The sequence below is a fragment of the Botrytis sinoallii genome, assembly GCF_014898435.1.
Source record: "Botrytis sinoallii strain Bc 23 chromosome Unknown BSIN_005, whole genome shotgun sequence".
Classification (NCBI taxonomy): domain Eukaryota; kingdom Fungi; phylum Ascomycota; class Leotiomycetes; order Helotiales; family Sclerotiniaceae; genus Botrytis; species Botrytis sinoallii.
The window spans coordinates 284,501-562,619 of NW_024066032.1; the positions used below are offsets into that span (position 1 = coordinate 284,501).

Genomic DNA, 278,119 nt, shown 5'->3' on the forward strand with positions numbered 1-278,119 from the left:
AAGACAGTGAGAAACTTAAGCTTTGAAGCCCTTCAGAAAGGAATAGAAAAGAATACTTACAAGAGGGAGTAATTGGTGTGCAAATTTGAAGCATATAATGCCAAGTTTAATACCACTTTCTTGTCAAGTGTGAAGTAATATTGAGAGGTCTTCCACAACCTTTCAGGTCGGAAATCTGTTGTAGATTCAAACTTCAATTATTGAAAAGATCTTGGGAAATAGAAAAAAGAAATACTCCTGTTCTCAAGAAAGAACACGAAGTACAGGAGTACTGATTTGGGAAACTATAGATGCCAATTCTCAGCAAAGGTTGTTGTGTTGCTATGTCAAGGAAATATTGTTTTGATTTCGAGAAAGAAGATGAAAGAAGGGTCGGGGAAATACGGTGGTCAAGATAGTTGTTTGGCCATGTTTATTTCTCGGATTCTGCCGAGTGGTTAATTCACAAGCTTAATTATCTGATTGGTTACTAGAGAGAGCTGGGGACCTAGAGGCAAGGCTGCTTTTGAATTTGTGAGGGGAGGTATGAAAGAAAAACTCGGCTGAAGTGAGGATGAGTATAGCAAGTGGACGAAAGACTTACAATTGAGAAAGTACCACAACAGAAAGCTCCTGAGGTGAGTAATTTCTGAGGGAATTTGATCTATAAAGCTTACGATTTTCTAGCAGCTAGTTGCGCAAGCCTATGGTCAACTTCCGAACAAGGCTATCATGTCGACAGCAACAGGAAGTCAACGTGTGTTCACCTCGCTGAGGGGAATTAGCCTCGCTTATCTGATTCTATGATCAACAACCTCGACGAGCGTCACAAATTTGGAGAGATCCTTGATCCGCAGATGGAATTATTGGTGGTGCGACAATGATACTATGTTCGTGACTCCTGTGTCTAGTTTGATGATGCTCCTGATACCAGGAAGAAACGAATTGAGATGTTGCAGTTCCCGAGTCCGCAGATGGGGATGAGAATGGCTGAAAGATTAATAGGCCTATTGATTCTGACGCGGGCTTCGTCATTGCATACGTTCAAATGCATACAACGAAGCACCCGCATGCTTATACCTTAGTGAGGAGGACCATCAGGTAATTCCTGCTTCTGGCACAAAGTTTTGAACTGTATTCAGGTAGTAGGTAGAATAGGGAACGAAGAGGCTTTTTTATAAGCTTACACAGAGAGACCTCGGGAGAGAGAGGTATGCGACGTCGGAGGAGTGGAGAGAGGGATATCAAGCACTTGCTTGCTTGGCGTGGTACAGCCTTTGGTTGTTGATGGATTCACCGAGGGGTAGTGAAGATGAGGGGGTTTAAGTCATGATTGACGTGTTTCCATTGAATAGGGAGAACATGGGGCTTTACACGATAGTGATCAGACGCTTAGAATCAGACTGCCGAGTGAAAATGGTTCAATACGGAAGTTAAGACGAAGCTGTTGGTGAATAATCTATACTCATCACAGAGAAAATTTGATGCAAGTTCAAAGGCTTGGTGGACAAGTGATTACAAACAGCGAGACGGAAGAGGAGAATTCCCGAACGTGGGACTAGAGATTGGATACACTGGGAACTTTGTTTTGGAATACAGAACGGTGATATTGGGACAATGGGCTGAAGTCAAACAGAGACGACATTTTCGGGCGATTCTAAAGCAGGTATATCGGGTTGCGAGAGTCTACGCTGGGATGGTAATGTTGATACTCTGAGTTCAAAAGCATCACGAACAAGGAAGTTCAATTTTTAACTGGGTAAGAGTAACTATGCATATCTAAGTTTTAGTAGAAGAGATGAACAGCACTAATAGCTCCAAAGCAAATACAAGCAACTGAATACTGTGAGCGCCAAGAGGTGGAGATATCCAAGCGAGGTGATTGGAAAGCATACTCATTCATCTGACTACAGATGAACCTGAATATAAGAGCCTAAAACTTTCGAGGCCTAAATGCCCGTATACAGAGATTACTCGTATATACAATTTCAGTCTTAGCATTTAGCCTCGTTTTATACCCTTAGTTTTGTTTTATACCTTCAGCCTTTTCACTTTCATTAAATATATCATATGCATTTATGAATTCATTATATAATAAACCAAAGCTTAAACCAATACCACCAATTTTTATATTTTTTATAAAAGCATCACGAAAATCAGAACCATATACTCTTATATAAAGGAATACCCATTTAAGTCAATTTTACAATATAAAATTTTGGGAAATCTAAAAATATGCCCATATAAAGGGGATACCCGTATATCACGTGCCCGTATATCCAGGTTTATCTGTATCACGAATTCACTTCTGCTGGAATATGAAGTTGATCTAATTGACTTCAAGAAAGATAACAGTAATGGATAAAATAAGTGCTTCAGTAAAGGAGGAGATAGAATGTGGAAGGGATGGAGAGGTTGTCAATACGGTACAGGGTCTATAGAACACTGGCATTAGCGCGACCTGACATCCATCCGGAGATATAACACTAATATCGATATTTTCACATGAGGAAGTTGTGGGTATTTTAAAAGGGTTGTTCATTATCATTTTCGTGTTTGATATATTGACTTGTGTATTAATAAGTCGATTGGCGTTCAAATTTCGCGTTGAATTTCATCTCGTCTAAAACATGATAATATACTTTACCATTTTTCCACAAAATGTAGTGAGATGATGAGTATGTAATTTTCAAGTGAGTATTGGCGAATAGATGGATTTTTTAATCGATTCGTACATAGGTAAGTCGGGAGAAATAATCAATCTGTTCAAATTATGAGAGATTTTGGGAGAATTTATGGATTTTATTTCGATGGTGAATATGATTATTTGTTTTGATTTTTTGGGAAGTCTACATGTAATCTACGCAATTCAAAAATAGAGCATCCAAAACAAGAGATTATGTCACAATGTAGAAGAATACAAAATGTCACACTAGACTTACCGATGACTAAACTCGAGAAAAGTAACAAAGATCAAGCAGGACTAACTTCCATCCGATCCGTTATCACAGCATAATGTCCCCTTCGTAACACTCGCTTCCAATCACCAGCATCATTAGCGATCCGTTCTTGCAAAACTTTGCATGCTCGCCTGAGTACTGCACGCGTAGCATGTTTGTCTCTGAGTTCTTGACGGCTTCCAAGACCTGGAGCAAAGCATCGGGGACCGAAATCTGCGTCTGCATCTGAAGCAGTGCGTGAGACGTAGCGTATTAAAGGCATCTTAGATTTATTGAGTGGTGGGGGTTTGGATAGGGTGTGGTGTTTGTTCCTGGGGATGAAATGATGGAAGGGATGGATCAGGGGTTGCTGGTATTTATACTGGGGTTAAGCATTGTTTTGGGTTGAGAAAATAACGGATTGTTGTTGTTCAGAATTTCTATTTGAGAAGTGGGCATTGTTATGAAATAGGAAACAATGCATTGTTGTTGTTGAGTGTCAAGAGAAACGACAGTCCAAAATATGATGGAGGAGATAGTAATCAAGTTATATTAATCTACTGGGCTTGAACTTCTTGGGGCAATAGAAATATGCAAATGATTTTGGTGAGGAAAGACGCAAAATTTACAAAGGGCTTCATAGAACGCAAGCGAGAAGTCAGGGGCAACTTGGCCGTTGGAGCAGTACAATTTCACGACAAGTTGTTCAAATTATAGATTTGCAATGACACGGCGTGGCATGATAAATTTTTCACAGTATCGAAATCAGGTTCGAAGAAGTGCAGCGCAAGCCAGAAAAGCTTACAGCATCGACAAAAGTCTCAATAAAATCGAGTATTTTACTGGTCATAGAACTTTTTATTGCGAAACAACTGTACCATTCTTGAAAGTATCCTCAATAGTTCTTTTACTAGTTTTAGCAATTTGAAATATATTCGAGCAACCATGAAACATTTCGGATGACAAGAAAAAACATCATAGTGACTGAGGACACTCGCACGGCATCTATTATCAGACAACTTTCTACCTTCCCCATGGTGACTTTCTAGGCAGCTCTATCACATCAAGACATACCTATTTCTCAGCATCAACTCCCATACCACTATGTATGAAAGTGATTCGAGCGAATACATATTGAGAACGCTAAATCCTCAGAGTCTTACTTCCAATAACCCTCGCTATTCCCGGTACATATAAAAAGACCTTCTCTGATATCAAACATCGAATCCAAAAATGACTGCAATCTTGCCATTCAAAAATTCGATGATTAGAGCATGCAAATACTTACACCACAAAACAAACGCTTCATAAGATAAGACATAGAAAAAAGCCATAAGAACAACGAACGTCAATATACAAAGAAACGAAAGCCTAGCGTGAGATTCGGGCATGTAGCTTCTTTGGGTTTTGATGAGATATCCATTGCCTTTGTAAGTTATCAAAACCTACTCTGCGTTCTGAATACTCAATGTATACCTCATTTTCTCATAATGAAAAAGTAAGCAAAAATGAGAGCAGAATAGCAAGGTCTATCCCAGAACTAAATTCTTTCTTTACGTATTAAAGTAATACGAACAAGGACTTAACCTTAATCATCTTACCACATTTCTAGTCATCTGATTATCTAGTTCAGATTACCTAGTTAAGATATCTCTATTCTATTTAACCCATCAGAAACCTAAAAGAAGGCGCAGTCATAATAACATATGACTACATACCTCGTCTTAAAATACGCACCTATTGAGATACGAGTTCCCCGAATCACATCAGATCGTATCGTATCGTATCGAACGAGAATATCTGTAAAAATCTAGATCTGCACCAGGATGATGGATCTAGCTAGAAACAATGTGTTCGAGAAGTATGTCATGTCGAATGTCAAATGTGTAGATAGGTTAGTGGGTAATGATAGTTAGAGCTAAAGTACGTATGTATGTATGTATGTATAATTTACATTTACATTTACATTCTACCCAGCACTCACTCTATTTAAAATCAAATATTAAATTCAAATTCAAATTCAAAATCAAAAATCAAAATCAAATTTAAAATTCAAAATTCAAAATTCAAAATTCAAAATTCAAAATTCAAAATTCAAAATCAAATCAAATACAAAATAACTTCTCCTAAATCCCAACACCTATCCCCATCCACATCCACACCCACACCCTCGCGCCCGCTGACTACCTAGTATCCCCTCTTCCCTCCCCCTTCCCCCGAAATGATCTCATGACCTTCCTCCACGTGACAGTGCCACCCCACCCCACCCTACTCACCCCCCTAAAAGCTCACGCGGCTCTCGACTAGCTGGAGATACGAGGTAGTCATATCACACCTGAAACATCCAAAACCAAAAGATCATCAAATCTCAAATCTCAAATCTCAATCTATCCACAATTCAAATTCTAAATTCCAGTTCCAATAAAATCCCTAGACAAATCCCCTAGACTCCCACAATGTATATAGATATATCAAACAAGTATCTGTTGGTATCACCATGGGGATAGTGAAGTAATATAGTACTAATAATTCACATTATTGTAATATTGCTCCAGGTTCTAAAAGCTAAAGGCTACAAAATGTACAATATAATGTTGATACGCTAGCGCCTGCATTAGTGCGATTACATAACTCCTATCACATAATCCCTGTCTCAATACTGGCAACTTTCTAAAGTTGTCGGGTTGTATTCTTTTTAGCTAATCCCTTTCTTTGTGAAATTATTTGTGTTATTAATCCTTTTTATATATTCTGGCTTTTTCTTTTTTTTCCTGTTCCCTCTCCCTCTCTTTTTCTATAAAACCATCTTTCACATAATCCCTTATCCCAATTAATCTATTCCTATTTATAGAAAACTGTTTTCTTTATCTTTATTATTTAGATAAACTAATTCCTTACATTATAATAACTGGGTAAAAATAAGCTAAAGAGCATACTTGTTCTCTATCTCCTTTTATATCTTCTCCCATACCTCCTCTTCCACCACTATTCCCATTTCTATTATATTCTTTTTATGAAAAACCTCTTCCTCTACCTTTATTTTCTTTTTCTCCACCCTTATTAAACCATTCTTACTATCTGACAAATTATTATCTAATAATGATACTGGATTTTCGGAAAGAGGGGGTTTTGGTAATAGTATTGGATTTTCGGAAAAAAGGGGTTCCAATAGTAATGAATTTTCGGAAAGAGGGGGTTCTGAATTGATTTGTTAAATAGATATTTCGAAAAGAAAGGGTTCTGGTACTATTCTGTTCAATATGCTTATAGATTGGAATGAAAACTTTTTATCTTCAAGTGCATCAGCGATCTCTTTGTCTGTCCATATTTTATATAATAATCGAATTGTATCAACTAAAGCTTTGTAAACAGATTGTATTGTATAAATACGATGTTTTACAACAAATAAGCCATATGAGCATAGCTTATACCGAAGCTTGTATAGCAAATATATACCGAAAGCTTGAAAATGCTCTAATATAAAATATTTGAATGTTTGAAAATAATCCGATTATAATTCGTTATCGAAATAGCTTTTTCGCTGATATTCGTATAACTTGTATCTACAGAAATCTCTAATCTCCTTTATATTCGTTTCAGCAAGATTGATAGAATAATCTGGCCATCTTTTAGCTAATCTTTTATCTTTGTGTTTCAGCTTATACTTCATGGAATCGTCTTTGTATAATCCTGCCATATTAATAAATAACAGATAGGTAATAAGATAAGATGCATAAATATAATTTTGCTAAAATCTAACAAAGTTGTATTTAGTTATAAAAGGTGATACTTAGTTTGAGCTGGTAGCTACTGGTTTGTATTCTTTAATACATATTGTCTTGAAAAATAAAATGTAGATTAAGATTGATTATAAAAGTCGTCACTATATTATTGACTAAATTTGGTTTATCAGTATTAAATCACATTAAATTATATTGAACACAAGAACTGCTATTACATTGCTGATAGTTTTTATTCATATAAGGGTAAATATCAAACCATATTGCTTTAATATAAAAACTTATACCTCTTCAGAGAAATATTAATCTTAGTTATAAACCCATATTGTATTTGAAAATTAAAGTGCTAGACTCCTGATCTATAATATCACTAATCAGTATTGATATCACTATAAAGATAATGAAGTAATATAATACTAATGATTTATACTATTGTAATATTACTCTAGGTTCTAAAAGCTAAAGGCTACGAAATGTATGATATAGTGTTGGTGCGCTAGCGCCTGCACTAGTGCGATTACATGGCTCCTGTCACATGATCCCTGTCCCAACAGTATCGAATAATAACAACAACTAGATCTTCAACAAGCTACCTAGTATCTCTTGCGATTTCTTCAAAGTTTGGTTTAGAGATTTATGGATATATATTATGTTTTGGTTTATATTTTATTTCTATTTCTATTCCTACTCATCTCCCATCCACACCTCCTACCAACAAACAAACAACCAAACAAACAACCAACCAAACAACCAACCAACCAATCAAACAAACAATTAAACAAACAAACATACATATTTCAAACTTCCCTTTCCATCTTTCCTTCTCTTCCCTTCCCTCCCACTTCTATCCACATCAGCCCTACCATCCCATCCCATCCCATCTCACTCTTCCCTAGCACCCTAGCACCCTAGCACCCTAGCACCCTACTTCCCTCCTCCCCTACTACCCTACCACCCTACCACCCTACTACCCTACCTCCCTACCTCCCCCCTTCCCCTTCCCTATTTCCCATCCCATCCATCCCATCTACATACACACAACTAACCTAACATACCAACATACCAACATACCAGCATGATTCACATTCACATACAACCTGCACATACAACCTGCACATGCACATACATATTGATCATCCGGACATATCATCACATATCATACAATATCAAATCATATCATATCAAACCAAACCATATCATATCATCTCATATCATCACATCATATCAAACTAACCAACCGATCAAACCAATCCAAACCTCCCTTCTCCTTTCTTTTCCTTCCATATTAAATTCTATTCCATTCTAAGACCACCTACCTACCCACATCCATACCATAGAATCCTCCATTCTCCATTCCTCTGTATGTCAAATCAAGAAAAGCACACTCACTCACTCACTCGCCGCGCTCGCTGCGCCTTCAGTATGACTGTATCATACACACATACCTAGTCTGACTATCCGACTTCCGACTTCCGACTTCTGACTTCTGACTTTCCAAGATATTATTATTATTTCTCACGACCTCAACTATATGTGCCGAATGATCTATTCCTATTCTATTTCACTATGTCTTGTATGTATGCACGTATGTATGTATGTAATCTTTCTTCTCCATGTCTTCCTTCCTTCACATTTCTTATTCTCAGTTTAGAGCTTAGTATGCGCATGCACATACATACTCAGCAGAAACTCCTCTATGATTTCCACTACTCATTTCCTCACACTATCACCCTCGAGCATCTTCATGTTTATGGGTCTTTCATTTACCAAGATGTTTTCTCCGCAGTCCGCATCTAGTGCATCTTCATTCCTCGCCTCATATTCCGATGCTCCTGAAATCTCACCTCCTCAGCGCTGTTCAATATGTAATGAAGACATCGGCACTTCACACTGCGATGGAGAAATCGAAGTCGCATATATACTTCCCTGTTCGCATGTTTTTGGTTCCATTTGTATATTGCGCTGGTTGGAAACCGATTCTCCGCATCAGAATTGTCCGCAATGTCGACGGAAAATGGTGTATACGGAATGTGGACATTTGATACGGCCGTGCGAAGTCAGCAGTGCGCCGAAGAGTGTAAGAGAGGCAGATATGCCGAAGAGGTGTCTGGGGTGTAGAGGGTTGGAGGGAGAATTGAAGAGTGAGGTGGAGATGTTGCTGAAACGGGCTGAGGTGGAGCAAAGAGCGTTGACTGCGATGAAGATGCATTTTCCGGGGGTTTGGGGGGAGATGTTTAGAGAGACCGTGCGGACTGTGGGGAAGAGGGTGGAAGAGTCGAGGAAAGTGTTGAGGAGGGATATTGAGGAGCTTTGTCGAAAATATGAGGAGAGTGGGAAGAGGGAGCAATGGTAATTGATTTCTCCAGAGAAGGAGAGAGATATGCGTTAGATGTTATATATACCCCGGATCGATCTTCTGTTTTCACATCATTCGCGGATGTTCCTTGGTTGAAAGGCCACTGGTTGTTATTTTGTAATGCGAGAATCTCCTCGCAATAGAATAGACATTAATTGTAGAGTAAGAGAAACTCATCAAACCATCTTCCGGAATTCTATCATCGTGAAATTGTTCTACTCAGTCGTCTATCGGTTCCATCCTCTTCATCACTGCTATCGTCTTTAAAGCCTTCTTCCAAATCTCGACTTAATCTTCTGCCATCTTCATCCCTGCCTCGTCGTGCATCTAGCGATAATGCTTCTCGTCGATTGTCATCCACATCGAATAGTTCCTCTCCATCTTCATCATCAAAATCAATACTATCCTGTGCACTGATTCTATTTCGATTAAAATCCGCTCTCCATGAACTTGGAAATATTGTTCTGACCACTGCGGCTTGTACTCGTTGTCGTAAACTTGTTGTTTGGGTTGAGATGGTATCTAAGGGTAGATATTGACCAGCTCTCGCTCGGTATCTTTTCCATAATGGAACAATGACGAATGATATTAGAAGATAAAGAATGAGTGAAATGATTGCGGGTACTATTAAAGTCTGCGACGACAGCAATGTTAGCTTTATGTTAGTTTGGATTGGAGAGAAGCTCCGGGTAGTTTTCATTAATAACCTTTAGTAACGACCAAGTGGAACCCATATTGGAAGATGAACTTGTAGTTGGAGTATCTTCGTTTCCAGCAGCATTAGGTGCAGGATGGGGAATATATGGAACTGGAACTGGCACTGGCACTGGCACTGATGTTCCTCCGTTTAAGGCTGCGCGAGGTTGCCACGCGTTCGTCATACGATGGAACAATCGATGTGAGTTGACTTGGGTACTTGGGTACTTGAGTACTTGAGTACTGGAGCACTTGAACTTGAGTAGTCGGTTCGGAATTGAAACTTAAGAGGTTAGACGTTGTTGGCACTTGGCGGTCCGTAAAGAGAGAGGGACTAAACCCTATGGAAATTGTAGTAATGTTCCAACACGAGAAGGGGGAGGGAGGGCAAATGAACGGACAAGTAGGAAATCCGTTGGTTCTCCTTTCTTTGATTTCAAATGGCAGGTAGCGGCTATCTACCGTTCACGCTATGTTCGTAACAAATCAGCTTCATTGATGGGAAGTCTATGTGATTGAGTTGATTGATGAATAACCAATTAAACCATATGGGTGATATTGAGTTCAGCTTGTTCTCGATATTCAATTGCCATTCGCTAGGTTTACGGAGATGGATACCAGGAGACAGACAGCAAAGATGCATACTAGGTACCTAGATAGAAACTGGGTGGAGGTGGATATTCGAGCGGCAGCGAGCTATGGGGGTTTGGGGGCTTGCCCCCATGAATAGAGAATAGAGAGAGTGCAGACTGCAGACTGCAGAATACATCCTACAGAATATCAAATAAACAGTACCGATCATAGCTGAGAGACTATGGAATAAATCTAGAGCTTCATCTATTCCTTCATATCATCTCCTTTCAGTTAGTTACACAGTTATGTTTCAACGGGACCGGGCACTTGCCTTGCCATCTTCATCTTATCTTCGTAAAAGCCGCCCGAGGTTCCTTATCGTTATCGCATCCTTCTAACAACCTTCTTCAAGTCCGATATTCCGCTCCGGGCCAGCCCACCACCCCCCAAAAAAGACACATGCACACACTACCGGTACCTAGGTACTCATAGCACAAGAAATCAATAGTTCTCCAGAGGACGAGGACCAGGTACAGACAGACGGACAGACAGACGGACAGACAGACAGACAGACAGACAGACAAACAGACAGACAGACAGGTACAGAGTAATCCATAGGTCAGAATATTAATCTCTAGGTATGTTATTAAACATTTCTCTGCACTCAGTCCAAGCTACCTAGGTATCTCATAAATCATAAATCATAAATTATAATCTTACGATTAAACCTCCTAATAAACCTCTTGTGCTTTAATAAGGGGGTTTGACTTTTACTATCCATACATCATACATCATACATCATACACCTCACATATACAACATACAACATACAACATACAACATACAACAAATACATTCACTCATTTGGCTTGCTTGCTTGCTCGCTCGCTGCCTTTCCCTTCATTCCCTTGACCGTATCTACATACAATATCTTTTTCTTCCATTCTTCAATTCTATCCTTCAATTCTTCAATTCGTCGATCCTTCTCTCTTTCGCTCTTTCGCTCTTTCTCCCTTCTTTCTTTCTTTGCGACCATTATTCCGTTTGTTGTCATTGTTGTTGTTGTTCTTCTGTTGTTGTTGATACCCCAACTCAATTCTCAATTATCAGTCCAGCACAGACAGAATACCTCCAAAGTACATCCATCCATCTTCCACAGCTAAATCGCACAGGATTCGGTTCCTTGAAAAAATTATTGGGCTTCTATCGGCATCCATACATACCGTCCGTAGTCTGTGGGTCAAGGGCAAAGTGTTTGATGTGCTCGCAGCAACACCGAGGGAAGGAAGTCAGTTTCAGCCTTTCCAAACGAATCTTTAGAAGTGACCAGGGGGAAAAATAGACTTTGGCGATAGAAGTGTGGGCAGTTGTTGGGTTCTCCAGCTTCGTTCAGGATCTCGCAAAAGGACTCACGCATTCACATACTTTTTTTCCCCATCTCAAAAGTGGTGCGTGGGAAAGAATTCCATATTTCAACTGGCAAGTACATCATCCCATCCAATCTTTGCCCTTCTCCCATGCTTCCTCATGAACAGGGCGATATTAGCTTGTACATTAGGCAAATAATCCTGTCAGTGTCGCAGAATTTAGTCCAAATTCATGCTAACTATATTTGTCTGGTAGTGCGACTTTGCGACCTGCCAGGATAATACTAACATTGGAACGACTCTCAACCTGGATTGACCAACCCTCGAACAATTGGCAAAGAGCATGATGTGAATGTTTACAATCCCTTGAGACATTGATGATTACAACAAAAGACTTGGGAGTATTGGGACAAGAAGAAAGTGTGAAGACAGTGCGATCGAACGACAATCAATCATGTCATCATCTGGCAAATCCTCATTCTTCTCGAGGAATAAGAAGGATAAGAGGAACAACAGCGATGAAGGACGACAACTTTCGTCTGCGGGCGCGGGAAACAATGATGCAGCAAGTGGTAGAGGGTCGCAATCTTCAAGGCATGCAAGAATGTCTTCTGTTGCCTCGGAAGATGCTCCCGGATCGCCTGTTACGGATTTGATGGGAATCAATACAATGGCGGGTGTTATCACTTCGATCCCATATGACAGTGTTATGGCAGATGGCAGGTCGCCCATACCAGTGGATTATCTACCTAGGAGCGATCAAGTACCTTTGAGGAGAGAACCACTTCCACATCACTTGAATATGAATGGAGTGGATTTTCATCAATACCCCGCTTCAGACACAGCATCTATTAATGGCAGTTCACATCCTACGGGCCCTCGACCTCCACCGGTGGGAAGCAATGTAACAATGGCCTCGACCGGAAATCGCACAACTCAATTACAGCATTGGGGTCCTAATCGAACGAGTATCGCGAGCACGGTAAATGGAAGTCACAATTCAAGATACGATTCTTATTCTACAAACCAGTCCTCGAATTATGGTGGCCGTATTTCCTTCGATCAGCAAAGCATAGATTCTATGACTGAAAGATCTAGCGTTCTCTCATCAGGGAGTTCTGCGAAAACGGCTTTGCCGGGTTCCTACTCGAATGGTTCGTTATCGCCATCATATCAGCCAGGAGCAGGAAGAGATCAACGAATAACAAAATTACCTCAACATCTTAGCACAGCAGGATATGGTTCGCCAGTCGCAGCGCCGGATGGATTCAAACTCAACAAACCCAACGACGACAGGGTTATCGAAGAACAATTTTTGTCACTGATGCAGAAAAGAGGATGGCACAACTTACCCGATCAAGCGCGCCGACAAATGATGGCTTACACTCCGGCGAAAAAGTGGACTTTGGTACATCAAGATCGCTTAACTGAATGGCAAGGAGAACAAAAAAGGCGAACGAATGCTCGGCAAACCGGTCAATATGGTTCTGCTATGGAAATGCTTCTAAATGCAGAGGAAGAAGGAACTCCGGAATGGTTTGTGAGGAAGGTTATGGACAACAGCATTTCAGCGAAGCAATTACAAAGTCTAGCAGTCAGCCTTCGAACTCAACCAATTGGTTGGGTGAAAACCTTTGTGGAATGTCAAGGCCAGGTTGCTCTAACCAATGTACTCGGGAAAATCAACCGGCGACAAGCTCAAGGACCGACTGGGCCAGAAGGATCGATCAGTGACAAGGATTTGGATAGGGAATATGACATCTGCAAATGTTTGAAAGCTCTGATGAACAACAAATTCGGTGCCGATGATGCTTTACAACATCAACAAGTCATTGTGGCTTTGGCCACCTCATTGGTATCACCCAGGATTCCGACGAGGAGGGTTGCCAGTGAAGTTTTGACATTCTTGTGTCATTGGGCAGATGGGCAAGGTCATTTGAAGGTTGTCCAGGCTATGGACTATGTGAAAAATCAACAGGGTGAGAATGGACGGTTCGATGCATGGATGCGTGTTGTTGAAGTCACTGTTGATGGACGTGGAAAAATGGGAAGTCTTGTGGGGGCTAGTGAGGAGGTCAGAAGTGGTGGTGCCGGCATGGAGAATCTGCTCATGGAATATGCTCTGACTACTATGTTCTTGATTAATATGGTAGTTGATGCTCCTGAGAGGGATTTGCAACTCCGTGTTCACATTAGAGCTCAATTCACAGCATGCGGTATCAAGCGAATTCTCACGAAGATGGAGGGCTTCCAATACGATGTTCTCGACAAGCAAATCGAAAGATTCCGTACGAATGAAGCTATTGATTATGAAGATCTTCTCGAGCGTGAGAATAGTAGTATGAAGGATAGTATCGAAGGGGAAATCAAAGATCTTACTGACCCTGCTCAAATTGTCGATGCTATCATGCAGAAAGTTCAAGGCAGTAGAACTCAAGATTACTTTGTTTCTGCAATGCAACATCTTCTATTGATCAGAGACAGCGACAGCGAGGAACGATTGAGAATGTTTCAACTTGTGGATTCTATGCTTAGTTATGTCGCTATGGATAGGAGACTTCCTGACATGGACTTGAAGCAAAGTCTCAATTTCACAGTGCAGAGTCTTTTGGATAAATTACACACAGATTCTGAAGCTAGACAAGCACTAGATGAAGCCCTTGAAGCCCGCCAGATTGCCGATTCGGCCATGGCTGAAAGAGATGAAATGAGGGCTAGAATTGAGCTTGGTGCAGATGGACTTGTAGGCAAGCTGCAAAAACAATTGGACGAGCAAGCACAAATCATCGAAGTTCAGCGAAGACAAATAGACGCATTGAAGGGTGAGATGGAAAATATTCAGACAGTTCGTGCCAAGGAAGCTCAAAGAAATGAGCTTGAAACTAGAGAATTATACCTCATGCTTCGTGATGCACAAGATATCGCCGCATCCAACGCTTCAAAGGGTGGAGCCGGTTTAGGTGAGACAGATCCTTCACATATGAAGGGTATATTGGATCGTGAAAGACTTATGGATCGTCTCGAGATGCAAATTGAGAGACAAAAGACACAATATAAGCTTGAGGGCAGAGTCTGGGGTGACGCAGCCGGTCCTTCTGATCGCTTGAGAGCACTTCGTGAAGAAATGGATGGTGTAGATCATGGATCAGATGGTGGACTCGGAGTTCCTCCGGGAGATTACACTCACAGCATTCTTGGAAACGTAACGAGATCAGCCAAGATTCCCAGAAAGCCAATTGGCGTGGAAGAATTCTCGGATGCCTCTGACATGGAGGAAGATGACGAGGGCATGGTTTATGAAAAGCCTCGTGTTGTCAAACTGAGAAGACCAAAGCAATCGAAGGGCTACTTGGACGAGATGAGTTCTAAAGTCAAGCGTTATGATGCCAGCGATGATGAAGAGGATGATGGAATTACAACTGGGCCTTCACATCCAAGTCTCGAGTCCGATGGGCCAAAGACTCCTCATGACCAGAATTCTGCAAAGACCGATGGATCACCACAAGTGCCAGGTTTCAATGGACCACCTCCACCTCCTCCACCTCCACCACCACCCATGCCAGGGCAGGGTCCTCCTGGGTTCAATGGACCACCGCCTCCCCCACCTCCTCCCCCACCTCCAGGTATGAATGCACCACTTGCACCAGGATTTGGTGGGCCACCACCCCCCCCTCCCCCTCCGCCTCCTCCTGGTATGCCTGGTATGGGGGGACCACCTCCCCCTCCACCACCTCCTCCGCCTGGAATGCCTGGCAAGATGAGTGGGCAATTTTTATCACAACCAGCCTACAATGCTGCACCAACACTTGGTATGGGTGTTGCAAGATCAAAGAAGAAGCTCAAGGTTATTCATTGGGAGAAGGTTGATACTCCCATGACCACTCATTGGGCTGCTCATGCACCTACAGCAGCGGAGAAAGAAGAGAAATATGCCGAACTTACCCGTAAAGGTGTTCTTGATGAAGTTGAGAAGTTGTTCTTGGCAAAGGAAATCAAACAAATTGGAAAGAGCAACAAGGCCAAGTCGGATAAGAAACAGATCATCTCAAGCGATTTGATGAGGACCTTCCGTAAGTTTAATCCGCTTTATTTCTTATACCCCAAACTAACACATCATAGAAATCTCCCTTGCAAAATTCTCTACGTTTGCCCCGGAAAAGGTTGTTCAGATGATTATTCATTGCGACAAGGATGTCTTGGATAACCCTGTTGTGATGGACTTTTTGATTAGAGATGACATGTGTAACATTCCAGAGAACACGGCAAAGCTTATGGCACCATATAGTAAAGATTGGACTGGGCCTGATGCAAACAAGGAGAATCGCGAATCGGACCCGAACGAATTGACACGCGAAGATCAAATTTATCTACAGACGGCCTTCGAATTACGTCATTACTGGAAGTCAAGAATCAGAGCGCTTTCACTTACTCGTACTTTTGAACAAGAATATGACGATATATCTGACAAGCTCAAACAAGTTGTTGCAGTATCCGAATCATTACGAGATTCCGTATCCTTGATGAATGTCCTGGGTTTGATTCTTGACATTGGTAACTACATGAACGATTCTAACAAACAAGCGAGTGGTTTCAAATTGAGCTCTTTGGCACGATTGGGAATGGTTAAGGATGACAAGAATGAATCGACCTTTGCTGATCTCGTTGAACGCATTGTCCGAACACAATACTCAGAATGGGAAGGTTTCACTGATGATATCGGTGGGGTTGTTGCAGCACAAAAGTTGAATGTGGAACAATTACAACAGGATGCCAGACGATATATTGACAACGTCAAGAATGTTCAAATGTCACTTGATTCGGGTAATCTTAGTGATCCAAAGAAGTTTCATCCACAGGATCGTGTTAGTCAAGTGGTTCAACGGTCGATGAAGGATGCCAGAAGGAAGGCTGAACAGATGCAATTGTTCTTGGAGGAGATGATTCGAACTTATGATGATATCATGGTCTTTTATGGTGAAGATGCTGCTGATGAGAACGCAAGGAGAGAATTCTTCGCTAAGCTTGCAATTTTCGTAACGGAGTGGAAGAAGTCGAAAGAAAAGAACATGATTTTGGAAGCCACAAGAAAGCGAAATGAGGAATCCATGAAACGAAAGCGAGCACAAATAAATGTTGGTGCCACGGCATCTGCTGGGCCACCTTCACCAAGTTCCACAGGTGCTATGGATTCCTTACTGGAGAAATTGCGAGCTGCAGCACCACAAGCTCGCGATCAAAGAGATCGAAGACGAAGGGCACGATTGCAAAATCGTCATCAAGTTCGAGTTGCATCTGGTCAAAAGATTCCTGATCCGGATGAAATACCAGAAGCTGAAATGGGACTCAAGAGTCCTGAATCAGTTAGCACAGAAGGTTTATTGAGCCCTGACTTACCACCCCCGAGGGAAGTCGAAAATGAAACCGATGATGTTGCTGATAGAGCAGCGCAATTATTACAAGGCATGAGAGGAGCTGATGGGGCTGATGAAGGGGAGGGAGATACTGCCAGAAGGGATAGTGCTAGAAGATCCAGGAGGAGAAACAACGCAGAAGAAGAAAGAAACGAAAGACGAAGACGTAGACAAAAGGCTACAAGTACTTCCGAAGCTGCTATACCAGGGACCGAAGAAGAACCGAACACGGAGGAGAAGTTGAAGGAAACCACGATATTGGTACCGGGGGCACCGTCATCTGAGGATGGTGAGAAACTGCTTACGCCAACGATGATTGTGAGCCCGCCTGCAGATTCGGAAGTAGAGGGGTCCCCGCAGAAACCAATCGAATTAGATGATTGATAAAAATGTGGATGTTGAGGGACTGTAGATTATGGGGATAAAAATAGGGACGAGACGTGATATGAGAATTAAGGCCTTTTAATGTCTAGTACTACTTCAAAGAAGGATTCTTTTACGTCAAGATATTTCTTGTACCTTATTTTCTTGACTGGCATGGATGAGAGGATGGGTGTGGGGAATGGCTTCATGTTCTCGGGATGAATGGATGGATGGATGGATGGATGGATGGAGGGAGGGAGGAAAATAAGGAAGGAAGAAAGGGGGAAATGAGAAATAGGGGGATGGATGGAGGGGGAGTTCAAGAGAATTACTTACTTCATTTCTGCATAGCGTGCGTGGTGAATGGTATCGGTACTCATTAATTTGATTGCCGGTTTGACTTTTCTTTTTATACGCTTTGTGCAATATAGTTCATTGGTGTCTGGGCGACTAGACGGATGAATGAATGGGTGTTGTGAGAGTGTGAAATTATCGGGGAGGAGATAGTAAGTGGAGTGTGTGGAGAAGAAGGATACATACTTATATTGTTTTAATTAATAACAATGAAATGATGGAAGAAGATCTTTATAATTTTTTTTTTTTTGCTTGGTAATTGGTGCTGTGTGATTCGCTTTGTGGGGGGTGTCAAAGTAGGTTACGAGATATGCTGGTGGGTTGATGTGGTGGTGAGATGGGAAGGGATGGGATGAGGTTGGATGAGGTTGTTAGAAAATGCCAGTGCAATTTTCTTCATCTTGACGAATGCTGGAGGGGTGGAGGTGTGAGGGGAGGGATTAGGGGTAAGAGGCGGGAGGGCGGTCGGATATTTTTCGCTAACAGTTGCTTTTTATTCCTCTTCCGGGGACGAAATTATGGGTGGGTAGATTAGTGGGGAAGATGTGCGTTCATTTGTCGTAATGTTTTAAAGATTTTTTAAAGATGTGTTAAGGACTGTGTTAAGAGCTGTGTTGAGGGCTGTGTTAAGGGCTGTATTCATCTGTATCGTTGTCTGGGGATGATACTGTGATACTGTGATTCTGCAGGCTTGAGAGGGAGGGGGGCTCTGGTGCTTTTTAGGGAGGAGGAGGGAGGAGGGAGGAGGGGGGAGGGGGAGATGTGCTGGTGGAGGAGAGGAGAAGGGGAGAGGATGAGATTGAGATTGAGAGTGAGATTGTGGCTTGAGGGGGATTGCTTGGGGTTACTTGGGGTTACTTGGGTTTACTTGGGGATAATTTGGGGATCAGTTGAGGTTAGTTTGAGGTTCGTTTGAGGGTAGGTAGGTAGGTAGGTAGTTTGGGATTGTCGATCGATTTTGTGTGGGTGGTTTGCTGTGGATTTGGTGGATGAATTGTATTTATTATGTTTAGGTATTTGTATTTGTATTTGTATTTGGAATGATTTTAGGAGATGGATGGATGTATGGATGTATGGATGTATGGATGTATGGATGTATGGATGTATGGATGTATGGATGTATGGATGTATGGATGTATGGATGTATGGATGTATGGATGTATGGATGTATGGATGTATGGATGTATGGATGTATGGATGTATGGATGTATGGATGTATGGATGTATGGATGTATGGATGTATGGATGTATGGATGTATGGATGTATAAATGGATCTAATCTGGTTTGTTGGGTAGTTAATGTGGTGGGGGTGCTGGGATGTGTTGATTGTGGTTAGGCTTGTAGATGGGATTTTGTGGTTTAATTGTGGTTTGGGAGGGAATGGTGTGGGTGTGGATGTATGTATGTATGTATGTATGTATGTATCAGAGCTTTTACCCTCGTAGCTACCAGGTGGCTAGTATACTTGATTAGTTAATGCATCTCTGATGTGTTCAATCTAGTCTATGATTCCCGCTTTATGTTGTAGAGAGGTAGTTAGTTGTATTTGGGAATTTTTGTGGAATGAGATATTATTGATATGATAACTTAAGATAGATGGATAGTTGAAAATGGGGTTGGGTGTGATCTGATGGTTTACTTTGATGTGATGGGAAATCTAGATCTTGAATGAGAGTTGATCGAAGGGGGGGGATAGAGGGGGGCTTGGCTTTATTTGGTGTTTGTGTCGAAGACTTGTGGAGCTGGGAGGGGAATGGTTGGTTGGTTGGTTGGTTTTACTAGTACTTGAGGGGGTGGTAGGGAGTAGTGTAGTCTTGTGTTATTGAGGAATGTGTAGGAGGGATATTGTAGAGTCGAGTGGAGTGGAGAGGTTTGGGGAAAGTGGAAGATGTGCTTGGTGTTTTAAGCGAGATGGTTGATTTCACTGATGTTTGAGTGTATGTTGAGTAGTAGTGTCATGTCAGTGAGAAATGTGTAGGAGAAGTGTTGTGGAGTGGAGAGGTTTGGAGAAAGAGGAGATATACCCAACATTTCAGAGGGAATACTCAAGACCACTAATGATCGAAGGCGGGCTCAGCAGCAGTGCTATATCATTAAGGAACGTTCAGGAGTGATACTGCAGAGCCTAAAGATCTGGAGGAAGGGAGAAAATGCCTAGTATTCCAAGGGAAATAGTCATCCCATTAATGATCAAAGGCAGGCTCGGCATTAATGTCATATTATTGAGGGTTGTATGGGAGCAATGCTAAAGACAGGCGAGATCCGGAGGAGATGGAAGATCTGTCGGAAATTTTGAGGAAAAGTATTTTTTGAGGAAGTCGAGGAGTTTGGAGACAACTAGTATAACCTAGAGATTTCTTGCTGTAAGTCTGAGCCTTGGTAGTACATTGAAGAATTTTGTATCTTCTAGAGATGACAAGTAGATGGGAAGCTTTACAATGAGAACCGGACTCGTAGCTTCGAGAGAATGTTTTTACGTGTGGATGTGCAGAGCGAGTTGGTAGAAACATGATGCTGTCTCAGAACATGCATTACATTTGGACGTTTGACATGGTCGAAGGTGAAAGTTGATTCACCATGGCCACTCATTTCAAATTCGGTTACCCCGCAATCTATCTCTAATTTCTTCTTGCCTTTTGTTACTATCTTCAGCTTCTCCACCTTCTTGAGTTTTGATCCTTGTAATATCGTTGATAACCTCGAGAGATCTCGCAACTGCTTCGTCTGTTTACTTTTCAAACAGACTTGGTAGGCTGATTCCTCTCTAACAGTTTTTCGTTGTTTGAGATTCTTCACTTGTTGCTCAACTTCTATGATGATTAGCTCTCCGTACCTCTAGATCTATTCACCCAGATACTCGGATTATCATAATTTGGCAACACAAAGCTTTCTACATTCGATACTTCAGTTCTCAATTTTAATGAACACAACTCAAGATTTTTCTCATCATGGCTATCTTAAAAACAAAACTGGGCAAGGTGGAGGTCCGAATCAAGAGGTATCCGGACGATACATATTATGACGAATATATCAAAGTTGAGGGCAAGGAGAGAAGCACTGATTTTAGTCGTGAGAGGTATATCATTGCAGAGCCCGACATCACCTTCTATATTGAAGTTATCTTGAAGGAGGGATTCAAGATGAGCAAATATAGCTCCATTGATGCCCGTGTTTACGTGGCCGATAAGGATAAATTTATTTCCTCAACTACCCTTCTATCGAGTGATATTGAAGGTTCAAAAAGAAAAGCAAAAACAGATCACATTCAAAAGATGCAGTATGTTGATGTAAAAATTGATGGTCAGAAAATACTTGGTGCAAGATTTGCGTTCAAGAAAATAGAGATCGGTCAGTGAACAGATCAATTTTTATGATTGATTAATCTCTGACGGTTGATGTGATAGACGAGACACTTTTCAATGAAACAGATATCATGGGTATCAAGCCGGATCATCTTATGACGTTCACCGTGAAGCTGTTTTTCTTCAAAAGGTGTACTACTAGACTCTCGGACAGTAAGTACGAAAAGGTATTGTCAGACTGGGAGAAAGCATGTTCGGATATTCGGACTCCAAACTGCAATCAAATGAAGCACAATGCTGAGCTTGATGATAACGCCAAAACGAACAAGCTCGACACCAAAGATATCTGGGACGTGAACAAGATTGACCAAGATAGCTACAAGAAGGGTGGAATCAGCTCTGCTATTGGGTAACTATAGTTTTTACTGCGTTTATATAATAAAAGCTTACATGTCTAGTTTCATTGGGGCAAAGTGCGGCCAAAGGTTTCTCGGGATTCTATTCACAAATCGGACCACATTACTTTCCCTATAAAGCCAAGCCGTACTATTACCACTTGCACTCCTACAGCTGCCTCTGGAATATTTACATATCATGGTAGAACCGCAGGTCAGTCACTTCTTTACCAGGCATAACATCAGTATACTGATTTATCTGGTGTACAGAATTCTTGGAGCAAGTAGGTATCATCAAATATCCCCCAGCGCTTCACTGTTACTCCTGGAGTATCTTAGATGATAGTGAAAGAAAGATCGCTCTGAGTGAGTTGCAAGAATTGAGCAAGAAACAATGGCATGAAGATCGAGAAAAAGAATCTGGCATGGTGCTTCCCATGGTTCGTAGCAGGGTCAAGGCAAGGGAGCATCCATGGGAATGGCGCCATTGGGACAAGATGTACGTTGGGGAGAAACGGGTAGCATTTGAGAATCTTCAGGTTTGTTTTAAATCCTTTATATAATTGCAGGTGAGATCGCTAACACTCTTTATCAGAATGAAAAGAAAAATCGAGAGCGAGGTATCGTCCAGCGTGAGTTTAAAAACGTTATGGGCGAAATCATTTCTTTAGACGTAGAAGACGACGAGCCTTCCAGAAAGCCTCTCGAAAGGGGTAGATACAACACAAAAAGAGAGAGAGCTAAGTCTGGTAAAGAAGGCGTACGCATCAAGCGTGAAGCAATTCAACGTGCTATGGCGAACTCGGATGTGATACAGGTCACAACTGCAGATATCGCCGAGCAGAAAACAGCTAATGTTGATGAGGACGATGATTCGATTATCATTGTCTCCGAGACCAAGAATCCAATTTTAAGCCCAGCTCCGAAGGGAAAGGAAATTGCACTTGAGGACGAGGAGTTGAGAAAGGAAGAGGCTGCACTTGAGAAACTGAAGGAAGACATCGCGCAAGAAGAGAGAGTTATCAAAATGAAGCGGGAGCGTGATGCTTTGCAGGAGAAAATTGATGCAGCGAGATCTAAGAAGCGAATCAAGACAGAATGATTAAAAGGTCTGATTCTCAATGATATTAAGTTATTGGGTCTCATCTGGTCAGCGACGGACATTTTTTATGGGTTGAACATATTTTCGTAGAGAGAGGTTCCAATATACTTATCATTTTGTTTTTACAACTCTCTTTACCTTAGTTCTTAATCAGTGGCAATACAGAGGCTCAATCTTACTATTTCACCAGCGAGTGAAGTATATAATATGAATAACCCCATGATATTCTTATACTACACACAATAATTTGTAATTACACTACCTAGGTAGCTAGATGGCATTCGTTATGATGATTCACTTCAAGTCCCGTGACTCTTCAATATCCTTCTCTTTCGCTTCACCTTCGCCTTCACCTTTTCTTTCCACCTTCAAATTTCAATCAACGCAGCCTTACTAGAATTTGTGAACCTTGCAATTGCCCTATAATACTTGGTCCTGGCAGCATCTGGTATGTATATATTTTGATTGATGGTTCAAATTAGAGTCTTTTCTATTCTTGCTAATTTTGATATCTCACAATCAGTTTTCACGCTTTGCGAGTTTCCAAACGGAAAAGACCTCAGCATATTCCCGAATCAAGAATTGTATTGCTCAGTCTTTAATAAAGCCTTCGAGTATCACGAACACGAATTTACCGACTCAAAAGCGTTGCTCATCATGGCTATCATGTCTGGTATAGAGGGCGAGATCGAAGTACGTGTGAAAAAGCATCCAGGTAAATATTATGACGAATACGCCAAACTCAAACCTAGTGAAGGGTCTCCCAATCCGCATGATGAAATATATATCATGGCAGAGCCTAAAGCTACGTATTATGTCGAGATCACCTTAAAGGAGGGGTTTGATTTCGGCAAATACGATCTTATTCAAGCCAAGATGTGTATGGACGGCAAGGAAGTTTCTTATGCTGAATTTAAGATGCCTCTCCATGGAATCAATAAAACAAAAACAGAAAAAGATATTGTCCAAACAATTCGGTACGCCAATGTAGAGATTCATGGAAGACCGCGAGGCTCAAAGTTTGTGTTTAGGAATGTGGAGATGGAGACAGGTAAATGGATAATGGCACGTATGATCATTCTAAGCTTACAATGACAGATAAAGAACAGTCCAATGATACTGGGGCTGTAGATACACTTCCAAAAGGCATTCCAGCTTTCCAAGTTGACGTTGTCTTCTTTGAGAGCTTTATGGTCACATTATCTGACGACGAGTACAAAGAAGTGATAATAAGCTGGAAAAAGAATTGCGCTAGACTTTTTTCTGAGCCTCAAAACTCCAATGCGTCTCCAAACTTTACGTTACCTAGAAAGCCAGACCGCACTAGGAAAGATTGGCGATGTGTCCATTGCATGGAGGGGTTTAAATTCTTTCCGCGACCCGCTGGTATTTACGCGTTCTGGGTAGATCGATATCTCATCACTGACATAATGTGCAGAGTTTTTTTGAAAACGACAACATTGCCAAATACCCAGTAATACTACACGTTTATGATTGGGACGCCCTCAAGAGAGAAGAGAGAAAGATGGCAGTTGCGCACCTTCAGGATTTGGGAAAGACTCATTGGAAGGCCATCAAGGGAAACGAAGTCGGGCAAAATTTTGGATCCAAAGTCAACCGACGTAAAACTCATCTTGCAAAGAATCTGCCTAGAGAATGGCGTGCGTGGCAAAAAATGTATGGTACCGAGCAACGCGAACATTCGATATTCTCCAGGTACTTCCAAATCTATGCATACAGAGAATATGGCGCTAACAAATATTATCAGGAACGAAGAAAAGCCCGTGAACGAGGCGAAAAAAACTTTCAGTACACATCTATGGGTGGCGATGTCATTTTATTTAATGGAGAAGATGAATCTGCTGAGTTAGGAGGGGTACCCGAGAAAGCTTCGCCTAAACAAATACCTGCCGGACGAGAAGCACCAGCACCCTCAAACTCACCATCTGACGGAAATAGATTAGGACTAGTATGTGCTTTGCCATACTCGTCACCGTATCCAATTAAAGACGTGGTGCAAAGCGTGGGAGATGCAACTTCACTCAATATGAGACTACCTCTGACAATTGAATCGCCAGTAGTCATCCCAGACGATTCTGCTACAGAGTCTGCTCACTCCAATATTACTACACCGCACAGAAACAAGACAGTGATTCCAGGAGTCGAAGTCAAGCTCGAAAGCATTCGTGATAGCTTGATCAGCCAGATTGATAGACTCAATTCCCAAGCGGCTGCTTCTCAAACTTCCGTTGCATATGTCAAGGCCGAACCCATCGATGTTATCTCACTTGATCCAGACGATGAAGTTATGTTTGTATCCGAGACCAAAGTTTTCAAACTGTAAGACATTCTGAGCCGTAAGAGCTGCGAAGCCATTAGTTGTAAATGTGGATGATGATTTACAGGAATTGAAAGAATTACAAAAGTTGAGGGAGGAGAAAGAAAATCTTCAGAGAGATATTGAGTTGTTGGAAAGAAACGAAAGATGGATGAAATCACAAAAAAGATCGAGGATGCAGAGGCGAAGACTAAGAGAATCAAGACGGAGTAGATGGCTTTTATTTTGTGTATGTTGTTGGGGATATGGGGATGTATTTCTGGAATCTGGGGTGCAATGATGAAGCTGTTGATGTGGAAGGCGATTGTGTTGATTTTGTGCTGGACTCAGCCTATTGTATCCTAAATTCTTGATTGTGAAGTCACATAGCATAGTAGTAATAACAAGAGTAAAATGATGTCCAACCGTTGAATTGATGGAGATGTATTCATGCAGTTGGTGTGTGGTAACCTAGGATAGCACGAGAGTAATGTCTTGAGAAAAGGAATCATGCCAGCGCTTTTTCTTGCTTCCCACAACACAACATGTAAACCTCAAGTCAACTGTTTTTCTTTTCGCATTCACTTCTACTTCCTCATTTTTTCCTCTTGATCTTTAAATCTTCGTTCACTTTACCGGGTACTAGTGAGATACGCTAAGCCAATTTGTGCTATCCTCCACAACCACATCCGACTTTCTTTCAATCAACAACACATCGACAAATCATATACTGCAACTCTCATCATGGCCATCCTAACAGAGGGTGGTAATGAGGATGAGGTTCAGATCGTCAACGCTGTGACAGGTCAGTCCTTCGAAGAGTATATCATGTTAGGAGATCAAAAGATACATGGCGACGGAGAAACTGAACGTTACATTACCGCGTATCCTGGAATAATGTTCAAGATTCAGATCACTTTGAAGGCTGGTTTTTGCTTCCAGCAATTTGATGCAGTCGAGGCAAACCTTTATTTCAAGGGACAGAGTACTTACTGCAGTCTAGCAGTTCTGAGTGACCCAAACCCAGATCATGCACACACCAAACAGGATCTGAGAATGGAGATCGGTTGTGTAAACATGAGCAACTACGGTAAAAACGTCATCGGCGCTCCATTTGTCTTCAAGGAACTCAAAATCGATGAAACTTTGTCGGGTCAGACTGATATAATCGGCGTTAATCCTATCGACCTCGGAAGCTTTTTCGTCAGACTTAATCGTCGAAGAAATGATCCAATACCAAACAATTGCCTCTCAAAAGATACCACCACAGCCTTGTGGAATGCCGAAAAGGTTGACAAGTCGAGTTTCAAGAAACAAGGAATCACAAACTCTATCGGGTAAGAATTCAAATTCTTCAAGCTTCTCTTCCAATCTGACATCTCAAGGTTGGGTCAGAATCGAATAGCGACTAAAGAATTTGTGGTCTCCTCCTACAAGTTCACTACTTCGGTTCCCCTCATATTTCATTTCACCTATCGTAATTTCGGTATACTTCCTCGCCATTCATCGACTATACATTACTGACCGTATTACTTAGGCTTTCTCGAACGTCCAGACGTTGTCCCTTGTCCGCCTCCCCTCTATCACAGCCCTTGGAAGTCTCTTACTGACATAGAGCGCCGATGCGCCTTGAGAGAATTACAAAATCTTTGCAGATCGCGCAGAGAGTTGTCCCCCGGCTTTAAACGTGAGTCTAAAGAATGGCTTGCTTGGAATGATATGCAACCATCAGAGAGAGAAACTGTGTTTTGGAGCTTGCAGGCATGTCAATCTTTAACACCAACAGATGACTTTCGCTAATATATGGAAATATAGAAAGAACAGAGAAAATTTGAGAGAGGAGTGATCACAGGATACTTCTGTGTTTTGCCTGGTGACAGATCGATCATTCCGGATGAAGATGGCACTGCCCAGCAATCTGCCCATCCTCGCGAATTGGCCAAAATCAAACCCAAATCTCAAGGTCCACCGAACGCGATCAAGCAGGAGATGAAACCCCCAAAAAAAGTTCTCACACGGAATTCCAACTGCAAGATAACCGGAAAGCAAAGGATGAAAGAGGAGCATCCTCATTTAGATCATGCAGACTGGCCTCTGGAGAGCCGTTGGCAAAGAGACGAAAGATCGCGCAGGAGCCAATTGATGCGGATACTACTAACAATGCTACGACCAGACAAGAATCAATAGGTTCCGGAATACTCGACGAGAAGGCTATGGTTATCAGTAAGAAAACGCAATGAATAACGATCTGATCGAGCTCGTAGATGCTGTAGTCCTTCTGAAGCCATCAACGCCAAGTGCTAACCCCGAGGATTCCAATTTATCTGGAGATGGGCGGAAGAAATATTGCGACAACGGCTGCTGAGTTCGTGCGAATCAGAGGATAGGAGAGGACATCATACCTATCATCACGCAGATGTTGTGTAGAGACGAATGTTAGAAGCTATGGCTCGGATGTAGCTCAAGAGGGCGGCTAGCGTTGGTGGCAAATCGTAGCTTTTGTAGAATTTGATTACACCAAGACATGGTCGATGTATAATTCTAATGTGTTACGTATCAAGCTTTACAAATACTAGCTGGGGTAGCTCTTCATTTCTACAAAGTAATTTAAGGCGGGGCGAGGGTCGATGTCGATAGACAGGGTGTGCGTTTAGTGATTGAATTTAGCCTGCATGCACTTCCCCCACCTCAATTTATCCCCGGACGACCGCGTCCCACTCAACGCGATGCAACACACTCAATGTAGATGTTTGCTGTCGGCATATCATTCTTACGAGGGTAAGTATGTCATCATACAATCTAAATATCATCATGTAGGTACTTATCTTCTTCCTTTCATTTTACATCTTGAGTTTGGCTTGCTGCGGACTCAAGTTCAAATTCGCGTCAATATCCTTCATCATGGCATCCCAGAAACAACTAACATTAGGCTACAACACCAAACATCCCTTCTCCCTCATTTCCATCAATGATCGAACATCTGTTCAAAATCTCCTCAAAACCCTTCTTGATCCCCTCAAACCTCATTTCTCCCCGCAAAAAGCTTTGATCCGTGTACCTGGTTCCACTGCCGTCCGTTTCGATGCGCGTGCTGCTGAGATTGAAGGGTTTTGTCGACCATTATGGGGATTAAGTTCGCTTCTAGCTGGGGGGGGAGAATACGAAGGGACGGAATGGTGGATTGAGGGATTGAAAAAAGGTACTGATCCCGAAAATGAGGAATTTTGGGGGGAGCCCAGAGATAATGATCAAAGAATGGTGGAGATGTGTCCTTTGGGATTTGCATTGGCTGTTGCACCGGTTTTCTGGGAGAAATTGAGTGAGAAAGAGAGAGGGAATGTGGAGACGTGGTTGGGAAATTCAATCAATAGTAAGAAGTGAGTTTTGATGAAAATGGGGAGCAAGGCAAAGTATTGACCAGTTTTAGCATGCCGAATACAAATTGGTTGTGGTTTCGAGTCTTTGCAAATCTAGGATTGAAGAAGAACGGAGGGAAAATTTCACAAGAGAAGATCGAGCAAGATATCGTTCATTTGAATTCTTTCTTCCGAGGAGAGGGATGGTCAAATGATGGACCTGAGGGGATTTGGCAACAAGATTATTACAGTGGAAGTTTTGCTATACAGTTTCTTCAACTATTATATGCAAAATTGGCAGGCGATGAGGATCCAGAAAAGGCTGCAGAGTTCAAGAAACGAGCTCAAGATTATGCATTAGACTTCATTCATTATTTCGATGAAGAAGGAAGAGCAACACCATTTGGAAGAAGTGTCGGATACCGATTCGCTATGTCTTCATTCTGGGGTGCTTTAGCATATGCTGATGTTGAATTGCCAGAACCATTGTCATGGGGTATTGTTAAGGGATTGCTATTGAGAAATCTCAGGTGGTGGCAAACTCAAGATCAAATATGGAGTCCTACTGGAACCTTGACTGTGGGATATTCTTTTCCAAACATGTTTATGTCGGAGAATTATAATTCACCAGGAAGCCCATATTGGGCATGTTTGGCATTCATTTGTTTGGCTGTTCCCCAGGATCACCCATTTTGGACATCGGAAGAAGAACCATACCCAACGAACTTGCTCCCAACCATCAAAGCTTTGAAACATCCTGGACATATCATCAGCTACCTGGGAGGTCACAAGATGATACTCTCTTCAGGTCAAGCATGTTCATATCCTATGAGAGGAACACATGCAAAGTATGGATCTTTTGCGTACAGTAGCACATATGGTTATTCTGTGCCTACAGGATGCTTTTCGTTGGAACAGTTTGCATTGGCTTCACAGCTCGGTTTATCTGATGATGGAGGTGAAGTTTGGAAAACCCGCCGACTTTACGAGACAGCAGTCATTGAGACGCACGATAAACAATCAGTATTGAAGTCTATCTGGAAACCGTTCCCGGATGTTACTATCAAGACTTATCTCATACCTCCCGTCGACGAAACTCCAAACTGGCATCTTCGAGTTCACAAGATAGAAGCTGGAAGAGAAATCATGACGGCAGATGGCGCATTCGCAATTTATAACGAACGAAGACCGGATGGTCGCTCCCTTGATCTTTACGACTCAGCCAAAAATGAAGGTACACTTCCCAAGATCATTGGAAATTACGATCTCAACACACCTGAAGGTAGTTCGCCAGGCTCAGTCGGTGCCTTTGCTGTATCGAAAGGGGCGGTTGGAATAGCTGCACTCGAAAGTGATGGTGAAGAGCAGCTCGCACGGCGATGCTCGTTAATGCTGACCCAAATTCTAATTTGGTTGAAAGTCGTACCGTGATACCTACATTACAGATCACGTTGGAAAAAGGAAGTGTGTCTTGGTTTGTGACTGGTATATATGCTAAGCCCTCTGGGGAAGCAGAGAACTATCTTGATGGGTGGAAAAATAAACCTGTCGTTCCCGGGTGGCTGATGAATGAGATGAGAAATTGAGTGAGTTATCATTTTGTAGGTTTTATAGACGATGAGCTATTCTAGGTATTTATTTGTTTCCAAGACATGTATGCCTAGACGTCCTCGATTCAGTCAGAAAATAGTGTGACATAGTACAACCTTATCTATCACCTCAACTCGCGTGAACCATATTCACATTTTACAAGCGATCTGTTCACACTGATTTGGCATTTGATGCGTGGCGCTCCAAGCCAAGCTCTCATGCCTTCTACTCGAACGTCCTTCTTAATTGGGATTGCTGGATAAATATCCTTCCAGGTTCTTATAATCCACACCCCCTGTTCAACACAACAAGATCATCATCCTTCTGTATGCGGGGCTCCACACGCCAAACTGCAAACGGATTACAACGCACGGGTACGCGAGACTTTTACATGCGCCCAGCCGGTTATCAACCCAGATATGGTCATGCAGAACCTACAATAAGAAATTATATTGGCTGGATGAATAGAACGTGGGATTTATCCATGTAAAGATGTAGACAATTTAACCAGGGTATCAGAAATCTGGGGGTGGGGATTCTGAAGTTAAGAGGGGATATACTTGGCTCCCTTGGCCAATTGCTGGCCAAGATGGAAGATAGTTATGGAGATATCGGTCTCGGTTGCCAGATGGAGAATCGTTTCTCCTTTGGGATGATGGGGTATAGGGTAAATTGGATGATATTATATGGTTGTATTCGACCACATTTGTGATGGCAGACTAAACCTCCAGAGGCACGACTTTCCTGCAGAGGCTCAACTTTTTCTTCGTACGCGTTGTTATTGAAATCGACACATCGAGACTTTTATTACATTTTTGGTGTCGATGAGAAACATTCTGATTGAAACAGCTCAATCATTTCTCAGATTACACGAATAGACTCGTCAAGATGGCGGTCGGACTTGGACAAAGGTTTTTGATGAAGATTGTGAAGAATGAATCTATGAGAACGTATGTGCAGAGACCTTGAACTAATTGAGAATTGACAATTGGTACTAACTTTTATATGGCAGTGACCCGTAAGCATATATGCGTCTTCACGAAATTCTCTGAACTAAGTGAAATCTCTGAATAGCCCGGAAATCTATGGATGGAGAGTTTTCTTCTTAGCATGTTCCGGTATGCGCACAAATTTTGCGGACTCGAGAAGAAATGTGATGGCAGAATATTCACTAACCTTTACACAGCTTGTTTCGGTGGCATGCTTTTTGGTTGGGGTACGTTAAAATCAGGATTTGAAAGCTTGAATACAAGGGATACTGATTCGCATAGATATTGGTACAATTGGAGGTGTTATTGTTATGCCGGCTTTCACCAAGTATGTTGACACTCCTATACTACACTGAGTAATTTATTGACGATAATAGGAAATATCATATCGACACGCTTAGTAGTGTTGCGCAAGCGAATCTTGCATCGAATAGTGAGTTTTGAAACATGAGTTTGGAGCTTGATTCTAATAACAAATAGTCGTCAGTACATTGCAAGCAGGTTGTTTCTTTGGATCACTGGGTTCCTACTATATTGCAGATCGATGGGGACGAAAGGTAATGACCCCTATGGGATTCATAAAGTCAATTTACTGATAAGTTAAAGCCCGCGTTACTCCTTGCTGCCGGTATCACGATTCTAGGAGTCATTATTCAATGTGCATCAGATGGGCATATGTGAGTGAAACTGACATACAAGTTTTGGCCGATGGCTAAAGATTTATAGTTCAGCATTGTATGTCGGTAGATTGGTTGGAGGACTAGGTGTTGGAGCTGCTAGTATGCTTACACCACTTTATGTAGGTTCCACCGAATTCCTCCTCTTTTTGAGATTCCAAATTAATCAATTGATTGCCTTCAGGTCAGTGAAAATGCACCAAGAGCTATCAGAGGTGCTCTCACCGGAATGTATCAATTATTCATTGCTACTGGGACTATGTTGAGTTTTTGGATCAACTACGGCGCCTTATTACATCTCAAAGGCGATACAGCATGGATCGGTAATGCTACCCCTTTAAGGCTTAAATATAGCGAGCGGAACACTAACTTTTTTATCCCTTAGTTTCACTTGCTTTACAAATGTTGCCAGCAATTTTCCTATTCGTAGGAATCTTCTTGTGCCATGAATCTCCTCGATGGTTAGCTCGCCAAGACAATTGGGAAAAGGCTACTGCAGTCTTGTCAAAAGTCTCTAAGTAAGATACTTGCTATCTTCATGAAACTTTTGAAAGCACTACTAACCCAAACAAGTCTACCACCAGATCATCCATACGTTCGCATGGAATTAGAAGAAGTATGATCCCACCACCCGGCTAGTTGAAATCTTACTAACTCTACCTTAGATGGCCGAACAACTCGAAAACGAGCGTCGACTAATCGGCGGCGCTAGTTTCCTTGATCTCATGAAAGAAATGTGGACAATAAAAGGAAATCGCAACCGAGCATTGATATCCATAGGATTAATGATCTGTCAACAAATGACTGGCACCAACGCCATCAATTACTACGCTCCAAAGATCTTTTTGAATCTCGGCATTGACTCCACCACATCCGGACTATTCGCAACTGGTGTCTACGGAATTGTAAAAATGGCAACCTGTGCTGCTTTCCTCCTCCTAGCCGCCGATTCTCTTGGAAGGAGAAAATCTTTACTCTGGACTAGTATTGCACAAGGATGCGCTATGTTTGTTATTGGTTTCTACGTGCGATTTGATCCGCCGCTTAAGGGTGCTGTCATACCTCCCGTAGGATATTTCGCTTTGACTTGTATCTATCTATTTGCTGGGTTCTTTCAATTTGGATGGGGACCTTGTTGTTGGATTATTGTTAGTGAGATACCGACTGCGAGATTGAGAGCGTTGAATGTAGCAATTGCGGCAGCGACCCAGTGGTTGTTCAATTTTGTTGTTGCGAAGGCAGTTCCTACTAGTGAGTATTTCCTCTTTCTTTCCCCGACTTTGTATATTCTTCTTCACATTCCCTTATCCTAATTGTCTCAATATCGTTTTAAATCAACTGACCACCAGAAAGTGTTGGTAACAGTCGGCCGTGCCGGGTACGGAACTTACTTCATCTTCGGCACCTTCTGCTTCAGCATGTTTTTCTTCGTTTGGTTCCTCATCCCTGAAACTAAAGGTCTCTCGCTTGAAAAAATGGACGATCTGTTTGGCGTTACTGCAATGGCTCATAAAGGAGATGTGGAATCAAATACTGGATCGCTTAGAGGAGGCCCTGGTACTAATGTCAACACCAACAATGAGAAAGCCGCTGCTACTATTCCTGACGTCGAAGCTGGTAATGACAATCTGAGGAAGAGAGAGGTTACAAATACCACGACTGAGGAAGAACATATTGAACACGCGGGTGCACCGAAAGCGCAGGTCCAAAATTAAAGTCCATAATTCACAGGGGCTGGTAAGGAGAAGGGAGTTGGATTACGAGTCGGTGCGGGGAGTGAGAGGGTATTGACGTCTACGAGACAGTTTGTGGGAAAGGAAAAGGATAAGAGTGAGACGGGGAGTGTGAGTGATCAGATGGGATATTGTTATTAAAGAGTTATGATTCAAGTTGTTGTTCTCTCTTCATAGTATGGCATGGCATGAAGAGTTCTGCGGGCCAATGGGGACTTGTCATTGGGAAGAGGGGGTCGAGAGGAGGTACTGTTATGATCACATTTTATGACGGTTGCGGATATCAATGCACTTTATATACCAATTTCATTGAGTACATCAAATAAATCTATTCACTCGGTCTGATAACCTGCTTTGTCACATGTCAACTCACTCCCGACGAGTTTATGGAGATCTTTTAGATGCTGGGAGTCAAGCCTTTTTCTACTAACAAATATTAACTATATGAGGGGAACATCAATACCTAGACGCCGACGCAAGTAATGGCCAACTATGAGTGGAGAAAATGTAATCTCTACTCATGATTCTTCTACATTGCCTCTGGTAACGGGAGCCATACTCGGCTACCCTGTCCCATTCATCTTCGAAGTACCGCTAAACCCTCTTCTCCCACTTTCTCATTCCAAACCATTTATAAACACCTCTACAAAGAGGTCTCCAAATATTCCTCTCGCAATCAAAATAGACATATCCCAAACCCATCAAAGCACCACTCAAATGCGCCTAAACAATTCACATTAGCCACATTTCATCTGAAAATTCTCAGAAATTCTTACCGCGTGTCCCAATCTAAGAGTTTTATAAGCACCACAAACACCCAGTAAATCAAACAACATAACTGCACCCAACAACTCCTGCGCCGCAAACGGATACGGGATAAACAGAATTTGAAACTGAGCTTCTGGGTGTTGCATAGCAAAAGCACCAATCAAAGCAAATATCGCACCGCTCGCTCCCAAAAACGGTACCGGCGCGACATTCGGTCGAAGTCCTGCACTTAAAGCTTGTGCCCAACTACCCACAACACCCGTTGAGAGATAGAAAGCCGTCATGTGAGGAATACTCGATTTGAAAGAGGGATCTTGTCCCAAGGCCGGCATGAAAGAATGGAATCCATACATATTCATACCCAAATGCGCAAGTCCCCCATGACCAAACACACAGGTGAGCAAGGTGAAGTTTCTATTCATGCCGGGTGTATGCATGAAGATGTTGGACCATAATCCTGGAGCTAGACTACCCAGAGCATGGATTCCTATATTCGTCGCCATGATGGTGTATGTGAATTTTTCCGAGGGCATTAATCGATTCCAGAATTTTTCGCGTCCCTGTGGACTGGAAAGTTGGTGGATGGGTGGCCATGGGGTCGGAGCATATAGTATTCCTGGAGGATAATTCATCTCGTGCATTTTGCGTCTTACATCGTATGTGTTTCCCTCGTTTCGGATCAACAGATCCATGATTTTGGGTGTCTCTTTTTGGAGATTCAGATTCTCGTATATGGCCGAGGTGGTGTATATGGTACTGACGGCGACCACGGTAAATATAGTCAGTGCAGCCACATTGGATTGAACTGGAGGGGTTGGTTGAGGAGGTGGAGGCGGCTCAATATTAAGCTCTTGTGAGGAATCATGACTGTAGTTTGTAAGAACTCTAGTTCGGAAACTTCTTGCACTCAATGGACGTCGAATTGGTGTAATGCGTGAAAGAATCCCTGAAGGCTTGAAAAGCCCAAATTTTCGCATCATTATTAAGATGTAAATTGGGAGTAAGTAATCTGGTGTCTTTTATTGCATCGAGAGAGATTATTATATATACTTCTTATCCTTGACAAGTACGTAAATCGCATCCTCGCCGTACCATGCTGTTGGTCATTCATATTGCTTCAGGGTCTCCATCAATAATTCGCTCTGGCACGTGATTGATCTTAGCGTATGAACGCTATTTCGGAACTACGATACGGTACGCCACCCGGGCTGTATCGGCATTTGGATAAGAAATTGCCTCCCCTTTACCAACCGAACAATCGTTCGTCAAATTTCATTAGCTCAGCAATGTAGTCACGGGAATTATAATTCCTGGACCAAGTTATCTTGTCAATCATGTTCGTTGACTGCTATCAAAAGATCTGGAGCTCGACTAACCTATCAAGGGAGTTTGTGAGAAAAATCATGTATGAACAAGTCGAAGAATAGAATAAAATGAATCAAAATGCCAAGCAAAATCATCATGATAAGACAACGCGTGCTAGCTCCCAAACTGATAATAGTGTCCCCCAAGCACACCCCTTAGTTAAGTCTCTAAATTGTAACCCCATCGAAACTACTTAACTCCCCACAATTCACAAACTTCCTGACCTCAATGTTTCAATCTTCCTCCTAACTCCATGCAATTCCATTCTCGCCTCAGCAATTCTCATCGCATCCTCAAGCTCTGTCTCCCGTCTCCTTTCTTCCTCTTCACACCTCTTGATGTCTGCCTCTGGAAATTTTACATCTTCGTCGACTTTCAACTGTGGCTTCTTGTCCGTGTCGGTCTCGGTTTTGATCACTGGGACAGAGGAAGAGGTGGATGAGTAGGTGGCAATGAAATCGGGGGATGAAACCCATCTGTCGAGGTCGATGACTGGAATAACTGAGGAAGCGGTCGCTTCAGTGATGATCGAGGGCATATTGGCGGCTCGTTCGGTTGAAGACTCGATTTTGGATGGGGTATCAATGATCAATTGAGTGGCAGCCCACAGCTCGGCAGAGTATACACCTCATCGATAGTTGAACTAGATTTTATCTCAGAACTCTTGATAATTGAGGTCTCCAAAACAGGAATAACGTGTGAATTGGAAGAAGTAATCATTGGTGAGCTAGTACTTGGGGTATCCATGGATGATGATTCAAAGTTTACAGGAGTAGAAAGCACCGGAAGTGCCTCTGCGGGATAGGATGATTCAATCCGAGATGCCTCGGGCTTTACACTAGATGAAAGCGAGACTGAAGCATTTCCAAGTGAAGAAGACACAGTAGTGGTGATGAAAGAGCTGGTTGATCCTGCACCAGACTTTGATGGATCGGCTGCTACAATCATCCGGGAATTATCAAGATCCAGGGGATCCGTCGAGTTTTCTTTTTCAGAAACAGACGATTCGACACATGTTGGGCTCAAAAACGAGGGCCTTGTTGACTGTTCAATGGCAACTGGTTGACTGTTCAATGGCAACTGGACTATGATGCATCGCCTCCTCGCTCTTCATATATCCCATCATTCGTTTCCTCTTCGAGGATGGAAGCTTCAATCTAGACAGATCCGCAACTCCGGCTGGCCGTTTAAGTGCCTTGGAAATGGTCTTGGTAGATGATTTAGGAACTGAACTTCTTGTCGAGCTTGACTTGGATTTGGAAGATTTTTTTGTTGCGAGTTTGTTGACATGATCATTGTTTCTATGCTCGGTCTGAGAGCTCATGGATAAAGGGGTATTGAGACTTTTTGCAGGTACCTCAGAAAGAGACGTGATAGTCAGCCTACTACCAGTTGTTGTACATTGGCTCTGTGGCTCTTGTATTTGCCCATGCACGGTGAAGGCTATTCAGAAACGCGCCAGGACTTATCTTATTTATCATAGCTGGATTGAGATCTCCAAAATTACGGCCGTGAGTAGGTTGAAAATGGTCAAGAAACTCTCTGTCGCTGACGAAATCCTTGCCACATTCTAGACAGAGGACTCTTTCATTGACAGGCCCGAGTACATCGGTAAAAGATGCAGAGACACAACCTAAAATTGAGACTCCCGGTGGGTCAGTCTTTGCAGACCTTTTCACTGCTGAATCCATGCCTGCGACAGTTTGAGTAGGTTTTGGTTGGGCAGGAATCTCTGGTTGATACATCGGGGCGATTGCTAGTTTAGGCGAGGATGCTGTTGATTCTGAAAATGTAGACGGACCAGGGTGTGTGAGAGATCGAATGCATATCTTCTCAGAAGACTTCTCCAATCTTTTCGGTACACTTTCTAATTTAATGGGGGCTTCTTCAGACTTGCCAACAAGTTCTGAATCTTCTGGCATCTCTCCTCTGTCAAGAAATCGACGCCTCTCCTATTTCAGGTAAGTTGGGGGTCATACACATGCTAATTTTTTGTTGCAATATACCTGCAACATTTTAAATGCTCTTGAAGTTTCATATGAATACAATTTATGCCATGAGCGCCAGTAATCTGGTAGGTTTTCACGAAGTTGATCCTTTAGTGCATCGGTAGCTACTTTGTTAGGCTTCGGACCAAGTGCTTTAAACTGATGGGACCAAATCTGCTGGAAATCATGTTTCTGTTACAAGTTTAGTACATCACTCTAGACATAAACTGGAAATCAGCTCACCGAAAGCTCTCCATATGCTTTCTCTCGTTCTCTGGGAGTTAAAAAAATCCCAGGGTTGTCGAATTAGAGCAATAGGGGTCTGGGCTATAGCCGTGGTATCAAAGAACTCTGATTTCGTCAGTCGAAATCTTGAGTCCATGGATCTGTGTTACTTACTCTCACCCCGCCACAAGTAATAGAGATTCTGTGTATCACTGTACCTGAAAAGCTTTTTAGTGTTTGTTGGAGGGGTCAAGTATACCTCAATGTCTTCGTTTGGGATTGCAACTCCATCTACTAATCTGAAAAAAACATTTAGTGTATATATCACCACTGAATCAATTGAAAATTTACCTCAACTTGTGTGTAATGTTATGTTTCTGTTAAACTTCACGATGAACAAGAGTTCTTTTCAGAGTATCCAAAGAACCGTTACCATCAGTTCTAGCACAGCTTTCTACCTGCAACGTATGTTCTTTGAGCTTCAGGTCGAATTCTTCCTTGGTCAATGGAATATCGCCAGCTCCCTTATACTTGCATATACCGATGCAGAGTCCTTCTAGCATACGGGGGTAGCGACGAGTTTCGTTAACTCCAGACTTGATGAAAATCATTTTCTATTCGTTTTAGACCAGCAATTGCATATTCGAGGATATGGCACATACCTGGTACTAGTGGTGCTAATTTCATGAGAACTTTAGACCTCAATTTTCCGTCAATTATTGCGTGGTCAATAGAATCAATCAAAATTTTCTGATCTTGCTGACTCGGCTCCTTCGCATTGGACTTTGGGTATTTCTTCTGCCAAATTAGATCCCCGGAATTGACATCTGACAGCTTTACCATAACACCATCATAATATCCATGGTTGAAGCCGCATTCAGGGTGATTTCTAGACCAAACTCTTCTTCTTTTGAAAAGATAAACCGCGTAAGTTCTCCTGTTTGGGGTCTTTTTTCCAACTTCCATATACTCATCCAGGTATTGCGATTTCTTACTATCGGAATGTGGCAGACGAACAGAGAAACGTTCATATGACTCTCCTAAAGAAGCCGCCATGATGCCTTTGAGTTCTTGAGTAGGTGTATAGTGTCAGAAGCTTTTGAAATCGTGATGTAAACTGCTAGAGAGTACCGATATGTGCCGATGAGTGGGAAGGTTTCTAGAGAATTGTCAATCCACTAGGATCGCAGGATTTCTGAATAATTATCAGAAAACGGCGCAAGAAATAGATACTTGCTTTGGTTTCAAGTCCGTAGAATGAGATTGTATACTGTCTAAATCTCATGTGTGTTGGAGGGTTAAAAAACGCTAATTATGGTAGATAAAACCTTCAATAGAATTGAAAGTTTATGTCCAAAACGAATCATATAATGGAGAGAATTTATTTGCAAGATTTTGTGAAAGGTAATCGATGGGTTGTGGAAGAGATGAGTAGGGGAGACGACGAGGAAGAGAAAAAACATAGACTTGGTGGTAGATGTGATCAATTTATGAGAAAGTGAACGAAGAAAAACACCAATATCATGAGTATTAGATTTAGTGGATCTTAACAAGAATTGTAATACAGTGACGCCCACAAATTCAGAGACGTTCCTTCCCAGACTAGCATAGGGGTGCGATGCAAAGGTGAATCCAAGATACTCTTATCTGATGATGCTAACATACATTGCATTGTCTCTCAATCGCTTCACGTCATTTTACAAATATCTTCTATCCTCGCGAACACTTCCGAGGTATTTGCAAAAACCTCAAACCTCGAGATCTTTCCTCCCTCCTCTCCATCTTCTATGAGAAACATTTTTCCCAAAACTGGTATCCTGATTTCCCTCTCTTGTGGATCATTTTTGACAACATACGTAATGAAAACAGATTGGTAGATTTTGTTTCCAATTCGATCTAGCACACATTGATTACTATGACTTCATCACTAGTAGTTGAGACGGGGTTACATACCAACATCGACAAGCTCATGTTTCATACTTTTGAGCAGAGGAAAGACACCCTCGAAGAACAATATGCACTTTTGATTAGATTGGTGATCAAGATACAGTTTGCAGCCTGTAGAATAAAGAGTGATGGGTATACTTTTCTGATTCCATCTACTCCTTCCACTTCCTCTTCGTTTCCATATCTCAGTGTGGCATTCTTACCATAGAACTTCTCGAGACCATTTGTAGTCAGGGAATCAGCTGTTGCATGGAACTATTAAGTGCGTTAACTAATTTGCGTAACGGGACAAATCCACGAATATGGGTGTTGGTATATATACCTCGAGAACCAAACGCTTCTGTTGCATTCCTAGTAGCGTCCTCGGAAATCCCCATTGTGTATATGTCTAAGGAGTAATATCCCCACTAAGTCAGTCTGAGTCGCAGTACTTGAGGTCTTCAGCTGAAGACTTATACCTCTCGTTGATATCACGTGCACGGATACTTCTCGGATACATTTGATATTTGCTGATCAATCACCCACAACCGGGGTTGGGTCCATTTGGGTTTTGAATCTGTAGGGCGCTAAACTTTATAACATGGCGTTTCTTAAGGCACAATAAAGAAGTGTTGAAGATTCACAGTGATGATGTGCGTCACTAAATTAATCATTCTTAAGCCAATGCATCCATATCTGCTTGAATGCTTGGTTAAGTCTGTTTGCACAAGGTGGAATCACAGGAGAATAATGAACTGTTCAGTTGATAACTTCTCATTTGGAATTCCACAATTGGAGATTAAGTTTACTTCGGGAGCTTCAAGTTTGATTTCGCTCCACACTTATGTCACAAGAAATTATTGAAATGACCAAATCGACTTGAAAGATATCGCTTAATATCAATTCTGATCGTATTTCTCCCCTATAACAATCAATCTCTTGACTACCAGGCTCTCCTATCTTTATCTTGTCGTCCCAACTTCTTGGGTACTCAAGCCTTTCTCTCTGGGCCTGCTGATCAACTCCAAATCATTTTGGGATTCTCGTGCCACTTGATATTCTCCAGCGAAGTCTTTAGTTGCCCCTGCAACCCGTTATCCCCCAGAAGCATATCTTCAGGTTTGAATCCTTTAGTGCCGTACTTTTGTAAAAAGTACTCATCCTGATGAGACCACTTAGACCAGTGCCCTTTGTAAGGCTTTTTCTCCGGATGACTTCTTATTTGTGCTCCTCGTCTGGCTTCCTCAGCTCGTCTTTTTTGCTTCTTTTCGTTTTCCTCTTCTTCATTCTGCTTTTCTAGCCATTTGTTCCAAGCTTTTTCTGCGTCATCCACTCCAGCTCCGCAACCGTTCTTCAACGAGTCTAACCGGTCCATTCGACGCTTCTTTCGTGCCGTAAGCTTACTTATCTCTTCAAGCTTATCTGCAAGAGCTTTCGATGCCTTCTGCAGGTCTTTCATGGCCTCTCGAAAATTACTTTCATGCGCTTTGAGGCCTGTGTTTCCATGGTTATATTTCGAATCTAGGGAAAGGTCGAACTGTTTCAGATCTTTGACAAGTTGGTCGAATTCCGGGTATGTTGTGAGGAGATTCGCTGAGCCAGCATCTGATGTACTTGAAGATTTATTGTGGTCAGAAGACCCCCGTTTTGATTTGTGTTTAGAAGATGGAATCAATGACATGATGACACAAGTTGATATGAGGTTTGATCGTGAATGGAGATGAGTTATCGTTTTGTATCTCGGTTAGTGGATGAAGATGATTGAAAGTACTTGATTTCGGTACTTTTAAAACATGAAATTTCAATCTTATATATCTCAAGTGATGGCCTATTTAAGTCAAATACCGTTGGTATTCATCATCTTTCAAAAGACCTATCCAATGATTTCAATCCAACAAGAATACAAGCTTAAGCTCCCAAAATAGATCTTATATGGCGATAAAATGATATTCTGGAGCGTTCATAAGGCAGCAAGGCCCCGGAGTACTGCGTCGGGCGGCCTGTAGCCGTCTTGCGCCCGTTCCAGATTCTTTATGCTTGAATCAGCAACTCAAATGTGGCTCCAGCCTTCATTTAACTCTTGAGCATTTTTTAAGCTAATGTTTGTTACACAAGAGAGGTTGACGAATGATGTTCTGTGAGACTGAACCATACGCAGTCAATTTGAGCTGCTAGATTGAATCCGGATCGATATGGCCAATTAACTATAATTATACCAATTGCAGTGACATCAACTTGATCCGTATCAAATTTATTTCGTACAATGTAGCTAAAAACTTAAGCAAGACATTTGCTTGGGGTGGGTAGAACTTTCTCCCCTCACTACAAGGTCTGGAGGTGGGATATCTGATCACAGCTGTCAGTTGGTGTTGCTAATTGGTCATTGATAGACAGTTTGTGAAATTCCACATCTTGTAACGTCTGAGTGCATCTCGAAACTATTCATATCTCACAAGATAGAATTGAAGAATAATTCTGATAAGTTCCACTGGCATGATGTATATGATATTCGTCGAAGATTTTAAAATCACGGCGCGGAAATATTATTTCGCGAACCGTAACCTTACCGACGTTCTGGCCGCATCACAGCAAAAGCATCATCCCCTTCAGTAAGCTACTCAGCTACCCGACATAGCAATCCTCTGCAACCTCACCAACTCATCACTTATACTCTCTCTACATTTGCGATTACAGAACACACACTCACTCTCGCAAATTATCTACCCCAAAGTAATTCTGCACAATTTACTTATCCTCATACAATCCTTGCAATCACCACATCCACTCAACTCTACATCCTCCTTGCGCAAACCAAAACAAGTCACACCAAATCATTCGTACCTTGGCCTGCTATTAACAGTTCATAAAAATGTCCTTCGAATCGCCTCTTCCACCCTACAATGCCTCCGACCCCACGGCCACCTTCCTCAATTCCTCCTGTTTGGACCTCCTCCTTATCGAACTCGTCCCTCTGGCCTACCGTACTGTACACGCACTTGATGCGCCTTCTTCACCCTCTTCGTCCTCTCCAGATCCATCTGCGCCTCCAAAAATGGAAGAAGAAGAAGAACGCGAACGAGTATTTTACCGTCTTGAAAGTCTCGGATATCGTGTTGGATTGGGTCTCGTGGAGCGGTTTAGTAAAGATCGACCTCGCTTTACAGATACATTGGATGTTATTAAGTTTCTGTGTAAGGATTTGTGGATGTTAGTATTTAGGAAACAGATTGATAATCTGAAAACGAATCATAGGGTATTTTCTCCTCTTTTTTGGGTGCAACGGAAAATTGTTTGGTTGGCACAGATAAATTGATACTGACATGGGGGAATAGGGAGTCTACGTCCTGACAGACCATTCATTCCGGCCCTTTGCGCGCATGAGCACAGAGCCAGGCGGAAATGCAGTTATACGCGCTCAGCCTGTTAGTATCTCTTGCTTGTTCACACACGCCTCCAAAATTCGCAATGCAATGAGCTAACACTTAACCATTCAGTTCTTATACTTCCCCTGCGGCATAATTCGTGGAGCTCTCGCTTCAATGGGTATAAATGCTACCGTTCAAGCGGAAACAACTGAATTGCCGGGTGCTACATTCCAGATTAAGAGCATTGTTAATACTACCACGGGGAAATGATGATTATATTTGGATTATTGGAAACAATATAATAAATTCTGCTATTGCTGTCAGAACCACACAATAGGTCGGCCAGCTGTAATATGAAGAAGTGATGGGCTTTAGAGAATCCCTAATATACACTACCCAGAGCCGGATGCCAAGAGAGCACGAGAAAAATAAAGATATACCATACCACAATGTACATCATAGTACAATAATATTTGCGACTTAGCGATTTGCGATTTAGCGAGATGGCATCGCAAGGTATGGAACCGAATTAGATGATGATTAGCAAGGCGTCATAGGAAGGGACTGGTCAAACTAGGAAACAGCACGGTTATGGTAGTAGACATATCCCGCCGTCGATGTTGTCGTCAGGATCTCAGGCAATGGGCCACAGTAGATTGCCCAGAAGATCCACGCTATCAATGTAGTGAGGTTTTACTGTGGGGAATAGCAAGAGAGATGGCCCCTAAGCAGGCACATCATGGCCAGATGCAATTAGGAGAACTCACGTACGTTGAATACAATATACTTGGAGGTCCTCATATCGCATTGTTTCACAATAAAAGCAAAGTCAATTGCTACCTGCACTCACATCTTAATGGTCCATTCACCCTATCTTATTATGGTAATTTCCTTTCTCGCACTCTAGATTCTAGATGAAAAGAGGGCGAGGGCGAGGGCGAGGGCAGGGGAATGTAAAAACAACAGGCTTCTCTCAGACCTCTTGAGTAGATAGCCTCCACAAACCAAATAATCCCATGATTTTATTTTCTCCCTTCCTCCCCTCTCCGGACTTTAGGCCTTCCCACTTCATTCCACGAATCCATCTATTCAGTCATTAAAACTGGCCATAATCATATAAATAACAGCCGTCAATTTCCAGATTTGCAACAAAACCACACGTCCAGCACCTGATCACTTTCTAAGCACATAGGAAATCTTGAGCACTTGATAATTATAAAAATAACGAACCGCGCTTAGATATGCAAGAAAGTACTACTTTCCTCTACCAAGAGGATAATGCAGAGGGCCGAACCCTTAATATTTATAAAAATAACAAACCGTTTCCCTTAGATATGCAACAAAAAACTACCACCACTCGCTAGCTACTCCTCCATTCTCGAGTATCCAATAACCATAAAAATAACAACTCATTTCCCTTACACAGATAAGCAACAAAAAACTCCTGCTAAAACTACCCACCATCTAGCACTCCTCTCCTATCATATACTCAGCGATCATAAAAATAACAGCAATCTTTCCTAGATATGCAACAAGACTGATCAATCAAAGCCTCAATGTACTTTCTTCTTTCGCGTCTTCTCGCAATACTCGGCTAGATTCTGTTGTATATCTACCTACCTATTAGATTGTTTCAATTCTAGTCTAGATTATATTTATGAGGGGAGGGGGGAAAGGGGGGGAAGGGGAATATTTACCGAAGAGGATTAAATTCGTAAGAGTTAGCTAGCTAGCAGCCAGGTTATGAGATTCAATTGTTGGGTAGGAGGGGGTTAGCTAGGTATTATAATCTTTAATCTTCAAAATCGTTGGGATATTGTTTTGGGTCTTGCAAATGCTCATCATTCACAACTCACTTTGATCAGGAACTCCTCGCTGCCAGATCTAAAATCCATATTGTTGAACACCTAGAATAACATGTAGGAATGATGGAATAACTTATTTTCCCTATAATAATGTACACACAAGTGGGTATTATAACCCCTCTTCTTCTTTCAAATAATGGTTTCGATGTTGACAAATGAAATAAGGAGAAGAAGAAAAAATTAACGAAGGAAAGTATTGTAGGAGTATAAAAGAAATGTGCCTTCGTACTGGCACGTAGTAATTCCCGGATAACTATGATGCCGGGTTCAAAACCTCAAAACGCCATTTTCACTTGCTTGATGACATCCAGTACCAATTCAAGTCCGTCGCTAAAAAAATCAAACACTTTCCGTGCCTCCCAGATCCCATCCCCGTCCAAGTCCTTTCCGGTCTGTCCTGCTCATCCTTCCTGGGTATATCTCCGATCCGTATTCCAATTCAATCGCCTGTCCTCTCTCGTTCTTCATCTCTCTCCTAATTTCTAGTTTTCTCCAGAATTTGGGACTTTAGCCATATTGAAATAAAAACCCTCGATAAGACAGTCCTTCGCATCGTGTCTCTTGGCCAAACAAGCTTGCTCATCGAAGAACGTATATCCATATCTGCTCTCCCTCTTTCTTCACGAAAAGCTCACAAACTTTGGATCCCTCGGCTTCCCATCCGGTCCAATATTTTCTCTCTTGAAACTTTCCTGCATCCACAGTCTCCTCGCCTCATCAAAGTTGACCTTCTTTTTCTTCATGATTGACTGGATTTCTCTTTTTCCATTATCTGAAAGTCCATTTCGTGGATCCGAATCTAGGAGATTTTGAGAGAGATTGAAGTTTGAAGAGGTCAAACCAGATTCAATATCGTTTTCGAAGGAATGGGGAAGTGCGTGATAGGGCGTGTACATAAATCGGGGGAGACGCTCGAGGCAATGTTCGGGGATGTATGGAGACCAGCGATCGCGGGTTATAAAGGCGACTGGAATGGTGTTAGTAATTTGATTGTCTCAAATAGTTTATCCTGGGAAAGTAAAACTTACTAGTAGAGATAACAAGGAAAATGAAGACGGTCGTATAGAGTATATATGCCATCTTGACCTTTAATGTCGCCGGAGCCTTTTGAATATCATGCGCAGTTGGTCAACAGTTGTAGAATTCTTGATCTCCAAGTCTCTTTTCAACAAATCGTATTGGTGGTCGCAAAGGTGTTAGGTGATGGGTGATACAAAAAAGGAAAATAATTTAAGTAGAATAGGTAGTCATTAAGAGAAAGAAAGAAAAGAATCTGGCGATAACCTCGCAGCTCATCAGTTGATGCCCGCCTTATCCGAATAATTTGAGTGTATTGAATTTCTCTAACCGTCCAAACCTCACAGCCACCTTTCCGCATGCGATTGAGTCTTGGCTCGAGCTTGGAAAAGTGACGAATGCCTTCCTGCATGCCTTATTTATGCAGCTCTATGATGAGTCAGCCGTAAGGCATCAAGAGTCAACAACAGGCCAACAGACAGAAGACTAACATAGGATAAGCGAGACGAAATCTGATTGGACGCACAAATTCAGTGATTCGTGAATTTTAACGATTTTGCGACAAGATCTTGAGACTTAGACATAATTTCGACTACCGCCAACGACCAAAAGAATTTCCTCAATTCTCACTCACCAACCCGTCAAGATGTCTCAATACGTTTCCGCTGATTTGATCTGGGAGGTTACCAGTACGTTTACCTGTTTTTATTGTTGGAATGCCGAGGGATGGAATTGGAATTTGGGGTCGAAGGTTGAAGGGACTTGAGGGGAGTTGAAAGGACTCAAGAGGGAAACGTTGGATTGCAGTTTCGAACACGAAGAGGATGCGAAGATAGGAGGAGAATCGAATAGAGATGGACAATTACTGATGGTTATGGAATTTATCTAGGATCCCAGAACGCTTTCTTGGTCAAGCGCTCAACTGGTGGTGGAAGCACCTTCTCCAGAGATCCCTTGAACTTGACCAACAAGCACTCCAGAAAGGTACGGAATTATCGGGATGATTACAGCAATCTCTATCGCAGAATCTCCAACAAGAATAAAGGCTAATTGAATTGCAGTATGCTGGTTTCGTCAACGACAAGGTACGATACGAATATGATTCCCCAACGACGAAGACAAATAGAGGAATGGAAATGGAATGAGTGGTACTAATCAAGTCTATGGATAGGCCGTTGGTGTTGTCCCATCTGAGAAGGGTGTTACTTTGATCACCAAGAAGACCTCTGCCAGCCAAAAGCCAGCATCCAGCTTGAACAAGACCACCTACAGCAAGTCCGGCAGAAAGTACGTTTGATCCAATTATGGAACCTCGTCGAACCCAGGAATGAAAATTGATACTAACAAAACTTTTCCTAAAAATAGGACCTTCGCTGGTGTCGCAAAGACCGTCGCCCAAGGTGGATACAGATCTGACCTCCGTGCCGAAGCCGTCGCCCGTTCCTCCGCTATCCTCGAATCCCAAACCCCTAAGAAAGATGCCCCAGCACCAAAGCTTAGAGGATCCAAGGCCTCTAAGGCTGCTGAGAAGGAAGAGTAAAGGATACCAATTTGATCTGGTTGGGGAATGGGGGAATTGATTATTGTTCAATTGGTTGGGTCTAGTCTGGTTCCTCAGGTACTCTTAATGAGTGGAGTGGTCTATTTTATGACATTTGAGACAGACATACAAACTAGTTTTCAATGAATCGGTTACATCATGATGGCTTTTGGAAATCCGGATGGAGTTCAAAGTGATGGTTGTGAAGTGATGGTGAGACTAGATGGTGGAGTTGATTGAATGTTTAGAAGCGGAAGGAAGGCTCAAGCAATCGGCATCACAATCCACAACGGAAGAGTACCCATCCCATTCCCAAGCTCAAATTGCGATATGCGGACATGTGAATATGATGACCGGAACAATCCGTAGAGCATTCTCCCCTCATAATGCACATGTCTTTGGGAAGAACGATAGACGCGTCCGTAGATTTCCGAAGCGAAGGGAATTATGCCTCGGTCAGTAGACAATATAGACAATTAGATTACCGTTTCCCCAGACTTACCCAAGGTTACGTATTTGATGGGTAGATTCCGGAGAAGATGGCACTTTTATATAAACAATCAATGTTCTTCGATTTGGAATGGATGTGATGTGATATCTCTTCATTACCGGCCGGTACTTTACACGTGTTTATCACTTACCATCTATCCATTTTCACTATCCACTCAGCTCAGTTATCAACCTACCAGTTCCAACCTACCAATACCAAGAAGTCCCAAGAAACGCACGACTGCCCAGGTGTAACAAGGTAAGACCCGAGTTCCCTCTTGCGGTCCCCAAGTATCCCCAAGTATCCAATGAGAGAGGGAGATTGGAAGAATTGCCCGCCATAGCAAGCACCCTTCGACTTTTTTACCCCTCCAGCCAACCAAATCAGAACCAACCAAATCATCCATTTTGTTTGAGCTTCTGACCCTTTTTAATAAGCTTTCCAGTTCACCGTTTTCAGATTGGAGAATAAAGACTGACCGATTCGCTGTTTTCTGATGGGAAAAGATAAATCGAAAGAGAATAAAAAGACTTGATATTAATTTAATTACCTGAGGTATGTACGAGTATATCTTTCTATTTAATAAGTCAGAGTGAAGAAGGGTTGAGAAAGGATTAATAAGCAAGGAAGTGAGGGGTGAAATGAAATAGTAGAGAAGAGAGAAGAGAGAAGAGAGAAGAGAGAAGAGTGAAGAGTGAAGAGTGAAGAGTGAAGAGTGAAGATTGGATGAGTGGATGGATGGGTGGATGGATTTGAGTTGTTGAGGGGTCCAATTTGTTGGATGGGCGAGGCGATGCGGGGTATTGGTGTGCGCTGATTGTTTGGCGTGAAGTACTACTAACAATTCTCGACTGGACAGAACTTACAACTCACACTCACACTCACATCACATACCTCAATACCTCAATACCTCAATACCTCAATACAAAAACACACATACACATACCTCTACACACACTCACATATCTCAAAATGGGTTTCAAAGCTGGTAGGTATCTTTATTATGCAAGATTGAGATGGCAAAGATACTGATTTGAGGCATAGTCGTCGCTGGTGCTTCTGGAGGAATCGGACAGGTAAGTTACATTTACTTGATTTGGATCTTCTGGATGAAACTCAGAAGAGGCGGATTTGTTGAATAGATTGCTAATTTGTTATCGTGTTGCCCATAGCCATTGTCTCTTCTCCTCAAGACCTCTCCTCTCATCACCGAGTTGGCACTTTACGATGTTGTCAACACTCCTGGTGTTGCCGCTGATCTTTCGCACATCTCGAGCCCAGCTGTATGTATACAATCCGAAGAAATGGGACGAGTCTCGGAAATGTTGGGAAAGAAGACATATCAGGAGCTAATCTATGCCAACTACACAGAAAATCACTGGATACTTGCCAAAGGATGATGGTGCCAAGTTGGCATTCAAGAACGCCGACATTATCGTCATCCCAGCTGGAATTCCCCGTAAGCCAGGAATGACCCGTGATGATCTCTTCAACATCAATGCTGGAATCGTCAAGGGTCTCATTGAGATCATCGCCGATGTTGCTCCAAAAGCCTATATCCTTATCATCTCCAACCCAGTTAACTCTACTGTCCCAATTGCCGCTGAGGTTCTCAAGGCCAAGGGAGTCTTTGATGCTCAACGTCTTTTCGGTGTCACCACCCTTGATGTTGTTAGAGCCGAGACCTTCGTTGCTGAAATTGTCGGAAAGGCAAACCCACAAGAATTGACTATCCCAGTTATTGGTGGTCACTCTGGAGAGACCATTGTCCCACTTTTCAGCCAAGCTAAGCCAAGTGTTGACATCCCAGCTGACAAATTGGATGCTTTGGTTAACAGAGTTCAATTTGGTGGTGATGAAGTTGTCAAGGCTAAGGATGGTGCTGGATCAGCTACTCTTTCTATGGCCTATGCTGGCTTCCGGTATGTTTAAAAATCTAAAATCTAAAGGATTTAATTGACCAGATAATAGTTTCGCCGAGAAGGTTCTTAAGGCCTTGAATGGTGAGAAGGGTATTATCGAGCCAACTTTCGTCTACCTTCCAGGTGTTCCAGGTGGTGAGGCTATTGCCAAGGAGACTGGCCTCGATTTCTTCTCTGTTCCTGTTGAACTTGGCGTAAGTCTATTTCTACTTCTTATTGAAGTCGAGATTAAGGAAGCTAACTATCATATAGACAAACGGTGCCGAAAAGGCTCAAAACCCTCTCTCCAACATTAACGACGCCGAAAAGAAACTTTTGGCCGCCTGCCTCGATGGTCTTAAGGGTAACATTTCTAAGGGTGTTACCTTTGCTAATGCTCCTCCTCAACAAAAGTAGTTTCCCTATCTTGATATCTTACCTCTCTTCTTCTTCCTTCCTACTTTTCAAATCAGGCACTTGAAAAGAATAAAGTTGTTTGCGATGGAAACTTAGCCTTTAGCAGAAAAAATTTCCTTGTTCCTTGACTAATCGTTGGCGTCTTGCTTAGATAGATTGTGAGAAGTTCTTTCGATTTTTGGATGAGGGATTTGGAGGCTTTTCTTTCCCTGGCTTCACTTCATTTCTTATTCTTCTTCGGGAATGTTTCGAGAGTGGTAGTTATGGAAGAATGGAGGTGGGATAAAAGAGGTCTAAGGAGAGGTTGAAGCGTGAGAGGGAAGTAGAGGTTGACAGGAATGAAATAATGAAATAATCAAAAATAGATATTGGATCCACGGGATGGGATTGAGAGGATAAGGATAGGAAATGAATTGAGTGGGTTCATGTCGGATCGGAGCCATAGAATCAATGAGTTGATGGAACAGGGAAATGGAATAGCGTTGATCATGGAGTTGATATCAAGAAATGAAATGAAGTTGATTTTTAAAAACTGAAATTTCTCTATGGATTGTGTTGAAATGAACCAGGCCCGAGTATTCCGTTGTCCGGATTGTTTGAAATGCTGGAGTAAGTTTACAAGAGGTTCCCTTCCTTTATTTTCATTCTTCCTCTTATATCCTTCTTTCCGCCGTTCTTAGTTTCTGAATCTCGGGGTTTCTGCGTTGTGTTTGATTTATTGGGGTTTAGAATTTGTAGACAGCAGTAGATGATAGATGAGAGATATTAAATTTCAGATTTTGTACATTGTACATTGGATATTCAAAAGCATGTGAGATTGTCAATCAATAAATGATAATTTGCAGTTGAGAAGTTTGAGAAGTTGAGACGTTGGAAAGTTGGAAAGATGGAAAGTTGAGAAGTTGAGAAGCTAAGAAGTTGAGAAGTTGAAAGGATGGATGAATATAGTTGAGAATTTTCTATGTATGGTATGTAATCTTATATCAAGATTCTATATTAAGATTCTATATAAAGATTTCATGTTAAGATTTCATGTTAAAGATTCCATGTTAAGATTTCATGTATATATCTAATAAGAAGTAAAAGTAAAAGTAAAACTAGATTTGATGTATTTCATTGGATTGTAATTTATTGAATTGTATTGTATATGAAATAACGAGATCTTGAGGTATAGAAGAGAGAAAGTGAGAGAATAAAAGAAGAGAAGAAGAGAAGAAGAGAAGAAGAGAAGAGAAGAGAAGAGAAGAAGAAGAGAAGAATCCATCAAAACCGTATCCAATCCAATCCAATCCAATCCAATCCGGTCTAAACCCATAAAAAGTTGAAAGAAACATCGCCTAAACTCCTCATCCTTCATGCCACATATCAAAACCCGGAGCCAGTCCTATTCCCAATCCCAATCCCGATTTCTAATACTACATACAGCATACGTTACTCTCATTTAGGGTTCGTTTTCCCAATCCTGATCCCTAATTCCCAATTACCAGTTATTCACCCTAAATCCCCTTCTTCCCCTCCACACTCCCCTCAAACCTATACTCTCGCCCCCTACACACCCTATCCACGCGCTCCCTAACCTCAGGATACACATCCCTATACGCCTCCCTGCCCATCCAACAATCCAGATGTCCATACCCTCTAATCTCAGTGCGTTCATACATTTCAAACTCGGTCCCTCCGCCATTCTCGTCCCTCAGAATTTCGAGCGTCTTTGTCGTACTTTCTGGATTGAGGACTTTGTTGTCCGAGCCGGAGAAGAGGAAGAAGGGGATACCTTTAAGACGACGGATGTTTTTGGACGAGGTGAGCGGGTGGAAGAGCGGCGCGTTGCCGGTGACGTGTCCGATGGTGCCCATTTTCATGAGGAGGTGGAGACAAGTCATGTTGACGCCGGAGAAGAATCGGTTAATTTGACGATGTGTCGCTTCGTTGAGGTTGTTGTGGTTCCAGAGACTAGGGGTGTATTTTGATTAGCGTTGTTTTCTATCTCAATTTCAATTCCATTTCAGTTCCATTTCAATTTCATTGAAGTTGAAGAGGAAGAGTAAGAGTAAGAGTAAGGGACAGGGAAAATACATACCGACCGAAAATCAACGAACAGCGATGGCACGAAACATTATTACAAATCTCACACCTCTTATCGGGATAGAATCTCAACAGCTGATTGACCGCTTGTTGGAAATATGAATCTTCCTTCGTACTACTACAGCTGAACCAATTCCCTCCAAAGAATTTATACAACTTGTCAAAGGGAATGGGACCCGCTAGCGCCTTTGCCAAATTCAAAGTTGCCCAAATTGGGTTCATGAAGACCTGCGAACAGGTAACTCCTAAGATCCAATTCGCTGGAATAGTACCATCTAGGAGTCCGGACGAAAATGCCACAGAGCCCATACAATGAGCGATTGTATAGATAGGATCATGGCCATGTTCTTTGCGGATCCATTGGAGCGAGGCTTTGATATCTAGACGCGCATCGAAGGTGGTCCAGTTATTTTCTGCAACCGCGAGTTGACAGATACGATGAACGACGACGAAGCAGCGGTAGCCAGCGCGGGTGAAATAATTGATGGCATTTACTTCAATGGTTGGAAGCGCGAAGATTTGATGATCGACTGAGGCACCGGGGATGAAGAAGAGGTTTTTGGTTTCAATATTCGGATTTTGGGGCTCCCAGACGTGAAGAAGGGTCTTCACATTGTCGGAGGCGACGATTTGGATAGTATCGTCGGGACGAGTTTCGTTTATGTAGCCGGTGTAGGTGACGGATGGGTACTGAAGATATGTAAATGGAGCGAAGAAGAGATTGGCTGATTGTTTTGCGAAGAAAGTCATAAAGCTTGTGGTGGATTGAAGTCTAGACCAGAAGTTACGACCAAAAGCCTGGAGTGTGAATATTTGCGATAAGAAATCCTTGGGTTGGATATGCATCATTCCTCTTCCTAGTACAGTCTTGTTGGCATCTTTCTCTGTGATGGTGACGTATAATGTTGATGCGGCGGTCCAGAATTTCAATGGTCCAAGAGCAACTGATGAATCAACGATTTTAAACCCATGGAAGTGTAATTGTTTTCCATCAGTAGAGGTCATATCGAAATCGTATGTTAGATTTCGAGTACCAGGAGCTTGATGATCGACGCTGAAGAGTTGGAAGTCTCCACGTTGAACCATAAAAGGACTACCAGGCAATGAAGCACAAACGAATGTGCCAGTCAACATAGCCGAATGATCCGCTCGATGCACAACTATTGAAGCGATGTTAGTAATGGTATGAGATTTGCATAGGGGAAATTACATACTTTTGCGTGTATCAAAAGTTTTGACACTCAAAAAGAACCGTGAAGCCTCGCAAAGCCCCCTAGCAGTTTTGGCAGCAATTTCATAATCTTCTCGGTGATCACCCTTCAGATTCTCTCCAATATGAACGAACCCTTCCATCACCTCAGTAAAACCAAACCCGCTTGTCTTGGAATTTTCAGATTCATCAATCATCTTAGTAGCTTCCTCGACCTCAAAGTTTTGTGTGCTGTAACTCTGCAATTGCATGGGAGCATACTTCGGTTCGCCGAACAAATCTAACACACCATTGCTGGTATCATAATCAATGCTAAGATTGAGGTTCTTCGCGGCATGAGCAACTGAGCGCTCAGCCAGCGCTGTAATTGTTGCAAATGGATTGACGCCTAGTGCGCAGGGAATGACAGCAGCATCGGAAACTATGAGACCAGGATATGTCTCACTACCGTTACCAGTGAGAAGTTCTCCAAAGTGATTGGTAACTCCATACTGTGCGGTGTTATCCGAGCTCATGCAAGCACCTCCGATAGGATGAACGGTGATTTCTTGCTGGCCTAGTGTTGAATAAAATGGATTATTGACGAATGTTCCACCGACAGCTTCGGTGGCTTCTTTGAGGACGTTGTTGATTTTCCTGACATGATCACTTCGACCCACACCAAGAAACTCAAGACACGGTTTATCGTCTTTGAGAGTGAGGATGGCTTGATTGGTATCGTGGCTCATAACAAGATATGTTTGTGTTCTCTCAATACTACCTTTTTTGTAGTATGGACCCAAGAAACGACTTCCTGCAGATGATAGTGTGTGCCTCAATCTCTCGAGAGTTGTCAAATCCGCTGGTGCTTCAGAACCTGGAAGTTTCTCAAGCATGAATTGAAACAGTGGAGCAAGTGCTTTTGGAATCGCACCCTCTTCAATAACATATCCATCCAAAACATTTGCATGGCCCTCTCGATTGTCGATGATGCCTGTGATAGTAGGACCAACAGGATTATCTGCTGCGGGGGATGCACGACCAATTGCGTTAACGTCCACATCGGTGTTATAGCCAAAAGCTAACATATCACCATTGCCACTCATGGATTTGCCTACTCTGTCGCTCATGCTCATTCCTAAGCTCCTACTTCGAAGAAGAATTTCTGTTGAGCCAATGGATCCGGCTCCGAGGAAGACGCACTTCTTTGCATGTACCCACAGAAGATCTTCGTAAATATTGGTCTTGAAAGATCCACGATTGCTTCCATGCCATGCAAAGCATACGAGATAACCTTCTTGTTTAGGGTCTGGATGTTTTTTAACATATCTTACTTCGCATTCACAGAACATTTCTGCTCCCCAATTCCATGCATCCGAGAGATAGTTTACCAAAGTACTGCTTTTGCTTCCATCATTAACACCCGTGCAATCCATACCCGTCAAAGCAGATGGGTACATCTCAACTCCAGTACTGTTTGGTCCTCCAAGGAATCGAGTAGTTTGTGGTGGGCGATAGAATTTCTCATGCATACCTAGAATTTTAGCCTGCTTCTCCAGTAATGTCAACTTGGGGAGCGCAGGCCAGTCTTCTGGATAACTTTGAGGTTGTAGAACAGATGCAGCTCTGTCGTAGTATTCTTTTAGTGCTTTTTCCTCTCGCAATTCCTTTGGCCAACAATCCATAGCCAAAGTGTCTTTGTCGGCTTCGAGAAATATATTGGCGTTCAAAAGACTTGTTCCACCCAAGCCATTGGCTACGAAGGCATTTTGACCCTTTCCAAATATAAGATGATAGAGACCTGTAGGATCTCCCTCTTCTACCATAACACCCGGTAGAATTCCCGGACCAAAATTTCCTGATACATGAAGTTCCTCCATCGCGTGCTTGGTACCACTGGGATACTCTCCCGGCCATTTTTCCTTGCCCCTTTCCAAGAGACATACTGATTGTCCAGCTCTTGCCATACGACTAGCAGCAACTGATCCACCATAACCTGATCCAATCACCACTACATCATAAGCATTCCTCAGAAGCTCTACAGGTTTCGATATCCGAGGAAAGTCTCTGCTGTCTGGGTCATCGGTATATGTCTGGATCTTTGAATGTTGTCTCGCTTGACCCCCTGATGCTGTAGTACGAGCACCAAAAGATTCAATTCGATGTGATTTGTCAAGAGGCCGGTGTTCGTCATCACTTGAACAATGCCCATTTGATTGTGTGTGACCATTGATGTTTTTAAGAACGTCAAAAGATTCATCTAGTCCACTATCTTCATAATAATGACCTTTCTGACCGTTACTTGAATTAGTGCCATTGACACCATTTGGTTCATGTTTTTTCCCATTGGCGTTGATCCCATTACGCCGCTGTTTACCGTTTGGCATATTGGGAAACTCTAAGGGCTCAGATGTCGCCATGATGAGATTTGTACCAGTCTCGGTACACCAGTGGAAATCTGTTACACTTGAAACCTCAATTGAAGTATTGATAGCTCAATAGTGAAACAAAATTTAGAGATCCGAATGTCGATACACTCGCGCAGCAGGGGTTTCTGATGATCGACTGAGATCTTCAACGGATAACGCTAGCTTTGAAGATATATATATATATATATATATATATGAGTAAACTTAGCAAAGAGAAATTAAAAAGTAATTTTTTGAAACAAGAGAGAACAACAGTCTTTGTGAAATGAGTAGTATTTAACAACAGAATATAAGCAATATGGAGAAACAGCTTCGTTAAGATGTTAGGGGTTTTCCAAGGCTGAGTAACATCAAGCTGAAAGGAATGTGGAATTGAGATATGATTCCAGCCACCAGGTCCCATGTCTCGTCTGAGCCGAATATTGTACCTCTTTTCCCCGGGGCGTACATGACGACAAGCATTCATCAGGCTACTACTGGGGAAGTACTCGCAAATTGACCAGTGAAAGCGTAAGATCCGAAAATGTACTGTGAATGTTTTCATACCTCAGTCAATTTAATGACCCGATACCAAGAAATATAGACTAGACCGACCAGACCTATTTTAGTTAATCGGCTGAAGTGTGGGGGCCGGTCACCCCATTTGATTGATGACAAAATGATTTATATGTAAAATAGATTTTCAATCAGCCGCGGATGTAAGCATCGAAAAAATCAAATCAGTAAGACGACCTGCTTTGTGGTTATTGGGGTTGTGAGATTGGCTCGATTGGTTGTTGATGAAGGAGAAGTAGTGAATAAGACGATCAGCCCTCAATTCTGCCGCTCCTTTCGAAGGTGCTATGGGGAAACATATTCGAGGATCCTTACAAGATCGCTCTCCCCTCTATTCCCTTATTTTCTTCATCTGCTTTCCCATAATAGACAGGATGGATAAAAAGGTACCAATAATTGACGATAGCATCCCACCATCATATCTCGGGAAGAACGATGTGGCTTACAGCATGCAGCTAACGATGTGATAACCCTCATTGTCACCACATTAGGAACTCTGGCTTCTTTTTGATATGCTTTAGTTGTGCAAGCGGAGTGATTGAACGCCGCTGGTGCACATCAATCGCGGCACATTTCCATCCCATGTACCAAGGTCTCTTGAGCGAAATACGAGATATGACGGCTAGAAACATTTGTGAAGGAAATCTGATCCTGATTGATATCAATGCATAGAAATCATCTTGTGTGTCAACCATCTACTCTGTACCGTTAACCGTTCTGTGTCCGAATAAGTCACAATGGTACCTTGTCGTCATGAAAGTGGAGAGTCAGCTTACGTGAATTCAAGCGTGCTCTGCCTCAATATATGAATCTCATCTCATACTTTGTAGAATTGTTAGAGAAAAAGCCCATGCTTGCAGTTAGATAACGGAAGGTTCAACCCGTTGTGAATAATGCCTCCGTTTGGTGGTGGAACATAGCCCTACCCGCCCAGAAGATTCCCGATAAAAATATTCTTTCGACACAGTCAGCACCCAGATATGAATGTCGGTAAGATTGACACGTTTATTCTTGTCCTCCCATTGCTCGCAGTGGTTCGTGTTTGGATGAATGAGGAGCGAGGCGGCAACCAGGTCCTGCAAGGGTTAATCTATTTTCGTAAGCAAAATCATGTGATTTGAATTCGTTCAAGATTCGATACAGTACTCCGGTGAGATGACTCGACCCCCTTTCCGGGACTATACCGCTTTTGTATTTTCAGCACCGAGATTGTTTCCTTCTTGGCCCCAACAATGTCCCTTGAACATTCAAAGATATCTGTCTCTGTTCCTCTTGTCTCTGTGTCTCGATCTGGCACCTTCCACGCCCTATTTCCGGGTAAGAACTAGGAGAAGCTCATAAGCCAAGAAACGTGGTTTACTGGTGGGGAATCCTTCGATCGTAGCGTTGCGTAGAACCTGAAGCGGCTCAATGTGGATACGAGTACCCAGCATTTGAGCTGCTGTATGTCAATGTGGGTCACAAAATGACTTGCTCGTCTCGAGCGCGTTTCCCTCGTCCTCCTGTCTGCGTCTGCGCCTCCTCCATCTTTGATCACCTTCCATTGTCGAGTCTTAGTACATTCCATATGCCCTACCACCCCACTTACATCATGATGTGTGTGTGCATGTCAGAGTGAGGCTTAGGCTTATTGCCGTTTTCTACTTCTCCCACCGCATAGTGCCATACTTGCAAATCCTTCACCATCTGATCGCTCACCATAATGGGGCATACTTCAAGTGAACTTACCCTGCGGCACAGATTAGGCTACTGATTTCGTTGAATGCAAGGCAGAAAGTCAATTCTTGATCTTCAAACTTTTGTCGTCATCGACTTGACAAGTTACTGCTAGTGCCGTAAACCCGGTGGGAAACAAGGTAGACGACATGCATAGCGTAGCATAACATAGCATCCGTTTCCTACAACATGATTTGCCAGTATTTGAGAGAATGTTCCGTTTGTACGAAGTACAGCGAAGAACTTACATTCGTCTCTTCTCCAAATTTGCAATTACCGCTGATCTATTGGTTTACACACGGGAACAATCCAAATATTACCAACAACAAGCTTACTGTGATCCCCACCAAAACCAGTGACGAGCCGAACCATCGGTATACATATTATTCTTATTGCAACCATACATCTGCATCAGATATGCAGATATGCAGATATGCAAACCTCATGCAATATGTATCCTTCACTATCAAGACTCAATACTTGGTGATTGTCTTCTTCTGATCACATGTCTGCAATCTAAACATCCAATTCATTTGCAAAACGTACCTTCGGAAATCCCCTCGCTATGCGTATATTTTACGATTATTAGTATAGATGATTTGTATCTCTGGATTCCTTACCTACAGCGCTCTTTCTTAGTTCTTAAGTCATTACAGGTACGTAGAATGGAGAAATTGGGTATATAAACAGTTTGTGTCATCCTTTCAAAAAGTTAGATACCTAGTAAAGAGACTCTAGCTCGGAGATAGTCTTCCAGGAGTCTTATTGATTTTTCGAGGGAGCACTTAAGAAGGCTTTAGAAGATAGTATGGTATCATGATAAGTTATACTAACAGCAAAAATCTTGCGAACAGAATAAAGAAGAGATACCAAACCCTAACAACCTTTCCCAACAACAAGAAACAATACAATCCTATTCCCAGAGATCTTCTATCTCGCGAACACCGCATTCAACTTCCAATCATCTACAGTGTGAGGAATATTCACATTCGCACAGCGAAAGTAAAGTACAACAATAATCTCTAAACATATGACACGATTTACTTATTTTATACCAAATTCCTGCGATACACACTCAGTAAACAGAGTACTGTATAATCTCCTACCTACATTTCCGTCAAGCCATAAATCCGCCAATAAACCAAAAAGCACTTTTTGCCCTTAGGTCGTAGCCGATATCACTTTAATAATGCAGGGTGATAATTGCAAATCAAGTAGTGAACATAGGAGAGTCAATGCAGGGTGATAATTGTAAACCAAATAGTGAACATAGGGGAGTCGTCACTCAGAGCCTGAAGAACCATCGGTTCACAATTCTATTGTCGATGGAGCCGCGCCAGCAGTGATAACGAGTACAGCACCAAACAAGTCGATCGAGCAAACAAAGATCGTAAAAAGTAAACGGCAGCAGAAAAGATGGAACGCGCCTATGTAGCTAGCTACATTCTTCACAATCGTCAAATTATGCTCATATACAGAATCGGCTTTTACGAGCCCGACGCCTCAGTTTTTGAACTCACAAGGATAAATGCCCAAAGGTAAGCCATTCGTAACATTCATTATAAGTGTCTTCTCATCTATCCATCTAAAATCTACGCTAAAAGTCCAAACAAAAGACTGCACCTCTTCCAATACTCTACCGCGCCATTAACCACACGTTTCTTTTCTCTCCCCTCAAAGTTTAGCTTTGCCTCCACCTCATCCGCTAATTTCGTAAGTTTGTTTTCCTCGTCATCCGCTTGTGATGCTAAAGCTTGCTGCAAGACAAAGATATCAAATAATGATTGCTTTAGCAAATCCTTCTGTTTTTCTTCATCTACTTCTACTTCTACCACAGGAGCAGGAGCAGGAGCATCGCCTTCTTTTTCCTCGACATCTGCTCCTGGTACTTCGGTAAGAGATTCGGTCGTTTCATCACTAGCAACTTCCTCTTTTTCTTTCAGAGCTATACTCCATTGGTCTCCAACTTGGGAATCCAGATGCACTTTCAACACTTTGACAGCAATAGGACTCCATATATCTGCCCCAGCATCAGCCATAGCAGTCGATAAACCTCTCAGAAATTTGAATGTAGCTGGGGAGGGCTGGACAGGAAGTTCCGGTGTGCCTTCCCACAATGCTCTACCTGCAACCTTCTTTTTCTTAAGAGATCTTGCAAGAGTTAAGACGGAATTTTCTGAGACCATGCCTGCGAGATTTTCGTGAAGTGATGGGACAAGTGATATTCCAAATTCTTGCAGTGTAGGAATACTGGGCAACTCTGCTCTGATATCTCGTAGAATGCGGAGGATGTATACCGATATTTTTCCAATAGATTTGTTATCTTTATGCTGGTCCACGAGTGATGTGATCTTGGTGTGTAATTCCTGGAACGACTTTTCTAAGCTCGAATTGAGATGATCTTGTAGCATCTGTGGATCTTCCTTGCTAAGAAGGTTTTGTCGTGATTCGAGACTCTCATCATCTTCCATATCTTCCAAATCATCATCCCATCTTTGTTTTTTCAGTTGATCAATGTAAGTACCAATTTCCTCAATAAGATGTCTCCAAGTGTGAAAACTGTTGACGACTCTTAAAACGGCATCGTTGCGTCCGAACGTGCGGGCAAGTATGTCTTGTTTGAAAATATTACCACCATTGCTGAGCTCGGTTGCCATCATATCTTCATCCCAAAGACTTGGATGTAGATCAGTGATTCCTTCTTGCCATGTTGCCAATGTGGACTCTATCTCCGTCCCCACTAGATGGAGTTTACCAACTCGAGTTTCCAATAACTCTACGAGTCGTTTGTTAATAACGTCTCGCAAGCCATCTAGAAGTATAGAGGGATCGAATCCTTTTGCTTTGCCTCCATCCCTAATCCACACCTCCAGTATCTTCGTTCGTAGTTCAACAACCACTTTGAAGTCCAAGCCCCCTTGAAGAGTCTTCGAAAAGCCTTCCAGTAACACTTCTGACGCTTTCTTCGCCCAACCTTTTAGTGTTTCAACTGCCAACGATCCTTCCAAATCATCATGCCGAACATAAGGTGTGAAGTAAAGAATTTCATCACCAAACCACCGTTCACACACGTCTAACCTCAATCCCTCCAACTCTCGAATACTGTCATCTTTCAGTAAAGGTTTCGTCTTCAGTGCAGCTAAGGCTTCACTCAGCCTCCTTGGTACTAAAGCTTGTACATCTAGTAGAGTTCTCGTATATATTTCCAAAGCTCGTAGAACACCTGAGGTTTGTTTGTTCTCCTCTTCGTCGTCGAACGCTAAAGCCATTGCCTCACCACGAACATCTAAGAAATGTCGCAAAACGTCTTTCGCGCCAGAGCTAGTAGCTAAACTATATGCGCAAAGTGCCTGTACCAGATCATCTCTATCTTCAGCAACCTTCATGGAAACCAATGTCTTTTCAACTGCACGTAACAATCGCTTCGTCAAAACCGACCTCTTCTTTTTCGCTTCTTCGACGAATTGCTTATCTCCCGTATTCTCCAAACTCTTCGCCAACAACCGACTTAGAACTAATACCTTCGCAGCAATAACTAAATCCTTCCCTCTCCCACCATCCCCATCTATTCTTTCTGGTCTCCTCAGGAGCTTCCCAACTACAATCCCACACATTCCCAATACCTTCATCTTAGCCACAACCCGCATCTCCTCGCCCTTCTTCCCATTCTTCGTTTCGCTCTGTAACTTTCCCAATCCGCCAACCATTCCAACCAATACGTTTCTCCCACATCCTTCCCCTACTTTTCCTAACTTTTCCTCTACTCCGCTAATATCCTGGCGCATCTGTAAGATTTGCTCCGCGGTTCCAAGTAGTTGTCTATAACTACCCCCGACCAGTGTTCGCAGACGTGCATTTTTCTCGTCAAGCTCCGTAGTGAGATCGCGATGGAATTGGCGAATCTGGGGAAGCGGATATTTGAATGCTTCTAAGGAGGTCAAGCATGTTGTAGTGGAGAGGGGAATTGTAACTGCCATTTTGGCGTTAGACAATGTTTGGAATTCGTATTATATCTGGTTATTCATAAATTATGAATTAACATGTATTGGGAGTTCATGGAATCGATAGTCTTGTTCATATCATTATTCGAGGTTCTAGACTTCGCATATCGCATGTGTCAAGGCTGTCGATGGAGCTCTGGTCTGCATACTTGTTCTCGACGTATAGTCCGTGCACAAGCCTTCCTGCAAGGCTGACAATTTTAAAGCCTTGCCTTCTATATCTTTTTCCTCCGTCATGATGAATTACCAAAATTCATACCACGCAAAACGATGATGCTCCCACACAAGTTGAGTCTCCTAAAATAAGAAAATCCTCAAACTCAGAGACAAATCACTGAACCACAATTCCTTTTTAAATCCCCCGCGAAAATGAACATATTAACCCCAAACCCACACCATGCATCCCTTCTCTCACTCACTCACCTCCTTCATCTCACACACCACCGCAATAAAAACCAACACCGTCTCTCAAAATGGTACATATCCTTTGGAATTCTCCGCCGCCAATTATCTCGCCTCCTATCTATGATCCCAGAACATGTGATGGAATCATCACGTGGAAAGGTGAAAGGGAAAGCTCGGGAACGAAAAGAGAGGGAAGAGAGGGAATTACAGAGTCTGGTTAGATTTATTCAAGAGGATGTGGTACCTGTATGTTATCTGTAAGTTTTTTTGTTCGTGGTTGGATTGGAGAAGTAGAGATAGTAAAGGATTTTTGCGGGAAAATTACTAATGAGGGTGAGGAATAGGGCATTTAGTCAATTAGTAGCCAATAATCAATATGCTACTTTAGGATTGATGTTAATGGGATGTTTGGCGCGATTCTATAAAGTTCTCGGTGCATTGAGAGTTTTCACTGCAGAGGAAATTGCCGAACAAGCAGGAGTTGTGAAGGAGACGCCACAATTGAATGAGGCAGAGATAGGAGAGGATATGGGGGAGAAGATCGTGAGAGATATTCCAGTCTCAGAAATGGAAGATAGCCAAAAAGTGGAAAGAAAAGAGGGAGACGACACTGATATTCAGAAAGCAAAACCAAAGAAGAGGAAACAGGATGGTGAAGTAGTGGAGGCGAAGACTTCCAAACTAACTTCCTCAGATTCGACGCCGGCGAAGCCTCCGAAGAAGAAGAGGAAAAAGAAGGGTGGGGACGCTATCGAAGATTTGTTTGCTGGTTTGATCTAATTCTAGGAATAATTGGTGAATTTGACACCCCTATCGAGCAATAATACAAGCGAGTCAATTTTGATTCACGTTGAGAATTTTAAGATTCTTATGAGATATATGTCATAATGTCAATAACTGATGTCAAGTATCAGAGAAATTCCAAACACTTCAAAGCTCTACTGCCGATTTATTAGATTTTGACGAAAAGTTGGCTTGCTTCTATTTTGACAGTTGTCTTCAACGTTCTTCCCCGCCTATCCCTAAAGAGTAGGAATTTTCTCCACTTTCCTCTTCTACAACACTATTCTTACAATTCTACCACCTTCCCTTAACTCAGCATCCTCCCCAAAGACCACAATCCTCCACCAACTAACACATTTCCTCCCAAATGCATCCCCGCACTCCAAGCCATGGTATACAAAAATTTGGGACTAAAAACTGTCCAAATAAACAGATGCGTTCTCAATACCGTACAGGCTATCATCGTCGCCGTCAAGCTACTCGCTATGAATATCGTTAATAGGGTTATATGATTACTCCAAACGTTCTTTCGCTTCACTCCGTCCTTTTTCCATAACTTCAAGAGTAGGAGATTACCAGCTGATGTGAAGTAAAGAGGACCAGCCCAATTAGAGATGAAAACCAAGACGCCGACTGCGAAGACGTTGTAGGAATCAACACCGTTGTAGGCAGACGAGAGATCGATTGATGAAATCGCGTTTGAGTTTCCGAGAGCAAAGAAGGAAGTTTGTTGTAGGAGGAGGGTGGTAGTTGTGATCTCTATGAGGGAGAGATCAAGGGTTGAGAGGAGTGAGTATTGAAGTTCAAAGACTAGAATCAGTGGGATGTTGGTTGCGCGAGTTTGAGTAATCAGAAGCAGGACTATGAGGTCGTGAATCGTGCGCATGGGAACTTGAGTTTGGTTAGTTACGAGAGCACTTTGCAGTGGCAGTGAAGAAAAGGAACTTACAATTCTGTCGTTTACTTGATGGGCTAAAACTAGATAGTACGGTGTATGCTAGGCAAGATGCAATCCCAATAAAGACCAGTCTTGCCCGGAGAACAAGTGGAATACCAGTATCATTGTCTGCCATAGTCTTTGCTATGCCTGCAAGAAGTTCAGGTGAATCTTCATTTGTAAATGCAAGTTTGAATGTAATTGCTGCGGTCGCCAAAAGTGTTGAAATAACACCAGCAAGAATTTGTGGGAAACGAGGAAATCCTTTACTAGCGAGTGATTGAAGATTCCAAAGATATGTAGCGCCTACAAGTGTCCATAGCGTCAATCGATGTTGAGAGAAAAATGTTCGAGCAATATCAGGATCGCCAGCGAATTTCTGGCCTGTTTGATTCCAGCGTCTAGCAATTCTGGTGGCGACGAGAATCATTATGGAGCTGATGTTCAATAGCCAAAGTCCACGAGATTGGCGACGTATACTAGTATTTCATTAATTTTGAATCGAGGGGCAAGATTAAGAGAATCATACTTCTTGATCGATAAGAGAAACAACCACCCTGTAGTCGTCCAATACCAGAAATGCTGTTCCTCTTCCACATAACTACTAGCAAACATCATGATACCGTAGGACAAGCAGGTAGCTATAAATGGAATGCTAGCTTTAAGATTGTTCATAATGAATGGCCCTGCCGCAACTCCTGCCATAACCGAAGCCAGAGCAGCAATAACTTGACCAGTAATTAACTTTTTGACATCGTAATTACTAGCAGTGCCACTCATCAGCTCTTGGGCCTCCTTCAACCACTAAGATTCTGTTAGATATTGAACATGGTCATTAAGTAAGACCTACTTTTGTGACGGCTGCGACCCAAACAGCGTGATCTTGCTCGTTAGCTTGAAGACCAACTAGGCCTTGGGTAATGCTTCTCCATTGGCATGCCAAGTCATCGACACTACTTGATAGTTGGTGGCAGTTCTCGGAAGGCCCATCGTTTTCAAATGATGGAAATGTTGCAGTGACAACGCTGAGAATCTGTCTAGCATTTCTCAACAAAATTTGAACACGGTCGTTTCCTGTTGAAAATTAGCGAACGGGCTTGACTGAGAATAGACAAACATACTTTCAGGCCAGAATAGTAAGAAGTCATCAATGAATGCTCCTAAATTATTTTTTGGTGCAGGAAATCCAAGCAGAGCTCCAAGTGTAGGAGCAATATCAGATTGTTCAACAGTTTTATAATACTGGAATTCCTCTTCAAATGGAGCAGGTACCTCGAGCCGCTGACGCTCATGCCTAAGGTCCTTAAATTTTGGCGACATGAAGACAAGAGCTGGGGAGGTTTCTCCTGGAGCAGATCCACCATGATTACCAGCATCATTCATTCCGTGATCACCACACAACACCAAAAGGGTTGAGCTCAGGTAATCTTGAGTTTCCATATTCTCATAGATTAATCGGACAATACCATCCATCTCTTGCTGTTTGGGAATCATATTCGGGCTAGTCAAGGGATTAGTCTCCCGTGTAGAAAATCTCACAATAGAAAATCTCACCTCCGTGGACCTGCTTTATGACCAATATGATCTAGTCCAAGGTAGTGGAGAACCATAGTATTCCAATCATCCTTCATCAACTCCTCCGGAACATGCCTGGTCACATTATTGTCCACTCAGTGAAATCCTAACAGAAATTTATATTCAGCTACATTCATTCTATGTACAGTCTCAGCCACTGGATGACTGACCGAAACAAAGAAGCTTGAAGTTCCATCTGCTCTGTCAAAAGTTTCCGGGAATAGCTTCAACCAAGTATCGTCTCCATACATGATCATCTTTCCTCCTCCTTTTGCTTTCATTTGTGCTAGCCATGTATCTTGAGTCGCCAGAGAAGAGGATGTATCGGATTCAGCAAAATTCAGAATCACGTCGAGAAATGAAGGTATAGAACCCGTTGTTATGGCTTTTATTCTTGGCATAGTAATGGTAGGAGACGTCGCATGAGCTGTGAATGGAAGAGCTGCGCCATTCGAATGAGACTACAGAAAGAGTTAGTTTGGTTTGTAAGAGCTTGCAGATATGCAATCAACCTTTGAGTAAATTGGAATCCTGAAGTATTTGAAAATACAAAGTCGCTGTCAAGGTTAGCTTTCATGCCAAACTTTGCTGCAAAGCTTCTACCTTCTCAGCGCATCAACAACCATGAAGATGACCTTATCGAATGGAGCTTCCGGGGGAGCACCATATTCCAGAGACTCATACTGTGCCAGTCCAGATAGAAAGGGCTTGTAAGGAAAGAAACCACTAGCAAATAGCAATATAGCAATTGGAATGAGAACATTTGCTACCACGAGCAAAGAGTTTCGTATTCTTGAGGCCATCTTGTGCCTTTTAGTCCTGACCCATTGATTGCTTGTGTGGAATCAATGATATGTTAGCTGAAGAATAAGACAACTATGTCGTTCAAACTATTCTCTGCCATTTGTATTTATGTAAGAGAATAATTTAAGAAGTTCGTATTGAGAGAAGCTAGGTGTCAGGTTGACGAACGCGTTTTGGCGTCTTGGATAAGAAATCCTTATCAGTGGACATGGATAAATCAGATATTTTTTGTGCAATGCATGTGTGAGGGGAAGGGTCTTTGGTATACTGGAGACGGCGGAAAGGTTGAACCTTTCACATTCTTGGTATAATCTAACATTTCGAAGTCCTTTGAACTACTCCTCAATTTTATCTGCCCGAAGGCGTTACAAAACCCTCACCATGAACTCCATGCCCCCCAAAACCAGATGCGCCTATATATTATAATTGATGATTTTCGACTTTAAACCTCTCAGTGCTGAGGTCCTCAATAGATCTTTTGCTTTCTACCTCCTCCTACTTTCTTTCCGTTTTTGTATGTAGTGAAAGTCATCTGGGATTTGCGACTGCTAACTCTTCTCTTCGAAATGCGGTTCTTTGACTTGGAGCCAACCTTGCTGATGGCATCTACCTCCATTTCTGCAGTTTCATATGTCAGTCAAAGATTCGAGTAGGCGCTAGATTGTGAAGTCTTCAAATACCTTCGGATGGCTTCTCTTGAGATGCGGCGGTGGCTTTCGAGGTGTCTTTTGCAGATGCTAAATAAAATATTAGAGAACAAATCCTGTAAAAGAAATGTTTATTCCATACCCTCTTCGCCCTTTCCCTCTTTTGCTTCCATGCTCACATCTTCTGTCTTCGCTGATGGCTTTGGTTGCGAAATCAATTCCATAAGTTTCGCATTCAATCTCTTTGCTCGTGCACTCTCGACCGGACCAAAGACTTTGGCTTTTAAGGCGGAATTGTTTGCCTTGATAGAACTTGAGCGCGCACCCTTAGCCATTGTTGTGTTTGGGTATGATACAAGAATAAACTGTAGGATATTGTAGCGTATTGTTGAATGTTATGGTAGATTGTAGAAAAATCGATGTAAACTTCTTCTCCAAGTAGCGCAATGAATGATTTTGATAGATTTCCATTCCCTCACTCAATTAATCTTTTATCTTAGCGGCAAAATCTAAACCCAATAAATTTATTCTGCCAGGTAACCATCATTTACCGCCTGCCTAAGTCAGTTTCGTGATCTCCTTCCATTACGACTCGGAGTTGAACATTGAATTTCACAATTTATTCCACGACAAGAAAGGCGAAAGAGCAAAGGAGTATTTGGAAGAACAAAACAAAGATCAATTTGTTGCCGTCGTCAATACCGTAAGGAAAATCGATATCTCACTCTTTACCATTTTAACATATGTTCACCATCTCCAAGACTTTCCACACTCCTCAAAAACTAATTGTTTAGCTTGTTCAGCACCATCCAAGGATAGGAAATGGCCTCGATGGGGGGTGGTAGTTTCCTCGACCCAGAACCATATGTACGAAAGGTGAAAAATGGTGGCATGCTCAACCAAACACTGAAGAACATATGTTTAGCTGAGGATATGAAAGTAAATGGTGTCAAGGCAGAATTACAGACGAGAATTGTTGATAGTAAGTCGTTTGCATCTTGAAGAATTGATAATCGCATCGCGAATTGCCGCACTGTGTAGTCTCATACTACAGTCTACCGGCGCAAGATTCTACAACAGCTGGTAAGAAGAGAGGACAAAGCTGACAATTCCTTTCTTTCGCTATAGGAATCAGACTCTATGCGAATACGCCAGACCAAATCAAATTCAATCGGCTAGGGCGTATTATAGATCATCCAGAGATTGTAGCTGCTGGAGTGCACTCACGTCCATATCAAGGATCAGCTTCTCCAGCTGCCAATTCGATGTCCAACGGCGCAACAAATTATTCTGCACCTAGAGCAGCTATGCAGCCATACAAGCCGATGGGTTATGGAATGAGTATATGAGCCCGCGATGTCAGGATTATGCGCTCGATCTAATTATCCATAGAGCTTGAATTCAAACCAAGTCCATTTTACGATATCGTCGAGCAAATTGGAGAGGTCAAATTGTGTGATGGTAGATACTTCCCTTTCCTGTGTTTTATTTAAAGCATGCTAATAATGATTAAATAGCAATGAATCAACATCGCCATACCGTTAACATACCAGTCAAAGCTCAGAGCCATCCGATCTTGTCAAAAGTTCAAAACGATCCCACGTTGAGGGTAATGATATTCTGTGCGAGCGAAGGCAATGGGAGACAAGATATTGCTTTCCCTCATCAATCAGAGGTCAAAGTGAATGGAGGAGACGTAAAGGCAAACTTGAGAGGATTGAAAAACAAGCCTGGATCAACTCGACCGGTGGATATTACCAAGGAACTGAGGTTGAAGGTTCTTGGATATCAAAACACCGTCGAGATGACCTATGCGTTGACTACAAAGGCAGGTCTCAATACAGCTTTCGTAGCATCAGAGGTGAATAAACACCATGCAATCCTACCATGTTTTTCTCCAGGATTTACAATGTGTTTATTAACTTTTGTTCCGCGGAATTGCAGTGCTAACAAAAATTTCAGAAATTCTATTTGGTTTTATATGTGGTCAAGTTAATTCCTGTCCCAGACTTGGTCAAACGATTACAGGCTGGCAAGAAAATTACGAAGGAATCTGTGATCAACGAGAGTAAGATGCCCTTCCCTCAAAATTTGTGTTCTGGAACCTAATTTTACAAAAGTGATCAATAAGTCACGAGATGCGGACATTGTGGCCACTGCTTCAGTTCTATCATTGAAGTGTCCATTGTCAACTTTAAGAATTGATTTACCTATTCGATCAATATCGTGTAGGCATAACCAATGTTTTGATGCCACTTCCTATCTTCAATTACAAGAACAAGGACCGACTTGGCTATGTCCAATATGCAACAACTCTGCACCTTTTGAGACATTAGTCGTTGATGAGTAAGTTGATTATCCTTTTATAGGCAGTATCAGGTTTGCTGACAGATTTTAAAGATATGTAAAGGATATATTAAAAAATACATCAAGATCCGTTGATCAAGTTACAGTTGAACCAGAAGGACAGTGGAAACTCTACAACAGACCCGATGCCATATCATCACGACCCGGTGTAGCTTCAAGCGATTTCTCTGATGACGATGATGACTTGATCGAAGTCTCCCCAGGTGGAAGAAAAGCCAGTACACCAATTACTAGGAATGGAACCTCAAACGGCACTTTGAATCAAGCACAAAGTACTCGCGACTCCTTATCGGCAGCACCATCCAATCGATCTAATCCATTTAACTCATCAACAGGTGGTAAAAGACCCATCTCGGAAGTTATTGATCTATGCAGTAGTGATGAAGAAGAATCACCTGCAAGGCCTCCACCGAAAAGACAAATGACCTCGTCATTCTCCGGACCAAGTTATCTAAGCGGTGTAGCACCTGTTCCTAAACCGAGTTACCTGGATTCTTGATTGAAAAAATTGTTAGCTAGGGAAAAGTAGATTCACAATATCTTTGCTTTTTAGCATCCATGATTTCTTTTCGAGCCTGTTTTCCCTTGCTACCTAATTCCTTGTACGATATTTTTTTTAATTCTTGAACATGGTTGGTATGGTACGAGATGGGCGTTTTGGAGGCTATGATGACTTTGTCTGGAATAAATTTGCTTCGGTCTGCATCTGGCTGGCATGGATAGGTTGGATTACCAATGATTTGCTTGGCAAGCCATGGGAAATACAGCGAATGGAGTTTTATGGTAGGATGGATCTGGGAAGATGGGGACGAAGGTATAATTTGCAGATTGCTAGTAGCTGATTTATGAATTGGCCACTTAGTTTCCCCTGGAATCAATGGATACATGAGATGCCGGCCATGAGTTGTGGGCATTGAGTAGTAGATCAGGGGGTAGAAATGCATATCTGCATAGGTATCTTCCACGAGCGTAATGGAATACGAAATATACTTAAAGAACGGTGCTCTATTGATGATGAGCGATAATGTGATTCAATACGATGCATTGCTGTTAGGGATGCAATACATGCTCTGAATCATACACATAGACGAAAACTCCCTGTAGAATATGGCCCCGTCACTCAATCGCCGGTTTGCATGAACAGGTGTGCTGCACTAATCTACAGATCATCTAGAAAGAGGACGAGTATTACTACTTTTGAACTCGAAATTTCATTATCAATGGAAAAACTTTTGTAAATATAATACAGTTCATATCAAACATTTCAGGTTTCTACAACTAACAACCTCGCACCAACCCAGCTGTGAAATATTCTCACTTCCTCTCCGCAAATTCATGAATCCATGCTGCCAACTTCTCCGCTCCCTCCAAAGTAATAGTATTATAATTACTGGCTCTAATACCACCTACACTTCTGTGACCTTTCAAACCCGTCAAACCTCTCTCTGTGGCACCTGCTAAGAATGACTTTTCGGCTTCGGAGATGTTTTCCGATGCGGTGACGCGGAAACAGATGTTCATTCTTGAGCGGACGGAGACGTCGGGGACGATTTTGTAGATGGAGGGGTGGGCGTCGAGGGCGGAGTAGATGAGGGCGGATTTCTTGTTGGAGAGGGCTTCTTGGCCGGCGATGCCGTCGGGGTAGGTGGTGAGGAGTTTTTGGAGGACGAGTCCGGCGATGTAGACACTGGTTGGGGTGTTAGTGGGATGTTGGGTAAGGGGAGGTGGGATGGAGAGACTTACTCGAATATGCTTAAGGTGTTGTAGAGACTGTTGTTCTTGGCGATTGTTTCGTAAGAGAGAACAATGGGACCAATTGGTAGTCCAAGTTTGCGTAGGAGAGTTGGAGCTGGTGTTGCGACGACAGGGGGGAGGAGATTCTTCTTGATGATCACCACGGTGACTCCTGTGCATCCCAAGTTCTTCTGTGCACCGAAAAAGACGACAGAGAAATTCTTGACGGGAACTCGTCGCGAGAGGATATTGGAAGACATGTCGGCTACTACGATGGGTTCATCTTCTTCTCCATTTGGCTCTAGAGATTTTGGGAAGCCAGGGAACTCGACTCCATCGACCGTTTCGTTGTCGCAATAGTATACCATTGCTGGATTCTTCGAGAGTTTCCAATCTTTTTCCTCAGGGATCTTTCCAAATTTCCCATCATTGATCTTTCGTCCATCCGCAACAATATTGACATGTTCCGCGCCTACCAATCTCGCTGCCTCCTGACTAGCTTTGAGAGACCACGATCCCGTAACCAAATAATCAATTTTAAGCTCCTCATCCACGGCCTTCTGAAGTTCCTTTACCAGCGCATCTTCTGGAATATCCTTATCCGACGCAATGCCCAAGCCCTTTAGAATCTTTTGTTTTCTCTTCTCAACCCAGACTCCAACTAAATTGTATATCGTTGCGGAAAACTCTCCACTGCCACCTCCTTGCATGAAGAGGATTTCATAATCGTCTGGGACCTCTAAGTATTTTGCCAAATCTGCTTTCGCGGTATTCAATACATTGGCGGCGAGTTCAGATCGATGCGAATGCTCTGCTAAACCAAGACCAGTACCATTGTAATCTACGAGGGCTGCGGCTGCGGTTTCAAGGACATCGGTGGGGAGGAGTGCGGGACCGGCGCCGAAATAAGTGATTTCTGAACGGGATGGCATTGTTGATTGAGTTGGTGAAAGGGATGAATGTGCTGGTAATTGTGAGGTTTAGAGTTTATTCCAGATAATGGAATTGTGGTGAATGTTTTGAGAATTTGAAATTATTTCAATTGAATGATTTTAAAGAAATTGAGTCAAATAATGACTCTTCAACTTTTGGGATTCAAAGCTCGAATGATTCATATGGGTGGTGGGGTAGTATCGCACTAACTCAGACTAGGTATTAATGGACCTCTCGCTTGGTGGGTTGGTACAGTAAGTAGTAGTGTACAATGTAAAAAAGATATAAAAATAATTTCTCAATAGATTTCTTTTCTTTTCTTATTCGTCATACAAAACTCTAATCACATAACTTGTAATTCTTAATTCTTAATCATAAATCATTCAATTGTGAAAACTACTTACTTTCTTCGATATCGAATCTACACCGAAAGAGAACTTCTCCTATTCTCACAACCGAAAGAAAATCGTGCCAGTAGCAGTACATATCGAACATACACTCCACTCCACTCCAGTCAAAAATCCACACACACGGACGTAAAAATGTGTGCTCGCTAAAATCCAATTCGTTCTCTGAATACACATCCATGTCGTTCTCTCCCACATATCCAACCGAGATCTCGCGTCATTCAACCCCGCCATCTGGATTCCTCCCCCACAATTACACCTCAAACGAGAATATATCAATGGTGGGCTAAGAATTAAAGGGGGAGAAGTTTGCTTTCGGAAAGAGAATTCCTATTGCATTGGCTGTAGGAGGAATTATTGGGGTTGTTGCGGATGAAAATATTAGGGAGAAATTGTTGAGAAGAGGAAAGGGGGGTGAAGGAGGAGATGGGGATGGTGGTGATGTAGGTGGTATGCCGGCACTTGTCATAGGACCTAGAAATAAGAGATGGTGGGATTATATTGTCTTTCAACTCGATGATGCTGTCGGATTTATCTAAATTCTGAATTTCTCAGATAAACTTCGATTTTTAGAATCGAAGGAAGGAGGAATTTTTGTCGCTTGTTTTTCGTCTTTCGTCCGCCATCTACAGTATCATCCACCGTTCATTACCTACTCTAACATCTAAAATCTGCAAATTGCAGAGAAACACCACAAACGGAATCTATCGGTCAATCATACAGCAATTCAGAGACTAAAACTGCAAAACTTAATTGAATAGTTCTCCGTACTTGCCCTAAAATCTTAGTGCCGGCACAGCAAGAAAATTCTCCGGGGCAGGTTCCTCTTTCGATATATATATTCTTCTTCTTCTTTTTCTTCTGCTTCTTCTTTATTATTGAATACGGAATGATAATACACCACATCGATTCACTACTATTACATCTACAGCATCGATTCCTCCAACAATCAAATACCACTTCAAATTATATCGATTTCATTATACAATTACAATCTACTACTACCAACACTTCAACTTTATATTACACACACCACACACGCACACACTGCACCGCACATATCTACACACCACATCCATTCATCCATCTTCACCCACCCATTTCATTCAAAGAAAGAAGAAATGCCACCCTCATTCCTCCTCCGCAAAACAATCAAAACCCTCATCCGTCTCGATCGAGCCCTTCTTCCTCGTCCACCACCTCCATCTCATCTCGCTCGTCTAGCTACCCGTTCATCATTGACAAATCCAATGAATAGGATGAGAGTATGGTGGGGGAAGAAAACACCTATGCAGAGAAATTCGGCTGTGGTTGATATTCCGTTGCTATTAGGAGTGGGTTTGTTGGTGGGTGTTGAGGTGAGGGATATTTGGAGGGTGTCGAGGATGTCGAGGATGTTGGAGAGAGGAGATGGGGAGATGGGGAGAGAGATGGGGGGATGGAGATAGAGGAGGAGGAATTGGATGAGGTTGAGTAATTATTGGGGGAGGGAGAATAGGAGGGAAGGGTAGAAAGAGTCTATAATTAGCTGAGTCTATTTGTACATATGGTTGGAAGATTAGTATGGTGCTCAGCATGCCCATCGTCGCATTATCTGAGTATCTGTACATTATGAGTTAGGGCGTCAATGCTTGCTATCCACTTATGTTTGCACTTTGGAGTCAGAAGAACTATTTCAAGTTTTCACTGCTAGAAGGGTATAAGATGGAATGGAATGGAATTGGTATTATTCAGGGTACCTTCTTGGCTGGCTTGGAAATGGAGTTTTGTTTTGGATTGGGTGTACATTTTATGGTTCTACTTAAGATCTACAGAGGATTGATTGAGAGTCATAGAACTTCTGGGTCATTATCGACATAGGGCCAAGGGTAAAAGCTGCACTTTGTAGATATAGATCATCGAATTGGAGTTTAGACGTGCTAGGATAGGATACTAGAAACTAATATGTTCTTATCTCTTATACACATATGTACACAAATACACACACACACATATATATATATATATCAACTTCACTCTTATATCTTTTACTTACCCACTCACCCACAGATTCAAACCCCTGAGCAACCAGACTGTGAAAATGACTGGCATATATAATTGCCTTTCTTGATTTATTCTTTTGAGATTTCATCTTCTATTCTGCTCTTTGAATTTGTAGGGATGAATGGATTCTCCTTTCTTCAAAGGGCTTTTGTTATCGTCCCTCTCGTCCCTCTCATCAAATTTAATCACCAATCTACCTATCTATCTACCTACCCACCTAGATACTTCTCGATCTTCAACCATCCATTCATCCAATAACCCTCAAACCCCCACAAACCTCATCGACTCCCTTTCCTCCCCCTTCTCTCCTCCTATTCATCCATACATATCTACATAATCGAGATATTTCCATCAAACTAATTTCCTCATACATGTACTAATGTTATAAAATACATAAACTTCAGAACGAATGTTATTAAACACCTTTTATTCGTTTATTTGTTTGTTATTTTACAATCTGAATGCTCACCTCCTCCCTTTCTTCTATCTTTCCTCCGTCTTTCCCCCCATCTCTCCTCTCGGGAAACAGAATTAGATTCATAATAAATACCTAGTAAGTATATGAAAACCTATAATCATCATCCTCCTCCCCTCTTCTCTCAACTAAAACAATTCCCCAAAAATAGATTTCATTTCCTCTGTGATTAGATAGATACTATATGTTTCTTCCCTTCCCTTCCCTCTTTCCTCCTCATCTTGCTCCTTTTCTCACCTCCTCATCACTCTCCTTTTCATCTAATCAATCAATCCTCAAAACCCTGTTATGAATTTTGGAAATCTAATTTAAATCTAATTTAAATCTAATTTAAATCTTGAATTTAAATCTTACCGTTCTTTATTTCATATATCTCATCATATATTCCATTACTTTCTATCTTATCACTTCACTTTGTATTTTATATTTTGTATCTTATTTCATCCCTATTACTCTTTATCTTAATATATTCTATTATATTCTACTACTTCCTATCTCATTACTTTACTTCACTTTATATTTCACATCTCCTCTCATCTCCTCTCTTCTATTCTATCTGATTATTCTACTCTACATTCAATATTCATCTTATATTATCTTGTTCTATTCTATTTCATTACCTTATTCGATTCATTAAATTCAAGTTAATCTTATATATAAATAATATTAATATTATATATAATATCAATATCAATATCAAACCCATTAAATAGAATCAGACAAGTCAAAGTCAAGTAAATCCAAATCCATAAAACAAAATAAAATAAAGCACTAGAATAAAATACATTTATATATATAAATCAGAATAGAAAGATACAAAACAATTCCTACCCCTCTCCCCTTCTCGTCTATTATCGCTCTCCCTCTCTCATTCTCTCATCTCCTTTTCTTCTCTTTAGTTTTTATTCTCTCTCTCTTTCTTATCTATCTCTTATACTTTCATCTATTATTCCTTAATCTCGTTATTCTCGCTTTTTCTTCTTTTAATTTTATCTTATCTTTTTCCCTATTTTTCCTTTTTCAATTATTCTTTTTTCTCTCTCCTTTCTCATCCTCGCTTATTCTCCCTTTTTTTTCTTCTTCAAACCTTCTAAGCATCCCACTTCAAGCATCCTCCCTCATTCTAGTTCGCTCCCCTCCTCTCCACCCTCTTTCTCATCTATCCTCTCTCATTCTATTCTTTCTCTTCTCCTTTATTCTCACTTACTCACCCTTTCCAATCCTTCTTTCTCTTTTCTTAACTCTTCAACTCTCTCTCCCTCCTTCAAACCTTTTCTCCCTCCTCTCCTATTCCTCATTCTCCCTATTTTTCCTCTCCCTCCCCAGCCATTCCTCCCCAACCCCAATAACCAAATACTTCTGAATCAATCAATCAAGTAAGTAAGTTTCATCTAATACCTAACACCTAATACCTAATACCTAATATCTAATACCTAATATCTAATACCTAATATCTAATACCTAATATCTAATACCTAATATCTAATACCTAATATCTAATACCTAATATCTAATACCTAGCTAGATAATCAAATCCATTCAAAAGATCCATCCAAAGATCCATCCAAAGATATATCAAGCCAATATATCAAGCTACTATCATCCATCTATTCCATTCATTCTTTCTTTCTTTCTTTATACACGTATACACATACAAACCACCAAACCATCTCTCCCTAAGAATATAAATATACTACTAATAAACCTCTTTTGAAGAAAATATTTATCACTATACTCATTTATCTTTATCTTATCTCTATCTTTATTTTGTGTCCATTTCAATTACTCTATCCCCATCTTCACCTACATTATCTCCATCCATCCCTTTATCCCATCTCTACCCATCATCCCATTTCCATTCATCATTTCCATTCATCATTTCCATTCATCATTTCCATTCATCATTTCCATTCATCATTTTCCATTCATCATTTCCATTCATCATTTCCATTCATCATTTCCATTCATCATTTCCATTCATCATTTCCATTCATCATTTCCATTCATCATTTCCATCTCCATCTCGTTATTCATTCTATCCCTCCATCCAATTTTCATCTCCGTCATCTCTATCTCCATCTCCATCTTATCTCATTTCATTTCATCCATCCATCCCATCTCTCAAATCCAAATATATAAAACAAAAACTCACAAATCTCAACTCACAAACCTCACATCAAACCTCATACCAAACCCTAACTCATAAATTATATACAAAAATCAACAAATTACATATAACCTCAAATTCCAATTCACAAACCAAACCTCACATCAAACCTCACACCAAACCTCAACTCATAAATATACAAACAAGAGTATTCACTTTAAAGAAATGACTTTAATATAATAACTACTGTATCACAGGGATCAAGCGAATGCGAAAGAGACTAGCTCTTTTAGTAGTGCCTATATAAGGCCTACTACTTTTCGACATAGCTACCTAGCTCTCTAGATAGAATACAATTAGACATTTAGGACCTACGAATACGTGGGTGCTACGTCTTTTGTATCCTTCTCGAACCAACACAATCATACACATAAAACCATACATATAAAACCAAACACAATAAATCTCATATCACAAACCTCACACTACAAACCTCACATTACAAACCTTATATTACAAACCAAAACCAAATACATAAAACCAAACCTTACAAAACCAAATACTACAAATCAAAACCAAACACATAAAACCAAATATTATAAAATTCAAATCATAAAAATAATATTCAAATTAAAAATAAAAATAAAAATAAATTAAAGTAGAGAGTAAAACAAAACAAAACAAAACAAAATAATATAAAATAGAGAGTAAAATAAAATAAAGCACACTCCAATAATCCAATAATCCGATGATCCGATGATCTAACGATCTGATAATCTATCTAACAAACCAAGAGAAGAAATAAAGTAACCAGAAAAGAAAGATACATAACATAACATAGGTAGTCTACCTAGTAGTCTACCTAGTATATCCTATCCCTCCCATCTTATTCCCATCAATCTTCATCTGGCTCATCACCCATCACCCATCACCCATCACCTATCCATCCACATTAATATTTCTACTGTAATACTTTATAATAATTGAACGCCTTCATATGTAATTCATTTCCATCCATCCATCCATCCATTATTTTCAAACCGACATGAATCTACATCAAAAATGCCATTTCATGTCATACCATGCAATATATACAATCAATGCATCTCATTCCTTTCCCTCCCTCATCTCATCCCACTCAAAAGGCCATTTGACATATATACATGCCTTGCCAATCCTCAAAAGTTCAAACTAATTCATCTTCTTTTCCACACCACCATAAACTCTATCATCCTCTCCTTCCGCTTCCAAAACCTGTTTCTCCATCTCCGCAACTTGTCTCTCCCACTCCTTTTGTCCCATCTTACTCTCTTTTCTGAAAAGTTCCTCATTTGGTTTTCTATAACTACCTCCCAATCTATCCCAAAGTGTGGTATATTGACCATAATTATAATTGAAGTAAAGATGATGCATCGTGTGACAAGCGGCTCCATTCAAAATTGGACTATTGGCCACATATTCCCCATCATGAATAAACACTGTCCAGACTTGTACGAAGAAGAAAAGACCGAGGTATGCGAATTTCTGAAGTGGGAAGATAAAGGGAAAGACGTGGTAAGGAAGAGATTGCATCCAGCCATCTACCGGATGAAAAGCAATTGAAGCGTAAGGAGTTGGCATAATCCATTTGTGATGTGGTTTATGAAGTGTCTTGTATACGGAAGGATGATGGAGACCGCGGTGGATGAAATAGACGAAACAATCTGTGAAGAGGAGGAAAAGTGGAAATTGGAACCAATTGTACCACATACCCGGTCCTTCCGATGTAAGATCGTATAGTTTTGAATAGCCCCTAACTTCTGCGAGGAAGAAGGGAGTGGTGAGAATGGACATTAAGGGCATCGAGTTACATGCTTGAGAGATTTCCATGCGGATTTGATTTTTGAGGAATTTGGGATGTTGAAAGGTAGTTTTGTCGAAGATGAATAGGTACGAGAGAGTAGAGATTGTAAAGTAAATTGCTGCACCTGCGATCCTATATTTGAATTAAAATTAGTATTTGCCTATAACCTTGACATCTTGCATCGCATTGGAAGTGAATAAACATACCAAGTAATCAGGAACAATGAGAAAGCTTGTCGGAAAATATTATCTCTATCCCATTGACTGGTATACGCCGCGTCTGTCGGTTCAAACTGGAGGAAAGAATTCGAAGGATGATACTGCCATGTTGAAGCCGTCTTCGGGTCGAGTATTGTGCCATTAATTTGTTCTCCAATGGCATTCAAGAGTATAGGTTTTGCGGGTAAGAGAGCGGAATAGAAACGATCGAAGAAGTATTTGTCGGTGACTTCTAATGCGATATCCATGGTTTCGGAATGTCTGCAATGCAGAGATCTTTTTGTGAGGGACAATTAATCGATTGGAGTAGAAGGAGAAGTATATCGACTTCTTGAAGGGCTTCGAAGATGTGGAAAATGTAGGGAAAAAGGAAGCCAAATGAATGGATTCTATATTTCCTTTCCGTTCCTTACCTTTCCTTGTACCTTTCTGTTGAGTGAATTGGTATTGTTTTGTAATCACCTAGGTAGGTAGATTACACCAGGATTGAAAGGATCGAAATGTAAAAGAAAGACTTGGTGAATGTATCACCAGCGAGATATGGAAGTTATTAAAGAGCTAGAGCAAGAGGGAAAAGGAAAGAAAAAGGAGAGTGGCGGTATGTTTTATTAAATCGATTTTGAAAGTTGACGCGACAATCGGAAGTTTTGGAGGAGAAATGAGGATGGGATATGTATGTATGTACTGTGATATCTACTAGGTATAGATATACCATACTAGGTAGGTATGGTTAATAGTAGGGTAGGTATATTTCAACTTTTTCTCCAATCGGGAGACCCTCTTTTCCTTTCCTTCTCTATGTCGAATTTAGCTAGTTAGTAGGTAAGGCTGGAAATACGATGGATAAAATATAAATATAAAATATAAAATATAAAATATAAAATATAAAATATAAATATAAATATAAATATAAAATATAAAATATAAAATATAAATATAAAATATAAAATATAAAATATAAAATATAAAATATAAAATATAAAATTGATCCGATCCGATCCGATATGACTATTCCAGAAATTTGAAAATATGGATTTTAGGATTTAGGATTTTATTACAATTGACCAATAGAATTTCTTCTAAGAAATCCCAATTAGAACTAAATCAGATCTCTCTCCTCTCTCCCTACCGAGATAATAAGGGGGTTTAAAAAAAAGAAAAGAAATAAGAAATAAGAAACCCCAACTAAAATCCCATGAAGAAGTCAAGGTATCTATCTATCTACAAATATCTACCAGGTACTTAGATATTCATTCATCAACAATTCAAACTCCGCACGAATCAAAAGACATTCTTGATATTCGATCTGATAAAATTAGCTCCCTTTCTCAATCTTAACCTTGTCATCACACTCTCTCTCACGGTCTCCCTCTCACTCTAACAGTAAATCCTCTCCATAAAACCCAGAATCTCTTACGAGAATCTTTCGTTGTGGGTTGTGGGTTGTGCGATTGTCATTCGAGTCTTGTCTTCCAAGGTTAGATTATCACCATCAAGTTTGCAACAGCTCATCCAGATCCCGCGTTCCTTGTAGCTGGTAACTACGGATGTTTATAAGTTACTGCTGAGTACGTAGATACCTAGATCGTACGACGGATGTTCTTTTCCTCAAATCTAGACAAAGGGGCCAGCCGTCAGCCAGTCAGCCAGTCAACCAGTCAGCCAGTCAACCAGTCAGCCAGTCAACCAGTCAGCCAAGCAAAAGATTCATCATGATGTGATTATCGTTAATTATCACAAGTTCCGATCTTTCCATCCATCCATCCATCCATCCATCCATCCATCCATCCATCCATCATATCCCATCATCCTAGCCATCCCATCCAACCCATCCCAAACCTCCGAGCCTCCCATACCATCCCCCACCAAAAATACGAACAAGAACGGCATCTTTGTTTCCGAAGCCTTTAAATCAGCTCACCCATTGAGCCATTCTCACTTCAGAGAGATCTACCTACCTCTACCAGGTATCTACCAGGTACCTGTACCTATCTACGAGTATATATTACCTAGATAATACCTAAGAGCTAACCCATTCGGATATTTCCTACCAAAAATCCATCTCATTGGTGCATCGATATACGGAGTATTGATGCAGCTTATCTCCATCTGTATGCGATTGATTGTACCTGCTTTTGGAGACCAGGAGTGATATGACAAAGTTGGGGATTTTTCTTGGTGGATGAAGTGAAGCCTGAAGGATGTATGGGGTAGAGTATTAGATTAGTGGAATGGATGGATGAGATCTAATCTTATCTCTGGGTTGTTGGGTTGTCGGTATGTTACTTGGTAGATCTAGTTATTTATTAATGGATGTATTGTATTTTGATTTCTGATATGTGGTTGGTTATGAGATGGGATGAGATGGGATGATATAAATCAAGAAGGGATGAAAGGAAGAATCTTGGTCGGCTTTAAGGATAATTTTGTGGTTGTTGGAGTAGGTACTAGACGAGGTAGGTACGACTATTCTGATCGATTGGGAGTATCAAATTATGTCGTCGCTGTTGTTTGATATCTACGAGTATTGGGTTAATAGTTCCTATATTTCAAGTAAGTCACTTTAGGAGACAATAGCTATACTTCTTTGTTGAGTACCTAATCTTAGATGAAGAGGAAAGGATCCCACACTACCAATCATCGATATCATATTTTTACTCTCACACATTTCAATCTTTCCACCTTGTCTCACATCTGGGGATAGCTTCATGTAGAGCAGCCGAAGACTTAGACTTTTCAGACGTATTATATTTATCTCGAATTTGGCACTCATTGGTACTTGAAAATAATAAAAATCCACCTAGAGTTCTATTCCAAAGCAAAGAAAGAGAGCCCTTTTAATAGATATCAAAAATACCTTCTGTCCGTTATAGAAATCTACGCCGATCTGTCACAATTCTGTTTCTTCCTTCAAACTTCTAGAAACACCTTCCTTTTCTGTACCACTTAAAATCAAGGCATCTAAAACTCAAATCCCGAACCCCTATTCCTTACCCACTCGACAGAGTAAAGTTGCCACTCACCCATTCTTTCCCCACCTTCATCACCGTTCCCGTAACCGGCATTTTCGGTTAAGAAATTGATCCGGGCTGAATGCTTTTATGGCGCAAAATACTATCCCGTCCGAAAGGTTACACACATATCTCCTTCGTCTCTCTACCCATGTTTTTCTTACCGATGATTGATATAATTCCGAGTGAATGGCTCGAGAATGGGTAAGATATGCTAAGTGCGGGAAGCACTAAATATGATATTGATGTACAAAATAGTCTGAAGCGTGCGTTTAAATCCAGGGTGGATGAGGTCTTGCTCATAAGCACCACATGCGAAATCATCACCTTTGGTTTAAACTTTGAAAAGCTTACGCGGAACGATTTCTTACCATGATGTATTCGTGTGCGCTTGTTGAAAAAGCTTGAGAACGAAGTGGTAATTTGAGTCGACAGTAGTAACAGTGCCAGCGATTCCTTAGTATAGTTATAGTCTCAAAGTCAATTTAATGGATTTTCTCTAGAAGGTGGCTGTAGACGATGTTACCTAGCATCATCTCTAGCCTATCCGTGATGAAAAGTACAAGTTTGTGACGAAACGGGCAGCATCTTCCTCTCTGCATATCCCGTACCTACAGTGGCGTCTTGATGATTTCAAGGATGGTTTATGCCTCATTGAGAACAACTTGTGAAAGCTAATGCCCGTCTCAGCCCGTCCATGCATATATGGGGGGGAGATAATCAATCAATCTGCCTAGTACTTTAGTAAATAACATGCAAGCAATTGAAGCCTACTTTGTTCGTACTTATGGTGCGTCTGCTGGTGATATAGGAAGGTTATTGGTTGCATATGGCCCAGCTGTGATACTGCAGAGGAATAACTGGTTCACCATGAGGTTATTCATAACGAATTCGTATGAACTTGACTGTTCAGAACTGGGGATTATCGATGTTGATAGGGCTTTTACATTTTGGTTGATGAAAAATTGGATATCTAATAAGTATATCGATTGGTAAGTATTAGATGTTGTTCGGGTTCGTTCGATATAAACCATTCGGCAATGAAGAAAGGCATATTAATTTCAATGATGAATCGAGTGTTTAACAAGATGTACTTTCTCTGTACCCTGGACAGTGAACAGTGTATAGTACTTGTTAAAATGATTGATGGGAAGAATGACTTTGAACTCCGATTAGGTAATCTGCCCCTTCATTGTTATTTCTGCAGAGTATGTACTGAGTAGAAACCAGTCTTGGATTATTTTTAATCATTCTACCCACGGAGTACTACAGTAAGTACCCTCCTACCTACCTGGGTATCTCTTCGCTTATTTCGGAAGGCGCATGCTTTTTTTCAAAGTCTCCACTTGCGTCCTTAGTCACAATCCTTGGATTCACATTTCGCCAGGATTACATGACGGACTAAACAAGGATCAGCAAATGCGAGACAAGGTTTAAATTGTGGCAACTGTGGGTTAGGTGAGTTTGTGTTTGTGATCACATGACATGCGCCTTTTCCATCTCTTCAAGTGCTCTGAGCGTTTTCATTCGTTTGCGTGATGAATCGAAACGATATTGGCACGGGTGGTGGTGGTGTCAAGAGAGAGGAAGAGGAGGGGAAAAGAAGAGAGAGGAGGGGGAGAGAAGAGACTAGAGAGAAAAGCTAGAGGAGAAAAGATAGAGGAGAAAGCTTGACTTTCTTTACCTTCAGCCCTGACTAATATAGTCATTGCCATTGCCATTGCCGTCTCTTTCTCCGTTTTGACATTGACTTGATTTTTCTATCAAAAAATCCCCAAATACTACATATAACACCACTTTGTCTGTGATTCATACTCTCACGTGTGTGGATTGGATTTTACTAGAAGGTCCAGTTTGCTTTGCTTGCTTGCTTGCTGCTTGCTTGCCTTGCTTTGATCTGATCTGATCCTCCTTTTTTCTTCATCTCCTTCTTTAGTTCTAATCTATACGAGTAAAAGACTACATGTCTGCCTACCCGTGGACCTACTAATTAGTAATATCTATCTTCTCTTCTAGCCCTTTTTACTATACCCTCTCCCACTACTACGGCTACAGAATCTGAAGTTTGAACCAACCGAAAAGATTCATTCACCTCTTTTTCGACCTCCACTTCTTTCCTATTTAGTACATATCATACATATTACCTACCATACATACCATACATACCACCACCACCACCACCACCACCACCATCTATCCATCTATCCATCCATCCATCCATCCATCCATCCATTCATCACCCTCCCACACAAACCTTACTACTCCCATCTATCGAGCCGTCTCACATCTCACATCTCACTCCAACCTCCAACCTCAATTAGTAAAATCCACATCCACATCCACACCCACCCACACCTTCACCCACTTCAACATCAACAACATCCATCATATTACTTTTCTCATCCGAACATCATCACCCTGGATCAATCAACCAATAACCTCACTTAATTCAATCATTATCAATTCGTCCCTTCTATAACCAATTTTATTTATTTTCGAATTGCCGAATGCGATTAATAGCTTTGGAATTTTAGTATTCACTTGGCATCATTGGAATAGGTGGTGTTGCGACAGATTGTAAGACCTAGGTAAATAAAAAAAAGTTGCAAAACGCGCATTTCCACACTTCCATCACAACTTCAATCTATAAGCAAACTGTTGCGCACAATCAAAAGTAAGTTCTTCCCTATCCTTATCCCCCATCATCTTCTCATCTCTCTCATCTCTGCTTTTCTCGCCTTGGCGCAGCGCACCGAAAGAGATCGTGATGTTCCCTCCAAAGAAAGCGGGAATCCTAATCCGTCCAATTTGAGTTTGCTGACCGTCCCAAGGCATATCATCCAAAACACTTTCGAAATCACATCAAAGGTCGATTAATCCACAATGTCTATGTACAATCATCGCGGTTTGGGTCCTGCCCCAGGTACCGCTCGATTGAATGAATTATTGGATGGCATTCGCGCCGAATTCGATACACAACAACGAGCAAGTGGGGAATACGAACATAATAGTGAGTCGCACATCAAGCTGCGTGGGAAGGTGGATGAGGATGATGAATGGCAGGATGAGGAAGGAATTCTTTGGAATCTCCGACTTACTGTGGTCATGATCTAATATCCGGCGCGATGCTAATATTATGTCTTCATAGTTGCACAACAAATACAGGAGATGCAAATGGTTCGAGAGAAGGTCTATCAAATGGAACAAACACATCTAGCTTTGAAGCAAAAGTAGGGTTATGGATTCATACGAGAGAAGGTTAATTTCGCTAATATTCAAAAGATATGACGATGAAATTCAACGCCTTCGCCACGAACTCGAGGCCAGAGGAGGCGCTTCTCGTCCACCTGCCATGGGTGGTCCTCCACAACATGCTCCATCTCAAGCACCACCAGCAATCGGACATGGCCCAAGTAATCTTTTTGGAGGTATAATGGCTGGTCAAGCAGCTCAAGGAGGTCCAGGTTTGGCTCCTCCGCCACAACAACAAGATGCGCAAGGTCCACTTCCACCACACGCGATGCCTCAACCACAACCAACCCTTCAAGGTCCTCCACCAAATCAACAAGGTCCTTTCCAAGGTGGTTATCCTCCACAAGGTCCTCCACAGAATGGTCCATATGGTGCTCAACCTCCTCAATCAACCGCTTCTCCCGGTCCCGGTAAAGGAGGTCCACGCCAAAACCGTGGTCCAGGTGGCCCAGCAACTCCTCAGATGCCACAACAATTGCCATACAATAACGATCCTAGACAATCACCACAGGTCGTTCACCCATTAGCTGGTATCGCTCGTGGACCTCAATACCCAGTCGGTAATGTGGGAAACGCTTTGGCAGAATTGGACCTTGAACGATTACCACCACAATTTAAGAAAGTAGAGGCCGATTGGTTCGCGATTTTCAACCCAGATGTTCCAAAGATTCTTGATGTTGATCTCGTTCATACCCTCATTCACGAATCTGTGGTTTGTTGTGTTCGTTTCAGTCACGATGGAAAATTTGTCGCAACTGGTTGCAATAGATCCGCTCAAATCTATGATGTTGTCAGTGGAAACAAAGTTTGCGTTCTCCAAGATGATTCTGTGGACTCCGTGGGAGATCTTTACATTAGAAGTGTTTGCTTTAGTCCAGATGGAAGATATCTCGCTACAGGTGCAGAGGATAAATTGATCCGGGTATGTTTTCCCCTCTTTTAAAATATTTCACGTGCTAACTATAAATAGGTTTGGGATATTGCTACACGAACAATTAGAAATACCTTCTCAGGACATGAACAAGATATCTATTCATTGGATTTCGCTCGTGATGGTCGTACCATTGCTTCCGGAAGTGGTGATCGTACTGTTCGTCTTTGGGATATTGAAGCTAGTCAAAACATCTTGACTCTTAGCATTGAAGATGGTGTTACAACTGTCGCCATCTCACCTGATACCAAGTATGTCGCTGCTGGTTCACTTGATAAGAGTGTTCGCGTTTGGGATGCTGCTACTGGTTACTTGGTAGAAAGACTTGAAGGTCCAGATGGTCACAAGGACAGTGTTTATTCTGTTGCATTCGCACCAAATGGAAAAGACCTTGTTTCCGGAAGTTTGGATAAAACCATTAAGATGTGGGAACTTGTCGCTCCCAGAGGCGGTCACCCAAATACAGGTCCAAAGGGTGGAAGATGTTTACGTACATTTGAAGGACACAAGGTGAGCTATGATTTATTATGTTCAATCTTCATGCTAACAAAATTTGATAGGACTTTGTTCTTTCCGTCGCTCTCACTCCAGATGGAGCTTGGGTTCTTTCCGGATCAAAGGATAGAGGTGTTCAATTCTGGGATCCAAGAACTGGTAACACTCAACTTATGTTACAAGGTCATAAGAACTCTGTTATTTCTGTGGCACCAAGTCCTTCAGGAGGTTCTTTCGCTACTGGTTCGGGTGATATGAGAGCGAGAATCTGGAGTTACAAGAACATCTAATAGACTGTTGATATAATGAAGAACTTGTGGTGGGAATGAAAGTAAGAAAAAATACAAGAAACTGAAGAGGATAGGAGAAGAAGAAAAAACAAAAACATGGTATTGTATCATACCAAAGGCGAGGCGAGGCGATCAATGGCGTACTTGGTATGTTGAACCTGGTGAATATGGTATCTGATTGACTCTTTATTCATTGAGAAATTTTATGTTGGCAAGTTCATGGTGGACTGAAATGGCAATATATCTCTAGGGAGGTTTCTCATTTGGATGTTGGGGATGCGATGCATGCATGGGTTTCGTTTGTCTTATAGGAACTATTTGATGGGAAGGGGAAGGAGAAATGAAATAAATATATTTGATACGATAGATCAATGAGATGTAATTTTTTTTTCCAAAAATGAGAGGTGATTTCTGTGATTTCAGTGTATTGTGATGTAATGTGCAGTGCTGAGGGTGCTTTGTGAGAAGTAGATATATTGTATAGTGAGAGAGGAGGTAGGTAGACTGATTTATGTCTGAAGTACTTTCTTTAATTTGGGAAAGGGGAATGAGTATCTAGCTAGGTATGATTTGTTATGTACTTTCTTTGGGTTGATGTCTACTAGGTATTCAGGAGGATCTCGAGAGATGCAGATAGAGTACGATAGGCTGCGAGATCTTTCCCTTTTCGGGTTTGTTAGAAATATCAATGATACATTAATGCAGAAATTTCACATACAAGGACCAGCAGGAGCCATCAGCACCTTTCTCGTTTGGCTGGCGTCTTCATTTCGACAAGAAAGAATGATGCACACTTGTGAGGTAGGAATACTTCGAGTGAGGGAGGAAAGAGCCATGGGAATTCAGGCGGTATATAACGACAGTTCCTCTCAAACTCTTCTTTTTTCTTCCTCTTCGGACCAGCGATTTTGGATTATACATTATTATCCACAGCGACCATATATTTACAAATATATTTATATCCGACAATGAACCCCTTCTCATTCTACCGCTTCTTTCGCCCCCTCGCCGCCTGGCGTGCCCTAACACCGATGGATAGGAACAATCTGGTTTTGAAATTTCATCATTTTGGGCCGTCTTTCCTCCTAGGGGTTAAGTTCGCAAGAGCTTTTCCTCGCGAGGAGACAAAGACGGACCAAAATCCCAAGGAACCAGATCATCCCTCATCGGAGATAGGCCCAGCGACTCGTATGGAGGGAAAGAGTGGTAAGAATGAGAAGTAAGAGCACAACCCGGCATGGCGGTCAGTTTTCTCAGCATCCTCTTTTCTCGAGACATGTAATTCTGACTTGCAGAATTTTAGGTGGCCCGATGGCACCCCTGTAAGACCTTCAATTTGGCATGTTAGTGGCCCTATGGCACTTCTGTAAGACCAGTCAAGTTCTTTTTGGGCATGGTAGCGGCCCGATGGCGCTCCTGTAAGACCTTTAAAAAGACACTTTCCTCCAAGCTTCCGGGTTGGCAGAAAGTCTGCGACCATATCCACCCACCTCGAGCAATCGGTTACAATTCAAATCAGTATCGTTCAATAAGGGTTCTAGCTTTTGATTCATCCGACTCATAACAGTCCTTCGGCACAAAAAGACACTAAGCTCTGCTTGTCTTGGACTTTCATTCAACTTCTCTCCTGCCTTCTCCAGATCGTTTTGGTTCGAGGAAAGATGCGATGTGGATATGGGCTTCCTTCTCTCTGTTGGAGCTACAAGATAATATCTGGCTATCTGCCTTTCTGTTGAAGCTACAGGATACTGTCTTGCTATAATAGCTGTCGCCTCCCTGTTGGAACAAAGAGATATTGTCTTGCTATTTGTCTTTCTATTGGAGCAGAGAAATACTATCTTGCTATCTGCCTTTCTGTTGGAGCTACAAGATACTATCTTGCTATCTGCCTCCCCGTTGGAGCCAAGATGTCCATTGTCGTCATTGTTAATTCGAAAGACCAAAAGACACTGTCCTTCCATAGTGATAGTGTTATACTTTCTGGAGGAGGAAAAAGATACTGTCTTTCCATAGTGATGGCGCTGTATAAAAAGACAATTTCCTTCCATGGTGGTGGCGCTTGTACTTTCCTGGAGAAGAAAAAAGACACTGTTCTTCCATGATAGTAGTGATATACTTTCTGGAGGAAGAAAAAGACACTTTCCTTCCATGGTGGTTGCGCTGCACTTTTCTGAAGGAGAAAAAAGACACTGTTCTTCCATGGTGGTGGTGATATGCCCCCTTTTCATACTCAAATTCAATCGGAGATAACGAGGCAAGGAGGAAAAAGACACTGTCCTTTTATAGTGGTGGTACTATACTTTCTGGAGAAGGAAAAAGACACTGTTCTTTTACAGTAATGGTGATGTACCTTTTAGAGAAGGAAAAAAACACTGCCTTTCTATAGGGATAATGATATGTTTTCTTTTCATATTAAATTCAATCGGAGATAATGAGGCGAGGAGAGAAGGAGGGAAGAAGGGAAGAAGGGAAGAAGGGAAGAAGGGAAGAAGGGAAGAAGGGAAGAAGGAAGAAGGGAAGAAGGGAAGAAGGGAAGAAGGACAAAAGGGATGAGAAGGGATTGAATTATGTTTATGGAATTAGGATTCTAAGTGTCTATGATTTTGTGGGGAGAGCAAGTGGATGAATGATCTTAACTTAAAGAAAAGCTGCATTTGGTTGAGAAACCATACACAATTACGTTTTTGAATATAAACATTTCTGACAACTTCAAGGGAATTCATGTTATGAGACCACCAAATCCTCATTCATATTATCCGATTGAATCTCATATCAGCAAGTGTAAATTTCAACTTCACTCTTAACTTCTTGTGAAGAGCAGACTTAAAGGCATACAGACTTTCATTTTCTAAAGTAGTCTTTAATCTATATCTGCGTGTTCTTTCCTGGGGGCCCCGAGAAACTTCTAGACCCGTAACCAATATAATACATGAAGTTCAGTCACTAACTCCAATGCCACCCAATTCAATAGAATCTTGTCCCACTGCATACCCTTCTAGCTGTTGAATCCTACAGCCATCTCAGGACTTCAAGACATCAAGAAGTCTGAAACGAATATTACTCAGGAGTTCCGTCATTCGTGATATCCGTACAACCCGCCCAATAATATGCACATACCCATCCAGCGCATCACATAGACCAAAATGTCAGGCACCACATGAATCTTGCGAATGTATACATGATGCCAAAGTCCAACTCCATAGAGCCCCTGGTGCTCTTCCGTGTTATGGTCCCTCCCCCAACCCCTCCACATTAGGCTCCTATCTATTCTCGCATCTCACTTCCCCATTTCGTTTTCCATTGCACCCTCATGAGCTCTCTGATCGCATTTCTCATCTCTCCCTCTGAAATTTGTCCACGCGTTCTTTGCATGGATTCCGATCAACAGAACAAATCCAAAAGTGAGAGGTATATCAACCACCCCAGAATTCCTCTGCATAGGTGTTTTATTCCACCACCACACCCGAATCTTATCTGCCGGGTTTGATCGGCGAGCTGCAAGACGTGCGAGATGGGATGCAGGTGGTGGGCGGGGGAGGAGGGCTCTATCGAGACGGAAAAGACCCTTGAAGATTTTGTGGACAAAGAAGGAGGGGGGCATTCTGATGTGCGTGAAACGGTGTTGTTAACTTGTTATGGATTAATACGGGCCGGTGGAGCGAGGTTGTGGTTGGATGATGCGAGGCGAGTTCAACCACAAAGCGCACCAGTGATGAGACACGGAGTAGGTATCGTTGTGATTTAATGGCAATGGATGTGATTACTTGAAGGTTTGACTCTTCGAGGATTCAAATTTGAATATTCGATATAATAGATATAATAGTGATAACGGTTAAGGAAAGAAGATGATAGGTATAAATACCCTGCACTGGAATTTTTATTATTAGGTTAAGTCTCACGGAGAATTATCTGGGTTCTTTTGGTCGGTAATACTAACGCCTTGAGAGTAGATTCTTGGGGAGCGATTGAAATGACGACAAACTACTTGTAGGTAATTGAACTTAAACCTAATAAGGTTACTAGAAAATCATAGAAAATCTAAATACTAATAATGAATGTTAGTAATATAGTATTTATATAGACTTACTTCTATTCCTTTAACTCTTTTAGTTAGCTGATATACATAAGGATCTTGTAGAGAATCTAGTCGATCATTTTCTAAACTGTATGTTAATCTTATAACTATTATCAAAATATTATATATTTTAACTTTATAAAGAGATAAAGTAGTTAATATCGATATATATAAATTACGTATATAAGCAAATCATATTGTCACAGCGCCAACTACATGATCTGTAGTTGCCTTTGTACCTCAGACACAGCATACTAGCGCGCCCTACTTTCTATAAGTAGGGCTTCATTTTTCCATAGCTCTTCTATCTTTATAGTATAATATAAGTCTTTATCTATATCTTGATAGTTTATATTATTTTCAAATAAGCTATTACAATTTATTTCTTATTTTATTTCCAAAGCCTTATTGACATCTTATCCTGATTATATCGATCATATTCATTATTAATCTATTATATACCCTACCACCAATATTTTGAATTTCAAAAAATGCCAAAAATAGATGAACAAATATCTACACCAGAAGTGCTTATACCTGGCTTACCTCCACAATTCCTTTTCTTGAACTATATTCTCAATTTCGCTGAAATCGATATCTTTTCCTTTATAAATCTATTTAATAATCCAAATACTACACACTTCACTACTGTTCAAATTATATTTGAATCAATTGAATCAATCACAAGCTTATTACAAGCCCAAACTACTATTATTCAGATCTAAGCTATTAATATTCAATTAAAGATTATTGAATTGAAAAATACAATTAAGATATTGAAGATTACTATTTATAATAATTCATAAGCTTCATCTTGTTATAAGTATTTCATTATTCCCAAAAGTTTAATAATAATAAATAAAATATTATAAAGCACTAAGATCAGTATACAACTTTTTATAGCATAATCAATTACTATTTAACCATAAATTATAAAAATAAATCAAAGTTTTAGAAAATCACATTTCTTGTTAGCCTACTTTTTAATCCTACTTATACGAACAATCAGATACACTTTGATATAATTACAGACAACACATATAATTCCAATCTTTGGCTCTCTGAATAATATATTGTAATAAATATCTGATATAAATTAAATAAGCAATACCAAACTCTAAATCTTTTATATAAAGTTTTCATAGATTATAATAAATATAAAATAAAGAAGACCCTATTTAATAACTTTATTATCAAATTCAAGCAGCTCGCTATCAAATATAAGAAGACTATTAATAATAAATTACTGATTTTAAACTCAAAGTCTTATAAGAATTAATTGATATTTCAATTAATTGCTTTAATAAATCTTCTACTATTGATATTGATATATGGGTAATCTAATGGCAAGGCATTTATAATAATTTAGAGAAGAAGATTCATCTTGATAATCAATACAAGAATCAAGATATTAATTTCAATAATCAGAAAAAACCTAATGAAAAGAAGTCTATTATTATTATTGTAATACCTATGCCTGATTTCTTTAGAGATTCTATATAACTGGATACTGCTTGCTAAGGCCAGCAATCCTTATTATATTATAATAAAGAATAATATCTAGATCTTAGCCTTTATTTTTATTACAAAAAAACCTGGTTATATCAAATTCAACTATGAAGAAAAGCAATATAATAATGTAAAATATAATATCAACTCAGGAATTATATAATACCCTGATTATCCCTTTGCTATAAATCAATATATTCTGAATGTCTATTGTTTTCCTATTATCAATTATTATTATAATTCCGGACCTTATCACAATACTTATAGCCCTATTTACCAGAATACATTCCTGTCTGCTAATCGTTTCCCGATTGTCGCAGTATCATTTCAATATACCTCTTCAGTCCCCACTGGCAATAGAGATCTGAGCGGATTCATTGAAGGCTCTATACATTTGAATGATAATAGAAATTCAATTCCCTAGCCAAGTATATTAAAAGACTAATCTCGATTTATAGTTGCAAATTGAGGTTTGTTATAGAAAGTTTGCTTTTATGGATTAAGAGATTGATTATATCTAGGGATTCTTTATATCTTAAAATAATAAATAACAAATCTCTTAAAATCTTAACAGAAATTTTCCTTATGCCTAATGTGATCATTCTATTTATTAGCTTAATAGATAGTAGAGCTATGGGATATGGGTTTATAGATAGAATCCTTATATTCAAGCTTGATATTCCTATACATTCCCTTCCTATTATCTACAACCTATTATTTGCAGATGGAAGGACTTCTGATATTCTATTTCAATATATATTATTAGATCTATGGATTAACAATTATAAAGAAATTGGTTTATTCTATATTATCAATCTTTTTAATACAAACTCTATGATTCTTGGTTTTCCATAGCTTCAACGCTATAACCCTATTATTAATTAAGCAACAATGACTCTTAAATTCACGTTTATATATTGCTTCAGATATTACTACCCAATTAACTCTATTACAACTATTATCCCTAATCATAACGATATACCGACCCCAGCAGACACAATACTCAATCCAATATTATATATACCCATTAGGAAGTCTATTTTGAAGTCTACTTCAAAGAAATTTACCTCAACCTTATATTATATCTTTATCGAAAAAGTTATTGATAAAAATCTCCAGACTTTCTCCTTCTTATTTTAAGACTAATCGATATTTTTGGAATACAATCCTCTGACTCCAATTGTAAAGAAGAATATTGATAGAAACCTCTACAATATAAATTCTGCTAATCCAATACCATCTAATTCAAACTATTACTACACTTACCGAATCAATAGAAAAACAGAGATCTATATCAAGATGATATCAAACCAGCCGATCCTGAAACCAGCTTTAGTGCGGATTATTGCAAGCTTTAGGATATATAAAAGACCGTTATAAAACCAAAACGTTTTATCCCCATTGAATCCCCTATTGCTACAGAAGCCCTTTGAGGAACCGATTAACGCCTTATGAAATATCTGATAGAAAATGAATGATATAAAGTTCCTTATAGCTAATAGCTTTGTTTAATTTTATAAAGATCAGAAAGCTTATATTATAAAAGTAATTTAGGATAAATTAGATAGAGCTTGCAAATTATACTATATAATAATAAATGATCCTATTCAACTATATTGTAATATTATAGAAAGCAATATCAAAAAGTTTATGAAAAAGACTAACCGACCTATACCATTTATAATAGAGATTTAAAATAAACTACCATTCTGGCTTCGTAATCTATTCATTAGGTTCTTACCCTCCCTCACCAACAAGCTCCTATTACAATACTCTTAGAATCACAAGATCGAAATTATACTAAATAAAGAGCCCCTATATAACAAAGATCACCTAATATCCTTAGTTAAGCTCTAAGTTATTTGCAAATAGCTTGATGATAATCTAAATAAAGGATTTATTCGTGAATCCCACTTTTAATCAACTATCCCATTTCTTCTAACTACAAAGCCTAGGGGGAATATTTGAATTTACTAGGACTACCATGAACTGAACAATATTATTATTAAAAACCGTTATCCATTATTACTAATTAAAGAAACCCTCAATACCTTATACTATACTAAAGTTTATATCAAATTGAATATCATCACTATATTCAATAAACTACAAATCACGGAAGATCACAAATAGAAAACTACTTTTACAATTTATTTCGATTTATTCAAATCTCTAATAATACCTTTCGGCCTTTACAATACTCCTGCCTTATTTTAGAACTATATCAATCATATTCTTTTTGATTTTTTAGATAAGAATTATATAATATATCTAGATAATATCTTAATCTACTTTGAGAATATTATAAATTATTGAAAATAAGTTCGCAAAGTTGTGTAGAGATTTATTGATATTGGATTACAAATTGATATTAATAAATACAAATTCGAAACAAAAAGAACAAAATATCTTAATCTAATTATTATTTCTAATAATATCGAAATAAACCTCGATAAGATTAAAACTATCCTCGAATAAAAGTTGTTAACTAAATTAAAAGACTTTTAATACTTTTTAGAATTCATTAATTTCTATCAATACTTTATTCGCAACTTTTTTAAAATTATGAAATCTTTAAATTGCTTATTGAAAAAAGAGAATATATAAAATTGAATTACTAATCAAAAGAATATCTTTGAAAACCTAAAGCATATCTTTGCCTTCACTTCAGTTCTTACAATATTTGATTACCATTGCTGTACAATTGTCGAGATAGATACTTCCGATTAGACTACAAGCAGAATACTCTCTTAATATGATAATAAGGGCTGATTACACCTAATTATATACTTCTCCTCAAAATATAGTATTACCAAATACAACTATAAAATCTATAATAAGGAATTACTAGTTATTATCAAATCCTTAGAAGAATAAAGATCCGAACTATATAGAATTCAAAAGTTATTCAAGATTATTACTGATTATAAGAATTTAGAGTACTTCATATCAATAAAGATATTGAATTAAAAACAAGCTAGATAAACTGAATTCCTAATTGGTTTCAATTTTCATATTATATATAGACCAGGTCTTAAAGCAGTTTGCCCTGATATATTGAGTAGGAAAGTAAAAGATCGCTCTGTATATATTAATCCTAATAATAATCAAATCAAGAATTATTTATAAATAATCCTTTCAAAAAGAGTATTTAATATTATTATATTTAAGAATCTTATTTAATAAACAAATAACGATATCAACCTCATTACAGTGTTTATGGGTATGATCATTTCTGATACTGAGAAGTCGATCGATAATCTTATTAATAAAGCATATGAATCATCCGAATTGGTTATTATTATATATAAAACACTTCAAAATCTAATTGCTTGCTATTAATCACTATTGATCTAAAAAGATCTCCAAATTGCTTTTTAAGATTATAGATTAATCAATAATAAAATTTTCTATTACAACCGCTTTTTTATTCCCCTTTTCATTGAGCTTTATATCTAGATTATATATTGAACACATTCTATTAATCCGGCAGGATATCCTGATTGAATTAAAACTATTAATCTCGTCTCTTGCATATACTAGTAGCCCAATATATCAAGGGAAATCGAAATTTATATACAAGCCTATCAACTTTGCTTTCAAACCAAAGTCTCCCATCTTGCCATATCCAGATTCCTAAAATCTTTGTCAATACTATTCCGTTCCTGATCCGATATCTTTATTGATTATATTATACTATTACCAATTAGTAAACACTATAGCAAAAAGCATTAATATATCATTATAGTTATCTGCCGTCTAATAAAAATGCATTATTTCATTCCGGTTATAAAACTATCCATAAAGGAGCTCACTAATCGATTTATTAAAAAAGTCTATTATCTATATAATGCACCTAATAATATAATATTCAATAAAGATTTATAATTTATATCAGAATTCTAAAAGCATTTATCCAAGCATCTATTAATTACTTTGAAATAATCCTTCTTGTTCTATTTTAAGTCCAATGGATAAATAAAGAGAATCAATATTATAATAAAACAATATCTTTGAGCTTTTATAAACTTCTATTAAAATGATTGGTATAATTGGCTTTTATTTGCAGAGTTTACATTTAATAATATCATCTTAGAGACTACCAGTGTATCCCTATTCTTCACTAACTACAATTTTCATCTATACCTTAGTATTGAGCTCTTTTTATCTATTCCCCTAAATCTATTATATTAATACAAATACAAATTTCTAAAGACCAATGAGATTATGAACCGATTTGATATCATTCTAATAAAATTGAAAGTCTTAGCTGCTTAATCTATTTAGAAATATAAAGATTATACTAACAAGATTTGTATCAATATTTTTTTATATAAAAAAGATAATAAAGTATAAATTAGTATTAAGAATATAAAACCAATTACTTAATAAAGAAAGATAATAATAAATAGAATAATCTCTATAAGATTCTAAAAGTTTATAAACAAGTCTATTTACTCCAGTTTTTTATTAGTTTTAAGATCTTTCTAATATTCTATAATTCATTATTTCAATTACTCCATTGCTTATTTGGATTAGCTGGTTAAAAAGTAATTAACGAAACCGAATTCTGTTGAAATTAAGGTTGTATTCTAAAAAGAGATGATAAAATGAATAAGGAAACTGAGCGGTAGGAATTCGATAAACTATTTGACTATTATAATGAGAATAGATTTCATTATTAAATCAAATAGAAATATCACCCAGCATCTTAGCAATTTGCTGAAGATCTTCGTGGTCAAAAAGATATGATTATCGCTTTCCATTTAGCAAATCCAAATAAGCCAGAACTGTCTGCTTGGGTAGATTTCAAAAGATCTATTATTTCTGATTCCTCGCTAATACTTATACTAAGCGCATCCCTGAATTAAGGCCGAAACAAATCTAAAAAGCTCTGACAATTGATTATTACTTCTAAAAAAATTCATTTTAATTCAATAATAGAAATTAGAGTATTTTAATGTTATTTTGTTTTCTAAAAGATTAATTGATATTGTGATTATGGATTGATTACCTTAAGCAAGGGGTACTGTTATAACGCTAACTATATGATTTGTAGTTGCCTTTGTGTCTCAAACACAGTATACTAGCATACTCTATTTTCTATAAGTAGGGCTTCACTCTTCCATAGCTCTTCTACCCTTATGGTACAATATAAGTCTTTACCTGTACCTTGACACATATAATTCTTTTTTCTTTACAAGGAGGGGAAGAATTATATCTAAATACCTAGGTAATTATATATCTCAATTTATATCATTTATTTTATATAGACTTTTATGATGCTTTATTTAGTGATTCGAACTCGATGTCTTCATAATCCGTATAGCAGATTTCTAGATCCTCATCTTCACCCTTCCATTTCAAGATCATCAACGTGATAGGAGACACTTAGTTCCTCAACATCTTGCGCATAATCTATGATTACCCATCTTCCGATCATTTGCTCAGCCCAGAACCTTGTGTATTATACATAAAAAAAATCTTACAAGAATAGCAGATATATACTCAAACAGATTTGTACATGCTAAAATTGATATCGTTACAATAAGTACTATGTTCTGACCCCATAATGGCCATTAACCAGCCGTTCACCAAAGTTGTATAATACAAATTTCATTTTCCTTCCCATTCATTCATACAAAGAAATCCTTCATCAATCTAATACAAAGATCACTTCGACTTAGATCAAGAACCGGATCTCCTGGTTTTCCATGCCTCCCACATTCTATTTCATCCCTCATCCATTCATATGTGCAACTTGCATCGCTTGCGTATTTACTCAGAAACGACCTTTGTCTTGATTCTCGAGCCACCGCTCTTAACACGTCTTGCGGAAGGACGGTTGATGTGGTGGTCTGGGATCCAGCTCTCATCATAAGCTTGTTGAGCCAAAGATTGAGTTGTAACAGCTGGACCATCAGCACCGATAACAGAGACTTGATCCTTAACATCGACTGCCTTCTTGCTTCCTCCAGAAGAACGCTTGGCGCGCTCACCACCTTTTCCACCTTTGCGAGTTTGGGGGAAGAGAGATTCGATCCAGGTTCTGTAAACGAAGTAGAGAGTACCACCGGTGACTGCGAGGAGGAAGAGATAGAGGAAGATGCTATTGTGATGTTAGTCTAATTCATTTCCTGAAAAATCGCACTGCGGAGCTTACATTTGTGGATCGAAAATGCTAGTAGCAGCTTCAACAACAGCGACAGTCTCATTATAAGCCTGAATTTGATAAACACCACCCTTTTGACTAGCCACAACCGCAATAATGTTCAATCTCAAATCTTGAGGGTTCAAATCCGTAGTAAAAGCATATGTCAAACTTTCTACCTCACCAGGCTGAATCTCAACATCATATCTTGTCGAGGTCAAATTGCGCACAATAGCAGCACTAGGATGAGTTCCTTCTGGCAGAGTCTGAAGAGTAGACAAAGAGCCACCAACAACAGCTACTTGAACAGCTTCAGCTTCATCGTTTTGGAATGTAAGAAGGGCTCGAGAAGCATGGCCATTGACGAGTTTAACACCAAAGATTTCTGCTTCAGGAAATGCAGCAACGACTGAGACGGCGAGATTGGTTGGGGGAGTTTCGAATCCTTCTGCTGCTGCTTCTGTACGTTGATCTTCAGTCTATTGATGAATATAAATTAGTATTCATTTTGGTTCTTAATGGTATCCTTTAGCTCCCGAAAGCTATTTGAAGCTAATGACAGCTGTCATTAATAGGGAAACATTAAACTTACACTTTCTGGTGCAGCAAAAACGCTGACAGCACGAATAGCGAGAAGAGCAAGAGTAGTAAGCTTGTAGGAAACCATGATGAGCAGATCAATTGAATGAATTGATAGAAGAGAAGGTAAAGAGGGAATGTGGAAGTAAAAGGTGGTCGGATGGTGTTATGACGAATTTATGTCCCAGCTTCTAGAAATGTGTTCTCGGCAACTAGCGTATAAATTGTTGCCATTGCTCGGGAATCCCAGTAGCTGCAGCAAGTAGACCAATTTTGTGATGAAGTCATACAAAATAGAAAAATATGACATTTGTTTGTTCGAGTGTTCGTCCAATAGATTGAATGTAGTAATTAATATTTGCTGACAGATTGTGAGATGTTGAAGAAGAGGATTTTTGCTATGAATCACCATCACCACAGGCCAACGAAACAAGCAGCAGATAGCTAGGCATATTAGACCTCATCCATGTTCTACAGAGTACACAAAACTAACGTCGTCACATCACCAGCAGTCAATCACTCAGAGCAAACAATTTTTGATTATTTTTTCATTATTTTGCTGGTTGGGTCCGTAAATACGTGATGCCCAATACTATCCATGCCATGCATGCATTGGCTATTACCAGTTTTTCCCAGTCCAGTAGTCATCAAAAGCTCTTCGAGGCAAAATGTCCCCCAAAAGTGCGCTATCATCAAATAAAGGCTTCTCGTAAGAAGAGCACCGCCGTTCTATATCATACACAGACCGGAAGGTTTATAGCTTGCTCTGTAAGCTATATTTTTAAACCAACGTTATGTTCTGGAAGCTCATTCTCGAGAGCAGTTTGATCATTCGACCTCTTATAGGGAATGATCAGCAATATTGGTAGTATGTAGAAGCGTGTAAATCCATAAGCAACGAGTCAACGAGCCAAAAAAACACGCCTAATTTTTTTTGGTTAAGGTCAACAAGGGTGGAGGGAAGACAATTTCTCTCGTCAAGTTCAAGCACCAACCATTCCAGGTCCGTAACTTTGACGCATCGGTCCTTGGAAACCGTGAGATGTTGGAGTCTTTCCTTTGTTAGCTTGCACATTTGATGGATATAGCACACTACCCACCTTCTTTGGTCGCTTTCGACCACCGGCTCTGTCATCGCCATCGCCGGTGGAATATCCACCATCATCATCAACGTAACCCTCGCCATAGCCTTCAAAACTTGAATCACCATATGAGCGCTTCTTTGCGGTTCTTTTTGGACGTGCGATATCTGCCGCGCCTCTATTTTGCTTTGGTACACCCATAGTGCCTTGCGCCATTGGCATTGGAGCCTTTGCCTTCGCGGGAACAGCCTTTGAGGGATCGTTGGCAATTTGGGAACTGATTTCACCAAGAACAGAATGATTCCAACGTTCTTTTGAAACGGGGCCTTTGGCCATGATTAAAGCCGTCTTAAGTTGAGGTAGTAGATCCTCTATTCCTCTACTGATTTCTTTTCCTTGTACATAAGATTGATTCCATGCTTCCCTGGGCCCAGAAGGTCCGTAGGGATCAATCAATGAAGTGAGTGATCCAGGCTGATTAGGTTCTGGACCTTTGACTGCATCGAACTGCCCAGCAATACCCAAGGATTTTATGTATCCTTTGTAGGTTTTTCGAACTGTGTTCTTCTTCCCATCTGCTGTGACACGAGCAAGACTAGCAGCAATTCCGTTCAAACCGAACCGATCGTATAAGTCTTGTTGTACGTTTAAATTTTGATGCTTATGAACTGTATGTCATTCCATGTTAACAAAATATTTCATCCAAGTAGTGGATAGAGCATATTAAATAGATATGCTTGAGATTGTAACCACCAACAAGTTAGATCAACTAGAAAGAAGGAATTCTTACGAGTTCTGCAGAGAAGGTACTTTTTACCGACATCCTGATGGAGATCGTCAATACTAGGTCTGCTGTCCTCGACGTGAACTTTCTTCTGCTTTTGATCACCAAGATCTTCATAATCTCTCTTGCGCTTGGTCGAAGGATCCATTGATTGAGATGCCTCGGTGGCAGAATTGACAGTTGACATGCTGCCGTTGATGCTGTGGGCTGGTGTCGGAAGTGAAGTGTTTATTCGTGGAGAAACTACGTTCTTTGAGGAAATATCGGTAGAGCCCGGGGTATTGGAAGGACTTTGTGGTGTTTGTGGGAGATCAGAAGGCATTTCGGTAATAAGTTTGAATATTAAAGTAATCGAGGTTGTTGTAGAAAAGAAAAAAAAGGTGAATGTGGTGGTAGACGGATTGATTGTTGCGACTTCGGCCGTACTGAAAAGTTTATTCTTATCGAAAAGATTGTATAAGGGTATCGAAATGCGCCTCGAGATGATTGAGAAAGAAGGAATGCAGAGTAATAATTGTACAGAGTATGGAGCGAGTGTCGAGGATAAAGGGACCTGTTTTTGATCGGATTCTCGAGGCTCGAAGAAAGGTAAGAGGGAATGAAGGAGAAGGTGGATCGAGAACGATTGTCGCAGAAAAGGACCTATACCGCCGACGGCAGCGCTGAATCGACCTGTGCTCTTATTTCATGTAGGTCGTTGAGATCGTGTTATCAATGCGATATTATTTTTCGTATAATCAACGTCGGTTTCGTTATTGTCGTTGATGGTGATGAATTTCCTGCGGAGTTGGGCAGATCGTTCATGTGAGGTCAATAGGATTGGGAGGCGCTTTGTCAATGAATTGGCTGAACGAAAGATTTAGCGCCACAGTCACGTGTAAATTAAACCGAGGTCAGCTTTTCATTCAATTTTTCTCTTCTCTCCTCTGTTACTGTAATCGTTATGACAGGATGTGAATTAATTAAAGAAATGAATGTGATTATCCTACAATATATACCGTTTTGAGAAATTTTGGAAAAGATTTAAAAAGAGTCGAAATTGGACATTTTCATCATGAAACTCATTATTAAACACTCCGTATGATTCCCAGCTCTTCTCTAGCCAGAATCGATCAAACGCATTTTGAGTTGTTCCAGCCCCATTTTCAACTTGAACCAAGCATATATGCACTAAACTAGATATAGATTAGCTCGAATGGAAATTGCCGGGTTTGTTACTGATAGGAAATAATTTTTTGATATCGAGAAAATTCCCTATGAATGTATTTGTTTTTTGATATTTAAATCAAAAATCAACAACAAACATTGAATAATACAACATCATGTCTGAAGGGAGAAAGAGACCATTCGACGATGATGTTGCCATTGAGGCAGCATCCGAAGAAGCCCAAACACATGCCTCGAAGAAACCCAGAAAAGAAACGAATACATCTGCCCGCCGTTCATTGTTTGTTCGTTCTTTGCCTGCGACAGCTACAACCGCATCATTGACTGAGCTGTTTTCCGACAATTATCCCCTCAAGCATGCCACAGTTGTACTGGATCCCGTTACAAAACAATCAAAGGGTTATGGATTCGTTACATTTGCAGATGCGGAAGACGCTCAGAGAGCCTTGGATGAATTCAACGGTCAATCATTTCAAGGTCGTAAAATGAAGATTGAAATTGCTCAACCACGTTCCAGAGATGCGCCAGCAAAAGGTGGAGACGATGGATTGAAAATGCCCAAGGAAAAAAATGCAATTGCCACCGAAGCAGCTGCTGTCAAGAAAGCCCGACAAGAGAAATTGGCAGAATCGAAAGCACCCCCCAAACTTATCATTCGAAATCTGCCATGGAGCGTCAAGACTCCCGACGAATTGGCTAAACTATTCATGGGGTTTGGAAAGGTCAAGTTCGCTACAATGCCCAAAGTCAAAGGAAAGGAAGCGGGGTTCGGATTTATTGTCATGCGGGGCAAGAAGAATGCAGAGAAGGCATTGGCTGCAATCAATGGGCGTGAGATTGATGGCAGACAATTGGCTGTTGATTGGGCTGTTGAAAAGGATGTTTGGGAGAAGAAAAAGAACGAGGATGCAGGCATTAGTGAGGATGTGGAAAAACCAAAGGATGAACCCAAACAGCCGAAAGACAAGGCAGAGGACGATGATGTAGACGATGATGTCGCAAATTTCATGAAGAACTTTGGAGATCAACTAGAGTCTGAGGACGAGAGTGACCCCGAAGCCGATCAAGAGAATGAAGACGACATTGACGATGAGGACGACGAGGACGACGACGAAATTGAAAACGACGACGACTTTGATGATATAGCTGAAGATGAGTCGATTGAAGAAGAAAAGCCAAAGAAAGTTTTCATTACCGACAATTCAACCACACTTTTTATTCGCAATCTCCCTTTTACGACTCTCGACGCAACTCTGAAGGAACATTTTGAACAATTTGGTCCTGTTAGATATGCTCGAGTAGTTATGGATAAGGCAACAGATCGTCCTAAGGGCACCGGTTTCGTCTGTTTCTACAACATCGAAGATGCTGAGTCTTGTTTCCGAAATTGCCCTAAATATCAACCCACTGGCGCAAATGCAATCAAGAAGGGTGATACTCCACAAATTAAGCATTCTCTCCTGGAACCTGAAAACGCAGATTCAACAGGTGCTTATACCATCGAAGGAAGACTTCTTCAGATATCCAAGGCTGTGGAGAAAGATCAAGCAGTGAAGCTTACAGAGGAGGGATCGCATTTCCGTGATAACCGCGACAAGGACAAACGAAAGCTTTACCTTCTTCAAGAAGGTACTGTCGCAAAGGGCACCCCTCTCTATGATATACTCCCACCTTCCGAGGTAAAGATGCGCGAGGATAGTGCCATGCAAAGAAAGAAACTTATTCAAGGCAACCCAACTCTACATCTCAGTCTCACGCGTCTGGCCATACGTAACATACCCCGTAATATCGATTCTAAAGCTCTCAAAGCTCTAGCTCGTGAGGCCGTTGTTGGATTTGCTACAGATGTCAAGGCAGGATTACGTCAGCAACTTTCCAAGGAAGAAATCTCACGAGGAGGTGAAGATATGCGCGAGGCTGAAAAGCAAAGAAAGGCCAAAGGGAAAGGTATTGTTCGACAGGCTAAAGTTGTGTTTGAGGGTAGAGAAGGCAAGAAAGTTAGCGAGGAGAGCGGTGCCGGAAAATCAAGAGGATATGGTTTCGTTGAATATTCGAGTCACAGATGGGCCCTCATGGGTTTAAGATGGTTGAACGGCCACGCACTCACCAACTCCCAAGGGAAAACACAAAGAATGATCGTAGAATTTGCCATTGAGAACGCACAAGTAGTTTCCAGAAGAAAAGAACACGAAGAGAAAGCTCGCAATCGCTCAAAAGAAGTTACCGATAAGATCGCCAAGGGCGAAATCGTCAGCTCGAAGAAATTGGCAGGTAGAGATACACAAATGAAATCGATGAGAAAGGGTGGAAAGGGCATCAAGGGAGCTGGTAAAGGTGGGAAATTCGAAAAGGAAAAGAGTTTCGATAGAGTCGCTCTCAAGTAAGTCTACGTTCCATTTTGCATTAACAAGTATGACGTATTAATTATCAAATAGGGGTAAGCGTAAAGCCGAAGACGACGCATCTGAACAAAAAGATAAAAAGAAGCCAAGGAACGAAGCAGCCGAAGGCGATGATGATAGCAAACAAAAAAAGAAGGCACAAATTATCCAAAAGAAGAGAATGATGAGGAGGAATAGAAAGGGTGGCGCTTAAATGGGTGGTATATGAAGGGGCTGGCAGGACGAGAGACGAGGTAGAAGGGAAAAGAGGGAAGAGAGGTTCATGGAGTTGAACATACATAGTGGGGGGTGTATAGTTGGAGAAGCGATCATTGTATTCGAGCTCAAGCTTGATTGTGTGATTAATATGATACCTGCCTTGATGGCTGAACAATAATTACTCTTTTTCACATTCAAATCATACTTGTTATACCTGAATCGACCGATAGCACATGCTGCTCCCTACCCCTCAAAATCACGTGAAACTACCCCAAATTGAATAACCGATGACTCCTTTTCATTTTTTCAAGGACACTTCCACTCATAATCATAATCATCTCCAACAGTATGCCCATACACAATCACAGACATGATAATCACATTCATAACCAATCGCATTAATGCAAAATCCTCTAAATTCGCGTCAATAATGACATTTTTCGCTTATTCCGAAGAAATGTTTATTCATGACGTCTTGATCGAGTAATATACCGCCAGTAACGTACTGATATCAAGTAGCTTAGCGTTTTATACACATGTTTGACTCGAATATCTGTTCCTAGTATATCCACATCTCAAAATAAACACTCCGAGTCCAAAAACAATATTTTCAAGTCAAGAATGATTATTTTCGCTTATTCCGAACGAATATTCATTCATAGTGTTTATATCCAGTCATTCACAGTTACGTCTTTGATCCCTAAGGAATATTTTACAGTCTTTATTATTCTGACTGAGATATCAAAGGCAGTCACTTTTCGACTGTGAGTTATTCACTTTAAGTCAAGATACGGTGCACTCGAGTCAATAATGACTAGTTTTGAGCATTGCGAGGATTTTGAGATTCACCGCTGTCTATTTTTGGATTGGTGTGACGATTTCCTATTATTTACTCGTCATTTACATGTGACTTGGACTTGAATGATGTATAGAGAGATTATTCATAGGAGTGAATGAATAAATATACGGAATCAAATCATAGGGTCTGGGACTTTTAGTATTACCTGGATGGATTATAACATCTTCATAATAGGTTTAACTCGTCGGTTCGTATTTTGTATGTCATTCTAAGTTCAGAGCTGCGAGTGATATGTGCAATACGCTCGTGAGCTCATATATACATATTCACTCATGTCGCAACGGGGGCTCATAGTTGTCTATTTTGGTATCAATATGACTGTTTTTGGTTATTGCGTCATTTTTGGCAAGCGATGTTGACTCGGATATTTCATACAGTATATATTCATACTCTCAAGGTCCCTAAATGTATTTTTGGATTCATGGGACTCATTAATCGGTTGTTTTGACTCGAATACCTGTTTCTACATGTACTCATATCCCGATATCAATGTTTCGAGTCAGATAGTTATTGCTCGAAGCGAATCTACCTATGTTGTTGACTCCAATATCACACCTTAGTCACACTTCACATGCATCTTTTGAGTCAGGATGTTGTTCTTTTACAGTCATTTTGAAAGCTTTTTAGGAAGAGATAACAAGAGGATTGTGGGAATAATAGGGAACGGTGCAACCCTCTTGATTTAACCTCACATATACATTACCTCAATCCCCAAAACACATCGAAGTACAACGAAAATCTTGCGAATCAAGGAAATACCTTTTGTTCAACATAATATCAACTGAGTACAACCCTCTTGTACACACAACACCCATTCCTCTTCTTTGACCATCTCCTACGCTGATATTTGGGCTTGATCATCATAGATACGCCCCTCATTGTTACATAACGTCTTCGGTGCTTTATCCTCAATCAAGATCGTGCAAGTCCAACATAGTGATAGATAACTTTAAACGTCTAGAAGTCGTTTCAAGTTGACAGTAGACTGGGGCTTCTGAAACTCTAAGTATCTGAGAGCTGATTGATATCTACAACAATATCTTCCCGCAACCAAGAGAAAGGAAAAGCAAGCCAAGGAAGGGAGACGATCTATAGGATTTCAAACCGTGGATCATCTTCAAGAAGGTCTTCAGGAAATGCTGATGCAAGAGATCATCATCGAAGATACGTCCAGCCAGCGCCAGCACCACCGGTACAGCGTTACACGGGAGGATACAATGAAGTCAATCATCCTCCTTCTTACCAGGGACAATACGAGCAGCAGGATTACGCTACAGCTGGACCGGCTCCTAAGTCTGATGTGCCACCGCCTGTTTATCAAGGATCGTCTTTTGGTACTGGAAGCTATTCTTACGCGGAAACAACAACTGAGGCACCAGCCTCGTCCGGATACAACTATAGAGATCAAAATGTGGCTAATACAACATCCTTCAAAGATCCCTGGGAAGAAGCTGGTCTGGGCTACCTAAAGGTGCAAGTGGAAAATAAATCCTCCACACCGAAAAGTTCTGATTATCCCAATCTGCCAACTAATCCCATGAGCACTCCAATCCCGCTTACAGGTTCCCCGTCGGTTAGCTATCAGCAAGTAATGACAAGATTGCCTGCTGTGATTCCCACTTTCAAAGATCAGGGAGAACTTCCTTATGGAGTAAACGACTATCCAAACAAGTGGGAATCGGGATATAGTCCCGGATTCGACAAGCATGAGCGCGGCCCTGTAGCAGCCTTATGGGCTGGCGTTTGGCTAGATGATGAGCAAATGCGAACTTGTCATCTCTTTGACCATGTGGATCTTTATCGACTTGTATACATTGTTACGACTTTGAATTCGACTGTTGATTGCTGCAACAATGATCTGGAGTGTATAAAAATTGCAACATACATTCTCAATAGCGCGGGTAGACCAAAAGGGTTTGGAAATGTGAGTGATTTGCGACCTCTTCCATAGGTTGGCTTCACTGAGGATCAAGTGAGGGCACTTTTTAGTATCATGGCAAACAGGGAAAATCGACAGCGTGGTGCAGCAGTTAACATCTTAGGTGCGTGGATGGGAAGCAATAATAAGTCGATTGAGATAGGTCTAGGTACAGGGAAAAAGAAGGCTACTAAAGGATATCCATATTGGACTCCTAAGAAGCTCGTGTCAGGCCTACCAGAAGCTATCATGGGGTATTTTGGCTACGACAATGCCTCTGCCGTTGCGGACAAGAGGCTTTGCTGGCAATGGAGAGTTCCCTACTTCATGTCTCGTGATAAAGAAATTGGACCTGAAACCATTTGGTACATACCACAGACCTATACTTACCCACCTTTACCCGCCGAAGCTCGCACTTGGACCAACACAACCGCAGAGAAAGAAGATACCCATGAACAGCAATATTTGCAGAATGATCCAGATGAAGTGGACGCCCTACAGAAAAGATTAGAGCGAGTGAGTTGGGGAGAGCAGAGCAGGTTGGAAGCAGAACAATTGGCATTAGATGAAGCAAAACAGTATCACAAAGCGGGAAGGGGAGAGGAATACGATGTAGTCACTGTGGAGCCTCAAATCTCGACTTCTAAACATTCACGTGAAGAATCGAGCGCTTCCAAATCTCACCATGGTTACAGTAGGGTATACTCTGAGGACAGTAAAGGGAAAGCTTCTTATAATGGGTACGTAGATAAGGTGTTTCTGTATAGGACTTAGAGAGACACTGAGTTTAGACGCGTTGGTCATACTATTAGGATGTAATTGGACACCAGGAAGTCTGATGCGCTAGCCGCACGACTGAGGATTTCTTTGAACGGGGCATAGAGTGGCTTCAAATGTAGATGCGATGGTCGCACTACTGGTAATAAAGACCCGAAGATAGATAGATAATGCTTAATAACGTTGCTTTTTCCACTAAATTTTTCTCAACATTTTGGGTTCCATACCACTTCATTTGATATCTGCACTGTAATAGAAACCGGGAACCGGGAACCGAAATAGTCTTTCAATATAATACATGTGAGCTGGAAAAGTCAGGCATTGAAGTGAATCTCCTATGCTGTTGACTCCAATACCATATCTGAGTCACTCTTCATATGCAGTTTTTGAGTCAGAATGCTCTTTCACAGTCATCTTGAAAGCTTTTCAGAGAAGGGCTACAGGGGGATCGTGAGAATAATAGGGGACGGTGTGACCCTCTTGATTTGAGTCTGCAAAGTACGAAACATCTTCAGAATACACAACAATAACAAAACACTTGTGAACCAAGATAATCTTCTTGATATTACCTCATACACACTTTATCACCATCCATTATTTTTCTCTAGTAATACATTACCTTACTGTTTAGCAACGTTTCTAGGCATTCCCGTCGCCAAGCTCGTCTTCGGAATCTACTTGCAGTGTCTAGTTGCCAGAGTCGCAAGCTTAGTGTCATCACTCTTTACCAAATCAGATCGATCAGCAAACTAAGAACTGCACCTAAATTTTACTGAACAGCCATGTCTTATAACAACAGAGTTGCCCATACGTATGATGAATTGCGTGATCTTTATTGGTCTCGCGATCAAATCATCAGTGGTGAGGCGGGCCCAGTGAGAGGGAGAATACCTGAGGAATATGAACCATCTCTTGCGTCAGGAGAACATTATTCATATCCTTCCTCACATTTATCTCAACCTCTTGCATCAGGAAGCCACTATTCATCAGGGAATTATGGACAAAACTCAAACGCCGGACAATATGGACCTACATTTGACAACCTAAATATTGCCCAACCTCAACCACAGACCGCGCAATACTTCCAGCAGTATAGTCCACCGCCACCATCCATAAATTCAAGTGATCTTAACCCATCAATCATAAATCCCCAGGAAGTTCAAGATTATGGTAGTCTCGCGGCTGCTCATAATTACGCTCAGCGTCAGCAAGGTGCTCGCAATTTTGTTGAAGATCAAAGACAGCTCTCTCCGCCTACACGGGGGCCTTCTTCCATCTACGCCCAGACCCCAGGCTCACCAGCAACCTTCGAACAGCTACAGACTGAGATACCTGGAGCAAAGTACATTCCTCTTAAACCTGATGAACCACCCTATGGAGTATGGTCTACTGTTCCTTGGGACTCAGGATATTTTCCGGGTTTCAAGAAAACCCATCCCAATAAGGGTGTCGTGGCTGATCTGTGGATAGATACATGGCAGGGTGAAGAGGGCTGTGAGGATGAACGGATATGTCTTATGTTTGATCATGTGGACTTATATCGACTAGCATACATCACTACAGTTCATCTGGGAGCAGTGCACAGACCTGACACCATAGTTGAAGGTATGCAAGGAACAGGGCCTGGGGGGAGTGATCAGGTAAATACGCTTGGTGACATAGTGGCGATACTCAATAAAGCCGGCAGACCACCAGGCTTTGGAGGAGTAACTCATAGGCGACCAAACGCCTTCACTGAGGAGCAAGTGAGGCGCTTGTTCGGCATCATGGCCAATAAAAACAACATTAACCGTGGAAAAGCATTCAGGTCTGTGGAGAAATGGGCGCTAAGTTCTCTATGGTCTCCTCGACTGGTTCTTCGCAACGTGCCAGAAACGATTGTGAATCATTGGAAACACACTTATGATAGTGCCCTGAGGGATAAAGGCCTCCGATGGGATTGGCGAATCAAAGAGTTCATCTATGTAGAAACTGTTGATAGCAAAGGAGACGCGCAATGGACATTGGAGTCTAATGCATATGAACCAGGCAGTCAACCTTCAGGGTCAACGTCAAAAGAACAACAACCTGGGCCAGCAAAATATTTGAGACGAGACACTCAAGGAAAACATTCCAGAGATTCGACTTCAAGCTCCTCGCATAGGCACCGTCACTCAAAGTACTCTAAACGAGATGAGGAGCATAAAGACAAGGGAAAAAAGGCACCTAAATATTATTTTGAGGACGAAGGAGCGTAATGTTCGGAAACAAAACGTTCTGCAGAACTTGTATGGTATTTCATAGAGGGATTTGGACATTAGATGCGCTGGTCGCTCCATTAAGACATAATTAGATACCGGGAAGTCTCATACGCTGGTCGTACGACTGAGGATTTACTTAATTGAGGCATGCATAGATGCAAGAGGTACAGGCGCTGGTCGCACTACCGCAAGATACAGGTAGAACACCTAGAGATAGATAGATAATATTTAACAACGTTGCTTTTCACACTGAATTCTTAACACATTAGTTTTGATACCGTTTCAGTCGATGTCTGCCTCTTAATAGGGACTAGAAAAGGGAATCGTCTTTTATTAAAGTTTATGGGGTCCAGAAGAGGTAGGGTATTGAATTTAATCTCCTGTGCTCCCTATTGTTTGAATAGAGTGAAAGATAGATAGCCAGCACCCTTATATTTTATCGTATTTTGAGGAAATACATGCACCTCTACAAGACCGAAACTTCGCATCTCATAATGCTACAAGAGCTACTCCAAACTTACCCCCAGCTCTTTTGAAACATTTCCTCTCTATAAACGGAGGGGATCTGTAGAAAGGGTTGATTAACCAGTGAGAGAAGGGAAAATTTGCTTTCATTTCGCTTCCGAGTGCATTTATAATTTTCAGAGATATTCGAACATCTAAATAAAATCAGAATTGGTAATAATGAGGAGGAAGTACTTGAATTGAGCGTCTCTGAGTATACCTTCAGTGTTGATTCTTGTTTTCCCAAGATGGTGATCATAAATACGTATCAACACCGAAATAGATACTCCGAACAACCAAGTCCATTCGCATTTTATAGAGATTCAGTGATACTTCAAGGAAGAATGGTATCATAGACCATCTTCAACCATTGAGCCCTCAGATATACCTCAGCTCAAGCTGTAAGAGACACTCATCCATAGAAACTTAATTTGTCGTGTCATTTTTCATCAAATTTAGACATAATTTAGCTTCACTTGATGGAGTTGACTACATTTAAGCTTATAAAAAGACAAGATATACATAAGAACAACCATATTAACTACATTTGATCATTTAGTCTTCGATATACCCCAACGAGCCAATGAGGGGTTCTGATACGTTGAAAATGACGATATTCTACTCATTTTAGCCGTAGTTTGAGGAAATTCGGCTCGATTTAGTCACTTTTGACTCAGTTCCAATCGTAATTGAATATGAATTAGTATGAATGTGTTCCAACCAACCAAATTTACTTTATTATAGCGAGACAGAGGAGCTCAAAAGACCTCATAAACCTCGCAATTGAACTTGTAGATTGGTGAATTAGAATGCATCGGAACGTATCGAGCTTGAGAGAAACTACCCCGGAATCTTTCCATATCATATCTCGGTAAGATTGCGAGATAGATAAAGATCTCTATATAACAACTACTTCTTTCTATACATACATAGATTAGCTCTCTAGACAGAATAAAATGTTATTAATTAGGAACTATATAGTAAGTACTGCGTCACTGGCACTCTATTTACACAAGATGCGATCGAATCTGTGTAGAGAAAAGCTAGCTATAAAGTGAAACGACCATCTATTTTCCTGTCTTTAACTTCGAGTTGAAGTTCAGATAATGAGTCCTAATAGAGGGCATTCTGACTCGAAAGATGCATTCGAGGGGTATCAAAGTGATAAGAACAGGGCACTACAGTCAAAAGCTCATGAAAATGAGTCTCACATGAAGGTATTGTGACTCGAAAATGTTCACATTAGGGTATGATACACTCGGAAACAGGTTTAAGATCAGAACCACTGAGCAATGAGTCTTCTTGATTCTAAATATATTTAGATATAAGTGTATTCCAAAGCCGTCGGTATCTAATATCGCATGTGGATGAAGAAAGAATTTATCTGAAAATACTCATATTATTCACAGAACATACAATTATAAGTTCACAGCCCTGAGAAGCTGATCCCACGCATTCATTTAATCCTATAAATAACTTCTCCATGTATAGCTCAAGTCAATATCACATGTAAGAGAAGAGATGAGAGAACAGTCGAGAATCGTCATATCAATCCCAAAATAAACGATGCTGAACGTTACTCGGTATCCTCAAGATAATTTACACCATTCATTGTTGGATCAATCGTCAGAATTTTGACTTGGATGGTGACTGATAGGACATGTCGAAACAAAAAAAACAGGAGAATGGCGGCAAAATGCCCTATAGGGGTCACTTTCGTGACTCGTTGAGATATCGTGAATAGATACTATTCCCGAATAACATTTTCTGGAATAACATCAGATACTCATCCCGGGCTTGAATATTGTGTGTCTTGGCTCCAAATCTTCGTTGATATCTACAATATCTTTATGTACTTTATTCGAACTCAAACAAAAAAACGAAGGATTGGAAAACCCCTCGAGATAACTGCATCGCTGGCTGGTAATAATTTGATGGAAACATGATGGGTGAATACCCCTTCGGAACAAGCAGAAATGAGTGTTCCTGATCTGTGATCAAGAGAATTTGTATCAATACCGATCCGTTCTCATGAATGTAGATGTTCTGGATACAATTGAGTTTAGGAAAGCAAGATAGATCTGAATGAAAAAGGTAAGATTGCTTAGTCTAAGTTACAAAGGCAAAATATCATAGTGATCAAATGTTCAAGCTGAAGCACGAATATAATGATCGCGTTGCGAACTACGCATACCCATTTTTGCTTCACTCCCCATAGTTCATCTCCACTCCTCGACCAGAAGAGAAAAAGCCTTTGTACTGCTTCCAATTCGTGTCATCAATCATTGAACGGGTGTTTTTCAATCGAGACTATCAAGAAAAATGTCCAGATATCCTGATCTCGTTTCCAAACCAAAGACAAGGAAAGTTTGAGTTAACTTTGAAGGGTTGAGCCGGTAAAGAGGACGTGAGAACTTCTAGGGGACAAAGAAGAGTTGAAGAGCTCGAAAAGAAGAGGGGAGATGAAACTACTCTTGGGCTTAAACGTAGCCCTTCTACTTTATTTTCTCGTGCTCTTGGTTAACACGGCCATGCGAGATTATTTCTCTGACAATGTGATGCATCTGGAGATTCTCTGAAGGCTGGCTTTCAACCTCTGTCACAGCTTGAACAACCTTGAGAGCCACATTGGCAACTTCAAAGGTGCGAATTCGTCAATGCGGAGATTTATCTGTTCTCTGCTCCATACTCCGCATCGCTCTCCCATGAAGCGTTTGGCCGCAGTTGTGGAGGCATTTCCATTCGCAATATGAATGAAATAAGTCGTTGTATTGAAATCAAGACCGTATCTCAACCACTGAGCGTTTTGACAATTAAAAAACTCATTTGATTGACGTTGTAATTTGGACCATGAGGGAGTGATTGCCAAGACTACATTGCGACTTTGAAACCCGATTATTTTGTCTTGATTTGGATATCAAGACAACAAGGTGTACTAGTCACTAATTAGGGCCTCTTAATTACCGCGGATACCTGCCATTGAAGCCGCCCCATTCTTGGTCCCGTGCAAATCATCGGTCTCGAACATTGCCAAGAAGTATATTGGACCCCAAATGCAATGCCACCACACCCATTCACCGTTGACTGGTCTGCACACTGCACATACAGAACCAGGACTAGGCACGGATGCACATCTGTTCACGACCTATACCCCGCGCAACTCCTGAGGTGCATTTATTGAACGCGGAATTGAAGCACGCTCGCGGCACGGTCAGACCAGATTTGGAGCGGCGTCCATGGTAGACGGAGATTTTTCGATGTTGGTTATCGTGGTGATGTGTAGATACCGAATTTTTGTTACGTATGTAGAATGAAGGGGAAGTTCGGAGAGTACAATGGTACAAGCGAGTAGTTTTGATAAGATACCGAATGGCTGGTGGGGTCCACGCCGAGAGATGTCCGGCGGGTAATTGGTTGGGATGTGATGTAACACAATAACGCTTTACCCCGCAGGCCCGCAGGAAGGAAAATTGATGGGAAATGATCGTTTGAGTACAGACAGACAGATAGACAGACAGAAGGACAACTATGCCGGTTTCTCGATGTGCATACAAATTGAGTGGACATGATATGTAGGGTCTACCAGGCAAGCGAGGCAGGCGAGGCAGGTCTAGAGGCAAAAGGACAGGAACACCAGAAGTTGCATATGTGTCACAATGGGTTGGGAGAGAAGACAGCTAGCTGGGTCAAGTCAACAGGTAAGGTTAAGAATGGGATTGATTATCATCACCTGGTGAAACATCCACCAGTCAGTCCATTGAGCTTCATAGGGCATGCATACATACATACTTTTTACATGATCATCGTAAGCTTCATAGTACTACCATAGAATCCATCCTTTGTAAGCTTACATGATCACCATGTGCTTCACAGTACGTCCATAGATTCCATACTTTAACATGATCATCGTCACATACCCAACGTTCTAGATAGTGGCAAGCAATGTAATGCATCTCTCATCCACTTCGACGTGAAGGTCTTTCTGTTCCTGAGCTTAGCTTGAGTAAAGTGGACCATACATGTACGGGAAACGTGCGGAATCATAGCTCCCCGTAAAGCTACCGAGCTACCCTTTGAAATATTCTACGAATCTACGAGAAATCACCTAGACTAGCTGGTCCAAAGAATCCGAATACCGATTCACCCATCCACCCATCATGCCATCATCCCATTGCCATTCGGAAACGTGGACCAAATTGGCAATGGGCCTTTGACCACACAGTACAGCCCAACACGGCAAGATGATCGATGAATGATTCTTTGGCCTTCTCCGAGTCTCATGAGTTTCTTACCAGTTACCTCGTTGGTTATTTATGTGCTGTAAGTGGAGAATGCGACGAAGTCCTCCGAGTCGACCACTTTTCATTTGTGGATAGTTTTGACCCAATATTGTCGGAAAAAGAGGGGAAATGGTGGAAATACCAAGACTTCTTGCTATGGAATGTAGTCGTGATATCCCGAATTTATTGAGGGGTATTGAAGGCAGCGAAGGTATCAAACATTATATATATTGAAGAGCTGTTCCCGCCTTCTTGTTTGTTGTATACTTCCTCTACATCTTCATCTTTTTTATATATCAGACATTCAGAACAAAGGTAAGCTTCTACCCCTCCCATCGCCAACAACATCAGACGGGAAGTATGGATAGCTTCATATGGTCAAGAGATCAATCCCATTGGGATCTTCCAAACTCTATTCTGATCCCTTAAGCCTCAAATTCCATTGATATTCTCAAATGGTCGATGTACATGTTACTAACCGTGGCTGCCAATATAGGTTAATACATCCCGAACCCCGCACTTTCCCAAACATACATACATCTAACACAACTTCCATACAACAGAAATATACTCTTTGTTACTTATTCTACAATCAACCAATACCTTTTTCAACAACTACAAATAATAAAACAATAATTCAAAATGGTATTTTTCACTCGTTCCCTCTCTCGTTTGGCAACAAGACCGTCTCCTTGTGCTCGATCAATCTTCACAGCTTCTGCTGTTGCGAGAACCACCCCAACATGGACGACGCGATCGACTGCTTTTGGCTCACAGAAGCTCAATCATACATTTGGAAATATCAGAATGCTAACGGGTAATCATCGTGAAAAGGTCAAGGTACTTCTTGTATTGTACGACGGAAAGAAGCACGCCGAAGAGGTATGTTATATATATTTACTTTACCCCTCTACTCGATTGCGGGGTAGCCGTCCAACTACTTCAATTGAGTATCTATCTTTGGATCAATTGATTAACATGAATACAATTAGGTCCCAGAGCTTCTCGGCACAACTGAGAACGAGCTCGGTATCCGCAAATGGCTCGAGGACCAAGGACATGAGCTCATCACCACCTCTGACAAGGAGGGAGAGAACTCCGAATTCGACAAGCACTTGGTAGACGCAGAGATTATCATTACCACTCCGTATGTTACCCATCTTCCATATACTAATTCGCAGATTCTAACAAGCTTCCCTTCTCAGTTTCCACCCTGGTTACCTCACTGCCGAGCGTCTTGCCAAGGCCAAGAACCTCAAGATCGCCATCACTGCCGGTATTGGATCTGATCACGTCGATCTCAATGCTGCCAACAAGACCAACGGTGGTATCACCGTTGCTGAAGTTACTGGATCTAACGTTGTCTCCGTCGCTGAGCACGTCGTTATGACCATCTTGGTTCTCGTCCGTAACTTTGTCCCAGCACACGAGCAAATCCAAGCTGGAGAATGGGATGTTGCCGCTGCCGCCAAGAACGAGTTCGATCTTGAGGGCAAGGTCGTCGGTACCGTTGCTGTTGGAAGAATTGGTGAGCGTGTCTTGAGAAGATTGAAGCCATTCGACTGCAAGGAATTGTTGTACTTCGATTACCAACCTCTTAAGCCAGAGGTTGAGAAGGAGATTGGTTGCAGACGTGTTACCGACTTGGAGGAGATGTTGGCTCAATGTGATGTTGTCACCATCAACTGCCCTCTCCACGAAAAGACCCGTGGTCTTTTCAACAAGGAGTTGATCTCCAAGATGAAGAAGGGTATGTTTCCTCTTTTTCGCTTACTCATATCATTAAACTAACATCAAAATAGGATCCTGGTTGGTCAACACCGCCCGTGGTGCCATCGTTGTCAAGGAAGATGTTGCCGAGGCCCTCAAGTCTGGTCACCTCCGCGGTTACGGAGGAGATGTCTGGTTCCCTCAACCAGCACCAAAGGACCACCCACTCCGCTACGCAAAGAATCCATTCGGTGGTGGAAACGCCATGGTTCCTCACATGTCTGGTACCTCTTTGGATGCTCAAAAGAGATATGCCGATGGTACCAAGGCTATCCTCGAGAGCTACTTGTCTGGCAAGCATGATTACAGACCAGAAGATTTGATTGTTATTGGTGGTGACTATGCTACCAAGGCTTATGGTGAGAGAGCGAAGAACAGTGGTTCTTCTGGTGCCAACAAGGCATAATTAGGGAAGATGATTGTATAATTGATATGGGATGGGAAAGGAAATGGGTTTTAAGGTATGCGGCTTTGATGGTCCAAGCTGCTACTATGTGATATGACACTAAACGAAATGAAATAAATTATCTGTTAAATTGTTTGATTCTGTCTTTGATTGATAAAATTCGTTCTGTGAGATTTGATTATGATTGACTGGAGTTTTGGACTATTGAAGGCTTGACGTCTTCATTTGCATTACAGAGGTAATTCTATTGTTGTGATGAAGTGAACCTGTCTCTAATTAAATTACCTAGGTAGCTAGGTATTGGTATGGTTGTCGAATTCGTCTTTCCATCCTGCTCTGGAAAATGGAGATATCGAAAGTCTCCTCCCCCACATGTCAAGTCGTATGAATCGGTGGATCTTCATGGACAGAAAATGATTCGGAGTCGGGGTTGTATACACAGGTATCGCTAATGGTGTCTTGGTCTCATGAGGAAGAGGGTAGTGGTGGTTGGTTGATGAGAGGTTGGGAGGTTGGGAGATTGAGAGATTGAGAGATTGAGAGATTGAGAGATTGAGAGATTGAGAGATTGAGAGATTGAGAGATTGAGAGATTGAGAGATTGAGAGATTGAGAGATTGAGAGATTGAGAGATTGAGAGATTGAGTTTGAGGGGATTTGATGGGAGGAGGAGGGGAGGGGAAGAAAGGAGAGAGGTAGGGCTTTGAAGAAGGAAGGAAGGGAGATTGAAATTGAGATTGAACTGGAAATCGATTTTTCTTTTCATCATTAGAAGGGATCTTGTAAATTCCGTTTACATACATCAAGCTCGAAGAAATGAGTGAAAAAAATACTCTTGAGCGTGGATAAAGTATGGAGAAATATATAGACGGGGAAAGATACCTAGATAGGTATTAGAAGGTAGATTATATAGATACCGGTATGTTATTTGTGTGTGGTTTTATGGTTGGAGGGGGGTTTGGTGGATGATTTTGATGGAGATTGTGATTTTGATGAATATGCAGGCAGATAGGTTGGGGTTTTGTTTTCTGGAAGAGGATTTGATGGGGTGGTTTTGAGGGATGGAGATGGAGATGGAGATGGGGGTGTCGTGTGATGGTGTGTGGTATGGGTGGATGTCCGCTTCAGAGTTGTATTGCGAAGTTCCTGATGGAAGAGTGGGAGACTGAGAGACTGGGAGACTGAGAGACTGGGAGACTGGGAGACTAGATGCTTGAGAGAGGGGATGCGTGATGGGATTAGCTGGTTGTGTTGAGGATGTGGTTGGGAGATTGTTTTATGTGAGGGTGTTTGAGGGTGTATGAGCAAGTGATGAGCAAGTGAAAACGAGGTGGAGAGATTATGTATCCTAGAGTGTCGAGATTGCGGAAGGGAGAGGGGGGAAGAGAGCTTGGGGAGTTCTTGGAGAAAGATGATGAAGGGAGTTTTTGAGTGATTTCGTGGCTTTATGGTTTCGATGAAGAGGTCATAGGATGGGTTAAATATGAGGAGGGGTTTTCTTGTTTTCTTTATCTTATTGTTATTATTACTAGTTCTCCTCTTTCAATCTTCTGAAATACTCATTCGTTTGGGAAATAGGAGTCCATAGTGAAGACACATTCTATGAATTCTACATAACATTTAGCAAGAAATCAATCGTTCACTCCATATTTGACCACATAATGATAAATAAATTCGACCAGTTTCGTTATTTTATAGATTGATTAGACTTATAAAACGCCCTCGTCTGATATCTTGTGTTGAATGTCTGCAAAAGATGAGAAGAAGAAGGATAATAATAAATTGAAAGAAGATAGTTCTTCCCTAGAGGGCTATAAACTCGAGATTGAGTAGGGATTTCCTTTGCATTTGTGTCCACATTTGGATGAAAACTCGGAAGCAAAACAGGAGATAAATGGATGGATGAATGTCTTTGAGAGAATGCGTGAGGTCGATATGATAACTGTTCTTTTTTTCATTCGAGAGGTATTACCTTGGAGGCTTCTATTTCATAAATTGCAATCTTTAGAGTTTTGTTGGGAGGTAAACAGGTTATGTTGATGTGACTGACCATTTATGTGATATCGATAAATGGCACCTGGGGATAGAATGAAACTGCAGCTGTACCATTATACACAAATGCATTTAGCGTATGAAAAGTATATGGGATTGACCAAACTCGGGTCCTGGACTTCTATCCCATGTAGCAGAAATTGCGAGATTTTATGATATAGTGCATAATGCAATGTTTCCTTCGACTCCCTTGATACAGATTAGGTATGATGCACACCGAATTAGGGAAACTCATTATACAAATGGATTGGAGAAGAGAGAAATCTATGTCTTCGTGAGTGAAGGACTTACACCGATAAAGTATTCTTTGGCAATATTTCAAAGTCTTGATCTGAAGATCGATCTCGCGCAATAGGTTGCCGCTGTCTATATTTATCTTAGACACGATGTTCCATGCTTTTGTATCCGCCTTGGATAATGGGCCTCAAATTTTGTAATTCGTTTGAGGATGTAATTCCCATGTGATTCAACCTACTGATGATTTTGACTTTCCCAAACCCCTGATCATAATTAGACACTTTAATATCTGACAATCTCGCTTGAGTTAGGAATATAAGAAGGGGTCAAGGGGAACAATAAAATATTTAAGATCTTTGAGCTGCACGTTCTCTTTATGGTATTGGCATTATTAATTAATAATTCGAATAGTCATACAGCACGTTCATCTCCTTCGTCCATTCTCATCAAGTACATCAATCACAATGCAGCCATTACAACGCCACCAATAGCCATTCCCAAGAATCCCCTCATGACCCCGGTTGGTGCAGCGCCTCCAGTCGAACGAGATGTACTTCCAGTTGCAGTTTCAGTTCCACTTGCCGTCGTACCAGCACTTCCCGCAGTAGTCTTCGTAGCGGTAGCCGAAACACCAGAGGCCGATGACGATCCCGTAGCCGCCACACTCGCCGACGTACCACCCGTCTTCGTGGCTCCCGTTGCACTTCCCGTAATAGCGCCTGGTCCCTGATTTCCACTCGCAGTATAATAAAGACTAACCGCCGTCTCACTCGGATACAAATCCGTCAATTGAGTTGCCGTTCCCTCTGCTACATCTCCTCCTCCCAAACTATTGAAAATTGCCGCAAAACTCGCAGTAGGTGTACCGGTACAGAGTTGATTGGACGCACTGGTAATAATAGTATTAAATGCGCTGACGACTGCTGGGGATCGTCCACCATGTACATAATCGCAGTTGAGACATCCAAGCCAGTTGCTGAAAAATCCACCATTACACATGCATTGTGCGTGAGCGAGATAATCAAGAGGCGTGGTGCCGTTGGGGGTGCAGGCAGATTGGATGGTTATTACTTCGATGCAGGGGGGGATGGTGCCTGAGGTTATGTTTGGAGAACAGACGGAGGTGAGATAATCTTCTTCGGAGGATTGACGAGGCAAAATAGGCACGAGGATTTCTTTTTCTGGAAGAGCGGATACGATGGTGGTGACACTCGTGAGGAGGACGATTGCGCCGAGGTATGAGTGTGGATGCATGGTGGCGTTTGGAGAATACAAAAGAAAATACTAGATTTCGCGATCCGATACGAAAAGTACAACCAACACTGCAAAGAGAAAAGAAAAGAGATACTTTCGCGCAAGTCTTACGGAAACGAAATTTATGAATAATTCATCTCACTTCGTGAAGCATACTGAATTAGGCACCTACCTGTTGTTACTCGACTCTGTGGAAATTTGTATGGGCGTAAATGGGAAAGTGCGATGAGATTTGTGACTGCGCTGCATATATCTGACAGTCTGACTGTGACTGCAAGTGATAACTTCCAAAACATCGTAGTATCAATAGTTTCATTTTATTTTCTGCCAAGGAAATTGGCGATGAGAGTTAGAGGCTTGTCAAAAGCTTGACTTGACGTCTTTCAGCGGGAGGGAGCGTAGCATGTCGCTGATCTAGATGTTGAGCAAAACGACAAACGAAGGAAATGCTTAACTCCTGAGTATCAAATAGCGATTGATTGAAAAGCTTTCGAAAGAGAACTGAATTCATTCATTAACAACAACAACCTGTTTAACCAAAATCTTCTTCCTTCCATAAATTATCTCTTCTTCCATGATCGAACGATTTTCTCGAATTCCCGCAAATTAGTTACTAAATATGTGTCTAGTGCGTACCCATATTACCCGATATAAAACCCATATTTATCCGAGCCAATTACGAAGCTAATTGTACTTCCCGTGTCGTATCACTGCAGCCACCCTTGAAAAAGCTTGATGAGCGAGGACGCAAGCAGCCAAGATACGGAAACGTGGAGAAATCAACTTGGCGGTGTCATTAAAGAAAGATCGAAATCCAATATGAAGCAGTACGAATGAAGCAAACAACAAACGTTGTGTGTTGATTTGAGAAATTATTCTCATCAGTATATATTGTATTTGTATTGTATTGTCATAATCGTAAACCCATATTCCAAATCTCTGTATTTCAGAGTCGAATCCTTATCCATCGCTAACTATCATCATCATTTCGTTTCCACCACTCCGAGCTCCGTCTTCTAACAGCATGTTTCACCACAGCCACATCCACAGCATTCACAGCCAGCGGACTCACCACCACGAAGGTTGGTCTCGGTACCCATGGTAGGAACTGGTTTCTGTAGGGAAGAGATTAGTATGTTGTATATTATGGTAGTAAGTCTGTACTGTGAGAGGGATATCATACTGGTTGTTGCATTTCGATACCAATGTTCTCGGAGCTCATAGGAGCTTCGGATTGGATTTGTTGTTCAACGACTGGTTGTTCGAAAGGCATTTTGAGGAATGTCTAAATAACTGATAATCAATAAAGAGGTCTAATAGATTCGAATCCCGATATACTGACAGTTTAGAGTGTTTTTGGTAGGATTGAAAGTTTGTTTGATGAAAAGTGTGTAAGTCTGAAGTGTGAAGTCTGAATGAGGAGGATATCGATGGGGGATTTTCGAGCCTTTTGAATTCCCTCAGATCCAGCAAACATGTGCTATCATGGGTCGTGCAGATATCATTGGCCTCTATGACGTTGTAGGGTTTAGGTGCATAGTGGATACCTCTTCAAGATCTTTTGTTGGCAAACCAGGACAGGGTTGAAAAAACCGGGTGGTTTCGTGTAAGATACCATTGACCAACCATAACTTGATGAACAAACGGTGAATAGCAAATACCCAACACAGCCACGTATATCTGCCAAGCAAATCAAATCTCACTCGCCTCCAATGTGGTATCGTACTATCATGTACCTCCTCCTTCTTTGGTACCTGCATGGTATGCTCCGCGCGCTTCTGGTGTACAAAAGTACAGTCATCACGCACATGTAAGTCTCACAACCTACGAGTCAGCAAACATCTCGTTCTGGTTGTTTCACCAAACTTCTATCCCCTGCAAACGAGGCTGGCGATACCGAGTAGCTTGCCCGGTTTTTTCATTTATCTGAGTGTCAGGTCCAGACTCTTTGTGCATTTCATAAGCTTCGCGCATTATCTACTACGCCACAGCTTATTAGCAACCAGTTGCGGATCTCGATCTTCTCGCTCAATCGTTACTGCTTAACGTTGCGTTGATCCTGTTCGTATATTTTCTGCCGTCTTAATTGTGGAGTAGTGCTACACAGTGTAACGGTCCAATCCTCTATTAAATAGCGCAAATCCTAGTTGTGAGTGTCGAGCAATCATCCTGAGACTTGCTGGTTCAGCTCTCCCAGGGAGGGGTCTAAATTATTCGGGATCCTAAAATTGGAAAGATTTCGGAAGGGATTAAGTTTTGGACCCCCTCGCCCTTGCCGCCGTACGATAGCTCCGACAAGGTTTGGAATGTCATCGAGAGGGGCGCTGAGACCTGATGATTCTTCTTTCGAACTCTATCACACATATCAAAAAACATCTTTGACAGTCAACAGAAGATAGCACGCATTTTTAAAAACAACGATGATTTTATATTGCTACAGGTACAGTGTATCTAAGAGTTTGCCAAAGTATTGAATACTTGTGCCCAAACTCATTTCCATCGGCTACGACTAGCAATCACCACTGCAATCACCACTGCAATCACCACTGCCATCATTGCAGCCACCGCAAGTTCTACCACAATCATTGCCGGTAGGACCACCACCGCAACCATGGAAAGGGCAGCATAGAGCGAGGTAACATGCGCCTGCACAAGCCTCCAGGCATATAGCCGTGCTGTTTCCATTATTGGATTGGGTACCCATTTGCTGTGTGGGAGCCTAGAGAACGACGTACGTTAGCATATCAACAATACGAGATAGATTTTGGACTCTGCTCACAGGTTGTCGAGTGACCGTAGTTTGAGATGCCGTTGTCATGGCTTGTTTGGAAGAAGGCTGTTTGCTGTTAGAACTCATTGTGAGGTCCTGAGTTTTCAGAGATCTGTTTTGTCTTTCAGTCTAATTAGCATGGCAAAAGAATTGTTCGGAGGTATACTTGGTTTCACACACCTTGATCCAAGGAAGTTATTGATCGTAGCGATGAAGCTTTAAAGGTTCTCTGGATGTAATATTAAAAGGTAAAGTTATTCCCAGGATTGTACTTTCGAGTTGCTCAAAGGAAGTATCATGGTAGAAATGGTCTTCACAAACAAGGTAGTTGGGGGGTATGTAACCGTTATTTTTCGAGTCATTACAGGTTTTGTCGGTCATGAATCCCAATTTAAACCATTTCAGAAGAATGACAGTGAAAGTCTTGAGATTTTTTGACACATATAGGATCACAAAATTAGGAATAATCATTCGAAAATGACGATGCTGTGGACCTTGTAGTGACTCGAGTGTTTATGGTCGGTGATTGGAGAGCTCAACCTTCTGAGCATGTTATGATACAGGGTTCTATCACGCCCGCTATCAAAGTTTAGCAGAGCTCTATTTGGCAGAAACAATCAGGCAATGGGTGATGGAAGCGATAAGCGGACTTGTTTCAAGCCTCCCTGGCAACCCTTTATCCTGTATCGTCACTGATAATTGGAGGTTGTTAACAATTCCCATCACAAGCACGATCATTATTACCTTCACTGAAGTAGCCCAGTCACTACCTCTACAACTTTCCCGGCATTTAAAGGGATCTCAATAACTTCCGCCACCACGATAACGCTCTTCATGTTTCTGCATAGGGATTTGCACAAGTGTTCACATGATGATGAGGGGAAGAAATTAATCACAAGTTTATCGACTGCAGTATTTACTGACGATGCATTTTGCATTTTATTGTTGGCGCGAGATTGGCCGATATAGCCCAAGATGAGATTTGGGGTTTCCGAGAATTTGTTGCTAGATTTACGATGCTCTGAGATAGTCAACACCTTGGAGAGTCAACGCGAAATAGAGCTTCTTCCAGCATATCTCAGACTAAGAAGGATATTTTTGGACTTCGAAATTGTGTTTCTTATCTCCGGGATGCGTTGACATTGTTTTGCACAAATACAGAAAAGAATATTACGATAAAATAGTCACAGGATATTCGAGTCATGGAATTATCTCCGCTAGTCACCGCCGCTTGCCTTTAGTCATTCGCCGATCATTTCGCGAAGATTGTATAGGCGAATCTTCCGTCTTCTCATGTTTATCCGAAAACTTAGAATTTGTTTCGCTAGGGACTCGGTATGAGAAATAAAACTAATATAAATCAATAATCAATAATCAGGCATCGAAAATCGTTTTGTCCATATCAACTTCACATCATTTGCCCCCACCTGATCAATCTTTCGCAGGATTAAATAAGATTGTCGTCAGATGTACCTCATTCTTCGGAGCCGATCAATCATATACCACTTAGCCCACAAACTAACCCTATACTGATTCCAAAATATGCAGCAGAAAAAAAGAATACGCAACGAATACCATAGCAGCAAAATCCTAAATGAGCTGGAAAAAGACATGGTAACTCAACAGGCAGCATTTTGCGTCTATCTTGACGACGATGATTAGGTTTAGGTTTGAGGATTGAATGTAATCTCAAAATCCACAAGGAGATGAGTTTTCAGTCGATCGATATTTCACGGCGTTGACCACACAATTGTGTTACAATCGGTTAAGAAAACGACGATGCTTGGATTTGGATTGCGCGACCCAGAACACTAATTTCTAGCAAACGAAACAAAAAACCCGACAAATATCACTTTTCTACCACATTATTGCTCAGTCAACTCATATGTTCCATCGCCTCATTTTCTCCACATATCCTCTCCTCTATCTACTCAAACCCTCTGAGCAGCATTTCCAGAATACCCCGGTTCATTCACGCCCTGATGAGCAACAGGATTCGCAGGATTTGGACCTGCAGCACCCGTTTGCATAGGACCCGTTTGTCCTACATGGCCTGTTTGCCCTGGAGTTTGCATTTCCATCGCTGTGTGTTTTTTGTTGTGGGAGGCCGCACTGTGATGACCTTCGTCGTGATGAGAGAGGATTTTACCCATGGTAACGGCAAAAGTTATGATGAAGAGGACGCTGGGGTAGTGTTAGCAAGGGTCTGTCACTTCCACCCTCTATCCTGATAAAGTTGCTCGTAAGGCAAAGAAGAATGATATAAAAAGAGTTGATCTCACAATTCAATAGCAGCCAACACCGTAGCCGCAATATACACCCCTCTAAAAGTAGAATAGCTAGTGCTAGCTCTCTTTTCCAATCCCGCGCTCAAATCATCTCGCTCTTCCAGTTCCAACAGATCGCGTCTACAAAAGTAATATCCGCATCCGTAGTAGTTGAATCGGCCACGATAGCGACGCACCTGCACGGCAGAAGTAATCCAAGCAGCGAGCCAGAAAATGACGAGGAAAATATCGAGACAGGCGATGGCCCAGTAGTTGTAGATGCTTGTGAAACGGTGGGTGGAGAGGAGGATGTAGAAGATGATTAGGATTGTTGCGCTGGCCTATATTGGGAAGTTTTGTTAGTGGTGTCGCGCAGGATCAGAGGAGCGAATTGATAGACCAGAGGGAAAGAAAACATACGACGAAAAGATCCAGAATCGCCCCTGAATACCCAATAAATGTCACCACGAAACCCGCCAACCCTATTATTGCAAGCGCGAGAAGAAGTTGCAAAATTCTCAATGCGCTGAGGAATTTACTAGGTTTCAATACATGACCCGTATGTATATCCTGGTTTTCGGTACCAGGCCGATTAGTACCGTGATTATTATCCATTATGGAAATGAATTTTGAGATGGAAAATGTGGAAGGTGGGTTGGGAATGATGATGTTGATTCCTTTCCTGATAAGACAAGTAGAGGGAAGAACTCGGGAATGGAAGCCCTTTTTGAGGAATAGAAGAATGTGGCTCGATGGGTGCAAGTGAGACATGAGGATAAAGAATGAAAGGGGTGGCTTAGTGTGGTTCGCTAGGGACAGGCGAGTGGCAATGTTTTCGGAATAAAGAATGAAGAAAATGTGCATCGTGACTTTTGGAAAATTGCTTGCAGCTGGTTTTGCACAGTAATATTGCGGTCGGTTTGGATAATAGTCGCACCTGAATGCAAATATCATGGTTTCAATTCTAAAATTGGAATTTCAAACGAAAATGACGAATTTGAACTGATTTATCTCATTACTCAAACTGATTGCAATTGGCCTGCCCTGACGAAACCCTGAGAAATCAAAAAATTGCCGCATCATAATTTAATGGACATGCAATGCAGAATCGAGGTCTCGAGCCCTTCCAGGCTCCGCCAATGAATACCTGTCATCTCAACTCCCACGCCAAGCTCTTTTCTCCACGTTCACAATTTTTTGCTGTATAGGTACTCACAGCAGATTGGAAAATGTGTGTTTGGGGGAAGTATTTTATCAGTTATTCGAACCCAATACAACCACTGAATTAACACCCTACCTAGTCTTATTATCAACTCCCATTTTGTATCATAACGTCATCCACTACCTCCCAAAAGCTGTCAACATCCATCACAGCTCCAAACTGGTAACAGCGAGATAGACTACCCAGGCTTCTCTTCAAATTATTCATAGTTTTTGTTCCGACTATTCTCTCAATATCATTATGATATTTCTCGGCTATCATAAACCATGCCTGAACAGGAGTAATCTCAAAGTCTGAAACAGGTAGTGACTGCGACATGGCATATAGCTGAGCCAAAGAAACGGAAGAAGAAAACCACGAAACTTCGGAAGTTGATTCATTAAATGCTTCAAGCGGTGCTTGAGCGAAGATATGTGTTGAGGCCATGAGCTCGTGACCGGATGGATCCCCGGCGGGATCAAAAGGGAGGGCAGTATCTGGTATATGGTGAAAATGGGTGCGACAAGGGTGTTCGAGACTGTAGATATGAGATCAATACATGACCATGTCATCGAACAGGAAGAATGACTTACGCAAGAATAAAATTTATCGCCATAACCGATATGTCAGGTGATGATTTCTGTACTGCATTTGAAGGTACCGACGCTTGACCGGGAAGTGGCGGCAGAGGTTTGGAAAGATCAATTGCCCCATATCCTTTAGTGGAACTGTCGGATGACTCGCTAAGATGAAGGCAGGATGCATTTAGAAACTCATCGAATTGAATATTGATATGAGAACCAGATGAAGTACTTGAATGTGGTACATTATGATTATCGGAGAAATAATTATTGAGTGGATCATTGTCCTGAGTGAGCATATCATTGATGTAGCTGGAAAGTCTATCATTTTCTGACTCGTAGTCGACAGTTCTAATGGTAGGTCTTATCTCTTGGGTTGCATCGGAGGTGGCAAGACCGCGGAGTGGTTCATATTCTTGTGGAGGAAGCAAATTGATCGGTTGGTCGCCAGGTAGTTTTCTAATTCGCGATTTTAGACTAGACACATCCTTGATACCTGAAGCTGATAGCGTCGATTCTATTGCTCTATTTTCTTTCATCAAAGCCAAACTTTCGTCTTCTGTTGTAGCAATCATCCCCCGAAGACGTATCACATCTTCCTCAAGATGTTTGACATAGTTCTGTTTTCGCTGTCGATGTTCTCTAGGAAAGAATTCAGCAAGGGTAGTGAAAAAAAATCACTCTGGGGGCAAATTAACATTTGAGCTCGTCTGACTTGAGCTCGTCTATGTTGTTTTTGAGCTGTGCCAGCTTTTATTTCGCTATTCTCGTCCTTGGCTGCCATATTCAATTAGTTTCGTGAAAAATGATAGCGATGAGGTAGTTATTTCGGAATAGCTCATGCTGAGTGAGTAGTTGTGTCAAGCGCATAATCTCTCCTGTGAAACGAGCAGCTTAAAGTCTTGAAGTAGACATATATAAGAGGGGAAAGAAAGCTTATAAAATGAGAACAATGTTAGGCCAACTCACAAGTCTTAAGTCTCGTGATATTTGGCATAAATTTGACCTTCTGGGACGAGATCTTATCAACAGATCGGTGCCAAAATGATGCGAAGGATGCATCTTGGGGTTCATCTGCCATATTTGGAGCTCATATGTCTTATCCGCCGCAATTGATTCCAAAAATTTCGCCTTTTCGTGATCTCCAAGATAAGACAAGGTCAAAGTCCGCATTCAATTGGCATACAAGTCTGCTCGTGTTGCAACGGGCTAGCGTCAGCAGAGACAATGTTTTTCCTAATTGATTTTGACCACCGACGAACATACGGAATAATGTACCTGGAATTTTGAATTCTGAGATCCAAATTTCAAATACGAGAATGCACGTCAGCCGCATCCTGCGTTTGCTTGTTTGAAATACAAAGTACTCCATCGAGCCTAGTGCCTTGGCTCGGGTTTCTGTGCAATCACGTGATTATTACAGTATCTAGACCTAAGCTCTTTGTCATTGCTCCCAAACTCATATACACTTTTACTTTTTCGTGCAATGCCTGGGGAAACTGGAGGCCATCTTTAGGAACAACTTTTCGCATCAAGTGACCGTTTCACCGACGTTTCTTTCTTCATGTGTCGGTTCATGCTCCATGCAGTCAGCTCACACGTCCATTCTGGTTGGCTCTTTCTGGCTTGTATCATGAGCGATTCCTTGGGTCACACTCGCTAATGCTCAAGGACCAATGAAATCTATCTCATAAATTAGCTCCTCCAATATCTCATTTTTCCTGAAGCAATTGAAATCGATTACCTATCATTTAAGGTTTTCGAATTCAGTTCATCGCTCAGTAGCGTGATTGGAATGAAGGCACTGCACCTATTCGGATGAAATTCTGTCAGTCATCAATATCATAGTATTTGGCACTGAAAACTAACATTCGTTAGTCACTTCTCGAAGTTGAGCGCCTAGAAGCAGTAACGGACATGCACTCTTTTCCAGTTATAGAGACCACGCAAGAGAATAACACGCGAAGGAGGAATGTCAGTTGCGACGTTTCTACTTTCAATACTTATTAGCAGGTCGAATCAACCGATTGGTTATCCGAAAATAAACAAGGCTTGATCTTTTTTTGAAAAGCGCTAAGATCGTGTTTGAAATTCTGACACCTTTGTGGTGACCCCAATCAAGAAAGAAACTCTTCTCTACTCGGCGACGCTTTTTATGAGGCTCAAGATCATAGATAATCGCTGACGATATGATTTTTTGTGTCACAGTCAATTCAAACAACAACTTAAGTCTTTTAACGTCAACCTCATATGCTTAAAATCCACCCAATAATTTTTCTTCTTCCGGACTAAACCGAATCATTTTAATGAAGTAGTTTTGGAATCTCTTCACTCTTCAGCATATTCCTTCAGCTATGAGTTTCTCATATAGTTTGCCTAAATTTGAACAGGCAAGAAAGTTTTATGGTGAAGGCCAATCAGCTTCAAGATGGCTCGAGAGAATTAAGCTTGACATCGCTTCTAGCAACTGTGGTACCATTCCAATTAAAGTTTATTTATGGGCAATATATGTTCTGTTGGGTGGAACTGCAGCAGCCTGGTGTGATTCGGTCCCCGCAATTAAGAAAATCTTGGATAATTACGATATCGCAGATGCTTCAGAGACAGAATGGTTGGAGCGTGAGCTTATCAAACGATTTCCTGGGGATGTCACCAGTACTCCGGTTGCCCGTATAGTTACTAGGCGCCGTTCGTATAGCCTTGATGTGAGAGCAGATTCAGATGCCACGGCATTAAAATTGGGAGAGCTATTCATTGGAGGAAGACCCCGAAGTCGGAATCAGGGGCCAGAGACATATCAAGCTTCTGAAGGACATCGCGGATTTAGTTATCATGATGATCGGAACCCCAGACGCGAAACGCGGCAGGAAGCGGTAGAACAAAATGTCCTCAACGAGTACCAGTTTTACAACAGACCCAGAGTTGCATCGAGATCACCAGAATATCAAAACGAGCCTCGCCGCAGCTCTTCAACTATCAATCGAACGCCACCAGCGCCCAAGAAGTACCACAATGATCGGATGAAGATGCCAACACCTTTAAAGGGCATCTTGAAAAACAAAACAGACCATAACCAAAAACCAATTACCCATTCCCACGACGACAGAGATCGCTCAAGAGATCGTTACACCAGAAAACCTTCTCCCCACCAAAGCAATAGAAATGCTAACCATTACCGGAACGCCGAGATTCCAGAATCCCGTCAACATCCAAAAAAAAACCCACCAGACTCTGCATATCGTTCTTCAGAATCGAGACCAGTGTATCAGCAATCAAAAACATCCTACCGAGAAATCACAATTGAATCGTCCAAGTCTCAGATACCACGCTGGTCATATATGCCACTTCCTGCCACTAGAATCGTCTCTTATCCGGCCCCGGAGCCGAATCACTTTGAGGATAGTCCACTGCAATATCCGAGACGGGCAGAGCCGAGCTCTGGTGCTTGGAAGACCTCGCATTCAGCCTTTGACACACTCGAGCAACGTTTCCATGATTCAAGTCGAACTAGAAGATAAGAGTTCATATCATAGAAGAGTCCCAGAGTAGCAATGTGTTTATTCCATGCGATTGAAGTAGTAATCCTGTTGGAAACTACTCAGACCGGCAAGTTCATCAATTCATACGACAGTTCTTGCGTGCGTGATCCCATGACCATTTCATTCTCCTGACAGAACTTCAAGCTTACTTAATGAGTACTGATTGTAGTTCCATGCTGACCTCGCTGTTGAGATAGAACCCGCCATACAAAATTTGCGGCTAAATCCTATACCATGAGGAGGTTGACAAGCACGAGCAACACGTGGATGAGAGCAGTGCATGGAGAGATACCATAACTATGAGTCTTTGGGGTAAAGCATATCGTTTTCATGGTCCGTAAGAGATTTCAAGATCTTACATATCAATGATTTTGGTGCTAGGAAGACGATCAAGGCGGTGAAATCTGTTGAAGTGAAAGACTTTAAAGGAGAAACGGGAGTATTGAGTGAGGGTTTCATGTATGATGTACTTATGATGGAATAGAAGAAATAGCAAGAGCTACCCTCAATAAACAATGAACAAACCTTATCGAGTGGTGTGGAAATATAACCGAAGTTGAAACTGAAGCTTGCTTGGAGAGAATGTGAAGAATGAAGCTCACCTGCAATCAAAGGACACAACCTCGCTTCCTCTTTATCTTCATAACCCTTTCACTTTCACTCTCACCGCTAAGCTTGTTGCCTTTATATATCTAGAATATCTCTTCCTCCCATCAAAAAAACATGTCCTCATGGTCCAGTCGTCTCATCGCCACTTCTCAACAATCGACTTCGAAATCTCAATTAACGGATTCACAGCAAAATCCACCTGACATGTCCCATTCGACTATGGGCCATATTCAACAACAATCTACACCTTGGGTAGGGGCTGTTGCCCCTACCACGATCCAACACCAGCACAAGCCGATTCACACATTCGAATTACCATTCGAAAACCCACTCTCAGCAGCCGCATGGCAATAGCCGTAGGCATCATCAAAGTATCTGAACCACAGTTGTACAATAGTACACCATTTTCAACTTTCCAACAAAATGACCACGATTCATCTGAATTCGCACCTGATTAGGCTCACTGGAATACGAAATGCGAGGGAGCACCTCGATTTGTAAGTAACTTCTCGTTCTATGATGAGATGACTGGACTTGGACATGTTACTTCTTTATCTTTTCTTTTTTCCAGGCTGAATATCCAGAGACTGTCCAGTGTTGAATTATTATGATTGTGGTCATGTAGTGGAACGAGGAAATGATGTGTGGTATTGTATTCATCAACTCTAAAATAGCGCATCAACGTGTAAGTGGTATCTCGTATTCCGCTCAATTCAACAAAAGCTCGCTAATTGGCAGCTAAAATCTCGGCCGCTCCTTGCGAGGGTAAATCCTGAATGTGTTCATCATGTTTCGCATGTATTTCTGCTTCCTTTTTCCTTCTCTCCTCATGCTCATGTGCTTTATAACTTGCATATCTCAAGCTTGTCAATACCATGAATGCCATGAACAATATTCCCATGACTGATCTTCGAGTGAGTACCCATCGGAGACCTTCTATCTCCGATTTGGCGTCACTATTGAGCATGACGGTTATTTTGTAGTTAAGTTCTTGGATCTATTTTGCTGTTAGAAACCGCGAGGAGGAGAAAATACAAGAATTACATACTCCAGTTTCCATTGTTCGCTGTTCTTGTCGCACAGTCATTTTGCGATCGTCAAACATTCCTTTTAGATCATCTTTGAGTGTGAGCAACTCCTGAGTGAGCTTTTGATTGAGAATATCGACTTCATGTTGTAGCAATGTCCGTTCTCTGCGCATCTTCTCTTCGCTCGCCTTGCGGTTGTTCTGTATTTCGGATTTCAACTCGGAACATGCTGCACGGAAGAGGTAGATTTCCTATGGGACTAACTGTCAGCAATTGTGCAAAGGTAAAGGCTAGCAGTGAATATATTACTAACATTTTCTACGTCGCTCTTGCTAACCAGACCATCTTTGGCAACATCCAAGTTAATGGCTAGTAATTCCCTCACTGCCTTCATAGAAGTAATACTCTGATCCTTTGTAAAGCCCCCTTCCTGAACCTGCTGTACCAAAGCATATGTGTCGAAATGATGAACATATGGTGGAGTTTGGAGATGCGGTGGTTTTGATGAGTTTTGGGCTTCTGCAGACTCAGGTGGTGGCATATGTAATACTGTTTCCAGCGGCGCCATTTTACCGGTATTTGCAGCAGCTTGTTGACGGGGCGTCAGTGGATCCGGACCTTGAGTGATTTTAGATCTCGATGTAACTCCGGAATCACCGGCTATAATTGAGGCAGCCTGCGTCTCTTCCGACAGAGGTGCTGCAGAAGAAGGACCCTTTTCTGCTTTCCCTGCATAGTCTTTGGCTTTGTTTGCTTTCTCTGACTCTTTTCCCACTTTTGCATGATTGGGACCCTCTTCTTCCTCTTCCTCGACCTCGACTTCCTTCTCCGGCACAAATACCTTTACATTGCTTTCATTTTCTCCTTCCTTCAAAAAAGGCTCTACAGCTTTTCCATGTCTCTGCACAAAGACATCCCTCCTGTTGTGGGTTGTGCCAAATTGTCTTGGTCGTTGTGTTCGATTTGCTCGTCTGGATTGTATTCGCACTCTAGGCGCAATGGGTTCGCTAGCTCGAATTCCTCTAAACAATGTGGGATATAGAAAAGTCAAGCGCGTTGTAGACATAATTCATATTGGTAAACGTTGAAATTCAATGGAGCTTCTGCTCAACAGATTATCTTTGTATGCCGATGATCCTCCCGTCCACGTGGAATGTGGGATATTCAGCCTTGCTGCAAGGCTACCGTTCACATGCACGGGCCTTTGTTGCTACGAAGATTATACCTAGTAACCACTACCGGTTGTCGGACAACAAGACATCTTTGAAAGTCACCCATTATCGAGAGTTCGATACTAGAATTTGCATGTGGTGTTAACTGACTATCTGGGTTTGGGATTGTCTGCTGTTCAGTCAGCAGCTGTGCAAACGTGCCATGTGAAATCATTCGTTTCTACGCCCTCACGTTTGGATTTTGCCTTGATTATGTATGAATTCAGCGTTCAACACCAATTTCACTTGGATAACAGTACCCAAAACGTTTTCCATGGTAGGCTCAATGCATTGCCAAGGTCTGACGACCACGGCTAGTTACATCCACGAAGATAACTTTTGAGGCAGTGGTCGGCTCGCTGTGTCGCCACACCATCATAATAAAACAATATCGATCAGGCTTCAATTATGTATTCCCATTCTCAATCACCCTGTTTAAAAAGACTTTTGATCCCGCCTGCAAAATGCTTGATCCTCTCTTAGCCCTTAGTCTCGCGGCGACTATATTTCAGTTTGTGGACTTTGTTTCAAAGGTCATCTCCACTGCTACCGAGTTGCATCACTCCTCCGAGGGAGCCTTGGCCAAAAACCTCGAACTCTCAACGATTATCTCGGATCTCAGTTCTATCGGCAGTGATTTGAGTGCACGGAGCTCTGCCCAAGGGAAGCATAGCTACAACAAGGACGAGCTAGCGCTTATTGGTCTTGCTTCACAATGCAAGGAACTATCAGACAAGCTTTTGCATGACCTTGATGGGTTGAATATCAAAAAAGCACATACGAAGTGGGCAAGTGCTCGTCAAGCAATGCGAAGCTTGTGGAAGGAAGCTTACATTTCCGAGATCTCGAAACGACTGGATGGTTTTCGAAATCAATTGGTACTTAGACTTGTAGCCTTTTTGGCGTACGCTTCCACGTTTCAGATCGATATCCGTCGGGCATTTTAATAAAGCTAACTATGTACTGCGTTTTAGTGATAAGCATTCTGCTATGAGTATAGCACTCATAGGATTACAACGTAGCCAAGATCGCACAGAATCAAACATCATGGGTTATCTTTCAGGGTTAAGAGATGATTTATCTACTCTGTCTCAAGATAATCGCAATCATGAACGGACCAAGGCTGTATTATGGAACAAACTATCCCATCATATCGGAAACGGCAATACACTTGCTACTGTGCGAGCAGTCCTTGAGAAATTCAAATACGAAGGAATGGGTCGACGAATCTCCAACGTTGTTGAAGCTCATAACGGCACCTTCGATTGGATATTTGACCCTCAAACGACCGGATTTTTGCAATGGCTCCGTGATGGTAGTGATATATATTGGATCAATGGAAACGCTGGTTCTGGCAAATCTACACTCATGAAGTACTTAGTGGGCAACGATATTGTGAAAACCGCGCTGCTGGATTGGGCTGGCACAAAACCTCTTTTCATGGGCAATTATTTCTTTTGGTATGCTGGGAATGAATTGGAGAAATCTCAAAAAGGCCTTCTACTATCTCTACTTTACGACATCTTGGGAAAATGTCCCTCGGTATTGCCAAAACTGTTTCCAGATAGATGGGCATCGCCTCACCACTCAGGTATCAATATGGATGGCTCTTGGTCGCGAAATGAGCTTCTTGACGCATTAGAAAAACTTACCAAGAAACAGTTATGGCCAGGCAGGTTTGTTTTCTTCATTGATGGTGTGGATGAGTACATGGGAGATCCGGCAGAGATTGCACGCCTTTTGAAAGCATTTGCAACATCCGCAGATGTTAAACTTATCGTCTCGAGTCGCCCTTGGATCGAAATCGAGACGTTCATTGACCCAATTCCTGGCCAATCGCTGCCCTTACAATACTTTACCCGAGCTGACATTCAACGTTATACTTGTGACTTAATCACTAACCATCCTGATTTTCGCATCATAAAAATAGACAAATGTTATTGGAATCTTATCGAGCAAATATCCAGCAAATCTAGTGGTGTTTTTCTCTGGGTTGTCCTAGCTGTCAGGGAGATACTGAAAGGGTTGACAAATCAAGATACAATTTCTGAACTGGAAGCTAGATTGGAAGATATTCCACCTGGGCTAGAAGAAGTCTTTGATCAAATACTCAATACCATCGAGAAATGTTATCGCCACCAAACATCACAAATTATTCAAATGTGTCTAACCTCTCCAACCAAAGGAATGTGGCCGGTCATAACCTTTGCATTTTTAGATGAGGAAAAGAACAATCCTGACTATGCATTACTCGCAAAGTTGAACCCATGGCCAGTAGATCACTACAACAGAGAGCAATATATCACAAGAAAACGAGTTGTAGCTCGATGTCGTGACTTCATGGATTTCACTGGCTTCTGGACCTGCTCACCATTGCCTCAGGTTTTTACTATGTTTCTGCACAGAACGGTGGAGGAATTATTTCTGCGGCCTGCCATGCAAAAGCTTTTGTTGGAGTGGACAAAACATCCATTTAATCCCCATTTATCACTGTGTCGCTCATTTATCATGCAATTAAAAGTCTTCCCGCCGGCCGCAGAAACTACATTACACTCGGCACACCCTAGTCATTGTGATAATCAGCTAAGGTCAATAATATCGAGCTTTTTACGTCATGTCAAGAAGCAGGATCTTTGCTATAATACAACGTTATCAGCACTGATCGAAAAGGTTGATCAAATCGTGACTTGTCGGTCCAGCAGCAACGATTTCAAGATTTTATTGATGATGGGTTACCAAAGACGCTGGAAACGGGGCTGGATTCTGGCCTTGTGCGTGCGGCACCGCATCATTGAATATGCTCGGCAGAAGCTCCAAGATAACTCGACTTTGGCAAACAACCTTGACGGGTGCTATCCCCTCCATATCGCCTTGAGTCGAAATGCCGTCTCAAGTTTTGACGATCCATATGACGCAGATGATAGGGTGACAATGGTCAAGGTACTTTTAGAAGCCGGAGCTGATCCGAATCAACCTTATATGATGCCGTTCGACCCCATGCGAGACACGACTCTTGATCCACTGTCTCAGATGGAGGAAAACCTAATCAACGGAACATGGGCTGCATTTATAAAACTCTGGTTTGAGAAACAAATTGAGTTTGGAATTCATGTTAGTAGCAAGATTCGGACTGAAATATTTAGATTGCTACTTAATTATGGCGCTGACCTTTCGGTTAAAATTATTGTTCGGCAAGAAGAGAGGGGCGTGACAAAATCACTTGTACACTACAGCCTATCTGAATATCTTGAGAAAGCACTTCCCGATTCAGCTGAATGCTACAGCCTCCTTCTCGAACGAATAAAGGAAAATGAATCAAGAAATAAAAGGTGCGAAATGCAAAGGTGGCGAATTAATCTACTGCGTGCTTTGGGGTACATATCACGGGCCGAGACTGAGATAATAGATCTGATTTTGATGAATCTTATCGTTATTTGTCTGGAGATACTTCAAAGATATGTCTAAAGATTTGGGTCATTTTTAGCCAACAGATAGGGGAAATAGTCACGCGGCTGTCCTGGTGTTATTTGAAACTCGTTTTGTGGTCCGGCTATTTGATGCCGACGTGCTTTGTATCCTGCAATTTTGAATGGTTTCATCAAACTTCAGACTCATAAAAAATCAAACAAGATTGTTCGAAGCACCGAAGTGCTCACATCCTCACTTCCAGTTCGCCACTTTCTCCGTAATCTAGCCAATAAATCAAATAATCCCATAACACTGCGGATTTCGTTCCTCTGCAACATATCAACCTTAATGCATCTTCTCGATTGACCCTCAGACAAGATCTCTATATTTTCCATCCTTGATATCTCTCACTAGTCGTTTTCGTCCATCTGAATCATCATATTGTTCGACTTCCCAAATCTGATGTACAATATTAATACCGAATAAGAAATAAGAAAGCCCTTCCAGGTTACGTCAATTACCGAAAGGATGAAGTGGAATGTGACATATACATAGTTATCTCCATAATGATCCCGACATTCATTTCTTCTCTTTTCATGATTTTCAACTCTTCCCACGATTTCGACAACCATCACATTCCATTACTCTCACAGTAGTATAAAGATAGAAAAACATACATATACTACATACTCTTCTCCTCCTCATCATTATCTCTAAATTTTATCATCTCATACACACACTCCAAAACCCAAACCCAAACCCATCAGTAATCAGTTTCCACCCTATCCCACCCCACCCTACAGACAACAAAACGTGACGAATTAGCTATTTCAGTAGTATCCATACACACACACTCTTCATCATCTGGTGATCTACCTTACTACAAAAAACCCATTATCCAAAATATCTAATACCGACTCGAGTACAAATACACCAGGAGATCACGAGTAACTTTTACAGTAGATAAATAAATACATAGATATATCATTCCACTACTCGTACATTCCCTTCTCGCTCACCCACACCCACATCTTTCCACCTATCTCCCTAGGGAAGATTATCCATCTGATAGGTTTGGTAGTCTAGAAATAGAAAGGTATATGAAACATACCCGCAGTCGTCACGGTACTGAGATATAATATTATCTGTTATCCCGAAAGTCTACTCGCTACTTATCACTACTACTTCCTTTTACAATCTAGGTACTCACTACTATACGACGTATATTTCTCTCACTGATCAAATCTAAGATCTCACATCCCCGGATTTTCGTTATAGCATACTTCACACTTCATATTTTACATGAATCATCATCTACCCACTATCAACTACCATTATCAATTATAGCACAATTCTCCAACTTAATCCAATCTGATCCAACATAAATCCCACTCCCCCCTCCTCCCTTTCCATCCACCAATCCCTTTATTCCTTATCCTTTATTCTTTATCCTTTACTCTTCATCCTTCCTTTATTCCACCACAACACAGAACAATGCTTTATTCCAACGATCTAGTACCTATCTGATGCTTAATCACTACTCAGCAATCCAATCCAATCTAATCTAACCATCCTCCCTCCCCCTCTCCCTCCCACTTTCATTCCCAACAACAAAGAACAGGTAGTTACGTAGGTACGTAAACAATATCGGGATATCGATCATGTGATTGAAGGATATTATATCTTGTGAATTGCGGGTAGGTAGGTAGATACCTAGTACTAGCCAGCTTCTTGTAATTCAATTTTTAATTTTAATTTTAATAATGAAGAATGATTATAATCGTGACAATAATACAGAGGTGTTGATACCAAAAAATGAAAATAGCAGCCGCAACAGCAAAAACAAGGACAGAACAGGATAGAACAGAACAAGATTAACAAAAACTGAAAATGAAAGCATTGTTTTTCACAGCACAGCACAGCACAGTATCAAAACAACATCAAAACAACATCATAATCAGCAATATAAATTCTCTCTCCCATCCCATGTATCCCATTTTTCTCCAGGCACTTGCTATCTACTTACTTACTCACTCACAACCAACTTTCCATCTTAGACTTCTCCCCGAAATCCAAGCCAGAAAGCCAAGAGTAAATCAACCAGCAAAATCCAAACCCAAACTAACAACTTCAACATGCCGAACCCCTCTCAAAACGAGCGTCTCGCATCGCGAAGACGAAGTTTCGATAGCAGCATCAGCAGACCAACCATCGTTCCTCCCCCAAGAATTCGCTCGAATTCCCTCTCTTCTCCCTCTCCCTCTCCCTCTCCCTCTCCCTCTCCCTTCCCCTTCCCCTTCCAAGCCAGACGTTTCCGCCTCAGCCCCCATCAGCGTAACATCAACTCGAACGAATATCAAAGACAACGACTCATCGACTTCCAAATCCAGACCGGACTCAACGATATCCAATCGCAGAGACGACGAAACGAGGAGCTCCAGGCCGTCCGTTCTCGCAGACGACGAAACGAGGAACTCGAGGCGATCGAATTCCAACGACTACGAAACGAGATACTCGAGGCGCTCGAAGCCCAAAGACGAAGACGTACCGTCTACGCAGCCGAATATCAAAGACAACGACTCATCGACTTCCAAATCCAGACCGGACTCAACGATATCCAATCGCAGAGACGACGAAACGAGGAGCTCCAGGCAGTCCGTGCTCGGAGACGACGAAACGAGGCACTCGACGCTCAAACTCAGAACGACGAGGCGGTTCAGATCCAGGTGATGGAGGCGGAGGCGGAGAGGCTGCTCGTGGAGATCGAGGAGAAGAAGAAGAAGTTGCAGGAGTTGAAGGATCAGGTGGAGGCGGAGAAGAACGATAAGAAGAGGAAGACTTCGGAGTAGGTGGATGAGAGCGAGAGAGCGAGAAGAGGGCAGTTGATCCGAGTATTTCTTTTGTAGCTTTCTTCTTTTCTTTCCGACGGACTCAGGTAAGTCAGTCTTCTCCTATGTATTGAAAACCTCCAAGCGCCCCTTTTTTCTAAAAAAAAATAAAAATAAAAAAATATCTATCTATGTATTTTGGTAATCTATGACCCAGCAATGAACGTGACCATCAACTTACAATGAAATTATAAGCCTTTTGAAGAACTTGTGATATCAATTTTCACTCTAAAAAACACTAGTTAGTATGTAATCCAACTGTATATATGTATGTACTTTTCCAAACCCGACCTTGAGTTCCACCTTGAGTTCCACCTTGAGGTTCTCCTCACATTCCTCCCTATCCGTGTAAATAATTTTAATTTCCAAAAGATTTCTTATCCGTATCAAAACAAAACCGGAATCGATCCTCCAGCATTCGAGTCCTGACTACCACTACGTTTCCGCTGAGATCTGATTTCCGCCAACGCCGCCTGATTAACTGCACTCTTAGTGTAGATATCCACCGCACAACTAACTTCTACAAAATCTTCCATTTCTTCACTAACGGTCTTGAGTTTTTCTTTAACAGATGCTATCCCTTCATACCCGACAATATGTCTTGCTGGCGGATTCTCGTGACCTCCTATCGCCGTCAAAGCATGAACAGTTTCCATGACCAACTTATCTCTCGATTCGCTAGGTAGATTAGGAAATCTCGACTCAATGGTACTTTTCCCAGTTTGTGGTTCCATCCGCGTATCCGGATGTGAATTTAACACGTGCGTTAAAACTTCCCTCAACTGTGGAGCCGGATTATTCTGAGGTTCATACTGTGGTAATTGTGGAGCGAAAGTAATTTTGTTTGTGAGTAGGGGGATTTCTTTATTCGGTTGAACGATGGTCAATTTTATATTGAATGGAGCAATCTCATATGTCAGAGCATCACAAAATCCTTCCAAAGCCCATGTCGCAGCACAATACATGGACATTCCCGGTGTGCCTATGTGTCCCGTAATACCAGTAAGAATCAGGATATGACCATCGCCTTTCTGTCGAAGATGAGGGAGAGCGGATTTGATAAAATTGATCTGACTGAAGTAGATGGCTTCGAATTGATCACGAACGAGACTTTGAGTAGCTGGATTTGTCGAAAGTTCTTCCACCGTACCAACAACAGCTACACGCGTATCAGCATAGCCTCGAAATGAATACTTCATCACAAAATACCTTCTGATGAAGAACACAACAAAATATCTATACGACCGAATACTTTGATGGCCTCGGCAATAGCTGCCAAACATTGTGATTTGGCCCTATCAATAATTCAGCATAAACTCATCCCACGTTACGACAACGGAATATTTAATAACCTTCCATCAACCCTAATCCCTCGAATCCTATCTTTCCAACCCTCACACTGCTTTTTACTACTATTGCAATCATTAATGAGTTCCTTGAACTCTACACATCGCTCATCATCCTCGATTTCACTCGGCGGTAGCCCAGCAGCTACATAATCGCCATGTTTGAGGAGAAGCCTAATTAACCGAACAGACAATGGAGATAAAGCGGAAGTCAAGAACCAAACCCGAGGTGAATTATGTGTAGCTATTGTTTCTTCTTCTTAGTAGGGGAACATCTGTACACAACGAATGGCAATACACACGAAATGATGCAACGGGGATTTTCAAAGGATTGTTTGAAGGGCCAGCTTCTGAATTTTTTCGTTCCATGGTCAGATGGTAGCGATATCGAAAATATATAATATCTACAAATAATCGCGAATTATCACAATCGAAAGGTGGCTTTGATTGATGAGCTATGAGTGAGGTTTGAAGTGGTTGAGGAAATCACATGGATGAGGAGATGTACTCAGATCACGTGAAGCGTTCTTCTGATAAGGGTGGCTCTACGTAAGCAAAAAACAGGCCACCAAGCCGGAATTTGATCACCATTCAAAAGAACATCAACAACTAAGATCTCTTCTCGATATAATATTAAATAATTAAAACACTTATATCAATACAAAAAAGACTCAAATTTCATTTACTTTTTTCAAATTTCAATATTCAATTTGAAATGAATTTATAATCTATTAAAAAGATCTTTAAAAGAGTACTCAATTTCCGCCTGTTTTTTCGCTTATGTAGAGGGTAGCCTCACGAAATTCGCGCCAATTCATTTCAACTGAGAAAATCTGGGGTAAAAGCTACTAGGTACCTAGGTACACCATCTCTCCCCTCTCAACTCTCACTCAAACCATAACTTTCCCATCTCAGAAATATCCCAACCTCCCTAACCTCCCAAACATCCCAAACATCACAACTCTCACAAACTCTCACAACTCTCACAACTCTCACAACTCTCACAACTCTCACAACTCTCACAACTCTCACAACTCTCACAACTCTCACAACTCTCACACTCTCACAACTCTCACAACTCTCACAACTCTCACAACTCTCACAACTCTCACAACTCTCACACTCTCACAACTCTCACAACTCTCACAACTCTCACAACTCTCAAACTCTCACACCTCTCACACCCTCCCCATAGCGCACTCGAAATCTACTTCTTTACCTTATACCTACCTACCTCCTCTTACAGAATGATCTCTCACTTGTAATCACAATCAACAAATACAAAGTTCCAAGCTTCTGAGAGGAAGCAATATCAAAATAAAATTATTCTGTAAACCCTTTCCTTTCTTTGAATGTGAGACGAACGACAAGAATAATAGCAAGCCAGATTAGGAATATACTGATCCAGCAAACCAACAAATAGACACCATTACTTTCCCTTCCGCGTCCTTTTCTTCTTTTCTATCTTCCCGTTTAAAACTCATACCTCGGAAAAAGCAGTTTGCGAAAATGAAGAGCCCATGCTCACCAACTTCGAATCAAGTAAAAAATGATAATTGATGACACCATGAAACTACCTAAGCATTACAAAGATATAGAGAACCCCATTTACCACAAGCCGCAAAACGAGATGCAGAATGAGGCCTATTTCCACCCGTTACCGGCAACGACAGTCATGCATGCATGTGCATAATCCCATCTCTTTGATTGTATGCATAGACGTCTACAAGAAGTATGCTGCAAGACCACCAGCAATGGCAGCAAAACTCAAACCAATAGAGGCAGCACCTGCTGTGACTTGAGTTGGTTTGGCAGCAGCCACAGTACTACTAACATTATTTACGGACCCAGGACCTGAGGGTGGATTTACACCATTGGCTATTGTTGCAGATCCAAGACCTAAGGATGGATTTGTGACATTAGTAACGGTAGTAGATGCGGAACTCAATGGCGAATTTGTGCCGTTGATAATGGTACCAATTCTAGTACCTGAGATGGTAGTATTGCCAGTTCTGGTGGCTGTACTGGTATTAGTCCTAGTACCAGTGCTCGAACCAGTGCCGGGTGATCTGCCAGAAGATAAACTAGGCTTGGCGACCGTTTGATCGTAATAGTCACAAGTATTGTTTGGCGCCAGAGGACATGTATTATCGGTACAAATTGATTGCAACTGTCGTCCTTGTTTGGGAACAATAGTCGTTGGTGGCAGGCAACGGTATCCAAATGATTCTTGGAGTGAGTAGCCGATGGTCATAAGATCCGAGTCAGAAACACCAAAGGATGCAGCGGATAACGCAACTTGTTCGATGAAGTAATTGACTTCAGCATCAGAAAGATCCATGAATCTGTTCAATGTTGTCAGAAATTTGCCATGGTTGATGTCATAAACTCGGGTGCAAAAGATGAGAATATTGTGATCAAGTTGACATACTTATGAACATTATACTGAGATGCAGAACCAGAATATCTCGGGAAATCAGCACCACCTTGTTTGGAACATGAAAGTAATACACCAAAATACTGGTAGAGATGGGTCATAAGTGAACTATTATGGTTAGTAATGTTTCGTATCATTTATCAGGAAGCTCACTATTGATTGGTTGTATCGGAATTGGCAGGCTGGTAATTACGAAGACTTTCTGCTCCTCCACCATCAAGAAAGTTGACAGATAATGGTTTATTCCCTCCATTGGTAGAGACGAGTCCACCGTTGAAGTATGGCAACAGACTGACTTTGATACCATTGTAAGTTCCATTGGTAAGGATACCAGGGACATTGACACTAGAGGCTGATTGATCTCCTGCAAGAGATTGATGAGTGAAGAACATTGCACGAATTCACATGGGGACTTACCAATATTACCAATGAGAGCCCTGTTGACCACATGGACTAATAATTTCTTTTGATTGTAAGAAGTATTGTCCTTAAACAAAGCAGCAGTGTAATAATCACAAATGCTAGTGCCTGCCTGACGTTGAGCAACAGCCGTAACAACAAGGCTCAGAGCCGCCACAGCAAGAGACTCAAAATGCATGATAGATGAAATTAGGAAGTTTCAATAACGATCTTCAAATGATAACGCGGGAAGAATGATCAAGTTTCAATTTAACCAAAATTGATAGAGCAAAAGTAATCAAGTAATAAAGCCAGCTGAATGTGATGATGATGTTGGTGATGAAGAGAAAAGAATTGGATTGGGAGAAGAGAAAGGGATTATGAATGGGGATGTAAACAGACTGAGTGGATGAGAAGACTTTGCTCTTTCCATAATGTGGTGTCTGCGAATTAGGAAGCGACGCTACTGAAATGAGCAGTTACTGACTTGCTATTAAGCAGCGAGGCGTGTGTTCAGCCAAGGTACGAGGCCAAAAATGGACCGGAAAAATTGAAGCAGCTCTTTGTCGACAATTCATTAGCATATTTTATCTCTTACTAAAGATGAAATGTCTTTCAAAGACGGCAGTCCAAATCTCAAACCTTTCTTCGATAGCCAGTGCAATAATGGAGGTGCTCGAGAGGACAATCCCAAGCGCCTGCTCCGGTGTCTCCTGAAATGTCGACACCGGGACATGCAGAAGAGTCTTTCAATGTCAGAAAGGCGGGTGATTGATTTGATTTTCTGTATTGATTGAATGTATTGGGGAAACGCATTCTCCTTTCCCATATACATCTCAACTCAAATCCTGGGATTATATAAGTCGACAACCATTTTCATCTCAACAAATTGACATCATTGCCAGTAGAAGCTCCAAAAAATCCAGAATCGGTATTACTTTACTCCCAGAATGTCCAAGTTCTTTTCATAGACTTTAGGAATGCAGATCGTAAGAAACACGCGATCTGTTCGTGCGCCTAAAGATGCATCTCCCGTGATAGTGGCAATGATTGTGGGAATATCAGAGAACACAAAATAACAGTAGAGAATGGTAGAGATGAGATAGCATCGGCCTAAGAAATCGCCAAAGCGACACTTGAGTTGCCAGGAAGTGTCCAGAATTGCAGTCCGTAATAATGCCATCCTTAATTGAGGTCTCTGGATAGGTATGTAAACAATATTGCTGCTCGAGGAGTAGTGTTGATTTGAGAGAAAGATGGTTGATGTAGAGTCAAAGACTGTACTGTACTGGAATGAAGTAGGATTGCTTTGCTTTCCCTCAGAGAATGTCTGATACTAAGGAGCGTTACAATCCCACGACGATTCCCAATTCGTAGATAAGTTTCTCAAAGATATGGCTTCCCCTCTCATACTGAACCAATTCGATGCTTACCTGAACGACTCTAATGCCTCAAGCACATATCCTTTTGAATATTTGTCAACATGCAGATTGACGACAGCGAGTAAGAAGCGATAGCTAGGTAGGTACCATTCTGTACTCGAAGTGTCCTATGCATCATCAACGCACAAAAGCCCAAGTGACGCACGTCGCACATCTATCTCACACACAGCTAAGCTGCTAATAACATACGTACCCACCACACTTCACCCATCCACCATTTATCATCCAGCATTCAGCAACCCAAAGATCAGCCCTGTGAATCCCCAATCGAATCCAATTTCGTATTGCGTGGAACAAATAAACTCACGGGTTGGATTGGATTTATTGTCCTGCAGGTGTGTCAAGAACGATTCGAGATCTTATCACATCACATCGCATGACATCGGTGTGTAGGTGTACTCACTCAAGTGTACTCACTCACTCAATGTATGTATGACGAAGTTTCAGCTCGTCATCCCGCTCGTCATCTATCTCACGATCAAGATTTGGTATGTGGTATGTGGTATTTGTTGTAGACTTGTAGACTTGTAATTATAATCGGTGATTACTTGGTGGCTGGAAAGGGATTAGTAATATTTGAATTGATATTCGGTGATGTAGGTATCTAAAACTAATGCCCAATGTCTAATGCCCAATGTATTGTGAAAAGACTCTTAATATTGTGAACATGTATTGTATGGGCATTTATCGTACCTAGGTATTGTGAGTATATCTTTCACCGTTTGACCGACACCGCATTTATGCATTGATGACATAAGGAATGATGGATTTAAATGATGATAGTTTCGGTGTATATTTTGGTGGGTACGGTAGATAGAACATGATTCTAGAAGGCTTCTTGATAGGAGTGGAAAGTCAAGGTGAGTGAGATGTGTGTAGGAGCGCTCGTGGTATTGGAGATGGGATTATGGAGTATGGAGTATGGAGTATGGAGTATGGAGTATGCAGGATAGATGGAATATGGAGGGAGTATGATATATGGTATATGGTATATGGTATATGATATATAGTATATGGAATATGGAATATGGAATACGGACTATGGACTATGGACTATGGACTTTGGTTGACTGGACTGGACTATAAATGGTATGAACTGGACTTTGTGGATTGTGGAGAGAGATCTCCCGGAATCCTTATCGGTTGATGGATGGATGGATCACCAATGGATGACTTTGCTTAGGTATACACCTGGTCTCCCGGTCTCCCGGTCTTCCGGTATATCTACAGTACCGACATATGATATACGATATACCATATACCATATATGATATACATACCTACCTACCTACTCATCAATAGTTGATTCATAAAAACAAAGTACATCCTCGAGTAAAAAAACAAAAACCCAAAACTCAAAACCCCAAACCCAAAACCCCCAAACCCCAAACCTTTCACTCGTATATCTGAAATGGACGGTCAAATGTCTAATAATAATTTGAAGAAAGACCGGTACACCATAATATCTTATCCACATCTGTCAAATCCCCCAGCCACTTTCAATCTTTTCTCCATGTTCCACCCATGCATCGATGGACCTCCAGGGCGACTAGTCTCTAGCAACGAAATATGAACGAGGGGCGGAAATTTGAGACGCATTTTAGATCAAAAAGCAAAAGAAAAAGGTCCCATGAAAATCGGATCGACCATATCCAGATTTAAATTGAAGGTTAGCGTTAGGATTGGCGTCGAAGTATTAATTTCATAATTTCATAATTTGATAATTTGATAATTTGATATTTTATCAATTTTATATTTTACCAATTTTACCAATCTTACCCAATCTTACCCAATCTTGAGCCAATCTCTCTTCAACACATACAATACGATCAATCAATCGTCAATGTTAGATCCTCTTTTCTACCACTTCCATCATTTCTTTTTCCTATTCACTTATTATTATTCACCATTCACCATTCACCATTCACCATTCACCATTTACTATCCTCTCTTTAATTCAACTCGTCTCCATTGTCTCCTCTTTATTCCTTGCACCTACATTAAATTCACCCTACCCTCCCTCGTACCTATCAATCATTCCATATGCTCTACTCACCACCAATCTATGATACTCGTTACACTCTCGATCGTATTCCTTGAAACTTTCCGCTTTCCGAGAGCTCCATCTCCGTCCATCTCCATCCATCTTCATTCATCTCCATTCGTTCCCATAGAACAATTGAAAGGGGGAAACAGAAGAAGAAAAAGAAGAAAAAGCAAAACTCAAAACTTCCAAGAACCAAGAATTCTCCACATCAAGAAAGAACGAGATCACAGAATCAAGAACATCGTCTCGTCTAGTCCCTTCTGCAAGGTGCGGTGTTCAAGACAACTTGTGGACAACGACCCACCCTCAAGAAAATCATGCAAGCAACCGCCTTGAACGACGAACTACGAAGCCTGTAACAGGGCGTCACTCGAAACAGCTTGCATTACCTTTCACCTTCTCTTTATCCCCAAAACTATTATGTTTCAACCTTGCTTATGCTGCTAGACCATCACTCTTTTAAGGTCTCTTGTGAGCAATGCGCCTGCGATTTCCTCATTAAATTAATACACCTCTAATCAGAAAACATAATCAAACATGGAGAGTACATCACTTATGACTCCTTCTACCTCGAGGCTTGCTCCTCCATTGCTACACCCAAGATCTTCCTCGAGAACAAGATCCCCAAATAGATCCTCAAGTCGATCACATATTGCCGATGACCTCCTATCCGACCTCACGCCCACCACAACCCTGCAAGCTTTCACTACACCCACAGGCAAACTGAAGACTAGCATCGAAGCTGCTTCTCCTGCGGATCGAGCATTCGGCATACGAGCAACGTTAGCATCCAAGAAAGTACAAGAATGGTTGGATGAATTATCAAATTGGCCATGGCCCCAGACTGGGGGATCCGCAGGATTCGAAGCTCCCGTCTCTTCAAAGAAAATAAAAGTATCACCACCCAAGTCGGACAATGAAACGGAACAACAGGACGAAGAAGATACAGAGCCGCAATATTGTGGGAGTCTTTTATTCGATCAGGTTGTACGATATGAGTATCGGATAGAAGAAATTGGCGAAGGGATGGATGATTTGAAGGTGGAAGAAATAAAACGTCGGGTCTTAGATACACACTTTTCTGCGAATTCTCGACCTCCCGCTTCTGCTTCTACTCTTGCCGTGCCGGCTTTCCTTACCTCGTATACGATGATGGATGATTTCACAGCTATAGTTACGGCCACGGTATTGCAGGCATTACCGAATTTGGCAAAATTGACGCGTTTATTAGATATATGGGGTATTCGTCTCTCTGTACTTCGCAGAGTGCCGCCTTTGTTGCTTGGGTTGGATGATGCGGAGATGGCGTTAAATTCGGGATGGCAGGCTATAAAGATGGCAGGGGCAAATGCTACTGGGTCTGGTGAAATGGGGGCTACGGTTCTTTCTCGCCAAACTTTCGAAGTCATGAAAAATGTTTTACAGGCCAAAGTTACGATTCTTGGGAGAGATCTGGATTATATGCTGGATATACTGGAAGGTAGGATGGATACCTTACCCGATAGCTGGTTGGATAGGATGGAAAACCTTGAACGGGATTATGGCGAATGGGTTGTTTCAGCAGATCGTAAAATTACAGATGGAGAATTGGCCGCAATTGCGACTAAACAGGTCGAGAAAGATGCGGCACGGGCAGAAGAAGCTAGAGCCCTATCAGCATCTGTGATTGAAAATGGTCCAATGGAAGGGAATGTGAATATTCACGAAATAGAGCCCACGACCCCCCTTCAAACGGAGTCTATTGCCATCTCCAATGGGTTGTTGTCTACACCAGCAAAAACACCAAATCCATGCGCTGCTCACGTTCAAGACCACGAAGCTACGCAATCTTCAATTGCGAAAAGCCCATCTCCACCTCAAACACCATCTCCGTTATTAGATTCTCATCACTTAAAACAAGCTGGAAGTGGGTCGCTCTCACACACTCCATTAACTCGCTCGTCTAGCGTCAGGAGCTTCACCAAAGTTTCCAAATTCGGACATACTTTCGCAAATGCATTGAGACGTACCATTTCGAATGAGGAATCACCACAAACCTCGAGCCATGAACTACACGTCACAGCTCCAAAAGTTTCTATACGACCATCATCGGCGATTCTTGATACATTTCCGAGTCCGACTATGAAGTCCCCTACAGGATCTAGACTGCCAAGATTGCGCAGTTCGAGCTCACCCCATGTCATCGGAATAGAACGGGGATTCTTTACTTCCAAGGATTCAATTACTTCTCCAAAGAAGGATTCTGTCTTGAATGCGCCAGCTTCTAGCATTGCCTTAGCGAAACAGCTGGGCATTTCTTCTACATCCCACGAATCGGCGCAGAATGGTCATGTGAAAGCCCGGAATATGAAGGCACCAGCATATATATCTCGCGCGTCTCACAATTCTACAATAGCGAGCAGTGATGGTGCTTCAGAAAGTGCTCAAAGGCTCGGTCCTGATGGGATGGAATTCGATATTTTAGATGCACAGATGGAAGCACGCAGACCTTCCATAATTGTCGATGCTTCAGATGATTCACTCTCGGACCGCTGCGAATCTAAAATGACGCCAGAGGCTAGTCCAAGTCCTGTCGATCATGACTCTGATGGAGCATCTACTGTCACATTTGAAGATTCCCCTCTTCCACGAAAATGGTCACATGATCTTCAGAAATATGATAACACTCCACCCGGTTCTCCACCAGGAGCTCCAACCAAAGCTATACGTCGCCCTCCTCAACTTCTCGAAAGTCCAGATTTCTCCCACCTAATATCCACACCCGATTCTTCTTTTTTTCCTAGTGGCAATGCTCTCGAATCTATCCCTGCCTCGCCCGTCAGCAACAACAGCGATGACCAGCTGCAACAACAAATTAGTTCTTTACTTCAATCAATTCCAGCGCATATTCGGCTTCGCTCCGAACCAGAAGAAAAGCCAGATACTAAAGGAATTCGTCCTCGGAAGACTCGTCGCTCGGTTACTCCCTCGATGCCTTCAGTTCGTTCGCAGTCTTCAATTGGCAGCTTACGTGCCCCAACTCCATCATTTACCCTCGCTCCTGCGTATGCAAAGAGTGGCACTCCGCGTCACAGACCTCAGAACGGTAATCCAGAGATTAAAGTTTATCATTTATCTAGGTCAAGTGGTGAAAAGCCGATTAAGCTTTTTGTTCGCTTAGTGGTTGAGAACGGTGAAAGAGTCATGGTACGTGTTGGAGGTGGTTGGGCCGATCTTGGAGAATATCTCAAAGAATACGCAAGTCATCATGGACGAAGAGCTCCAGTTGATACCGATAAAGTTGAGGTTCAAGATTTACCGTCACGTATTCCCTCTGGTGGCTCTACTGTTCGTGATAATGGACGTACTACACCTGGACCTGGTCGTAACACACCTGGTCCACGTTCTGCATCCGCGATGAGTGTTCGTCCATCAACTGCCATTGATCGACCCAAATCATCCCTTGGTGTTCGCAAAACGAGAAAATCTACATTCTCTTCTTCTGATGCAGTGCCTCCCCTTCCAGCTACACCATTTGCTGAAGTTCAACGTGAATCAGATACCAATCAGACCCCTCAATCAGCAGTATCTAGAAGTTCATCAAGATTGGATTGGAATGAAGAGGACACTTCTTTGGGCCTTGCTGGGCCAAGAGGTAAACAAAAGGAATTAGATCAGAAAGATCTTGAATGGGTTGAAGGTATGAAGGAGAAAGTCATGCTGGCAAGTACGGAGGAGAAAGAAAGACGTAAAGGTGGTCACAGACAAAGTCTGGGAGAAATGGATAAGGTTGGAGGTACTAAGAGATTGTTTAGAAAAACCTCAAGGTTGGAGCTATGAGTGAAGAAGTCTACATCTTCTTGCATTGCGATCGGATTCTTGTTTTGTTATTGCATAGCGTGCGTTGTTTGCTTACTTGGGAAGGACTTCTTTTCATTTCATTTGTATGGAGTGGAGATGGAGGATACTAAGTAACGGGATGGATGGATGGACGGGTATAGCTCAATGAAGGTCTAGCTGGCTAGCATGGTCATGATATGATATGTCATGCATGATGGACTAGCGGATGGATTATAAAGCTTTTTTTTCGTCTGGGATATAGTTATAACGGGAATAGGATGGATTTGCTGGAGTGGGTTAACACGGGATTAATGGATTCACCTCGCAGATTATGGTATTCATTGTTAATTGGAAGGTCGGATATAGGGTAGGATAGGGTAGAGCACAGCATAGCATAGCATAGGTATCAATCAAAGGATGGAAGGACAGAACAAGGATACTTTGACTTGACTTGAGATTCGAGGGATAAATAGGTACCTACTTGAGTTGAGACACTTGAGGTCTGGAAGGCAGGGTGTCGGGTACTTTAGTTGGGAATAGGAATTGTGGAATAGGAATAGGAATAGGAATAGGAATTGGAATATAAATTAATGAATACTCCTTTTAAAAAACATTTTTTCTTGATTTTTGGTTTTGCGAGGTTTGATTCCACGATTTTGATTTGGAATTGAATGGATTGTATTCTTGAGATGAGATGAGATGTGAGATGAGATGAAATAAGATGAGATGAGATGAAATAAGCTGAATGAGAGAGATTAGTAATAGATCGATAATAAATAATATTTGTTTAATCTTATTAGATCTAAGAGACAATTAATAGAATTAAAGTTATAATAATAGAGAGAATAATTAATAAGAAAATAAAGATGAAGATAAGATGAGATGAAGATAGATGAAGATGACGATGAAGATGAAGATGAAGATGAAGATGAAGATGAAGATGAAGATGAAGATGAAGATAAAAATAGTAATAAAAAAGAAATATAATTTAAGGATTACAAGCTAGATTAGTATTTAAGTATAGTAAAAGAGATGAGAGGTGAGAGGTAAGAGGTGAAAAAGTAAGAGAGATAAGAGAGATAAAGGGGGGGAAGGTATATATATATAGATAGATGATTCGTATTTAACAATTAAAAATATACTTACTCGTAGAAACTCTCATTATATAGGTAATCTAATTATACTTATTTCCTTACTATCTCTATAATCAATACAATATAATTAGTCGTTATATTCGCTATGTTAAGAGATTATTTATTATATCAAGACGACTTAATATCAAAGTAGGAAGGTTTACAAATATATCAATATCAATAATCATCATCATCATTATCATCTATCGAATCTTCTTTATCATTTACTTCTCCTCTCATTCCTTATTTCATATTTCATTTCTCTCCGACTCCGCATCTGTTTGTACCCAAGACACATATTCGACGCCCAACTAACTCACTTATAGACAAATTACCTAATCCCTAATCCTTAACCCTTAGCCTTAATCATAATCATACTTCCCTCCATTCGAGTTCTAGGGAGTATATACCCAGCTTGATGTATCTACCCGACAAAGCAAGGAAATCTTTTAAAAGAAATCTCGCCAGCAACCATTAAAGAGTAGTAGCTATTTCGCTTGTAATCACTCAGACGTCATACATACGATTTCTCGCTTCCAGTGCACCTTTAATAGCTAACTCCCAAGTTAGCAATCACTCCACGATCAGAACTCAAACACTATCATCCAGTAAAAGAAGCATATCAACAAAATCAAATAACTCACCATCACAACTATCCTTAGCATCACCAAAAAGCATCCTCGTACCGGGCATATAAAACATCGGATTAACCACATCAGCATATCCACTTGCCATACCTCTCTTCATAACAATCACCTGTTTACTCTTCCACGCGTGTAAAACAGGCATACCGGCAATACTAGAACCCGGTTCAAGAGCAATAGGATTAACTGTATCATTTGCGCCAATGACAAGTGTTACATCTGTTTCTCCGAAATCATCATTGATTTCATCCATTTAGAGAACAATATCGTATGGAACGCTAGCTTCAGCAAGAAGAACATTGCATTGACCAGGCATACGACTGACGACAGGATGAATGGCGAACGGACCATTTAATGCCTTTATCCTCTACGCATTTCGAGTGATATCGCTGATAGCATATTGAGCTTTGCGACACTGCCATACCATATCCGACAACGATGATAACACTTTTCCGCATTTTCAAGGGATCCACAACTTCATCGATATTGGTTCGGTGATTTGTCCTTCGATTTATGCCTCAGTTTCCGTGCTAGGAGCTATTATCTCCAAGACAGAACGTTTCCGATAGATCGATTCATCCCGACACCACATAATAGAAGATAGGATTGAACCACTAAATCCTATCAAAGATCCAACTGTCGTTAAAAGCGGCATATCGAGCATGAAGCCTTCAGATACAATTGCGAATCCAGAATATGCATTGAGCACAGTAATGACGACAGGCATATCTGCTCCACCAATAGCAGCGGTAGTTGTGTAACCTTTGATAAAACTAAGAACTGCATTACCACCCAAGCAACATGCGGCAATCACTGGTGCAGCAGGTGCAAAAGTAATGAAGGCTGCCATGTTGGCCATATTAAGAGCAAGTAGAGTAGAGTTTACCGAGTGTTTAGGACCCGGAAGCCTGATTGGTTTGGAAGACATCCGACCAGCAAGTTTAAGGTAAGCTACTATGGATCCAGTAAACGTAACACCACCTATATGTATTAGCAGAGCAGCGAGAATCATAAAAGTGATTTATTACCAATGAGAACACCCATGTATCCAGCTATGAGGTGAAGTTGTGAAATGTCACCAATATCTGCCATGACTGATCCGAAACTAGTTAAAACAGCAGCAAGACCAACCACAGAGTGAAGTGCCGCCACAGTTTGAGGTAAGTCAGTTGCGGTAGTGCGTCGTCCAATTCTCAATCCTATTACAAACAATTGTGAGTTGAATAAAATTTACATGGAAGAAGAAAGTACCAATTACTTACCAATGATGGCCCCACAACCAGCAACGGCTGCGAATTGTGCAAGTACTTCAACAGGAAATCCAACCGCGGCTAGTGATGCAAGTATGCCGACTCCAACACCCAGAATACCCAAAAGGTTACCTTGACGCGCCGTTGTTTGAGAAGCAAGACCAGATAATGATGCTAGTAAAGTTAGTAGTTATTTTAGTAAGAAATGCAAAAGTGGAATTACCAATGCACAGGAGACTGCTAGCAATATATCCTGCTTGTACCAGCCCAGCCATACCAGTGGATGCAGCGGCTATATACCCGGCACCAAAAACAACAGCAGGTACAGCATATAACCATGGGTATTCCTTTGGATCAGTTGGTCCTGTAAAGAGTCAGTTAAGGTGACATTGGAAAGGAGTATAGTACTTACGCGTGAACATATCTAACATTCGTTTGGTAATCAGAAATCCACCAGAAACATTTACAAATGCAAGTATTACAGACAAAGCACCGAGAGCTTGAGGAATAGTATGTGGTACAAGACCACCTCCCATGATGAAAAATCCACCAACACCGACCATACCTGAGATCGCATTTGTCACACTCATGAGTGGAGAATGTAAGGCAGGAGCAACTCCCCATACGGTTCTGTAGCCAATCAATCCAGCCAGTGCAAACGTGAAGACATTGTTCATAAATAAAGGCCCAGTTGCTTTGCCAAGAAGAAGTGCAAGACTCATTCCACCGGTGATAGCTCCGACTTCACGTGTTTGCTTTTGCCAAGGAGTCAAGGGTACAGTATTAGCAGCTGACGCATTAACATCGATAGCTGAGGCAGCTTTTGGAGCTGGCGGAGCTGGTCGTGGTGCAGTGGGTATGATTTCTCCATTGTGAGTGACAATTGAACCACGAACAACTTCATCCTTGAGATCGATTCCGAATTGCTTCTCTTCAGGGGCAATAGAAAGGAGGAATTTAGTAATGTTATTAGAGTACAAGGTGGAAGATTGAGTCGGTAGTCGAGAGGGAAGATCAGTATATCCTGAAACTAAATTAGCTTTGCCTCGGAATCCATCAAATCATGCCACAAACCTATAATCTTAACTCCTTTATGTTCAATCAATTGACCTGGAACAGTAACATCACAATTACCACCTGCTTCTGCTGCCAAATCAACAATGACAGAACCAGGTTTCATTGCGGCAACCATCTGTGGATTTAGTCAGATCTTTTTCAATAATTTTATGCCTGTGTATGCTTACATCTTCGTGGATCAATTTAGGAGCAGGACGGCCGGGAATCAATGCAGTAGTAATGATAATATCAACTTCACGACATTGTTCCATGAACAATTTCTTCTCGGCCTCCATGAATTCTTTTGACATTTCTTTTCCATAACCGCCGGCGCCAGATCCATCTTCTTTGAAATCTACCTCGATGAATTCAGCACCTAATGATTGGACTTGCTCACGTGCAGCTGATCTGGTGTCAAATCCCCGTACGATTGCTCCCATGCGTCGAGCCTAATTAGGAAAACCATTAATATCTATCTCACAAAGTAGAGTCAAATGCTTACTGTTGCAATGGCACTTAAACCAGCCACACCAGCACCGATGACAAGTACTTTACAAGGAGGAACCTAAATAAATTAATGACGTCAACTAAAAGCGGATACTTGAGTAAGTACCTTTCTAAATTCACTAAATTAGTCTAGAACGCTAGCAACTTATGAACATTTACTTACCCAGCAGCAGTGACTTGACCAGTCATGTAACGACCAAAATGATTTGAAGCCTCTAGGACAGCTTTGTAACCGGCTATATTAGCCATAGAGCTAATCACGATAGTATGTGAGCTTTTCATTCTCTTGACTGCGATCTGGAAGCTATGCATACCTCAAAGCGTCGAAAACTTGAGCTCTGGAAATTCTAGGAATCATGTCCATCGCGAAAGAGGTAATCTCTCGATGCGCTAATTTCTCCACGACATTTTTGTTTACCCCTGGATATAAGAACGAGATAAGAGTTGCATTGTTCTTGAGCGAATCGACTTCATTATTAGGTCCCTCCACAGTTGGTGCCCGGACCTTTAGAAGAATATCACTCTCTGCCCAAACATTCTTCCTATTTACTATTTTAGCTCCCGCCGTTTCGTATGCCTCATCTGTGAATTGAGCTTCGGCTCCAGCACCTCGCTCAACAAGAACTCGGGAAAACCCTTTCTTAATCAACAATTGTGCATTTTGTGGAGTAATCGCAACTCGTTTTTCGTTTGGGTATGTCTCGCGAGCTATCCCAATTGTCAAATTCGAGTATGGAGTGGTGATTAAATCCGGCGTAACAGCAGCAGAGGAAGCTGTAGAAAGAGATGCGGTATTCGGGACAGCAGATGTGGTGGTAGAAGTAGTTGTCGATGTATACCTCTTGTACTTTTTCTGGCTTGTTGGATAAAGTGATCGTACGTGAGTAGCTACGAAAAAGACATATTAAGTCTCAATCAAGTAATTGATAGACGAAATCGTGAGCTAGAGCGAACGTCAGGAATGAAGACATACCAAGACTGTCACCAATCTTTGGACCCGGCGAGAGTACTTCTGAATAATTATTGGCACGACACAATCTAAGTATCGGCTTCATTGTTGAAGGCCAGGTCATCTTTTAGACCCGCATCTGTAATTGTACAAATTGATTTGGTAGAAAGAGAAGAGAAGGGAAGTTGGTAAGTTGTATTCTAGGGAAAGGAAGAATTGTTCTTGTGAGGGAGTAGGTTAGAAAGGTCGATGAATTCAAGACGAAGCGATATGGTACTAGGTAACCTGTTAGGATTGTATGAATAGGGAATGAATGTGCTAAGATCATCTGTCACAATGAATTCTACCGTGCTGTTGCACCATTTCCGAATGAATGGAAAGAGCGTTGGGTGAATGAAGTAGACGTTCTCGATAGGATTGATATGGTTCGGATTGATCGTATCATATATATGAGACGGAAGAAGGGTGCAACATTATCGTATCTAAAACTGGGTATACATAGAGGAAGGGTTACCCTACCTGTCTACCCACCTACTTACATGGTTTCCTTTATAATCTAAACAGGCTGATATGGTGGGATCTGATCTTTTTGTATGGAATTGATAATTTAATGACACTCTCAATGGAACGCTCTTTTGCCCATCAGCCAATTGAGCTTTCCATCAACGGTTTAGATTGACTGAAAGCCCTTGCTATTTCGTACCCATGAGCTATTCCTGGCTATTCTTGGCTATTCCTAGCTATTCCCCCGCAATGGATTCACATTTCCCCGCATTCCTTTCACGACAATTGGTTTATTGATTGACCGAGAAATCCGCAAGTAAGAAGAAGAGGCCGTCTTGGGTTGGTGTTACAAGAGTACCAACAAGAGGAAAAGAATTGGAAATCAAAAAGCTTGGAAATGTGGTAAAATGGAAAGAAAATCATCCGACCAACTATTAAATGTGATGAAACTATCAATCACGATACACATTGATTCTCACTTGGGTATTTGAAGGTCCGATTGATGATGCAGTGAGATGAAGAAATGCAAGCCTCACAATGCTGTAAGACAGAATGGAATCTTCGGTGCACAAGCCACGGATTGAGCACACACACGTGATACAGCAGCTAATCCATCTAGAACCAAGTTTTGTTCTCAAATGCTTCATTTTCTTCAAAAGAGTAGGCCGATGACTCTACATGATATCCTCTTCTTGAATACCCAACATATTTCTTCCACTACTCGTACTTCATATCGATCCGGCACGTGATACCCATAGTCCACATTCCCCCACTCCAAACTTCCATAGACCTCATCACTACCCCTTCATTTCCTATCAACACCAAATTTATGACAAAGATTCTGAAACTTCAACTCTAATTCGAAAAATCTATTCTCCTCTTTCTCGAGATCTCGCTGCAATTCCAAAACTTGATCATGGGAGCGCCGTTCCTCCACCACGCTTCGAATGAGTTGCTCTTCTTTCTTCGCAGATGCAACCACTTGCTCGGAGTATCTATCTTCAAACATACGGCATTTCCTCTCCAGTCCCTGATTATAATATTCTAATTCGTTAAGACGTGCTTCGAGATCCGCGGTAGCTTTTGCGATTCCTTTCTTCATTCTATCAGCTTCCGCATGGGTGCTTGTTCGACTGGCGTTGTTGATAGCTTTGGCGTCTCGAAAATCAATTTCTAAGGACTTGATCGTCTTGGAACAGTTGCTATGACTTTGCTTTATTTCGGAGAATGTCTTTAAGATGTCTTCGGACTCGGAGGACTTGGCGGCAAGAGCTTCCGTGGCTTTTGATAGCTCTTGTTCCATTTCCGTTAAAGCCGTAGTATTCTTGGCCAGTTTGGTGTTAAGCTTTGCCAGTGCTTTTGTGGAACCTTGCTTTATATTTTGCAAGTCTGTAGAAGCTTGCTCTGCCTTTGTAGTAGTAGCCTCCAGATTAGCAGCCAACTGCCCAAGTTCCTTCCTGTGCCTGGTCTCTGTATCTAGCTTCGCTTGTCAGAATGCTTGTTCCCGTTCTATTGCCTCTTCTTGAAGCTTCTTGATTGTGTCTTGCGCTTCTCTCCCTCTTTTTCTAAATTCTCCGCTTTCGCTTCCTGTAGCTCATTAACTATCATCAAAGATTCCTTCCTTATTTCTAAGAGTTCTTGGATATTGATCTTCCTCTTCTCTTCCGAGATACTGAAATTTTTATTCGCAACCTCTGTTACACCCTCCTCGAGCTTCAACTTAAATTTCTGGAGCGCTCAGCTTGCACTGAAGGGGAACGAGTTGAGGTTCCAATTCGTTCCAATTTTCTTCTTCGGGGCAGTATTTGTAGCTATAGGGTAAACCACTTTTCTTGGACTCTTTAAGCCGTTGTCGGACTTCATCGTTAAACTGTTGTGTGATATTAGCTAGAATAAGACATCAATAAGCTGCTGGAGATAATTTACCTTAAATAGAGCTCGGAGGGTGTCTGGTAATGTAGACATTTTTTGATGAGAATCTTCATTGTAAAGATTCAGAGTTTCGAGATATATTTCTTCAGCAGAGGGAGATGTAAGAGAAGATGATGCAGGAAGAGGGAGTTTAAAGGAGGTGCTGTGGAATAATGTTCTTTTGTGTCTAAAGAAGAATTGTTGTAATCCAGAAAAATACTTCTCAAGACACAAACAAGTTTTAGATATCTTAACTTCCTGTAATCTCTGGGAACAGCTCTCTCATCTCCGAGAATTACCTAGGTATGGCAGTTTTTTATTGGTATATCGGTAATGTATTATCTGTAATGAATATTTATGGATGAATGTTAGTAGGTGAATTTCGATGGATGAATAAATTCCGAACTTGATGATTCATCTTTCTAAGAAGAGATACCTATATATATTCATATCTTCTTATTCTCATCTGTCAAGTTGATTGATGGGTTGAATCTGGAGAACAAACATATCGTTCTATCTAAGATGGTGAATGAATTATTAACATCTAATCATCGTCTGATTAGACCTTGCATCCTAATCACCTCAAGACAAATCTTGAAGATGATACACATACAAATAAGAGATACTAAAGTATTCTCATCCAAGATATCAGAATGTGGATCTTTTGTGCTAGCATACTACATATATACATGTATATACGGAATTCTCATTCCTCCATAAAGCTATGAATCACATTCATTCTCACCCTCTCTATCATCAACTCCAAGATTTTTCTGTCTCCAGAAACCTACAATTCCTTGCTTCAAAGATGATTTTTTGTAAAGTCTCAACCTCCACAAAATCTATACCAAATATTGAATATAGTATCTCAGACAATAAGCTGCGTATATCACATCTTTCCACTCCTCACTCCCGGAATCTCTTCCACTTACTAAAGAAATAAACATCTCACACCAAAATCCGAATCGTTATTCCACAACTAATCGATGCTGGATTTCGAATTCAGAATTCGTGACATGATGAACCCAGTTGGCATCGATATGACTTCGAAATTCTTCAATATTCCGAATGGTCGATCGTTTATGTAATAGACTTATTTTATTTTATTTTAGTTAGACGAGATGGAATCGACACCCTCGCTTGGATTCGTTAAGTTTAAATAAAGAAACAAACCTAGCAAATTACAATTGTCTAGGTGCTCGTTAGTGAATATGAAGACCTGAGATCTGTCAAACACGAGGCAAGGTAGATTCACCACGTATCAGAATCATCTCAGTCTATCAACAGGATAGATTGAAGAGAGATGATTTATGTCACGAGATGAGCGCATTTCGCATATTCAAGTATAGTTATGTTTTTGATTTTACAACCTCGTCAGAACATGATCGAGAGGTAATGCATATGCGTAATGAAAAATTACGAGGTGTGGCAAAAACTTACCGCGAGGTAGCTTCACGCCGTGCGCTACTGGTAAAATTATGTAGGGGCTCCGTATGAGTGACGGGAACTCTAGATGAAGTGAAGTTCACTAGAGGGTAGATCAAAAGAGTGCTATAAAATCTCCTCTCAATAAGACGAGGAATTTTCACTGCATTCCTAGAGCTCTTATACATATATCATGTATATGTGCTTGCTAGAGCTGTCTGCAATAAATAAGGTGAGACAGTCATGTTAAGAATTCTTCCCGAGGTTTTCTGGAAGCAAAGTATTCGCACTCGTAAAATAACGTGGTGTTTGATATGACGGAAAACACATCATTGATTGTAGGAGAAGCTTCACAAACTGTTATAGATTTGATATCTGGTATTGTGCTTTACGTGAAAGTATATAATCCCGTCTTGAGAAGAATAGAGCAACAGAAAAATGAACGGGACTCTAACAAAAACAAGATGATGAAAACGGGAAACCCCAAAGCAAATTTTTATATCTAAAACTATTGTGGTATATATAATAAGAAATAGCAAAACCAATGGCATGAACAAACAATACTCCCGTACCCAAACGCCTACCTCTCCATTTTACCATTTTCTAATCCATAAAAATTTAAGAAGGATGATAAGTCAAAGCAGATTAACAAAATAAATAGACCATAAGAGCGACTAAAAACACGCCAGCTGTCTACCTCTATCCAATTCATCCACTTCCAGATGGCTTGTCTCGCTTCTTCCTTCCAGCATCAGCTGTCGTGCCTTCAGCCCTCTTTTTGCTCTTCGATCGTGGTGCTCGATTATCACTACTAGAGGAATGTAGATCATCCGACGAAGTGGGTGGCACGGTACTAAGAGAATCTGTTCTTCTCGCCTGGAAGTCTCGTTTTCTTGATTCTGTAGTTTTGCTGCTACTGGAAGCCTCTACTATTTTCCCATCTTTGGTAGAAACTCGCTCACCTCTGTCTGTATCGCCTCTTTCGCGGCGGTCGCGATCACGTATTGGTATCTGTGCGGGATACTCGGGACTGGAACTTGAAGCTAATCTTCCACGCTCATCTATTGATGTGTTGGGCCTTCTGGGATCTCCTCTCGAGGTTGATCGAGATACATCGATTGGGGCGCTTGGCAGTAGTGAGCGCGACTTGTCAGACGTCTCACGTCGTTCTCCTCTGTCTTTTTCCCTATCTCCCCTTTCAGATCTTCTTGTTTCTTTCCCTTTCCCTTTCCCTTTCCCTTCGTCTTCATTCCTTTTTTCTGATTCTTTTGCTCTTTCTTTCCGTTTGCGTCTTTCTGATCGCTCTTCAGGAGTCTCTTCTTGGCTTGAAGGCTGGTCATCTGATCTGTTGTCCCTTCTATCTCTGCTTCTAGTTCTATCGCCTCTGCTATCCCCACTTGGAGTTCCACGTCTCGACCCACTTGTTCCTCCCGTTGCTCTACTCGGAACTGCGGATGGAGCTCTGTCACTTTGAGATTGAGAATCGCTAGTTGTAGTAAGCGCAAAGTCCGAACCATTCGGGTGATCTTTGATCAGATTGATTGCTGCACTTATAATGTCGGCATCGCAATCCAACCCTGGGTCTCTATATTCATCCCATGTCCGTTTATCCGGTTCCCACAATCCCACCATCTTGGCCCTTTCCATATCTCTTTTTCTTTCCATCATCCAAAATCTCATTTCCGTTGATGCACATGTGACTGCATACAAAAAAGGTATATGGGGGTTGTCCGTCAGCCATTTGCGACAATATTTTTCCACTTGATTCTCCAGCGCAGTAATTTCAGCTGGTGTCATATGTTCTCTGCGTTTTGGATGTCGTTTTGCTTCAATCATCATCATAGGCTGTTGGAGCATATGAACAGTGATGTAACCCAGTAAATTGTCCACTGTTCTTCTGGACCCTCTTGCCCTGACTCCGAATTGAGATTTCAAGAAAAACTGTTTTCCGAAAATTGTGTTGGTAACCATATCTCAAAGAATCCTACTGTTTCGGATTCTTTTGCATTGTTTCCCTGAACATCTAACCCTGCTTTTGTGGAGAGATAAGCTTCCTCTTGACGACGAGTAATAAGACCATGGTTTGTCAAGTACTTTTGTTGGTATGTTTCTCCCAAGCTGCCTTTGCCTCTTTGTGCGCTGTGCTTGCCGATTTTTTATCAGGTTGAGTCTAATACTTTCATAAAATTCCACGTCCTTTCTAATCTTTTCCTTCTCTTTTTCTCTTACATCGGGGTGAACAGGTACCTCTTTTAGCGGAGTTGGCGCGCTCTTCCAGTTAGGCGCAGACATTTTTCGTAAGAAAAGAGTAAAATTTCTTGTGATAGAAAGTTAGTATGTACGGTATAATATACTCATATCAGCAGTTCAAGCCTGAGTCAAGGTTGCGATCCACATACTTTACTGAATTGATATATATGAACTTGCAAGTTTGGATCCTCTGTGTCCGAACTAATTCTCCAAGAACACTCTCGATTCCAATTCAAAAATTCTTCTTTACTTCAAACAAATCACAAGAGCAGTGATTGTAAATTCAATTCGTGTAATGGTACTATGATACGAATTGACCATCGTCGAGTTGGCTCTCTTTATATTAAAGTCCCGATGCCTGATAAGAATAACATCCAACAATTACAGTGCCGTTACGTAAAGACCTCATCCCAAATCACCGGACCTACTACTATGTCAATAATCTTCACGTATCTGCTGAAGTCGTTAGTGTTTGACCAAAGAGGCTTAAGATTCCAACGTGAAAGTAACGACACTCCCGGCAAAATCTAGGGCGCAGAATCAATCTCGTAAAATTATTATCCGAAAGAACAAATTCTTACTGGATGAACCCATGCTTTCATCATCCATAGGACACAATTGAGGTCTCTTAAATAGGTTTGTGGAATTTTCCCTCAACTTTTTTTCAAATCCCGCTTCGTAGCACGACCGGCTGTCCTTCAACTGTCCTGTAAATCATACATAGAAAAAGGGGGCCTAGGGCCCATGACAGGCGACCTCAAACGCCGACCTTATTGCTCGTAAATCTATTTGGTCGAGGTCAGTCCTGTAAGTAAGCAGGCTACCGTGTTAGACGCCACAGCTTTTCATAGTGGATACTTGACTACAAGCGAGAGGACAAGAAATAGACAAGAGGATATGCCCCGAGAGGGAAGGTCAACATCTATGCACTTTTCGTTACATGACTTCTAACTACTATACTCGGGATGAAAAATATGAAGAATCTCCTATAATGATGACTTCATACATTTAATAAACATCCTACTTGTTTTTCATAATTTTTCCTTCCCTCGTGAAACTACCACATCAATTGATAATAACTGTCATCAAATACTACCGCCCACCAAAGTTTATCAAAATCATCACAACCCGCAAACCCACTAATCTATATAGCTCGCATTAAATCTCAAAATTGGTCCTAGCCACGTATCATAATCTTCAATCTTCCCCACCTTTCCACCCCATCTCAGCACGCTTGCGAAAAATCGATAATCACCATCTCCTACATTATAGCTCACTCCATCATCGCCAGTAACTTGTGCACTCGTCCAATACTGAATATAATTACCTGGCTGTATTGGGCCACTTGCTACCGTCGCCGTACGGTTCGTGTAAGTTCCAAAGGATGGATATCCAAGATCGACGATTGGGAGTGGATTGAGAAGAAATGTAGGGGAAGGTTTGAGATGTGTTGAATGCGTGTGTGTTAGCTGTAATATTTGTATTGGCGGGTAAGAGATCGAATCTGAATGCAAGTGTATATTGTTGTGGAATATCAGCAGCTATTCCATATTGCCTGGTCGGATTGATCTCGAGGAACCCAGTGTCCTTTTGCGGTGTTCCAGCCGAGTTGAAACCAGCAACCTGGATAACCGAGATGTATGATGCATTGAACACTGAATAGGGTGGTCCGATGTAGGGAACTGTGTATGTTTCACCGGCAGAAGAGCTGACTTGGATGAAACCACCGAAGACGGGACGATTTGAAGCAACGATGCCTATGGGGGGAACGATAGAAAAATCGATGGTTTTAGACTCACCACCTGCGAGAGTGACAGTAGGGGTGGGGAAAACACCAGTTCCGTACAGCGCAATTTGGTTGTAGTTTCGTCCGGACAATTGGCCATCCGTGTAGCCAGCACCGATATGAGATAGAGTGTAGGTCTTACTAGATCCTGACGTATTATCAATGGTGATATTTGCAGCACCAAAAATAGTGTGCGTACTATCATCTCCAAGAACGATCTGCCCGGGAGAAATTGTGGTTTGAGCGTAGATGGCATCATATGCATTGATGAGACCCGCACCCTGTTGTGCAGTCGCGGAAAGGATCGTGCTATTCCAGACCCAATTGACTGGCCTAGCTGTGGTTTGTAGCAGATTCAATATTTGAGATATGCTGGCGGTGGGAAATTGGGATTTAACGAGCGCAAAACATCCTGCGACATAGGGAGTGGCCATTGAAGTCCCAGATAAAATCGCGTAATTGGAATTTACGCCTAGAGGATAGGTCGAGAGGATATGTCCGCCAGGTGCAGAGATTTGTGGTTTTAAATCATAAGTGAAATAGGTTGGACCGAAATCCGAGTAATAATCAACCAAGCCTCCTGAGTGTTGTGGAGGGCTCTTGAATTTGTTTCCCGTGAATGTTAAAGTGTATTGGGAAACCTCCAACCGAACCATAATTGTTGACAAGAGTGATTCCATCATCGGTGTTAAGATTGATATATTGTACTGCGCCAAAGTACGAAGGACTGAAGACGTTATACTCGAGTAAGTAAGAATTCGCAATGTCTGAATTGTAGCCGATGACATAGACAGGTTTTACCTTACTTGAACCCCAATTCGAAGCAATCGAATTCGGATTGCAGTAAGTAGTCGTTTTAAATGCCTCGAAAGCAAAGATTGTGGCATTTAAAAGACCACTTTGACTGACGGTATTGAGAGCATTAGTCCATGCTGAGCTATCAAACCCATCGGACACAAGATATACATATACAGGAACAGTGAGGTTGACTGGCCAAACAGATGCATAGCCGAGAGTAGAATTGGCAGAATCCACGGCCGGATAGACAAGCGGAAAATCGATGTTTGCAATGGCTCCAACAGCGATGGCACCGGGCTCCGTGGAAGGGTAATCTGCAGTGAACAACTCAGTAGCATATTGACCCAGAGAGCCTTCATTCCCGACTGCGACAATCACAGCAATTCCGGCTTGGGTAATGCTCTGTACGACAGAAGCCAATGGATCTTTATTTGAGGGGAATTCAGTTCCAACCGCAAGGGACATGCTGATAATATCAACACCATCTTCTTGTGCCTTCAACATGCCGGCCATAATAGTGTCACTACCACCTGCATTTGCGCAATCAAAAGTACGGTACATGTAGAGATTAGCCTCAGGAGCGATGCCGCTGATTGGAAAGTACCCATCTTCAGATATGGGATCCATTCCAAGAATACCTGAAGAACATTAGCTTTTGTTGAGTAGCGAAGGGGGCAGAGCCCGCTCACCTGACACGTGGGTTCCATGTCCTCCAGTGATACACGTAGATAATGGGTCTGAACTTTCCCCCAAGGTTCCGTTATCGTATACGAAAGAGTATCCACCAGTGATTTTGAAACCAGTTCCAAATCCTCCACCTAGTGCAGGATGGCGATAATCAACCCCGGTATCTACAATCCCAATTTTGATTCCTTTGCCTTTAATGTCATTTGCATGTAGCTTATCAATGCCACCCATCTCGAGAGCTGAGGCCAAATCTCCTGTTCCAGTCACTGTTGATTGTCTTTTTCGTACCGACGGAAAATCTGCATTGAAACTATCGTTTGTGTAATTTGAAAGTACACCAGGATGAGGAACTTCGTAGACTGGCCAGACACCTCCTACTCCAGAGATGTCTGAAAGCTGTCGTTGCAAGTCCACATTGGTGCCACTTTGGGTGACAGAGATAGAAAGGCCTACAAATGCTATAGAATCGAATTCGTGACGGACATCGTAGCTGATTGAGGCCGCACGTTTGTGGAAGGCATTGTGGAGATCTCGTTTGGATACAGAGGTGTTAACTCCCTTTTCCAGTTCAATGAAGAATGCCTTATCAACCGTGTTGACGTTTGAATATGAGGTACTATCATCCGCGTTTCTGTATCCCAAGTTACTACCTGGTAAAGTGACTCCATTCACAGCAACAACGAATGCTAGTAACGATGAAGAAAGAAGCATATTTCGGGTCTTCAAAAGAATCCAAATAACTAGAAGACACCCCTTTTAGACGGATGATAAGTGATTATTAGAGCGTCTTTATAGTTTACTCGCACTTGACCGCTGTGGTCTATCACATTGTGTGATTGCGAAGAGGGGGAGGAGAGAACCATTCGGACGGCCCGCAACTCTTTTGGCTTAGCAATACCGAGATGTAATCCATTTAATTTTCAGACAACCATCACTGAAGTTTTGATTCACCTAACGTCATATAACTATGGACAGGGTTGAGAAGGACCGTTTGTAGATTCCAAAGGCACAATACCAACGCGATGATACATGATGATTGGATAGAATGCATATCAAGGTCGGGATTAAAGCTCGTTGAAAGTTCGACAACTGTCGGTCTTGACTATATCGGATTCAATATTGCATGTCGATGAAGTGATTTTGCACAGATTCGCATGCATATGAGATGAAAGTCAAGAAAAAACTAGGATTTCCACCGGGGATGATTAGACCTTCAAGACGCTTGCAAATTAAAGAGTGGAGACAGCAATATGTGAGATTAAGCTTCATTCCCATAATTCCTTCCAGACTTACAAGATCTGACCTAATCCCGGCTGTTGATTATACATGCATTCAAATTTATTGATTTGAAATGGGCAGAGATGAATTTCACGACACTCAATGTCTAGATAACAACCCCAAGTCTTGACAGGGAGCAAGGATTTGACCAATCGCGAGGCGCTGATATTGTGCTGAACAACCTCAATTGATGTAGGGGTCTTTATCAAAAGACGGGACCAAATTGGTTCTTCTTCTCCTGTCCACTGGGACTCGAGCAGGGTGGCAGGCACCTCATGCATCTAATAGTCAAAAGAGAAGGTGCTATACACACTGGACACCGTTATTTTGTAACAGTAAAACGCATTCGATAAGGAAAAGTGGTGACTTCTGTTGAACAGAATATGTCATATTTATTTATGTAACTGTAGGTAGATAAATGCACTTATTAATTCCTGGTTTGGATTCAGTAGCATAAACGAGATATCTGCTTTAGATCTATCAGAAACGGACAACATCTATCAAGAATGGTATGATTGTAACGTAGGCAAAGAGGAAAAACAATATTTGATCTTTCTAACCTTATCAGCGATATTGTACAAGTTGACGATAAGCAATATCACGCCCGGATATCAATCGTATAATGCTGTAAATAACTAGGTGTCAAATCAGAAGGAGTTCGACTTTGAGTAATAATCATAAAGCCATCGAATTTTGCCTCAAACCTTGGGTGGTGCCATGCGGATCAGATCGGTACACCCGCTACAAAAAAAGTTGCTAGGCGTTGTAAGCAATCCTTCTCGTTAATACAACACAACGTTTCTGCATATATAGTCTGCATCTAGTATTGAGAGGCGTTTCTATGCCGGGCACGCAAGACTTGCATTTAATTTCTGGATCTCGCCTGATTAGGTAGAGCCTCGTCTTCGGATGCGGCTGGGCCTCATGATTGCATAGGCATAGGTAGACACTGCAAATCAATTCTTCAGAAGTGCTTTTATCTACTTGTGGAGCAGCATGATTTGAGTTACTGACGCTCGTCTCTAGGTCTTTCAAACTTCGACAACAGCGTCTGCAGCATGAAATACTAGTAGATCCGCAATTTGTTGATTTCGATCTCGTAACACATGCAGATATCGTTGCATTTTAGAGTCAATGAGACCCTAGGACGTTTTCGGAGTAAGTTCAAGGACATATTTCGAGTCTAATAATCTGCAGCTCGGCTTTCTGAATGCGTTCATGATACATATCGGCACCGATTCCGAGCAAGTTGACCAAGCTAGCTGGACGTACCTGCAGGTGTCCTCGTATTGGTATAAAGCACCCTTGAATGGACGATTGATTGCACTGTCTTGAAAAACTTTGGGAATATCGAATTTCATTGTAAATATAGATGATAGCATATACGATTGCTTGCGAGCGCTTTTTGAAGAGTTCTCTGAAAGCAATGGCAGAAAACATAGCAACGAAGGAGTTACATCGGTCGGTCTTCAACTAAATAAGTTAGGACGATGTCTCATTGAGCGAACAACCATGACTATGCTTTAAAATAGAATAATCAGGAACTTGTTCTTTCGACCATTGAAACCCCAGAGTGTTACGTAGAATCCAGATGACTGTTGATCTGTTTATTTCCAGAATATCGATGGAATAGAATTTGTAAGAATCAGCTGGATCTATTCAGAGAAGATATCGGTTTGACGTGATGATATATATCGACTTTGTAGTGATGACCATAAAACTTATAATTGACACATTCCTTTGACCTTTAGCAGGTTTTCTTGCCATTGATTGATGGCTGTGAAGGCGCATTTTTCACTTCCCATTTCTCCCAACCAGCCTGGCATAAATCTTCCTCCACAACTAAATCTCTCATTCGGAATAATCTCGTCACTGGCAGGTTTAAAATCCATGCAAGTAATCCTGACTTTCTCACAACAGTTGTAAATAAGAACCATAAAGTAGCACTCCCTGCTCCGGCTAAACAACCAACGATTACCTGTTTTGGTGTGTGGTAGTTCAAATAGATTCTGCTCCAAGCTACCAGTCCGGCGTTGATCAAGACTAGTCCAGATAGGCCAATCCGGGCGGTGATACTCAGTGGTGTATGCGAAGGTGTTGGCTTCCTTGGGACATGTCGAAAAAGTAAAAATAGTGTCAAGCTTATTGAGAAGAAAGCCACGAACTGGGAGTGGGAAGATGGCATTCCATAGCCTTTTCCATGCATTTGTTTCGGGCGTTCTTCCTTCAGTATACGTTTCAAAATGAAGTTCAACGCCTCACATGCCATTTGTCCACCAAACATCATGAGTATTTCGATTTCGCGCGTCGACCAGATGAGAGTGGCATACACGACGCATAGTCCTTGGGGTACGAGAGCGAGCCATGCGCAGAAATAGGAGACTGGATCATTAGGGTCCTGAGTCCAATTAGCATAGTTCGCGCGGAAAGGAGAGCTGGCACATACATAATGAACATGCGTCAAGGAAAGTGAGGCTAATGGAGTTTCTGCCATGTTGATAGTCTCGCGCTGAATATTGCGAATAGATCGCACTCCTTGTAGACACTTCTCACAATTGAGGCTCAAAGCTCGTTATTCGGGAGGGGCTTGCTAAGTGAAATCTGTTACCTCATTTCTATGTGGGTATTCAATGTGATGCTCTCACTGGGTATCAAATCTACGAATCTTTTATCGAAGAACTTGGCCGGTGACTAGGTATGACGGTGGGTTATCAGAGGTCTTTAAAGGCGGCATGGCATTTTCGTTAAAGCAGCTCTGTAAAACAATTCCATCATCCTCAGATTACGCCCCATCATAATTATCAATACACATCCGCCACTGAGAATATCTTTCCCTTACTTTCACCAATTTTTAGAACTGTGAAGTCTGGATGTCTTGGTTGTTTCGCTCATGTTTATGACCTTAATGGTCGAATCACTTCTACTACCTAGAGAACCTAGAGCAGAAGTTGTTCTATTGGCTTGTTTCGCTGTTCGTCATTCTATCTTCCACCAAGATGGAGGATCAGCGAACAGAGGAGTTTGAATGCGTCGCCGCTATCTTTCCTGAAATCGAATTCGACTCCAGTAACAAGTTTCGCGCATCCATCGAACTATCTGTTAAGCCCGCAAACCCGGTCACTGTCTCGTTTCCCACTGCATCCGATGGTGTGCTAAACTTTCCTACCCCGCCATTGTCTACCAGCTCTGATAATGCGGAGGGCAATGCCACCAATAACCCCTTAGTTAATAATACCGAATCGCACGAAATCACGTATCTACCGTCACTACAACTGCACATTACTTTACCAGAAGGTTATCCGGAAATCGAACCTCCCAAGTTTGAGCTGTCTACAACGCCCGCATGGCTTCCCCGAACCCGCCTTGATGAGCTCGAGGCCGATGGAGTTCGCATGTGGGAAGAAATGGGTCACGATTTAGTGGTGTTCGCATACATCGATTCGCTACAACAAGGGGCTGAGAATGCCTTTGGTTATGGCGAGGAGGACAAAATGTTAGAGATTCCACAAGATGATAAGATCGCTTTGCTCGATTTCGACATCAAATCTATACAAGAAGCATTCGACAAGGGAACTTACGATTGCGGTATCTGTCTAGGTAGTGTGACTCTGGCTTCTTATTGCATCTATTTGCTGACTTGACTTCAGATCCAAAAAAGGGTTCCGCTTGCCACAAGATGATCGATTGCGGGCACGTCTTTTGCATCGAATGTCTACAGGATTTCTATAACAATGCGATTAAAGAGGGTGATTTAATATCAGTCCGATGCTTGGCCCCGAATTGCGCAAAAGAACGAGCCGAAAAATCCACCAAAAAATCTCGAAAGTCAAAAACTCAATTGAGTCCCAGCGAACTTCTTCAAATACCTCTTGAACATGATGTTGTAACACGATTTGTCAAACTCAAGCATAAAGCTCAACTGGAATCTGATAAAAACACTGTTTACTGCCCACGAGCTTGGTGTAACGGAGCCGCTAGATCAAAGAAATATCGCAAACCAGAAGGTCTTGAGGATGATGAAAGTTCAGATGATGAATCTGAAACAGAGATGAAAGGAAAGGGAAAGGGTTTTGTTGCAGGAGCGGACCTTATCGCAATCTGCGAAGACTGTTCTTATGCTTTCTGCAGTCGATGTTTACAGGGATGGCATGGGGAATTCAAAGCTTGCACTCCAAAGAGAGAGAAAGAAGAGCTTTCTGAAGAAGAAAAGGCGTCGCTGGAATACATGCAGCTTCATACCACACCTTGCCCTACATGTGCCGCCCCGGTTCAGAAAACACACGGGTGTAACCACATGATCTGTTTCAGATGCAATTCCCATTTCTGTTATCTTTGCTCTGCTTGGCTGGAACCAGCAAATCCTTACAAGCATTTCAATCAAGAAACTACGGGCTGCTATCAACGCCTTTGGGAACTCGAAGCGGGTGATGGGGACGATGTGGGGCGCGGTTTTGGTGGTGGAGTACAGGAAGCAATCATTGAGGTCCCTCAGGAGGAGATAGAAGAACCTGAGGTGGAGGAACCAGAGCAGGAAGTTCAGGAGCCTGGCGAAGAAATTGAGCAAGGTGAACGACAGGAGGTAGAACGACAAGCCCCTCTCGTCTTGCGTCTAAATCAGCCTCGTCAAGTTGCACAACCTGCCCCCGCAGTCCCTGATGCCCCGCAGGCACGTCGTGGGCAACACAATCGAGGAAATCGACAAAACCAGGCTCGTGGTAATGGGGCTCCTCGTGGTCGTGCTGCTGGTATGAATAGACCAGAAATTCCAAGGCAAGGGGCTGGCAGAGGTCGAGGTCGGGGTAGGGGTCGAGATGACATGATTGCCGATGTCCAAGATCAGGATCAGCATGCAGCAAATCAGGCTTGGGTCCAGAGATTTGTACGCATGGCATTAAATGACGAAGAAGATCAGTTAGAGTGGGATGATGACGAAGAAAACCATGCCGCCTGGGAAATACCAGTTCGGTAACAGATATGATAATTATTAATAGAGTCGGATCAAGGACGTGGATTGCGATGGCGCTGGCGATAGAAATTACATATTTAGTGGCGTTACACGGTTTGTCATTTTAGACGATTGGGATATCTTGGTTTGCATATTAGCGAAGGGGGTGCATGAAGGAGTACGTCGATCTGCCGGAAATATTTGACATGACACATACTTTATCTAGTTATTAAGAAATGTTACTCAATGAGTGCCTACATAAGGGTTGTAATGTATCAACCTCTTTCGATCTCTTTCGATCTAGAAAGCATCTCGTCGGAGGGGATATAAATTCAACCACCAAAAGTGCAATCTTTTGCGATATTCACAGCAGTTTAAGACATGAATAAAAGCTCTAGTGAGCCTTATCGATCGATAGGTAGTCAAAGTAACAATTCGATTTTGAGACATGGGGCTTTTTGAAAAACAGAACATTGGACGTTGAAAAATCAAGTAAACCAGCCGTTAGTCCCTGGCTATGATCGCTACTATCTATGACATCACGACTTAATAACAAGCTGTCGCCAATAACACACGAATTCGTATAGCCTTCAATAAAACCACGCAAAATAAACAACGCCTAGACTTATATCATCGAACCAATCTCGAAATTGACAACCTTAACAATCCCTTCATCTCCAAAAATGTCAACAGGTCCCTCGACCACCACACCCGCCTCTATTCATGAACCTCACCCCGATCCCATCGCTCTCACTGCAACTCCTGAAAATCATAAAGAAATAAACTATACGCCTGATCCCACATTATCTATCCCCCTCTCTCCTTCGCGTCAGAAGATCGTAACAAGTATTACATCGCTTTACAGCGGGAGCTGTGTGGATGGAGGCACCGGGGAGCAAGACATGCATGTTTATTCTGAAAAGGCGATTTATGATGATCCGTGGAGTTATTGCGATACGAGGTTTAAGATTGCGGGACAGTGGTATGGTGAGTTGTTTTCCGTGTGAAAGACGCGAATAAGGATTTGATCCTGAGATGAGTCCAGAGCGGGACAAAATGCCAAGTGTAGATTTGACGAACAGATTCAAGAGAAAGAAAACTAATCCGAGACAATGGAATAGGGATACCTATGATAATGGGGTCATCTGAAACTCTTGCTACAGAAGTCGTGAAGTCTTCAGACGACGAAATTGTGTTTAAATTGCGGCAGGAGTATAGACCGAAACTCTTGCCAAAAGGAAAGGCTGTTGATAGTATGTACTTTCTTCCCCTTTCAGTCCATTTCATTTCTTTAGATTTATGTTTCCTCACTCAACATCTACTAAAGCATCTGAGTACGTTACTTACGTAAAATAGGTCTTATCAGCTTGAAGCTCGTGGAAGAAGGAGGTGAAGAGAAGGTTATTTATCACAAAGACATGTGGAATGAAAAAGATTATAGTCATGAGGGGTTGGGAAAAGTGTTCAAGACGCTGAATGGAGATTATTTGACTGGGATTACGAGACCTCCCAAGAGTTTGTAGAGGCACGAGGGTATTGCCTCTGAACCTCATGGGCCAGGAGAGGAGAAGGATATCGAGTGGTAAGGGGCAGGACATTGCTTTTTAATATTTTCTCTTTATAATCGTATTTGGAAGCGCGTGAAGATTTCTTTCGATACTTTACAGGTGATTACCAATCGCAACTTGCCATCTCTTTGTGCGGAAAAGGCACAATAGCTTAGGCTGCGCAAAACTAATCTACACTGGTAGACGATGCGCAGATAATTCATTCTGCAAATACCTTATTAAAGATTCTTTCTATACTTTAAACTATCTATAAAGTCTTGCTTTGTAGTAGCCCTTCTTCGTTGCCTCTAATTCATATAATCAACTATGCGATGTCATCCCTTCTTCACATCGCTCTATGTTCAGTGAATCTGGCTCTAGTCTCTAGCTTAATAGTTGACTCACATTCTATCAAGTGAAATACACTGCTAGAAAATTCCTGACGGGATCCCCTCCCTACTCTATCATCCATGGTATCGATTGAATCCATGACTAGCATTCCCAAACTACAGATTTAGTTCTCACCTAGTTGCATGTCCATGATACAGTATTAATGGCCTATCTTCCACGGAGCTGGTGATTACAGCACCGGTAACATGCATCTAGAGACCACTCCATAATTTACCATTTTGAGATTGTAATATATCAACAGAAGATAGAAGATAGCAAGGTTAACACAAGATATTCTCAGCACATGGGCACAACAGGAAGCAGCACTTTTCGTCCAATTTTTTTCATAGATCAGGCCATTAGAATCAACCTAAAAGCTACCTCTAGATAGAGACAATGGAGCAAAATTCCACTTTTACTAGAGATCAACAGAAGATGTGAAAGATCTATACTCCCACGCCGCCACGCGTGGTAAAGACCACCCATAACAAAGAAAATCGACTCAACCGATCAACGACAACCCCCTAGACCACTCATTCCTATCCACCAGCACACTTATGTCCTCCCTCTCCTCTTCAAACCCACAGACAATCACTCACCTCTTTGTCCACATCAACCATCTCCTCCCATTACCCACACCTACCTTGCCCAAAAAAGACCCTTTGCTCGCCAATCTTCAAATCCATCATCTCAAACCACCCCCGTCTCACCATCCACCCATTTTCTAAATCTCCACTCCTTCCCGTCTCTTCCTCGCTAAGTCTTCTGCATAATTCAACTACACAAGAGGAAGCTCGAGGCGAGATCTCCACATATGTCGAGGGGAAGAAGTAGTTAGTCTACTGTGCATAGGGCTGCGAAAAGATCGACATGTGTAGACGTTAGGAGCGTTATTGTGGCGGCAGGGGTGGTGACGGAATACGAGAGAGAGGTCTGTATTTGGATATTTGGAATTGGTGTGGAAGGATAGAAGGGATTGGGATTCTGGAATGCTCGAGAAGGGTGAGAGAAGAGTCGTGGAAGGTGATCGGCGGTGGTAGCAGAATTTTGGAGATGGAGTTCAAAATAATATAAAGTTGTGTGATTTTAAAACATGTCAATATAATCAGTTTTCTACTAGATGTGAAATTCAATTAACCTATCGTAACTAAAACTTCCCGTCCATCTGATCCCATCATCATGTTCAGAATTTGCCTCCCATCACTCTATCTCTTTCCCTCCCGCACCTCGAGTCAGAGAGAAAAGTCAAAAGATGAAACATCATGTCGGGAAGAAACACCAGAGTAAGCTAAGACCAATTTCGTCCGAGTCGCGAAAAGAAGCTGGATTCGCAATCTAATCTTATCATAGATAGTTTACAAGAGCTAATAGTAGTGGATGTCTGATCTCACCTATCGGATGGAAGACTACTTTTTGGATGGTTTTGCGGTTTTGGATATTTTTGCTTGCTACTGTTACTGGTTCTGAGAACTATGAGATAGAGGAAAATGAAGGAAGAGTGAAGTCGGATGATAGGGTGGAGATGGAATGGCACGATGTGAATCTGGTAAATTTTGATCGTTAAAGAATAGGTATTGTCAAGGGGAGCTTTGAGAGCAGTGTGGGAATCGAGAAGTATCATCTCATAATGATCAATTCTTTATAGAGGTAGAATATAGTACAGTACTCGGTACTTTCTATTTCACGGGGTGCATTTTATCATCGTAAATCTCCTCTCCTTGTCTCTTTACTACCACGCGCTTGCCATACGACTCCCCTGAGAAAGAAAAACATAGAATGTGATCCTCTCCGGATTTTTCCGCCACACCCGCTACCACAAATTCTAGCAACATTCAAGGAAATTCTATCTCCCTCTAGAGCCGTAGAGTACAAAAGCGTATATAATATCCAACAAAAGAGATATCCATCCATCCGGGGAGAATCTGCTGTTACCATCTTGGTATTGATACAACACAGTATATGAACTCCGCATGGCACAATCGTAATCTTCCACCTTCCAATTCCTGCATATCCAAAGACCCTAATAATAGACATAAATGAAAAATAAAACATAAAAAACCAAACAAGCTGGTATCATTAGATCCGAATAAAACTCCCTTTCCCAAGTTACTCCATCCTTATTTTATTTGCCTCTACTCCTTTATACAAACAAATCCCGTCTTTAATCATTGATGACGCTCATAATGAAAGTCCAATCATATCCATTGGCCATTGCTTCCCTGTCTTAGCCTAGACTGTCGACGATTAGAATCCGATATTGTTGGAATAGTCCTCACAGAACCCTTTCGCTGAGGCGAGTCTCCAGGTGGTGTGTAAACGGTTGGACTCAATTGAAAGATTGCATCTGAGTTCTCTAAGCGTTCGATTGCTGGCTGTTTTGGGCTTGAATGGTTTGGAACCACTGGGAGAGTCTTGTTGACGAAGGATGGTGATTGTTGCGGGGAGGTAGAGCGAGGAGAATATGACATAGTAGGGGATTGTTGTTGTTGTTGTTGGGTGGTGATGTTTGTACTGGCGAGAGGGGAAGGTCGGAATGGCGAGCGGGGTGGGATTGGAATGGCATTTCTAGTGAGGTTTGTTGTTTGTAGTGGAGGGAGATGAGCTCTAGATGGAGCAGTCATTGCCTTTGGGGCGGGGTTCAATTTTGATGTAGGAGAATAGGTCATTGAGGGGAGAGCTGGTCCTTGAAACGTAGTCGCAGGAAGTGCAGTCAATTCGTAGGTTGTTGCTGGGAGAGCGAGAGGGAGAGTTTTGGGAACGGCTGGAGAAGGTGGTGCTTGCGAGAAACGAATGCCAATTTGAACTGTTGCTGATGAAGATACAGAAGAGCCTCTTCTATGTCCAATCTTGCCGTGAAGTGGGGGAGGTGGTACCAGATCCGAAAGGTCGCTAATATCGTAAACTGATTCTAAGGCAGATCTGTTCATGTGGGGAGGTGCTAATGCGTCAGGGCTATCGGGAGCTGGTGTTGGGAAAAGGGAGTATGATTGTTTTCTCGTGTATTCCGAAGGGAAATGCTCGGTAGGAGTAGGAGGAATTGGTACCGATGACATTTGGGTAACGAAATTTGAGCGCAGAGGATTTGGCTTTGTTGGTGAATGCGTGGGTAGATGTGAAACAGATAAATCGGCCATGCTGATGAAGTTTCTTTTGTCCGAGGAAGTGATCAAACTTTTCTGGCTTTCTGCTCGACTTACCAATCCTGATCTTGGAGATACTGGCGCTGGAACAGGATCCATTATTTGATCGCTGAATGCCAACTCATTTGGCCCCCACATTCTAATCTCATGCTTATTACTAGGCCAGGACCTGCCTCTTGGCCCAAATGATGTTGTTGCAGTGTTCGATCGTAAGAATAAGTGGAGTAAACCGTTCATCAGACCGGACAAATTGAGGACCACAGTTGCCATCATGGCTAACTTAAAGTTACCACGTCCGATTGCTTGGGAAACGAAATATGGGATGACGAAACCCTTTTAATCTTTAGCAATGTTTGAACGCCAACTCATCAGATAGACTCACCAATGATACGACACCTACAACGAGGTAATACACCATACGAGATGCTGCAATTCTTTGATTTCGCTCTACCAAGGTCGTCTTGGATAGTCTGACAAATATAGTGAGAGCACTGATAATTAGGAGACCGGCGACAGCGGAATATACGCAGAGTCCAAAAGTTCCATATCTTGACACGAACCATACCAATGATGCAAAGCATCTATTCTTTTGTGGAAAGAGATTGGTTGGGATCCAAGTAGCAACTAACATCAACACAATTGTTCCTAAGCATATCGATACATCGTATTTTCCTCTTGGTTGGAAAGGCGTTCTCTTCAAAGATCTTATAGCACACTCCAGTCCAAAAATAAGTTGAATATATGGAACAATGAAAAGAGCTGAACATCATTAGTATCAAAAAGGTTTCTAGTCCTAGATAAAACATACCAATCCACATAAATTGAGCGATTGTACCGCATCCAAATGTAAATAATGAATGAAGTCCTTCTCCTTGAACTGCAGCAAAGACAAGCCCTTGAATTACAATACCAATAGATAGTACCAAAGGGAAAGTTTCCGCTGGGTGAATCATGGAAACGCAGAATTTTCTAGCACGCGTTAGTTACCCTGCCACAAGAATGCGATTTATCCATAACATACGAAGCTTTGAACTTCGGGTTGCATCGTTTAGATGCCCAGTAACAATCGTAAAGAATACTGGCTGCCGTGGCAAAAGAAGCTAGTACATTAAAGGCTGCTAGAATGATAGTCGATGTCCGGACCGATTTGCTTTCTGCAAACACCAGGTTTTCTATAATTCCCTCTGCGACTGTGTTGTTCCCAGAGCTCTGCACATCTTTTAGGAAGGTCGACGCAGGTTCCGAGCCATTGTAGAGTTCTGCCCGGGCCATCAAATACAACGCTGAACTTGCACCCATTTCGTTTCTTATTATGATCGAAGCTATCGATTTATATAGGCAGCGAGCCGTGGCGTTGCCTTATGTCGTCGTTAAGTCATGAGAGTCGAATGATGATAGTGCTGTAACGATAGTTTTTTTGAGGGGGGGGGGGGGGAGGATTCAAGAGTTCTTTGGCGTGGGTGATAGAGAAGACGGGGAAAAGTAATTAATGAGGTATAAAAAGAGCGGATTGTACCAATAATCCAGTTGGCACAGAATAAGAAAATAAAAGATAAGAAATTATCTGAACCAGCAGTGATAGATAGTGCACTGCACGTATCGTAGAGAATAATGACAGACTCGAAGGTAGGAAAAAGAACCCCAAGAGAATGTCACAAAGTCTCAAAAGACGGTTTACAAATATTATCGGAATGCATGATGTATAAGAAAGCACATCTGGCAAGGCGAATGTCTGGCCCACGCGCGGATTGACCAAGTCCGTCCTGGCAGGGTAACCTTGTGCGTGGAGGAAGTGGTGGGGGAGTAGTGCTAAACTAATATGGGCCACGCCGCCGCCACTCGAAGTGGGTTTCAACTCATTTACTATGGAGAGTATGAAAAGGTGGTGGTGCCCAAGGAGAGACTTCTATCGAAAAGTGTCCGAACCCCCTGATGAAGTGGAGGATGCAATTAATTGCTTACAACGTGAGCGATATTCAAGGAAGATTCTGATTGAAGATGCTTATCACGATATTTTCCATTAGCAAAGCCAGTTCAATCGGCCAGACTGAATAGAGGAAGCAGTCTTTGACAACTGAAGTATGAGAAGCTTGACTAGGTACCACTGAGGTTTCGACAGTGTCGCAAATGTTCGCTTAGGACCCTGACTACAAGGTCAAAGCAGTGTGGGTCAAGCAGTTCATGCAACAGGATAATTGACCAATCAAGAAAAGTAACAGAAGCCAAGGGACCAAAGGATGAGAAAGATACTGGGTAATATCCATGATCCTCAACGTAGATGGTTCTGTAGAATATTCCATCGTATCTAGGTTATGAGATTTTTGGTTCATGGGCTTCAATTGGCTATTAATTGCCGAACGCATTGATTGAGTGGACCTCGAATCAGGACACTGGCCGTTATGCGCTCTTAAAAAAAAAGAATGAACATTTTAGATTTAAGCATCAATCACCCCGAACAGTAAGACTAATTAACGGGTATCTTTTTTCGACGACACTGTGTCAGCAGTAATCAAAGTCGATAACAAGCAAGATCGAACACTGCTCAACCCATAAAGGTTGCCCATATGCAACTCAAGTTTTGCCATGAATTCACCAGAGGGCTTTGTGCAACATCACAACCAATTTGACATCATCATACACGTTTATTTCAGATGTAGCATGGGTACGACGGACCCTTGTCTTGGAAACAAACAAGACGATACTGATCGAGAATAAATTTTTGGTCCTGGGAAGAAAACGAAAGGTTCGTCCAGTAATCCCTAGAATGAGACCTGACCTTGGAAGCTGGGAGCAAAGATCAGGGGGTGGAATATTCATGTGGCGTCCCCATGAAGCTCAAGAAGTATCAAGATGGCTAGGACGAAACCATTCACTATTAATAATTAACGTGCTCTGAAGAATTTCCTAAAGACACGACGAACTGTGAGAGTAAAGAATAAATGATACGATGAAGAGAACAATTCTTGGACATGTGTTGCGTGCGTGTCTGTGGATATTTGAAGAGTTTGAAGTCGTGAAAATCGAATAATTGATTGATTGTTTGTTGTTGAGTGATAATTCAAGATATCGAATTGCAATTGTCCCGACGAAAAGAAGCAGACTAGTCTCAGTCCAGCCTAGAACTTTTGCTCTTATTTACACGTGACTTTAACTCCTCCATTCAACTATCCTCGCATCTGATTGAGAGAACAACTCAAGGGTGAAAATGATTATTTTGAGCTCGCAAACCGTTTCCAACTGTTTGTGAATTTCTCATATCGTTACAAATCTCGTTCCCTTCATCTCCACAAATCATGAAGATAGGAAATAGGCCCCAGTTTATTCAAGCTCACTGCAACCTGACGAACCCAGCCCTTCACGGATACAGAAAGTGCCATTGCCTTGGAACTTTACCGTCGTCTATCCACCTTCAATGATGTTACACTCTAAGATGATATCTAAAAATCTATTACAGGAGTTCAATGTTATAAACCTTTCATATCTCCAGGGCTGACTTCCTTCTACTGCGCCACCATCAGAACCATGTTCCCCACGAGATGGACCCCTAATACATCCTTCACTTGGGGTATATCCGTTCTTGTTACATACACGATTGTATCCCACAATCAAAGAACCCCGAATAAGAAAACTACCTTCCGAATCTACTTCTCTTGGGGACTTGGTTGGACAGACTAGACACCGCCGATTTCTTATTTCAAGCGACATATTTGTTTTCGATCTTTCCCACTTTTCCAGAATCATGACTTTCGAGTACAGTTTACGAAATTATCTTTCTAGTATTGTGTAACATATGAAACTATGAAAGGTTGCTACTGCATAGACTCAAGGTTGAGTACTTATGTACTGTATTCCAAGCTCGTGCATAAGGTTCATGCTACCCCGTTATTTTAATTTATTCACTTCGCTAGCGAATCTCCTCGAACGTCTGATCGACTTTCCAGTGAAAATGCAATGTATTCTTTCTTCTCATGATTATATGCATGGCCCCATCAAGTAGTAGACTAGGATTTATCTCTCCGATATGCAATCTAGAAGCCTGCTAGAGGCCCGCTCTTGCAGACCCTCAAACAGGTTTCCGAAGTCGGATGAGAATCGGAATTGATCTTGAGTTGGTCGATTCTCGCCTATTCTTAGCTACCTAGGTACTCACTCGTCACCACACAATCACTTATTATACAGCTCGTACATATTGTGGTCTCGGAGTCTCGTAGCGCTTTTGCCAATAAAAAAAGAGACTCTATTGCTTTAGATTTTACATCTCCTGGCCTTGTATGCATACGTCAAACCAGTTCTTTGGGCCCGCACATATCGAGTTCCCTTTATTTTCATATGAAATTGGTCTTGGATGTACTGCTTGCTTTTTTGAGTACCGAAGTTCTGCGTAACATAGTGTTCAAGTGCCATATGACCTGTCATAACTAATTTCCAGAGTAATCGGAATTTTAGCTTCCGTGCTTGGAATGTCAGATACGTTCCTAGTTCGACCTTTAATTTCAAATTCTTCTCTTAGATTGCTAAAGATATATCCCATGTACTGAGAAATTGGACGAGTGGAATCAGGGATCTACCAACCAAACATCAATGTTTCCAACAATTTGAAAAAAGAAGAAGAAAATGTCTTGAAATATCAATTTTATACAATTTGGAAGTATCACAAAATGAAAGAAGTTTTGTTGGCTAACAAATTTAATGTTCCAATGAATATTAACCTTTCCTCAGGTGTAGAGCCCCTGATTTCTGACAGCTCTTCAAGTCCTTGACTGGCCTTCATTCGCGCCCTTACACAAGCCCTTTCCTCCTCAAAGACTCCACCTCCACCTTATTTTCCTCGCCACCCTATTCTCTCCAAAATCGCACTCATACAAACTCACATCCTCGCACATCCCCTCTTTCTTCTCCATCGCCAACCCCACCTTCAAAACCTCCAGAAAGCTGGGCAACACGGCCCTAATGTCCCTCTCCAGTGTCGCCGAATAAACATTGCCCCCTCCCAACCCCACAAATGCATTTCCTCGCTTTGATTACGAACTCCTCGATCACTTTTTCATCCTCTTCATCACAATTAACCATCCACGAAGATTGAATGGCACCTGTCAAATTCCTCTTCTCCTTGCGCGTCAGTGTAGCCCACGTTTTGGCAATTCCTATATGCATACAATTGTGGAATTCACGTGGTCTTGATGGGACTTTTGTTACACCTGGTAATCCTGTTTCGCTTGGTTCTTGTTGGTATCAACTTGGTTGATAAGTGTAAAGTACTTTAGTCTATTATGGTTGTATTCGTTCTTGATCATTGTTATCTATAGGAAGCTAGTAATTAATATAGTAGAAGTGCTAGCGCTAGTGCATACGCTAGTGTAATACGGTGCCCTCTTTAGATCACATGATCGATATCCCGACAGTTCTTTTTCGATCTCAGATTTTCCGAGGATGCCGAAAATGTCAATAAGATGATCTCGTCTCTTGTTTCTCACTTGATTCAATAGTCGAGGTGTCCATTCTATTTCCTCGTCTGCAATTTGCTTCAACGAGACTTCCTCTGGTAGGAACGAAATACTGCAATCTGGAGCTCCGCAGTGGAGTACAGATGCACCAAAAGGGCTTTCGAAAGGGACCACAACATTGCTGTGGCTAGTATACGCATCTTCATTCTTAAACTCTGGCTTAGATTCAATGAATATACTCAGCAGTATCTCATCAACAGCATTTTCAGGAGCCTCGGCTTTTGTATCCAGCAAAACAACAGCTAACGGTTCCTTGGAGCGCAATTGTGCAAAATAGGTCTTGGCAGATGTATGCGCGAATTGGTAAAACACTAGCCAGAAAGCGAGGATTTGAATTCGAGACATCATCTTTTTTGATTCTTCCTCTGTCCAACCTTTAGGAAAATCTTCTGCAGGCATGAATTTCATCAGTGTATTCCAGAATACCGGTACTGATCTTAGGATCGATGCATCGCCTCCCAAATCTTTTGGAATTAGATCGTCATTAAACTCCACGTAAAGAATTTCCAACAGAGGTTTTGTCCAGTCGCGGGGTTTACCCATGTTTTTATAGAGCCGTGCAAGGAAGGTCGAGACGAATGAATGTAGGAATTTGGTATTCTTCATATTCGTGATGGTCTCGTCGGAGAATACATTCAGTGTTTTTCCGAAACGTAGGAGTTGCATAAAACCCGCTACAGGATAATTGATACACCAAGATGTTAAGCCTTCCTTTTGAAAATCTTGTGCTGCCCGAGTAAGAGCGAGCGGGTAGGTGGTCCATTGACCCAGTTCGTTGAATGTTTCCCTCACTCGGAGATGTGAGATTATATTATTCAGAACCCAAGTTATTGCATTACTCCTCTGTAGAATTTCTGCATCTATACTTTCTTTCTCATCTTCAAAGCCGGCGCCAGCCCACTTCTTGACCCTCAACGTACGATCCAAAATTGTCGCAAACAATTGTCCCATAGCTGGAACCCTAGTTTTTAGCCCCGCATTGAGTGCTTTGTAAAGCTGCTGGTGGATGTACAATTTATTACTCCCAGTGTACTCTAGAGTGGGAATAACGGTCGAAATTTCTTCTCCGTAGATAGAATTACCAGGTCTTCCAAATAAAGCACATTGAAAACAAATACACTGACTAGACAGTATATTCATGTTCGCCTCGAATCTCCCAGCTGCCAAGGGGAAGTCAAGAGCAAAGTTATCGGTATTGGCTGCCATGGCATCTGCGCTCAGTACTTTCAGAGCAATAGACAGGACTTCGTTGTCCCCGCAGCAAACCTGGCATTCACCTCTAAAGCCTGGGGCTTCAAGATCTAGCACCGAAACATCCACTGCAGAGTCTGCCGAGATGTTTTCAGCGCGTCGTGCTCGGTTTGATCTTCTTGAGAGAATTTCTGCCGTAAACCCAGATTTTTCCGAATCAGCTAGAGCACGTAGCGATGCATCTACTTTCCGATTACGATCCCGAATAGCCTGTAATTGTACATCATTTTGAGCTGCGGTATAAGCTTTACAGTTTGCCTCATGGGCATCTCTTAGTTTAGATTGTAGGAGGGCTCTAGTCTCGCCAGATATCTCTGTATCAGCGAGAAGATGAATGAGCTCCGCAGCGCCGGATACGTCTTCGAGTTTAATCGTCAATTTTTCGACCTTTTGGGCGAGGAGGAATGATCGGAGTTTATTCAGCTTTCCGCGAGACTTACAGGCTAGAAGCAGAGCATCGAGTGCTTCATCTGCAAAGAGTAGATCAAGATCTTCATCCGAGATAACTCCTGCTCGAAGAAGCATGTCAATGTCTACCAAGGTAGGTTGGGAATTGTTGTGAGACGTGTTCCATTCTTCGCCTAAATTGAGCTGAGTTGGTGTTGCAATTCTTGTTTCCGCCGTTGGGACATGAATTTCTAGCTCGGTAATTCTTTCGATCAACTCTGCTTCGCTGGAAAAACTGGTTAGTTTCTCCCACGTATCGTGTTCTTCTGCTTGATCTAATGCTGCAAAAGCGCCTTTGCTGACTATTACATAGATTTGATTGCTTTCTTGATCTTTGAATAGGCATAGTGCATTCGCAAAATTGGCATAGGATGTGACACCCACGGATACATTGGCATGACTTGGTGCATTCCTTGTATGTGACGTAATCAAAAACATCGTCGCGCAATCAAACACTCCCAGCTCTTGTCCCAACCCCGCCAGCGTGTGTACCTCAGAATTTGGGACCTCTCCATCTGTAAGTAAGAACCAAATGTCAGAATCCCGAATCGCTTGCATCGACTTTTGGTTCCTCAATATATGTTGTGGTTGGGTTCCGCCCTGGTCAGGAGCCCAGAAACATTGCTCCCAGTTCGTTGGGTCTTTACAGTTGGAACCCCATCTCGTGACTCTATCTTCATCTTTTCGTATAGAGACTTCGTGAAATGCATCTGCAAAATTGTGTTTCGAAATGAATCGAATGCCAACTGTAGATCCAGAAGCATCAAGGGCGAAATACTTTCTGGAATTGGCGAATGAAGTGTACACGATTTTCTCCTCATCGCCAGGCTCCAGAACTATTTTCCATGAAGCCATATTTGATATATAGCTTTCTTTGCGAGAAAACAACTGGTTGTGAAATATTCAAATCATAGAAGATGGCCATCAACTAAATATAAGTCAAATACACATTGATTTGAGTCACAAATAGAGAAGTTAGGAGTCACTACGGTGTGCCCAGGTGGTGACTCTTCCCCGGCATTGGGCATTGGCGGCCCCCAATTTACTGTGCCACCCCCACCAATTGATTCACCCAATATCAATGAGCAGCGTAACTGTTCCCGATTATATTCTCTGCAAGAGCTGATCAAAGATCAACGATTATTTTACATCAATTTCAGCAAATGATAAAAAAGGGTGACTAGTGCAATTGTGGGCATTTTGGTACCTAGATCTTCGCGATCAGGAGCATTGAGCTCAAGCGCTTCAAATGCCAGCCACAACCTTGAAACCATTTTATGTTCACATTTATTATGGAATGATTTCTGGGATAGTTTATTGCCATGGTCAAATCTTCCCGTGTGTAAGTGTATCTCGAGTATAAAGCTACGTACAGACGTAAAGGTACTATTCACTTGCAGAGAGCACTTCCGACCTTCATCACGATAAATCTTTACTTTGATAGACACGTTTCCAGACCCTACATAAAAACTAAATCTGCTGACTGTAGACCACAACCAAGACTCATTATCTGGGGTATAGCTAAGTCTGACACTTAGCATATAGGTTTAGTGAGGCAAAGGCGATTCAAATCTCAGCATAGGAATCGACTGCTTTCCCTTTTCCCTCTCCCTTCATGTTTCCTACCTCAAATCATACTCAGAATATTGTCCGATTTCTTCCACTATCGACGCATGCTTTCAGCATTTCCATTGCAACTTCTCGGGTGTCATTGAAGATCGTACGGTCTGTGACTTTCACAATTGGTACAGGGACTTACAGGTGTATGGAACGCCGATACTTTCCTTGTGGAATATCAATCCATCCATCGATGAAGTCTTTGGATCAACAACCGATATTTCGCGAAGAACGAGATAGAGAAGCGCTTTTTTTTTGCTGAGGTAAACATCAATACTATGCAGCAGCTATGCATAGTGACTATTCTCTTCACATGGTGCCAATGTTTTAAGATACTGGGAAATCATAATGGAAGTTCGTAAAGCGCATCTCAACTTTCCAAAGAAAGTAATTTCATATGAATCAGTGTCTGTTCCATTAGATATTGATTTTAGTTCAGCCACAAGCCCTGTAGTTTTACCTAGTTTCTGATAGTATCTCATAGCGACCATTTCTGAAAATGAACCAGTAACCTTCACTACCATTCGCTCAACCTTACTTGGCTCATAGTCAAATTTGAGATAATTCGCGATGGGAATACGGTCTTTCTCATCACTGTGGCCCTAGCATTTTCTTTTCCTATCGTCTTGGAACTCATAAACTCGGATGATTCAACTTCAGTGTCAGGTAATCTTCAAGGCCTGCAGAAGAATTGACGAGCAAACCACTATCACTACAATCAATCCCATGGTATGGGCTAGAGGTAAGGTGTTAAATCGGCACTAAGATCTTTACTCTTGTGCTTTGGAAAAGACGACCTAGGCAACTCCAAAAACCCCATTACCCGCGACAACTTATTCGCGGTGATTCTTGACAACCTATACTTGCATAGTATTCAAAGACTCTTCAATGACACTTTTGATCAGTTATTATTCCATGTCAGCCTACGATAAAAAGGTTGGTGGAGGATCTTCAAAAGATATTCAGACCTCAACTCGAGCTTGAGGATTTTGGCTGAGTGACGGATACAGCAGGAGAAGAATCTATGGCAGCACATAGATCTAATAGATAAAGTGTATGTATCATGGAAAGCTTCGCATTCTTCTATACACATTCATATCCCAAGATGAACATCACAGTCACAAGGACAATTATTTTCTACCAAAATGAGTGTTTTCAACAAACAAACGCATTTCCAGTCAAAAAGAGACTTTCGAGTCAATTTGATGACTTTTCCCAGTCACTGTCGACTTTTTTGAGTCAAAATATCGCTGTCTGAGTGCCTTTAGGAGTCATTTTCGAGGAGAAAAGAAGGAAACTTGCAGGGGTAATATGTGTTTAAGTACAATCGATAACCCCCTTTGGATATACTTTGCTACCATTAAATACAATTAAGCACTCCAAAACATCATAGAAGACGACAAAATTATATAGGACTCTTCAACGACTTGCCTTTACGACTCCACAAGCCTCAAATAACGTCTCCGTCAAAACAAATTTCCACCATCAAAAAGTGCTCTTCCTAGACTCATTTCAAGAGTGCCTCATTACCACGGCTCGATGGTCGTTCATATATTGTCCATTCGGATATTCGAGGTAACTCCCCCACTTCCTTCTTACTCTTGCTTGCAATCTGTTGTTTCAAAGAACTAAGTATTTCATCATTATAGTTTGCACCTTCATTTCCTTTTACAGACTCCTAGAACAACGATATAAACTTGAAGCATATACAAAACAATAATAAATAGCAATGCCACCAGAAACAAGCGGCAGTAGCAGTAGACAATCAACCGTTCCTCCTCCACCTCCTCCAGGGCCAGCTAAATGCCGTCATTGTACAAGACAGAAAGCTAAATGTTGTGGATGTGGTTGTACATTTGACCATCCGCTTAAAGCTTGCAGAAACTGTCAGGCAGGCATCACCACGCCTTGGAATGATGGAAACAAGGACATTCTGTGGGTTCTATTTGAAGATAAAACATGCCCTTCAGGTATTTGTGGGGGTCCTAAAAAGGACTAGCAGCAAAAATAAGATGGTTGTCGAGACTCTTCGTGTACTTCAAGAAACACTCGTTCCTATTTACATGTTTTGATGGAGCACACTTTTCATATTTCATTTGGTACTGCATTAGATATGCACCTCTTATAGTTAAAGTTTTCGAAAATCATATAAACAGCAAAAAGATATAGATATTGGGTGTGGTTGCGTGAGTCGCTATGGTAGGAATTAATTGGGTGACAAGAGTGGAAAGGAGATATGGCTGGGGATACAGATAGATAATATACACGTTGCTTTTACCAAGTCTTTTTTCTAAATACTTATTAATCATCAGGATTTACTCCACTTGACCTCAGAGATCAGCAAGTCAGCACTCTAATCGATTGTGAGTTGGTACGAATCTAAAAAATAGACTACTGCAAGTCACGAATAACATTTTCCTTGGCAATCCAGACCGATTCGAGCTTAGACCGCACATCAGGAGTTGCTAGTATCAAACTTAAAATCAACTACTCTTCACTAAATTAGATAGTAGAACACTTGATAAGTATTCACGTCATTTGCAACTGCTGCTTGATTTTCTCGCAATTGCCAGATATCACATACACGTTACATATCCGAAAGTTCCAATATCTCGAGATTGAGAAATATTGAATACCCCTTCCGTGTATCTTTTGAAACCCAAAACCAGCCAACTTCACGTTCCTGGTACCTGATGAAAATCTAGCAAAACGATGTAAATATCGAGCTTGATGTTGCGTGATGTATATCATGTATGACTATCTAAGGCAATGAGAAAAGCTCGCGTTGAAAGTTTCCCATAGTTAACTTTAATCCTGGAAAATTGTCAACGTTAGTATTTTTAGGACTACCAATGAATTTCTTGGCACTCAAAATTATGTGTTTTTGCTCTGGTGTCATTTTCATTATCTTATACTATTTTCTACTTCTAGAATATCTGACGTCGAGATCCAGTGTCGTCAGCCTATGCTATACTGGATACTTCTAGTCTGCCCATCTTAAATATTATAATGAAAAGTTACGGAGATGCAACGGTCCAATAATCAGGATACAGTTTAAGTAGCTCCAACACTAGGGAGGCAGTTTTGGCTAGTTCTAGGAGATATGGATAGATTTCTTTTAGTATATATACATGAATATCTCCCCTTCCCTTCACGGTTCTGTTTTCCATTTTACTTATTATTTTTTCTTTCATCTCAGCATTTACTCAATATGGCTTCAAATTCAACCTCTTGGATGAACGGCCCGTCGTGGTCGCCTAGTCGCACGAGCACTAAAAATCCCTTTGATGATAGTAATGGAGATCCATTTGATGATAGATACGCAACACCTTTACAAGACATTGAAACTGGTACTACTGCACGCCTATCCAGCGAAACGCAACAACAAGATGCAGTTGATCAGTCTGTTGTTCCCTCAGAAGAGAAGCGTATAATCGAGGACATTCAAAATGAGCGGTCAGTATTCTGTCATCTCCTTGGATATGAATAACCCTTACATACTCATGCTAACATTCATCCTAGTATGTCGTGTGAAATTTGTTTAGAACCTGTGCGCTTTGCGAAGGATCGTTACTTGTGGAATTGCAAGTCTTGCCATGCTGTTACTCACCATCGATGTACGAAATTGTGGGCCAAGGCAGAACCAGTTGGAAGGACCCTTGCTTGGAAATGTCCCATATGTGAAAATATTGAACACTCGACCCCCAAGGGAAAATGCTGGTGTGGAAAGGGTAACCCATTACATGACCACCCTACCATCCCGAACGCGTGCTTAAATGGTGTTTGCGGTAGTAAGTCCAAATGTGCTCACGGAAACAAGTCATCTTGCCGAAAGCCATGCCACCCAGGGCCATGCAAGTATGAATGTGGAAGGTGCGCCAATGTTCGTTTACCCAGCCCGCCAAATATGAACACTATTTGGGGTAGATTCAAAAGCAAGAGGCTAAACTTTTGCATTATCTTCGGCAAGTTCATGCTTGTTTTAGCTCTACTTGGGGGTGTATGTACCTATATTGCCTTTCACATCAAGTGGCATACACAACCATACTTATATCCTCATTTCAAAGGCAGTCTCTCTATCGTAGAAGGACTTTGTTTGCTTTTGGTTGGGATATCCTACTTCCTCTTCGGGGGATTATACTGCACTAACTGCGTAATTGGGGGGACGAAGTTCTTCCTGGAGATACTCAACGGCAATCAGGGACAGATCGGATACAAATTTAGATTTTTTCGATCAGTTATAGGAGGGGTCCTACTAACGTGCTGTATTGTGGGACTGTATTTTATGCCAGTCATCGGGTACGTAAACTAACCCTTTTCATATTAATTACTATGGAATTTGGCTGATATTTGCTGCACGTAGAATCATCGGTGGTCCAGACATACAATGGTATAATCAGATGAAGGACTCTTGCCGTGGGTTCGACACCCGAGTCGAGATAGGTACTCGTTTCTCGGCGTCAACATACACTCTCCACAGTCTCAATACCTCTATCGATAATCAAACCTTCTACCTCGCTCCCGTACTTGCACCAAAATTTGGCAGCAAAGAGCCTTATCAATACTTTCATCGTTTCTCTGGCAGCACAGCCAACACTGAAAATTATGCTATCGATGTCGATATAGATAATGGTGTCTGGCGCGAATTGCATTTTAATGGAACCGATGAGCTCACGAAATGGTGGGCTAGCGGCCGAAAACAATACCCTTCGGTTCACCCTATCTTTGATAATATCACTACAACTGAAATTGCAACCAAGCGGAATGGTACTTTTGTGACACGCGACGGTCACCTTTGGATGCCCAAATTCGATTTGATATTTCAAGGATTAGAAGACTCACGCAAGCATGCCGAAATAGAACCTTTCATTCGTGTGTTCGACACACAGGGTCTCCCTCACTCACGGACTGAAAAGTTGTTGAGCGCCAAGTGGAACTGGAACAATAGACACGACCCGAGTATTGTAATGCGTACGGCCAGTTTTGGACATGGCAGGCAGAGATTGGATATGTGTATAAAAGAAGATTTCTATTACAGCTCCAGCGGGGCACAGCAGAAGCGTGATGGCGTTAGTGATGGATCTATTATGCCGTTGGCTGTTATTGCCACATTCAGAATGAGGATGAACGAGATGTACGCATTGAATTCTGGAAGACCTTTCAATGTCAAAAAGTATTCAGAATATGATGACGTTAAGGCTATAGCATAGGTAGCACAGGTTATCAATTCCATCCATATCACTAATGTAATTATTACTTAACGAGAATATCAATTCTACTACCTCCCATGATTGAGCTGCTTCTCCGCTGAGGAAAATTTCTACCTATTACTTCTTTGACTTGAGAAATCTAGTATAATGGTGGGCCCATTTCCACAAAATCTCGTGTCGTGAGCTGTCACCTGAAACCGTCTCTAGTTACTGTCTTGACTTCAATACATATTCATGAAAAGATCTTCATTTTTGAGTATCATTCGATGCTTTGATTATATTAGAAAGATTCAAAGGTGGTTCTCAAAGAGCAAATTGCGTCGCATTTTCCGCTGAAAGGGGCCCTGTTTCATAACGCTCAAGTATCTCATTTAATTATATTGAAACTGTAACGTTCAGGATCTTACAACAGTCTACTGAGAAGCTAGGTATATTCCAACCCACTACTTAACTTGAGAAAGTAAGAATTAAAAATACGATATCGTATTGAAGTGTATGTATAAATTGATCGATTATCAAAAGATAATATCTCAAACTATCCTATGCTTTCAAGGTCTTGATTTAATCTTGTAATATAGCCTCAAGTCGTTAGTAATAAAGCAAGAAAGCGCACTAGAAAATAATATTCCAATGTACATGCTATACTACTTTAAAAATGAAAGATTATATCTCAATCAATACTTCCTCATGACTTGCTTCTTCAAAAATTTGGGTAAAATAACCTGATGAGTCGCAGACAATGAAATTATCATCTCGGTAGATTGTTCCCTTGCAAGGTTCGGCAAACTCCTTCGGCAAAGCTTCGTCAGTGGAACCAAGTTTGTGAGTACCGTTTTCTTTTCCTAATTCTGCTAATAAGCGCTTAAAATCGTGTGGCAGCTCCCGGTATGCATGTTCTTGCTCCTCTAAGTACGAATTTGTCGATAACGTGTCCTTATGTAGGCGCTCGCTCAATGCGGCTTGGATACCTCGCTGACACCATCTTGTTAACGGGTCAATTCTCCGAAAACTCAGTTCCAGAATCTTCTCGTCGAACTCTTTTAACTCATTACTGAGATTTTCCATAGCAGTTTTATCGCTCGCGCATAGGTATTTCGTCAGACAGGTTTGTAAGTAACCAATTTTGTCTCCCTGCAAGTCTTCTTGTATGTGCGACAATTCGTTTAGTACCTCTGAAGGTGACTCAGATGTATGGAATATCTCTTGCAAATATTGTACTGTTAGAAAATAATCGCCATTTCTACGAGATGTTTCTAGCCCTAGCTTGAGCAAAATTTCCGGTGTGCTTCGCGACTGTCTTTTCCAGTGCACGGGGTCTAAATCATGATGGTCCAATGGAGCGTAGATCGGCAGATTGGAAGTCCAGATAATAACCCCTTGAGATTGCTTCATGTATTTATAGTCTGGAATTTGACGTGAATTGGACGGCAGTTCTCTCGCTAGTCTTTGGTTGGCCAAAGCCCATTTTAAATAGGGGCTCGTTTGAACATTCTCCGGATTGCTGAGACTAAGCGAAATTGCAAACTGGTTGGCATGAGCCATGGCCTGATTGATGATCTTCGTGATCGATGGATCGTTTTGACTGCTGTGCGATAATAATTGCAGCGAGATAATTACCAACAAATCAAGGAGGGCTAAGTCTGTAGACTAGTCACCACGGGAGCGGTGTGTCCAGTCAAACACAAAATGAAACCACCCACTGAATTCCAACTCATCTGATTTCGAAATTTTCTTGGAGGCTGTCTGTTTCCGATCTTTGAAAAATAATCTAACAGTATCTCCAACTCCATATTTGGAACAAAGAGCCTGAAAAAGGTCTCTCATATCCCATATTCTGTTGGTCGAGAGAAGATGCCTATACAAACTATGCCAATCTAACAATCTATTTATCATGATTTCAGGATGTTGAGAGACATTCTCTAGTATCTTTGTATATTTCACTTCATCGGAATGCAGCTGAATTATATTACAAAGCAATTGTATCTAGAGATTTATCAGACAAGAACTCAACACATGGTACAGCAAACTGACCTGAATTGAATCAAGGCTCTCAAAACTCGCCAGTAACTCCAATTTGACTTCATCAGCCCCCACATCTCTCTCTTCACTATCGGGCAAGTAGCCCAAAGCACGCCGTCTTCCCAACTCAAACACGGAACGCAGATACTGACTAGGAATTTGTCCACATTCGCTCAACTGCTTTAGTAAAGTCAATTCTTTATCTGTAGCAAAATCCACCAAATTCTTGTAGGCACCCTGCTTCAGTAGAGTATCCACAAAGTCCAGAACAAATTCTGGGTGATCTTTCAAGTCCGATGGGCAAGATTCGAAAAGATCTTTGGCGGTATCAAATTTACCCTTTCTCGTGAGACGAGAAAAATCTTCCAGAAATGGCTCAAGATCGTATTCGCAGTCAAAAGTAACTTCCATACTTCCTGTGGAACCAGGAGTCTCGGCTGAATTTAAAATCTCCCCTGGTGTAATCAGTGCAGCCAGAGATTTTTCGTCCCGGAACATAAACCCACTTTCGGTATCGTCCTCTTTGGTTGATGGGGAATATTGCTGAGAGTCTCCAGCCAATTCATTTTGGGGCTGAGAACTTTCACTCTCAGGTTGTCGTTGAGTATATTCATCATTGCCAATGTACAATATATCCGACATATTGAAATGTTTTCATTCACACCTTAGATACACTTTCAATCGTTACATCCAAATAATTGACGGGTTTTCGTGGGGCTTAGAAATAAATGATATATATGACTACCTAGTGCAACACAAAGAATTGAGGTTGACCGAGCGGGGTAAGACAAAAAAAAGAATAGAAAACATTTACTTTTCTAAACACTTTCTTTGTTTTTGAAAGAGCTCTAATTATAAATACCCAACAAGAAGTTTCCAAGTATATACATATAACAAGAGCCATCATTTTGTTAGTGATGTTCAAGTTCTGTCCTTCTCCCCCCCCCTCTTTTTAAGCCCTGCAATATACTTTTTACTATCGACTTACTATTGATTATCTCATCGGGCAATTTCTTAAAGAATATAATGAAGAATTATTACACACATTTTGAATAAATGAACTTAGATCCACAATGTCATATGAAGTTTGAATCTTCTTTTCTCTCGCTCTTTTTTTCTTTATCAAGAGACACCACATTGAATAGTATTCAATCTTATCATCAGTGGTCACAAACAGAAGGACTATTATGCTCACTAGTCAGAGATTCAGTGTAAAAGCAACGTTCATTGTCTATCTATGTTCTCAGTCGTGCGGCAGGCATATTAGACCTCTTGTATTCTATCCATTCCAATCACGGTGACCAGCATGCCTGGCATCTGTTGTATCGTGCAACCCGCGGAACAGAACTTTCATTGTCTATTTGTTTTCATCAGAATGATCAGTACACCTAATTCCCAATGTCTATCTATCTTCCTACTTTCAAGAGCCCTCGATGTATCTGATTACGCTAGCGATGACTACGCTCCTTTCCTCTTCTCGAGGGACGGCTATTAGAAGCAGTACTATCATGAGGAGCGGGTGCTCTCTCTTAATGGCGTGGCTCGACAGTAATTATCTCGCTTGTGTTAACATCACCGCAGGCTCCACCGGCCCTCTCGTTTCAGAGGTCGTATTATTGACTACCAGCTGTATAGGCAGGATATCCGCTTCCATCGGATCGAGATGTATTTTGATAATGGCCATTGTCTGAATGACCTGTATTATGAAAAGAGCATAGATTTTGTGCATGCGAATAATAAGTTCCACTTCCACTGGCTACTGCTATCTCCACGGCCATTTCTACGCGTAAAGAACCATTGAATAGGTAGCTGAGTACGGTTATTCGTTCTGACTGGGAATTGATTCATTACCTCAGCTCAGCATATTAATATTGTAATGGATTAGAAGTTGAGAAGTAGAATCGGATCGCATGATATGAGGGGAAATTCACAGGATGGACAAGATGATCGATTCAAAATTGAAATATTTGGATGAGGTGGAATGGAAAAATATATCAAAACCCAGGACCTGAGAGAATACTCACGAGAAAGATAATCTTGGTGAATAACGGTAATCTCTCATCCCAGGAGAGAGAATTGATTATCAGTGATCGATACATAGAGCATGACTGAAGAACGGACAGAACAAGATGGGAGAAAATGATAAGATAACTTGGTAATGCTAGGAGTTTTTAGCCTCGCCTTCAATTGATGCATAAAAGCAATAGTGGTTGATTGAAGCAAGTGCAGACTAGCTATAGTACTAATCGATGTCTCTCATTCTTTTGACTTGCCTGCTATTCTTGATGCCATACTGCTATCATCAATTATCAAGCGATTCTTGATCGCTGTAATATACAGAGGCAGAGGTTTCTGATTGATGTGCATCTGTATCGTATCTATTCTGAGTGACCGTGTGATGTGGATCGTCTTCGCCATGAATGTCATCTTCATCGCTTGTGTTCCCATATAATGACCCTCGGGCCCCTGTCCGCCCTATCCCATTAATATGGACTCCATTAGCCTGCTGTGGTGCAAAGATGTGTTTTCCTAAGGATCGTGCAGTTTTCTTCCCTTGCGCCCATCTATCTCTGTCACTTGAATATATTCTTCCCTCTGATCCATTCATATCGCTCTCCGACTGCATTTCTTCTCTTGGAAGCTCGATAGTATCAGTATTTATGCTTTCAAACATTCTTCTTGGTCTGTTTTCCCAATATCTTTCGTCCTTAGCAACAGAGGATTTCTCATACCTTTGGTATGAGATATCATTATGATTCCGACCAATCCTAAGAGAAGAATCGTTCTGTTCATTCACTGCCATTGCTCTCATATTGCTTTCAAAGAGCTCAGGGTGATTCTCTGAAACCTTCTTATGTAAAAATACTTCTTTCCGCGTATGAATGTCCAGCTGTTCCTTGGTCCCCCTGAGAGAAATGCATAATGCTCTTTGAATTCTGTTCTGACACCATTTTAACATGATAGCATCACCACGGTCGACAGGAAATCCGATTTCTTCATCATCAAAATTGCTTAAGTCATCGTACAGTTCTCTTTGCACCGTTTCATTTGCTGCCACAAGATACCTTGTCAGACATGTTGCAAGATAGCCTTGCCGGTATCGTTGAACATCTTTCTGTAGACGCGCCCTCTCTCTCAGTAGTTCTAGCGGGGCCTGGGAACCAAGAATGATTTCTTCCAAGAATTTCCCTTCCAACGAAAAATTGCCCAATTCCCGTGCTGTATTCAGCCCGAGTTCCAGCAGGTCATCGGACCGTCTGAGTGGCTCATCTATGACCCAGCCTGGGTTTTCATTTGAAAAGGGAACATAAATTGGAAGATCGCGTTGCCAAATGACAATACCAGGAAAACCTCTGAAATGGTTAATTAAGCGGGGTTCGCTCCTTTTTAGGATTCTCGACAATTTTTCCTCTGCCAAGATCCATGTCAAGTAGGACTCGGATTTAGTGTCTTCGGGACTGTTGCTACTGACAGAATTGGCGAATTGCCGAGCATATTCTATACATTGACTAGCGTGCCTCACATATTCTTTGCGAGGGTACACGTAATTCAAGAATATCTGTAAACACATTGAGGCCAAAACGTCAAGAAGAGCAATGTCTGTAAATTTGTCGCGTAATTCAGTCCATCGTGCGACAAAGTCGCTTATGGAGTTCTCGGAAACCAGATCCATTTCAAACCAACCATGGATTGCGGACATGACATCGCTTTCTGACAATGTGTGGAACAGATCTCGCATATCTGAGACACGGTTTTGGGAAGCGAGATGATTGTAGAGGGTCTTCCATTCGGCTGTGGAAACTCTCTTTGCTATATTGGACGCTTCATCTAGCCGCAACCAATTGCACAGAAGTTTTACCTCGGACATGTCAGCAGAATGTAAAAATAAAGTAGTTGATTATTTTACCTGCATTGAATCGAGTCGAGGAAAATCTGGCTTCAGCTCCTTAGCCATTTCAAGCTCCAGGAGATTGCATGCGTCATAATCGAATTCAGAGCCCGAGGCCCGTACAAATTTCATTTTGAAGATTGCGCAATCTATGCATTGCTGGTATATTTTGGGGAAGGTCAATCCCAACCTTTCAAGCTTTTTATAGTCAAGATCGCCTTGCATTAACAAGATATCTGCGTAGTTGACAGCAAAGTCCATATTATTTCTACACTCATCTGGACACGACTCAATATATTGCAACGCAGCCTCGAAATCGCCTAGCCTTCTCAGTCTAGAAAGCTCTTCAACATGAGCTTCAATACTCTCATCACATTCCAAGTCCAAGTGTACCGTAATGTCTTGTGTCGAATCCATATTCCATACTGCTTCTACTCCTTTCGTTGCGAGTACCCCATTTCGTGGAAAAGGCGCGAAATTTGCAGCACCCGATTGCTCAGGAACCAGTTCTTCTGTTCTCCGTATATCAATATCACTGATTAGGGAATTCCCCCTAAGGTTCCAGTTTAGTTCATTGTTCCTAGGGGGGTGAAGGAAATCCGGAAAACGGGGAGATCTATCCAATCCAGCGTAAGAATGACGGTCAGAGTTTCGTCTTAAAGTTTGGTGACCGCGGCGGCGGAGTGCATGGGGCGGGGTAGGAGACCGGTGGTTACTTTCAGGGTCAGACATTTCCGCTGGTGGATCAACAGCACGTTGCTCCACGATGTTCTTCGGAGCTCGAAGGAGACTTTAAAATAACAAAGTTCTTATAACTGAATATTCCATTTCTTGGATCATCAATAAGCACTCGAATATGCGGGCTATGCGTTGCCTGGCAAGTTTATGTATGCAAGAACAGGGATGGTAAGGCTATGCACGTGTTCAACTTTGTGTCAAGAGATATCGTGGCTCCCTAGGTAAAGTGCCGACTCAATATGGTACTAAACTTTGGTAATGATTGGATAAGGTCGACTGGGAGAAAAATTGTAGCATGGCGCAAGTATGTGGTGTAATTTAAGAGTACAACACATCCAATTCATGTTGTATGCAAAGTAGCAACACGAGCTTCAACTCAAGTAAGAGCCGCAAGTGAAAGATAGCGTAATAAAAGCAAGTTTTTACAACTTGTTTCATGAGAACAACTTGAATATTGGCTCTCCAAAAGTCGCAATTAATTACACATACAATGACTTCACGCGCTTCCCTCAACCCACCAACAGCTTCGCGATCTGGACGTGTGTTGGGACCAAATAATAATCCTCCGGATGATCTGTGTTTGCATAATCGGAAAATCGGAAAAGTCAGAGTCGACTGTAAATTCCAACTCTCAAGATCGAAATGGGGTGTCTTAGGTCGTGCTGAGAACCCGGCTGGAATCATTTATATGAGCCTCGGTTTTCATCAACCCGGTGACTGCAGATTGTCTCAGGCAACTGTCTCTGTTACTTTCAAGGAATACAAGGGTGGAAACAGAAGCGATGAAACTCTTTCAAGTTCTTTGCACATCACCAATCGCTTTGGTCCGAGGCATCTAGTTGGCGAAGAGAGAAAAGTTTCCGTGAAAGAAAGCGTTCATTTCACACCCAACTTCACAGTTTTGGGTAACGGAGGCGGCGGAGTTGGCTTCGATAGAGTTAAAGATTATGTGTGCAGTAGTAGATGGAACTTCAAAGGCCAACTGATACCTGCAGACCACCCGAATCAGAGGGGCCACCAGACAGGCGTGCATAGAACATTGAAGTGGGAATTGACAGAGAGCGATCTTGAGACACAAGCCACGCATAGTGACGTTATTTATACTGCATTTGCATTTAAGCACGCGGGTGATGCGTTCTACATGGAGGTCAAAATTGAAGGAAAGCTGAAAAGTCCTAAAGATAGGATCAGAAGATACTTGAAATTCTCCTCAAGGGCAAAAGAAAGCAAAGCAATAACTTTATTGGTTGATCCTCCTCGGGAAAACGGCTCTAGTCCCCAGCTTGATGCGCTGGCAGATGGTCTCCCCAGAGCAATGGAGATTGAAAATCTGTTAGCTGTACCGAAAGAAATGCCACATGCTGTGCCCGCATTCGTTCAACTGGGTGGGATTGCGGCAAACACCTCAAGACCAAGCATAAATCGAGCAATTATTAACCCTGTTGAACAATCACGAGCTACCAATGGTTCCCCCACATTAATTCAAGGGGTTTCGAACCCTTCCCTGGGAGATCCAACATATCCTTCTGTCGAGAACCTTACAAAAGCACTCTCAGTATTTGTAGATAGAAGGCAGCAGAACGCTCAAAATTCTATAACGAAACCGGAAAAATCAACCTTGAAGCCAGTCGAAGAAGCAGTCGAACTGGAGAGTGAGTTGAAAACAGACATTGAATCTTCATACTCTTCTTCAGATACCAAACTGGTCAATGAGGAAGATCCAGAACTAAATCATGAAAACCTGGCGATTATCAAAAAGAAGCAGATTGATGAAGAGACGATGCTTCGTCTCTTCGAGTCGCCATGTATCTTGTTTATCATACGGATGTTGCTCAGAGTAGCGGGGTTATTCAGGGGGGTAACGAAACTACTGGAGAAGCCGCCATCTTTTGTTGTTGCAAAGCAAAATTTTAACGGCAAAGCAAAGTCATAATCCGCGCTGAGCTAGAATTCTCTCTTTTCTTTTTGCTTTTTGCTGTCATTTTGTTTTAGAGCTTTGTTTAATGATATGAATTCATTTTGAAACCGTAAATTTTCGTCATAGGTCTCTGTGATGTGGCTATAAAGCGTGGCTAAGCGCGTTATTCTGATCTTAAGCGCAACTGAATATTACTCGCCATCTCTAGCAGTCAACTGTCAATAAGCTGTCATGGATATCCAAACAGACAAATACATTGATCATGGAACGTCTTCAGATAAATTGTTAGGATGTGTATGATTCTTGATAGAGGTGTCGCATATCTAAAGGTGTTCAATTTTCTGAACATGATATAGCACCCTGTCTCCATCCACCCTCAACCAATCTATCCGAACCATAAGTCCATACAAAACTTTTGTACATTCAGAATCTCAGATATGAGTGAACAGTTCTTCAACATTCATCGAAACACCACACGAAATTCTTACAGGCAAATAACTCTCAAGCCCTAAAGATTTGACTTGACCCACTCTCATCCTATGTATGCTCCATGGTTTCTAGCCTAACCATCTTATAATATATACTACAAACTCTACCTCAGAAACATACGTTCTCGTCTGTTACTATCCAGAACTATGATTTCAGAAGATGTCCTCAGTACCGAAATGATATAGCTAATTCTATCCCTATCATCCTCATTCTACAATCTAGCCTCTCATCATACTTGAGTAGATTCTAACATATAACAATCAGAGCCTATATCACAGAATCTTGCTTCGCTATGCAAGCCAGCCTTTGACTGTAAATTCTAAGCTAGAATATATGACATGAGATCTACGTTAAGCCCGGTGACCTTGACTTCTGTCGGCTAGAAACTATACTAGGGCATGAGGGTAATTTGTCATTTTTTCAATTGCCGAGAATCATGCCTCAATCTTATTTTGAACAATAGATATAGGCGTAACTACCTAGTTCATTCGATGTATATATATGCCTAGGTATTCAGTAATATAACTTTACACTGCGAAAACTTTGAAGTAATTACGTGCCATAATATATCGAGAAAAGTACGATGACGTAATCACTACTTACCTCCATCTTATCTCCGTAGAGAAATTTCTCAAATAGCTCTTCTCTACATACACCAGCCATCAACAAAACAGCCTATCACACAAATCATGGCATCTGACGAAACTTATTCCCTCGGCTACAGCCCTGCTGTAGTAGATCGACACTCCCTCCGTCGCGCTTCTACCTGTTGCGCCTATTTCCTACCTCACCTGACTCCCACGTCACACATCCTGGATCTCGGCTGTGGTCCCGGTTCCATCACAACTGATGTTGCCTCACTGGTCCCTCAGGGTTCAATTATCGGTCTCGATGCCGGAGAATCAGTCGTCGAAGTTGCTACTGCAAAAGCCAGAGAACTAGGTTTGGATAATTGTTCATTCCAAATTGGTGATGTGATGAACTTACCTTTTGAGGACGAGACGTTTGATGTGGTGTACACGCATCAGCTACTCATTCATTTACCAGATCCTGTGAAAGCTATCAAGGAGATGAGAAGAGTTTGTAAGGTAGGGGGACTTGTGGCTTGTAGAGAGAGTGATATGGGGGATGCTCTGTTTTATCCTTCCACTTCTGGACTCAAGAGATCTGTTGAGATTATGGAAGCGATGATCAGAGAGAAAGGATCAGAGCCACATGCTGGAAAGTTTTTAGGGAACTGGGCTAGAGAAGCGGGGTTTGGAAATGAGAATGTAGTGGAGAGTTACAGTTATCTGATGCAACCGAGTTGGAAGAACTCATTGATGACTGGGGATGTTGGCCAAAACGCAATCAGGCTAGGAGTTGTGGACAGCAATGAGAAAATTAAAGAAATGATTGAGGAATGGGATGCTTGGGAGAAAACGGAGGGATGCTGGTGGAAGACTGGCTGTGGTGAAGTAGTTTGTTGGAAACAGTGATTGGAGACACGGCAACTCATCCTCTACTTACCAGTCGATGGCAATGCAATCTCCTGAAGCTTCTATAGTACAATGGTCTATATCTCATCGGAAGCCCAACATTGGCGCGTATGATAGCTTACAATCAATACAAATACAATTCGCGAAATTTCCCTACCTCATCTATACCCCTTTCCTACTCCTCCCCGTCTGTATTCAACTGCCTTGGCAGATAAAACCTCGCATTCTCATATACCAAGAACGTCACCCAAGTCGCCGGCAAAACCCTCACAATATTCGTACCCAACCCCCTATAGAACCCCCTCCACCCCTCCTCTCTCCAAACCTTCCCTACGACCCCTCTAATCCCCTTCCCAAACCTTTCTTCCGCATCATACGTCTGCAATCTACTCCTCACAACCTGATACGGATACGTTGCCGTTCCCGCAATGATTTTCGCCGAGCTGCTAAGTAACAACGTCGCCGTATTCCCCAATTTGACCTGAGAACTTTCTCTATCGCCTCTTAATGTTTGGTGTGAACAATGATTACGCCAGAAATTCTTCAAGGGCTCGTAGACGGCGAATTGTACGGCTCCATGACTATTGCCCAGTAGACTAATACCCACGCCTCTGTAGAATCCTCGTACTCCCTCATTTTGCCATAAGTGTCGAGCGCCATGCCACATACTTTGATACGCTCCTTTACTGCTTCGATCCGAACTCAGCATTCGGGTCTTGAGTACCCAGATTGGATTTGTAGTGATGGTAATCATGATACCTGCCGAACCGGACGCGAGAAAATAGTCAATGGGTGTGAGGGAGGCATAATTGGAATGTGAAGATTGGTTGTGGAAAGAACGAAGGGAGGATTCGAAGACGTTTTTGAAGTAGAAGAAGAGGGCCCAGCTACTGGCATTGCCGATGAGATTGGGCGTTAGACCGCGGTAGAGACTTTGTAGAGGTTGAGGCTGTTGGGTTAGACTACGGAGGATGGTGAGACCGCTGGCTGGAGTGTGGGATGTACTGCGGTGAACTGATGCTGTTAGCGATGGATTGAGTAGGAAGGAGGGGCATAAAATTACTTTGTAATCGCGTTTTGATAACATCTAGAGGATGAACAGCTAGGGTAGATGCTGTACCGGCCGAGAGGCCAGCAATTGTCTCGACCAGCGCGGGAGAGATGCGCGCATGGTTTTCGGTCATAAGGGAAGATTTATGTTTGTCATTGCGAGAATGTTGAAGTTGCGAGGGGCAATATATTCCACACGCGATGACGAAAATAAAGCTTCATAATTTTCTGGGGCTTGCCGAGGCGGGGGCAAATGATATCTTAGGTAGAGAGAGTTTCACATTATTCAGACGACAAAGAATGAGGCATTCAAAATTAGAACTGGAGACAGGCAATGGTTTTGATTTCGTAGTGGTGATTGCGCTTTTTGCGCTATTGTACAATTATCTTCGTATGGTATGTATCCACCATAAACATAAGCTCCCTGAGCATTTCATTATTTCATGAACGCCTCGTATGCTACAACCGTCATATCGTTCTCTGGTTAATGCCAGTGGTCCCGTCTATAACCCAGTTCTGCCTCGCAGTTCCTTTCCGTGAATCTCCACAACCATATCGACGACTGGTAAAACATTTCCGTTTGGTGACTCTTTATAAAGAACTTATGCGAGAGGAGAGAGGAGTCTGCAGATGGACATTAGTACATGCTTTAGCATTCAGAGTCTGCAGAGAAACTGACCTGACGATGGATGGGCGTGGTTCACTGCGGGTGTATCCTGATTTTATTAGCATGCATGTCTTTGTGCTTTATGTCGTTTGTCAATTCATACCAAGGTAGAGGATCAATGGGAGGTAGCCACTGTAAACTGTTAGCACAAGTCCAAGATGAAAGATCCAAGATATCCTCACTAATGGATAGCAACACGGGAATAGTCAATGAGCTTTCCAATGCGCTCCTAATCTGAAGTCAACAAAACCATTCCATCCATCCATCATATGAAGGGCATCTGCATGCGAACCTTGGATTCTTCGGAAAGTTGCATTTTGATATAATTTCTTAATTCGGAGCTGTAGACAATTAGTATCCTGCAGACAAGAAGAAATATTCCATCTTATATACATACAAATTGTTGTAAAATCAAATGTTCTAGCTTGTCTTTCTGCAGTATAAAAAAGTGATCAAGGTTTCTCACAATCACCAGAATCAGCAAGGCCGATGACTAATCCACCATTATTTTTCGTCGCATCTTGAGCTTCACTGTGAAGCTCCATGCTTATTCACTACAGCTGCACTTTTCCATCTTACTCTCACTTTATTAAACATAAACAACGGGAACTCACTCTCTAGCTCCCACTATAATAACAATATGTCAGGAGCAAGACATTGGTAAATAATTCCTTGTTCCCAGCTTTCAATTTTCCAATTGCTAGCCTTCCCAAGTTCAAACCTCCAGAAAGTATTCAAAGCTAACCATGGCGCAACGCCGCTCTCTTAGGGAACAAGACAAGGAAGCCACCGTCTATATTGGCAATATCGATGAGCGCGTTACTGATAGCTTGGTATGGGAATTGATGTTACAAGCTGGTCGCATTGTCAATGTACATTTACCCAAAGATCGCGTCACTCAAAATCATCAGGGCTATGGATTTGTGGAGTTTATATCAGAAGAAGATGCTGAATATGCGGCGCGCATTATGAATCAAGTGCGGTTATTTGGAAAACCAATCCGTGTGAACAAGGTTTGTTTTACTTTTATTCTATGCAGTCTTCCAAATTCAAGAAGAGTTTACTGACTGGGAAATCTAGGCCTCTGCCGATAAACAAAAGACTGTTGAAGTCGGCGCAGAACTCTTCATTGGTAATCTTGACCCTATGGTGGACGAAAAGACCCTATACGATACCTTCTCGCGCTTTGGATCTCTCATCTCTCCTCCCAAGATCGCTCGCGACGAATCCTCTCTTTCCAAAGGTTACGGCTTCGTATCATATGCCAACTTTGAAGCTTCTGACGATGCTATCGCAAATATGAACGGTCAATATTTAATGAACAAAGATATCTCCGTCCAATACGCATACAAGAAAGATGGCAAGGGAGAAAGACACGGAGATGCAGCCGAGAGAGCCCTAGCAGCTCAAGCAAAGAAACACAACGTGATTCCAGATCTACAAAACATGCCACCAGGTTTATTATTAGGCATGAATGGAATTCCACAAGCTCCAGCAGCAATGTTGAACGAATCTCCCATACCTACCGCACCCCCAGGATTCCCACCACAACGTCCTGCTTATAATTCCGTCCCTCCTCCCGGTGGTCCACGCGGTGCTCCAGGAGGACAGCCCCAACATCTCCCACCTCCTCCATCTGGCCTCCCTCAAAGACCACCCCCTTCGCAAGCCGGCTACGGTGGCCCACAAATGGATTTCCACAATCAACATGTTCCACCCACGGGCCCAGGTGGAGCATATGGACATCCTACTACCGGACCTGCACGAGGAATACAATTTCCACCTGGATTCGCTCCACCAGGAGGTATGCCAGCTCCCGGACAACCAGGAATGGTTCCTCCGCCTGGTTTATTAAACATGCAAGCACCTCCTGGATTTGGAGGTGCGCAGGGAATGCCAATGGGGATGCCACCTGCGGGACCCCAAGGTCATGGGGGACAAGGTTATGGAAGGAGGTGAGGTAATTTGGGAGAGATAACGAGATTCTAAATATCGCCACGGGATTCTGTGGAGTGTGAGATTGAGACCAGGAGAGAGATAAAGTCAAAGATAAAGATAAATATGGTCAAGAATACCAAAGAAGGAGAAGAGAAAACGTACCCATGAAAATCAAGCGCGGGCAATGGAAATATATCAGGACTGGCGTTCACAACGGCGTTCCAAAGGGGTGAGTTACCACCACTTGTTACATTGCATCTTTCACCCATTCATCCATCCATCCATCCATCCATTCGATCGATGGATCACTTTCGGCATCGAGCAAAATAGTTAGTAACATTTTCCTACAGCCACAGCTACAGTTATAGCTATAGCTACAGCTCTAGATGGCCCAATGTATGCTCGTTCACACAGCATCAAATATTAAAAGATACATACACACATACATATACATGGAGTGAGTGAGTGTAGGGAGAATAGTACAATAATAATAGTGCCCGTTCGGCATGACGTTCAAATATTGATGGATGTTATCTATTTCTCGGCTCTCAGTGATGTATTGTCATGTCATGTCATGTAAACTTTCTCATTTTTGCGTCGTACTCTGTTCTACTCTACTCTGCTCTACTCTATCGTACACTCACCCAGAAAAGTGAAGACTGAAACGTATGGGGAAAAAATAAAATAAAATAAAAAATGGAAAAACTCCTATGCATTTGCAATATGATGACGCATGACGTGCTGTGTATGCAATTTCTCTTCTCTTCTCCATTTTCTTTTCTTTTCTTTTCTTTGCTTTTCTCTTTATTTCCTTTCCTTTCCTTTCCTTCCCTTCCCTTTCCTTTCCTTTTCAATTCACAAACATACACCCCATCCGCAATTCGCAATCCAACCCCCCCACTAACCCCCCTCTAATTAATCCCCTCATAATCCGCCACCTCAGCAACACCCTCTACATCCCCATCAATTTTCATTTCCTCGGGATTCTGCACCGCCTTAACCTCCTGCACCTCCTCAACCTCCGGTTCGGGGGGAGCCACCCACCTACTAGCCTCTACACCCCAAGCCTCCTCAACCGCGAATTTTCTCCTAAAAACTCTCAACCATCTCTCTCCCCATCCCCTGACCAACTCCCGATCTTCTTCCCTTCCATCCATTTCGATTTCCTGGTCCTTTGATCCATTCGCCCAAGCCGTCAAAAGCTCATCCATCTCCCTTCCCAATTCTCTCATATTGATTCTCTCCATCTCCACGGTTTTCTCAATCAGTTGTTTCTGTTCCTCCAGCAGTCCGGGAACACGAAGACTGAGCTGAACTTGACGAATGCGTCCAGTAACTTTTCCAACTGTGGCTTCGACCATCTCGTACACGAAACTCTGACTAAGTCTTTTGCCCTCACTGCCAATAGCCCATTGTACCACACTTTGCGGGCTGAGAATTGTATAGTTCAAAAGTTTATCAATGATGTTAACACCGATACCTGGTTGATCCTTCCAATATTGCATGACCGAGGTGATGATTTGGCGTCTAGCGACTTGAGAGACGGGTCCAATGGCTAGGAGGCGATCTTTGCAGCGTTCAATGCAAGAGAGGACGTGACTAAGAGATTTGGATCCGATGTAGCAGATTGATGTTACGTATGCATCTGTAGATGGAACGAGAGGATCTGGAAGTGCTTGTTCAACTGCCAAAGCGTGAATTCGATCAACGACTGGTTGAATTTCCTCTTCTGTTGCCTTCTTGCGGAGAAGTGCAAGAATTTCTTGTCCTTCAGCACTGAATGGTGTACCTATACATTGTTAGAAGTGTTCTTATCTTTCGAAATGACATTACTTACTTGGATCATCAAACTTAAAATCAGGCGTATCCTTTTCCTTCTCCTCTGTGATCAACTGTTGATATGGAGGTGGTAAAGTGCCCTTGATTCTTTGAGCAAAACTCAATCGAATTTCCTTATCCAAAGAACCAATGATAAATGCCTTCTTTGGGTCCAAATCGGAAAGTTCCACATCATCAATCCATTCAGTCCACTTCCAAGTGAAACCGAAGTTACTCAAATGATGCGAAAACCAATCCATAAATCTGCTGCTCAATTCAAGATCCATCGAATCGACATTTCTATACAAGAAACGGATTGCACGACCAAGAGATGGCGCAATAGCAGCTGGTGCAATCTTGCAAGATTCCGTCAAGACAGCATGGTAATAAACAAGTTTGTGTTCCGGAACTGGAAGTTGGAACAACTGAGAAAAGACTGCATCGACTGCAACATCCTCAGGTTTCCATGTTGATCTATCTCCCTCAACATCTCGAAGTCTGTCGAATGGTGTAGCTCTCTTGACAAAAGTGTCAGGAGCAAAATAACAATCGATATCAATCAAGAATTTGGCAGTGGCATTTCTGTTGTAATCCAAGATATTGATCGTGTCAATCAAAGCATCTCTCAACAGACATGATGAAATATCCGTGATAGGTGGTACAGTCTCAACATCCTGATTAGCATAAACCGAGAAGTAAAGCTCAGGAAACAATGGTCTTGGTCCAGCATTAACAATCTCAGGAAGAGCAATTGTTGGCAAAGTATGTCTTGAAGCGGAAGCCAAAGCTTCTTGTTGTTCTGGCTCAATCATCTTCCACGGTCTTGGTAAACAGAAGAGTTCCCATCCATTTTGCGATTCAGCTTGTAATTGCTTTTGCAAAAGACTCAAAACACCAACTGGCGCAATGGTATCATCTTTAGCATCTCCTGGATATGGATCAACCAAAGCTTGTAAAACGTGTGGTTCAGAAGCAATGATATCAGTGTTCTCAATCATAGCCGCAGCTTTCTCATGAGCATCTGTCGCTGAAGATGCCATGATATATGGAATAGTAAGAAGGATAATCTTGACCAATTCAGGCCCGATAGTCTAGAAATTTCAATGTTAGCCAAATAATCGCAGAAGACAACCTCGTCATGCCAATCTCTCACCTCTTCATTGTTCTCCGTCTGCAAATCCAGGGCCTTAGTTAAGAAATCTTGCAGAATAGTGAAGACACCATCACCCTCCAATAAACCCTGCAAGCTTCCCAGGAACTTCATATATAACTTGACCTGTCTCCAGTCACCCTTGGTGATCGATTTGTTCAAGCCCTTGACAGCTCGTTCCAACAACTCCATAACCATTTCCTCTTTCAAGGTATTCAACACCATAACCACTGCAGCAACGAAAGGAATTTTGAAAGGTTGCTCTACGATCAATTGCAGCGACAAATCATAGAAAGAATCGCGCAATTCGATATCATCGTAGTTGTCGCATACAGTTTTAGCTATTTCGGCTACTTCCGTTTCGACGCGCTTGAGAGGTGATTCCGCGATGGAAAGAAGTTGTTTGCGAACTTTGACGATGAGCGGTTCTTCGTAGCGACGTCTTTGAGGTCGTCGATCGTGATCATCTTCATCTGTAGTTGAGAATTATGCTGTTAGCGTTGTTTCTTGTGCTGTAATCATCGAAATCCTCGAGAATCGAAGCTGTCGTCAAAGCTTTCGAAGCTGAAGCTCATCTTCCAAATCGCCATCTTCCCCATCACCAATTTCCCTTTCCTCGATCACCTTCACTTGTATCTCGGAGCTCCATCCACCTCATCTCTCCCACATCAAAGAACAAACAAAACAAACAAAAAGCACATCAACTAACCTCTATACCTCTTCCTACCACCACCACCTCTCCACCACCCCCATTATATCTCCCTCTATACCCACACCCCTCCCCCCTCTCTCCTCCCTCTCGCCATAACCATACCCACGATCCCTCCTCTATTTCACCCTTCCCCTCTCTCTCCCTGATACCCTCCTCTGTTCTCTCCTCCCCTCTCAGCACCTCTCTCATAATCCGCCATCTTTTCTTATTTTCCCTGTACTTAATTCCTCTTACTTCGCAGTCGCGCTCGAATCCAATTTTCAATGCGCTTTATTCTTCGTATTCGCGATCAATTTCCCTTTTTCTTCTTCTCCTCCCTTTCCCTTCCTTCCCAATCAATCAATCAAACCGCGAACAGCCTTTAAAAAATTCCCCAAGTATCGTATCGTGTCGTGTCGTATCGTACCGTAACGTATCAATCAAAACCAATCAATCAACAAACCAATCAATCTTTCAAAAAGAAAGAAAGACGTCCTGTTTTGAAGCCCCGAGTCGAATGTGTGAGCGGTGTCGTGATCAATCCCAAGACCAATCTTCGAGAATCCTTGAAGATTGATTGATTTATTTTTCCTATCCATTCAACAACCTCTTCGAGATTCGAGCTGTGATGCTAAAAAAGAAGCTCGGTCCATCTCACGTCCCTCCTCCTACCTGCTGCGCTGAGCGCCATGGTGTGGTGCCTTGTTGCCTTAGCACACTATTCTACTCTACTACAGCGAGATGCTATGGGATGTGCCGTATCATGGTACGCAGTAATTCATTGTATCAGATGTTGGTAGGAAATACCACATAGTTTGTTCGAAAAACTCAGTACACACTTGTGCATCGTCACAATTTGTATATGTCAAAGTAAGAACCTTTGATGTGCTAGTGAAAAAAGATCCTTCTCAGAGCCTTTGGTTTTCACCCAAGACATGCATACATCTTACACATAATCTCAAACTCATCAACAATCCCTTCATCACATTTCCTCATAGACAGACCAAAGCCAGAATAAGCACTTCATTTCACAATCCACTTAACTTCAATTAATTCATATTTTGTTATTTTCTGATTGTCCATTTTCAATACAACGATTGCAACGACAACGACAACAATAAGCAAACTCCTCCCCCTCACCATCCCAACCACCCACTCATCCCTCCATCATATGACAAAAGAAAAGTATCCCCTCATATCTATCAATCTCTCTCCCTTCCCTCTCACCATTTCCATCCATCTCCCCCTTTCAATAAATCCATCAAGCTCTGAAAAAGACAAGTGAGAAGAAAGAATCAACAGTAAAACAGAGAAATAGTTGTAGCCCAACCCCTTTGAATTTTCCCTTTTTTTAATAGTAAGCCTAGTAACCCCTATCCTATTTATTTTCCTTTAATTTCTCTCGTATCAATTAATCCATTCCATTCATGCCATATCAATATTCGTCCACCATCACAGCCACAACTAAAATGTAAAATGTAATTTAAAAAAAAAAGGTACGCCTGAATCTTGCTTGCATGCCTGTGTTGGAGTATCAAAATATCAAGTAGCGATCGAAGGGGTGCCGAAAAAGAAGAGAAAAAGAAAAGGATGAAAACGAAAAGAGTCGGAAAATGCAAAAAGTAGAAGGTCCAGCCAACCCATCAATCCTCATCACACGAGGCACACAACACACTGTGGAACAAAAAACGGAAGAAGAGAGCAAAAAGGCCATAATTTTTTCTCCTCATGCAAGAAAGTCTAGTAACGAGGTGCCGATAGAAGTATTCGTTGAATCCCATAAACTACCACTCACCCCCTTTCCACAACCCCCCTCATGAATCAATATCCATCATATTTCATATCCCTTTCCCAATCACCGTTGTTTCGAGTACCAAGGGAGTATCCTTAGCTGGAACTGAAAACTCGTGCTGAACGAAAATTCCACCTTATGGGTATTCCTATCAAACCAAATAACGCATACCATCATCATAGACTAACTTCGTATTCCTGCCATGCATCTCCCGGACTTCCACAAACTTGATTTTGGCCTGCCAACGTTGCAGACGAGATATGCAGAACCTTTAATATGCTGGGGGGTTTTTTTATAGCCGGGTGTTATCGCTCGAAAAATCTCGACTCCATTGCAGAGCTCTAAGGTCGAGCGACAGGAAAGCATTCATTCATCAGTCATCTTGCTTTAACTCCTCCCTCAATCTAATCTTGCCATCATCGCATCTCTCGTCAATGGTTTGAAATCTGGGCTATCAATATCAAGTTTGCTATCTCTTGCTACCAAACCTGCTCGAATATATTGCGGTACCAGCCGTTGGTTGTGTTCCGGTGCAATGGATAATTCTATCGATGTATTAGTATTGTATGCTGGTATCACATAAAATCCATAACGTACCATGAAGAGAGAAATCGAACAAAGTTGGGAGATTCTTCGCTGAGTTGCCGGGGTGGCGAGAATCCGGGAACGTCTTGTCTGGTTCACGTAACTCATCAAAGAATGGGTGAACCATAGCTTCAATGGCGGAGAGTCTCTCAGTAGGAGTATACTCTAACAACTTGGAGATGAGTTCGATGGCACTAGCATCGGCTTTGCGGAAGACCTTGTTGAATGGGTGTGGCTTAATCTGAGGGAACTTGTGCTCCATGTAGTTGGGGTTCATGGTACGAATTTGATCCCGAGTTGGTGTACCTAGGACCTTGATAATTTCGACGAGTTGATCAATACCAGATTCACCTGGGAAGAGTGGTTGACCAAGCATTAATTCTGCCATCACACAACCAGTGGACCAAACATCTATCAAGGCAAGTCAGCATCATTTACTCAGTCGTCATCATTCGTGTATTCTTACCAATCTTGGTTGTGTAGTTGGTAGCACCGAAGATCAACTCGGGTGCTCTGTAGTAGCGTGAGCAAATGTATGAAACGTTTGGCTCATTCTCTACGAGTATCTTTGCACTACCAAAATCACACAACTTCAAAATTCCACTGCCTGGGTCTAAGAGCAAATTTTGTGGCTTGATATCACGATGGCAGATTCCTTGGGAGTGGATATAGGCTAGGGCGCGGAAGAGTTGATAAATGTAAAGCTTGACTTCGATGATCGGCATTGTGGTCTTCATCTTGTTGAAATATCTTGATGCGCGGTAAACGGTCTCAGGAACGAATTCTTGCACTAGATTAAGATATACCTCATCCTTCTACCCCAAGGTCATTAGAAACTGCTCAGCATGTTTGTGCAGGATGGAATAAACTTACTCGCTCGCCGTTGGAATAATAGAACGCCTTTAGTTCGACAATGTTAGGGTGACGAACAATGCGCATGATTTGCAATTCACGATTCTATTATCTGTATCAGTAACCAATGACTTGTAGACTCGAAGAGACGTCGCAAACCTTGAATCTCTTGTCTTGCAAAACGCGTTTGATGGCAGCATCTTCTCCTGAAGGTGACAACTTGGTTTGAAAGACGACACCGAAGGAACCATTTCCAACAATCTTGCATTGTGTGTATTGCATATCTCGGGTTTCGCCAGTAACGCCATCTTGAACCTTTTCGCGGATTACTTCTGTAGAATTTAATAAAAAAACGTTAGAATCAATCTTTCTCCAAAAGAAAAACAGGGTGGTAGCAAGGTAAAGGGGAAAGACCATATGTAGGAGTATGTTTCTTACCTCCCATTCTTAAGCTCGAGAAGGCAGCAGGCCGATTTGACGACATATTGAAGTCCAAAACACCGATTATTATCGTTCGTGAGGTGGGCTGTAAACGAGGAGGGTTGTGAGGAGACTGGTTGATGACCTGTTATAGTCCGTGTTGGGCAATTGAACACCGAGTGTGCGACCAAAAGTAATCAATCGGTAATTACCAAGTGAATGATCTTCAATAACGTGACAGGCTGACCAGTCGAAGAATTATTCACTTAAATTTGAAAATCGAAAACTTGAAAAAAAATCGAGATTAATGACCAGAGTGAGACTGCGGCTGATTGATGAGAATTTGGGAGTTAGTTGGTTGTGACCCTTTAATGGTTGGGAGGGGTTGGGTGAAAGGCGGTGGGATGGGATGGGATGGGATGGGGGGTGTACGGATGTAATGTTATGTTATGTGTGTGGTGGTGGTGTTATGGGAGGGAGAAGTCGAGGCAGAGAGAGAGAGAGAGTGAGTGAGTGAGAGTGAGAGAGAGTTGAAGAGGGCGGGAGAGAAAGAGAGAAAGACACGGTGTGTATGTAATGTAAATGTCCAAGTGTGCCAATATGTATTATGTGTACGGAAGTAATGAATGAATGAATGAATGAATGAACAAGGCAAGGCAAAAGAAGAGTTGGTCAAGGCGTACCGTATTTTAAATTCAAGTCGAGGTAATGGTTATGCTCATGTATTTGTGTTTGAATGGTATGTATGTGTATGGTAGGTATGGTATTGATGTCGTAAAGAAATGTCCTTGATGTTCGAATTCGAGTATGATTCAAATGAATGAATCAAATCAATTTCGATGATTGTAGTTGCTGTGGGTGATTGTTTTTGTTCTCTTTGGGTTATGTTATGTTATGTTATGTTTTGTTTTTGTTTTTCGTTTCTTTTCTTTTCTCAAATACGGAACAGGTAAGGTGAGCAAGGTAAGATTGAGTGGTTCGTTGAGTGGATAGTATGTAATATGTACTGTCCGGTCGGGAGTATGTATTGATTTGTTGATGGATGAATGGGATGCGTGGTGAATTGTGGGCGATGGTGGTGGTGGTGGTTATGGTTGTGGAGGAGTGGTGGTGGTGTGTACTGGTCGTATGCTCGAATCGTCGAATGGCTGTATGCTCGAATGGCCGTATGGTCGTATGCTTGTATGCTTTCCGGAGAGGAGGGAGGAATCTAGGAGAGAGATGGAGAATGGATGAAGTAAGAGGAAGGTTGAGGTAAACTAAGGTAACTTAAGGCAGGGTAGACTAAGGCAAGGTAACTAAGGTAGTGCAGGTGCGTGATGCGCGGTGTATAGTGATTGTGTATGTGTATGGTCAAGGGACTGGCGATGTAGAGGCAGTGTAAAGTAGAGAAAAGAGGGAGAGAGGGAGGAAGCGGTCGTGGTAGAAGTCGTGGTGGTGGTAGCAGTAGTGGTGCTCGTTGGGTGGGTGAATTTGCCTGGTCAATTTCTTGATTTGATCCAAAAGACACCACAAATCACCTAAAAGGGTAAAAGTGTCAAAAGAGAGAAGTTTATTGTCATGTACGAGGTTGAACGGCTATACTGGAGGTATAAAAAAAAGGTATAAAATAAGATTGGATGGATGGAGTAGTTTGTAGTTCGTAGTTCGTGGTTCCGTACTGCGTCCTGAATCTGTAGTAAGTAGTAACTACGAAATGCAAACTCCTCTGCTCTTCTGCTTTCCTCTTCTTACTCTTCTGCTTCTTGTCCTGTCTGAATTTGGTTCCAAAGTTATTTATTCCTTGGCTCTGGCAATACTGGCTATGTTGCTCACGCGCTCGGTTTTTTTGGAGATGGGAGTAGTTGGGACTAATGGTCGACTAGGGTAGCATTTCCTGACTTCTTGATTCGTTCAAAAAGGTTTGACCCGTTTGTGCTTTTTGTAATGGTCACTTGTTGCTAATGATCCTTCAAGCGTAGTGTTTAATTCGTTCAGAGTAGTCTTGTTCCTAGCGACTTCTTCGTGCGCCTCTTATTTACCAATGATCGTACCGTACCGCAGTCAAAAAAGGTACCATTAGTTTGTAATGAGGGGGGTGGACAGGATCTCTCTTGGGTATGGTCACACACTTCAAGATGAAAATGTTGAATCGATGTTTGGAATTGATTCGAAAGATATCATCTCGATTGTAGAGAAAAAAGTATTGGATCTAATCTAATCTTTGGGAAACCCAAGGGAAGTGACTGATGAGATAAGGCTGGCACGTTGTACTTTGGGCAGGAAGAAAGGCAGGAGTAGAAAGGGTTTGAAGGATGTGTGTGTAGCTGTTCTAATATCCAATCCAAGTAAATGATCATGACACAACAAAATATTCGAGGTAGATTTGTTAATTAATCTTTTCCGTTTTGGGCTTACAGGACTCGATGTGGATATTGTCTAGTAAGGCTTGTGATTTGATCTTATTACTCTGAATGTATTGTGATATAAGTAATTATGTGTAGTATTGGTAACAAAAAATGTCTGGAACCGGATTGGATGGATGAGGTATCAAAGATATTAGCAGTCAGGCGATGGAATTAGAGTAGACGCCTAGATAGTTTTCAAAAGACTACTTTGTGATATCAATTACTACTTCGTGATATCAATTCTCACAGTCTAATGAAGGGGTCCCGACGAGGATCAGAAAAGGCTGGGTGGAGGTAGGATTAGATGTCTTGTTTTGTTGGTAGGAGGTCAGAAGGCAGAAAGATAAAAAGATAAAAAGATCGAGATGGAAGTTAATAACGTGATGTAAATGTAGCGAGAGGTTTATTAGCGTGGGCACAGGGGGTTTCGAGGTCAATATTGGATTGAGTATCGAGTAGATTGAATGACAGAATCAGTCTTCTGGTAGACAGTCATATGGAGTCACGATGTGAAAGTCTTTGATATCTTTGATATCCATGGATAGCTCAGTTGAGTGTACAGGGTGGAGGATGAGAGTGAAGGGGGGGGTTAAAAGTCCCTTCTTTTTACTTTTTGGCAAAATTTCTTATTTTTTTATCTACTTCTACTTCTACTTCTACTCCTACTTACTTTTCTCTCTATCTTCCGGTAGGTACGAACCGAGTACTGTGGGCGAAAGCTGTACCTAGAATACAAAGCTCAGTGTTCATTTGACGAATGTAGTCGTCTAGTGAATAAATTTCGATGGTGCAGGTGTTAAACTTTGGATTATGGAGTAAGAGGAGTGTTGGCGAATGATCTTCTTCCGTTCAGAGATCAACAGTCGATAGTGGATGCTTTGCCTTAGTCCATGCAAAGGGTTGGCAAGAACGAGCCATATGAGGGGTCACCACCAAAATAAAAAGCGGATAGACGTAGGTAAGATGACAATCGCTTAATGATTTGGTCTTAGATTAGCGTGCTGGAGCTTGACGTTTGGATTTCCTTTTGCTGTCTTTCTTTCTGTCCTGCATTGCAGCAAAATGTGTACAGGGGGCAGAGGACAGGGGAGGGGGGAGGGATGAATTATTTTTATAGGACTCGTGGAGTACTGGAGAGAAAGATGGGAGAGACAAGGATTAAAGGAGGAGGCGGATGGTGAAGGGAAAAAGCTGGGTAGAGAGATGATGAGGTAACTTGCAGGTTTGAAGTAAATAAAGAGATCTAAATCTGTTGGGTAGAACGAATGATCCATTAATAGAGTGGGAATTTGATAGATGTATATCTTCGTGAATCAACTCCGAATCTCCAAGAACAATCGGGTGGTTGGTTGAATAGGTATAGAATATTCTGTGAGTTGTGATGATGAATGTGAAGCTCAATGCGGGACAATAATGAGGGGTTCGAATTTCTCGGCATCAAGTAGCTTTGGTTAGGGGTTGTTGCTCTCTTTTCTGTCAAGATCTATAACATGACCTTGATCTATGATTCAATGACCTTGTAGACATTTGATACTCCGTGCTATGATAGAGTATGCCTCGTACTTACCAGAACTCTATACCAAATATTGATGGAAGATATTCATTCCATCTCGTGGTATTTCTGGATAGAAGCCATACAAGCTGCAAGCGATAAGCACATTCACAAGTCTACGGCAGACTATATGTCCACAATTGCATTTTGTGCCCTTATGAATGACAATCAAGTACCGGTACCTGGGTATCTCACATCACATACATCAATTCATCGAAGAGAGGAACAAAGAAAAGGAGCTTCCTTTTTTCCTAATTCGGTTCTTAGCATCTACTCATTCGATCAAGCTCCGTTTATTAATACTCGAGAGACCAGACCATTGATGTCATATCCAAGCTTTATGACCTTCATACTTGGAAATCTTTTTGCCATCACCACCGTCTTGGTAAAGCATAAAACGATACCCGGAAAATCTTTCTTTCAGGAACGGTACCTGCTCGCAAACTACTGTCGATATTTCCCTCCACGGAGTTACGTAGGTACTCGATTATCTATCATCACTTGGGAATGGGGAGTTGATGTAATTGGTCAAATCATTGCCACCTTGAATCATACCTCGAGTTTAGAACTACTGTACCTATGCTCGGGCTACCGAGTATGTGAGAGAGGCGAGAGAGGCTCAGAGGATCACGAATTAACGTACTTTTCACTAGATCTACCTATCTCATCGCCGTCAGGTAAGGTACAGTAGGACAATCATTCTATATTCCTCGAACCCGGTACTTAGTGCCAGTATGGTGGTTATGGGGTAGCTCTCTATCTTTATCTCCATCTCCATCTCCCTCTCACTCTCCCTCTCACTCTCCTTCTCACTCTCCCTCTCACTCTCCCTCTCACTCTCCCTCTCCCTCTCTCAATCAATCTCTGACCGAGTACAATATGAATGTCCTCGAGCATCTAGCATCTCCTTCCTCATTCACGTGTGATGAACGTATGGATGAATAAGGGCATAAATGACTGACTTTTTATTTTGATTATAAAGTTACATACAAACAAGCACATGCCAATTCAATTTTTTGTTTCAAGTCTGTGATTAAGGTTCCATAAAGGCTTCCAAGTTCCAAGAGGACAAGTTTCAATAATGGAGGATTTAAAGAACGATCATGGGATCAATTCTGATGTCCCAGCACGCGCCATGTAATGTCTGAGCATCTCTTAGTGAGAAAGGCACGTAAAGGGGAAAGAGAAGGAGAAAGAGAATAGAAAGAGAATAGAAAGAGAATTAATAATAAAGAATTAAAGATCAAATCCATTCATTGACTGTCGATTTTAATAGGTAGGTACGATGTTTGAAGTACAGTAATAATATGAATAATAATGTATTCATGCCTGAGCGTGCATTGCAATTTTCCATTTTCCATCGATCCAAAATAATCATAAATAACATCAAAAAACGACCCGTGACCCGTGACATATCCCAAAACAGTCCTAATTGCATAAGCGTATCGCAAGTCGATATGTAGCATGGGACGTACGTCAAACGATCGACTAGACGTCTAGCTTCGCGATTGGTGAGTGGTGCAACGCGTAATGGAGCTGAAGCTAATTACGCTTTTGGGAAATACTGCATGGAGTGAATGGGCGCACATATATAAAGAAAAAGGACAGCACGTCCCATCCAGTGGGTAGAGCGATGAGGTACAGCATGCTGATGTAGCAGGAGATGAGAATCATTCTGTCGCGCTCTCCGTCTTCCCCGTCTTCCGTGTGCGGACGTGTGAGGGTGAGGGTGAGGGAATAGAATTGGGGTATACTCGTTGTCTGGAAATCCCAAAGGAGCTTCCTTCACAGAGTCTAGATGCTAGGTGTCAAGCCAGATCAGATCACCATCCATCCCCATGATGATTCGATGGGATGCGACTAGCCCAAAGGAGTCGATGTCCACGATACCATATGGGAATGTCGATTCCCATGTTCCCAATTCACTGGAATGATATCTCCTCAGGGTATCCTGTGTCTCGCCGCGGCCGGCAACCTGCCGTATTGATATATTAACGGTAAGAGTTACACCCGTACAGACAATACACTACCTCATCTGGATGTTGTAGTCAATATGGGTACCCGGTTCTTGGCGCAAAATGACGGGTACTTTGCATCCTTTTCGAGTCCGTCCATCATTTCTGTGAGACTCCATACCAACATCCATTTGCCTCGTGAGCCCCCTTTCCCGGGATTCAATCTGTTGAGTCAAGGACATGCCTTGATGAAAAGAAGGCTCAAATGGGTGGGATGAAGGACAGAGTCAATCTATTTTATCTCGTCTTCGCCTACTATATCTGATGCGATGTGATTCCTTGAAGAATGGTTACTTCTGTTTGACCACTCAATATCTCCTTCACCAGTCGGGTTGAATGTTTTGGGATGCACATGGTCATTCTTGGTATACAATGCGCGGGCCAAGTTACAAAGATTCCGGTCAGGATTGGCTTCAAATCTCTTCATTTGAGGGAATGTTGTACCAGTTGACAGGATATGGCATACTCGATACTGATACTCGATATTCGGTACCTTATAGGTACGGGAAATACAAGAAATTAATCTGCATGTAATTCAAGAGATTGTAAGGTGGGACGAATGTGAGTTACCACGAATCATGACTGGATTGGATTTATCTCACTCAAGTCACCAAGTACTGTCAACCCGGTCTTTGGCTTAGCCAAGATATCAAAGAAGCCTTTTGGACTTTTGGACTTTTCGAGACATGAATTTGGTTGGTAGAGTGTCTCATCATATAGTGTTTGGTGTACTCAGAATCATGTATCTGTTGATCAGTGTAGGAAATGGCTTGTTGGTGGCTTCTCGCTTTCTTTTCAGTGGAATCATCAAGCCAGCATACATATCCATAATTACATTGATGACTGGGTAGGTAGGTAACTTCGAACATTGCTTGATGAAGTATAATAAGCTTCAAGGTAACCAACCACCAGCCACCAACAACATCTTCATTACACCAATCCATATACATCCTGTACAATCCACCAGGTCACAAACACACAGACAGAACACACCCATACCCGACGTTTTGTCAACTAACTCCTCGTGTCGCTCATGTTATCAATAAGTTCCAAACTCCCCTCCATAACTCTCACACCCATCCCAAATTCAACCCGAGACCCAATGAGAATAGATACCGCCAATATGGTCCCGACTAAAATCCAGGGTACTCGTTAAAGCTAGTCCGCACCATTCTTACACCATGAACACAGGTGCACCCCCTCGAGGAATTTCATGCATTTTCCTCCCGGACCGAGAGGAGTTAGAGAGAAAGTCATCAGTCAGTCAACAAACGACCAACGCAAGCTTTCGAGGCAAGTTTTGCAACGCCCGTCCGTGGTGGGACCCGGTTTTTAGGGTTTATCGGTCACGGGTCCAGGAAAATTATGGGATGGTGGGAATTTTGGGGTTGGGGAGACAGGGTGCTGAATCATAGGGACGAATGGGATGGGGGGAGGATACGAGATGGATGGGATGAGCGAGAGGGGCTGGATGGATGGATGGATTGTGATATGTAGGTATAATATATTGTATGGAGTGTGAAGTGTAAAGTGTAAAGTGTGTTGTTTGATATCAGGTACTTTGTCTATATATAAATAACGACTATTTATATCCATATATATCGTAGTTCTAATCAGAAAATCAAATAAGAGGAATTGCAATTGAAGAAGTTTGAATCGATCAAACGTACATATCAATAAGAATGATAACAATAAAACACAACTAGCCATAGCTGGCCGACCACCACGGGTTACTCAAAATCAGGAACAGGAATGTCAATTGCGAATCTCGAAGCCATGATCAGATATTCTATACACATACACATACATTCACATCCATATCCATATCTATATCCAATACCACACATATCCATCCATCCATCCATCCATCTTCTACCAATTCATTCCCCTTTCTCTCATTTCCACATTTTCTCGTCTCCTCCTTTTTCCTCTTTCGTGAATTTCTTTCATTGAATGAATGAATGAATGAGTAATAGGCCATGTTATCCATATCTTGTCCATGTCATCTAAATATATAATATGTATTAGCTTCTCTAACGTTGTACTCGTGACTTATTCTATTGTCCGAGGTAGGTGGATGGGTGAGAGGGGAACCGAGGGGAGGGGAGGGAGGCTTTGTATCATTGATTGATTGATTGATTGATTGAATAAAAGCGAGCACCTCTGTACGGAAAGTAAGTATCATATCAATCCACATTCAAGAGGACCAGATCAGACTAGATGACGCGCGAGAAAATCAAATATAGTGAAGATATTGTGGTTATTCGTTTATTTGTTTGTTTGTGTTCATGTTCATATTTGTATCATTTTCATTTCTGCGGTATAGGTAGGTATCGAAAGGGAGATCTAGATCTGAGTTGAGATTTGTTTGGATTTGTTTGGATTTAGATTTAGATGGGATTCCAAGTGAATGATTAGACAGACTATTGTAAGATTACTTGTTTTCTTTCTTGCTTGCTTATTGATCACGGAACAATTCATCCAGTTGTCTATCTATCTATACCAAGATCCATACTCGTGATGAATTTCTCCTAGGTAGGTAGATATCTGATTTTCAGATGTTATATTGTGATATAAAGTACATACATACATACATACACACCATCCAGATCTCCCAAAGCAAAAGCAACCTACCTCCCACCAGGTACCGTGAATAACTCCTCTCAAATCTCCACGCCCTGAAAAAGGCAGAGGGATTACCGTGTCTAACCTTACGTGTGCAGGAATCATATGCAGGTGTCCATGAATTTCGAGCTGACAGGATAGGTCGACTGTAGTGAGACGTTCAGGGGCGAGAAAATAGAGAAAGAAAAGAAAATAGGCGTCTTGGGAAATTGAGTGAGAGCTTAGCTTGGGATGTTATGGTGAGGGAGGATTGCATGAATACTGGCTGCAGAAATGGATAGATAGATGTATTGCTATGATTGATTGATTGATTACTTACTTGATGGACTGGGATTCCAGACGACGATTTGGGCTTGTGTTGCTGCGACCGCGCTGAGTACAGCAGGTGAGGAAGGTGAGGGCATGAATGTGTGTCTTTTGTGTTGGGATACTAGGCACTTATGTGTGGGTATGAGTGATGGATTGATGGATTCATGCTACCTACTACCTATTCAAAGTATCATGTTTTAGGTGACTTGTTTAATTGTGTGTAAGATCTTGTTATTCTGCTAGTTATGTATAGCTAGGTACAGAAACTCATATAGCCAATAACGAATGGGATATTCTAGCTGAATGATCAGAGATCTATCATTCATTATTCATCATCTCTCAGATCATCTACTAAGTTACTCTACCTAAGATGCATCGTGAGAAAACCCCATAAAACCATCAACACCAAATTCCAAAATCTTGATAGTAAAAGTTTGTATGTATGTGTGTGTGTACCTACCTATGTAATGGAACTCTAACCCGCACACCCAACATCTCGACTCGGTAGGTACAGTGACGACATCATACGTTTTCGCTTTGAGTTTCAACGGCGGTGCAGCGTGCACCAACTTTTCACGTTTCTTAAAGGCGGACGGGCTGATGGAAATCGAACGGAGGTAGGTATGTACTAGATATGTATCTCTCTCTGTAGGAGACCGGAAACGGATGGGTGAAGGATTATCATCTTCTTTCTCTTGTTTGGGATGGTCGATTTCGTTTCGTGGTGGTGTGCATTTGCTAATTATTTATTGATTTTCTTTTCTCTGCATTGCCCCTTTGGAGGAAGCGGGGTAGGTGGAAGATGCTATCCTTACTATCCATACCTACTATTCGTAGGTACGAGTAGAGAACAAGAGAGTTCATGGATCTTCTGCTGATCAGTCAATGTCCAAATATCATGGTGACGCGATGGATGGAAATACTACCTCATGTGTGTATATGCATCTCGGACTACTTACTTACTTGCCTCCTTGTGGCTGGCTTGAGATGTTGAGATCGAAAGGTCATGATGGTAATGATCTTACTCTCATAGCAATAGGTATCTAATTGATACGATGTTGGCTTTGTAGAACTTTCTATCATATATCACAATTGGGATGGGCATTGGCGTACCTAATGATCTTAAGTGCAGGAAATTTATATAATTTCATATAGAATACAGTCTTATCTCCGATTGGATGGGGATTGGAAATCTGGATGAGAAACGTATGTATGTATGTATGTATGTATGTATGTATGTATTCATTCATTCATTTATTCATACATGCACGTATATGTATTACCGGTACAAAAATCAAGATCAATGGTTGATGTGATGGAATTGCCTTTTTTTTTCAGAGTGGAGGGGAGGAGAGGGGGGATAGATATTGCAATTTGCATGGTGTGATGTCGTCGTCGGATCGCCACCACAACCACGGTTACGAAAGGATTGTAACATTGAAGAAAAAGAGGGTATTGTATCAGTAAGCATTGCCACATTCCGATGCTATTCCAATCAGATTTTAGATTTCCGAAACCGAGTCTCATCATTGAGGTCATCTTTGATCATTGATTTGATCACCTCTGTATCCGAGGTCGCCTGTATGTACGAAGTATGTATACGGAGTAGAGCATCATCAAATATAGAGAGCTTGCATAGACCACGAGATGATCTATTCGTAGAATGAGGGAATGACCGTGCGTTTGTGATGTATGGAGGTGAGGTATGTACGAAGAAGTATGTAGGTTGTTCACAGAAGAAAGGTCAAAATGGATCATTCCAATAAATTCTATAATAAATCAATCACAAACAAAATTAATGGAGTTAAGGGTATCAAACAAATCCTTAGATAATCTTTTATTATCATACCGTCTAGGTCTGTTTTTTCCCTACGAATAGATGGGTATCCATGGATCCCGTACAACCGACCTGTTGAAGCTTTGGGCGAGCGAGAGAGCAAGCATCGCTTTTCTTGGGTGTGTGGGGATGAGAAGGGAATCTTGGATTGGGTGGGTAGAATTCCTCATCTTGATGATTGGTTTGAAGAACACAGTAGAGAAATATCGTCGAACGCGTGCTCCCAAATACCCCTCCCGCCTCCTCCCATTACCAAAACCATCGGGCTCACCCCTTCCTCCCGCATACCTTTCCGTGAAGAAATTACCGGGCAGCGTTCCGTCCAAGTCGTCGCACAAATCTGCAATAAGAGACCGGGATTTGTCTTACTGCATCCACGCTTTCATGCCTTTAATGAAATGCCTCTTCACCCATTTTCCCATCGCTTAATGCGCAACTTTCCTGCCCTGGGACCGCCTGAATAACATGTGCAAGAACAACGCAGACGTTCGTCACGTGAATGGCGCTTTTCCAAGACGTTGGGCAGGCGATGAATATGCATCGAAGTATCGATTGCGTCGCTTGTTCTTCACGCACTCTTTCTGCAGAGTGTGCAGGCACCGTGATTAATGTACCAGTGGTAGTGGATCTGATGATCGATTTGTGTATGGCTCTCTAGAGAGAAGCCAAATGCGTCTTTTATGCCGGTATATTGTTATCCGGTGAGCCACGTTGGCTAAGAGGTCACTACGGAGTATTGTTTTATTGCTATTGTTTTTCTTTGCACGAGTTCGTGGCTTGGTATTCGCGCGATGCGCTTGTACCTGGTGCCTTTTCTGTAATGAATCTCGGTTCCAAATAAATTCACGTTGGGGAGTTGTGAAATGGCCGGGTCTAGCTAGCCATAGTAATAGCTATAGAGAGATGAAAAGCAGATTCATTTACGCTGTTCGGAAACCCTTGTTTCGAGTTTATCAAGGCGGGCTTGCTAGCTGGCTTAGTTTCTGGTGCTGGTCTATTTGGCTTGCGGGAGCAAGGAAGAGCTCCACTATACATAGGTGATACTCCACCGTTTGTTCACACGCACGACACGCTTATCGTTATCGTGCAACGCTCTTTCTCGTGTCTGAAATCTGGACAGGGTCAAGTCGGGAAGCCATTTCAGCTCCTCGACTCGATCCTCCTTTCCCGAGGTTCCCGTGCAAGGACTCCTGGACAAAAAGCCGTTTACGGCATGTCATATATCATATCTTATCACATGATTAGACAACCATGCGTCTTCGGTACCTTCTTCCCTTTCTTTGCGTAACCAGTCTGCTTTTCTCTCGCGTCTTGCTTCATCTTGCTTGCTTGCTTTATCTGGGATCGGGTTTTCATCGTGGTACGGAATTCGGGATGTGAACTCGCTGCGGTGTCGTGTTCTCTGTTGTTTCTTGGCTTTATTTATATTTACATATATAGAGTGCTGTGTTGCGACTTTTGATCGGTCAAAGATCTTGGCTTCGGGTGTCATTCCCGATTTTTGGTGCGACGCATGGGATACTAGAAGCTAGGATTCAGGTACTCGGTACAGTGCGGTGCGGTGGTGGAAACTCGATCGGTATCTGCCATCTGGCATGTGAGTGATCGGTAGGGATGTACGGATGGACAATATGTATGTAGATGAGACTAGATGGGACGGTAATGCAGCACGTATCAAGATGGGATCGTGGTGGGAATGGGGAATGGGATAGGTCGCGTTACACGGCTTTTTGGGAGGGAAATAGTGGGTCGGAGATGGGAGAGGTTTGCGGTGGTGGGATCGGAAGGGAATGTGGGAAAGAGCGGGGATTTCGGGTGAGGATTTGGGTGTTGAGGGGTGAGAATAGGGTATGAAAGCTGCGTGATCGGATAAGGGGGTAGAGTAGGGGATTTGCGTCCCGAGTGGGCTGGGAAGCTGGGAGTTTGGTAGTCACCATGCCATGCCTCAAGTTTTCGTTTAGAAAAGATCGGGGAAGAAATCGGATTTTAATCAAAGAATGCTGAACATACTTCCAAAGTTGGATACACAGATGAACTAGATACATAGTACGCAGGTACAAAGAGAGAAGTAACAAGATGATCCATCAGGATAATCGAGTTGTGAAAACATGGTAAGTTGGGATCTAGAATTAGCTGTAGATTTGATACTTGGTTGATATTTCAAGAATAGAATTCCTCATTCTTCATTATGGTCTTGGTTTCTTGAATTTTTGAAAATTGGGTACGCTGTATGATGGTTTGGTATGGTATTGTCTCGTGTGGCGGAGTGAGATGGGATAGGATAGTAATGCTCATTGTAATATTACAGTAACTCTCTTTATTCACACACTCTACATCTTCTTTCCTTCTATCACATAATGTGGTAAATAGAGATCAGAATGAGAATTCATGGTGAGACCGTGAAAGAGTGTTGGATATGTATATGTTGTTTACTATTGTTCAATTCTGTAGAGCTTGAAACTTATCCAGTGTTGTTAGTCGTTACTTGGTTTGTTCTTTTGTTTGAGATAGCTGCGGAGGGAGAAGGTGGAGGAGATGGAGAGGAGATGGAGATGTTAATGTTGATTTTATGTCTAGGTTTGGAGTTGAGTCCATATCAAATTAAATCATTCAATAGATTGGTGTGGTTAAGGGGTTGGGTATTTGATTGATGTAATGTGTAGGTAGGTAGGAAGCGAATTTGAGATCTTGGAAATGGATGATTTGAGAATCTTTCTGTGGCGGTAGAGAACGTGAGGTTCTGGCGGGGCTTTACAAGTTTTATGAAGGGGAGAGAAAGGGGGGGATGGGGGGGTATTATTTTGGGAAATTTGTGCCGTCTATCTGGTCAATTTGAGTTCATTCATCAGGACGAGAGGATCAAGGAATGGGATTATGGTGGGTGTTTATTAATATTTGAAGACGCTATGGATATGTCGTTATTATCGTGTTATTATGGAAATGGATTTGGATGCTTCTGCTAGCTGGTTTTGTTTGTAGTGATGGATGGATGGATGGATGGATGGATGGATGGATGGATGGATGGATGGATGGATGGATGGATGGATGGATGGATGGATGGATGGATGGATAGATAGATGGTGGGTGATTTCGTTGGATGTTTCGATGTGAGGGTGATGAATTCGGGGGATAATGAGTAGGATTTCTTCTGCAGTTTGAGTCGAGGTGGTGTCGTGTGGCATGGCGTAGTATCATTCACTGCATCTTCTTCTCTCTCTCTGCTTCTTCAGCCCCTTGTCCTAGATATACTCGGCCTTCGGCCCACAGATCCAACAGGAACCCATCTCTGACCAGTCTCTCCCCTTCTGCCCCGACAACTTCTCCCACCAAGTTTTCAGCCTCCTCTTTCTTCTCCCCCTCAGCCCTCAACCCCTCTGCCATTAAACACCATTGAGTCCAGAGTTCGGCAATTTCTCCAGTATCCATAACACCAAGCACCCAGCCAACAGCAGTGTAGGCAATAGTATTCCCCGTATTTCGTATACGGGTTAGTTTAGTGGTGCGTATCGAATTTTTTCGAAATATATACGTATGTGGTATAGAATTCAATACCACTGAAAGTATTCAATATCATTTAGTTATTCAATATTATTAGCAATATACTGAAATACTGGAATCCAATATAAAATATACATTCCTATCCAAATTAGGCTAGAAAAAAGGGATTTCTATTCATATTAGATAATAAAATTCCATTCCTTATTTCAAATTGAATAGGAATCCCTTATTTCTAGCCTAATTTGGATAGGAATGTATATTTTATATTGGATTCCAGTATTTCAGTATATTGCTAGTATTCTTTAGGCATATGAATATGTACGAGAGTAGTATAACCTCCTTTCTATACGTACTAGCTGCAATATCAATATGCTAATACGCGCCACGGTTTCACTGTAGTATACTATTGCCTACACTGGCCAACAGAGTAGACCCAGGTGTCGAGCCCTGGGACAGACAGCGACGACAATTGGAGCAAGACAATGGGAATGTAAAAAAGAGTTGCCCACGCGCATTGAACACTGAGGCACATCTCCCCAAAGACCGGGAAATCCTCGTCCAAGGAAGCAACAGCAAAGACAAGGGACACAATACACAGAATGATCTAAGATGATTCTCTTAGTTTGACTCTGTCGAATTTCAATCTTGTTTTTGCATGATCAGAAAAAATATATAACATGAAAACTTACGGTTGCGGTGAATCGAAGAATATCCAGACTTCCAGGAGAAATCACTTGACAATAGCATATAATGCTACCAACGAGCTGGAATAGGACAAGAAAGATTTTAAAGACTATATAAACAGTCCATTCAAGAGAAATTTTGTCCATTTTTACAGTATCAATTAACGTATTTCACAGGTAATTCAAATGAAGATTGTAAATCTGTCGTTCGATTGTGCATGAGGTAAATGGAGGAATGACAAAAAGGCAATGGCGAACATTGAAAGTAGTTCTCAAGGAGACGAAATTGCAAGAGCTTACGGAAAGGCTTGAAAGAGCCAAATCGCTCTTGACACTGGCAATAAACTGCCACGATACGTCAATCCTGAAGCAAAATACAAACCCAGCACAACGACTTCGTTGGTTTTTGCTCTGCTCAGGATGAGAGTTGATATCCACAACCAAGATTGATATTTAAAAACATCATTATCGAATTTGTTTCCCGTGGAAAGTCGTTCTCCTAGACACATATCTAAAATTATAAAAAGACTTAGCGATATTGGTTTGTTCCAGTTGTGAAATTCTGTTTCCTGAGATACTGTCTTGAGATGATTGGGAGAGTGAAACGCATAGGTGGCTCGGTACAACGCATAGAGAATAACTTAAGTATTTGGGGTATTTGACGATAAGTGTAGGAAAGTGGATGTGGGAAGGGACTCGTACTGCCTTAAAAGATGTAGTTTATATATGCTTATATCTGGTATTGCAGGAGACAGAGGATGACCTGTGCCAAGCTTACCCGCGAGAAGAGGGATAGAGTGTGTTGAAGATGAGGCATAGTCTATGCTAGCCTGAATTCGGCCTAATAAGGGGTTGAGAGAACGATTTAGGAAGTAAGCGAAGAATCTGCGTCTTAATCGTGGGAACAAATATTTGGAAAATTGATATTAGAACCGAGGAAATCTATGGAACCTGCTGGTTTACAATCTAATTACTCTTGGTATTTCTATTGGTTATAGAAGTAAAGTTACGTAGAGAGGTCTCTGCTCGATTGGATAGATCTAGAGTTCATCACCCCTCGATTAAACGATTGACCAATGTGATTGTCGATTTCACAATCTATATACGTATCCTCAGGTGTTTTTATATTATCAACTTTTGTGGGGGAATTCTAATCCGTAAGTTTAATACTTTCAGCTCTACGAATGAGATAATAGAAGCAAATTTGAGTTCTTAAATAGAATGCTCGAACGTGATCCGAGATGATGGAGGGGTACCACATGATAATTATGTAAGCTCTCCCACACTCGTCATTGTCGATGCCTGAATTTCTGCCTTGTAATCATTAGAGCTCTTTCAAGAAAAAGTTCAGTCGCATCAACCTCGAAAGTATTTTTGACCATCAGTTTTGAAGGCTCGCAACCACCCACCACCAATTCCTCTGATCCGACATTCTTTCATTCGCATATACTGATACTACTTCATCCTCTCAGTGCTATCATATTATAGAAAAAAATGTCGTCTTTTGCGCTGGAGAAGGAATCGCCTTTGGGCTTCCTTTACAATAATGCTGCCGCCGGGGCTTTGTCAAATGCATACAACACTTTCCAAGAGAAGAGGGAAGCGCTGGGTCTCTCAAACCCTGGAACAGTTGAGAACATTGCAAGAGAAGTCCAACGCGATGTATTTCTCAACAACTACACATTCTCTGGTCTGAGAGCAGATCTTACCAAGCCTTTCAGCATGGCACCTTTATTCCAAGTCTCCCACGCATTTTCTATGGGATCCCAAGGCTTACCCCCATATACATTTGGAGCGTTGTTCGGCACAAGCAAGGTCAGTAATGATTTGATGGAGATGTTACCATCAATCTATACGAGGGTCCCACTATAATTCTTGGGAAAGAAGCTGACAATGCGATTGACAGATCTTTATGCAAGGAAACATGGACAATGAAGGGCAGCTTACCACTAGATTCAATTACAGATGGACCCCAGCTTTCGTTACCAAGACACAACTTCAAGTCGCCCCCGGTCAAGCTATGATGCAATTAGACAACGAGTATACCGGACAAGATTTCACAGCTTCAATCAAATCTCTCAACCCTTCGATACTTGACGGAGGATTTACCGGTATTTTCATTGGTCAATATTTACAAGCTGTCACTCCAAACCTTGCTTTGGGTCTGGAGGCTGTCTGGCAACGAGCAGCAATGAATCAAGGACCCGAAACTGCGGTATCGTATTGTGCTAAATACAAGGGTAGCGATTGGATTGCCAGTGCTCAATTACAAGCGCAAGGAGCCGTAAACACATCGTTCTGGAGAAGATTGACAGATAAGGTCGAAGCTGGTGTGGATCTCAACTTGCAATTCGCGGGGTTGTCTGGAGCTGGAATGATGGGAGGACCAATTAGAAAAGAGGGTGTCACAACTGTTGGTGCTAAGTATGACTTCAGAATGTCTACTTTCAGAGCTCAAGTTGATTCAACTGGAAAGTTGAGCTGCTTGTTAGAGAAGAGAGTTGCACCACCCGTGCAGCTCACTTTTGCAGCTGAGATGGACCATTTCAAGGTATTTTGTCCCTCATTTGATACTTATTAGGTTCTTACTAATAAATTTTATAGCAAGCAGCAAAGATTGGAGTAGCAGTTTCCATCGAATCTGGCGATGAAGCGGTCGAAGAACAAGCAATGGCAGTCGGAGGTGCCCCACCTCAAATCCCATTTTAAACACATGGGGTTCGACACAATGCTTTCCAAAGCACATCCTCCACTCCCAAAATTAATCGAATTTTAATGCCATAACATAAAAACCTTTACGAACAAGAACATGTACACCGAATATCCACCTACCTTATCCACTTAACGGACTCATTTCTGCTATGCCAGACCTTCATGAAATGCTTCTTCACTTTCTTTCGAGATGTTTTACTACAACCATGAACCTCGTTTTGTTCTACCGCCGGAAGAAGAGGTACATTTCTGCATGCGTGTCCGAACCAAAAGATGATGATCCAACCTTTTCCTTTTCTTCTATCATATCATAGACTTTCTTTATACCTCATGTTCTCGGGACCCTGCGTTGTTGGAGCCGCATATCTGGAATTTGGTTTGGAATGGAAAGCATTGCGAGTGCTTTTGTTTAAGATAGCGGATAGGTTGATGCAAAACTTGGGCATGGATGATGCATGAGATATCATGAGGGAGATGTTATATGAGGATGAGTACTTCTGTATTATAGTGATTCGGTTTTGCAGCGACGACGATGGGAGGGAGGCATGATAGTATTTGTCACTGTAGATACCTAGCTGTGTATAAAAGACAGGATATGATTGAATATCCATGAAAACGAAGTTCTTACAATATAATCAACACAATTGAAGTGAATTGAGCTGAAATATGAATGGGTTGTTGTTGATGAGGCATCAATTCTAAATTCAGGCATGAATAAATTCAACCCGCTTCAACCCGTGCACCCGAAGTGAATTTTCTCGCAAACCTTTCTTTATGATTGGTCAACTGAATGCATCGATTGACTAATCTTTGATCTACCACTTATCTTGATAATCTTAGCTGAAGCTAAAGCAAGGACAATCACGAACCGCATTTTCGTCCTCCAACCTTTGAGAACTCATACAACCACAGACATTTGGTATTGATAGATTTCGTGCTTCCCATCAAAGCATACGGCGGGCGGTTGAAAAGAGTTCATTGCACAAGATTACCGACCGATATCTGAAACTACCAAGCGCCGAGAAGTTTTGAAAGGAAGTCCGGGTATATCCACGAGAGCAACTGGTGGAGTAACTAGAGGCTGCGTGAGACAAATATTGAACAAAGCTTTGCCTCAATACTTTAACCAGAGCGAATCCACCAACGCGTGTACGGCTCATTGCACTTGCTCGTCTCTATTCTTCCGGGAACACGAGAATTTAAAAGGTGCTTTGTACAAGGAAAGGTAATCTCGATATTACACAATATACGGGATTTGATATTGGAGTCACGGGATCACCAAAGGAAAGAAAAGACTAGCCAGGAGCAGAGGAAGAAAGAATTAGAAGTTACTGTGAAGCTACAGTGCATTCACTTCATCGGTCCAATTCCAGGATATTTGAGGTTTTTGGCTCAAGACCAATCGTTACAGATTTAGATTGAAGGGTTGCTTTTCCAAGAACTACCTTGTTGGGAAATCTGGAGAGATGGATACTTTATTGTGAGTGGTTATAGTTTTTCTGGTTATTCACTTTTACCCCCTCGTTTAAGATTTAGGTAGCCTTGAGATGATTTTGGTGCACCATTCCTCTTTCCTAATTCACTCCTTCAACCCTGGACTTTCCTTCGACAGCAATTGAAAGTTACAATGGCCTCCTCTTCTCACTCACAGTCACCACTACTATTTTCTCCCAACGCTCTATTAGCACTATCATGGCGAGACTGGAGCTCGCCGATACCTTGTCTACTGATACTGACCATGAGCTTAGAACTGCGGAAATTGCGGCCAATTCTCCTCGTTTTCGTCGAAGATCTTCGACTTTCATCGATGGAGTCCATGATTTGCCAGATGAGAAGGCCACTATGGCACCGGCTCAATTGTATTCAACTGAGTCAGGTAGACTTTTCCATTCTGGAAGAATCGCTATCGTCCTAGTTGGTCTTCCTGCCCGTGGCAAAACGTGAGCCATTCCTTCAGATGAGGTTTTAGATGCAGTTTCACTGATTGATTACTCTTGCGCAGACACATCTCTGTATCTCTTTCGCGTTATTTACAATGGTAAGTTTTTATCTAATGCTGAATATCGCTTCTCTGCTAATTCTTTCCAGGTTGGGTGTTAAGACAAGAATCTTCCATCTAGGAGACTATCGTCGTGCTACAATGGGTCCAGGTCAGGATGTCCCTGATGACTATTTCTTTATCAATGCATCTGCTGCTTCAGTTATGCTTAGACAAAAGATTCTCAAGAAGTGCCGTGAAGATATTTATGCCTGGCTCAATCATGAAAATGGTCAAGTTGCTATCTATGATGCTGTCAACCCACTTTCTGGTGGTCGCAGATCTCTGGCAAAAGAATTTGCTAAACATGATGTTCAGGTATGGCTTAAAACAACAATTTCATTCTCAATTTTACAGTGGCTAATTCTCATTTTAGACGTTGTTCCTTGAATCATATGTTACGGATGAAAAGATACTTCAGGAGAATGCTCGAAGTGTCAAAATATCATCTCCAGATGTAAACCTCCCTTCAGAGTGTTGGAAGTACCAGGATGATGCTAAGATACCACAATCGCAGTTTGTTGGCATGGATCCTGAGGATGCTGCCAAACTTTATCTCAAGAGGATTGACATGAAAATTCCTCATTTCGAAACTATGACTGAACCTGACCTTAACTATGTTAAAATGATCAACGCTGGCGAGCGCATCGATTATAACAATGTCAGTTTTGGCTACCTTTCCCATCGGATCGTCTTCTACCTCATGAATCTACATATTAAATCCCGTCAAACATTTTTCGCTCGTGCAGGCACATCTAGTCTTGATGATTCCTACAAAGCCGATGCATCACTCTCTGATGAAGGCCGAGAATACGCGAAGAAAATGTCTGATGCATTACTCAAACATCGTGAAGAGGAAAGAGCGGCTTCTATCGCAGCAGGTGGTTCTGATGCACCTCTTAAGCCTCTAACAGTGTGGTCTTCGACTAGAAAGAGAACGGTAGAGACCGCAGAGTATCTTAAAGGAAAGGGATTTAGAGTTAGACAGAGAAGTCAAATGAGTCAGCTGAATCCGGGAATTTGTGAGAAGTTGAGTGAGAAGGCGATGAAGAGACTGTATCCCGACGAGGTTAGGATGCATGAGTTGGATCCTTATCATCATAGATACCCGCGTGCTGAGGTATGTATTTGCTCCCCTTACCATATGCTCCTTGCCCTGTGACTTGGGAATTCCACCTTCAAACATTTTTGGTACTCCGCACCCTTTGATAAGCAAAGAAGCTAACAAGAGCGATAGTCATACCACGATCTCGCAGTCCGCATGGAACCAATCATTCTCGAGCTCGAGAGAGAACAAAATGACTTACTGATTATTGCTCATGAGTCTGTTTTGAGGGTTCTTTATGGTTATCTTATGGCTTGTGATGCTATGAATATTCCTACGCTCAAGTTCCCTAGAAATGAAATTATTGAGGTATGCATTCGTCATTCTTCTCGTATTCCTCCTCTCCCCACCATTTCCTTGCTCTTTTTTACCCCCATCCCCTCTGCTCCCTTCTCATAGTTTACAACAATACCTACGACAATTCCACAGATATACTAATCTTCGCATATAGATCATTCCCGCCTCCTACCAAAACGAAGCAAAACGCATCCACATCGATGGACTCGCACCCGAAATTATTCCGGGCTCCCCAGAAGATATTAGAATTCCTGTTCCACCATCTACTGCTCCTTCGGGCGTTCAAAGTCCCTTTTCGGGGATCGGAACGCCAGCTTTGGGAGGCAGTGGGGTGGCTACACCTGCCGGGGAGAAGATTGGAGGAGAGAAAGGGGAGGTGAAAGGAATCAATCCTCTGTCGCAAGATTAGGGGCGAGAGACTTTTTGGGAGATGTAGGAAGGGGGAGATGACGAGGGGGAAAATTGGAAACGGAGGAGATTGATCGTTCGAGATAGGATGAGATGAAAATGATACGCCAGGAACGCAGAGAGGCATGCGAATGTCGGAAATGGACATGAATATAAATATAAGAAGAGCTTTTCTTCACCTCATCTATCGTTACGTCGTGTTATACTGCAATATGCTTGATTTTATATTCTAGCCCGTGCCAGCTAGAATTGAATAGCGAGCACTGAGTTCTTGAGATTCATCGGATAATTTCCATCTATGATTCGTATTCTACGAGCCATAGGAGTAGGAGCAGGTGCTCGGGGCGTCGCTAAGGTCACGCAGCCAGTGTTCGCGTCTTTAATTCCCGTTCATGCAATCGATTTTGGTGCTGTTGGGCAACGAAGAAAATACTGCTAGAATTCTGAAATACGATACACAAGCATCGATGTTTCTCTACACTGTAGCAAAGCTATAAAAGTTTGAGAGATAAGAAGTGAAGATTCACACGTTAATGTCCGAGAATGGATGCGCGAAGAAGACAATTATTTAAATATTAATTTGATTCGCATCTCCAGAATGAGATTTATCTATCAGTGTGAATATAAAGCTCTCAAGCATCATGTCCATCGTGGAAAAGCCAGATCGGCATGCACAGAATTTCAAACAAAACAGCTGGGATTCGAAGAAAATCTGCTTTCTCCGGGTTTGTTGATCCTTCGTCAAAGTTTTGATGAGTGGCCAGTCTTCGAATTGCAATAGTCGCAAGAAAGGCAACGAGCTTAATGATGTAGAGATTGATATACACCTTCAACTGAGAATGCGATCTAAAGCAAAGACTCTCATGTGGTTTCTCGACACCACCCAAAGTTCAAAAATGACAATCGACGTTCCACTATCATCGAATGGCATTACCCCCCTTGTTTTCTCATTGAACTGAAAATCTTTCGTTTCCTGCCTCAATTTCGTGCCTTCATCAGACGGGGACTAATTCCTTTCGTATCTCTAATGTGTCTAGTCAATTCGAATGTCTCGAAGGAGCGGAGCCTAATAACCCATCCCACACTGTTTTTAATTCAGTTCTCATGAGATACAACGTCACAGCGATAAAACCCCAGCAGAATCTCACTATTCTCACTGGTCTCGCGGTGTCAAAGGGCCTGCACCTGGACCCAGAATCCGTTTTCTTTCACTTCGACGTCCCGCATCGAAAAATCTAAATCCCACCCAGAGCAGTTCCCAAACGGTTGCCGACACCAGCAATATCCCAACAATTGGATATATAAGTAGTTCGAGGACTCCATTACATTCTTCAGGATTCGAGTGTGCTTTGCATGGCCATCGGTGTACAAATCGCATACATTTCATGATAAAATCGGGATGATGTCTCGCGGTTATAAGGAAAATATAGGCTAGCATTCCTGAAAATGGCATGTTGAATTCTTAGGTTTCTTGAGTGGAGCTCTGTCTTTCGTCGTATGTGGAGTTGTTTTTAATAGAACAGCGAGGAAGGAATAATTCAAGTTTGATGGATTTTTTTAACAAGTATTGTATTGTACTGTGTCTTGTGATGGTGAAGGATGAAAGTCAAGAGTGACGGGCATGTGACAGATTTTATCTTTCCTTATCAGATTAAACACACTGAGACTAGGTCTAGTGCTAGGCTAGCACGGATTTCCAACTTCTTGGAGGCCAAGCTTCGATGGACAAGTTTAGTTTTATGGAGCATCTCTTTAGTTTTATTGTCTGGAAGAATTTGGTGTTTGGTGCTCATCCAATAAACATAAGTTCGAGAAGTCAAATGGGCGTACATAGTCGTAACGTACTCTCGTGATTCGTCAAAATGATTGAGTCAGGTAAAGAAGTGGATACTTTACCAGAACTTTCTCCTCTAGTCTTCGAATATACAAGAGAAGTATTGGAGTTGGATGGTGGATGCAGTCATTCAGAAAACGAATGTAGCTAAAGTAAAGAGTATTTTCAGGAAAAAATGCTCATCTCATGATTGACAAGTCAAGTAGCTATTACTATGTGACATAAACTTCGTTGATTTCGGGTGGATATTACGAGATCATCTAAATAAGACCAATGACGGTCTTCCACTTCATTTGATCTTGAGGATATAATGAATACTGTTACTGAGAAGATACTGTTTTGTTAAATTCCTACTGATCGAACCATTTCATCTACACTATCTACCACTGCATAATTGGTGTTTCCCGAGAATCTTAATAACTAGCGTAAGCCACAAAAATACAGACGTGCAACAAATACATGGAATTACATACCTGGAAGCGGGTACAGGTATAGTGTTTCTTAGGTGTTCTCTTGTGATAGGTCAGCCCTCGTTCTCTTGGTTCGTTTCTTTTACCTCACACCAAGTGAACTAAATCCAAACCCGGGATATTCTTACCGTGCTCTGATGTTGGCTAAAAAACTTAGTTCTCACAGCCTATCTCACTACAATTAGATTCTCAAATATTAATTTCTTACTTCCAGATGAGTATATCACCAAATTGAGTTATATCCTATCATTATTCACCATGCCGTAGATAATTTTTGAGACAAGTAAGAGATGTTTGAATAGACAGCTTAACAAATCGTAGATGAAGATTAGATGAGCTCCAAATTTTCTCATTCCTACATGAGCTTTCACTAGATAAATGTCATAAGTGAACAGAATACACAAGTGTCTTCGAACTGCACCAATCACTACAACTAACTCACATTGTACCAACCAGTCTTCTCCTTCCAAACAGATCCGTGAACGCGGGAAGTTCAGATATGCAACAGAACAAACTTCGTGCTTCTCTGGAATATCATTGGGGGATTTTATACACCGTTTATATACTAAAGGTTGCGAGTACGTCTTAAATGAAAGTTATGTCATTGTGCATGAAGCTTAGATTTGCAACAAAAGAATCTCTATGTTTCTATGTAATATTACTGGAAGAATTGTATAGACTACTTAATTACCAAAGCTAAAAGTACATCTTAAATGATAAGTTATGTCATTATGCATGATGTTTAGATGTGCAACAAAAGGATTTCTATGTTTCTATGGGATGTTATTGGAGAATTACAATGAATTAGCCTGATTGATGCTCTTCTTCTAACTCCTTAGAGATAGTCCTTAATCATACCATGAGTGTCTAGGAGAGATCTCCCACTTGAGCCAATTTTGTGTCATGTTAAAGTTTCTTCCTTTCGTCATATCCTCATGCTTGAACTACTTACTACTGTTTAAAGCAGCAATACCCTCCTTGCAATACGATGAGTCTCGAAACACTTCAAAAGTAGATTTTCGTTTCGTCGCGCATCTCAAAAACTACATAGATGGATGACATGATTGATGAAGGTGTTATTTCTTAATTCCTGATTTTTGCACATCTTCAATTATCTAAATCTTGAAATTCAAGACGCACAGTACAAATATGATTTCAAAATATCTCGTGATTTAGTATCAGGATAAAAGAAGATTATCGAAGGTTGTAGAAGCGGCCATAGTCCTTCCAACCAAGTTTAGATAGGGTGGTCCATCATGAAGATTGATCATATGAATGAATCTTATGATATACTCACCCGAACCTTATTTCATCATGCTCATATTTTTTTTAAATTTGGAGGTGATTACTCCAAATAAGTATTTTAGGCAATACATTGAAACAAAGTAAATGATACATTAGGAATGTAGGTGCAACTCAATCTCCCATCAGTTTAAATTCACCACCATTTCCTTCAATATCCCTTATGTTTCGCTGGCTACCATGACCATTGAAACTCCCTACCCCAAAGAGCAATACCTACAATTTGCGAACTATAGAGCATTCGAGGAACCTTAACCCTTGATAACTTGACCTCCAAGTGATATAGTAAAGAGTTAGACAAGAACGAAAGATTTCGAACAGCCAATAACAAAAAAACTGACCTCCAAACCATATTTATGTTGCATATCGTCGGAGGATTCTCGCCGGCCAAGAAGAATACAAGAAAGCCAAATTTTCACCCGCCCAAACTCAAAGCATAAAAACAAGATCAAAACACTAATTCAAAGTCACAGAAATATATCCAACCAACCCCAATCCGCGAATCTCAAATCCATCCAATTGTTGCACATCTCCGGAGAAATCTCCGGGAGCGGTCCCCTTGGTCAAGAATCAAGCATCCACTATCAACCACCATCACCCAACCAACCCCTCCCCCAAACCCCCAAAATCCTCACTCCAATCAAATCAAACCACGAAATTCTCCCCGATCATAACAAATCCCAAACCCCCCACATCACATACCCAATAATCATCATAAATCCCACTAACACCTTGCACTAAACAAAGAACCTCGCTAGTTCTCGTTAGTCCCTTCTCGCGAAAACTAGCGAGAACTCAAAAAATCGATCTATAGAAACCCGTTAAACGTCACTTTTCCCACTTTAAAATTCCCGGAAATAAATACGTTGTCTGATGAAATATTATTACCGATGATCTAATCACTTTACCTTGATGTCTTGGCTTTCGTTCACGATGAAGAAATCAGTTTTATAGATGTGGAAGGGGTTAGAATTATTAATATCATGCATCTAAGATTATATCCATTTACTAAAGTCGCATAGTTCATATCTACCCCTAATAACGATACTCAATTGAGCAAATCCTCACCGCAGTAATTCCAATCTCGATAATAAATTCCCTACTAATTGATTCCTCCTTATTGATTCACTCGCTCATCACTACCACCTCCATAATTATTTCCAATTCAGAAAACTGTCCTAAACCAAGATCACTTTAAGTTTTTGAAATACCAAGACCGTGAAAAAACATATCATCAATAGCAGACACTGAAAAAACACGATATGCAACAAAAATCTCCATATACAATTCCCCTCCAATAGCAAAAACGAAATCGAAAAGAGAGTTCAACTTACAGTACTGCCAAGGCCTATGAACTACTATCAATAGAAAACATGGGAAGAATGCGATATGCAACAAAACTCTCCACATACATTTCCTATCCAGTTAAATAAAAGGAAATAAAAAAGCAGAAGGGGATAGAAACCACGAGAATAACACGACATGCAACAAAACTCTCCAGATACAATTCTCATCCAATTAAATAACAGTCAATAGAAAAGTAGAAGGTGATAGAAGACACGGGAAGAATGCGATATGCAACAAAACTCCCCACATACAATTCCTATCCAGTAGAATGAGAGGAATTGAAAGAACGAAGAGTAGATGATTCATTATAAAGATCTTAACAAATCTGTCAATTACATCCTGTAAGATCTTCGTATTCCTATAGAACACTATTGTTGTCTAAGAACCATGATACTTCATCAGACGCAAAAGATATGCCTGGTGAATTCCTTCAGTATCAAAAAGTCTCATCTTATGGAATCACCCAATATCTCAACGCGTGCTGTCCCATCTCAAAACATCACAACACCAATCACCATTCACTCAATACCAACAAACAAGTCTCAAAGAATGTGTTCGAAAACGCTATATATGTGTAATGCTGTATCATTTCTATCATACCCAGCCCCAAAGTTCTATACCCAACCCTGTCCTCTCTATCTATAATCTCATCCTGGCCTCTAATCCCTTTCCCTTAATGAGGTTGAATTTTATGAGCACGCAATAGGTCTCCCCAGTATGAATTCGATCATTGATACTGATTTCCCACGCCCTAACATTTTTGCACATTGTGCTTTTAACCTATCTGATTCGACCCTCTAAAAAATCGCATCCTATGGGAGGCTGCCGAATTCTCTTATATTTCCTCACTAATAACGACCGTAACCCCATTCGAAAACCGAAGCCCATACCCGTATCCACATACCCTGACCATAACCATAATGAATGGTATCAGAATGTACCTCTCAAACGCCGTCACCAATGTATGAGGATCGACCATAATGTAGGTCTCCTCCAAAATTATAAAAACTTTCTCGGTGTATCCAGACGCCTTGAAAATTCCTTTACTCAACTCTCTTCACATAATATTACAAACCCTATCTGAGTGATCCGAATTTTTGTCCTTATCTTTAGCATCCATGTCCGTGGTTTCCTTGCTTCGCCTCTTACCCTTCTTACTGCCTTTGCGGGAAATTCCACCAGTTGCTTCAGCAGGTTTCGCAAGATCTCCATTATTACTAGGGTCGACAGGACCATCTAATCCTAGAGCAGGCAGAGCAGGTACAGCAGGTATAGATTCTTTACTCGTGTCTGGCTTTTGTAAAGACTCTTTGCTTGCCCTTGATATCAAGTCTTTAAAGTATGACCTGCGGTTTTCGGTCTTTTCGTTCGAGGAACTTTGTGGTCGACTTCGAGATGCCTTGCTCCTCCGAAATGTTCTCGAAGTTCTGGCACTGACCGGCTCCTCACCTGGCGTAGCAGGAGCTGATTCGTTGTCTGATTTTTCAACGCTGACACTACTCGCATCTGTGGCCGCAACGCTTCCTCTTCTATCTTCATCAGGAAGATTAAGACTTCTACGGGATCGATCAATGTCGGATGAAAATCTGACAACAGAGTTCGAACGATCGTTCGGTGGCGGGGTAAAATATCCTTCGTCATCGCCGCTGCCACTGTTTAAATCTGGGCTTGCCTTGGAAATCTGCACATCTATACTTGGAACAGAAGAATATGTGTACGATGGAGGTGTCGTGTTGTCGGAAAATCTTGCCAAATCTTCTGGGGAAAGGTTCGCCAGAATAGGAACAAATTCATACCACAAAGTGACTGGCATTCCGTATTTACTGTCCTGCTTCAGAGCTGCATCAATGTCTACTTTGGCTACTCGCCCCCCCCTTGCAATGTCATCGTGGACTATCCAGCAGTCATCAACATAAGCTGGTGGATGTTGACCATCTTTCGGTTGTACAGAATCCAAGTCACCATTGGTCTCCACATCTAAGCGAATTAGCGATCTATAATGTCCACTTTCGAGTGATCCTTCGTGGCAAATCATCGATCGAAGTACTAGCTCGAAACAATCCGAGATTGCTATCTCGTTTGAACCTTCATATTCATGGACCAAGTGTGGTGGTAGTTTCATTTTCTTTGGGATATCAACATGGGTGTTATTCTTTTTCAGAATTTCTTTGCCGTCTGGTCCCTCCACATTGTGATATCTTTTCAGATCAAATCCTAGCATTGGATGATGGTTTTGTTTGATCCGTTCAACGAATTCACGATTGTTTGCCGGAGCGGGTTTGGAAAACCAAACTATATCACCAATTAGTACAGGTACAGTCTTAAGTGGAGCAATATTTGAATTTAAATGGCAAGAAATAGGAGACCAACTACTGGACGGACGAATCAGCTTAGATAATATGAACGCGTCGACTTCTCTCTCTTTACGAGTAGACATGCGACTCGTCGTACGGTTTAATGACCCTCCATCATGTGCGACCTCCCGAGTGAGATGGTTCTGGAAAGATGGCTCGCCATTCATCTCCATGTGGCCTGGAGATACAGCGTCCGGTTCGGCTTCCGTGTTCTCGACATATTCCGAAGTTGGCCTTTTGTCAGTATTAGGTTCGGCTTCTGTGGTCTCCACGTGTTCTGGGACTGGTTTTTCGTCATCATCGTCGGGTTCGACGCGTCTCTGAATCTTGACTAAAGACAACAAGGACCGTTCTATACATTCTTCGAGCCGCAAACGACCTGGCCCCTCATGATCGGTTGAAATGGAGATTGGAAGCGTTCGCTCTTTCGAGGTTCTATGATCATCTTTTTCGCGGATGCCACCATGTTCATAATCAACTCTCAAGTCAAGCATTGGCCAATCAAGAATGTCTCCAATCTTCATGTGTGCTTCAGTTGGGTCTTGTTCTTTTTTTTTGTCCAAGTCGTCCCAGCCGCATTCGATCAAACTATCCAGGATACGTTCGGTCTGTTTGGAATTAGCAAGTTGAAAAAGTATGTGGAAGGCAAAACTAACAATGTTCACTTCAATCAAGATGCCCGATCTCATGAGGTTTACCCATAATCGAATTAGTTGGATCAGGTTTTGTTTGAGAGGATCTTCGTAGAAGTTGTTGAGTAGTTCTTGAAATTGAGTAGGGACTGTAAACAATGAAGCCAGAAAAGAATCCAGCCAACAGGTAACTCCACGAGAATTCTGTGCTCCGAGCATTGTTATTTTTGGATCATATGGATATATGACCCCGGAAAGTGAGTTATGGAACACTAGCAAGATTTGATGTGCTTTCTCGACATTTCCATTGGCATAAATTGAATTCAGACAAAACAGAATTTGATCGTCTTTCACATCATTGTGTCCATCGGATTCCAACAAGCTTCTGATCCGAGAAATCTATTGTTCCATTAGCAAAGCTGTCCAGGTAGTTGTGAACTAGTCCAACCTTTTCCTGATCTTCATCTTGTTCCTTCTCCGACTTCGAATTTCTAATATAAACAAACAACGAGGTAAAAATGTCGGAAACTGATCGACTCTAGGATAAGCAAGAATAACAAGTTAGTAATGGTGAATTCAAGATTCTGTCATCGTGTCATCATTGCATCGGAAATGCGCCGCGGAGAAAGAGGCTTTATGAGTAACTGCCAACCTTCCCCTCCCCGAATGCCAGGAAGATCAAGTAAGGAGATATGGATGTCGCAGGCGCATTACCTTCTTCTCGGTAGACTTCTCGGCCGACTTGATGTCTCTTGATTTATCTCGTTTGTGTGAAGTCTCCTTGTCCTTATCCTTATCCTTTCTGCCGCCAAATTTATTCATGATGAAGGATGTGTTCGTGATGCTTCCTCAGAGGCCCGTCTGTGAATATTATTGTTGTAAAGAGATCGGTCAAATGATTGGAATAATAGGACCCTGAGTTTTGATTGTTGATTCGAATTGTGTACGAGTAGAAATGGGGTACGATTCAACGTTGGGAAGGATTGGTAAACTCCATATTCCGAAGAGGAAGTGAATGAATGATTGATTGCTCTTTGGAACCGTTCGCAGATGAGTCCGAGGCGTCTTATTAAACTTTAAAGAGTGTGAAATTGGTGAGTGACTGTTTTTGTATTATATTTTGAGTGTATGTAGAGGAAGTTTGAAGCAAAAGCGGGTGTTGTTGTGGTTATGGTTGTAGTTGTTGTTTCTTCATTTCATCGAGTGGTTACCACGACCTACCTACTAGGTAATCTCGACTCCACACCTGTTGTAGTTCGCTCGTTCGTACTGCGTAGAATCTTGGTGATCCTTCCCTCGGTGCAGAATGGAACTTTCTCCGAACTTTTTTTAGAAGGGTTGGACGATAAATGATAATGCTAATCCCTGCTGCATGACACGTGCATGGGGTTTGGGAACTATTCAAGCATCCGTCGACCAATCAAGAAACGTGCGCACTGGCTTGTTCCCTCTTGGATGTAATTCAGAATGTCTTAGATAAGCAAGATTTACTTCGGAGATCTTGTTGCCTGATACGCAAAAAATAAGGCACCTCTCGAGATATTTTTTGATATTGCTCTTGGGAGGGTTGATCAAAAGATCCCTCGATATACCCAAACGACATGGCTTTGCGAGAATTACCGTCGACTTTATGTCAATTCTCGAGGAGGGAAATAAGATCAACACCAATAGCGATAGGGAGGAATTGTCGCAGATATGCATCTGGAGAAGCTGTTGCCGCAAAAGAGAGTCCAGAAGATTTCCAGGACCTCGAATCGCAATCTTCATTTGCTTCAACATCTGTACCAAATGAAGTCATTGAGACTTATGACCCTGTAAAGAGGGCACAAGGGCGGAAGAGAGAACTTCCTTCCAGTCGGTATGATTGCAACAGATCCAGATCCCAAGTGAGAGAGGGGCAATGCTTATACCTTTTATAGATACCAATTTCGATCACCGAGATACTATCGAGGTCCTCTTCATCCTCATCAACCTCCACCAAAATCAGATCCATCCTCTCGAGAATTCGTTCCGGGTCCATTTGGTCCCAATCGTCTCGAACAAACCTATAAATCAACCATCTCCCACGACATCATGACCATGGCATACGTTCACAAACCACCTGGAACCGTCACAATTCCTAAAGGCGATCGTTTAAGAACATGGGACGATTCATCACCATACCATAAAGGCAGACCAAAGAGAGGTCCTCGTGGTGGAGATGTTTTACGTCTCATCGAACAAGACATTACTTGGCGCAACATTCCTAAGATCGAAGAAGTCACTGTTCATTCGATGGTTAAGGGTGCACTTGGAGATTCCGCATACATGCATGTCGCTGGTATTTTACTACAATCAATTACGGGCGTCAGACCGGAAATTCACAAATCAACACATAACGTCGCACAATTCGGTATTCGAAAGGGCATGCCAGTTTCTTTAACTTGTACTATGAGAAATAACGATGCATTGGAATTCCTCGATAAGTGTATCAATGTGGTATTCCCAAAAATTAAGGATTGGCAAGGTGTAAAGGGTGAGTCTCTTCGGTAGATATGTGGTAGAAGGAATGCTAATTTGGATAGGCTCAACTGGAGATGGAAGTGGAAACTTGTCATTTGGTTTTAATAGAGAAGGAACTATTTTATTCCCGGAAGTTCAGGTCAACTATGATGTAAGTTTTACATTGATAATTTGCATGCACATTGAAAAGCTAACATAATTTTCTAGATGTATCCACCTAGGTTGATTCCTGGATTCCACGTTACAGTCAAAACCACCGCAACATCCGATCGTCATGCCAGACTTTTGCTTAGCGCTATGGGTGTTCCTTTCTACGGAAAGTTAGTTGATTAAATTTGATCTTTCACAAATAAAGTGTATAAGACGATATAAATCATGTGTAAATATAGCATGTAACACAAAATCATCATGTGTAGCACATCTGACCTCAAGTTTTATTTTTTGAATCGCGCGAATTGTCGTTTATAAGCGCGATAAGGTTATGTACTAGCGAAAGATATCGAATCTGTTACTTGGTTGACAACCCCTCAGATTCTCTGAGAGTACAAAGATGTGAATGAACCCAGCCTCAAGCCTTTGCGCCATCTCTTTACCATTCCTGAATCTTCACCTATCACTGGCCTTCAACCTTCAAACATCAACTCCTATGTTTCGGAGCGTAGCGAAAGAAACTTGTGCGTCGGATTTTATGGAATTTTTATATATCGTTTATTGATTATATTTCTATACCCAGGAATTCAATTTGTGTGTGGTTATATGATCTGTATATAGTTATATAATATTTTTTTATTATAGGTTCAATTATATGAAGAATTGAAAAATAAAGAATTAAAAAACAAAGAATAAACTTTATCTTTTATTCTTTTTATTCTTTTTATTCTTTTTATTCTTTTTATTCTTTTTATTCTTTTTATTCTTTTTATTCTTTTTATTCTTTTATTCTTTTTATTCTTTTTATTCTTTTTATTCTTTTTATTCTTTTTATTCTTTTTGAAATTTTAATTAATCTAAAGAATTATAAGAATTATAATAGAAAATATTAGGCGCACCGAAACACTGACGAGCTGGCTCGCCCCGAATTTTCCTAGCCATACTCCCGTATCATTCGGCCTCCATATTAACGAAATGAAAGATACACTCAACACACAGACTCCATTCCATACTTAATATCGAATACTAAGTAAGATTTTGAATCGAATTTCCAGGAGAAGTCTCTGGCACCTAGTGATTTACTTTAAATTCTACCCAAATACAGATTCGAAATTTTTTAAAACTCAGAGATATCACTCTTCCCAATATATAATTCTGCATCAGCGATTTAGTTGTATGCCGATTTCTACATCTACAGGTTATGCAGTCAATAACTCTCCGGCACTCATGTACTGTCCCTCCCGCTATATCCACATTACGTCAACTCTTCGCTCAAGTTCACTCCCTAATCATAATCACTGTACTCCTCACACCAGCTAACCGAGATCTTTCCCAAGACTCAGATATAAAAAGCTTCTAGCATACGAACTTGAGCTCTTTATCCTTCCAGCAAGAAGCGACTAGTCTCAGAAAATAATGTCCTTCCTTTGAGGATCTCGGGCGTGATTTTAAACGAGTTCTTGATCGTGTTTTGGATGGGGTTTAGGCTTGAGTTTGCATATTGGGTATTTTTCGTTTTTCGTTTTGAGTTTATTGTTGTTGATGTTCGTCTTTGCTTCTTGTTGTTGTCGTCGTTGTATGGGTTATATGAATATCGGCGATCTGGTCTATTCTTCCTGAATAGTTTGACAGCAATAATCCTCAACACTTTTCTTCTTACTCAGAAACGTGCAATGCACTATAACTCCATAGTCATCCATCCTCCATCTCGTGAAGATAAAACTGCTTCAATGTCACAGTTTACCTCACTGATTCCCCAATTCCTGTGTGAAACAGTTACTGAGAAGACGTACACAGTGAGGTCAAAAGTTTTTATATACCCCTCGTATGGAAACTAGACGGTATTGAATATTTTGCATTGATTTTCCTGATGATTCGTAGAATGCATTTTCTTCACTTTTCTCTAGCCATGTCCGAATCCACTTCTTCTCTCATCCACCCGACTCCATAAAGCGGGCTCCTAAGTCTTTTCCCCTTATCGACATATAAATTTGTTTGTCTAGGAGTTTGATCAAGACGAATTCGAACACATTTTGCAGAAGAGATACAAAAGAGGGAGAGGATCCCTAGTCAGCTTCCCTCCTATTTTCTCTTGATTTGCACCCGCTATAGTAGAACAAATTTTTCTAGGTGTTTTGATGCATAACTTCATGAAACATCGTCAGCTATGGACAGTATTCGATTACCAACTACAATAATTGAAGCATGAACAGCAAAATCATCAATCGATGATAAGAAAAAGATGAGTAGCACCGGAAACATACAGCATCATATCTTACCATTCCCAATATTAATTATATCTGGATTCTCATTAGACGTCAGACGCATCAGTCGTCCTTACGAAATCTTGCTCCCACATCAACCTTCCTTGTCGCATGGTTTCATAAAGATACAGAGCACATGTCTGTAACTCAAGACCTTTTATATATCTCTTTTGGGGCCAAGGAATAGAGGTTTTGAGTAGGTGAGTGGAAGACTTGTTTGTGATGTTGGATAATTCACTCTACATAGACATAAACTCCTGCAGTCATTCAACACGGCTTTTGGACTATGTAGTCATATCGCTCTCTCAAATATGCACAGTGACTCACTCGTTGCGCTCGAGCTCGCTTGTCGGAGCTTTGATGTAGATGTTATATAAACGAGGACTGAATTATAATGAAACAGCAATTGTTCGAAGAACACGAGCAACAAAGAGCTTGAAGCCAGTTCCATGCTTCATTATCTACAGGATGAATCCTATGGCTCGTTTCTAAAGACCTCATCTGGAGTAAATTCTTTCGGGGTTTCGAATTGAAATACCGTTGGCATTGCTGCTCATATAAACCTCAGTATTGCAAAATAGTCATTCAACGACAATTTAACACCGTGAACAACAGTCATAAAATAAATGACAAGAAATGGTACCTCCTTGTCGTTTCTTTTGATTATCCTAAACTCCCGAGTTCAACTTATGGCTAAGTCAAGTCCGTGGAAAGCCGCTCATATACCGGTCATTTGGTAGATTCGTTTCCACGAATCGACATGAAAACGCAATTTGGTCGAATGTGCAGAGCGTACAGAAGGCGATATGGAAGGTGATATGAAAGCATTATATACCCTTCTCGTGTGTAAAATAATGAGGAAGCGGGTAATTTGTAAAAGGAGAGTGGTGAATCGGTGCGGGATTTCTAAGCAGGCAATGAATTGGAGAGTGAATGGAACAGTGAAGGATGTGGATAGTATGAGGATGCTCTGCATTGCCCAAACTGGAAACTCAGAGTGTTTAACTGGTTAATTCACCATCTAGCCTCTCTTGCCACCCCACCTCCATCTCTCCAGCTAGCCTGCCCCAACATCTCTCTTCGACACATCAACCATTATATAAACCTTTACTATCCTAGCATCAACTCATACAAATGCTCAGAAAATTACAGAATATCTGAATGAGGAAGCCGTGTCCCGTTCACCTTGCTCACCAAACCTAAACTTTTCGTTCCCATTAACCTATCCTCGAGTTTCTTTTGCGATGTGGTAAACTGCCAGTGTTTTCTTAGAGTCCAAGAGATGCTGTTAGTTGTCGCTGTTGCCATTGTTGTTATTTTCAACACATTTTCATCGCCAACATTCACGTCATCAAATTTCGACAGTGCAGATTTTCAGCTTGGAATGACCAGGTATCCCAAACTCTCAGTATACTATGAAATGGCTTTGAAATTATCTGGCGGCTCTCACTGTTTGTATGCAAGTTTTGTAGAACGCAAAGCTTGCTGTCCATGATAGCAACATTATCCTTTTTCAATGTTATTAAATGTGTTTACTGATAATAGAGAAGTAAGGTTCACGAATGGCTTAAATAACGAAGTAGGATTCGGATGCAGGAAGAAGAGAGATTAGTGAACTGTTTAGTGGGCAACATGCTCTGAGCATTAAATGATTGGCCAGATATGCTGGGAGGTATAAATATTGGGTCTAAGCTGTGAGAAAATGTGCGTGTGATTGAGGAGAAGTGAAGAAGTTGCATTCACTGTCCGCCTTTACGGAGCTCGAATGCACTGGGATTCCTCTATATAAGAGCTCTGCTACATACGATTTATGTGACCAGCCATGAACCAGCGAAGAAAAATCACCCTGCAGAGGGCCTGGAGAGTCAATCAAGGTTATATAGAAGGAATCTGCGTTATCATGCGATATAATTAGATGCATATTCTGCTATAATCATCGTCTGGTTATTTAGCATTGGTAAAAATTTCATTAAATCCATTCAACAATAACAGCGAATGCACGACGTTGACAGTGATATACACTCTTCTTTACTGATTTTTAATCACAAAACACTTTCAAGGTTCCAGAAAATTATACCCAGAGTTCATACACACAAGACTGAAGTGTTGAATACAAAATTTCATATAGATGGCCAAATTGTGGATGTGGCAACCACTGCGACTCATCCTTCCTCGACGTAGCTCCAAGTCTATGAGAAGTTTCATAGAAGATGAAATTGATGTGTCAATAAAAGTTTATGACGATACATGAAATTCAACAACAAAAAGAACCGCAGTACCTCAACTACGATTGAGAACTCTCTCCCGTACATGCTGAAAATAAGCTGTATTTATCTAATACAGAATCATGGTCGTATCGGATGGTAGAAGCCATCAGTTAACTCCTTGTGACAATTTTCCGATTTCTGTAGGGGTGTACATCAGAGCAAGCTCCCAGCGACAGGATATATATATAAATTACTTCAAGGAAAATCGGTAGAAGAATTATAAAGCGACACTGAGGGCTAGATTAGGAATGGGAACTAGGGAATTTCCCAGCAATGGTATAAATAGTTTTCGACTCTCCATCTCACAAAGATCAAAACTGTCATAACGAAAGAGCTGCGTTGTTACATGCTTGGAATTCACTCGAAAATGATATGGAAACTACCCTTTTGCTAGTAATCTTGCGTGGGAATAGTTCCAGGTAAATGTTGAACTTAGAATCAATCCTTCAAGAGGAAAATATGAAAGCCTTCCGGTCCTCATTTTTGCGATCTTTACGGGGCATAGCGATGACAACTCCCCCAGAAATAATCATTCTAGTCACCTAGCGACAGTAAAAATGAACATCAACAGAAATCATTAACATGCAGAAATAAGAGTCAAAACATACACTACCTAGGTATTCGAACTAGAACTGACACTTTACATACCACGTCATGGAAGCTTGTAAGATTCCAAACCCCGCTTCACTATCCTCCTTGTTAACGCGGTGATGTTTGGCGATCAGGATGATATACAGAAGTATCCCAATATGATAAACGTGAGCTTTATATATTCAGGATTGTACTTCTCGAATATCAGAGAAGTGAGAGTGAAACTGGAGAGTCCTGAGAACGGAGAAGGAGAATCCCTATAGTGAATCTCAGATAGAGATTCCTTGTTTGAGATTATACGAGGGTATATAAAGATGAGCATGGAGACGTAATTCATTCATCACTTCAATTATACAACAGGTGAAATAAACACTGCAAGGGGGATCAAGTTTCCTGTGGAAGTAGAGAAAGCATCGGAACCTTTAATTACCTACGTAAATATGTCTCAGGCCCTAAGTCAACGTTCACGTTAGAACGGTAGAGTCATATTAAAAGAGAAATCGTATCGTCCGACAACTCTCGTGAATGACAGCAAAAGCTCTCAGTGATGATCAAAAGATGAACATAAATGATAATCATCTGAATATCTCGTCCGTGTGTGTACTAGGTATGCAAGAGAAGCTTCCGCGCCTCGGATCTAGTAAGAACGAGAAGGTTGCCTACTACCTAGGTACTTAGCTTTGCTTCTAGGAGCTCCTCACTAGACAGATGAGGCTTGAAGTTACTGGAATGGAGGGACCTTAAATATAGTTGCAAACCATGCGGAGGGCCGAGCCGAGAAGTGAATACATGTAATGGACTAGGTATTGACTCCATTCTAAGTATACAGTATGCTCTTTCTTTGATAACATGAGTCTACGGGTGAATATCATTGTGCAAAACTTGTTGCAACATGACCGATCGTTGCCTCCTCTTCATCACGTCGAGCTTCAGAAATAAAAGGGAGTTTAAAAATTTTCTGTTTCTAAGATCCTTCACTTTGGAAAGAAAAGGATGTACGTGAACGTATAACGGTCACAATAAATTAATTGTGCTAAACTTCTCCCTGTAAGTTATATATTATGAAACCAGTCAAATGTGTTTCTCTCATTCTCCTCAGACCGACGATGTCGGAGGAGACTAGTCTGATGGCAGAAGTAGTATAGTGAAAGAAAAGTGGTACATTGGAAGGAGGCGGTACATTGAAAAGGGATAGTAAGAGGTTGCGTGTATCATGGCGACCGATATGAAAATGGAAAGAGAAATAGTGGACCTGATATCCAGGCTCCAAAATGTGACCGTAACGCAGATTCTACTACAGGAAGATGATACAAGCGCGGGAGGGTGACTTTATATCAAACCGGGGCATCTGATGGTCTGGGTCATTGAATCAAATGAAGCATTCAGCATTCGAAGTTGATTAACATTCATAATGATATCAACCATCCAAGCCATTTGAGTATCATAATTGAACATGGGTATTTAAAGCCTTTTGTTAATTGGGACCAGGGCAACCCCCCTCCCCACCTATATTAAAGCGATGGATCCGGCAATGAGTCTCCTCCGTTGGGGAATAGACTGACAGCTCTGCACTCGGGGTGATGACGAGTTACCCCCTGTTGAAACAAACTGCTGTTCAACCCCCTTGCTAACATGAACTATAGGAGACTGCGGAGAGAACATGATGAGAAGTTCCACAATTAAAGTTAGGGATACGGAAGGGAAAGCTTTTCTTTCCTTGATGAGCCGAAGAATTCGCTACAAGGTGGAAGCAGTAGGTCTACGTTGTATAACCTCGTACCCCGTCTCGTGTCTCGTAATAATGCACCATATTTACTGACAAACTGCTACTAGGTGATTGAAGTGCGATGAGCGTCGTATCTATTTTTGCTGTTGGATCTAAAAAAAAAATGATGTCGTGGAGCTGATATCTGAGGTGATTTTTGTTGGAAGGTCATTTTTAGAGCTGAACAGCAGGCTCCAAGGCATATATGCTTTGCCTCGTAGCATGACCATCGCCTAGTATTTTGAACTTGGTATCATCGACGTTGGAAGCCCGACATGTTTGTGTTTGTACTCAGCTTCCTTCAAGAATTCCCCACCTTCCAGCCATGCTCGATAATATCATAGCCTAGGTGAAGGAACAAACCCAAAGATACAATTTAGATTGCCTAGCCATGAGTTCTACCAACCATTCGGGTTTAGATTCAGACCAACTATTTGACCTGATCTAGGAAACAACTTACGTCTTGAATTGTGAGGTCAAAAGGCTGAGGCTGACACATCGTGTGTTTTGGGTTCAACAGTGGTTCATCTTAAAATACATCCTAGACTATGAGCCTCATCCTTATCAAGATATCGCGACCTCAGCCTTATGCGCGATCTATTTTGGTCTCCCTATACACAACGGGCTCCACGAGTAACAAAGATACAATGTTTATATCTTCTTGTGGGAAGGCACGTGAGGCTTTCGAACGCTCAATATGAGCAAGGGGAAGGTGATGAGGTAGAAAAGTGGCTTGAATTGTAATCGAGGACCTCGAGGCGGCATGTCTATTTTTGTATGACGGGAAACCTAAGACCAATAAAGTATCTAGAGCAAATGTAGGTCGAGGAGTGGAAGCCGGGCCGCATTGATCGACAACTAATAGTTCGAAGTGGAGTCGTGATTGGCGTCGATAGTTTAAGGTTTAAATGAACTCGCCCCCCTTATTCAAATATTCTAGAAGACCAAAAGAGTACTCCGTATGATTTGTTCTGTGGAGGATTTCTTGTCGTGTAATTTTTATACTTGTTATTTAAGAAAGGGTATCATGGTCTGATCGAGTAATCAACCTCACTTGCTTATGTAAGATCATCGCACCATGTCAACTGATCCTTTCCCTAACACTGCTTGGCACCGCCTCCAATGTGCAACCTCATTTTTGATCATCATCCTCCATGATTGGATGTGGCAAGAGGCTGAGTTGTCCGGCAGGGACACAAGTCAGGTTCCTTCTCAGCCTATTGTTGGGTGAGAATAAGATCATGGAACGGAATGAAATGAAATGAATAAGTATTAATCTCCTTGCTACTCTCATTTTGTTCTCTTGCTGGAAATGAATGTAATCTGGCTGCTTAATTGACTCACAAACGTACGACATCACAGCAAGGGAAGATTGAAGTGAATCATAAAGGCTTGGGGTGGTGATAGGGAACAAATTCAGCGCCAGACTCTTCAATATCTAAATGTCAAACCCTAAATCGCGTTCATCAACCCAATCACCAGCGGAAACCCAACAGATTTACGATTATTATTCACAGTCAAAAATGGCACATCAACCCCAACAGCCTCAAAAAAGTCTCTGGGATCGTGAACCAGCAGATGTCGCAAATATGCCACCGGTCTACACTCAAGAATACGAATACAAGGCGCCAGCTCAACCTCAACCTACATACCTAATGGCTGATGGAAAAGGAGGTCCGAGGGAAGTGGTATATGTTCAGCAACAAAAGGTCGAGAAGAAACACAACAAAGATGATGTTGCTTTGGGATGTTGTGCAGGATGTGCGACAGCTTGCTGTTGTTGTGGTTGCAGCGTGATGTGAAGTCAAGCCTGGAACTGTGGGTAATAGGAGTTATCGCAGGTTTATGGGTTATTTTGGATATTGGGCAGCTTGCGAGAACAAATGAATACCATCGCGGGGTAATGGAGTTTTGACATTTTGATATCGATTGGCATTTTGGAAAATTGCGGAATACATCGATATACGAGCAATTAAATTTGGACACAATGGGGAACAATAAAAATGCCATGGGTATAGGCTAGGTTGTCTGAGGACAGGCGTTTGGTTAAGGAGGTGGTGCCTTGCATCAATGATACTTCGTCAAAAGTTTTGCGTTCATGAGTTTCGTGTTGTCGGGATATCGATCATGTGATCTAAGAGGGCACTGTATTGCACTAGCGTATGTACTAGCGTATACACTAGCGCTAGCACTTCTACTATATCAAGTACTAGCTTTCTATAGTTAATAATAATCAAGACAAATAATATAATCAATTATATTGATAAGAATGAAGTACTTTATATTTTAATCAATATCAAATTGATATTAATACTAATTAATGATATTACAAATTAGGACCTTGGATTCTATTAGAAAGCATTAAGTGTTTAGAAGTAGTATGTAGGATTGATAGAAATTCTGAAGAGATTATAAAGAAAGATATCATTATACTGGGTATAGTATGCTTTCTCTTCTTATTATACTAAAGAATATATTCTGAATAATTGTATTAGAAAAATATATTCAAAAGAATCAACTAATCAAATATAACGAATCGATTTTGCATTTATTATGTATTCATCTTTGTACTATACATTGTATAAAATAAACCCTTTATCTAAATACCTTTCATATACTCTCTTATACCTTTTATATCTATAATCTATTTATAATCTTCGAAATATCTATAATCTTCGAAATACTCCTATATACACCCTATTATATTGAATAGTGATAATATCCCGATCATCTTTAAGGTTATTGGCAAGGAATTATATATGGAAGAGGAAGAAAAGTATTATAAAAAATGGTTAAGTCTATTGAAGGAATAACAGGCTGATAGTGGAATTGTTGATTTTGATTCTAAGGAGTTTATCAAATATATCAAATTCAAGTATAAGCAATACAACTATAAGGATATCAATAATAACAAGCTAGCCAAGGTCTTTTATAATGACTTCAGTATATTTACAAGTAGGCAATTCGCGAAGATCCACCAATTGAATACACAAAAGCTATATATGATACTATATGCCTGAAGAATATGAATATCGAAATTAGGTGTTGAAGCATTTATAGCTTTATACAATCAATCATATAGATCTACTATAAACACATAAACGAAAGATCAAGTTCAGGAAGTTCTAAAAGATTATAATCTTAAAAAACCTAAGTTTAGATCTGGAATAATTAATAGATTCATTAATAACAATTTCGAATATAATAAAGATAATTGAAAAGATGATAAGAAGAGTGATAAAAGAGGAGATCCTGATAATAATAATAATGATAATAATGATAGAAAGGATAATAGAGATTGATATGATAGGGATAAGAAATCATTGATATATTCTAATATACAATTTCTTGTTAGTTTATTGAAATTCTATATCAATAAAGAGAAATATAATAGGGATAATAATAATTTCGACTTCAAACTCTTGATATTCTATAAAATCTTATAATATACAAAGGTGTCTATAGATATGTAATATAAGGTATTCCCAATTATACTAAAGAACAATACACTCGAGTTCTTTTATACTAATTATGAAGTACTATTATCTACATTCAAAGAGCTTTATACTTATATACGGAATAACTTTAAGGGAGAAGAGTATCAACACAATATACTATCTAAATGAAACAATATTACTCTCAAATCGATTAATATTTTTTTTATTTATTTATATTAATTAACATCTGTTTTGGACCTCCCTAAGGGTATTTAGACGTGCTAAGATAAGGAACTATTTGAACAGCATGATCATCGTAATCGAATTTAGTAATTTAACTTCAATATCAGGGGCTATTCGTTTTTTTGTAGGTGCAATCCGCTTCTGTTTTAGAAGGAAATATCTGATCCAAATTGTTATTGAGGCAAAGCTTGATTTTCGGGTAAATAGACTTATTATAAGCTTCGATTTTTATGATAAAAGAGAAGAAGTGAGAATGGGTTGCTATTTGTTTAGTCGAATAGCAGGGCTTTTGTGTTATGTATTGGATTTGTGATTTTTAGAATATAGTGTATTCAAATAATCAGTTGAATAATGAGTTTATAAGGGATGAGCAGTAAGTTTTATTAAAAAGATTATTGCTTTTTAAAAGTCCTTTAGTAATTAGAACAGATCTGAGTATAGAATTCTAAGTCGATGATCAGCTGAGTGAGCTTGTTAGGTGTATGTAAGAGTTTCTTGATATATGTGATTGCCTGCTTGTTAGATTGTATTTCTATAGGGGCAAGGGGCTAGTCTGAATACTTTAGATTGTTTATAGTGTATTTAAAGAAATAATATAATTCCTTAGCGTTGCTGTATGAACAGTTCAACTTGTTGTTTTGATAACCAAATCGCTGATGGTAAGCGGTGTAATCACTGTGGCCTGTTTTCATAGTTATCAATTGATGTAAGACTACTCTTGATAGAGTTAGTTTCTTTGGCTTCTTTGTATTGTATCTAGGAGATCACTTTTTATAGCTAGTGGAGAGAGAGAAGTTCATTTCTTCCCACCAGATAGATTTTGTGTATAGGCGTTTCTAACAAACAATCGTTCGGACCCCACTAATTATTAGTAGCTTATCGATTACCTGGTCTATAAGCCCAATTGTGCTTACTTACGTTTGTTAAGCAATCTGCTTCCTCATTACCTTCAATCTCTATATGTCCAGGTGACCATTTTATCCTGATATCGAGTTGTTTTATTGCTTTGTGATATTTGTGGAAGGCTCATTGTATTATAAACAATACATTTTTGTGTATGCTCTAAATGACTAATATATTATCAATACATATCCAGATCCGGCTGTTTAAGGGATCTTTAAGTATAATGATTAGATATTCCAATCCACGCCATATTCCTATTACTTCTGTATCGAATACATATAAATCGCTTCGGATCTACTTAAATCCAAAGGCTATTTAAATGCCATTGCAATATATTGCATATCCATAACCAATACAATATTTACAATCAATAATTTGTTCTGATCTATTAAAAAAGATCGTGTAATCTTCGGGTAGGAATTATCGTTACTATTTTTTAAAGACTTGAACTACTTCTTCTTTGGTTAATCCTTTCATTGAATCCATTCTACAGCTATTCGAGAAATGCAAACAAAGTAGCTTTAAGCATTACGTCTTTGGAATGAGACAGCTGAACCACTGGATTCTTGTAAGAGGCCCTCTTGCTGTACCTACTCCTTGTCTGCGTTTTTGTATTACTGGCTTCAAACGATTTACTAGCAAGTGTTGATTATCGATCGTTTTTAACCGGAGTGCGAATCGCAGCTTGGCAGAAATGAATTATATTATAACTACTTTCTAGAATATATTATAACACAAAGTAGGTTCGCTACACCTACAGACGCTTTCCCGGCTCACTTGTGATAAAGCCATTAGTACTAGGCTTCTGTAGAATCTTCTAATTACGTTAAACCATCTATTGTATGATTACCTTCGGAAATTCCGGTCAGAATCAAAACCATTCCTTTACATCTTTATTCCTGTTTGCTCCTTAAGCCTATCTGATATCTTCATTATACTCTCTATCCTATAGTATTCGATTATAGACTGATATACATATCTATCCTTTCAAGTTATATAAATAGTGTTACTGTTGCTATTATTATATACTATGCCTTATAATTAATAATCGTTTTGCATTACCTTATTGAATCTCTCTTGTACAATAAGGCTGATTATGTCTTGCAGGCTTACTATTTCAGACCCCTAGTCAGGCAGCTCTTTTATAGTGTTTCCAACTCATTAATTAAAGCTCTGCTTATAAAATCCATTCCCCCAATATATAGTTTATAATCGAAAGTAGAGTGCTAGGAGTGTATTGTATATGTATATCGTAGGATTGGTCTTTGCCTGAGATCCTCCGCTGCTGTAATACCGATTGAGCATTGTCGAGTGTGGTTTGCTAAAAGCATTTTTCCTATATCGAAACTCCTTCGCCACTATATCGCTCCTACGCATTTGAAGATAAGGTATTAAAAATGTTTCTCCTTCTACTTTATATATACTCCCACTAGCTCTAATAGATACTATTCTAGCCTTTGTATACTTTCTATTACTCTTTTTACTATTTGTAAATATCCGATTCGGTATACCTACAGATTGTATATATTGTTGAATTATGAAAACTCTGTATACTAATGCTCCAAAGATATTCTATCGATTTTCGTTTATCAAGTTAAGGATATCGGCCCTGCTCCTAATACAGGCTTCAGTTAAACTCAACTATATTATAAAAGCTTCATTATTTGTTATTTCAAAGACTAGTTTTGCTTTATAAACACTTTATTACAATATACTCTGGCTCTGCTCCCTATATAGATTTGTAAAGGCATAGTTCCGCATCAATCCCGCTCTCATCTCCCTTCCACCGTCGAACAGAAATGAATTATATTATAACTACTTTCTAGAATATATTATAACACAAAGTAGGTTCGCTACACCTACAGACGCTTTCCCGGCTCACTTATAATAAAGCCACTAGTACTAGGCTTCTATAGAATCTTCTAATTATATTAAACTATTTATTGTATGATTACCTTCAGAAGTTCCGATTAGAACTAAAACTATTCCTTTATACTTCTATTCCTGTTTACTTCTTAAGCCTATTTAATATCTCTATTATGCCCTTTGCTTTATAGTATCTGATTATAAACCGATATACGTATCCATTCTCTCGAGTTATATAAACAGTATCGCTATCACTATTATTATATACTATACCTTACAACTAATAACCGTTTTATATTACCTTACCAGATCTCTCCTACACAACAAAGCCGATTATATCTCACAGACTTGTTATTTCAGATTTCTAACTAAACAGTTCTTCTATAGTGTTTTTAATCTACTAATTAAAGCTTTGCTTATAAAATCCATTCCTTCAATGTATAATTTATAGTCGAAAGTAGAGTGCTAGAAGCATGTTATATATATATATTATAAGATTAGTCTTTGCCTAAGATTCTTTACCGCTATAATACTAATCGAGTGTTGTTGAGTGTGGCTTACTAAAAGTATTCTTTTTATATCGGAGTTCCTTTATTACTATACTGTTTTTATGTATTCAAAGATAAAATGCTAAAAATGTCCTTCTTCCTATTTTATATATGCTTTTGTTGGTCTTAATAGATATTGTCCTAGTCTTTATATACTTCCTATTATTCCCTTTACTATTTATAAATATTCGATTTGATATATCTACAGATTATATATATTGTTAGATTATGAAAACTTTACACATTAATACTCTAGAGATGTTCTATCGATTTTCGTTTGTCAAGTTAAGGATATCAGTTCTGCTTTTAATACAGACTTCAGTCAGACTCAATTATATTATAGAAACTTCATTATCCGTTATTTCAAGGACTAGTTCCACTTCATAGATATTCTATTGCAATATACTTTGGCTTTGCTTTTTATACAGATTTGTAAAAGTATGGTTCCGCATTAATCCTGTTCTCATCTCCCTTCCACCATTAAATGGTTTTTATCTCCGTTTTGCTGGTAGTCCTCTATTCCAAGCATCTTCACAATCACCCTCTAGTGATCAGCTGCGCATACCTTCGCTCCCAATACGGCCTCTGATTAGTGTACAACCACCACCCGGCTCCAGCTGACTCTACTTAGCTCTCCGATCGCACGATCGAAGGTTCGTAGGATACACCACGTACAGGTGAGAGTCATCGTATCCCCTTAAATCGATTAAAAAGGAGTATAAAAACAAGTTATTTAATGAGTATCTTATCATTATAATCAAGTAGCTATGTATACTACAGTATTGACTTGATTTTGCTATACGGCAAACATTATATTTATACAATAAGCTTATACTAGTATGTGAAAACATTGAGGCATACAATCTAGCTTGTTTCGACCCCAAAAAGAAGGTGTCTGGTTTAATCAATCAATTATGATAATTCATTAATATATGGGAGAGATTGTATAAAGAAGAAGATATAATACTATTTATTAACAAAAGATTCCGCAGTAATAATAACCGGAATAGTTCAGATGGTTTTAGAGGTTTCAGAAGTGGTAATTTTAGAAGCAACAGTTTCAAGAGCAATACCAATAGGTTTCGATAACAATCTAATTCTTCGAATCAATGAAATTGTTGCTGGATATATAAGAAAAAGAGATATCGATTAATAAAGCATTCCCAAAAGGAATAGGATAAAAATCGATATGAATATTAGGAAAAGATTAAGGATAATAGTAATAATACGTTTAATAAGTGCTATAACCAATAATTGATCGAATACAAGGAAGAAGCTATTAATATAGAATCTGATTCAGAAACCGAAATGGAATAGTTCTTTGCAGATCTTGATATTGATGATATTAAAGAAAAAGCATTTTTCGTTAATTTAGAATCTATAAATAACTAAAAGATATTTAATTAATTATTAGTTAATATGATATTGTATATATTAATTAGAGATCCTATTAAAGCTATTTTACCAACAGAAAGTGTAATAGATGTTTTTTATATAAGTTATACAAGCAAGGAGTTCTTTGATATATATATCGATATAGCTTGTATAGATAAATCTATAGTTGGGATTGGATAATATTATGTATAGCAATAGATATACTTAGTAATATATAATCTATAAACAATAGGAATAGCGAATATATGCTTTGGGAAGGGGACTGTGATATCAATAGATTCATTTCGTATCGATATATTATTTGAATATATTGTTTTTCATATTATGGATATTGATATTCTATTTTTATTGGAATTTAAGGATATAAATCGGCTTAAAGTATTCTATAACAATATTACTAACAAATTCATCAATCCAATCAATCAATATTCTGTCATTAGAAAATGCGGGCATGTATTTTTGATATGGAAGATGAATATGAATCAATTCATTCAAGAGTCTATTTACTAGAATGACTACTATTTAACAACTACTAAATTATAGTATTTATATTGATAATTCGGTTATTCATTTACACAATACTTTTATAATATACTACAACATACAGGCTATAACGAGAGTAATGATATTATAAAACATCTCATCAAATACTACAAGTACTATTAAATGCATAGCAAGTCACCCGGATGTTTCAGATTCATTCTACTAGAGGATATTGAATTTAACTATGCTATATATATTGACATCATGTATATTGCAGGCGAACCAGTTCTGCATATTATCGACAAGGCAACACGCTATCAAGCAGCTTGATTCCTTGAAAACGTTTCAGCTAAGTATATATTCGATATTCTTTGAGAATACTGAATTGATGTATATATAGGATTACCAGATTATATTATTCATAATGCAGGAAAGAACTTTGTGAGTAAAAAGTTTATTCAGAATGTAAAATCTATATCAATTATTATCAAGAGTATACCAGTTGAAGTATACAACTCTGTAGGTATAATGAAGAGATATTATTACTCCTTATATTATATATATAAGATTTTAACTAAAGAACTTGAAGATAATAATTTAACAAAAGTAATGATCCTACAAATAATAGTAAAAGCTGTAAATGATATAGCCGAACCGAATAGGCTTATTCCTATACTGCTAGTTTATAGGATATATTCTAGATTGAGTGATATTAATCTATTAATTTCGATAATTATTCAATATACAAAAGCTATAAAGAAAGCTATAGCAGAAATATATTATATACAAGCTAAAAAATAGATTATAAAAACATTCAGACTAAGGAATAGATTATCCACAATATCAATTCTTATTCTACTACTTAATTCATAAGTTTTAGTATAAAAAAAAGGAAAAGATAGTAATATATTAGATAAGTGGATTGGATTATACACTCTGATTGAAACAAATAGAGAAACATATGAAATGAAACTTACTAATAAACCAACTAAATTTCGATTTATATCTGTATAACCTTTTTATAAAGAATCTGAAGAAATCGAATCGAATGATAGTAATGATACAAATGATAACAACGATGGTGATATTATAGTAGTTAATATATTATAAATGGAAATACTATAATTGCAAATACTATTGTTAGTAGTATAACCAGATATATAACTATATTATCATATGAGAAGTAACTTAATTAATATAATCAATTTGATAAATATCAATATTAAGCTATTATTATTATAATTAATTGTATTCTTATAAGATGATATATCTATACAATATAAGGAATTACAATATAAGGAAATTGATGGACTAATAGAAAATAAAGTCTTTAAAATCGTTTTAAAAGCTAGTATATCATCCGGAACATGATTATTTAAATCATGATTTATTAATAAAATAAAAGAAGAAGGTATTAATAAAATATATACAAAATCACGATTAGTGGTTCAGATATATTAAGATATAGGCAAAACTATTGTTTTAATATAATCATTAATTATTCAATATATTAGTTAATATATTATACTTACACTTACCACTATTTTGCAAGTATCAAACAAGTATATTCAGGTTTATTTATAGGATATCATACAGGCATACATCTAATCAATTACAATTTTGAATAGACCTATGTCACGAGAGAATATGCCTATATAAACCCAATTAGCTTAATGCTCTTGGTGATATCACTTTTAGCGTGATAGTTATGAGCCCGGTATGCGTTTATAGCGCAGTGGCATAATTCTTCACTTTACCGTACTCTCTTGTAGTGGTTTTCTGTGGGCCCACTTATAAGAGGGTATTTCAACAGAACCACATTAGTCATCTGATCTTGGCCTATTAGAGCTAATGTGAGGACTCTGCTCTGTTGCCCCACTATTTTCCGCTCAGCCTATTAGATGTATCCAGGGAGAACCTAATACTAGTTGTATCCAATCAGAAGAGAACCTAGATTTGGCATCATATGGAAATAGAAGGAGATCTGCGTATGACTCAATGAGGCTAGTACGGAGATTACTGCCCACAACCAGCTAGTCAGCAATCTCGGGGGTGTGTCACGAGAGAATATGCCTATATAAACCCAATTAGCTTAATGCTCTTGGTGATATCACTTTTAGCGTGATAACCTATTTATATAGAAATACTAGAAGAGATTAAACTTGATTTTGGATATATATTATATATTATAAAGCCCTTATATAGTATATCAGAAGCAGGAAATCATTAGTTTGGAATCTATTATAATCATTATAGGGATAGGCTAAATATAATATAATCTACATACAATCCCTATTTACTTTATTCTAATAATAATATCGGTATTGTAGGACTACAAACCAATAATACTTTTATAATTGTAAACGAAAGATTTATACAATTAGAATAAGAGCAATTGAAGAAAGCCGGATTTATGGCTAAAAACAGAAAGCAATTTACTAAAGATTATTTATTTAAGTTTAATAATGGTTTAATCATTTTTAAGAATAATAGAATCTATTTGAATCAGGAAAAACAGTATGATAATCTTTGAATGGTTATGCTAGGGAGTATTGATATACGGGAAACAAGGAAAAAGATTCGAAAGAATATTATTTCGAAGAATCAATATATTACTCAATACGCGAGAAGTGCGTATATTGTAATAGTATATCAATCAGAGGTATTATATCATTTTTCAGTTGTTGTTTAGGTAATAGATCTAAAGAAAGAAAATGCTATTAAGCTTAATAAGGTCATTAAATAATAGATAAACAATTCAAAAAGAGGATTAATCTTTATATCTTTCGATATGGATTCTATCAACTTAATTATCTTTATTAACATATCCTTTACTAATAATACTAATCTATTATTACAAATCGGCTATATTATATATCTTATAGATAAGCATAGCAATACTAATATTATCTATTGAATATTGATCAAATACAAGAGAATCACTAGGAGCATACTAGCTTCTAAATTATATGCACTAGTTCTAGGTTTGATATCGAAATTATTATTAAGGATACTATCAATACTATTCTCAAATCTAAAAAGCAAATATCATTTATGCTTTGTACAGATTCTAAGTCACTATATGATCTATTAATTAAACTCGATATAAGTACAGAAAAACGATTTCTGATTGATATTATGGTTTTACAATAATACTATAAAAATAAAGAGATCATGGAGATTAAATAAATTAATAAAAAATCGAATCCTACAAATGTTATAACTAAAAACGGTGTATGTTAAGTTTTAAAAGACTTGATTGATATTAATAAAATAATTATTAAAGTAATACATTAAGTGGAAAGAGAATAGTGGAAGGGGAGTTAAAGGAATAGGAATAGAACATTGTACTTAAAATTGAATAATAGGCTTAGGCTTAAAGCATATAATCCATTCAACTTAAGAGTTGTCAGTGTCAGGATATCGATTATGTGATCTAAAAGGGCACTGTATTGCACTAGCGTATATACTAGCATATATACTAGCGCTAGCATTTCTACTATATCAAGTATTAGTTTTCTATAGTTAATAATGATTAAGACGAATAATACAATCAATCATATTAATAAGAATGAAGTACTTTACACTTTAATCAATACCAAATTGATACCAACACGTGTATTTCGCATTCAGGGAAAGTGGTCGATGTTGATGATACCCTCGTCGACTCGTGGCATCTTAGACCCCAAAGAATTCGAATAGATGTCGTAGGTTATTTACAATATACCAGTGGTATTGAGATTGACCTGCTTTCTTGGTCGTTCTTTCCTTTCATTTTTTGGCCTTTTCAATAAATCGAATCTTGTTCGTTTTCAACAACATTCCTAAACTCTATAGAATCCTTTGTGCTCCCAATTTTGTCATGCTTATGTTCACTCTACTCCTATCAACTCTCATTGTATCATCATCTATTTTCATTGTTTGTGCCTCATTTCTAACTAATGCCTGCCCTGATGAACGCACAACAACTCCAAAGATCAACATCACAAAGACCGCCAAAAAACGAAGAAGTACTCGCAATCTCAAATCTCAATCTCGTCCCCCTTCTCGGCCCCATTCTCGACCTAGATCTCCCATCTGAAATCAAAGCGCACATTTTTAATTACCTTGATGTCGAAGATGCAGGATCTTTAAGATTAATATCTCGAGCTTGGGCTATAACCGGGACCGAGAGACTTTTCCGAGATGGCTTCAAGCTCCACCCTCATTGTCAACCAACAGATATAGATAGGCTGTGTAAAGTATCCGAATGCCCGCGTCTAGCTCAAACAATCAAGTCGATAATCATATTTCTAGATTCGAGTGATGCGAGAAAATGGACTTTTTACTTTTCAGATGCTAGAGAAATTCTTCGGAGACGAATCGCTAATGAACCTGGCTTCTGTGATCCCATTCACTTGGCGAAAGCTTTCAGCAAACTTCCTAATTTCAAAAACCTCACGATCACCTCACTTAGTTATCCGCTTTCGGAAGATATGTTTCAATCGACCTCAACATGGATTCCTAGTTGGAACTCGACAATCGAAGAAGAGCGAACACAATTTATGGCAGATGATTTGTCTCAATGGTATTACACTTCGATAGTAGCAGCGATCAATGCGGCTGGTGTAATACTTTTGTCTGTTGAATTTGACTGCCTTCCCATGGATCGTTTATCATCCCAGGAGCTAGGATCTCCTCCTTTCATTCCCCTACAACCCTCTCTGCATCGACTTTGCCTTCTATCCGAGTGTTCTGGCCATCCATATAGATCTCTCAGTTGTCTAGTTACCCCTCTCGAGCAACTTTCGATTGGATTCTGGGACTATGGATTTACATCCTGGCAGGATTCGCTCGTTGCTCAAAGAATCATCGACCTTTTGTTTTCGGCACAGCGTCTTCGAAGATTAGACTTAATGTTTGTAATGAATCTCTCTACAAGCATGACACCAGACTTTCAAGTTGCATGGAAAAATTCCTTCTATAGCATCACGATTCCTCGTTTAGAAAGTCTTCGTCTACATCAAACAGACATTCCAGGACCTCTTCTCATTTCATTTCTTGAGCGACATCGGTCTACTCTCAAGAACTTACATCTTAGCGGAGGATATGGATGCGGACCTGGTAGTGGCTGGAATCATCTCACACGATTCCAATGGAAGGAAATGCTTACCTCGTTGAGAGATAATCTCTCACTTCAAAAATTTGAACTTCTGACGTATGACGATAGGAAGAATATATATGACTGGAATTGGAATACTGTTCCGGGGACAGACATAAAGTTTGCGAAACTGTTGGAAAATTATGTACTAAGAAAACGTCTGTGGCCATTTTTTATGCCCGTGGAAAAAAACGAAACACGATTATTGGGGTTGGAAAGTTGATGCGGGGGTTTGGAGAATGTCTTGATTTTGGTACTTGAAGTCCTTGGCTGGATAAGGAAATGGAACTTGTTAGGATACTCACTCATGACCTTTGCAACCTGTAGAATCAGATTGGAAACTTTGTATCTTTGTGTAGCGTGCATGTGTAAGACTACAAAACTCTAATCTGTGCTTTCGCCAGCCGAGCTCTTTTTTAGAACTGTCAGCCCAGCATTCGCTTGATATCACCGCATAATGCCATTCCTGGCGTTAAAGTGTAGCCAGAGTACTTTGGTACCAACTTCCGCTACTGATCAGATGGCAAATCCTACCAAAAACAATCCGCCGCAATCAAGCATTATTGATCTTCTTCGGCCGGTACTCGGCTTTGATTCGGTATGAGGTTTTTATTGTCAACATCATTATGGTTTTTGTTGTTGTCATTTCTCAGTAAACTGCTCACAAATACCTAGAGGAATCCATGAGATGAGTATGTAGACTTAATTCCAGATGAGAAATCGACCTGCCATCTTGGGAGTATAGCAGGAAACAGCATTCTCTCGCTCCACAGTAGTCTGAAGAAGTTTGGCAGCTCCCTAGCGGGCTGCATCCGATTCTCTGTTTAAAGTATGTATTTGGTGCTGTCAAAGTCAGGTTTATTGGCTTATAAATAGCGAGACCTCGAGGTGATTTTGAGATTCGCTGTGTTATCGAGACGCACGTGGTCACTTGATTTGTAGGGTTGTGTATGAGGTTAATTTATTAGCTGATCTTCGAGCTTTGTTGACACTATCCTCCCGCTCAAGATCAATCCCATACGTCAAGTTAAAAGGACCCTCTGAGTTCTAGTCCATTTCTTGGATTGTAAGATTGCATTTATCAAGTCGAAAGCAAATAACAGTGTTTTCGTTCTGTCCATATCTAATTGAGTCAGTCTAAGTTACGTTTCAGGAAGTGCGCTGACGAGAACTGCAGGAAAGGGGTAATTTAGGGTGTATATCTCGTCTCTCATCCGACAGATACCTATGGAGAGGTGGCGACGCAAAGAAAAGTCTAGACAACAGAATATGAAATTCGGCAATGAACATGCATTTTTATCAGCGCGGGTGATAATGGTTAGATTAATCGGTTTTTTTATCATAGTAACACTAGGGTGGTAGCTAAGTACGTTGAAACGCGTGCTTCAGAGTGTGCACATACTGAGGATCATTTCAACTGTTGTTCTGCTCATGTGGAAAGTTGAGTTTCACGCTCCGTCTTTTCTTTTATATACCTACCTAGCTATAGATTTCCGGACATTTTCTTCTGTACCCGAGGAGTGAGGAGCAGAAATCATGTTTTACTGGTGAATTAACATGAAAATTAATAGTTCAAAAAAATTGTTACAGGATTCACAGACTCAGGTTGAAACCAAATGGGTCTAGTCTCTATCCTAGTGATTCTGTTGAGAAATTGGGCGAAAATAAGAATAAACTTAATGTACAGACAAATGAGCATATAATAAAGCATACACTCTTTTATAAAAATACACCTGAGCAAATACCATCAATCATATAGACGACACATGAAGGCGTAAGGATAAATTTAAGTTTCAATTTGGTTATGACAGAATATGTCAAAATAATAATTTGCTTCGCTAACGCTTGGAATATAACATCGCTAAATCACCATATTCGTTCGGATTGATCTCATCAGGTATCAATCACCGCCTGCTGAAGTCTTCTAGTTCTCAACACCACCACTAGAGTACAAGCTAGCAGCAGGCTTGACGCTGTAAGCCTTCGAGGCATCGACACCGAAAGCCAACCATCCAAAGATACCATCAGCAACAGTCTCGCCCAAAAGCGAGTAGTTGATCATAGGATCAGAGGAAGCAGCCTCATCAACCAAAACACTATCCTCAGAGTTCAAAGTTGTTGGTTGGTTGTTGGTGCTGTATGGAGAAACAGCCTCGACTTGGGTAATCAAATCTTGATCGAAGAACATTTGTCCAACGTGGGAGATGACTCCGCCACCATAGGTACCGTTTTCATAGGTAGTTCCGTTGAAGTGGACGAGAACGTGAATGTGGTTTGAGCGAGAGGTGTAGTGACCGGGGAAGAGAGTTTGGAATTGAGCGACACCTTCGGAGTCGGTTGGCTGGAGACCGCGGAGGAAAGTGGCGTTGATGTTGGCGATATCAGCGGCGTTGCCGTTGGTTGAGGCGACAATACCACTGTATACACCGGTAGAATTACAATGCCAGATCTCGACAAAGGCGTTGGTGACGGGATCGCAAGTAGATATATCAATTACTTGGGTGTCAAGAATGAGATCGACTCCTTCTTGTTCTTCGACGATGCCTGCTCGGACATATTCACCAGAAACGTCTGAGCTTGGGTCTCAGAATTTGCTAGTATTGTTGGATGGATATGAAATGTGTACTTACAGTAAGGGCCTTGAGTGACTTCTGGGCTGAGAATGCAGGAGTTGTTTCCGGAAAATACAACGGACTCATCAGTGGTAGTGTCATAGTCTACAATAGACAAGTGTGTGGTGTTGAGAACAGTTGCCTCATCTCTTGCCTTCAAGTAAGGTTGCTCTGTTCGCAAAATGGATTAGATTCTCTGCATGAATTTGATAAGTAGTGCCAAATAGTGGAATGGAACTTACCAGAGCTGATACCTCTCTTCTTTCTCTCACTTCTAGCAATGGCAGAGCGTCTTGCAATAGCTGCTTGCTCAAGGCCTCTAGCCTTTAACTTTGCAGAGCAGTGGCTGAGATCACGGGTCTTGAGTTGAGACATGAAGGAAGCTCTCTCGGCAATCTCTTGTCTAACATCATGACCTGGGTGAGCAATGACAGAGGTAGCCAAGATGGCTGAAATAGTAGCTGCTGAGAAATGCATTGTCGGATGAGTGGTTTTGTAATTGTTCAAAGATTGCAAATACCAGAAGACTGGTGCTAGTGATACTGAGGATAGGATGGGAAGAAACTATTTTCGAACAAAACGTCGTCGGATTTATATATCTTCTCTCCTCCCCATGTTGTGTCTTCCCCCTTCAAACCTCTTGCCAATGTCGAAGGAGCTTACGAATTCATCTTCAACTGGCAATCCAATATTCCCAGGGATTGAGCATACGATAGATTAGGTTCTACGTACCCGTTACCACTTCAATTGTAACCTCCATCTCATCACTTGCAAAAGAGGAAGAAAAACACCTCAAACAGTCTCCATAGCATGTCACTGGCGACGTCTCGCTAGCACAAGAATAATCGTAACAGTATGTCACTGCCGGCCTCCCACTGGCAGTATGATGGGAGAAACGCAACAGACAGTTTTTCCAGGAAAGCTCTATGCAGGTACCCGGCCCCGTCGCTCTTGGCAGCTTATTTAGTACTCTAAAATTGCACTGACATATGTCGAGGTCAGTGCATCAAGTAAAGGTATATTTGCAACAAGAAACATTTGATTGGACAGAAGAAAAAAGGATGACGGATTGAATGAGCCACATCAGCACGGCACCCAATGCCGTGCTGGACAGTTGACGCGAATTCTCTTTCGAATAGTCCAGAAAGTGGAGCAAAACGCGCGTTGCTGGCCTTGGTATTGAAGTATTGCCGCCAAGGCTGAAGTCGACTCTCCCGCTTAATATTTGATCCGGCGCTATTACTCTCTTGAATATCAAGGTCTGGCTGTGCAGTTTTGCGTTTCGTATATTTACTGAATGATTGTATTCAGCATTGAAAGTGGCTGTATGTGTAGATTCTAAGACGATCGGTTCGTATCTAGAAAAAATCTTAGGGTTCATCTGGTAAAGTCAATGGCAGTACCAGAACGAGTTTCGACATGCCAAGATCATGATCATAACACCCAATTTAGTTGATTGATGCTTAATTTGATGCCATGGTGATGAAGGACTATCTTGATGGCAGTGATTGATACCTCGGTCCAGATTAATCGATTTTCTGGAATGTAACGTAGCCATGGAGTTTAAGCACTTGCAAGTTTTCGAGACATGTAACTTATTCACAATAACGGTAGTGATATGTGTCTTTTCTCGCTCGATTCCTTCAAACCCCATTAGGGTATGATCGGATCAAGAATGAGTATTCTTCAAATCGATGCTGTTGTCCCTTTGGCCCAAATAACGCATTCGCAGATAATCGAGGAAATCGCGATTTCATTGAATTTCATGACTTAGAAGCGGCGACCAAGTATGAGATGACATGTTTCTTTAACCAATGCTTCGGATATGATTGGGTTTTCAATGTGCCATCATGTGTCCAACCGAGCTAATCCCGCACCGATAGGAGGGTCAAGCGGCGTGTTGTCTCATGCCTGGAGAATAATTATGAGCCACGGGTGCTTCTGGCCAGTTTATGATAGGCTAAGACTCAAAGGAAGACACTATTTTCTATGCAATAATTCCCAATCTCTTGAGGAATTTGCACAAGTGACCGCCAGAGTCACGAGTATCGGAATATCTTTCCTCTTATTGATAATCTCTGCGGTGGGTAGGTATTAATCAATGTGCCAGTATCCGGATATGAAATGCAGCATCAAGTAAAATAAGTGTCGCGGAGCAGAGTGGATTTCGTAAAATCCAAGCATGAGACACTGAGAGGTCTCTGTTGATGTCCAAGCGAGAAGCTATCGAATTACGTAAGCTCTGAACGGATTCCTGATGATGGAATTGGTTAAGAATTTTCCTGGATAATTCTCGATATCTTGAATCGAAGGCGGAAAATGAAGCCCTTGTCAACGACCCATTTGACCCCAGAAGAAGGACAGGTGTTCTTGGATATTTCTCTAGCCTTGTCCATATCGTTTTCTTCTTTCGGGTGTTTAAATTCCCAAAGGATTAGAAAAACTATTCGTCGTTATGTGCGGCTTCCTAACAGGTCTTAATCTGATTTTTTTTGAGGATTTTCTAAATGGAATGGGGTTGCCGGAGGGAATTCTGCAACATTTGTTCTCCTTTGGGACAGTAGAATGTCATGTGACCTCCGCATCACCTAATCTCATTGGGATTCATTTTTAAAATCTGAGGATTTGAAACGTTTTCCGCTTCGGAAAGAATCTTAAGTAAGATTAAAAACATAAAGGAAGTTTTCACACCGAGCTAAATTGGACATCAGAATAGATTTGGACAATTGTCGCAATCTAATGTCTCTGAGAGTCAAGAGTTGTCTCGAATCCTGGCAAAATGAGTAAATTTACTTCCACGAGAAGTATTCGATTTGAATCCCTTGATCATGCATGAGGCCTTTTGAGTGCTCAAGCTCTCACGTGCTTGGCAGTAATATCTAAAGTTGGAATTGTCAATTTCCACCCAATTTCAAATCGCGTGGCTCAAACTCCGAGGCTTAGAGAACCAGACTCCGGTACACTTTATCATGAAGAAACATGTATGTAACTCAAGTGAAAAGGAACATCCATCTCCACTTTCAATTTCGGCGGATAATCTTTGAAGAGAATCAGTATGACGGAGTGAGAAATGACCAGTATCCTGAAAAGTCAATCCTCCGCATCGAAACATGCTGAAAACGCATGTCAGCGGCGTAGAGTCTTCAACAAGCCCCATATTTCGACATAATAGCATGGTGGCGCTTCTTTTGATAACCAGTGGAAATCAAGGTCAGGAGTTACAACAAGAAGACTAAGACTTACATCCCAGAAACAAAGTCATGCCCCAGTCTAGATAAAGCAAGCTATTGCAATTTAGGCATTCTGCAGAGCAGAACTATAATCTTTCTGCGTACATAATTTGCTGGTGAATGCAGGATGTCATCCCAGTCCAATATCTTCGTCGGGGTTGAAGGAATCAGTGTTCACGCCCGTCGCTCATTGATATAATAGGGTTGCTCGTGTACCTGTCAGCAGAGCAGGTGGCAAGGAAAAGCTAAGTATATCCTTGAATAGCATGCAAATCCAAATGCTGCGGCTTACGGAACTGAGTCGTGCAAGCACCCATCCGTGTCGCTCTTTAGGTAGGTAATAAGTGAGATGTCATAGTATTGAGGTACTTGAGATGGTTCTAGATCCTGAAGTTTGATCGCATGAGCAAACCTCTGCACGTTGGTAAGGGAGCAAGGACTGGCATTAGTTCTGCCTGCTTTGGATGCTCGGGGCGTGCCATTGCCAAATTCGCGAGTATTGATATTTGATTAATATATCTCTTGATTGGTAGAGCCTCAATGGTTTCATGGTAGAAGGCCAGTTGTGGGTGGGATTGTATCAAGATACGGTAATTAATATCTCCCTGGCTAATGTCGTCCGGCACGAGAGTACACCTCAAGGAATCATCCTGTCAAGGCTTAGAACTAATCCATGGTCCCATGATGATACTTTGAACGAAGGCAAAGTCCACACTGTCCCTGCTCTATCTCTTTAACAATAAAAAAGTGTTTTTTTTTGTTAGGAAAGATCCTAATTCTGAAACTGTCAAAGATGTATCGCCGTATAGCCTTTCCGCACAGGGCGGTAAAAACGGAAGGGGTGGTGGCAAATGCATCGGTCATGCTGTGGAAGTTCGGTGCAGAACCCCATTTCCCAGCCATTTAATTCCCCATAATCTCCGCGCTACGGCTGTATTCAAAGACCGGCTCGGCAAAGATTGTTATCGGTGGCAAAGAGACGATAATGGTAACTCTTGCATGATACCGAGGGCTCAATCTGTAACTGTCGCACGATTCTATGTAGTAAACATGTCACTATGAGACGTGGCACCATGCGTTGAAGATCATGGTTTCGTCATACTGTTTGTGTATTTGGGTCTACACTGTGGATGTAATACCCAAATATATTGAACCCCATCATGTATTTCATGTAACTTCGATTCCATATCTTCAAGTCGAATTATTTCGGAGAGCAAGCAATAAAGTTGATCAATCCAATTTCAAATGAAGGTTTCGTGGATCTTGTTCCATCAAAAGGCACCTGGTACTCTTGTAGTCTTGTATCGCGGCCACATCAAACTTTCGTAGAATAATATAAAAGCCTTGTAATGCCATGTACATACGTATCTGGCTACTCTGTGTGATCTTGGCCTGAGATCAACAAAAATGTGGAAGATAAATTCGCACTGAGCATGGTAGTATTCCCAAACGTTAACCCGGCGTGCATTGTGTAGCGATTGGCATTGAACTAGCTACCTCATTTTCATACAGTGGTCGTCAATTCGTCTCAACAAAGAGATCCCATGCATATATAGAGTATCATTCCCATCTAAACTTTCCAGTTTTGGAGGTCGAATACTACTCAAGCACACGGAGGGTTCTAAGATTTTCTACAGGTACGAATTAATGGTGGTGTGGTCGTACCTTTTGCTTGTGATCGCGCGCGCAGTTATGAAAAGATATATTAATTGTGACAAACCTGCATGTATAAGCACACAATATCACTAAAAATTCATGGTGACACATAAAAGTATGATGATAATCGACTCACTCGAATCAGAGCAATCAGAGCACTTACCAATAATGTAAGCGCACATATAGCCAAATCCGTTAACCGAGCCAGATTGATGGGTCACATCTACAAAACTAATGCACCCCACTACGGTCCGTTTCCCTACTCCGAAGCTCCTTTTTGACTGAATTAGGTTTCGGAGTCTCCAAATAAATTCGGCTTGAATTGTTGGGCACCAATCAACAAGAGTGGAGCTGTAGATCAACTCCGGACTTAGAGTAGGTAGTTGTATGTTAAAGATTGAGATTCACCAAAAGCGCAAGATTCGGTAATATACTCCAAAGAGTAATCATCTAGCCAGCCTCGGTGCTTTTTATCACTCCCGCAAAGGTGGGGTTACTCTTCTGATTACCAATTGCCATCTTTACTACCAAACCTTTTATTCCGTAGGTACATATATGCATTCGGTACCTATTAAATTAACATGGAAAAACGATTGGTTTCGCTACACCTAAATAGCTTGGAACGCCCGTCGAAAGCCTTGCCCAAATGTTGGTTATACAAATGAAAGGATGAAGTAATATCCAAGAATGCAAATAATTTATACGCGGTCTCGAATCGATTCAGCAGTCTGTGGTGAAATTTCTTAACCTTTGTCTCGTGCAACTTCCGGAGTCAAGGCATGATCCCATATGCATCGGTTTCGTATAACGGTATATCGATAGGGACAGCTTCGTCCTACAAATGTAGATAAAACCCCCTTCTCCACGGCAGGTACGAAAGTAATTCTTGGCCATCTTACATTTTGAATTCCTGACCACTCCACAAAATCCCACTAGTGACTTTATTCCAAAAGTGGGTATTCAGATCCTTCAACACTCGTGTATACATCGTCTCATATTGCCAGACTTCTAGCATTAGCCCTGCATAGCACTTTTATTCCCATCGCCAAGTCCTCGAATTTTGTGTTTGCCGAATCATCACCATGTCTTCAAGATCTTCTACCTCAGAACCACCAACACCCTCTTTCTCAAAGCCGGTCCGCTCTTGTGCCAATTGCCGCAAGACAGAAACTTCTATGGGCAGCTTCCCCAGTTGTGAACGGTGCAAAACACCCTACTGCTCTCGCGATTGTCAAAAGGCCGACTGGCCGACCCACGAACCAAATTGTAAAGAACGCTATAAATTCAGTATAACAATACACGGCGATAACATCCCAGACGGTTTGGATATCGAAGCTTTGAAGAAGAAAGCCGAACAAGACGGTAAAGAGTTCCAGTTTATACAACTGCCTTCGGGTCAAACGGGCGGCGGATCGAAGGGAGAAAAGAGGTAGAAAATCAAGCTTGGCAAAAGAAACCATCACATTGATGATTGGACAGATATATTCGATGGTCTGATCTAGTTGTGGTGATAAGATATTTGACCAATGCAAGGATTACGGCGAATGATCTGCAGAAGGTTGGCAGTGCCGGTACTTGGAAAACAGGAGGAAAATTGCTAGTGGGCGATAGACGATCGCAATGGACTGAAATGAATCCCCATAATAGCTGGATGAGGATAATCAACCATCATAAAAGGCGCGATATAGCGGGCGTTCCGGTTTTAATGCAGGCGGCAAGAGCGATGGATGGTCGGATTCGATGCGACGTTGAGATAGCGCGTTGTGCTACCAACATGGCACACCCATTTCCATAGTTAAACAATGTAACATAGAAATGTGACATGAGATAGAACGATGTCGGAAGTTCGGAGTTAACACTCAGTATTTCCAATGGGTAGTCAGAGCCCAACAATGAAAACCTTTCACTATATGAAGACGAATCAGCCTTCAAGACAATTTCGATCGATTTTTCATCATTCGAATGTTAAAATAGACTCCAGCAACAGAAAGTTTTGAATATTGGAACTTAGTTCGGATCGTTGCACAATCTGATTCCAGTGCTGCACCTGTAATAAGTACCACATATCCAAATTAAAACATGCGCCAAGACACTTGTGGAAAGAGGTCTGAAGAAGGGGACCTGTAGATCATAGGCCACACAAGGATTCCCGACAACGTCGAAGGTTACACATCTAAATCGAGATAGTCATCTAGAAATGTGAAGAAAGAGTCAGTTGGACTTACATCATCATATTCACCGTCAAGAATTGAAGTGAAGACTAATATTGTCGAATTATAAGAGCTCGATGATCAACCTCGAAATAATTTCCGTTCTCACTGCCATCATTCAATCTCCACACTCTTCCAGAATGAAGCCAATGTTTGACCTTGAAATTCTTTGTGTCGGAACTATCTTTGGTTTTGATAACATCATTCTCCGGTCAACCAGCAGGGTTCCTTTTGCCAGCAACGATTCTCTGTCGGATTGTAGACCATCGTTATCCACGACAACGTCCAGTCTGGAGAACAATTTCTCCGGACTACAGAACAAACTTCCTGGCTCTTCGTTGAATCTCGAAGGTGAGTCCTAGTTCGGAAGAACCAAGGGCCAAGGCTTGAGTGCCAACTCTGTAGTGTCTATACACAAGAGAATCCGAGATTCCCTCGGTGACCTCTTCTGTTTGGATATAATCCGGTCATTCTGGGCAGCAGAATCGTATATCATTGAACCATACGCCCGGGTGACATTCGCCAAACATATCATTTCGAGACGATTTCCGGCTCAGCAATCTTTGTATCTGAGTGAAACACTTTCAAGGATGGATATTGGAGTCTCATTCCTTCTGCCCGAGACTTCATAATGGGCTGTATTGATATCGCATCGGCTTATATACACACCTAACCTTGCGCGAGACAATGTTGTTCATGGTGCTGCAGGTGCAAATCCCCAAATTCAAAGGCGAATTTCAATCCAGCAACTGCGAGAAGTTTCTCGCGCTATTCAGAGAAGGGTAATCAAGTGCTTGCCAGGGTTGTCACAACTCATTCCAGAGGTTAAGGTTCCGGAATTCAAGTTGAGAGACTTCGTTTTTCATGTCTTTGAAGGAGGAGAGGTGCTAGTTTGGCTTTTTTTTTGTGTGGATGAGAATGAGTACAATAAGATTCTCGATCGATTGAGAAAATATTGGTAGTACTATGAGGGCTAAAATCATGATGTCATTCTGAGATCATGGTTTGAAAAGGTTCCGCTCTTGACTGCGGGAGGACCCGAGTCTGAAGCTTACGATCAAGGAATCACAGATCGACACGTGATTTGCGCCTTCATATGATGACTTTTCACTCATTTTCATTGAGTCGTGAGTGCATTTCCTGGAACAGAAGGTC

At 41.2% G+C, this 278,119-nt stretch overlaps 75 protein-coding genes across 75 annotated transcripts; 34 read left to right on the forward strand and 41 right to left on the reverse strand.

The window, feature by feature from the left end:
* Positions 1-8,224: 8,224 nt before the first annotated feature.
* EAF02_003332 (uncharacterized protein) lies at positions 8,225-9,011 on the forward strand (the record flags this gene model as incomplete). The annotated part of the gene is made up of 2 exons (XM_038899380.1): positions 8,225-8,243; positions 8,317-9,011. The coding sequence occupies 2 exons, from the start codon at positions 8,225-8,227 to the stop codon at positions 9,009-9,011; spliced, it is 714 nt and encodes a 237-aa protein (XP_038760307.1).
* A 202-nt stretch (positions 9,012-9,213) lies between these two features.
* On the reverse strand, positions 9,214-9,895 carry EAF02_003333 (uncharacterized protein; the record flags this gene model as incomplete). The annotated part of the gene is made up of 2 exons (XM_038899381.1): positions 9,214-9,648; positions 9,722-9,895. 2 exons carry the CDS (start codon positions 9,893-9,895, stop codon positions 9,214-9,216), a joined length of 609 nt encoding a protein of 202 aa, XP_038760308.1.
* Positions 9,896-12,104: 2,209 nt separating this feature from the next.
* On the forward strand, positions 12,105-17,445 carry EAF02_003334 (uncharacterized protein; the record flags this gene model as incomplete). The annotated part of the gene is made up of 2 exons (XM_038899382.1): positions 12,105-15,720; positions 15,770-17,445. 2 exons carry the CDS (start codon positions 12,105-12,107, stop codon positions 17,443-17,445), a joined length of 5,292 nt encoding a protein of 1,763 aa, XP_038760309.1.
* Positions 17,446-20,727: 3,282 nt separating this feature from the next.
* EAF02_003335 (uncharacterized protein) lies at positions 20,728-22,578 on the forward strand (the record flags this gene model as incomplete). The annotated part of the gene is given in 6 exon segments (XM_038899383.1): positions 20,728-21,127; positions 21,184-21,490; positions 21,501-21,510; positions 21,540-21,690; positions 21,747-22,015; positions 22,072-22,578. The coding sequence occupies 6 exon segments, from the start codon at positions 20,728-20,730 to the stop codon at positions 22,576-22,578; spliced, it is 1,644 nt and encodes a 547-aa protein (XP_038760310.1).
* A 657-nt stretch (positions 22,579-23,235) lies between these two features.
* Positions 23,236-24,922, forward strand: EAF02_003336 (uncharacterized protein; the record flags this gene model as incomplete). Its single annotated transcript, XM_038899384.1, has 3 exons — positions 23,236-23,629; positions 23,677-23,801; positions 24,017-24,922. 3 exons carry the CDS (start codon positions 23,236-23,238, stop codon positions 24,920-24,922), a joined length of 1,425 nt encoding a protein of 474 aa, XP_038760311.1.
* Positions 24,923-25,639: 717 nt separating this feature from the next.
* On the forward strand, positions 25,640-27,082 carry EAF02_003337 (uncharacterized protein; the record flags this gene model as incomplete). Its single annotated transcript, XM_038899385.1, has 4 exons — positions 25,640-26,232; positions 26,281-26,381; positions 26,433-26,638; positions 26,711-27,082. 4 exons carry the CDS (start codon positions 25,640-25,642, stop codon positions 27,080-27,082), a joined length of 1,272 nt encoding a protein of 423 aa, XP_038760312.1.
* A 714-nt stretch (positions 27,083-27,796) lies between these two features.
* Positions 27,797-29,682, forward strand: EAF02_003338 (uncharacterized protein; the record flags this gene model as incomplete). The annotated part of the gene is made up of 2 exons (XM_038899386.1): positions 27,797-28,272; positions 28,323-29,682. 2 exons carry the CDS (start codon positions 27,797-27,799, stop codon positions 29,680-29,682), a joined length of 1,836 nt encoding a protein of 611 aa, XP_038760313.1.
* Positions 29,683-30,729: 1,047 nt separating this feature from the next.
* On the forward strand, positions 30,730-33,222 carry EAF02_003339 (uncharacterized protein; the record flags this gene model as incomplete). Its single annotated transcript, XM_038899387.1, has 14 exons — positions 30,730-30,791; positions 30,854-30,859; positions 30,916-30,959; positions 31,028-31,057; positions 31,113-31,158; positions 31,208-31,263; positions 31,311-31,387; positions 31,437-31,507; positions 31,557-31,629; positions 31,692-31,830; positions 31,893-32,025; positions 32,081-32,123; positions 32,173-32,758; positions 32,861-33,222. The coding sequence occupies 14 exons, from the start codon at positions 30,730-30,732 to the stop codon at positions 33,220-33,222; spliced, it is 1,728 nt and encodes a 575-aa protein (XP_038760314.1).
* A 612-nt stretch (positions 33,223-33,834) lies between these two features.
* On the reverse strand, positions 33,835-34,988 carry EAF02_003340 (uncharacterized protein; the record flags this gene model as incomplete). Its single annotated transcript, XM_038899388.1, has 2 exons — positions 33,835-33,963; positions 34,017-34,988. 2 exons carry the CDS (start codon positions 34,986-34,988, stop codon positions 33,835-33,837), a joined length of 1,101 nt encoding a protein of 366 aa, XP_038760315.1.
* Positions 34,989-35,581: 593 nt separating this feature from the next.
* EAF02_003341 (uncharacterized protein) lies at positions 35,582-35,911 on the reverse strand (the record flags this gene model as incomplete). The annotated part of the gene is made up of 1 exon (XM_038899389.1): positions 35,582-35,911. The coding sequence occupies one exon, from the start codon at positions 35,909-35,911 to the stop codon at positions 35,582-35,584; it is 330 nt and encodes a 109-aa protein (XP_038760316.1).
* An 847-nt stretch (positions 35,912-36,758) lies between these two features.
* Positions 36,759-37,388, reverse strand: EAF02_003342 (uncharacterized protein; the record flags this gene model as incomplete). The annotated part of the gene is made up of 2 exons (XM_038899390.1): positions 36,759-37,325; positions 37,380-37,388. The coding sequence occupies 2 exons, from the start codon at positions 37,386-37,388 to the stop codon at positions 36,759-36,761; spliced, it is 576 nt and encodes a 191-aa protein (XP_038760317.1).
* Positions 37,389-38,171: 783 nt separating this feature from the next.
* On the reverse strand, positions 38,172-38,642 carry EAF02_003343 (uncharacterized protein; the record flags this gene model as incomplete). The annotated part of the gene is made up of 1 exon (XM_038899391.1): positions 38,172-38,642. One exon carries the CDS (start codon positions 38,640-38,642, stop codon positions 38,172-38,174), a length of 471 nt encoding a protein of 156 aa, XP_038760318.1.
* A 1,888-nt stretch (positions 38,643-40,530) lies between these two features.
* Positions 40,531-41,193, reverse strand: EAF02_003344 (uncharacterized protein; the record flags this gene model as incomplete). The annotated part of the gene is made up of 1 exon (XM_038899392.1): positions 40,531-41,193. One exon carries the CDS (start codon positions 41,191-41,193, stop codon positions 40,531-40,533), a length of 663 nt encoding a protein of 220 aa, XP_038760319.1.
* Positions 41,194-42,381: 1,188 nt separating this feature from the next.
* EAF02_003345 (uncharacterized protein) lies at positions 42,382-43,147 on the forward strand (the record flags this gene model as incomplete). Its single annotated transcript, XM_038899393.1, has 3 exons — positions 42,382-42,765; positions 42,845-42,934; positions 43,007-43,147. 3 exons carry the CDS (start codon positions 42,382-42,384, stop codon positions 43,145-43,147), a joined length of 615 nt encoding a protein of 204 aa, XP_038760320.1.
* Positions 43,148-45,362: 2,215 nt separating this feature from the next.
* Positions 45,363-45,822, reverse strand: EAF02_003346 (uncharacterized protein; the record flags this gene model as incomplete). The annotated part of the gene is made up of 2 exons (XM_038899394.1): positions 45,363-45,709; positions 45,771-45,822. The coding sequence occupies 2 exons, from the start codon at positions 45,820-45,822 to the stop codon at positions 45,363-45,365; spliced, it is 399 nt and encodes a 132-aa protein (XP_038760321.1).
* A 430-nt stretch (positions 45,823-46,252) lies between these two features.
* EAF02_003347 (uncharacterized protein) lies at positions 46,253-47,538 on the forward strand. The gene is made up of 5 exons (XM_038899395.1): positions 46,253-46,448; positions 46,649-46,743; positions 46,821-46,844; positions 46,931-47,046; positions 47,125-47,538. Exons 1-5 carry the CDS (start codon positions 46,406-46,408, stop codon positions 47,297-47,299), a joined length of 453 nt encoding a protein of 150 aa, XP_038760322.1. The 5' UTR covers positions 46,253-46,405; the 3' UTR covers positions 47,300-47,538.
* Positions 47,539-48,761: 1,223 nt separating this feature from the next.
* EAF02_003348 (uncharacterized protein) lies at positions 48,762-50,107 on the forward strand (the record flags this gene model as incomplete). Its single annotated transcript, XM_038899396.1, has 6 exons — positions 48,762-48,777; positions 48,834-48,865; positions 48,962-49,072; positions 49,161-49,711; positions 49,761-49,905; positions 49,964-50,107. The coding sequence occupies 6 exons, from the start codon at positions 48,762-48,764 to the stop codon at positions 50,105-50,107; spliced, it is 999 nt and encodes a 332-aa protein (XP_038760323.1).
* Positions 50,108-51,301: 1,194 nt separating this feature from the next.
* On the reverse strand, positions 51,302-56,006 carry EAF02_003349 (uncharacterized protein). The gene is made up of 3 exons (XM_038899397.1): positions 53,407-56,006; positions 52,188-53,352; positions 51,302-52,060 (listed from the first exon to the last, which is right to left on the reverse strand). Exons 1-3 carry the CDS (start codon positions 55,799-55,801, stop codon positions 51,604-51,606), a joined length of 4,017 nt encoding a protein of 1,338 aa, XP_038760324.1. The 5' UTR covers positions 55,802-56,006; the 3' UTR covers positions 51,302-51,603.
* Positions 56,007-59,673: 3,667 nt separating this feature from the next.
* Positions 59,674-62,058, reverse strand: EAF02_003350 (uncharacterized protein; the record flags this gene model as incomplete). Its single annotated transcript, XM_038899398.1, has 1 exon — positions 59,674-62,058. The coding sequence occupies one exon, from the start codon at positions 62,056-62,058 to the stop codon at positions 59,674-59,676; it is 2,385 nt and encodes a 794-aa protein (XP_038760325.1).
* A 287-nt stretch (positions 62,059-62,345) lies between these two features.
* EAF02_003351 (uncharacterized protein) lies at positions 62,346-63,406 on the forward strand. The gene is made up of 2 exons (XM_038899399.1): positions 62,346-62,744; positions 62,832-63,406. Exons 1-2 carry the CDS (start codon positions 62,452-62,454, stop codon positions 63,265-63,267), a joined length of 729 nt encoding a protein of 242 aa, XP_038760326.1. The 5' UTR covers positions 62,346-62,451; the 3' UTR covers positions 63,268-63,406.
* Positions 63,407-63,408: 2 nt separating this feature from the next.
* Positions 63,409-66,696, reverse strand: EAF02_003352 (uncharacterized protein). Its single transcript, XM_038899400.1, has 9 exons — positions 66,386-66,696; positions 66,295-66,313; positions 65,894-66,243; positions 65,762-65,857; positions 65,329-65,708; positions 65,058-65,281; positions 64,737-65,011; positions 64,220-64,686; positions 63,409-64,161 (listed from the first exon to the last, which is right to left on the reverse strand). The coding sequence occupies exons 1-9, from the start codon at positions 66,583-66,585 to the stop codon at positions 63,578-63,580; spliced, it is 2,595 nt and encodes an 864-aa protein (XP_038760327.1). The 5' UTR covers positions 66,586-66,696; the 3' UTR covers positions 63,409-63,577.
* Positions 66,697-67,052: 356 nt separating this feature from the next.
* EAF02_003353 (uncharacterized protein) lies at positions 67,053-67,568 on the reverse strand (the record flags this gene model as incomplete). Its single annotated transcript, XM_038899401.1, has 3 exons — positions 67,053-67,204; positions 67,267-67,323; positions 67,376-67,568. The coding sequence occupies 3 exons, from the start codon at positions 67,566-67,568 to the stop codon at positions 67,053-67,055; spliced, it is 402 nt and encodes a 133-aa protein (XP_038760328.1).
* A 312-nt stretch (positions 67,569-67,880) lies between these two features.
* Positions 67,881-70,598, forward strand: EAF02_003354 (uncharacterized protein). Its single transcript, XM_038899402.1, has 8 exons — positions 67,881-67,936; positions 68,028-68,215; positions 68,362-68,574; positions 68,626-68,694; positions 68,751-69,094; positions 69,196-69,301; positions 69,354-69,579; positions 69,634-70,598. The coding sequence occupies exons 2-8, from the start codon at positions 68,056-68,058 to the stop codon at positions 70,097-70,099; spliced, it is 1,584 nt and encodes a 527-aa protein (XP_038760329.1). The 5' UTR covers positions 67,881-67,936; positions 68,028-68,055; the 3' UTR covers positions 70,100-70,598.
* Positions 70,599-70,914: 316 nt separating this feature from the next.
* On the reverse strand, positions 70,915-72,266 carry EAF02_003355 (uncharacterized protein; the record flags this gene model as incomplete). The annotated part of the gene is made up of 2 exons (XM_038899403.1): positions 70,915-71,287; positions 71,344-72,266. 2 exons carry the CDS (start codon positions 72,264-72,266, stop codon positions 70,915-70,917), a joined length of 1,296 nt encoding a protein of 431 aa, XP_038760330.1.
* Positions 72,267-73,795: 1,529 nt separating this feature from the next.
* EAF02_003356 (uncharacterized protein) lies at positions 73,796-74,122 on the forward strand (the record flags this gene model as incomplete). The annotated part of the gene is made up of 1 exon (XM_038899404.1): positions 73,796-74,122. One exon carries the CDS (start codon positions 73,796-73,798, stop codon positions 74,120-74,122), a length of 327 nt encoding a protein of 108 aa, XP_038760331.1.
* Positions 74,123-77,322: 3,200 nt separating this feature from the next.
* Positions 77,323-80,036, reverse strand: EAF02_003357 (uncharacterized protein). Its single transcript, XM_038899405.1, has 2 exons — positions 79,349-80,036; positions 77,323-79,274 (listed from the first exon to the last, which is right to left on the reverse strand). Exons 1-2 carry the CDS (start codon positions 79,606-79,608, stop codon positions 78,491-78,493), a joined length of 1,044 nt encoding a protein of 347 aa, XP_038760332.1. The 5' UTR covers positions 79,609-80,036; the 3' UTR covers positions 77,323-78,490.
* Positions 80,037-85,254: 5,218 nt separating this feature from the next.
* EAF02_003358 (uncharacterized protein) lies at positions 85,255-87,339 on the forward strand (the record flags this gene model as incomplete). The annotated part of the gene is made up of 5 exons (XM_038899406.1): positions 85,255-85,381; positions 85,520-85,601; positions 85,654-86,545; positions 86,594-87,064; positions 87,115-87,339. 5 exons carry the CDS (start codon positions 85,255-85,257, stop codon positions 87,337-87,339), a joined length of 1,797 nt encoding a protein of 598 aa, XP_038760333.1.
* A 1,427-nt stretch (positions 87,340-88,766) lies between these two features.
* On the reverse strand, positions 88,767-89,300 carry EAF02_003359 (uncharacterized protein; the record flags this gene model as incomplete). Its single annotated transcript, XM_038899407.1, has 1 exon — positions 88,767-89,300. One exon carries the CDS (start codon positions 89,298-89,300, stop codon positions 88,767-88,769), a length of 534 nt encoding a protein of 177 aa, XP_038760334.1.
* A 1,316-nt stretch (positions 89,301-90,616) lies between these two features.
* Positions 90,617-90,940, reverse strand: EAF02_003360 (uncharacterized protein; the record flags this gene model as incomplete). The annotated part of the gene is made up of 1 exon (XM_038899408.1): positions 90,617-90,940. The coding sequence occupies one exon, from the start codon at positions 90,938-90,940 to the stop codon at positions 90,617-90,619; it is 324 nt and encodes a 107-aa protein (XP_038760335.1).
* Positions 90,941-98,701: 7,761 nt separating this feature from the next.
* On the reverse strand, positions 98,702-99,741 carry EAF02_003361 (uncharacterized protein; the record flags this gene model as incomplete). Its single annotated transcript, XM_038899409.1, has 3 exons — positions 98,702-99,032; positions 99,087-99,553; positions 99,667-99,741. The coding sequence occupies 3 exons, from the start codon at positions 99,739-99,741 to the stop codon at positions 98,702-98,704; spliced, it is 873 nt and encodes a 290-aa protein (XP_038760336.1).
* Positions 99,742-100,636: 895 nt separating this feature from the next.
* On the reverse strand, positions 100,637-101,841 carry EAF02_003362 (uncharacterized protein; the record flags this gene model as incomplete). Its single annotated transcript, XM_038899410.1, has 2 exons — positions 100,637-101,403; positions 101,526-101,841. The coding sequence occupies 2 exons, from the start codon at positions 101,839-101,841 to the stop codon at positions 100,637-100,639; spliced, it is 1,083 nt and encodes a 360-aa protein (XP_038760337.1).
* Positions 101,842-102,841: 1,000 nt separating this feature from the next.
* On the forward strand, positions 102,842-105,281 carry EAF02_003363 (uncharacterized protein; the record flags this gene model as incomplete). Its single annotated transcript, XM_038899411.1, has 2 exons — positions 102,842-105,066; positions 105,122-105,281. 2 exons carry the CDS (start codon positions 102,842-102,844, stop codon positions 105,279-105,281), a joined length of 2,385 nt encoding a protein of 794 aa, XP_038760338.1.
* A 1,435-nt stretch (positions 105,282-106,716) lies between these two features.
* On the forward strand, positions 106,717-108,882 carry EAF02_003364 (uncharacterized protein; the record flags this gene model as incomplete). Its single annotated transcript, XM_038899412.1, has 4 exons — positions 106,717-106,751; positions 107,241-108,069; positions 108,163-108,803; positions 108,855-108,882. The coding sequence occupies 4 exons, from the start codon at positions 106,717-106,719 to the stop codon at positions 108,880-108,882; spliced, it is 1,533 nt and encodes a 510-aa protein (XP_038760339.1).
* A 740-nt stretch (positions 108,883-109,622) lies between these two features.
* On the forward strand, positions 109,623-111,077 carry EAF02_003365 (uncharacterized protein; the record flags this gene model as incomplete). The annotated part of the gene is made up of 1 exon (XM_038899413.1): positions 109,623-111,077. One exon carries the CDS (start codon positions 109,623-109,625, stop codon positions 111,075-111,077), a length of 1,455 nt encoding a protein of 484 aa, XP_038760340.1.
* A 3,106-nt stretch (positions 111,078-114,183) lies between these two features.
* Positions 114,184-114,612, reverse strand: EAF02_003366 (uncharacterized protein; the record flags this gene model as incomplete). The annotated part of the gene is made up of 2 exons (XM_038899414.1): positions 114,184-114,488; positions 114,549-114,612. The coding sequence occupies 2 exons, from the start codon at positions 114,610-114,612 to the stop codon at positions 114,184-114,186; spliced, it is 369 nt and encodes a 122-aa protein (XP_038760341.1).
* Positions 114,613-116,506: 1,894 nt separating this feature from the next.
* On the forward strand, positions 116,507-118,040 carry EAF02_003367 (uncharacterized protein; the record flags this gene model as incomplete). Its single annotated transcript, XM_038899415.1, has 4 exons — positions 116,507-116,746; positions 116,857-117,011; positions 117,070-117,614; positions 117,667-118,040. The coding sequence occupies 4 exons, from the start codon at positions 116,507-116,509 to the stop codon at positions 118,038-118,040; spliced, it is 1,314 nt and encodes a 437-aa protein (XP_038760342.1).
* A 2,747-nt stretch (positions 118,041-120,787) lies between these two features.
* EAF02_003368 (uncharacterized protein) lies at positions 120,788-121,582 on the reverse strand (the record flags this gene model as incomplete). The annotated part of the gene is made up of 1 exon (XM_038899416.1): positions 120,788-121,582. The coding sequence occupies one exon, from the start codon at positions 121,580-121,582 to the stop codon at positions 120,788-120,790; it is 795 nt and encodes a 264-aa protein (XP_038760343.1).
* Positions 121,583-122,362: 780 nt separating this feature from the next.
* EAF02_003369 (uncharacterized protein) lies at positions 122,363-122,983 on the reverse strand. Its single transcript, XM_038899417.1, has 3 exons — positions 122,925-122,983; positions 122,766-122,867; positions 122,363-122,697 (listed from the first exon to the last, which is right to left on the reverse strand). The coding sequence occupies exons 2-3, from the start codon at positions 122,853-122,855 to the stop codon at positions 122,599-122,601; spliced, it is 189 nt and encodes a 62-aa protein (XP_038760344.1). The 5' UTR covers positions 122,856-122,867; positions 122,925-122,983; the 3' UTR covers positions 122,363-122,598.
* A 3,300-nt stretch (positions 122,984-126,283) lies between these two features.
* On the reverse strand, positions 126,284-127,234 carry EAF02_003370 (uncharacterized protein; the record flags this gene model as incomplete). The annotated part of the gene is made up of 3 exons (XM_038899418.1): positions 126,284-126,536; positions 126,635-126,960; positions 127,040-127,234. The coding sequence occupies 3 exons, from the start codon at positions 127,232-127,234 to the stop codon at positions 126,284-126,286; spliced, it is 774 nt and encodes a 257-aa protein (XP_038760345.1).
* Positions 127,235-127,581: 347 nt separating this feature from the next.
* On the reverse strand, positions 127,582-129,482 carry EAF02_003371 (uncharacterized protein; the record flags this gene model as incomplete). Its single annotated transcript, XM_038899419.1, has 4 exons — positions 127,582-128,358; positions 128,414-129,043; positions 129,100-129,178; positions 129,371-129,482. The coding sequence occupies 4 exons, from the start codon at positions 129,480-129,482 to the stop codon at positions 127,929-127,931; spliced, it is 1,251 nt and encodes a 416-aa protein (XP_038760346.1). The 3' UTR covers positions 127,582-127,928.
* A 1,273-nt stretch (positions 129,483-130,755) lies between these two features.
* Positions 130,756-131,919, forward strand: EAF02_003372 (uncharacterized protein; the record flags this gene model as incomplete). Its single annotated transcript, XM_038899420.1, has 1 exon — positions 130,756-131,919. The coding sequence occupies one exon, from the start codon at positions 130,756-130,758 to the stop codon at positions 131,917-131,919; it is 1,164 nt and encodes a 387-aa protein (XP_038760347.1).
* Positions 131,920-133,276: 1,357 nt separating this feature from the next.
* Positions 133,277-134,643, reverse strand: EAF02_003373 (uncharacterized protein; the record flags this gene model as incomplete). The annotated part of the gene is made up of 3 exons (XM_038899421.1): positions 133,277-133,546; positions 133,598-133,828; positions 133,891-134,643. The coding sequence occupies 3 exons, from the start codon at positions 134,641-134,643 to the stop codon at positions 133,277-133,279; spliced, it is 1,254 nt and encodes a 417-aa protein (XP_038760348.1).
* A 609-nt stretch (positions 134,644-135,252) lies between these two features.
* On the forward strand, positions 135,253-138,253 carry EAF02_003374 (uncharacterized protein; the record flags this gene model as incomplete). The annotated part of the gene is made up of 2 exons (XM_038899422.1): positions 135,253-135,692; positions 135,763-138,253. The coding sequence occupies 2 exons, from the start codon at positions 135,253-135,255 to the stop codon at positions 138,251-138,253; spliced, it is 2,931 nt and encodes a 976-aa protein (XP_038760349.1).
* A 2,078-nt stretch (positions 138,254-140,331) lies between these two features.
* EAF02_003375 (uncharacterized protein) lies at positions 140,332-141,045 on the forward strand (the record flags this gene model as incomplete). Its single annotated transcript, XM_038899423.1, has 1 exon — positions 140,332-141,045. The coding sequence occupies one exon, from the start codon at positions 140,332-140,334 to the stop codon at positions 141,043-141,045; it is 714 nt and encodes a 237-aa protein (XP_038760350.1).
* A 330-nt stretch (positions 141,046-141,375) lies between these two features.
* Positions 141,376-142,799, reverse strand: EAF02_003376 (uncharacterized protein; the record flags this gene model as incomplete). Its single annotated transcript, XM_038899424.1, has 4 exons — positions 141,376-142,243; positions 142,294-142,379; positions 142,437-142,674; positions 142,733-142,799. 4 exons carry the CDS (start codon positions 142,797-142,799, stop codon positions 141,471-141,473), a joined length of 1,164 nt encoding a protein of 387 aa, XP_038760351.1. The 3' UTR covers positions 141,376-141,470.
* Positions 142,800-144,153: 1,354 nt separating this feature from the next.
* Positions 144,154-145,465, reverse strand: EAF02_003377 (uncharacterized protein; the record flags this gene model as incomplete). Its single annotated transcript, XM_038899425.1, has 4 exons — positions 144,154-144,775; positions 144,862-144,975; positions 145,021-145,231; positions 145,285-145,465. 4 exons carry the CDS (start codon positions 145,463-145,465, stop codon positions 144,154-144,156), a joined length of 1,128 nt encoding a protein of 375 aa, XP_038760352.1.
* Positions 145,466-149,292: 3,827 nt separating this feature from the next.
* On the forward strand, positions 149,293-152,574 carry EAF02_003378 (uncharacterized protein; the record flags this gene model as incomplete). Its single annotated transcript, XM_038899426.1, has 1 exon — positions 149,293-152,574. One exon carries the CDS (start codon positions 149,293-149,295, stop codon positions 152,572-152,574), a length of 3,282 nt encoding a protein of 1,093 aa, XP_038760353.1.
* Positions 152,575-154,214: 1,640 nt separating this feature from the next.
* On the reverse strand, positions 154,215-154,604 carry EAF02_003379 (uncharacterized protein; the record flags this gene model as incomplete). Its single annotated transcript, XM_038899427.1, has 2 exons — positions 154,215-154,261; positions 154,352-154,604. 2 exons carry the CDS (start codon positions 154,602-154,604, stop codon positions 154,215-154,217), a joined length of 300 nt encoding a protein of 99 aa, XP_038760354.1.
* Positions 154,605-154,862: 258 nt separating this feature from the next.
* EAF02_003380 (uncharacterized protein) lies at positions 154,863-158,237 on the reverse strand (the record flags this gene model as incomplete). Its single annotated transcript, XM_038899428.1, has 12 exons — positions 154,863-155,332; positions 155,380-155,550; positions 155,614-155,775; positions 155,825-155,965; positions 156,014-156,625; positions 156,676-156,793; positions 156,846-157,106; positions 157,160-157,222; positions 157,271-157,283; positions 157,328-157,417; positions 157,479-158,052; positions 158,138-158,237. 12 exons carry the CDS (start codon positions 158,235-158,237, stop codon positions 154,863-154,865), a joined length of 2,775 nt encoding a protein of 924 aa, XP_038760355.1.
* Positions 158,238-159,422: 1,185 nt separating this feature from the next.
* On the reverse strand, positions 159,423-160,582 carry EAF02_003381 (uncharacterized protein; the record flags this gene model as incomplete). Its single annotated transcript, XM_038899429.1, has 2 exons — positions 159,423-160,097; positions 160,544-160,582. The coding sequence occupies 2 exons, from the start codon at positions 160,580-160,582 to the stop codon at positions 159,423-159,425; spliced, it is 714 nt and encodes a 237-aa protein (XP_038760356.1).
* Positions 160,583-162,661: 2,079 nt separating this feature from the next.
* Positions 162,662-164,245, reverse strand: EAF02_003382 (uncharacterized protein; the record flags this gene model as incomplete). Its single annotated transcript, XM_038899430.1, has 3 exons — positions 162,662-163,894; positions 163,942-164,097; positions 164,183-164,245. The coding sequence occupies 3 exons, from the start codon at positions 164,243-164,245 to the stop codon at positions 162,662-162,664; spliced, it is 1,452 nt and encodes a 483-aa protein (XP_038760357.1).
* A 1,281-nt stretch (positions 164,246-165,526) lies between these two features.
* On the reverse strand, positions 165,527-168,185 carry EAF02_003383 (uncharacterized protein; the record flags this gene model as incomplete). Its single annotated transcript, XM_038899431.1, has 3 exons — positions 165,527-166,588; positions 166,638-167,425; positions 167,477-168,185. The coding sequence occupies 3 exons, from the start codon at positions 168,183-168,185 to the stop codon at positions 165,527-165,529; spliced, it is 2,559 nt and encodes an 852-aa protein (XP_038760358.1).
* Positions 168,186-170,499: 2,314 nt separating this feature from the next.
* Positions 170,500-171,246, reverse strand: EAF02_003384 (uncharacterized protein; the record flags this gene model as incomplete). Its single annotated transcript, XM_038899432.1, has 2 exons — positions 170,500-171,150; positions 171,199-171,246. 2 exons carry the CDS (start codon positions 171,244-171,246, stop codon positions 170,500-170,502), a joined length of 699 nt encoding a protein of 232 aa, XP_038760359.1.
* Positions 171,247-171,748: 502 nt separating this feature from the next.
* EAF02_003385 (uncharacterized protein) lies at positions 171,749-173,721 on the forward strand (the record flags this gene model as incomplete). The annotated part of the gene is made up of 2 exons (XM_038899433.1): positions 171,749-172,349; positions 172,400-173,721. The coding sequence occupies 2 exons, from the start codon at positions 171,749-171,751 to the stop codon at positions 173,719-173,721; spliced, it is 1,923 nt and encodes a 640-aa protein (XP_038760360.1).
* Positions 173,722-174,380: 659 nt separating this feature from the next.
* On the forward strand, positions 174,381-175,220 carry EAF02_003386 (uncharacterized protein; the record flags this gene model as incomplete). Its single annotated transcript, XM_038899434.1, has 3 exons — positions 174,381-174,684; positions 174,819-174,950; positions 175,054-175,220. 3 exons carry the CDS (start codon positions 174,381-174,383, stop codon positions 175,218-175,220), a joined length of 603 nt encoding a protein of 200 aa, XP_038760361.1.
* Positions 175,221-177,829: 2,609 nt separating this feature from the next.
* EAF02_003387 (uncharacterized protein) lies at positions 177,830-180,073 on the reverse strand (the record flags this gene model as incomplete). The annotated part of the gene is made up of 4 exons (XM_038899435.1): positions 177,830-179,107; positions 179,157-179,533; positions 179,583-179,743; positions 179,796-180,073. 4 exons carry the CDS (start codon positions 180,071-180,073, stop codon positions 177,830-177,832), a joined length of 2,094 nt encoding a protein of 697 aa, XP_038760362.1.
* A 3,500-nt stretch (positions 180,074-183,573) lies between these two features.
* Positions 183,574-186,831, reverse strand: EAF02_003388 (uncharacterized protein; the record flags this gene model as incomplete). Its single annotated transcript, XM_038899436.1, is given in 3 exon segments — positions 183,574-183,789; positions 183,800-183,883; positions 184,249-186,831. The coding sequence occupies 3 exon segments, from the start codon at positions 186,829-186,831 to the stop codon at positions 183,574-183,576; spliced, it is 2,883 nt and encodes a 960-aa protein (XP_038760363.1).
* A 3,973-nt stretch (positions 186,832-190,804) lies between these two features.
* Positions 190,805-192,803, forward strand: EAF02_003389 (uncharacterized protein; the record flags this gene model as incomplete). The annotated part of the gene is made up of 3 exons (XM_038899437.1): positions 190,805-191,049; positions 191,116-191,892; positions 191,957-192,803. 3 exons carry the CDS (start codon positions 190,805-190,807, stop codon positions 192,801-192,803), a joined length of 1,869 nt encoding a protein of 622 aa, XP_038760364.1.
* Positions 192,804-193,466: 663 nt separating this feature from the next.
* On the reverse strand, positions 193,467-195,464 carry EAF02_003390 (uncharacterized protein; the record flags this gene model as incomplete). The annotated part of the gene is given in 3 exon segments (XM_038899438.1): positions 193,467-194,443; positions 194,459-194,786; positions 194,835-195,464. The coding sequence occupies 3 exon segments, from the start codon at positions 195,462-195,464 to the stop codon at positions 193,467-193,469; spliced, it is 1,935 nt and encodes a 644-aa protein (XP_038760365.1).
* Positions 195,465-196,031: 567 nt separating this feature from the next.
* EAF02_003391 (uncharacterized protein) lies at positions 196,032-199,539 on the reverse strand. Its single transcript, XM_038899439.1, has 2 exons — positions 198,730-199,539; positions 196,032-198,681 (listed from the first exon to the last, which is right to left on the reverse strand). Exons 1-2 carry the CDS (start codon positions 199,441-199,443, stop codon positions 197,125-197,127), a joined length of 2,271 nt encoding a protein of 756 aa, XP_038760366.1. The 5' UTR covers positions 199,444-199,539; the 3' UTR covers positions 196,032-197,124.
* A 400-nt stretch (positions 199,540-199,939) lies between these two features.
* Positions 199,940-201,382, forward strand: EAF02_003392 (uncharacterized protein; the record flags this gene model as incomplete). Its single annotated transcript, XM_038899440.1, has 1 exon — positions 199,940-201,382. The coding sequence occupies one exon, from the start codon at positions 199,940-199,942 to the stop codon at positions 201,380-201,382; it is 1,443 nt and encodes a 480-aa protein (XP_038760367.1).
* A 1,163-nt stretch (positions 201,383-202,545) lies between these two features.
* On the forward strand, positions 202,546-203,334 carry EAF02_003393 (uncharacterized protein; the record flags this gene model as incomplete). The annotated part of the gene is made up of 1 exon (XM_038899441.1): positions 202,546-203,334. The coding sequence occupies one exon, from the start codon at positions 202,546-202,548 to the stop codon at positions 203,332-203,334; it is 789 nt and encodes a 262-aa protein (XP_038760368.1).
* Positions 203,335-203,509: 175 nt separating this feature from the next.
* Positions 203,510-204,518, reverse strand: EAF02_003394 (uncharacterized protein; the record flags this gene model as incomplete). The annotated part of the gene is made up of 2 exons (XM_038899442.1): positions 203,510-204,348; positions 204,398-204,518. 2 exons carry the CDS (start codon positions 204,516-204,518, stop codon positions 203,510-203,512), a joined length of 960 nt encoding a protein of 319 aa, XP_038760369.1.
* A 181-nt stretch (positions 204,519-204,699) lies between these two features.
* EAF02_003395 (uncharacterized protein) lies at positions 204,700-205,467 on the reverse strand. Its single transcript, XM_038899443.1, has 6 exons — positions 205,449-205,467; positions 205,344-205,392; positions 205,234-205,280; positions 205,155-205,183; positions 205,064-205,100; positions 204,700-205,008 (listed from the first exon to the last, which is right to left on the reverse strand). The coding sequence occupies exons 2-6, from the start codon at positions 205,365-205,367 to the stop codon at positions 204,987-204,989; spliced, it is 159 nt and encodes a 52-aa protein (XP_038760370.1). The 5' UTR covers positions 205,368-205,392; positions 205,449-205,467; the 3' UTR covers positions 204,700-204,986.
* Positions 205,468-205,797: 330 nt separating this feature from the next.
* Positions 205,798-207,010, forward strand: EAF02_003396 (uncharacterized protein; the record flags this gene model as incomplete). Its single annotated transcript, XM_038899444.1, has 2 exons — positions 205,798-206,064; positions 206,132-207,010. 2 exons carry the CDS (start codon positions 205,798-205,800, stop codon positions 207,008-207,010), a joined length of 1,146 nt encoding a protein of 381 aa, XP_038760371.1.
* Positions 207,011-207,900: 890 nt separating this feature from the next.
* EAF02_003397 (uncharacterized protein) lies at positions 207,901-211,339 on the reverse strand (the record flags this gene model as incomplete). The annotated part of the gene is made up of 4 exons (XM_038899445.1): positions 207,901-208,778; positions 208,827-209,898; positions 209,961-210,430; positions 211,321-211,339. The coding sequence occupies 4 exons, from the start codon at positions 211,337-211,339 to the stop codon at positions 207,901-207,903; spliced, it is 2,439 nt and encodes an 812-aa protein (XP_038760372.1).
* Positions 211,340-212,839: 1,500 nt separating this feature from the next.
* Positions 212,840-214,361, reverse strand: EAF02_003398 (uncharacterized protein; the record flags this gene model as incomplete). Its single annotated transcript, XM_038899446.1, has 6 exons — positions 212,840-212,985; positions 213,038-213,436; positions 213,492-213,840; positions 213,899-213,982; positions 214,037-214,209; positions 214,316-214,361. The coding sequence occupies 6 exons, from the start codon at positions 214,359-214,361 to the stop codon at positions 212,840-212,842; spliced, it is 1,197 nt and encodes a 398-aa protein (XP_038760373.1).
* A 16,336-nt stretch (positions 214,362-230,697) lies between these two features.
* EAF02_003399 (uncharacterized protein) lies at positions 230,698-231,912 on the forward strand (the record flags this gene model as incomplete). The annotated part of the gene is made up of 3 exons (XM_038899447.1): positions 230,698-231,018; positions 231,110-231,754; positions 231,808-231,912. 3 exons carry the CDS (start codon positions 230,698-230,700, stop codon positions 231,910-231,912), a joined length of 1,071 nt encoding a protein of 356 aa, XP_038760374.1.
* A 1,695-nt stretch (positions 231,913-233,607) lies between these two features.
* EAF02_003400 (uncharacterized protein) lies at positions 233,608-236,609 on the forward strand (the record flags this gene model as incomplete). Its single annotated transcript, XM_038899448.1, has 6 exons — positions 233,608-233,855; positions 233,918-233,953; positions 234,004-234,271; positions 234,330-235,073; positions 235,191-235,367; positions 235,510-236,609. The coding sequence occupies 6 exons, from the start codon at positions 233,608-233,610 to the stop codon at positions 235,762-235,764; spliced, it is 1,728 nt and encodes a 575-aa protein (XP_038760375.1). The 3' UTR covers positions 235,765-236,609.
* A 5,164-nt stretch (positions 236,610-241,773) lies between these two features.
* Positions 241,774-244,976, reverse strand: EAF02_003401 (uncharacterized protein; the record flags this gene model as incomplete). Its single annotated transcript, XM_038899449.1, has 4 exons — positions 244,417-244,976; positions 244,151-244,240; positions 243,727-244,101; positions 241,774-243,678 (listed from the first exon to the last, which is right to left on the reverse strand). The coding sequence occupies exons 1-4, from the start codon at positions 244,522-244,524 to the stop codon at positions 241,774-241,776; spliced, it is 2,478 nt and encodes an 825-aa protein (XP_038760376.1). The 5' UTR covers positions 244,525-244,976.
* Positions 244,977-245,303: 327 nt separating this feature from the next.
* On the forward strand, positions 245,304-246,537 carry EAF02_003402 (uncharacterized protein; the record flags this gene model as incomplete). The annotated part of the gene is made up of 4 exons (XM_038899450.1): positions 245,304-245,560; positions 245,622-246,217; positions 246,267-246,355; positions 246,412-246,537. The coding sequence occupies 4 exons, from the start codon at positions 245,304-245,306 to the stop codon at positions 246,535-246,537; spliced, it is 1,068 nt and encodes a 355-aa protein (XP_038760377.1).
* Positions 246,538-254,683: 8,146 nt separating this feature from the next.
* EAF02_003403 (uncharacterized protein) lies at positions 254,684-255,043 on the forward strand (the record flags this gene model as incomplete). Its single annotated transcript, XM_038899451.1, has 1 exon — positions 254,684-255,043. The coding sequence occupies one exon, from the start codon at positions 254,684-254,686 to the stop codon at positions 255,041-255,043; it is 360 nt and encodes a 119-aa protein (XP_038760378.1).
* An 11,014-nt stretch (positions 255,044-266,057) lies between these two features.
* EAF02_003404 (uncharacterized protein) lies at positions 266,058-267,479 on the forward strand (the record flags this gene model as incomplete). Its single annotated transcript, XM_038899452.1, has 1 exon — positions 266,058-267,479. One exon carries the CDS (start codon positions 266,058-266,060, stop codon positions 267,477-267,479), a length of 1,422 nt encoding a protein of 473 aa, XP_038760379.1.
* Positions 267,480-269,180: 1,701 nt separating this feature from the next.
* EAF02_003405 (uncharacterized protein) lies at positions 269,181-270,345 on the reverse strand (the record flags this gene model as incomplete). Its single annotated transcript, XM_038899453.1, has 3 exons — positions 269,181-269,827; positions 269,887-270,039; positions 270,111-270,345. The coding sequence occupies 3 exons, from the start codon at positions 270,343-270,345 to the stop codon at positions 269,181-269,183; spliced, it is 1,035 nt and encodes a 344-aa protein (XP_038760380.1).
* Positions 270,346-275,836: 5,491 nt separating this feature from the next.
* EAF02_003406 (uncharacterized protein) lies at positions 275,837-276,187 on the forward strand (the record flags this gene model as incomplete). The annotated part of the gene is made up of 1 exon (XM_038899454.1): positions 275,837-276,187. One exon carries the CDS (start codon positions 275,837-275,839, stop codon positions 276,185-276,187), a length of 351 nt encoding a protein of 116 aa, XP_038760381.1.
* Between the last annotated feature and the right edge of the window lie 1,932 nt (positions 276,188-278,119).

Bases quoted from the DNA above. Each gene is read 5' to 3' on its own strand.
- EAF02_003347 (XM_038899395.1), top strand. From the start codon at position 46,406: ATGTCTCAATACGTTTCCGCTGATTTGATCTGGGAGGTTACCA. The intron at 46,449-46,648 runs GTACGTTTACCT...GAATTTATCTAG, and splicing joins TTTGATCTGGGAGGTTACCA to GATCCCAGAACGCTTTCTTG. The intron at 47,047-47,124 runs GTACGTTTGATC...TCCTAAAAATAG, and splicing joins TACAGCAAGTCCGGCAGAAA to GACCTTCGCTGGTGTCGCAA.
- EAF02_003349 (XM_038899397.1), bottom strand. From the start codon at position 55,801: ATGGCGACATCTGAGCCCTTAGAGTTTCCCAATATGCCAAACGGTAAA. The intron at 53,353-53,406 runs GTATGTAATTTC...TCGCTTCAATAG, and splicing joins AACTTTTGATACACGCAAAA to TTGTGCATCGAGCGGATCAT. The intron at 52,061-52,187 runs GTATGTATTTTC...ATACACCCCTAG, and splicing joins TGTTCGTTGATTTTCGGTCG to TCTCTGGAACCACAACAACC.
- EAF02_003351 (XM_038899399.1), top strand. From the start codon at position 62,452: ATGAACATATTAACCCCAAACCCACACCATGCATCCCTTCTCTCACTC. The intron at 62,745-62,831 runs GTAAGTTTTTTT...GGTGAGGAATAG, and splicing joins GTGGTACCTGTATGTTATCT to GGCATTTAGTCAATTAGTAG.
- EAF02_003352 (XM_038899400.1), bottom strand. From the start codon at position 66,585: ATGGCCTCAAGAATACGAAACTCTTTGCTCGTGGTAGCAAATGTTCTC. The intron at 65,858-65,893 runs GTTAGGATTTCA...TAATGTGACCAG, and splicing joins GTAGCTGAATATAAATTTCT to GCATGTTCCGGAGGAGTTGA. The intron at 65,709-65,761 runs GTGAGATTTTCT...TCCCTTGACTAG, and splicing joins CATAAAGCAGGTCCACGGAG to CCCGAATATGATTCCCAAAC.
- EAF02_003354 (XM_038899402.1), top strand. From the start codon at position 68,056: ATGGCCTCGATGGGGGGTGGTAGTTTCCTCGACCCAGAACCATATGTA. The intron at 68,575-68,625 runs GTATATGAGCCC...AATTATCCATAG, and splicing joins GCCGATGGGTTATGGAATGA to AGCTTGAATTCAAACCAAGT. The intron at 69,580-69,633 runs GTAAGTTGATTA...CAGATTTTAAAG, and splicing joins GAGACATTAGTCGTTGATGA to ATATGTAAAGGATATATTAA.
- EAF02_003357 (XM_038899405.1), bottom strand. From the start codon at position 79,608: ATGGATATCGCATTAGAAGTCACCGACAAATACTTCTTCGATCGTTTC. The intron at 79,275-79,348 runs GTATGTTTATTC...ATTCAAATATAG, and splicing joins TCATTGTTCCTGATTACTTG to GATCGCAGGTGCAGCAATTT.
- EAF02_003369 (XM_038899417.1), bottom strand. From the start codon at position 122,855: ATGCCTTTCGAACAACCAGTCGTTGAACAACAAATCCAATCCGAAGCT. The intron at 122,698-122,765 runs GTATGATATCCC...TCTTCCCTACAG, and splicing joins GTATCGAAATGCAACAACCA to AAACCAGTTCCTACCATGGG.
- EAF02_003391 (XM_038899439.1), bottom strand. From the start codon at position 199,443: ATGTCTGACCCTGAAAGTAACCACCGGTCTCCTACCCCGCCCCATGCA. The intron at 198,682-198,729 runs GTAAAATAATCA...GACATGTCCGAG, and splicing joins CTCGACTCGATTCAATGCAG to GTAAAACTTCTGTGCAATTG.
- EAF02_003395 (XM_038899443.1), bottom strand. From the start codon at position 205,367: ATGCAACTTTCCGAAGAATCCAAG. The intron at 205,101-205,154 runs GTATGAATTGAC...TAATAAAATCAG, and splicing joins CCCATTGATCCTCTACCTTG to GATACACCCGCAGTGAACCA. The intron at 205,009-205,063 runs GTCAGTTTCTCT...GTCCATCTGCAG, and splicing joins CCACGCCCATCCATCGTCAG to ACTCCTCTCTCCTCTCGCAT.